This window comes from Leiobunum rupestre, chromosome 3, assembly GCF_980474605.1.
Source record: "Leiobunum rupestre chromosome 3, qqLeiRupe1.1.hap1, whole genome shotgun sequence".
NCBI classification, from domain to species: Eukaryota; Metazoa; Arthropoda; class Arachnida; order Opiliones; family Sclerosomatidae; genus Leiobunum; species Leiobunum rupestre.
Window position 1 is genome coordinate 38,760,189 of NC_143386.1, and position 278,095 is coordinate 39,038,283.

Sequence of the window (278,095 nt, forward strand, 5' to 3'; positions counted from 1 at the left end):
TTGATGACGCGTTTTTCTTGAGGAGTTCGAAGTGACGTAATTTATGTCATATTCCGCGAACAACGTTCATTAAAGGAAATACCTTTAGAGCTTAATTATGAGTAATTATGTTACGTATGATCCTCCATTTATTAAAATTTACTCTCGAGCATTTTGAGATCACTGAAACAGATCTGCCGATTTCGACAGATCAATGAACTGAGAGCAAACTTTTTGCGTGTTCCAACGGGTTCGGTTCGTTAGCAGCAATTATTTTTGAGTATTCCTATTTTAGCTCGAGAATAAGATCGGTCGAATCTAAAAAAAATGCACAATTTCTTTCACAATAGGAGTAAGATCAATTCGCGACCGAAACGAGTCTAGGTGGCGTAACGGCGCTAGCTTCTCCAAGGTTGCGCCTATATGATCTAGCGTCTCCTACAGACCAATTAAAAAGTCATAGGAAGGTTTTTTCTTAAATGAACTTATCAAAATATAATCAAACGATGCGAAAATTATATTAAAATGCAATAATTATTATTTTTAAAGTCTAATTTTCGAATAAAGATGAGGAAAAACTAATAGCGTCTGCTTTAGACGCTACCTATCTAGGTTTCAATGCTGAACCAAAGGTCAGGCATTACGTTAGCGAATTTCTAGTAGTCAAATGGAAAACACTATTAGTTTTTAAGGTTTTTTGGTGTCTCCCAGCGGATGTAAGCTAAGCCTTTGTCCATGACAGCGCTAGTGGTCCTTTAATCAGACGACGAATTAATTCAGAATAGAAGCTTAGAAGCTAGCTCAGTCAAATACCCGCGGGACCAGTCTTAGGATAATATTATTAAAGGTACATTTGGGGCAGGATTAATACTTTGTGCATCTGATATTCTGATCTGACGGATTAACTATAGTCCGGGCCCACGAGGCTAGAACTCCATTAGAGCATATTTACAATATTTACTGTTCATGATTTAAGTAGTGTGTCACCTTTTAGCAAGTTCGGGGGCCCCTAGGCCTATTTCCTTACACATTTATGGGGTATAATCATTGAGTTGGGAATATTCACGACCGAAAACTATCGCTACGCACCCTTTGAAACCTAGATAGGTAGCGTCTGAAGCAGACGCTATTAGATTTTCCTCATTGTTATTCGTAAATTGAACTTTATAAATAATGATACGGATTCGCGCTTTGGCTGTCTTCTAGCCGTTTTCCATTTGATTGCTCGAGATTCGCTTCGAATCTGTCTCGGACGTCAAAGATCTTACAAACGACTAGAGTAAAACCGCAAATGGAACATTCCATTATACAAAATTCAAGCTCTTTGTTGTTTTTCGTCTGCTAGTAATTTGAATTTTCGCGTCTTGGTCTGCCATTTTGCCCAAAAATCTTAAAGGAACACGCGAAAATTTGCTCCGATCTCGATCTCGATCCGTTGATCTGTTGAAATCGGCAGATCGGTTTTGGGCGATCTCGGAGCACCCGAGAACGCGAAATGGAACACGCGAAACTTGATCGGGGCAGATCCGAGCACACAAATGAGACATAACCTGTTGATCAGAGCGATCTAGAGCGCTTCAGAGCAATCAAATTGAAAACGCTATTCGTGTTCAGTTCGTTGCGTGTTTTATTTTGGCTTAGGCCAACCTTTATCTCTGGACCTTTGCACCGATTTTAAATAACTAGTGTTCAAAAACAGCGTGAGAAATCACTTCGTGTTGGTTCGGGCAGCAATTAGTTCAAGTTGGTTCGCTTAGAATCGCTTTCGAAACGACCAGTCGGGGAAGTAAAATTGCTCATATTTTCCAAAATAATGGTAAGAAAATTCTAAATGTCAAATAATATTACTGTGTTGTAAGGTGGAATTCTGGACTTTCCTAAACCCAATTATTTCCTTGCAGAATTGGTGCTTGTCTGGCCAGGAGGTGGCGATTCACGAATTCCATTTTATCTCCCTTCAGCCCACCTTCGTAATTTAATTTGACTGTAAATAAAAGTTTGCCAATGTTTTCAGTTTTATTGGTATTTTATCTGTTGTTCGATCGTTTTGCAATGTTAAAGCTTTCTTTTCCTTAGCAACAAAATTGTTAGTAATATAAAGAAGATGTTCGAGGATTTTCACAGACTCGCGCAGAGATTTGAAGTTTCTCGATCGAGGCACGCGATTTTTAAAAATGCTGCTCGTGTTTTAAAGAAAGAATTAGGCCAGGGGGCGCGTCAAAATTCTAAGAAGGAATTCTTCTCTTGAGAAGTTTAGAGTTCTTCTTGAGAATTTTTATCCCCGTGAGAACTTGCTAAAAAGCGTCAAAAGTTAATAGATTCTTCTAAAGATGGCGGCTTACGAGAATGCCATGAACGTTGTAATCTAATAGCGTTTTCCATTTGATTGCTCGAGATTCGCTCCGAATCTGTCTCTGATGTCATAGATCTCGCCCCAATCGACTAGAGTAAAACCGCAAATGGAACATCCCATTAGCATATTCCCGCACTTTGTTGTTTTTCGTCCGCTAGTAATTTGAATTTTCACGTCTTGGTCTGCCATTTGGCCCAAAAATCTAAAAGGAACACGCAAAAATGTGCTCCGATCTCGATCCGTTGATCTGTCGAAATCGGTAGATCGGTTTTGGGCGATCTCGGAGCACCCGAGAGCGGGAAATGGAACTCGCGAAACTTGATCGGGGCAGATCCGAGCACACAAATAGAACATAAAATGTTGATCAGAGCGATCTAGAGCGCTCGAGAGCAGTCAAATGGAAAACGCTATAATATCATAATGTTTATTTTCTTCACCATCAAGTAAACTGATTAGAATATTAGCTGCCATTTTTATTTTTAAAATCCCTCCTTTTTGACCGAGTGAGAATGCTCGGAGGCATTCTCACTCTTTTTTTTTTATTCGATTGTAACGTGTGGGACAATTCAGTCCTCTCGTCCATCTGATTAATCAGGGCGAGATATGTGTAACGGCCACGCCAACGGGGGGATACGTGGGGACAGGGGTGGGGACACCCGTGGCGGAAGTATTCTAACCACCCGTTGGGGGATTGGTGGTCGTCCTCACACGGCCATCCACAAACTCTGCCTCCCGGACGCCTGGGATTACAGGAGTGAGCCAACAGTTGGCTCGCGTGGCATGAAGGGCTTGCCACCAAGGATCATCCTTGTTGCCACCACCCTCCTACGCATTGTAACCAATGAGGTAGAATAAATAGAGATCCACATCTGCGTTCCAGTATTTGTTGAGTTGGAGAGTTAGGCCTAGGAAATGAACTTAATCAAATCGTGTTGGCGCCATCTATCGTGTTATTGGAAAACTAAACCTTAATATACTTTGCAAAGTGTCTGTTTATAGAAACAGATGGCACCAACACGATTGGGTAAAGTAGAAACATAAGCCTAATTCTCCTACTTAAATAAAACTTGTCCCGCGAATCCCAGATTTGTTTGGATCTCTATCTATTCTACCTCATTGATTGTAACACGGCCAAAAAGTCGCATAATGGCTAAGGCGGTGCCTTATGTATTAGCCTAGCTAATAATAATAATAATTATTATTTTTTTTATAAACGTTACCCGCTACAATATGTATAGTAAACATGATTAACTAATTGTTTTACGATACATTTCAGTATTTTCAAAATTCTGGTCATAATTTGAAATGATTTTAAGCCTTGGCCCTGGCCTTGGCTATAAGCGAACCGGGTTGAAGCGATTTCGCGCGTGTGAACCAAGAATTATCATCATAATAATAATCATAATCAGCTAGGCTAATACCCAAGGCACCACCTTAGGCCTAAGTCATCATGCGACTTTTGAAGCCCTTAATTCAGGTGGCTTGCAAACCGACCTAAACTAGGTTTTAGGCTTTAGTGTTCCTGTTTACTTTTATTTTTGTTCTTTTTTCTTCCGCTTGGTGGATTATCGCGCCGTGGAGAAGAATAAACTGCGCCGATGAATAAATCCGCATTATTCCCGACGTTTTTCGCCTTTGGATTCTGCGTTTACATCTGACCTTGGATTAATTATTTCTTACTGGATATAGCACTACCGCCTTCAACAATGGAAAAAAGTTGTCTGCCATTGCGCGGGTGGGATGACATTTGTGCGGGGAATTGCTGAGAAAACTCTTAGGCGCTAGGAATTTGCAAAATATCAAGGCTGAAAGTTTGAATTTTTTTGTACGTGTTCCAAAAACCCATACGTTAAATAAGAGAGAAATAACATTGAAATTAATGTAACAAACTTAGTGTTGTTAATTTTCCGGAAAAATAAAATGCGGAAAATTTTCCAAATCGGAAAAATAAAAAATTGAAACATAAACTACTTTTTAAGGGTTTTTAATGTTTTTAACTTTTATCGATATAAAATGTCTAATATCAGTAAACATACTACAAAACATTAATAGTGTTACATTGTTAATCAGGTTGCACTACCCATTCAGTTGCCACGGCAAATCGAATGGGTAGTGCAACATTTCCTTTTGCGAAATTTGATATCTCATGTAGGTGTACATTACGCCCGATGTTGATCAAAATCGGCAATAAACACTTCGGGTACTCTCCTTGTTAGTAGCGCCAAAATATCTAAACCCATACGAGGAAGCAGGCAATGTTGGAAATGTTGGTGTTCCTCACCAAATATCTGAGGTTCTATTCCCTTTAAAGCGATCAATTATACATATCATGTGATTTACGACTCACAATGTTCAGGTAACACGGCAAATTCAGCTCTGCATTAAACATAATTAAGCCCTTTATTATTTCCATCGATTCAATTAAACTTCTCTTGATCGTCGTATTTTTATGGTTTTGTTAACTACCGGTGCCCGGGTATCCAATTAGGACAGGGCCTAGGCAGTGGGGTAGCGACGGTATAGCAGACCCTTGAAGTTAGGGGGCCCTTATCATTTCAGGTGTATTAAGGGTGAGGAGAGAATGCTTAGCACCCGACTTCCGAGAATAATATCATCTTTGATCTAGTGACAATATAGAAAATTAACCTAGAACCTTCACCCCATTCATAACTAAATCTGTGAAATTCAATTTCTACGCAAGACCACGAATTTCCCCTTCCGACGGCAGCAGCCGCTAAAGCGTCTAACCAATGAAAACTGTACACATGAAAATGCACGACTTTTGACGGGTTGCGTTCTCTTTGTGTGGGGTGCTGTGTTTGTTGCTCCTAGGTGAAATCCGACGTCTTGGCACTACTAATAAGCTTGTCCTTTTGGGTTTTTCATTGGAATCGGACATTCAGTCCGCGCTTTGTGGTTCTTCCCTTTGAAGAACGACCTCTGCAATGCCACCAGTGTCTCCGCTATGGTCCTTACCGTTGTGGAGGCTCTCATGATTTTTCCGGATAGACGGCTACATCGCATTGTGTCCATTGTGTCCATTGTGATGGTACTCATTCCGGTACATCCCGTTCCTGTTCAGTTTTCCGGAAGGAAATGGACATTAAACGTATACAGTCGGAACGGTGGGTTTCGTTTCCTAAGACCAGGGTTATTGCGTCTTAGGCCTCGGTGGTTTCGTCCCGGCCACGGGTGATTTCGGCGACCAATTATCCTGCTCTTCCGTCTGTCTCTGGAACTCCTGTGCCTTCTTCTGTCTCTTCCATATCTCCACAGGTTCTCCCAGATGTTCCGTCTGTAGCTGCCTCTATTCTTCAGGCTTTTATGTCGGCTCTTTTCTCCTTTTTAGGCACTGTTTTCGCTGAGCACACGTCCTCGGGTGACCCCTCACAACGATCCTCGCACATTTGGCGCCCCTCTCCGTGTGGTCAGCTTCTAATGACAGAGCTCAATGCTGTACTGTTTCCGATCACCTCTACCTCGGGTGGGCCGACTGACGGCCTTTATTCTTAATCATCACTTTCAATGTGTAGTGGAATGTGTCTGGCGTTGGTACGCACTTCGGTGCTCTGGCTAACCTCGTTTTGAATGAATCGCCGGTTGTAGTAAGGCAGGGTTCGTACGAAAATTTCTGATCTAAAATCCCTGACTTTTCCAGGTAATCCATGACCAATTTTGGCCAATATTCCTGACCCTTTTGGTTATATTTTTGGCCTTTTTTTATTATTTTAGGTCAAAAATTCTTTGTTAATGTGTGGTTTGGTTGACTAACTAAAATAGCTGACTTATCCCTGACTTCCAACGAAATTATTTAAATCCCTGACATTTTTTCCTCCATTTTACAGATCCCTGACTTATCCAGGTTTTCCAGGATATCCAGGTTCTGTACGAACCCTGTAAGGTTACAAGAAACATCTTCACAGAGCGTGCCGGTCGAATTTGAGTTTTGGCCAGTTTCAAGTTTATCGGCAGGAGCAGTGCACCCGTGTCGTAGTCACGGAGGTGTGGCGCTTCTTCCGGTTTTGGAGGTGATTGCGGTTTGGGTCCATGTGTCTTTGGCTGCTGAATATGCAGCCTTGACTCCATCTTGAATGGCACTTATTGCGTTTTTGGTGATTTCAACGCGCATAACTCCTTCTGGGGCGATTCGCAGGACGGTAGTATTCTTACTGATTGGTATTAGACCCCGACTCCGCGAAAATTTGTGGCGCGATCGGCGTACCCCGACTTTTTAGCGGCAACGGCATGGCGCGGCGCTTATATGACATTTGGTTTTCATTGTAAGACGTTATAGCAATGCCATTTCTAGGAGTTTAAGAAGTTCGCGTAAACACCTAGAAAACAAACTGTATTTTATATGCTATAGCAAAGTAATAATTGAAATGGGATAAAGAAAGAACTACATTTTTGACTGTTGTCAACGGAAAATCTGGTAGCCCTGTTAAAAAATATTATAAACCGTCGGCGGCGGCGCAAAAAAAAACGATCGGCGTCGGCGATTAGTTGGTATATGGCTTAGGATACTATGGTGCTCCTTAACCCGTCTCGGTCAACACGGTCAGAGGAACTCTGCTATAAATTTAACGTTTTTCAGTAGCGATCTTGCTCCACCCGCTTCTTGGCAGCTTTTACCTGCCTCAGGCGTGATCATCTTCCAATCTCTGTTATTTTGGGTGTGGTCTCTATTCCCTGTTATCCACGCCTTTGCGCTGGGATTTTTCTTTAGGAGACTAGTCCCTGTATCGGTCGCTGCTACAGAGAGTTGATTGGTCTCCACTGTTGGCTTTGGAGCCTGATCAGGCGGTTCATTGGTTTACTTGTACATTGATCGGGGCGGCAGAGCAAGCTGTCCCTCGCTTCGTGGATGCGTTATCTTCGAATGGCTTCTCGTTCTCATCGGGATGATGACCTCTTTTTAGCCCACCGAACGATGGCCCGTGCTAAATGTCTTGTTAGTGATGGTCGGTACTTCTCCTCTTCCAGTTCTAGGGCGTCGGGTTCGTTGGCTTAAGCGCGCTTCTGTTCCTCAGTCTCCGATCCCGCCGTTGGTCCAGGGGGGCGATTCTGTAAAAAATCGAATGGGAATTCGATCTCGATACAATATACCATGTCGAGATCGACTTCGACAATTTGCATTGATTTATGCTTATTCGAAATCTTTATCGAATACCATTCGTCGAGATCTCGAAGTTCGAAATCTAGTTTTCGATCGAAAATTGGATTTCGAATATTTACAGAATAGGCCCCCAGGATAGCATTCGTGTGGTTTCTGCGGGGTCTGCTGCTTCGTCAATCCTCGCCCGCCTGCTGTGGCTTCGGTTGCCCTTGGGCGGTTGAAGAATACTGCCCCGGGTGCGGATATGGTTATGGCGCTGTTGCTCCGTTATCTCCGTTCGCAGGCGCAGAATGCCTTGCTCTCTCTTTGTAAATTATGTTGGCGTGCCATCTCGCTGGAAATCTAGTGTGGTGCTGGCGTTTCATAAACCCGGGAAGGATCATGGTTTGGTGTCATCTTATCGCCCGATAACTTTGCTTTCCGTTCTTGGAGAACTCTTTGAACATCTGATTAAGGCTCGTCTGGATTGGTGGTTGGAGGCTAATAAGCGTACGCCGATTCAGTCTGGCTTCCGCCACGGTCGTCTGGGGGTTGATAATCTAATGCAAGGTTCGTAAAAATGCTTGCTTGAATCTAATGTATCTTTTTCACACCGCTCGTCACGCAGTTTCCCTTAAGGATGCTTGTCTCGCAGTTTTTTTTACATTAAAGACATTTTTGGTAGTGTCCGGCATTACCATCTCCTCAAGCTTTCGATGTTGGGACTCTCCGGGCACTACCTTCGTTTCTTCGTTTCCTATTTGACTCAAGTTAGGGTGGCGGGTATTTGTCTTCCAGGGGGCGGTTCTTAGTTCTCTTTTCTTTGGTTTGCTCCTCGATGACCTTCCAGCGGCTCTCCCTGATGGTGTACTTATTGCAATCTATGCGGATGATATTGTTTTGTTTCTCTGTCACTGTTGCGTTGCCACATGCAGGAGGCTCTGACCAGTGCTGCCTCGTTCTTTCACGCTTTTGGGATTTTTCTGTCACCTGTTTTTCTCGAAGAAACGCGATATCTCCGTGGCGGGCCCGTAGAGAGTTTTGGATGCTGTTCTCCCTTTTCGACCTCAGTGTCGTTACTTGGGATCAATTTTTGAAAGTCGTTTTACCTGACGTCCCTATATTGATGACTCGTGGGCTCGTTGCCTTCGGCGTTTGTCGCAACTTAGTGCCGTTGTGGGTGCTCATTGGGGGCCTAATCAGGTCACCATGCGTTTTTCTTATTCCTCGTTGATTCGCAGCTTACTTGATTTTGCTGCTGTTACGTTTTGTTCTCCGGGGTCTGGACGTAATACCAAATGCAGCGCTGCGTTTGATCTTAGGAGTCCCCCGATCGATGGCAGTGGAAGTCGAAGGGATTCTCAGTGTTTGCAATTGTATTCGTGCCCCACCTTCTCATTTGGCTCAGGATTGGTTCCGTGAACTTGCGCTGCCTTATATCTCTCTTCGCGGTACTGTTACTCAACTGGCCGAGCGGTGGGATTTGGAGGATCCGTTCCATAGCGTTGTTCCCCAGGCTCTTTGTCCTTCTTGGCCCCCGGACATACCGTCTCTTTTGTTTAGGATGTTCGGTGGTTGCCTGGGTCAAAATCCAACTATTCAGCCCATTCTTTGGCTTCGGCATTTTACTGTCATCTTTTTTATATTCCTTTGGAAAGGTGCCATGTGTATAAAGATGGCTTCCTCGCCCCGTTTTCTACTTTGGTTATTCCGAGTTTGGGTGTTAGTCACCGTTATCGGTGCACCTCCCATCTCTCGCGCCGAGCTGTGTGCTTTGAACATATAGGTGTCTTGGCTTGTTTACCATGCCATTTTCTCGGTGATTCTTTGCTCCGACTCTCTCTGCGCTTTGTCTACTTTGGAGGACGGCTCATCTGCGGATCTGTTGGTTCAGAATTTGTTGGGCTGTCGGATAAATGAGCAGTCGGTCAAATGAGTAATCGGCCAAACGAGCAGTCGCTCAAATGAGCAGTCGGTCAAATGGGCTGCTCATTTGGCCGACCAGAATTTCGGCTAAAAGAGTAGTCGACCATATGGTCGGCTCATTTGGCCGACCGAAAAGTCGACCAAATGAGCTGTCGGTCAAATGGGAATTCGGACATATGAGCAGTCGGTCAAATGAGGAGTCGGCCAAATGCACCCCACCCCGTTACGCCACCTATACACGTTTCTGTCGCGAATTGTACTGCTAGAGCCAAAATCGGTATTTGATGGCCGGGAGCATTTTCTTGAAATCAAGTACGAAGCAAAACAATTATCATTAGTCGGTGGCGTCATCTACTGCAAGTTAGCGGTAATAATAATTTAAGCCAGTGGCGCTATCTACCACTAGCGTGAAACGAATATAAGCAGACGATATTTAAAAAATATATATTTTCTTTGAAAGATAGGTGACGCCACCGACGAAAGATAACTTTTTCGGTTCGTACATGATTTTAAGAAAGTGTTGTTCAAGACCGCAGCCACAGGTTTGTATGTTATTTGTAACCCCCTGCTCCACGAGCAAGTAAATAGCTCATACTACAGAGGCACAAGTGACTGGATGGAATGGAGTCCTTATCTATTATTGTAGTGTAAAATGTTGGCGTAGTTCAGTATAAATCGGAACGGGGAAAATTGAGGTGCGAGAAAGCACACGGGGCGAAGATGTACCATAATAGGAGGAAGTGGTGAGCAAGAAATGGGTGAGACCTCGTCAGACAGAGCTACTCAGCAGTGTCGCTAGCACCGGAGTTAGAAGAGTCCGAGGAGACATCAATCGCAGCAGCATGGGTAGAGATGATATCCTCAAAGTTGCAAATTACTCGTCTCATCAGAGAACGAAAATGCTTAAAATTTGTGGTTGTTAGCACCACAGCCCCTTGGGGGCTCAGGATGTGAGTACGGTAGCTCTCAGTGAGAGGGCAAACCTTAAGATAGTGATCCGCGTCAGCAAACTCCGTACCGCAGTAGCAGGAGGGCTCGACACAATGCGAAAGGTTGTAGAGATAGGCCGGAAATTTGTCGTGCCCGCTTAGAATTTGAGTCGTGTAATGGTCGACATTATTGGCAAGAGAGTCAATTCTGGGTAATAGGGCGTGAGTATACCGACCCTTTCCAGAATGGTCCCATTGCAGTTACCATTGGTGCTTAGAAAGGTCTTTAAAGACCGGGCGATAATAGTTTCTGGTCAATTGGAGGGAGACAACAGTCCCGTCGCCCAAGGCCGCAGCTTTGGCCAGAGCGTCAGTGCGCTCATTTCCGCGGAAACCCACGTGGGCCTTTATCCAAGAGAGCTTGACAATGTCAGTGCCAATAACATTGATGAGATGCTTAATTTCGTGACCCAAAGTAACGTCAGAGATTGGTTTACGGAAAGACTGAATCGAAGATAGTGAGTCAGTGAAGATTACGACAGGGGCGACGATCATCTCGTCCTTGATCCAAGTCAGTGCCCGAAAAAGAGCAAACAATTCGGCCTGAAAGACATCAGTTTCCTTGTTGAGGTGGAACTGGAACGAGGTCTGTTCAAGACCGTTCCAATAAACTACAAACGCACACCCGACGTGAGAATCAGTCTTTGATCCGTTGGTGAAGAGTTCGTTGTGGGTCTCAGTTGGGTCGATTGTAGTGCACGGATGGCCGAACCGGCTAGCCGGATGGTCAGCCCAAATGTCATAGGGATGGAGTAGGTTGTTAGGAACAACTGTGGTATCGCAGTGAGTCACCGGTGTGTTGATGTGGAAGAGGCGAAAAAGGCAGGCCTCCCTACTGGCAACCAAGTCAACTGGTTCCAAACGGGCAAGCACTAGGAGAGCGTCAGTGGAGATGGTGCGATAAGCCTTGGTTATGCGCAAAGCGAAAATACGCTGAATGGTCCTTAGTTTCTGGATTAGTTTAACATTGCCTGTCTCCTTCCACCAGGCACCGGCTGCGTACACAATTATCCTTTCAATGCCACGCTTGTAAATTTGCCTTAAGGCGGCCCCAGTAATCCCCCAGGTTTCGTGGGCATACTGGGCTATACTTTGGGTAAGGGCCGCCACTTTAGTATGGACTGCCTTGAGGTGAGGCAACCAGCTGAGGTGATTGTCTATAATCACCCCAAGAAGTTTAAGTTAACTCACATGGAGAATATGGGTACCGTCTAAACGAAAGATCGGTAAGCGGTCAGGTGCACCCAGACCATGGGGAAAAGGTTAGCTTGTAGCGTGTGCTCCAATTATTGACAAGTGCCAGAGCTTCATTACCTCTGGACTCTAGATCTCGTCTGGACTTGGCACGAATCAACAGAGACGTATCGTCCGCGAAAGCCTGCGAGTCGCAGGCGATCGGCAATTGCAGACGGAGTAGGGAATCAATGACTATGTTCCAAAGCACAGGGCCCGCACAGGAACCCTGGGGAACGCCCCTCGAGACAGGACGCAATAGAATAGTAGTAGCTGTCGGAACAGCAATGCGACGATCAGTGAGGAAGCTTGCTTAAGGTGGTGCAAAATGCCTGGGATCCACACTCTGTCGAATGCGCCTTTGATATCAAGAGATATAAGGGAGATGTACTCCCCCGACTTGGAACTTTCCCTAATGGAGGTAATAATAGCGTTAAGCGCGTGAACAGTCGATTTTCCGTGGCAAAAACCATATTGTGCCTCGTGAATGAGGTTGTTCTTAGACAAGTGAAAGTATAAACGTTGAGTAAGGAACTTGTCAAGGAGTTTACCCAACACACTCAAAAGACTTATCGGTCGATAGGACGACGGGTTCGAGGGATCGCGACCTGGTTTAAGTAGCAAAATTACGTGAGCAATCTTCCATTCGTAAGGGAAGTGCTGGAGCAATAGACAAGCATTGAACAGGTTCAGCAAGAGTAGTGGCATAGCTCGAAAGAGCACCAGTATAATCTCTATGGAAAGCCCGTCGAGGCCAGGAGCTTTATGAGGTGGCATGGAGTAAATAATATTTTCAAGTTCGGGGAGAGTCATGGGAACGTCGTTGAGCGTGGTAGGAGCCGAAGCAGAGTCGTCTCGAATAAAAGTCTGATCATCAGTTTCATTGCTCAAATCATCATTAATAAACAGGGCATCGAGAATCTCAGCACAAGTTTCATCAGCAGTCTCAGTAAGAGTACCGTCGCTTCGTTTCACAGCTTGTAAGGCTTGCTTGCAACGTAATTTGTGTGAAGCCATTTTATAAGGCAATGTTCGAAGCATTAACATTAGTACAAAAGGCGCACCAAGACGCCTGTTTAGAAGTGTTCATTAACTTTTTGTACACAGCTGTTTCTTTGTTATAAAGAAGTTTGTTCTGAGCGCGGAGGAGAGGATCATTGATCCGTTGAGCTCTCCGCCGAAGGGCTCGAACCTTGTTTCGTTGAGCAGTTAGTTGAGGGGTCCACCATGGGACAGAGTTGAACCGGCGACCAGTTTTGGGACGCATGTGCGTATCACAAACCTGACGCGCGGTGGCTGTATAGGTAGCTACGAATGAGTCCAGTTCCACCGTAGTGGAAAGAGGCAGGAGATCAAGTGGAAGGAGAGCCTCCATGGCCGAAGCCTCAAAGGCAATCCAATCCACCCCCTTAAGGATATATTGATGGTTGCGATATTCAGTAGCGGACGGAACCGTGGAAGCTCCGATTGACCAGGTGATGTAGCGGTGGTCACTGAGGGAGGGCTCATCCAAGACCCCCCAATTGAAAATAAGAGGGGCTAGGTCATTGGACACCATGGTGAGGTCGATCCAACTGGAGCGACCACTGTGGAAAAACGTAGAGATAGAGTTGCGGTCATTGCATATATAGAAGTCCGTCTAATTGATGAACTCTATGACAGAGTCCCCACGATTATCAGTCGTCGGGGAACCCCAAAGAGAATGTTTAGTGTTAAAATCTCCACAAATGCATTGCCTAGAAGTTGCATAAGACTTGGTAAGTTCAGTCAGTTTGTCCAAGATCGGACCAATGTCCTCAGACGGCGGACAGTAAACACTATATACAATGAGAGTGGTAGTACCGGTTGCGATGTGAGCAACAGAAATATGTTCATCAGTGTAGAGGACCACTACATCAAAAGCAGGGTTAAAGACTGCTATTCCACATTTAGTAACTGGTGCATGACAGAGGCGACAGGCCAGGGGGAAGCCCAAGACCTTCGAGTCTCTGACCATTGGTTCCTGGAAAACCAGGATATCAATTTTCTTATTGAGTACGAACTCCCGAGCTGCGGCTGTTGCAGCTCAACAGTGCGCCAAGTTGAGCTGGGCGCAAGAAATCATTGGGAGTGCGGAAGAAAAGACTAATGGAGCCACCTATACGGGGGTTTGTCCATAGTCAGTGTGCAATTTACGGAGTTCTACCTCACGTTTAAACAGTGGGCAGTTAGAATCGATGGACTGATGAGCGGTGCGGAATTTCGTACCATTCTTGGCGTTGTGGTCCGTGCAAGCACGGCAACACTTTGTCTTGGACTTACAGTCCTTGTAGGAGTATTCCTCCCCACAGTTAGTGCAAAATTGGGTTACAGAACCCTTCAGGGGACAGTCTTTTTGCTGATGACCGACCAAGCAGCATTTAAAACATTTAATACGTAAATGTACTCTTTAATTGGACAGTTGGTCCAACCGATGAAGAGTTTACCCTTTTCTAAGAGGGCCTTGTAGACTGCAGGAGTGGCTTCCAGTACCCAATTGTTAGAACGTTTACCCTTTCCGTAGAGAGGGTATTTAGCCGTCAGATCCTGGGGATCAATGTTGAGTTCTGGGTTTTGTTCGATCAGAGAAGGAACAATCTCCGGAAGTGGTATGCTGCTTTCCACTCCGAGGAGCAGAAGTTTAGGTTTAGCCAAACTAGGTTTACGTAGTTTGACTACATGCTTGAGTGCGTCGGATCTCTCCACGGAGTCCTTAAACTTAGTGGCGTCTTCTGCTGTGGAGCATTGGACGACTAATCCATTGCGGCCCTTGCGGACCGACTTAATGCCAATATGAGCTTTGCGTGGATCAAGATCTTTACGAATTGTGGTCTCAAGGCTGTCCACAGAGACAGCGGCATCCGTATGAGAGACAAGAATGACATGGTCATTCTGGGCTGTGCGTGGTATGGGCTTCGGCCATAGAAATCTCATAGGTAACTAGAATGCTGCCGTGTAACTGGCAAATGGCCCAAACGCCGTAGCAGACGAAGCCAGATCTCAGCCAATCAGAGCTCAAAGAGCGGTTCTGCCAAGAATTTAATGTCACCGGAGAGAATGACGTCACCCATCTCCCGCTATAGTAGCGGAAACCAAGGAGGATTATTATCCTCCTTGGCGGAACCACTCTATGGCCTCTCATTGGCTGAAGGTTCAAAACGAACTGGCGACAAGCTCAGCCGTAGGCGGCAGCATTCTAGTTACCTATGAGATTTCTATGGCTTCGGCAGGCGGGGAACACTGCCGGAAGCAAGTTGCTTAGGAGTGGTGTGTAAAGTAGGTACCGCGCCGCGTTGGGCGACAGAAACAAAGTTGGTTTTGGTTGCTAAGAGTTGGGAGACGAAGTCAGACTTCTCTTCAACTCGGGCTTTAAGTTCAGAAATTTGGCACTGTTGGTTGCCGATGATCTCCCGAAGGACGTTGAACTGACCGCGCAATTCTTTTTGCGCATCCTTGGTAACGCGGCTGTTTGCGTTGGCAAACACCGCCTCAATGGTGTCCGAAACACCACTGACAGCTGCTAAGACATTCGGGTTGAGTGGGAACTCTTCCGCGGCTGGGTTGCCCGAAGGCTGGTTTTGAGGAGTTGATTCATGCATGGTGAAAGTGTAAATTTTCGTCCGCCTCGTCCCTCACCCACCATGGAGCCCAACAAGAGGACCTCAAGTTTGAGGCCAAGGGTACTCGACGAATATACCCGGACCCGACCAACACGAGGCAGCCGGAGCACAGTTGACCTGACCTAAGAAGGCGAGCCGATTGATTACTACCGGTCAGTAGAAACCACCTGACTACCTCAGACGCAGGGGTCAAAGCGACGTATTGTATTAGAAAAGTTGGGCCTAGAGCGACCCGTGTCAAAATCCGCAACTCAGCCACCAGAACACCCTTTGCCCGAGTTACAGGACGCCACCTACGGCAAAGAGGTGGGTTGCAAAAGCAACTGGCCGCAGCACGCAGCCCGACCCCAACGATGACATGGGTCGACACCGCAAGACTAAAGGAATCCAACTACCATATAGAGTGTTCGGAGAAGCGGGAGAAGTGACGAGTGCAATAGCGGAAATTCAGGCGAACCCCATCCCGAACGGCGTTGGCGGGGCGCCGGGACATCGAATGATGAAATTGAAGAGACTAGTAGACTCGAAAGTGTTCCGTGCGGAATTTTTTTTTGTCGCCAGGTGGTAATTTATATTTTTCCAAAAAAGCAATAAAAATTTTATTGGAAAAATTTTCTTCGGGAACCTATCCATCACAATTCCGGGGTAAGGTTAAGGTGATGTGCGTTGTCGAAAATCGAAAAATTTTCAATGTTGAAAAATCGTCCCGAACACTCATACGGCAGTTCTCAACCGGTAGTCAAAACGGCGGATACGGTTGAATTTAGTCTGACGCCCATAGTGGCCTGTCTGCCTTGGGTGGCCCTACCAAAAGACGAGCTCCGGACAGCGTACCCCACTATATACGGGCGCACGCAAGCCCCCTCACCACGACAAGGTATCAACCGTGAGGGGGTGACCGCAGCCACAGCAGACAGTGCCGTAACTAGCCTTTCATAGGCGCTGTGCACAGGGCCGTAGCAAGAGCTGGGCGGCCAGGGTATAGGGGTGCCAAAATTGGTCCATATTATTATATTAGGGGGCGCCAAAATTGCAGCTCGCCCCTGGCGCCATTTTCTCTAGCTACGGCCCTGCCTGTGCAAGGACTTTATTTTGGGCCCCCATTATATAGAAATCACAGGAAGTCAATTTATGAGCCCCAATATGGGTCGTGGGCCCTGTGCGGCCGCACCTGTCGCACCTGCCTTGTTACGGCACTGACAGCAGATGAAAATGGTGGCTCTAGAAGTACTATTTTTTTACATTAAATATTTCTTTAAAGTTTTTCCCACTTCGTTGACCACGGAATAAATAACACGCCTTTAGATTTCATACTTTTTCTTTGTAATTCCATGATTGTGTTGACTGGCCATGAAAACCAAAATAAATTAAATTATAAGAGTGGAGAGAATCCTGGTATTAATTTTTACATGGTCTCATAATTAACAATGTTAAAAGATTTTCAATTTCTACTTAATAAATTAAAATTAAATTACAATCATATTAGGGCAGTTCGAAAACTGAAGCAGACGACCAAAAATCTTAGCAATGGCAAAGCCAATAATTGATTTTAAAAAATGTCTTTACGCTTGCCCAATTGTTGAAATGTTGCCCTGGACATGGCCAACTTCGCGCGCTAACTACGCTCGTGCGAGCGTAGTGAGCGCGCGAAGTTGGCCATGCCCTGGAATAGTTCAGCCAAAGCCTAAGAATGAGTTCATAAACTCTTTAGTGGGAGAGAACACAGATCCACAGCTGAAGCGGGGAGGCAACATTTCAACAAGATAGCCAAGGTTATTTTATAAAAAGAACTATTAGCCAACCAATAGAAAAAGCAGATCGCGGCACCTTCCATCAGAAATTCAAAAAAATAACAAAGAAATTCTTGTTTATAAACAATATGTTATTATTCTGTAATTCTGTACAAGAAAATTTATACATCATAAAATTTTCAAAATTTCTTTAAAAATGTTATCTTTCACACACCCCAATAATCAAATATTAATGTTAAATGGGAATCACTAAATTGGTCAACAAATCTCTGATTGCGGGAAAAATACTACATTCACTGGGCTGTGGATTATACTCAGCAAATCTCCGCAACATTGATCCAATAATCGCAATAGGGGCTGTGGGAGGCATAGTCACGTGTTCCCTTTTCTCCGCTAATTGCGTTACATTTGTGTTCATATCATAGACTATGGACACGGCAACTGTTTGTGGTTCAGCACCAGATGGAAGCGAAAGGCCCAAACGAGTTAATTGCAACTATTTTACGAAAATATATGAGGAAAATATTAATATACCGCACAAATTAGTAAATATTTCAGTAAACATACAAAAAATAGCATTTTCTGATTGGCTGTGACAACTGCGGACATGCCAGCTGGTGCTATAGGTGGCGCAGCTGGTGGAATTGTCAAACACCACTGAACAGCCCATTTTAAGTTTCTATCTGGTATCTACGAAGGAAACAAGGAATTTGAACAGATTGGCCTGTTTTTTTCCACGAAATTTGTCCCTACCAATTCCAATTTCATGATGTGTATGCAATCTTTCAAAATCTTTACTGGTGCATTAAGAAGACGACCAAATGCCAAAAAGGCATTAGGCTTGTAAGGCGCGCTCACAACCTGGTTTAACACTTTGAATTAGTTCTAAACTCTTGAGTTATTCCATGCAAATTTACTCGAAAAGGCTTACTTTTGTATCAAAAAATCTCTCCAGAACTTGAAGTTCCTCCAAAGCCCATTGATCTTTGAAATCGGGCAATGGCGTCAGTTTCAAATGCAGGGATTGCAGAGTGTTAGGATTAACATTAATCTTGTACTGTAGCATCTCCACTTTGAACTGTATCACTAAAGGTTCGTTCGATGGTAGCAATGTTAACTAAAATGGGCAACAATATTAAGTTTTCCATGGTCATATATGGTAATATATAAAATTGATGTGACTTGTAATTACAGTATCATCAGACTGAATAGTTCGAAGCAATGATCGTCTTATAAAGACGCAACCTAAGAAACGTTCCAATGGAGAATAATGAAGTGGAATGATCCCTCCCGGTGCCATTCCAACTGCTGGACCAGGACTGCATAAAACATCAAACGCTTTGTCAGAAAGTACAGTTGGTGTAGCAGCTGCCCAAGTTCGTTGAGGTAACACCCTCGATGGAGGCACCATACTCATCATTCCTTTACAATAATAATTAAAATTATAAATATAAAAAATACTTAAAAAGTTAATTAGAATTTTGGTTACCAGGGCCCCCTGCTTGAGGACTGTGCATAATGGCGTGACTTCCAGGACTTTGAACTGTTCCTATGGGCCTTGGAGATGGTCGTGGCATGGAGGGACTACCGGGCCAGTTAACGGGAGCGGGAGAAGACATCGAAAGGTTTGCTGTTGATCCTCCTGAAGGGGTTGCAAATGGAGAACCAGCTTCAGTGTGAGGTTGAGAACCCATAAAAGTTGATGCGGCTGGAGATTGAATCGCAACTTGGGACGTTGTGGAAGATGATGGTGACGGAGTTGGTAAAAATGAAGGTGAAGGTACATGTAAAGGATTAACTGGAGAACTAGCAGCGAAGAGATTGCCAGGAGAATGAACTTGCATATGTAACATTGAAGGAGAAGGGCTGACATGAGACTGAGGACCCAATGGAGGTGGAGATGCAAGTGAAAATGATGGATTGGGTGAAGCGCCGTAACCAGTTTGCTAATTTGATTAGAAATTGGTTATTTAAATATGGGAAACTTTACAGAAACTAAAAATAAGTTACCTGAGGTAGCATTGAAGGATGGGGTGAAGCTGGTGTATGAGGATTTGAGCTGGAAGGAGGCGTCATTGGATGGTGACCAAATCTCAAACCACCAGCTGATCCAGCAGAACCCGGTCCACTGGGGCCCATTCCCATACTTTCTTGGGCAGCTACAGCTGCTCTTTGAGCTGGAGATCCGGGTTTAACGGATCCAGATGCATTTAAAAATGGATCTAGACCATCCAAGGTAGGGACTGGAGATGGAGGGTTATCATCTTCAGATTGTGATCTTCTTCGAAACTGACTAGCCGTTTCATCAACATATTTGCTTAAGAAGGCTTTCAAGCCTTGCACCGGAATCAGTTCCTCCACAGCCTTGCCTTTGTCAAAGACACTGTAAGCTCCATCCCTAACTGTAACCAAACCCTCGGGACGACAGTATATATCGATACAATAAGTTGTTCTGTAGACTACCCTTATGTGAGTTGATGCTTGAGGTATTATGACAAAGGGTTGAATAGCTACTTGCGGTCTCTAATAGTAAAAAGAATATGAAAAATAATTACAGAACCACTTTTATATTTTGTATGTCTCAATGAAGTTACTAACACTGCTAATCATTCCAAGTTGTGGAGCTGACGGTAACTTGCTGAGAGACAAGAGTGGTTTGTAAGTATAATGCAAAACTTGAAGTAAAGCGAGAACTGAATGATGTTGATTGAACTCGTGCTGTAACTGAGCTGACACCAGCGTGTGAGGGTTACTAGCTGAGGCTGTTAAGCCAACCACACCAAATGCCAAATGAAACCGTTTCTCAGATGGCCTCCAATAAATAGTCACTGTATTAGCTTTATTGGGGCCATAACCCAAGACTAACTTTTTGTACGTGTAAGATTTAATGTCTAAAATAGCTTGAATCATGTTGTGTTGATCTGAAATAAGTTTGATTTAGGATGTAATATTAAAATATACCAACTGAAAACAACTTCAAACACTACCGTTTTTTAAGGCAGCAGAGAAATCAAGAACAACGCTATATAAGTGTCCCATTGTCGACCAATCCTGGAGTGCTTCTTCCACCATCTGAGCAACATGGGCACTCGTACCAGACGCAAAGTCATACATGAAGTAAACTGGCCGTCTCGGTCCTTGTTCCTTCGCAAGTTGACTGATCAGGGGGCAGTTGCAGTATACAAACTGTTAATTTGAAAATGCATTTCAAACAATGTCAAAGGAAAACAGTGGCGTAGGAACATTTGAGAAGTTGGGAGGGGCGAAGCAGCTCAAACCCGGTGGTCTGGGCAGTCCCCTGGTAATCAGTAATTCATTTCCAAAAAGCAAATAACAGAAAAGATTTAGTGCCATCTGTATTTTGAAATTTAATAGATGGATATAAGTTGATCTTTAATAGGAATTATTTCAGTAAGTTTTAAGAATATTATGATATAAAACCAATGCTTCTTAAAAAATTAAGGATTATCTCTACTTAGCCCTAATATTTTAAATTAGTCCACTTGTAGTTTTAAACTGACCAATCTAATGTAATTGCCCCCACCAGCAAAATATTTGAATATTTGGGAGGGGTATTGCCACGCTGCCTACTCCGGTTCCTACGCCCCTGATGGGAAATCTTCATCAAAAATGCAAAATTACTTCAAGAAGCCAAAATCTGGTGCCTTTCCCTTGCAATCTAATAGTGCAACTCAAAAGAGCGCTTCTTAAAGCTGTCATTGTCTCAAGAGAAACACCATCGCAGGAAGGTAACCTTTACAAGGCCATTGATTAAAATAACATCTATATTCTTTGCATTCCAGTTTTACTTACTGCACAATCTTTACGACATAATTAGCTCCATCAGCCTCTATTTGAACACCTTGATGGCAAACACCGTGTCTGTTCAACTTAACAAAAATATAATAATTTAACTATTGCTAGACGTAAATTTATTCTAGTAAAATATATTACTTCAACAGTTAAGGTTGAAAATGGAATTCTTTCATCACACATTGCAACAATGTGGGCCAAGTTGGCGAGAAAATAACCAGTATGTTTAGGTCTCTTTGCCAGAGGATCATTTAACAATTTGGTTGAAGCTTTACGTTTATTACCCAATGCTGTTGAATCTTGAACTGAAGATATGCAAAAGGTCTATCGTAAGTACTTTAAAATGTTAAAAAAAAAAGCCAAAGCGGAAAATACCATCAACTTTGGTGCATGGCCCATGTGTTATAGCAAAGGTATCCAAGTTGAGGCAATTTACAACTTTGAGATAGGCCTTGGGAGGGTCTGTTTCAATTGTAGTTTCTTCCTTAACTTCAGGTACTTCATCCTCTAACGCTTGTGGTTGAAGTGTTACCAAATAGTAGGTCTGATCAATCTCAAAGTTATTATGCGGTGACAATGTCAACTGGACGACGATAAAGTAATTCTGATGTTTGCAAAGCTTGATGAACAGTTTGTGTTTTCCGAGTTTTGCTAAGGCATGGTCGGGTGGAATTGCCAATGGAAGTTGCTCGCTAGCCATAGCTGGTAAATGTTGAATGGTTTTTTCGCAGCGTCTCAGCGTGATCCAAAAACGAAGTTGCGTTAAAAGGTTATCTATCTTAGAGAGATCTTTGTTGAGTGTATCTTGAACGTCATCCATAATTGGAACATTTTCTGTATTACAAAATAATTTTAGAACCATTCCATAATATTTTTCCTCAAATTATGAACGCACCAAACTGAGGAATGTGAGTGAGAAAGAAACCAGTGTGGGTATCAACAGCTACCAACAACTGTTCAGACTGCATACAAGGTTGAAGTAGAGGAATGTAAAGTACCGCTGGAGAGCCTGATATCATACCTAAAATCCGCAAAATATAAGTAACGAGAACTATAAGATTCAAAATAAAAGCCATACATTCAACGTTTCCAACTTTAGGCATTAGTTCATCTCGTAATTCAGCTAATTTATGCTTGGTTCGAATGTGAATACAATGTATCAATAACTTCTCCACAGATAAATGATCAGACTGGAAACATAAATTTTAAGGTTTAGGTGGCTAATTCAGCAAATAAACTCTTTAAAAACAAACTTTAATTGCTTGATCAGCTAACGTAGCATCTTTGGTATTCAGTGACGGAGAATGTGAAACATTTAAAGGCTTGCTTGGATCCGTTGGATGAATTTGTACTGTAATTTTGAATCCCAACTCATCCTTAGTAACTTGTTCTCTGTAAACCAACCAATTTAATATTATGACAATAAAAAAATAATTACAGAAAAATATTACCTCCAATACAGTACCACCAGTCGACTACCGGGTTGATACTCTTCAACCTTGATTAAATCTCCCAATCGTTCGTTACGTAACCTCAAAACCTACAATCAGAACTAGTTAACAAACTGAGATCTTCCAATGCTTAGCGTAGGTACTAATTACTTGGGAATGAAGTACTTCTAATTGCAAACTAAGAGAAAATGAATCTATGAAATGGTAATGAAGGTTAAACAAGAATCATTCTGTATTCTTTGTAACTAGTTGAAAAGGATACGAAGGCAGTTGTAAAGATCATGAAGTGGGCGTGGATTATCGATCAATCTCGACTGGCATAGTTGATAAATGTACTGGACTTGTAGGGAATGCACTAATGGTTTGCCATCTTAATAAATAAAAAACACATATTTAAATATTAAACCGATTGAAATAGGGCCAAAATATTGCACCTCCTGTTTCTTTATCTTCAACCAATACATCAATATCCAATAAACGCCATGGAATTTGAGGTCCGTCACCCATTAGAGTTAAAGAAACCTCAAACTCATGTTCGACGTGAAATATCACTCTTCCATTTTCTATGAATTAAAAGAGAAAACATTAAAGTCTTGTTCTTTTCGATAAATTAGAGACTACATCACCTATTCTTAAGCTCCTCATTTGCCATGGTAAATCGGTAGTTACAAGGCGATACTGGATAGTTTGATTAAGTCGAATCAATGTTGTGCGTTTTTCCATTACAGTTATTGGATCTGGTGGTACAATACGGTCCTAATACCAGATTTGATGATAAAATGGCATTTAATAAAAGCTTTCATTTTCATTTAAGAAGTATTATTACCCTTATATATGTTGGCAAACGAGAATATGTACCCAGGGTCAAAACTTCAACAGCACAAGGCAGATGAAAGCTTGGTAGCCTGGCCTGAATGAGGGTATCTCTTGCTGTTAAAGCTAACATATCAGCAGTATCCACGAACAATGATGACTGTTTATCCAAAAATGCCATTATAGCCTAAAGAAATAGTTTATGGAATTGTGTGACAAATAATTTCATTTTACTACACTAAGATTTAATATATACATTGCATTTTTCAACTTTGGATGCGCTAGCTGCCCATTTTACTAAAGCCAAAAGCCTGACAAATAATTGCCGAGTTCTGCTAGCAAACTGAACAATTTCAATCTTTCGTTCCATATCCATTTTTCTTGGCAACCTGTTTAGCAGATTTTATTGTTAGAAAAATCTTATGAATAAAATAAACGAATAAATTTAATTCAATTACAATTCTGCTAAAACGCTCAGCTCATGATACGTTCTTTGCAGTATGAAATCAATGAGCCTTCCGAGTGGTATTGTTGCCCCTCCAGGATTTGGGGCAAGTTGTGCCACTTGCATGGTGGAAACGGGAGTTTGACGGCCCTCCATTAGAGCTGGTACCATCATTTAATGGCGTAATATAGGCATTAGTTTGCCCATTTTCTAACTAACTAGGCTATCATGGTGAATGTTTCCTACGAACTTCTTCGAATTTAACTAATGCTAAAGGGAAAAAAATTTAAAAGTCAAACCAGAAAGTCTAGAAAGTAGAAACGCACATTAGCCAAGGGCCAAGGCTTATAAAACATAATTACATAACTATTTGAAATGATATAAATTTACCGGTATTTTTTACTCCAAGAATGAAAAAGAATGAAATCTTATTTCTCCATAAAATTAGTATAAAAAATCTTTTAAAATTTTAGCGAATTATCAGAAAAAAAGACGATAAATAAACACCAAGGCTAGATAGTCACCGTGCAGAGCGGTTTTCTTCACTGTCGCTAGATGGCTCTAGTATAGTTTAGCGCATGAAAGGATGAACTTAAGGAAGTGTCATTTCCCAATCCGACCACAAACTACAAAATGCCCTTAAATTCTATTAGATGCTGGAATATTTTTTTTATTCATACAACTTATATCTACCCGTGGTGTAATAATTAAGCAGACATGGCTTCGTCCGTGATTGGAATCTGCTTCATACCCCGTTGCTGAAATGATATGTTTTACATGAAAAGAAAGTTTAAAAAATTAGTTTTTCTTCTGTTGGTTGCAATTATATTCCTAACAATTTGGTTAACAACTAAAAATTTGGTAAAATCAATTGAAGTCAAAGAAAATGGATTTACAGAATTACATAAATGCCCAGCATGCTATGGAATTAATTTATGCTCCCATTATGAATCCAATCAGTTACAGCTACAGGGATGGAGAAGTTATTCGACTCTTCAATTTTTTAATGACAAAAATGTATATTTTGGTCAGTTTGGGCTTGAAAAAGTGGTGGTTAAGAAGCTAGCGCACGATGATGAACTAGCCCATATAGATCGTAAATTATGTGAGAAAACGGGAAATGAAGAAAATTGCAATTTAACATTCGCCATGAAAGCTCTCACAGAGCGTTTGGATTACGCCATGAAAGTATCTATGCCAAATGACACAATCGATATATTTGAAAGCGATCTTTTCAAATGCCCATCCAAAAGACTTTTAGACCTCATGAACCAAAGATGTATTTTAGAACCTGGATCAGAGACTACTGATTTGGGTATTACTAAACAGTACTTGATCTATTCTGGAATTGTTAATCCTGAGCCTCTAATTTTACAGGTGAGTTTTTTCAATTCAAATATCAATAACATTTTTTTTTGGTTATCTGTGTTATTTGGCTTCAAACCAAAGGATTGAAAAATGTATATAATAAAATAAAACTTACAGTCCACTATTCCCTTTTACAGATGTTTCCATTCAGCGAAGGCTGGCCTTTTCCACGTCTAATAGGCGCTTGTGGACGTACCATCGTTGTTGAATACGCTGGCAAAATGTTGTCACATTACGAAGATGCTCCCTGGCGTAAAAGAGTTGACATAGCTATTCAAATGCTCAAATTAGCTCAACAGTTAACGGAGAATTCACTGGATTTTGCCCTGTATATGACAGATGTTAATATGCACAATTTTGCCATCGATAGCGAGGGAATGTTAAGACTTATTGACGCGGAAAATATCATCGTAGTTGACAAACAGAAAGTTAGAAAAGGTACAAAATGTCACATTGAAAGTTGAGCCTTTGTTACTAACAAAACAACTTACTTTATAGAGAAGCTACCAGGTTGGGATGAACCTTACATAAACTACGGTCTTGGATGCCACGATTGTCTGAGCTTCTCTCCTCAGGATTTATGTGCCCATGAATATTCTGATCACAATTACTACGCTATATGCCGGGGAATTTTGGCTCCAAAAAGTTATTATTCCCATAGAGGTTTTTTACACGGTACACCTCAAATAAGACAGGGTTCTAAATTACACGAGCTAATACAAAAATGTGCTTTTCCTACCAGTGATATGGAACGATTAGAAGTCGTTCCTCAGTTAATTAACCTCCTTGAGGCATTATTGTATTGAAGGCAGTGGAATTAATCCTTTACAAACATTTCTTCCGGTAAAAATTAATATATTAACACCCCCCTTTTGAAATATCTAAATATTCTATTTTAATGAAGTTTTTTAGACTGATTTTACGAAACCAAGTTATTTAAATTTGTTTTAAAAATCTATCATACTTCCATAATTACCTCGTAATAAGAATTTAAAAAAAAAGTTCCCGATAATTAATGGGATTGTTAACGAGTACTCGAGCTAGAGTCGCATATCATTTTTTTACCCAATATTTAATAAAGCTATTTACATTAACCCTTTCCCAGATGTTTCTAATGACCAGTATTTACGTTAAGTCTTCCAATAGAACCCTATTTATTTTAACTTTTGTCACAAGTTATATTTACACAATATTGATCATGTAGGAATTCTAATAAGTGACTAAAAAAATATATTTTTTTCTTTACGAGAAAGTGCCTTATATTTCTTAGGTAGTAAAATAAGCTTATGTACCCTAAAGTGTGTCACCGGTAAAACTAGCAGATTGCAAACATCACTTCAACTCAGATCATTAAACTCGGTATCCCTATATTCAGATTCTTTCCTATTAAAATTACGAAATTATTAATTGTTAAGTTTATGATCGTACCAAAAATGGCATACCTCGATTGGTCACAATGACAACTGAAGATCTTTTGGTCTCTACCAAACATTTCACCCTCTTCCAGTGTGTGTGGTAGATGTTGATTTAAAGTTTCGGGCAAATAAAGCGTGATTACAGCTAGAATTAACGTCATAACACCACTGATCATCAATGGCATAGCGGGATTATCCAATGCCTAGAAAATAAATATTGTAGTCTTTAGCAATGATTGAGAAATGTGCTCAGCCTTTATTTTAAACAACAAAAACTGTTTAACTGCATGGTAGCTATTAGGGGCGTGCGAGTCCTATTTCTTATGGTTTCGAGTCCAATTCCCGAGTACTTGATAGAGTCCTTAAGAATTACTTCAATTCAGTAGCGAGTCTGAGTACTCCCCATTTTTTGAGAACTCGCACATGCCTACTAGCTTCATACTAAAATAAGTTTCAAAATTACCAAATACACCAGTGACGGGCTGATATAAAGACCTAGCGTCCCCATAAGACGCAAAAATGCAACACCTCTCCCTCTCAAAACAGTTGGGTAGATTTCTGCTGAGTATTGCATGATGATGTTGTAGTTTGTCGCTATACCAAGCCGTTGAATTAGACCAATTCCCAAGAAAATATTTGGCATATCTGAAAATAAAAGTCAAAATCAGTTAAAAATGCGTATCAAAAATTCTAAATTAATAAACAATCCACCTTCGGGCACAATTAAAATAAAAATCCCGGACACTCCAGCTGCAATTAGAGCGATAACCATAGGCCACCTTCGTCCAAAGCGATCGATGCCGCACAAAATGATTAGCATAACTGGCGCTTCGACCAAAGCCCCGTATGTATAAGAATCATAAACATTTGTGCCCAAATTAGAAGTATTGTGAATGTTTGTGTGATAACAGCAGTATGTAATGAACCTAATAAAAAAATAAAGCTTAATAAGTACAATTTAATTATATTAAACACGGAAAACAACAACATACCATGATACAGCCAAAAGCAAAGTATGTTTGCGAAGACGTGGCATTTTGAAAAGGTAAAACATGTTCAGATCTTTACTTTGAGTTCCTTCCTCATCTGGCTGTTGGTTTTTTAAGAATTATTTTAAAAAAATTGTATTTTACACAAGTACGAAAACATTATGCCAAAGTACTTCAATTTTGAAGACAAGTTCTTGGATAATTGGCTTTTTGTTAATTTTGGCGACTTTGTTCAGTTCTTGAAGTGTTTCGTTTTGTCGTCCATTCATAAGTAGCCAACTAGCCGATTCTGGGATGAACCTAAATACATATTAATAAATAAATAAAAATATTCAAATATATAATTGTGAATTTTCATGGAAAAAACTAACTTAGCTCCCAGAACCATGAGTATTAAAGGCGAATATGCAATTATGCTTAAAATTTGCCAATTTTGAACGCCGAACGATATCCATGGACATATTGCGGAGAATATAATATAGCCCAAAGACCAAAATACGATTGCTAGCGTTCTGTTTTTGACTCCGATATATTCCAAACCTAAAAGATAATGTTTTTATTATGAATTATCCTTAATTAATACACAAACTTACTAAGAATATAAGGATCTTCTGATAAAGGAATAATGCAGAAGCCAACAAAGAAACGTAAAGTGGCAAAAACTGTGAAGGACTTCGCAAATGAGGATGATATTCCAGCTGCAAAAGCTATTAGATAGCTTAAAATAATTGAGGGTTTACGTCCATATCTGTGAAAGCATATTTATATAGTTAAATAATCTTAACATAATAGGCAAAATTAGTCAGTTATCTACCTATCCGCTATGTGTCCAAAAAGTAACGTTCCAAAACTTGTACCAATGTAATAAATAGTTTGTGACCAATACGGTAATCTGTCATTTTCACAAACCCAATCTAGCTAAATATACACAAATAATGTGATAGAATTCTATAATAATGGAGGTAAAATTTCAAACCTCTGTTGCTATTGTTGGATGGTATGATGAAAAATCATACTCCCATCCGTTGGTGCAGCTTTGAACAGGCCACGCTTGATCAGGTCCTACGGTTCCATTTTCAACTAAGATCGTAAAGTTAACATCGTACATTTGGCAAGATGAAAAACCATTTTTGGTTTCCGGGATTGTCAAGCTTCTCCACTCTTCATTTGTGCCATTGAAAAGGTTATCCTTTTCAACTTTACACCAATGTGTTGGGACAAGAATAGTAAAAAACTGACACAAATAGACCAGGGTTGAAAGGCCAGCTGAAGGTATTACTAAAAGAGCGCACAGAAGTTTTTGATAGGTACCAAAACTACCAACACGCTCCAGGGATTCGTTGAAATCCATTATATCTAAAAAAAATACGTAAGCTATAAGCTCTAGATATATTATTAGATTTTAAATAACCTACCCAAGGATTAAAAATCGTTAAGTAATAACATTTTTTTATTTTATCAAGATATTATCATTTTGTTTATGTTGAAGATTTTTTCCCCCGCTTTCCGGGCTCCACTCAAACGCACATGGTTTAAGGTCGTGACCTCTACAGGTACCTGGGATAATGACCTTGACAAGGTTATGTAATTCACTCCTGATTGGAGCACGTGTTTCAGCGGGAAATTCTAAAATAAATACTTTCTTTTCACTTGTTGGGGTATTTAAAGCGTTTTCCATTGCGACCGGTCGAAGATTGAAATAAATTTGACGGTGACATCAAAGTTTTAGCTCCGAGGTTGCAGGGGTGCAAGATAGAGCCGCTCCCAATGAAATTCAAATTTTTAACAGAGCAGCGTATTCGCGACCGAAACGACAGGACGTTCACGCTGGCGAAATGGCGCTAGCTTCTCTGAAGTAGCGCCTACAGACAAATTAGAAAGTCGTGATAACGTTTTTATAAGCAAACGATGCCAAAATTATAATAAATGTATGTCAAATTTACGAATAACGATGAGGAAAAGCTAATAGCGTCTGATCATGGTAGTTTGCCCATGGTCTGCTTTAGCCGCTACCAATCTAGGGCTGCGTTCAGTAACCTGCAGAAAATGCAACATTTTAAAATCTATCAAGCGGTTTCTTACGGAACGATTTTCCCAATTTGCGGTATGACGTTGCGCTGCTGGATCGATTGAAAGCATTTCAAGCTGCTGGGGGAGCCGGTTCATTTGAAGCGTGACGTCACAGCGTTGGCGTCGAGCCATAGATTTATGAAATATTATAGATAAACAATTTTACGAGGGACTGATACGGAAGTGACAGCTAGCAGACAACACGTATTTTCTGGATGCGCTACGTAATAGCGCCATCTTTCTACTGAAAGCAAAATAAAAAAATTACACGTGACTTCAACTCCACGTTACGCTCATAGAAATCGGATAACAAACTAGAACGATTTTGGAAATTTTGTCGCGTGGTCCGATTAGGACTTTTAAAGAACCCTGCCTTCAGTCCATGCTTTTCATTTGGCTGGCAACTAACACTCTATTTCGCCTAAGATTAAATGTCCGACTTAAGTTTAATTAAAGTTGAAGAATGGCTCAAAATTGCGTAATTAAATCGTGTAAGAGTAAATACCTTTCACAGGTTAGTGTTAGAAATAATTTTCTTTTTACCAAAATTTCCAATCGCTAAGAACGCACTAGAAAACGCGTTTCTTTCAAATCATAGAAAGCTAGTTTTTTTTAAATAAAAAATGAAGAATGGTTCAAAATTGCGTTGTTAAATATTTTAGGAGTAATTACTCAAACAAAAATATAGCATTTCACAGGTTACTGTTAGAAATAGTTGTTTTTCGCGCAAAGGTTATGGGGGAAACCGGTGCACAGTAATAGTTTATCGCGAATATCTACGTTACTATTGTATGTACCATAGAAATCTCATAGGTAACTAGAATGCTGCCGCCTACGGCCGAGCTTGTCGCCAATTCATTTTGAACCTTCAGCCAATGAGAGGCCGTAGAGTGGTTCCGCCAAGGAGGATACTATCGCGGGCGATAGGTGACGTCATTCTCTCTGGTGACATTAAATTCTGGGCAGAACCACTCTTTGAGCTCTGATTGGCTGAGATCTGGCTATCGTCTGCCACGGCGTTTGGACCATTTGCCAGTTACACGGCAGCATTCTAGTTACCTATGAGATTTCTATGGTATGTACGGCTATAAACTCAAATAGGAACATTAGCGCCCGACTATTTCCTACAAAAAATGTTCTATAAACATTTTACATAAGAGCAATCGTTGTGTCGTATTCGCGGTTTTAATGTTGTACCCGAAACGCGTCTTACAATTTACCACCCAGCTAACTCTTGTTATTTCTGCAATAAATCGCTTGAAAATGAAGCTATTGTGAAGGCTGTGTGAGAGAAAATGATGGGAAAGTCGGAATAATGAGTCACTTCAATCAAAGATAATTTAAACTCGTACCCTAGATTCGAATACTGAGAGCTTTCCCATTGACGGTTTTGTTACGAAGCGTTTACCCTTTTCCGGCACGTGACCTCAGAAAAATCGGACTCCATCGGTTGCGGTAAGGCGCAAACCATGGAGCGATTTTTTTCTGAGTTCCGGCGGGAAGTGGGTAAACGCTATCGGCAACGCGCAAGAGAGTGATTTCGAATCTAGGGTACGAGTTTAAATTATCTTCGCTTCAATTTAAGTTCATATTGACTGCCGTAAGGATTAAATCCACAAGACCAGTATCAATGAGACTGTTCGACATGTAGAACGGGAGCGAATCAAAGGTATAATAAATTATATTTAATACTTTAAATTAGTATATACATTGTGTATTATTTCAACGCTAAATGTAGACCTCAGAGCCAGCAAGAATATACTTGGTTAAAACCTTATATAATCTTACAAGAGTGACAGAATCAGATAGCAAAGGCTAAGCCTAACTAGCCCTAAATACCGTAAACTATATTTTTAAATAATAAAGATAAGTTACAACAATTATTCAAAAGATAATCTATCATCTCGTAAAATAACCAAGAAATGCTGTATTTATCTTTCTAAAAATATGAACTCGAAAACCACATTCTGGATCAGTCTTGGAAATAAGGTTTTTTTTTAAACTGGTCCTTATGACCAGTGACCCCCTAGCATATGAATTATTAAACTGGTCCTTATGACCAGTGACCCCCTAGCTTATGAATTATTAAACTGGTCTTATATAAAATGTTCTAATGCCATTTATATGCCTAAAAAAACATATACTATATGTTTAGAAGTTAAAAGACACCAGGGATTAAAGCTCTGACCTTTTGAATTATATAAATCCCATTAACCCAACTAGCATTAAATTTACTATAGAGAGCGAAAATAATGGCTCTCTACCCTTCCTTGATGTTTTGCTTAGCCGAAACATTGGTTCCTCTGATATAAAATTTTCAATTTATCAAAAAACGATGCATTGGGGCAGATTTTTAAACTTTAATTCTGAACACAGTAAAAACGTAAAATTAGGGATTATAAAAGGTCTAAAATCCAGAATTGAAAGTATATCAGACAAACCAATTGTTGACAAAGATAAAATAAAATATCAGCTTTTAAAATCTGATTACCCAGGCAATGTTATAGATCGAATTTTTAACAACAACACAATAAAAAACAACTTAATTAATGCAGATTCTACTGAAGAAACCACTAAAAAAGTGTTGGTTTTACCTTACATTAAAAACAAATCTGAAATATTAAATAGATTGATAAAAAGTAAATTTAACATCAGATTAATCAGTAAGAAGAATAAAACCCTAAAAAATTAATTTAGCAAATTTAAACCAAAAATCCCATTGTAAGATAAAAAAGGTGTTGTCTATAAAATTAAGTGTAAAACGTGCAAAAACTGCTATATTGGGGAAACCCAAAGATCAGTTAAAATCAGGTTAAAAGAACATAAATATGCCTGTAATAAAAAAGACACCCTAAATGGCATTGCCAAACATCTAATAGAAAATGATTATAAGCATGAAATTGACTGGGATAACCCAGAAATAATGTATTCTGAGTCAGATTATTTAAAACGTAAGTTTATTGAAGGTGTTTTTATAGCAAAAAAAGGGGAGGGGGGTTAAAATTTAGAGGAGGGTTTTGGAGAGGCCAAATTTTGGGGCGTGATTACAAATAATATAAAAAATCTCAATGCACCTTTGTAAATAATAATACAAAATAAGCTATGATGTCGGTATGTTTTTCTGTAAACGTTTTTAATTTAGTATGCCTGATGAAGACTGCTTGGACAGTCGAAAGCTTGCTGTGGCTTTTTAGAAATAAAAAGTTTTATTAAATTCCATGAGTTCCTTCTTTTAAATATTTTATTATAAGTTAGATTATGTTGGTAACATTAACTTTACACGTATTCAAAATAGTTAACTTTATTTTACGAGTACCACCAGAATAGTACAATATAGTACTATCTCACCTAAGACTACTACCAGAGCCTAGAAGACCCTCGTAATTTACCGTATTACCTACCTCTCTTTCTCTAGGCCCCGTAACTCCAGAGTCCCCGGTCCGTTACCGCGTAGCCAGGACTGGTAGCCTACCGTACTTGGGGGAAAGCGAGACTAGAGGATTGAGGGTTTGAGGCCAGAGGGGGGTTAGACAGTTCGACCTTGGACCAATAATTATTGGTCCAATTCTTGGTCCAAGGTTCGACTCTTTCAAGGGATGCAAGCGAAGGGACTCTACATAAAACCTCGACGTGCGGCCCCGGCGGAAGTAAGAGGAGTCGCTATACATAGAAATCCAGTGAATAGGGAAATCCAAATTGATATAAACCTTTAATTAATAGGTCATCTCCTATTATTTGGAATTATTAAACTGGTCACCTTCTGTGTTTTTGTTATTATTTCGAATTAATAAACTGGACACGGTGACCAGTGACCCCCCCAAATTTTGAATAAATAAACTGGTCTGAACAATTAATTAACTGGTCTTTGACCACCTGACCACCGTTATTTCCAAGGCTGTTCTGGATAGTTGCAGCCTTCACTCCCTTTTTACTTACAGCTAAAACCGTTAAAGAAAGTGGAAAAGACCACTAATGAATCCACAACACCTGTAAATGGTTATTTGCATCAGTGCCTACGTTTTTCACAATTAGACCTGATCACTAGATAAAATAAGCTTCGTGCGCGCGGCGTAAATGGTGTTACTGTCCTTTTAGCCAAAAATCTAATAGGTGAGCTGCCAGCCATTCGATTAAGCGTTCTAGTTTGTTATCCGATTTCTATGGTTACGCTACATTATTTGGCCTAATCTACCCTTTTTCTTTTTCCAAATACTAATTTTGGTCACCAATAGATGGCACTTTTACGTAGCGAATCCAGAAAATATGGGTCTTCTGCTAGCAGTCTCTTCCGTGTTCTTCCCACGGACCCGTATTCAGCGTAAGGTATCTATGCTATTTCATATATCTATGCGTCAAACCGATTGCGTTAGTACAGATATGCAACGCTTTAGATACCGCTGCAGGTCCGGTCTGATTACTCTTACTGAACGCAGGTTTCAATGAAGAACAAAATGGGGCTATCTTCCGAAAGTCAAGCAAAAGTGTAGCCATGAAGTTCGTATTTCATTGACCCATTACTTCACATTTTTTTGGTTTATCCTTATTTTTAAAATATTTCAATTATTAGGTTATCGTTGCAATTATTCTAGATATAAAATAAAAACAAAGGATGTTTTTCTCAAAATATGGATTTTAGATTTGCTTGACTTTTCAACGGCATTATATAAGTTATTTAAACAACTATGAAAATCGTTACGTTCACAAGAATCTACATTACCGTAAAATACAGATACGACACTTTTATAAACGTTTTAAATTTACTGGCCTAGAATTGAAATAAGCTTAGAAAGCTTATGTCTAATTGCTTTCCCTTTCATTTCCAAGTTATTGTCTCTGGAATTTTGGTGCAGGCGAACTTTGGCCTATAACATAATTAGTTTTCTAATTAAACTGCTGGCCCATCCCCAACTCAAAGTCAAACATGGTCTTGAATTTCGCTCAAAATGAAAAACACTTATATTCTGAGATTAGTATGAAATAATTACTATAATATTACATACTTATGAAATGAGCATTTTATTTTTTTCCTAAATCGGTTTTTACAGTTTAAAAAAAAACGCAATTTTTTCCCATTTATAATTTTCCGCGGTTATGCTCATTGAATTGGGAATCATAGAAATCTTATAGGTAACTAGAATGCTGCCGTGTAACTGGCAAATGGCCCAAACGCCGTGGCAGACGAAGCCAGATCTCAGCCAATCAGAGCTCAAAGAGCGGTTCTGCCAAGAATTTAATGTCACCGGAGAGAATGACGTCACCTATCTCCCGCTATAGTAACGGAACCAAGGAGGATTATTATCCTCCTTGGCGGAACCACTTTACGGCCTCTCATTGGCTGAAGGTTCAAGGCGAACTGGCGTCAAGCTCGGCCGTAGGCGGCAGCATTCTAGTTACCTATGAGATTTATATGTTGGGAATAGTACCGTTAGAATGCCAATTTAAATCTGCCTTCCGCGAAACAATTTTTTCAAAATCGAGAACTCTATCATTTGTTGGTGGCGCCATCCGCTGTAAGCGGCGGGAATTATATCCCATACAATTGAATTAATAGTACTAGTGTACTTTGAATGTGATAGATGGCGCCACCCGTGAAATTTCAGAATTTGTTTTGTGATACCATGGCTCCCGAACGTGCCTTTGTCATTCTAGCGGTACTATTCCCAATTCAATGGTTATGCTTATAGACGCGAAAAACGCAAACACAAAAGTACCGTCACGGCGCACGATGCGATGCGCAGTGGCTCGATGCCTTCGAAATTTCCGCCGTAACCATAGCGACAATGTTTAATGCGCTTGTCAGATGGCGCGGATAACCCGATTCCACCATAATGGCAGCTTGCCCGTTTCCCTGGGGATTGGAGGAAAGTGCAGTGGTTCTAGTCTCATTTATATTTCTATGGTTTAGATCGTGCTTGTCGATCACGAGATTTTGTTTCCATGGTAACCTTTTCCACTAGCACAAGGATTATAAGAATTTTTAATTTTTGGGTCCCTGCACATATTGTATGTTTCATGTGAAACAAGGAGTCATTTAATTTTTGAACGCAAAAATTGTGCCAGATATGATAATACCTAGTACCATATGTAACACAATTACTCATAAGTATGCCACTAGCTCTATTTTTTTACTAACGGTTTGTTTCACAGATATTGCGTCCTTCTGTACCCTACGTAATATTTGACGTCATCGAATCCCAAATGCCAATTATGCCGTCGCACAATTAGCTCTACTTCTGTTAAACCGACGGCCACTATTTTAGTAAACAAACCGGTTTGGATAACCAAGGCTTAGGAGCTAAAATAAACTACAATATAGTGTCAAGTGCTGTTAATTCAATTAATTTGCAAACTAATTAAGTTCTCGGAGACTCACGTTCTAAAATAAATTTACATTGTCAAATAAAAGAAGCAGGTTTATTGGAAAAAATAGTTGAAATTCAGGTTGAGCTTTTCTGGGGCATCTACAAGTTGGAGCTTGGTTGGAGTTTTTGTAGATTCTTTAGAGCCTAGGCCTAACTTTTCTAGGCTTGGTATGGGTTTTAATAATGCTGGTGGAAAATCCCACTTCAACTTCTTGTTCCATTTTCGGAAAGCGATCACTTATTGGTAATTTTCCCAACCTTTTATTTTTCTAAACTATTCATTATTTAACTTCATCCGCACAAACCGAGTGAGTTTATAAATTTCAATAAAGCTACATTGGACTGACTAAAATTCCGACACAAACCGTTAGTGATGATTTTTGAATGGAGTAAAGGTACAGTGGCATACTTATGAGCAAAAGTGACATAATTACCAAAAGTGTGACAATCCCTGTACATTCGTATGCTAAAGGTTTAATGAATGCTCGACTCGAGATCGACCACATAAAAGACTATTTATTGTCGCCTTTCTGGATCTGTTTTTAGTCTATGGTATTATATCGTAGGTAGATGGCGATAGCATCTCCACAGAACGACGAAAAATCAAAAAATACACTGGCTATGTTCAGCGGGACTCAGCGGACTCAGCGCTGAGGTCAGCGCTGAGCGTTGAGCTTACTGTACGCTTTTTTGAACTTCCGGTTTCTACGTCATGTTGCTCAACGAAGTCAGCGGTCGGAGGAGCTGGTTTTTCCGTTGCTCATCGGTGTCGTGACGTCATTCGACAAAGTTAAAGGAGGGGTAGCAGACGATATTTTGTTCGTTAAGTCAGCGAACTATAAATCGTACAACAACTTTTAGATTTTTGTGACGTAACGTTGATTGAACTCAACGAAAACTCAGCGGTTTTTCTCCGTTGATAGTTGTTGAACGCAGAAACTAACTTTGACCAGTGCTACTTAGTTCCTCCGTTCCTCACTACGAGGCATTATTTGCTGGTTTTAACTTCCTTCCCTCCCCAAGGCATACTTTCCCTTCTCCCCTCCCAACTTGTATTTCGCATTCATTAGGAAATAGGACCGATTGACACACTTTTGGTAATCATGTCACTTTTGTTATGAGTAATTATGTTACTGGTCGAAACGGACATTTTAAAAGCACTTTTAAAAACATAATTAATGTAAAACTTAGGGAGTCTAAAAACGAAACGCAAAACGCAAAATTGACTCACTGTAACTCAGGAATCCATAACGCTACTTGGAATGAGTATCTCCCCATATCCCCTGTGGTATTTTGTGGCGGAACATTGTGGGAGGGGCTAGAACGCTTATACCGCCTTAAATGACGTCACATTCAGTGACAAACAAAGGCTTATAAGCTCCGCCTACTATGTTCCGCCACAACGGCGGGGAATCGAAGCCGTTATTCATTCCAAGTAGCGTTATGGATTCCTGGTAACTCCATAGTGCGAGCGGAATTTTTCGCGTCATTTCCTTTGACCACCGATTGGCTCGTTTAAATAGTCGTTGTGACATAAATCGGCAGAAAGTCCAGCCTTTTATTTTAATAATGATGGTACCAGGTATATAACCTACTGTTCTATATTCATGGTTGAATATAAATACATTCATGATATTTCTGATTGAACGAAAATAGGTAAGAATATTAATAATAAATTCCTTTATTTATGATTATCTTTTGGTTAGCATACAGGTATTTTTCTAAGAATCACGAGTCATTTTCTTCGCCGGTTAAATCGCGCAATCCCGGAAACGTTTTGTGGATCTAGTCAACGACGAATGCCTGTCTCCTGATTGGATCAAGTGATTACGTGAAACGCAGGTGGTAGAAAGGGTAATGATATAGATCGATATTCATGGTTGAAATGAATAAATTCATGTTGCTATTTTTTCTGATACACGAAGAAGAAATAAGGGCTGGTTTTCATAAGAGGAAAAACGCGAGCATCGACGCAAAAAAATGGTGTTAAGCCTAACGGAAATTTTTTGAGTCGCTGTTCGCCCTTTTTAAAAATGAATATCAGACATAAGGAAATATTGATTCTACGATGTGAATGTCGGGAATCTAGTTGACTTGATGGATTGTAGTTGGCATCTTTGCATAACCAGTCTAATTTGGTAACCGACCAAACGAAAATGTTTTGTCCGACTTGGCCACGGAAGGAGGGTTTTATTGAAAGGCTTATTAATGCTTGTCGAGCTAAAGACGCAAAGTTATTGATGACGGAGAGATCCCAACCTGCCACCCCTGGCTCTGCCCAACTTGTTAAAATGTTGCTCTTACGTCACAAGACACAGCTTTATTAGTATTCTTCACACGAGCGATTTGCACGCGCTCTAGAAAAAGCTTTATTCCTCTGCCGAATGTAGTCTGTAGCGCGCGCTCGTAGACTTGTAAAAGTAAGAGCAGAGATCCTATACACTCTTTTACCTAGGAGCAACAAACACAGCACCCGACACAAGGAGAACGCAACCCGTCAAAAGTCGTGGATTTTCTTGCGTACGTTTTTCATTGGCTAGACGCTTTAGCGCCTGCTGCCGTCGGAAGGGGGAAATTCGGAAATTGTCTTCCCTCCCGCCCGTAAAAAGTTCAGCGTAAAGGCTCGTGACGCTCGTCCAATGAAATTCGTATACAACCCTTCGTTAGCGTGTTTAAAGGCTAGCTGCGTTCTCCTTGTGTTTACTGCTCCTAGCTTTTACGAAGTCGGCCATTTCATTACAGGCCTAATTTAAAATAGTACAGGTAAGGGCGCCTGCACGTGCTCATCAGCTCGAGACGTCGCGTGCACTATGACCGCGTGAAGCGGCCTTACATGCCCTATTTGAAATCAGACCTGTAATAAAATGGCAGCTCTCACAAATAAGGATATAAAAGAGTGTATACGCTAAGGGATACATGCAAGTTTTTTGGGAGGCCGTACACCCGTATCGTGGCGCCATCTAGTGGAATGGAGTAAAACGAACCATAAACACGTGATAATTTTTGTTAAATTAACGTTTTTATTCCCTGCCACCTAGGAGCAACAAACACAAGGAGAACGCAGCTAGCCTTTAAACACGCATTCACAGTGTTGTGTACAAATTTCATTGAACGAACCTTTACGCGTCTAACCAGTGAAAAATGTACGCAAGAAAATGCACGACTTTTGACGGGTTGAGTCCATCCTGTGTGGGGTGCTTTGTTTGTTGCTCCTAGCTGCCACTGTGACGTAAGAGACTGTGACGTAAGAGACTGTGACGTAAGAGCCACATTAAAACAAGAAGGCCACGTTACTTTGGTAAAAGAACTATTTCTTTTATTTTGACCTAGTGTAATATTTCATTATTATACCTGTTACAGAAATATCATTATTTACTTTTTTTTATGTTGCCCGTGCACGCCTATGACCGCCCATATGTTAACCATCAACGGCCAACTTTGATCCCGCGCTACAGCGGCCAACCCAATCGCCTTATTTTCATGAACAAGGAGTTTCCCGCTAGGTTAATTTTGGCGCTTCAATCTCACAGACTTTTTATATCGGCTTCGATGCAAAACGGGTGTTATTAACGCGTCTTATACTCTTAATTTAAAATATCACATATATATCGTCAACATTTGCAGATAAATGGTAATAATACATGTTACTTTATTAATATTTACAAGTTTAGTTCAAGGTAATTGCGTAAAAATGACAATAATACAATTTTAATACGAATAAGTTTGAATCCCCCGCTTTTGGTATGTATAAAAAACTATTATAAACCAAATATTCCGCCAGGGGCGCTTAACTCATACAGATATCTTCGGCTCGTAGGTTAACATCGCCAAGAAGTAATATATCCGAGAGCCAGGACCAGCAAGTTACTGTTTTTTTGGTGCTTGTTGAAATAATGGAAACTTTTCACCTGCAAACAGAACGTCGTGTCTTTGCTCAGCGTTAATATGTAAAAAAACTGCGGTTAAAAGGAAACACTTGTTGAATACAGTAAAGTGAAAAGTTTCCACTATAAATAAATAAATCAGCTACGCTAATACCCAAGGCACCACCTTAGGTCTAAGTCATCAAGCGACTTTTAAAGCCCTTAATTTAGGTGGCCTGGTTACAATGCGTAGGAGGGTGGTGGCGAGCCCTTCATGCCACGAGAGCGTGCCAACAGCTCCCTACACTAACTATTACCATTAACCTCAACAAGTTTTTATTTCAACAAGCACTGTATAAAACGTAACTTTCAGATCCTGGATCTCGGAAATATTACTTCCTGTCGATTTCCTTGAAGATGTTTTATTGAAGGGCCTATAGGGATCAAAATATTTATCATCACTTCTACTCCCACAGAAGACTAAAATTCATACCTTCTAAACTCGAGGTTTATTTTAAAGGGTTCCATCAAGGAGCCTATATGTCTAACATATAGGATCCTTGGTTCCATCAGCCTCATAAGGGGATGACAGTGGGGGGTGAAATAGCACTATTTTTTTTTAACATGGAAGGAGAAAAAGTTTTGGTAATACGAAACTTTACAAAACACGTGGTCATTTCGCGGAAATTCGGATTTTGATATCGGTCGCAACGGACGGAGTTTTGGTCACCTTGGCCTAGTTTGCTTTTATTGGAATTTCATAAGAATTAATATGGAAAGTTGTTCTTGGTCAACGAATTGTCTTAGTGATTGAGTTTCTTTTCGTTTATCATGTATTTTATTATTACAGGGACTCTAGAGATCCTATAATTCCTATAAAATACTATATTTTTAAAACTTTCCTATAAAATCCTATAATTTTGATATTTTGCCCATTTCAAATCCAGCCACTCAGTTAAATTGCTAGATTTAGCTATAGGATAAATTCCTATACCAAGTCATTCTAGTCTATACTTTTGTTATTGTTAACACGGTTAGCTACTAGTATATTTTTGTGATAAAATGGTTAAATAGTTTATATGTTTTAAGATTTATTTGTCTAAATATAGATTTTGTTTTTAAATGCATAAAGTTAGTAAATTAAATAGCCTATAGAGTCCTATAAAATCCTATAATTTTGTAAAAATAATCCTATAAAATCCTATAATTTTGTAAAAATAGTCCTATAAAGTCCTATATTTTTAGAAATATAATCCTATTTTTAATATAAAAAAATTGAAGATTTGAGTGGGGGGCCCTGTTATTACCATTAATTGCATTGCTCGACATTCTTAAAACCAAAAATTTTAAAACCGACTGGCGAACTCGCGGAGCAATACTACGCGGTCATCGTGCATTCGTTTAGCGCCACGTGCGCCCTCTAGTGGCGGTAATCAAAATCAAAATCCGGACTAGCTAGGGAGGGGGGGGGGACAAGTTTCTCCCCTTACGAAGCTGATGGAACCCTTTAAAAAAGAAATGCATTTACTTTTAATAAAAGTTGAAAAAATAACATTTAAAAAAAGTCTAACCACTAAACACTCTCGTAACTCCCCCTTCCCTGACGTCAGAACTTTAGAATAATTAGACTTACTAACTAAGACCACTTTGTCCGATGCAAAAAGCCATATAAAAACTAGGGGCTAGTGAAAAAAGGGATTAAGATAAAAGTCTGCGCTATTATTCGGGGAGTGCAATAAGCCTCGGTATGATGGAGAGCAGCCCAGTCGCGCGGAGGTTTGACCTCATTTATTTTTTGTCATCCACGGACGATTAATCAGAGCGCTCACAAAACATTCTCTCTTCCTTCCGTTTTCTCGATCCAAGGCCTAGCCGAGCCTGCCACCCTTACCTATTCGTATTGAAAAAAAAAGCGCCATCTTTTGGGTAGAGCTGCAATTTTATTGAATATAATGGCGTTTTAAGAAGAATGGCCGATTCTCAGTTCTCCTCCTCCCGTATAATAGATGGAGGAAATAAACTTGTAAATAATGTCCGATAGATGGCGATACGTTACCAGTACGTGGGAGTCGTCTCGACTTAGCGAAGGGCGGTTGGCGAGTCCGGGATGCTTTATTGTAAAAGGGTTGTATTTATAGCTACGTACTGGTCCTTCTTCGCTTATTCCAACAAAGGACCTAAGCATAAATAATGCCCTCGCTTGATTTCGAAGAATTCTTGTATCGCTTCATATCTTGTACCTCAACAAAAAGCTAATAAAAAAGTTTTTCTTTTTGCTCTAAGTGTTCCTAAAAAGCCACCTTTTTGGAGAAAAGTTCAGGCCAGCGGTAAATAAGGAAAAATTGGCAAATAGTGGCTAATAAAGAAAAATTTCATTTCAAAGCTTAAAAAAGGAATTGGAATTAAATTTTTAAGAAGTTTATTGTAAATAATGTTTTAGTTTTCACTGAACTCACAATGTTCGAATTGCAAAAAGTGGCTAATAAAGAAAAATTGCATTTCAAAGCTTACAAAGTAATTAAAATTAAATTTTTAAGAAGTTTATTGTAAATAATGTTTTAGTTTTCACTGAACTCACAATGTTAAAATTGCAAAAAGTGGCAAATAGTGGCTAATAAAGAAAAATTGCATTTCAAAGCTTAAAAAAGTAATTAGAATTAAATTTTTAAGAAGTTTATTGTAAAAATGTTTTAGTTTACACTGAACTCACAATGTTAGAATTATTTATTCCAAAACAATTAACAGACTATCCTAATGTCAATCAGAATCTGACCATTCCTATGCCTTAAGTAGCCCAAATCTGAAATTTCAGTGTTATTATAATTTTATAATTTTCTGTGGTTAAAATATTTATTGGCCACTAAATTCACTGTCATCCAGGCTGAAAATTCCCACTATTTTCCACACTATTGTCCACCTGGTATTTTCCACATAAGAACTGCTCTTTTAGATAAAAATTGTTTTATTTTGATAAAGGATAGTCTATAAATAAATTAACAGGACTGCCATCTACGTTGTCCAATTATATCCAGGAAATATTAAAAAAATGAAACTCCCTTATAAATAATACCGTTTTAGCTACTCATTCATCCAACAGTTGATTTTATAAAATAAAAAGTGGTCTTGGCCCAAGGTTCGTAAAAAAGGGAACTATAAGGTTGCCTCGATCGCTTGGTTTTTTTTATCAAAATATTACGGCTTTTGCGTTGCTAGGTAAAATCGTGACCTCAGCCAGATGAGATTGTATTGAAAATCAACGGAGGCTCATCTGGGTGACGTCATCAATTTTAACTCGTACAGAAATTGTTTCAAACATCTTCTTGATCGAGACCCCTTGGTCTTGGCCAATTTTTTCAAATGTCGCTCTTACGCCACAAGACACAGCTTTATTAGTATATTCTTCGCACGAGCGATTTGCACGCGCGCTAGAAAATCCGAAATTCCTCTGGCGACTGTAGTGCGCGCTCGTAGACTTGTAAAACTAAAAGACTGTGACGTCAGAGCCCAATTTAAACAATAAGGCTACGTTACTTTATAAAATGAACTACTGCCGTCTGAACTTCTGAATTTAGAGTGTAAACGGTTTTTACCATTTACCAGGGTAACCGGGGAATACCGGTGGTATGGACGGGAATAAAAGCAATATTTTCCGTCTTGTCGCCATACTATGAATAGGGAATGGTCGGGAATGGAACATAAATCTGGTCACAGTAATTTGAATAGGGAATGGTCGGGAATGGAACATAAATCTGGTCACAGTAATTTGAATAGGGAATGGTCGGGAATGGAACATAAATCTGGTCACAGTAATTTGAATAGGGAATGGTCGGGAATGGAACATAAATCTGGTCACAGTAATTTGAATCGGGAATGGAACATAAATCTGGTCGCAGTAATTTGAATAGGGAATGGTCGGGAATGTAACATAAATCTAGTCGCAGTAATTTGAATAGGGAATGGTCGGGAATGGAACATAAATCTGGTCGCAGTAATTTGAATCGGGAATGGTCGGGAATGGAACAAAAATCTGGTCGCAGTAATTTGGATAGGGAATGGTCGGGAATGGAACATAAATCTGGTCACAGTAATTTGAATCGGGAATGGTCGGGAATGGAACATAAATCTGGTCGCAGTAATTTGAATAGGGAATGGTCGGGAATGGAACCTAAATCTGGTCGCAGTAATTTGAATCGGGAATGGTCGGGAATGGAACATAAATCTGGTCGCAGTAATTTGAATAGGGAATGGTCGGGAATGGAACATAAATCTGGTCGCAGTAATTTGAATCGGGAATGGTCGGGAATGGAACATAAATCTGGTCGCAGTAATTTAAATAGGGAATGGTCGGGAATGGAACATAAATCTGGTCGCAGTAATTTGAATAGGGAATGGTCGGGAATGGAACATAAATCTGGTCACAGTAATTTGAATAGGGAATGGTCGGGAATGGAACATAAATCTGGTCACAGTAATTTGAATCGGGAATGGAACATAAATCTGGTCGCAGTAATTTGAATCGGGAATGGTCGGGAATGGTCGGGAATGGAACATAAATCTGGTCGCAGTAATTTGAATCGGGAATGGAACATAAATCTGGTCGCAGTAATTTGAATCCGGAATGGTCGGGAATGGAACATAAATCTGGTCACAGTAATTTGAATCGGGATTGGTCGGGAATGGAACATAAATCTGGTCGCAGTAATCTGAATAGGGAATGGTCGGGAATGGAACATAAATCTGGTCGCAGTAATTTGAATAGGGAATGGTCGGGAATGGAACATAAATCTGGTCGCAGTAATTTGAATCGGGAATGGTCGGGAATGGAACATAAATCTGGTCGCAGTAATTTAAATAGGGAATGGTCGGGAATGGAACATAAATCTGGTCGCAGTAATTTGAATAGGGAATGGTCGGGAATGGAACATAAATCTGGTCACAGTAATTTGAATAGGGAATGGTCGGGAATGGAACATAAATCTGGTCACAGTAATTTGAATCGGGAATGGAACATAAATCTGGTCGCAGTAATTTGAATCGGGAATGGTCGGGAATGGTCGGGAATGGAACATAAATCTGGTCGCAGTAATTTGAATCGGGAATGGAACATAAATCTGGTCGCAGTAATTTGAATCCGGAATGGTCGGGAATGGAACATAAATCTGGTCACAGTAATTTGAATCGGGATTGGTCGGGAATGGAACATAAATCTGGTCGCAGTAATTTGAATAGGGAATGGTCGGGAATGGAACATAAATCTGGTCACAGTAATTTGAATAGGGAATGGTCGGGAATGGAACATAAATCTGGTCGCAGTAATTTGAATCGGGAATGGTCGGGAATGGAACATAAATCTGGTCGCAGTAATTTGAATCCGGAATGGTCGGGAATGGAACATAAATCTGGTCACAGTAATTTGAATAGGGAATGGTCGGGAATGGAACATAAATCTGGTCGCAGTAATTTGAATCGGGAATGGTCGGGAATGGAACATAAATCTGGTCGCAATAATTTGAATCGGGAATGGTCGGGAATGGAACATAAATCTGGTCGCAGTAATTTGAATAGGGAATGGTCGGGAATGGAACATAAATCTGGTCGCAGTAATTTGAATCGGGAATGGTCGGGAATGGAACATAAATCTGGTCGCAGTAATTTGAATCCGGAATGGTCGGGAATGGAACATAAATCTGGTCGCAGTAATTTGAATCCGGAATGGTCGGGAATGGAACATAAATCTGGTCGCAGTAATTTGAATCCGGAATGGTCGGGAATGGAACATAAATCTGGTCGCAGTAATTTGAATCCGGAATGGTCGGGAATGGAACATAAATCTGGTCGCAGTAATTTGAATCCGGAATGGTCGGGAATGGAACATAAATCTGGTCTCAGTAATTTGAATCGGGAATGGTCGGGAATGGAACATAAATCTGGTCGCAGTAATTTGAATCGGGAATGGTCGGGAATGGAACATAAATCTGGTCGCAATAATTTGAGTCGGGAATTTGAATTTCGGGAATGGTTGGGAATGTGCTGGGCTAAGATTGATATTTAGTTTTCGGTTAGGGAATGGATGGAAAAGGTAATTTTGAGTTCGGTAATGGATTTTATCTCTGGTTACAATACTTTGAAACTGAAATTTGAATATCGGGAATGTTCGGGAATGATAAACTTTATGTCAAATGAAATATGAATGGATGGAAGACAAATATTTAAATGGAAATGGGATGGGAATGAATATGGTTTCAACGGGATTGAGTGGAAATTCGGACCTTTTCAACAGACTGATCTGCCAAAATGTTACTAAACTAAACAGCCCATATTTTATATGACCATCAAAACGATTGGAATAAATAAACACTTTTCGAAAATTGAATACGTGAGCTTTTATAAATTTTCATGAGATGCTACAGCTATTTATTTATTTATATTTATAAACTTGAAAACTAATCGATAGCGTCAGCCTGGATGTCGGCTCCTTCCTGAACACGGAAGCTCGGCAGTACGTGATACTTTTACAGGCGCAGTATATCAAAAATAGACCTAAATTAATAGGACTTTATATCGATAAGTTGGCGCTCGATTTTTTCAATACTTCGCGAAAGAAGATTGAACCGTTTGATATATTTTTTTACAGACACAATAACGGTGTTACCAACTTCATTCGTGACCAACCGTAGCGGAGCAAAAAAGTCTATAGACAATCAAAGAAAAACACAGCAGGGTGGCCCCTTTACTGGAACAAATCGGGGGTATTTGGACATTTATATACACCACAAGCTTTATTTCTCCTTTCTCTGGCTACTGCCTCTCTTTGGACTCAATCGATTTAGAATAGATCTAGGAGCTTTCAGACATTCTTATCAATAAAAAAGGAGGTTGCTACCGGAACCTTTCTCTGGCTCCATCTTTATGACGAGCCTTAAGATGGATATTGGGACGATGTATCTCTAGCTAGTGCGAACGCGACCGCCCCAGAGAACATTTCTCTGTTCTTCTGGACGAAGTTTAAAAACTTTTTCTTTCATTATTAAAAGCGCCATGTTCGATATAAAAGCTCCACCAAAAAGCCCGATAAAAAGGTAAAAAAATTAGACCTTCAATACTGCAGTGCGGCCGCCAATGACTGCTGTGGGTTTTTTGGGGCAGTCAAGGTGTAAAGATTGGTACAGGGTTTTATAGCGTACTTAAAAAATTTACTTTTTGGATAGTAAGGGGAAAAGTTTTTAATATTATTTCGTAAATTACGTAATTAAGAGGGTAGCAGAAACCTTAAAAGAATTAAATTAAATTCAAAATTAAGCCCATTTATTTGTTTAACTAAGCATACTATTATTAATGAGAACAAAAACAGTATTACATTGTTAATTTAACGTACAAAATTAGGATATGTATGGTAAGCTTATACCAATCTTACTTACCCTAAAAGAATAGTGGAATTGAAGCTGTGACGTCATACTTACGTCATATTTGGTTACGCCTTTGTATCAAATTAACATCAATTTGATTATTGTAAATGTAGTTATTTTTAAATCCGATAGATGGCTATACGAATATACAAACACGTTTACGCCATAATATCAAAAACTTTTAATTTAATAATAATTAAAAGTTTTATAAAAGACTGATACTTCATGGAATTAAAAACATTTTATTTATATAAAATGTTTTTAATTCCATGAAGTATCAGTCTTTTATAAAACTTTTAATTATTGAAAAATAACCATGGAACATAATTTTAAAATTTATAACTTTTAATTTAATTTTTATTACTACCATGGATAGAGTTATTCTTCTCATAATACTATCAAAAATTATGTATTCCTACTTAGGGAGAATGACTATTAAAACATCATTTTGTCTATATTTTTGTTTTGTAATGAATTCGTCGCGAGTCCCGTTTCACACAGATTGTTAATATTTACTTGTGTATGTTACGTGACTTCAGATATACAGTAGGGTATACGACGTAGAATGAATGCCAAACTATACTAATGCCTTTTTCAACCTAAAAATGCCATCGTGTCAGTATAATCATTACCTCCTACTGTATATAAATATATTCTTGGTGTTGATACAAAATAGACATCAAGCAAGAAAGAAGCTTGGATTTACTAAACCATTCTAGGCTTTAATAAAATTAAAATAAATAACAAAGTTCTAGTTCATTTACAGAATTTTACAATCAAATTACAGAATAATACAAGTACGAAATATTTATTTTCAATGTTGGCTTTTTAACACCGTGGGTTTTATTAATCCTTTGTTATTGTTTAACTTTGCTACTATTAACTCTAAATTATTCCCAATTATTTGTACATTTTCTTTACGTGGCAGTCGGAAATTCGACTTGTGTATGATATGTTATATATGATATATAATTGTTATGTAATTTATATTATTATATTACATTATATTATATTATTATAATAATTATGTAATTTATATTATTATATTACATTATATTATATTATAATAATTATGTAATTTATATTATTATATTACATTACATTATATTATTATAATAATTATGTAATTTACATTATTATATTACATTACATTATATTATTATAATAATTATGTAATTTACATTATTATATTACATTACATTATATTATTATAATAATTATGTAATTTATATTATTATATTACATTATATTATATTATTATAATAATAATGTATAATTATAATAATAATTATAATAATTATAATTGCATTCTTGGTACAATCACAAACATAAATAATAAATTGAATATGTTTCGTATCAATAAATACATAAACAAATAAATATAAAATTAATAATGACACATTTGGACCTTAAATAAATACATAAATAAAATATGAATGTTTCCCAACAACCTCGTACGTATGTCGACAAATAAACCGAATACCTTGAATTTAGCTTGAATACGAACAGATCTTCTTCATCTAACGAGGGGGCTAAAAGGGAGACGGGCAATGCCCCCTTACTAGCAGCGTTCCGTACTGGGCTTGATGGATGAGATTTAGCGGCTACTTTGACCCCGAGATGGACCCCATCTCCCCCGCTCTATATAATACGGAGCCGCAAAAAACTTTCTTGGGCCAAAAAATTCTCCAAAATAAGAAAAGAAAAACCTTTCTACTAAACAATACCAGCTTTATCTGAGAATTTAGGCTGGATAGAAGCCAGAGTCTCTAGACAGGGAGGACCCACCGTACACCCTATTTTCCGCTAGTCAAGTTGCATCGATAAAAAAAATGCAATAAAAAAAATTGACCCCTTTCTATAAGGCTGGAATGGTACATTATTTAACATTGGTTCAACCCTAAAAGACCATCCAATACTGACGCCATTTTCAGCGCCTTCCGCCCCCGTCATTTAGCGTTTCCCCCTTTTTTAGTTCGTTCGGCGCGTCATAGATGGCGCCGGAATCATACTCTAATAATAGGGAAAAATTTCTTATCTTTCGTTTTGGGTGACATCATTGTTCAGAGGTAGGCCGGTCCTTGGATATCTGCTAATTGACTGTTAGGGAATAGGGAGAGAGTACATATAAGGCATTTCGCTTCGTCGTTGTTAGGAATATGGAGCCCTCTATCGAGTTGGACGGGAGGTTAAACTTTAAAGTGTAATTTTAAAATTAAATTCATATTAAGTTGGAATTAGGAACTAAATTAATATTAAGTTGGAATTAAGAACTAATTTATTATTAAGTTGGAATTAAGAACTAAATTAATAATAAGTTGGAATTAAGAAATAAATTAATATTAAATTGGAATTAGGAACTAAATTAATATTAAGTTGGAATAAAGAACTAAATTCATATTAAGTGGAATTAGGAACTAAATTAATATTAATTTGGAATTAAAAAATAATTTAATATTAAGTTGGAATTAAGAACGAAATTAATATTAAGACTATAAATTATAATTATATTAAAATTAAGACTATAAATTATAATTATATTAAAATTAAGACTATAAATTATAATTATATTAAAATTAAGACTATAAATTATAATTATATTAAAATTAAGACTATAAATTATAATTATATTAAAATTAAGACTATAAATTATAATTATATTAAAATTAAGACTATAAATTATAATTATATTAAAATTAAGACTATAAATTATAATTATATTAAAATTTAGACTATAAATTATAATTATATTAAAATTAAGACTATAAATTATAATTATATTAAAACTAAAAAGAAATAAACTAATATTAAATTGGAATTAACAGCTAAATTCGTATTAAATTGGAATTAACAGCTAAATTCATATTAAATTAAAAATAAGAATTAAATTGTTAAATTCCAAGAATGTACATTTCAATATAAGCGACGGACTATATTTGGCCTTTCGCCATCTTGTTTCGACCACATTAAGTGGATGCACTCGCGCAATTGCCGGGCGGTTGTATGTTCATTCTCGCGATTTAGACGTTTCTATTCTTGTTTTTATATATATATATATTTGTATCGGTTGGCGGAATGGCGTTAACAAAAGAATGCGTGACCTCAAACCTTCTCTGAATGGAGCATCCGCTGTCTCCTTAAATCGCGCTCTCTCCTGCTTAGATGCTTTCTAAGATCGCCGCCAGGGGGTTTCAACTCATCACAGCAACCCAAAAGAATTCGACCCTCTCTTGTGAAGTTGACATATAAATTCGTCAAGTTAAACGATCATGAATTTCGGACAGATTACTCTAAAGAGGAACGGTTAAGCTTTAACCAGTGAGATAGCCCTATAGCCCATTAAAAACTAAAATTTATGGCGAAAACCGCATCAAAAAATATTGAGTGGTTAATTTTTAATAAAATAAAGAAATTTCGGGAATTCGAAATACGCGCGTCCGCCGCGACACCTGGTGAGAAGTCGGTGCGACAGAAAAACAACGTAAAAGCGCGCGCTGCAGCTTAAGACGCAAAAAATTTGTTTGGCACGCGCGGCGCGTTCCAGTTATAAGACCTAAGCCTAAATTGCGCGATTTTAAAAGTTAGGATAGTTCGCAAATCGCTCATACGGGGTTAGGGGCGCTGGCGGCAGTCCCTAAGATGGCGACGAAAATTCCAACTCAAACACCTGGCGTTATTTTTCGTTTCAACGTTTTGGGCCAAAGCTATTTAAGAGAATTCGGCTTATGTCCTGTCTTTATAGGATCCTTGCTTTAGGAGTGGTAGGAGGGACACTAGGTGTTGAAGTATGTTTGGGGTTAAGAATATTTTCATGATCTAAGTTTCTTTTTAAACCCGTGGATTTGAGACTAGTATTTTGCTTATTTGCCTTCATATATTTATTACAAAAATCATTTAAAATAAGAAAAACGGCACGGAAAGCCGGAAATTAGTGAAGCCTAGGCTAGAAAATACGCTACTCCTAAAAATCGACTGCTCTCAATTTCTTACGGGTTCGCCAGATAAGTATTTTTCTCTCACACGAAAACCGGCCAAACCTTCACCTCCTTCGAACTCAAAAGGGGGAAAGCACACCACACCGATTTTATAGAACGCTCTATTGGCCAGAAATCTATCTTAAAATTAAAATTTCTTAATGCAACCGTAAACGTATATAATATTCAATCAAGTCGCTCTTAATTAAAAATAAATATGTAACTTTTAAGGCAAAAATCGCCAAAAACCAGTTAAATGGAAAAATGATTAACTTCTTGTTCTCCGATTCCAAAAATGTATAACGAGCTACCGAGTTCATGCCATATGCTTTCAATATTAGTTTTATTTCGCTAATCTAGCAAAGGATGGCGCTATGACACGCGTTATACGCGATACCTGGACATAAATACGCATTAAAACAACCGAAAATAAAATTACGTTAAGTCTCAAGCTCGTAAACGAATAAAATATTAGTTTTAGTTCGCCAATCTAGCAAATGATGGCGCTACAACACGTATTATACGAATGGCGCCATACATCGGCATAAATATGCATTAAAACAAGGAAACTTACATTACTTTCGTAATCTCATAAACGAACAAAATATAAATTTTAGTTCAACAATCTTCCAACCGATGGCGCTACAAAACGTATTACACGAGTAGCGCCATACCTTGACAGAAATATGCATTAAAACAACGGAAAATATTGTTACATTATGTCGTAGTCACATAAACGAACAAAATAATAGTTTTAGTTCATGAGTCTCGCAAGCGATGGCGCCACCATGTTTATTATACTCGTATAATCTGGACTGAAATTAGTATTAATACATCTGACATAATTTGTACTCCTGTAAATCGCGCTTCCATCTCAGACAGCAGTGAACCTATCAATTATCGTAAACGTTTCCATTTGTTACTGACACAAGAATGAAGAGGCATATGGTTATTTAAGGACGACCAGGAATTCAAACTCGAAACATCTGTTCTCTTCCAGAAAGAGAGAAGGGGAAGACGCACGTCATCTTTGCAACGATGTTATCAAAGGTTTATAAAACTCTTACGCGATAAGTATTTTTCTAGTTCATTAAAATTAAACATTAAATAATATCCAGAGTCTATACACGGTGTTTCAAAAGGTAATCGGAAAATTTGAAGGAGTTGTAGGGGGTGAGTTGAGAAGTATGCCTGTTTTTTTCCCATTTCCCTACGATGAGTTGAAATAGCGCCAGAGAGCTTCAAAGTGTGGCCTACTAGCCCCTGGAAGTAGGCTGCAAACTCAAGCAGCAGGGACTTAAAATACTGTTTAAGTTTCCTTTTTACGCTGGTAACTTCGATTTGTTTACAAAGTCCCTTTTCACCTATCACACGAACACAAACCTAGCTTAATGTTCGCGTTTCCCTTATTGTTGTAACTTCCGCCAGAGGCGCCAGTGTAGCGCCACGTTGAATTCCTTTAAGAGATTTTCCCTGACTATTTTAAGGTAAAAATTTTATTTTATATTTTACTTTTATAAGTTAATAAATTTAAATGGACTTATCATTCGGTAAAATAAAAAGTGACATAATTACCAAAAGTGTGACAATCCCTGTACTTTCGAATGCTAAAGGTTTAATGAATGCTCGACTCGAGATCGACCACATAAAAGACTACTTATTGTTGCCTTTCTAGATCTTTTTTAGTCTATGGTATTATATCGTAGGTAGATGGCGATAGCATCTCCACCGAACGACGAAAAATCAAAAAATACACTAACCAGTGCTACTTACAAGGAGACTACCCGAGGTGTTACACACCGATTTTGTTCAAACTCGGGGCATTGGTAGACCTTCATGTAACTTGAAAAATCCTAAAGGGATTTTATTCAATGGGCAACGGTTTTGCCATGGCAATGAAAAATGTTTTTGACAACTTAAAATGGAAATTTTCCGATTGAAAATAACATGGGATTTTGCCCGATTCCAAGGGTCCCTCCCCCCCTGTGAAACATTTTACAAAATTGAAAAAAAATTAAAATACCAAAATTATAAAAAAAAAATGGATAAAAATTGACGAAAAAAATCAAAATTGGTCACATTTTTATCGTTTTTTAATTTTTTTTCACAGGGAAATCGGTCAAAATCCCATGTTATTTTATGTTGTCAAAAACATTTTTCGTTGCCATGGCAAACCCGTTGCCCATTGAATAAAATCCCATTAGGATTTTTCAAGTTACATGAAGGCCTACCAATCCCCCGAGTTTGAACAATATCGGTGTGTTCCTCCGTTCCTCACAACGAGGCGTTATTTGTTGTTTTTAACTTCCTTCCCTCCCCAAGGCATACTTTCCCTTCTCCCCTCCCAACTTGTATTTCGCTCGTATCATTCATTAAGGAATAGGTCCGATTGACACACTTTTGGTAATTATGTCACTTTTGGTAAAATAGTTATTGCAATCTAGGAGCAACAAAAACAGCACCCGACACAAGGAGAACGCAACCCGTCAAAAGGCGTGGATTTTCTTGTGTACGTTTTTCATTGGCTAGACGCTTTAGCGCCTGCGCCTGTCGGAAGGGGAAAATTCGGAAATTGTCTCCCCCCCGCCCGTAAAACGTTCAGCGTAAAGGCTCGTCCAATGAAATTTGTACACAACCCTTCGTTAGCGTGTTTAAAGGCTAGCTGCGTTCTCCTTGTTTTTGTTGCTCCTAGTTGCCATGATGAAAATATTCGCAAAACTTTCAAGGAAATAAATGATAATCCTAGAATTTGTCATAGATCTAGAGTAAAATTACCTTCAAAAAGTGTCAAGAGAAAATCGACATTTCCCTGACCTTTTACCAATTCTTAAAATTCCCTCACCTTTCCCTGACTTTGTAGGCCCATTTTTAAATTACCTGACTTTTTCCTGACCCGCGGAAACCCTGCTAAATAAAAATAAATAAATCTAAGTAACAGTCATAATTTTATTTTTTACAAATTCTGAAAAATCAGCCGATGTAAATGTTCTAAATAAACAACATTAGCAGTCTTAGGAAACGAACACTTATCCCGTAAGAAAATATGATATACTTCTGCTATTATTTATCACCCAGGGTGGGAGGGGGGGGGGGTAATGGAAAACGGTGAAAAAGGGGAAAACTTACGGTGTTGGGGGCTCCTAATTAAGTTGCTGGAGTCACGAACTCGGTGGACGCCAAAAAAGGTAGGCATGCAGCCAACACGAAATCTTGCAATCTGGAAAAATGATTTTTAAAGGAACGCATCAAAAAAGGAGAGGAAAAAATTCCATTTTGAAAAGCGGGAGGGCTAATAAATATTTTTACGCCTACTAAATTTAATTAGGCTTATTATCAGGGTCTACGCTGCAGTAAAATAAAAAGGGAATGGCTCAAGGCGTTGCTCAACCCCTCAACCAACACACTCGCAACCCGGAAATTGTCAAGAAAAGGCGTGAGGCGAAAGCCTTTAGCAGAGCGGACACGAAAGGGCGGAAACCAGGTGGGTTCGAGTACAGGCTTGTACGAAAAGGTTGAGCCGCCGTTCTTCGGTTTGAAAATAGACCGGTTACGCCACCCCTAGGAAACGTTTAGGAATGTAGATTATACTCTATACCCAGGCTACCCGTTTTATTTGCAGGTTTTCGAGAGGTTTCTTTGGAATCACTGGGGGGCCCGACGAGAGAAAGGAGGAAGAAAGGAAGTAGAAATCACCGGAGGCCCGACGAGAAAAGGAAGTACAAATTTCCGGGGCCCAACGAGAGAAAGGGGAAGAAAGGAAAAAGAAATCATCGGGGGCCCGACGAGAGAAAGTGGGAAGAAAGTAAAAAGAAATCATCGGGGGCCCGACGAGAGAAAGTGGGAAGAAAGGAAATAGAAATCATCGGGGGCCCGACGAGAGAAAGTGGGAAGAAAGGAAATAGAAATCATCGGGGGCCCGACGAGCGAAAGGGGAAGAAAGGAAATAGAAATCACAGGGGGGCCGACGAGAGAAAGTGGGAAGAAAGGAAGAACAAATCATCGGAGGCCCGACGAAAGAAAGTGGGAAGAAAGGAAGTAGAAATCCCCGGGGGACCGACGAGAGAAAGTGGGAAGAAAGGAAATAGAAATCATCGGGGGCCCGACGAGCGAAAGGGGAAGAAAGGAAATAGAAATCACAGGGGGGCCGACGAGAGAAAGTGGGAAGAAAGGAAATAGAAATCATCGGGGGCCCGACGAGAGAAAGTGGGAAGAAAGGAAATAGAAATCATCGGGGGCCCGACGAGAGAAAGTGGGAAGAAAGGAAATAGAAATCATCGGGGGCCCGACGAGCGAAAGGGGAAGAAAGGAAATAGAAATCACAGGGGGGCCGACGAGAAAAAGTGGGAAGAAAGGAAATAGAAATCACCGGAGGCCCGACGAGAAAAGGAAGTACAAATTTCCGGGGCCCAACGAGAGAAAGGGGAAGAAAGGAAAAAAATCATCGGGGGGCAACGAGAGGAAGTGGGAAGAAAGGAAATAGAAATCATCGGGGGCCCGACGAGAGAAAGTGGGAAGAAAGGAAATAGAAATCATCGGGGGCCCGACAAGCGAAAGGGGAAGAAAGGAAATAGAAATCACAGGGGGGCCGACGAGAGAAAGTGGGAAGAAAGGAAATAGAAATCATCGGGGGCCCGACGAGCGAAAGGGGAAGAAAGGAAATAGAAATCACAGGGGGGCCGACGAGAAAAAGTGGGAAGAAAGGAAATAGAAATCACCGGAGGCCCGACGAGAAAAGGAAGTACAAATTTCCGGGGCCCAACGAGAGAAAGGGGAAGAAAGGAAAAAAAATCATCGGGGGGCAACGAGAGGAAGTGGGAAGAAAGGAAATAGAAATCATCGGGGGCCCGACGAGAGAAAGTGGGAAGAAAGGAAGAACAAATCATCGGAGGCCCGACGAAAGAAAGTGGGAAGAAAGGAAGTAGAAATCATCGGGGGCCCGACGAGAGAAAGTGGGAAGAAAGGAAGAACAAATCATCGGAGGCCCGACGAAAGAAAGTGGGAAGAAAGGAAGTAGAAATCCCCGGGGGACCGACGAGAGAAAGTGGGAAGAAAGGAAATAGAAATCATCGGGGGCCCGACGAGCGAAAGGGGAAGAAAGGAAATAGAAATCACCGGAGGCCCGACGAGAAAAGGAAGTACAAATTTCCGGGGCCCAACGAGAGAAAGGGGAAGAAAGGAAAAAAAATCATCGGGGGGCAACGAGAGGAAGTGGGAAGAAAGGAAATAGAAATCATCGGGGGCCCGACGAGAGAAAGTGGGAAGAAAGGAAATAGAAATCATCGGGGGCCCGACGAGCGAAAGGGGAAGAAAGGAAATAGAAATCACAGGGGGGCCGACGAGAGAAAGTGAGAAGAAAGGAAATAGAAATCACCGGAGGCCCGACGAGAAAAGGAAGTACAAATTTCCGGGGCCCAACGAGAGAAAGGGGAAGAAAGGAAAAAAAATCATCGGGGGGCAACGAGAGGAAGTGGGAAGAAAGGAAATAGAAATCATCGGGGGCCCGACGAGAGAAAGTGGGAAGAAAGGAAGAACAAATCATCGGAGGCCCGACGAAAGAAAGTGGGAAGAAAGGAAGTAGAAATCCCCGGGGGACCGACGAGAGAAAGTGGGAAGAAAGGAAATAGAAATCATCGGGGGCCCGACGAGCGAAAGGGGAAGAAAGGAAATAGAAATCACCGGAGGCCCGACGAGAAAAGGAAGTACAAATTTCCGGGGCCCAACGAGAGAAAGGGGAAGAAAGGAAAAAAAATCATCGGGGGGCAACGAGAGGAAGTGGGAAGAAAGGAAATAGAAATCATCGGGGGCCCGACGAGAGAAAGTGGGAAGAAAGGAAATAGAAATCATCGGGGGCCCGACGAGAGAAAGTGGGAAGAAAGGAAGAACAAATCATCGGAGGCCCGACGAAAGAAAGTGGGAAGAAAGGAAGTAGAAATCCCCGGGGGACCGACGAGAGAAAGTGGGAAGAAAGGAAATAGAAATCATCGGGGGCCCGACGAGCGAAAGGGGAAGAAAGGAAATAGAAATCACCGGAGGCCCGACGAGAAAAGGAAGTACAAATTTCCGGGGCCCAACGAGAGAAAGGGGAAGAAAGGAAAAAAAATCATCGGGGGGCAACGAGAGGAAGTGGGAAGAAAGGAAATAGAAATCATCGGGGGCCCGACGAGAGAAAGTGGGAAGAAAGGAAATAGAAATCATCGGGGGCCCGACGAGAGAAAGTGGGAAGAAAGGAAGAACAAATCATCGGAGGCCCGACGAAAGAAAGTGGGAAGAAAGGAAGTAGAAATCCCCGGGGGACCGTCGAGAGAAAGTGGGAAGAAAGGAAATAGAAATCATCGGGGGCCCGACGAGCGAAAGGGGAAGAAAGGAAATAGAAATCACCGGAGGCCCGACGAGAAAAGGAAGTACAAATTTCCGGGGCCCAACGAGAGAAAGGGGAAGAAAGGAAAAAAAATCATCGGGGGGCAACGAGAGGAAGTGGGAAGAAAGGAAATAGAAATCATCGGGGGCCCGACGAGAGAAAGTGGGAAGAAAGGAAATAGAAATCATCGGGGGCCCGACGAGCGAAAGGGGAAGAAAGGAAATAGAAATCACAGGGGGGCCGACGAGAGAAAGTGAGAAGAAAGGAAATAGAAATCACCGGAGGCCCGACGAGAAAAGGAAGTACAAATTTCCGGGGCCCAACGAGAGAAAGGGGAAGAAAGGAAAAAAAATCATCGGGGGGCAACGAGAGGAAGTGGGAAGAAAGGAAATAGAAATCATCGGGGGCCCGACGAGAGAAAGTGGGAAAAAAGGAAGAACAAATCATCGGAGGCCCGACGAAAGAAAGTGGGAAGAAAGGAAGTAGAAATCCCCGGGGGACCGACGAGAGAAAGTGGGAAGAAAGGAAATAGAAATCATCGGGGGCCCGACGAGCGAAAGGGGAAGAAAGGAAATAGAAATCACCGGAGGCCCGACGAGAAAAGGAAGTACAAATTTCCGGGGCCCAACGAGAGAAAGGGGAAGAAAGGAAAAAAAATCATCGGGGGGCAACGAGAGGAAGTGGGAAGAAAGGAAATAGAAATCATCGGGGGCCCGACGAGAGAAAGTGGGAAGAAAGGAAATAGAAATCATCGGGGGCCCGACGAGAGAAAGTGGGAAGAAAGGAAGAACAAATCATCGGAGGCCCGACGAAAGAAAGTGGGAAGAAAGGAAGTAGAAATCCCCGTGGGACCGACGAGAGAAAGTGGGAAGAAAGGAAATAGAAATCATCGGGGGCCCGACGAGCGAAAGGGGAAGAAAGGAAATAGAAATCACCGGAGGCCCGACGAGAAAAGGAAGTACAAATTTCCGGGGCCCAACGAGAGAAAGGGGAAGAAAGGAAAAAAAATCATCGGGGGGCAACGAGAGGAAGTGGGAAGAAAGGAAATAGAAATCATCGGGGGCCCGACGAGAGAAAGTGGGAAGAAAGGAAATAGAAATCATCGGGGGACCGACGAGAGAAAGTGGGAAGAAAGGAAATAGAAATCATCGGGGGCCCGACGAGAGAAAGTGGGAAGAAAGGAAGAACAAATCATCGGAGGCCCGACGAAAGAAAGTGGGAAGAAAGGAAGTAGAAATCATCGGGGGCCCGACGAGCGAAAGGGGAAGAAAGGAAATAGAAATCACAGGGGGGCCGACGAGAAAAAGTGGGAAGAAAGGAAATAGAAATCACCGGAGGCCCGACGAGAAAAGGAAGTACAAATTTCCGGGGCCCAACGAGAGAAAGGGGAAGAAAGGAAAAAAAATCATCGGGGGGCAACGAGAGGAAGTGGGAAGAAAGGAAATAGAAATCATCGGGGGCCCGACGAGAGAAAGTGGGAAGAAAGGAAGAACAAATCATCGGAGGCCCGACGAAAGAAAGTGGGAAGAAAGGAAGTAGAAATCCCCGGGGGACCGACGAGAGAAAGTGGGAAGAAAGGAAATAGAAATCATCGGGGGCCCGACGAGCGAAAGGGGAAGAAAGGAAATAGAAATCACCGGAGGCCCGACGAGAAAAGGAAGTACAAATTTCCGGGGCCCAACGAGAGAAAGGGGAAGAAAGGAAAAAAAATCATCGGGGGGCAACGAGAGGAAGTGGGAAGAAAGGAAATAGAAATCATCGGGGGCCCGACGAGAGAAAGTGGGAAGAAAGGAAATAGAAATCATCGGGGGCCCGACGAGCGAAAGGGGAAGAAAGGAAATAGAAATCACAGGGGGGCCGACGAGAGAAAGTGAGAAGAAAGGAAATAGAAATCACCGGAGGCCCGACGAGAAAAGGAAGTACAAATTTCCGGGGCCCAACGAGAGAAAGGGGAAGAAAGGAAAAAAAATCATCGGGGGGCAACGAGAGGAAGTGGGAAGAAAGGAAATAGAAATCATCGGGGGCCCGACGAGAGAAAGTGGGAAGAAAGGAAGAACAAATCATCGGAGGCCCGACGAAAGAAAGTGGGAAGAAAGGAAGTAGAAATCCCCGGGGGACCGACGAGAGAAAGTGGGAAGAAAGGAAATAGAAATCATCGGGGGCCCGACGAGCGAAAGGGGAAGAAAGGAAATAGAAATCACCGGAGGCCCGACGAGAAAAGGAAGTACAAATTTCCGGGGCCCAACGAGAGAAAGGGGAAGAAAGGAAAAAAAATCATCGGGGGGCAACGAGAGGAAGTGGGAAGAAAGGAAATAGAAATCATCGGGGGCCCGACGAGAGAAAGTGGGAAGAAAGGAAATAGAAATCATCGGGGGACCGACGAGAGAAAGTGGGAAGAAAGGAAATAGAAATCATCGGGGGCCCGACGAGAGAAAGTGGGAAGAAAGGAAGAACAAATCATCGGAGGCCCGACGAAAGAAAGTGGGAAGAAAGCTAGTAGAAATCCCCGGGGGACCGACGAGAGAAAGTGGGAAGAAAGGAAATAGAAATCATCGGGGGCCCGACGAGCGAAAGGGGAAGAAAGGAAATAGAAATCACAGGGGGGCCGACGAGAGAAAGTGGGAAGAAAGGAAATAGAAATCATCGGGGGCCCGACGAGAGAAAGTGGGAAGAAAGGAAATAGAAATCATCGGGGGCCCGACGAGAGAAAGTGGGAAGAAAGGAAATAGAAATCATCGGGGGCCCGACGAGCGAAAGGGGAAGAAAGGAAATAGAAATCACAGGGGGGCCGACGAGAAAAAGTGGGAAGAAAGGAAATAGAAATCATCGGGGGCCCGACGAGCGAAAGGGGAAGAAAGGAAATAGAAATCACAGGGGGGGCGACGAGAAAAAGTGGGAAGAAAGGAAATAGAAATCACCGGAGGCCCGACGAGAAAAGGAAGTACAAATTTCCGGGGCCCAACGAGAGAAAGGGGAAGAAAGGAAAAAGAAATCATCGGGGGCCCGACGAGAGAAAGTGGGAAGAAAGGAAGAACAAATCATCGGAGGCCCGACGAAAGAAAGTGGGAAGAAAGGAAGTAGAAATCCCCGGGGGACGGATGAGAGAAAGGGGGAAGAAAGGAAGAACAAATTATCGGGGGCCCACGAGAGAAAGGAAATAGAAATAACCGGGGCCCGACGATGGAATGGGGAAGAAAGGAAGTAGAAATCATCGGGGGCCCGCCGAGAGAAAGGGGGAGAAAGGAAATAGAAATCATGGGGGGGGGGGAGCAACGAGCGAAAGGGGAAGAAAGGAAATAGAAAACACCGGGGGCCCGACGAGGGAAAGTGGGAAGAAAGGAAATAGAAATCATCGGGGGCCTTACGAGAGAAAGGGGGAGAAAGGAGAAAGGATAAAGTTTTTGAAAAAACGTAACAGCAGCTTCGACTGTACTTAAATTCCACTCTTCATACTTACTCTGTTGCAGGCTGAGAAATAAGGATTTTTTAAACTAGACTTGTGGCCAGTAGAGCCTAGGTAGTTTAATTAAAACTTTGAATTAATTAAGTGGTCACTAGGTCCACTAACACCCCCAGCATTTATTTTTTAAACTGGTCAAGCTAATTTTTAAACTGGCGATTGGCCTGTGATAGTGCCTTATTTCTCACACTGCTCAGAGCGCACCAAAATTGGTATCTGACGTCATAGATCTGCCTTCGAATTTGTTAGAGCGCCACTAATTTATTTCCCAGTGGAACACGCGTGGAAATTTCAATCAACCTTCCAGTGAAGTTAAAATGGCGGTAGTACAAATACAACTTGACTCGTTATCATCATAATTCATAACCACATCATTTACATAATTAATAATTTTGGTCTAGTTATATTCGATGCATAATATTCTAATGCTGGAATCCATACCTATACTTGGAATGCTTATCGCGACAGATTTCCGTCTCGATGTGGCTGACGGTTTTTTTTGACGTCACAATGTTAACTCAACAAACAACAACGTGAGAGGGGAGCGCGCGCAGAGGGGATTTTTTCTCTCGTAGGCGGGGCCAAAGCCGTCAGAGTGATCTTACCATACGCGATACGCCAGTATAAGCATTCCAAGTAGAGGTATGGATTCCTGTCTAATGCTATAGCTTCCAATTCATCATAGATTACTCCAATAACATTGTAAGCTAGCCGAAATCGAGAATTTCTGTCTCTAGCAGTCGAAATTTTTCACACGAATCTCGATTTCCCAGTGGAACCTCAAATCAAAAAATCGAGCCATCGTCCCGAAACATTGGAACAGGACTGTATTCGAGCTGCTAAGCCTTGGCAGCTATCCCCACCCTCGTTTGTTTGTATAGTTTTGGGTGACGCCATTCTCATCGAGTTGGCGATACTAGGGTGGGGTTCCTGGCAGCCGATGATGTCGTGACAACGTTCGAATTCCCGCCAGAGCTACAGGGTGGAACCGCCAAGCATGCCCAAAAACCCGGGATGCCAAATTACCTCTGCCCGGCAACCTTAGCGGACGAAGGGGTGGCGGCTAAAAGGGAGGCGAGGCCCCTGACTAGTCGTTGCTCTTTTGTCTTTGCTGTTCTAATTATCAGTACTTCATTTAAATCCATTATTGGTAATGGAGAGGTACTTTGGACCGTTTTTCGCCGATCTCCGTACGAATATAGACTTACATTCGAAATGGACGTTATTTGCGCTTATATAATGACCATCAAGTCAACGCCTCGCCTATTTTATACTACGTTAATACGCGCGAATTTCGATTATAATGATGGCTTGGATAAAAATAGAACAAATTTAAGAGCCGACGTGAAATCCACACTTCGGTGTTTATTGTGGCGCCACCTGCGGCGGTTTTTCCTAATTTTGTAGAGATGGCTGGAAAGGTAATTAGTAATTACGTACCAGTGATGGGCATTTTTGATAAAGAACCGCTCAGCTCGCACTCGCTAAATTTTGAGCGGTTGTATTTTTCGCTAGTCTTTTTTCGCGATATTTTAAGAGGTAAAATTTCCCTCCTCTCTTTTAACTTTTTTTTGTGAGGCAAAAATTTCCCTCCTCTCTTTTCACTTTTTTAAGAGGCAAAAATTTCCCTCCTCTCTTTTCACTTTTTTTAAGAGGCAAAAATTTCCCTCCTCTCTATTCACTTTTTTGAGAGACAAAAATTTCCCTCCTCTTTCTTTTTTGGAGAGGCCAAAATTTCCCTCCTCTCTTTCTCTCTTTTATTGAGAGGCCAAAATTTCCCTCCTCTCTTTTCGCTTTTTTTTTGAGAGTCAACAATTTCTATCCTCTCTTTTCAGTCTTTCTTGAGAGATAAATATTTGACTACTCTCTGTTAATGAAAATGAGAAAAACCGCTCAAAATGAGAGGAGAACGCCCACCGCCGTTACGTACTAAGCATTTCTCTTTTCTGGTAGTAGATGGCGCTTGAGCAGACCATACAAATTCAAACATCAGACTAACAGGGCTCCAATCAGTCTTTCTGATTGAAATATGTTTAGTACATAATTGATGAATAAAACATTAAAATAGAAGTAGCTGCTTGTCTATTAAATATTTAAAAATTATTCGAACAGAAAGTCTCGCCTTTGGTTCATTATTTTCCTTCTGGTTTAACGGGGTGATTAAAACCCAATTAAAAAAAATAACATAAATTTGGTCTATTATTGATCTACTGCGCCTGTAAAGTATACCCCACTGTCGTGATTGAATGAATAAATATTTTTTAGTTCAATGTACTGTAAAAATCCCTTTTTAGGCATGGAGGAATCCATTTCTGGATCCGCAAGCAGCTTAAAACAAAACCAAAACGATATAAATTTTGAAATCGGAAAAAAGTTGCACTAACAATATTTACAAAAATTCCACATTTTATAATTACGATAAAATAAAAAAAAATGTTTAAAGGTTATCGCACGAGGACTGAATGAATGAATGAATATTTATTTTCCCTTTGAAATACAAATCCCTTTTATAACAGGGAGGAAATAATTTTCTGGGGACTTTGGCGGTGTTTTTGTAAGATTATATTACGTTTCAAGCACCTCGGAATTTAATTAATTGATTTAATTAACAATAAATCATGAAACTCTTCCCAAAAACATTTTGCTTCATCCGTCAAAATTGAGTTACATGTGATTTTGTTTAATAAAATGGGATTGATGAATGATGAATTTATGAAACGCCATATTCGCCATTATTTATGAATAGCGTTGAAAACTTTTCCGCGGAAAATGACAGGCCTTTTTTCCGGAAAACTTTCGTGATTAGTCTAATATTTTGTTTGAAAATTTATATTAAGCGGAATTTTCGTTTCATTTTTTCAAATCTAAAAGTAAAACTAAACCTCTAGATTAGCTTTAGACTGATTAACAATGTAACACTATTAATGTTTTGTAGTATGTTTACTGATATTAAACATTTTATATCGATAAATAGTTTAAAAAAATTAAAAAACCTTAAAAAGTAATTTATGTTTAAATTTTTTATTTTTCCGATTTGCGGAATATATTCCGGAAAATTTTCTGGAAATTTTACAGCATTTTATTTTTCTGGAAAATTAACAACACTATTTATGAATATTTAGGTTAATTTTTCACTAGTCAAATTGACTAGTGAGCCCCAGATTTCGATTAATTTTAGTAGTCAAATGCCGTGACCAGGGTTGGACACAAGGAACTAGTCACGGCATTTGACTACTTAAATAAATACTCTTGACTACTAAAATTCATCGAAATCGGGGGGCTCACTAGTCAATTTGACTAGTGAAAAATTAACCTAAATATTCATAAATAATGGTGAATATGGCGTATTATAAATTCATCATTCATCAATCCCATTTTATTTAAAAATATTGTGATCGGCCAAAGTCATATTACTCAAGTGATAATAAATTCCTATTTTAATTCTGACGGGTAAAGCAAAATGTTGGCTGTCCTTCTTGTTTTTATACCCCCCTTTTTACCCCCCACTAGTCAGTGAAAACTAAAATAAATTAAGATAGGAGGCTCACTAGTCACGCTGACTACTAAAAAAAAGGTCCAACCCTGGCCGTGACTAGTGCCTTATGTCCAACCCTGACCACGAAATTGGCTCAAAGCCTTTTCAATAAAAGATCCGCCAACACTGCTTATCAAGTTGCGATCTTTCGAAGTCGTCCGCGAAACAACGTCGATCCTGAAAAACGACACGGCGAACGGGAGACAAAAAGATAAAACGACGCGAAAACGAACCCAACGCGTCTCTGATAAACACAACAGATATTCGCCGCGTTTCGTCACCAGGGGCGCGACGCTCGGACGCGCGCCGAAGATAGAAAAGTGACGCGCCAGATCGAGGATGGAATTTTAGCGCGCGTTTTATTATGGAAGAGTCAAATCGATGACGGGGGAGGCAGCTCTTCTTCGTTTGAGCCTATTATCGATTTATAAGCGCGGGGGGGGGGGAGTAAGATGGAGGGGAGGGGGGGGAGTAAGATGGAGGGGAGGGGGGGGAGTAAGATGGAGGGGAGGGGGGGGGGGAATTCGCAGCCGACACAATTCAAATCGACTGGCTTAGAGAGATGCCGGAGCGCCACCTATAGAAAACGTGCAAGATCGGAGACGCACCGAAGAACCTCGGTGGAAAGGACACGAAAAGATTATAGCGTAGGCAATATACCAACGCTATCTAGTGGCGAGTGGCGAATAAAGAACGAAAATATATATACATATGAATATATAAACAAGATGTTCAAGACATTTGAGTACACACAATCCACTCCCACCCTATAGGCTCATATATCTTGAACATTAAATTAAAAATTAATCATATCTTGAACATTAAATTAAAAATTAATCATATCTTTGAACATTAAATTAAAAATTAATCATATCTTGAACCTTAAATTAAAAATTTATCATATCTTGAACATTAAATTAAAAATTAATCATATCTTGAACATTAAATTAAAAATTAATCATATCTTGACATTAAATTAAAAATTAATCATATCTTGACATAAATTAAAAATTAATCTAATACATCTTGAACATTAAATTAATCTAATACATCTTGAACATTAAATTAATCTAATACATCTTGAACATTAAATTTATCTAATACATCTTGAACATTAAATTTATCTAATACATCTTGAAAATTAAATTAATCTAATACATCTTGAAAATTAAATTAATCTAATACATCTTGAAAATTAAATTAATCTAATACATCTTGAAAATTAAATTAATCTAATACATCTTGAAAATTAAATTAATCTAATACATCCTGAAAATTAAATTTATCTAATATACCTTGAACATTAAATTAAAAAATAATCTAATACATCTTGAGCATTAAATTAAAAATTAATCTAATAAATCTTGAAAATTAAATTAGTCTAATACATCTTGAAAATTAAATTAATCTAATACATCTTGAAAATTAAATTAATTTAATACATCCTAAAAATTAAATTAATCTAATACATCTTGAAAATTAAATTAATCTAATACATCTTGACATTTAATTAAAAATTAATCTAATACATCTTGACATTTAATTAAAAATTAATCTAATACATCTTGAACATTAAATTAATCTAATACATCTTGAAAATTATATCAAAAATTAATCTAATATACCTTGAACATTAAATAAAAAATAATCTAATACATCTTGAGCATTAAATTAAAAATTAACCTAATACATCTTGAAAATTAAATTAATCTAATACATCTTGAAAATTAAATTAATCTAATATACCTTGAACATTAAATTAAAAAATAATCTAATATACCTTGAACATTAAATTAAAAAATAATCTAATACATCTTGAGCATTAAAATAAAAAATAATCTAATACATCTTGAGCATTAAATTAAAAAAAATAATCTAATACATCTTAAGCATTAAATTAAAAATTAATCTAATATACCTTGAACAGTAAATTGAAAATATAATGTATCCTGTATATGTAAACGTACGCTTTATCAATCACCGTGTCGATCTATAAACGCATCCTTTACATGGTTGCCACAGTTTTTCAGAATCAAATTCCCCGACTTTTCCAGGTTTTCACTGACCATCTCCGGAGACTTTCCCTGACTTATTTTACCATTTTTTCACTTTTTTACCTATAATTTAGTTAAGGTTTCCTAATTGCAACCAAAATTAAATTCCCTGACATTTCCCTGATTGTTAGACTATTTTTTTTAATTCCCTGACTTTTCCCTGACATTTACACCCATATTCAATATTAATAAGGGGTGTTATATATGTATGTAAACCTAGTAATAAGTTTGGTTGTCAAAAGGTGGCGCCATGTATCAAACATAAACGATGTGTAAAATTATACCAGGGAAACATCTGGAGGAAAACCGGCAGATGGGTAACAGGAGAAAATAGATATGTATTACAAATGTAGACTATAATAAACTATATTAAAAATAAAGAATAATTATTAGTTAACAAAACATAACAAGGGGGACAATTCTTGGACCAATAGGTCTTCGAGAATACAATTGGTGCGAGTATTGATAAGTTTTATCATTACAATAAATTTGTTAGTGTTTAACTTTTTTTGCCCCCTTTTTATTATGGACTTTTCTACCTTTTCGCGTAATTTAGCTGCATTATAGTCCATAGGTGGCTCTTATTAACTTTAAAGTACATTTCATTCTCCACCACTCTCCCCCTATTCGGCTTTCCATCGCTACGCAACGCGTTTTGAAATTGGTAATGTTTAGGGTTAGCTTCTCATTTTGGTTTAGCCGCAAGCCAGATTCCCCGCGCGCTACTGATGAGCTCCAACTAGGGCGAAAACGGTCTACTGCTGGAAATTCTGGCTATTTTATTTCCATTTCAATTTGTTTTTGACTTGAAGATCTATTTGGTCCGAGTTTCGCGTTTTCATTTTATTCTCGAAGACCTGTTGGTCGAGTATTTCGTAACTTTTTTTTTGTTAGTGTTTAGACTTTTTTGCCCCTTTTTATTATGGAAATTTCTGCCTTTTCGTGTAATTTAAAGAGTAGGTTGCATATTATTCGTTACCGCATTAATATTACTTTTAAACAAAGAAATTACGTTTAAAATACCCGAATATAAAGTTTCGTTGCTTTACGTTTCGTAGATAATTAGAAATATTTAAAAGAACGGGAAATGTGTGTTTTTTTAAAATTTTGCCGTGGTCATTGACGTCATTGACAACGAGTTATCTCATTGGTCGCTTTACCCAACATAGAGTTTAGGCTTGCATACAAATTCTTGGTGCCACTATGATGCTACTAATTCCGTGGACGAAAACCCAAAAACCCTCTAATGAACCATGGGATTCTACTAATAGAATTTTTATACGGTGCTCGTGCTTCGTGCGCATATTTTGGTTTTTGTTGGTCTCGCGCGAAAACGCACGAGACCCTCTACACGGAAATATTACAAACTTTTTATACATGTATGCGTATATATATTATATAAAAATAGCTATTGAAATAGGCCTGCACAAGGCTACGTAGTAGAAAAACGATATGGAACCGAAGGCCCTCGCGCCGCGCCGCGTGATTTGAAAAGATAATTTCTAGGCTAATTTCGATAATAAGCCTAGTATTGCGTTTAAAAGCTCTGGTTTGAAAACTTCTACAAGTAAACAGAATCGCTCCACTTCTGGTCCTTCTATTTTAGGAATAAAACTACAGCTTTGATTTGCCCCAAATTGCTCGTGCTACGTAGGAGAAAATTTCGCGGAAAATTTCAGGATTTTGGGGAGCGAAAAAGGTCAGTTTCAGACTCAAAATTAGTACACTTAGGCTTGGAAATTTGTTTCGACAATGACATTTTTGGAAAGAGGAAGTCCATGGCTTCAAAACAAGCCCGCATTCATTCGTTTTTATTGCTATCGATTTTTCATGCAACCAACACTTTAAGTAGAACTTTAAAAGCCTAATTAGAAACCTAATCGCGAAACTATTAATATTTTAAAATTTATATTTCGTAACTCTTTTAATTGGTTGGATATTTACATACAATAGGGACTTGGCAGTGCTACGTGGCGCACTGGGAGATGTTAGCTCCGTTCAAACGGTCCTATCTCCACCTCCGACTTCGGTCAGGTTTGGGCTGGATACTGAGCTTCGGCTCAGGCTAACGGAGAGGGACCGGGCAAACTGGCCGCCTCGGCGGATTGGGTAGCCTGCTGTGGGGCGGCGGGCCTCCGTATGAGGGCACGGTGGTCCTGTTTCCCGGCCTTTTGGAGTCACACCGGGATCTCCGGTGCCAGCTGTGCCGGGTTACTTGGGCTGCTGTGTACCCGTCGTTCCCCTTTAGGAGCTCTCTCCAAAGGGTTTGACTCTTTACCTACGTAGGTAGGGTGTCGGCTGGAGTCGCTACAGCATCCACTCTTACTCCCACTTCTGTGTGCGAAGTGGGGATTGGTCCAGCCGTTGCTGCACCTTCTGCTGGGTTTAGTGGCTTGCGTCAAAGGTGCGACCATCAGTAGTGGGGTACTACTACCCATGCTGGATTTGTCACCTGTCCGGGCTGTGGACGCTGGCGTAGGGCACTATGATGATAGGCCTCCGGTGGTATGGTCTCTGTTACTAGGTACACCGGGCTATAAATTCTGACACACTGACCATTTTAAGAGTTTTTCAGGCCAAAATTTTTATTTAATATTTTAATTTTATTAGAGGTTAATAAATTTAATATGTATTTACATTTCAGTAAAAAGGTTATTGCAACGTTGAAAAAGTTAGTCAACTTTCAAGGAAATAAATTATAATCATAGAATTTGTCATAGATCTAGAGTAAAATTACCTCCAAAAAGTGTCAAGATAAAATTGAATTCCCAGACTTTTCCCTGAATTTTTAGAAATTATTAAAATTTCCTAAACTTTCCCTGAATTTTTACAAATTCTTAAAATTTCCTAAACTTTCCCTGAATTTTTACAAATTCTTAAAATTCCCTAAACTTTCCCTGAATTTTTACAAATTCTTAAAATTCCCTAAACTTTCCCTGAATTTTTACAAATTCTTAAAATTCCCTGAATTTTTACAAATTCTTAAAATTCCCTAAACTTTCCCTGTTTTTAGGCCCATTTTTAAAATTCCCTGACTTTTTCCTGATATGTGGCAACCCTGTTGGGTACGAAGCCCATGTAATTTTATATCGATTGATACATTCATTTACCATATCAACCTTTAATAGCCGAAGTATTAAGCTGGCAAAAACTAAAAATTGTATTAGGCTTAGCACAAAGGTTCTTCAACGTTGACTATCGCCGTCACGGCGTTTAGTCTGTTTAGGCCATAATGAGAACTAGTACGGCTGTAGACTACGTTGTACGTGAATCGAATACACCCAAATCCTCCAGGGATTGTGTGCAAAAATATAAAAAAGATTGAATAAAAAAATTGTCAGGGAAAAGACGCGGAAAAAAAAAGGTGTTCGATACACATCCGGGAAAGGCTGAAAAAATATCGGAGTCGTGGAAAATGGATGACGTGTAACTAGAGAGATACGATCTAGTTTACCCCAGTTTCGAAATTTTCATCACGGGCCAAAATCTATCCCGATGATAGGAGCGTGGCGGGGGTTGAGCGGGAGAGACCTACCCGCTGCAGGAAGGAACGGGGAAGTTCACTTTAAAAATCGGACAACTTGATAGGTTCCGAATGGGAGGGGGAAATTGGAAATTATCTCCCCCGCCGTCAGCGTCCGCGCTCGCCAGATCATCGATTTAATTTTTTCTGCCGATCAGTTCGCATTTTTTCCCGTCCCTTTAAACGTTCGAAGCCAGCGGTTAACGACAGGGCGGAGTACAGAGGCCGCTGCGCAGTTAACTGACGACGATTTCAACTTAATAAAAAGTTTTTAAAGTACATTCTTTAAAAGGTATCGGTTAGGATAGGAACTGATGGCTCGCGGGGAGTTTTTCGGAAGGCAGACCCAGTCCGTGATCATCTTGGCGAGCCGTAATGTCCCGACCGTTCTAGTATCGCGCTGAAATACGTTTTTCTAGTTTGCCGGAATCTTTAGCCATTCCGAATCGTTATGGGCATTTTTTCAAATTGCTTCCCACTGGAATAATAATACGAGATACTACGGAGAAAAAGCCTTTTTTCCCTTAACGGCAAACCCGCGAAATGTCCAATCAGTGAGGGAAATATTAAAGAGGTTAAGCATCAATGATTTCGTCGAGCTAACTTGGCACTTAGGTCATGTTGGGGTTTTTTCGTTTCAGTTTTATTTCGGGGTACTTAGTAGGTAACGTGTACTTTTAATAATTAAATTATACTTAAAATAAGGTTAAAGCAACATTAAAAGGTAACTAATTAGTCAGACTAATGTAAAACGCTAAGGGATTCTAAGTTACAAATTTATTTCCTAAGTCAGGTATCTCGACTTGCTTAACTTTTGCTCTCGCCCATGCTCACCTAAAATATAAACAAGGTGTCCACTAAAAAAGAAAAATGATAAATAACTAAAAACATTTTCTTTTTATTTAAAATTTATCAGCTTCTGACTGATCAAATTTGGTCAAATCAAGGTTATTTGAACCAATAATATGGCGAGCAACATCATTCTAATTGGAACCAAATCCGTAAACTCGACGGTTATCGAGATAGTTTTTGAATGACCTTGAAGACATGGTTTAAGGTCATTCAATTTTACACTAGTCCCCCTGCACGAGGAATGTTCCATAGAAATTTGAAATTTAAAAAAAAAAACATTTTTCAGTTATTTATAATTTTTTGTTTTATAGTGGACACCCTGTATATATCCACGGGTATCATGCTCGAAAGGGGGAAGGCAAAACGTCACTAAGGCGCGCTTCAAGAGCGTCAGAAGACGTCAGTGGTAGGGAACCAATGAGATACCCTGCTGGTTTAATTGGTAGCAACGCTAAGAAGCGTCCCGCTAAGTAGAAAAAAGTACATCCTTGGATCAACATATTCTTATTTAAAATATTAAAATTAAAATTTAGCCCAGCTGATAGCACTTTTAAGATGGAAAAAGTCATTAGTACAGTTTGGCATTCATTCTACGTCGTAAACCCTACTGTACCTCTGAAGTAACGTAAATATTAAGAATCTGTATAAAACGGGACTCGCGACGAATTCATTACAGAACAAAAATATAGACAAAATAATGTTAACAGCAAAAACTTTATCCCGTTAAAACACGTATTTTTAAGTTTATTTATAAATTCATGGTACAACGTATATCTTGGGGTCTGTCCAAAATACCTCGGGCCAAATGTTCCCCGTGTTCATTTAATGTACGAATCGTAGGAGAGGGTTGCAATTACGAGCAGCAAGAGAGGAGCTCGGTTTGGTTGGGGCGGCGGCGAGGCAATCATTTATTTGGGGACGAAATTAATGGCAGCATTCGAAATTGGAAAAGAGCCGGGTCTCTTCCCAACTGCTCGATAAGGAGCCGAATTGGAGAAGAGAAGGTGACACTGAAGGGGCAAAGACATTCTTAATTTGAAAATGAGAGAAATCGACAGAATTGAAAGGGTTTTCGGATTTTCGTTTCGGTTTGTAGGCTAATGAATAAGGCTGTTAAGACGAATGCGAAGTTTGGATTTCGGGGCGTCCTTGAGGTCAGTAGGTCGGCTTTGTAGAGGACTCTGTTCATTCTGGTAAGGTCAAATGGTAATCACTGGAAATAGGAATAATCTATCATTTCAAGAAATCGATATAATTTTGGAGGGAAAATGGAAAAGGTCGTTTGAGGTCGGAAGTACATTGGCGTCGCATATTTTAAGAAATAATCGAATCACGTTATTATGAAACCAGAATCCAGAAGAATTACATTTTTTTGTGGTTTTTTTTTCATAGGCGTGGTCTAAATGGGAAGCGTTGCTGTTGTAGGTTAAAATCTAATGTTGGCGCTTTGAAGCCCTTTAAAGTGTTGGTTGCACGAAATTTTAGCTATGGCTAATTAATGGTTCATTAGAAAGAGCAAACATTTTATAGCAAGTACAGAAAATTTCATCAAAATCGGTTAAGTGGTCTTTGAATTATTATAAAAAGAAGTCGAAATGGTGGAAATCGAGTTTTTCGGCGAATTTCCAGACTTCTAAAATTCTTCTCGGCACCGATGACGTCAGAAAATGCGAAGCGTATCATTGGCTAATTGTCTGTAATACATTTCTTTACATCTGGGATTAAAAGCAGGTTGATTTAACACCCAGGAAAAAGTCCTACGCAGTAGTAATTGAAATAGGCATACACAAGCTTACGTAGTAGAAAAACGATATGAAACCGAAGGCTCCTCGTAAATTATTTGTTAAACGTCGGGTTAAAAAAATATTTTTTATTTCGATAATAAGCCTAATATTATGATTAAAAACCTCTGGTTTGAAAACTTCTACAAGTAAACAGAATCCCTCCACTTCAGTTCCTTCTATTTTAGGAATAAAACTACAGCTTTGATTTGCCCCAAATTGCTCGTGCTACGGAGGAGAGAAATTCGCCGAAAATTTCTGGATTTTGAGGAGCGAAAAAGGTCAGTTTCGGACTCAAAGTTAATACACTTAGGCTTGGAAATTTGTTTCGACAATGACATTTTTGGAAAGAAGACGTCCTGGGCTTCAAAACAAGCCCGCATTCATTCGTTTTTATTACTATCGATTTTTCGTGCAACCAACAATTTAAAGAATCCGTTGAATGATCCCAATACGACCTGGTTCGCAAATCAAGGAAAAGACACCACGTTTGTTTGAAATACCTTGTTTTCCTGATTTCCCTTCTTCTTCTTCTGTTATGATGTGACTTCCTTTCACAAAATTGAAAACAAAAAGATTCCACGTTGCTTATTAGGCACATCGAACATGACGCAGCGTCGTTTATAGGCCAAATCGTAACAGACGCTGCGTCAATTACAGCCAAAATTGAAATCGATGCTATGTCATTTAGAGGCCAAATCGTAGGAGACGCTGCGTTGATTATAGGCAAAATCGAAAGAGACGCTGCGTCGATTATAGGCAAAATCGAAATCGACGTTGCTTCATTTATAGGCAAAATCGTAGGAGACGCTGCGTCGATTATAGGCAAAATCGAAATCGACGTTGCTTCATTTATAGGCAAAATCGTAGGAGACGCTGCGTTGATTATAGGCAAAATCGAAAGAGACGCTGCGTTGATTATAGACAAAATCGAAAGAGACGCTGCGTCGATTATAGGAAAAATCGAAATCTACGTTGAGTCATTTATAGGCAAAATCGTAGGAGACGCTGCGTTGATTATAGGCAAAATAGAAAGAGACGCCGCATCGATAATAGGCAAAATCGAAAGAGACGTTGCGCCATTTAGATGAATAATCGAAATAAAAGATGCTGAATCATTTTATCAGGCCAATTGAAAGCGACGCTGCGTCGATTATAACGCAAATCGAAAGAGCCGTTTAGTTTTAAATCGGTAAAAAAAGACGCAGCGTTGCTAAGATACCAATTGGAAAGCGACGTCATGTAGTTTTATAAAGCAAGAAGAACCCAAATACTTGAAAAAATAAAATACATTTTGTTACAAAACTAGTAAAAATTTAAATTTAGGAACATAAAAAATTGATTCAAACTAAATATTTCGAAACGATAAATATTAAATTTGTGTTTGATATATTCTAGAGTTAGAAATAAGAGATATTTTTTAATATCAACGGCCTTCGTTTTTTATTTTCAATACAATATTTTCTTATAGAAAAGGTTATTATTTTTTTCCAACGAACAGAAGTACCAATCACAATTTAGAAATAGTTTCAAATATTACAATATAAAATAATTGCGATACACTTTTTTCAGTCAGTTCAATCTATACCTAATCAACTGTAGGCTATATTATATAATAATATTAATAAAAATTACGAATAAAGCTCTCTCTATTTAAAAGAAAAATGAATTATATTATGTTCATTATATTTATATATGGGATTAACGTTAATCTCTACCGACCAAAAGTATGAAACACGTTTGTTGTGCAATATATAAAAACAAACCTATTATTTATTTACGAACGATTCATTTAATACTACGCATCCTCCTGTATCAATTCAAAATTGTTAATAATTATCGAGGGTTTTGCGATAGATGGCGGTGATTTCGTTTATCTATTAGTTAAGTCTTTTTACTATTTGGATATTTTACTAGTGTGTGAATTTCGATCTGCTTTTTTTCTATTTATCCAAATCCAAGCAAAATTTATAAAACCGGATACGCGAAACTTATTTATTGATGGTTAAAATTGCGTGTATATTTAATGACGTAATAAACGCATATTTATTGTTAAGGGTTATTCACACAAGCGAATACATTTCCATATGACCAACAAAATTTCCATAGCACGTTGTGCATACAAACGATTTTGAAGGCCACGTTTTGAAGAACGGCAAATATTTATGACCGAGGCTTAGCTCCAATATTTTAATCTGATAATTTTCATACTCATCTTATTGATTGATTGAATTGAGAGTAGTTTTGTGAAAATTACGATAAATGTTTGTTCGCTGGCTAACGTGAGAAATCTCGCGACGATTTCGAAATTCGAACAACATGCGGTAAAAATGTTTGCTCGTGTGAATAGGACAATTTTGAGCAACTTCTCAAACAATGTTTTCCGACAATAAAAATGGTCTAAGACGTATTAGGCTGAAGAACAAATATTGTTAGACTAGTTGAAAAACTCACATAGTGTGAACTAAACATTATTTTTCTCGTCCAATAGCCTACTTTACCTTAAATTGGGAAAACCATCTCAAAACCCACACACTATTTGTTTGGCCGAAATGGTTGGAAAAAATAACTTGATTCTAGGGCTCAGCTTCATCCTCTCAGTGTCGCGATGAAAAAACCACCTCTAGGGATGAATTATGGAAACAATCTCACAAAGAAAAAAATTGGTTGCCACTGTAAGGGGATCGCAAAATGGCCATAAATTTGACGCGTGGAGGACTTATGGTCCGCCTAATAAATTTAACCCCTTTCCCCTGGTTTACTGGCCCCTTTGATTGGCCGTCTAAAGTTATTAAGTTGATCTTAACAGATTACATCTTCAACCAAAAAGAAAGCCTTTTGTTTATATTACAATTCCATAATGTTTCCTCTTTAATATTTGGCAGAAATTTTGTTGTTCATTCGTCGATTTAACTAAAGCAAATGTGTTGAAAAATAGATATCGCGGGACCCACGAAGAGTATAATTAAAATAGGTGGATTTTTAGATATCTTTTTTAAGAAGAAGAATATAATGCAGAGCAAATTGGTAATTTAGTGACTTCTAATACATCGGTTTATAAATAAATTCTGCAAGGTAGTTTTTCAAGCTAAGCTTCGTTATGGTAAAAGTACATGTTTCATTTTGATGGAAAAGTATTACCTCTATAACACGGTAAGTGATTTTTGCGTTCGGAATAAATCATAAATTAAACTTAAATTATAGTTATTTATTAATTAATTTATAGTTTAAAAATTATGGCAGCGTTATTCAACTTTAGCAGTTTAGACTATGACGCTATACCAGTAATATAATTATAAGGGAGTGTCCCACTTGGGTGAAAAAAATTTAATAAATATTTATATATTTAAAATTAAGGCTATTTTTACTCAATTTAAATAACTCAGATGGCACTTCGTGCTATAACGATAAAAGAGGAGGAATTTGGTAAAAGTATATCTGACTCAAGGAGCCTATCCGAATGCTTCCGTAATCTAACCTCCCAAAGTCGAATAGTCCTGATTATAGTGTAGGCGAACAATATATTTCCTATATTCTCGTGGGTCCCGTTTCACCAATTCTAATACTTTTTCGAAAACGTTGTGTACGTATGACACAGCAACGAATACACTTGAATTATTAATGGATAAATGTATTTTAATAAAACGGTGGATTGTAAAGGCTTTTGTTAGAATTGAAAATTGGAACTACTAAAATGTCGAGTTTTTGTTTACGGAAAGATTTTCACGTCATTAAAAATGAGTGCTAAATCCTACGGTTTTTTTCTGACGCAACTACATATTGTACGTTATTATTTTTCTTATTTTATGTAGCGTTTGGTTTTTTTTTGTATTACGATTTAGTTTTTTAAAAAATATTATTTATTGGATAATATTTGGTGCATTTTTTTGGTTTGTTAAGCTATGTGTATTTTTATTTTATTGATTTGTGTTTCAAATAAACTCACACATTGGCCATTATGGTTTGAATATTTCGCTATTTACTCTCAGATACAACGTTTTTGCCTTTAGCTTAAGTTATACGAACCAAATATTGACTATAAAGGCAAAACGTTTTGTTTTGAAATACAAAAAAGGGCAAAAAATAATTATGTGCGTTTTCATCTTTTTGTTCATTTTAAAATGTAATTAAAATTGATTGGTTTTCGGATTTACGAACTTTAGCGCGTAATTATTCAATAATCGCACAACCATAAGCTTATAATTATAATTTTAGCGCGTAGAATGATCACACATTTTTGGTGGAGGAAATCATACTAGGTCATTAGGTCGTGCAGAGGCGCTTATGACAAATATTAAGTCACTCCACACAGCGATCAGTATTTATTTAAACCAACTAACACACTAAGATTAAAAATAAAGATTTATGTTATTCCTAGATACTTATTTGATATATGTTTTTTAATTAAACTGGTTTTATTAAACTGACTAATAATGACCGAGTTGTTGATTTTATTTAAAAAGTCAAATTATTTTTATTGATTTTAATTATTTTCTAATTTTTTATGTTTAAACATTTTACGCCTTTTTTTCTTGAAAAATTAATAAATAATTTGCGAGCAGCTATAATTTAAAATAAAACTTAAATTAATCTTAATTAAATATAAATAATTAATTATTTTAGTTTGCTCTAAATTAGCATTGCTAGAGAACTGTACATTTTCATAAATACATTGAAATATAATAGGTGATTTAAATAACTGATTTAAATCAAATTGTTTGAAATCATACAACCCTGGATAATGATATAAATGACACCACCGAAAACATACAGAACATTTGTTATTCAAATAGCAGTTTTTATATACCAGGTATCTGATAAAATTATCGTACTCACCGAAAAAACCAAATAACGTGTAAAATGCGTATATCCAAATGTCACAGAAAAAAAAAACAAACTGTGATAACGCACGCCATCTTGCGGGAAAAACGAAATACCTTTAAGGAGACAAAAACAAAATGTCGCGGAATTAGGACACCGATTAATAGAGTTCTGGCGCTTCTCGTGCCAAAATATAGATGGCGCTTTTAAACAAAGTTGAAGAAGAGAAACGTATGGCAGGCAGGCGCGGATATTTTTGGTCGAATTCGGAGTTCGATTTGTTTGTTTGAAAAGTATCTGACCGTCGTCGTCTGCGATTTGTGTCGTGCGTTTTGTAATAGGTCGGATTGTTGTCGTTATTCGATGAGGGGTGCTTTGAGGCTATCGGCAATGTCGACGCAAGTAGCTTCGTAGACTGAATCGGCGTAGAATCGCCGCTCAGAAGCGTTGCCATGGAGGTTCAGAGCGTACTTGTCTGGGTCTTCGCTGGGACAAACAACAACCAAAGAGAAAAAGACACTCTGAGCAAAACTGAGTCGCTACAACTACTAATACTACTCGACAATTTTTGCGTTTCGAAATTGACCGTACATTATCAGGGTTCATACGACTGTTGGCAAATACCGATTTTCCTGTAATTTCCAGGATTTCACACTAGTATTTTCCGGATTTTTCCAAGTGCAAGATAACCTCAATTAAAAAAAGGGTTGGCACCTGATTTTTCCAGGTTTTCTAGGTTTGTATGAACCCTGATTACGCAAATATTAGTTACTTTTCCGTGTCGGTCTAAAAACCGCATTTTGATAAAAACGACCTTCTATAGATCTATAATAATTCTAATAATAATCTAATAGTTGAAATATACTAAAAGAAAGTTAAATCCACCCTAAGAATTAACTAAATAATCACTCATAAGTATGTCATAAAGGTATGACAGGGCCCCCACTCAAATCTTAATTTTTTATAGGAAAATAGGATTATATTTATAAAAATATAGGATTTTATAGAAGTATTTTTTTAAATTATAGCTTATATAGTCCTATAAAATCTTGTAATTTTAAAAATAGTTCTATAAAATCCTATATTTTCAAAAATGTCCTATAACATCCCATATTTTTTTCAAAATACCGAAAAAGTCCTATAATTTTGATATTTAGCCCATTTCAAATCCCGCCACTTACAAGGAGACCACCCGAGGTGTTACACACCGATTTTGTTCAAACTCGGGGGATTGGTAGACCTTCATGTAACTTGAAAAATCCTAAAGGGAATTTATTCAATGGACAACGGTTTTCCCATGGCAACGAAAAATGTTTTTGAAAACCAAAAATGGAAATTTTCCCATTGAAAATAACATGGGATTTGGACCGATTCCAAGGGTCCCCCATGTGAAAGAATTTAAAATATTGAAAAAAATTTAAAATACCAAAATTATAAAAAAAATAGTTAAAAATTGACGAAAAAATGAAAATTGATCACATTTTAATCAATTTGAACCAAATGGGAGAAAATGAACCGATATGGCTTAAATAGGAAAAATTTCCATTTTATGTTGTCAAAAACATTTTTCGTTGCCATGGCAAAACCGTTGCCCATTGAATAAATTCCCTTTAGGACTTTTCAAGTTACATGAAGGTCTACCAATCCTTCGAGTTTGAACGAAATCGGTGTGTAACACCTCGGGTCGTCTCCTTGTTAGTTAAATTGCTAGATTTAACTCTAGGATAAGTTCCTATAAAACGTCACTCTAGTCTCTACTTTGGTTATTGTTAACATGGTTAGCTACTAGTTTATTATTGTGATAAAATGGTTAGATAGTTTCTATTTTTAAGTGAAAATCAAAGATTTATTTAACTAAATATAGATTTTGTTAGTAATTGAAATAGCATATAAAGTCCTATAAAATCCTATTTCATTTACTAACTTAATGCATTAAAAACCAAATCTATATTTAGTTAAATAAATCTTTGATTTTCTGCGCTTAAAAATAGAAACCATTTAACCAATTTATCACAAAAATATACTAGTAGCTATGTTAACAATACCAAAAGTATGGACTAGAATGACTTTGTATGTTAATTTATCCTATAGCTAAATCTAGCAATTTAACTGAGTGGCGGTATTTGAAATGGGCTAAATATCAAAATTATAGGATTTTATAGGACCTTTTGGAGATTTTGTTAAAAAATATTAGATGTTATAGGACTTTTTTGAAAATATAGGATGTTATAGGAGTTATAGGACCTCTGGAGATCCTAGGCTTTGTAAACCATTCCAAATAATAAATAGACTAATTAATATTCCATCTTGAAACGCTGAATCAACCTTTTCACCCACATCGAACATCAAAAATATTAACAACAACACAATCATGGAACAATTCGCCAAAGTTCATGCGAACAAAACTATCTAAAATATGCGACTTGGAAAGAAAATTTGACAACGCCTAGTTGCATCATGCCAAACATAAACACTACCAAAATCATGCGATTATGTAAATTACACCATACAGACACAAATATAACGATTGATTCTTTATACGCGAGACGCGGCCCCCGGTAACACCATAATTGAGATAGTTATTTGATTACCCCGTTTTTCCACACCAGGACCACGCCCCGACAAAACTATAATTACCGGCCCTAAAAATCTTTTAAAGGGGAACGGCCAAGCTTTTCCAAATATCGCCTTATTTGCATACCAAAAGATCAACAAAACGTTCAATATACTTACACGTACCTTATTTTGTCTTGTAAAAATAGTTTTTGCCCCCAAAACTTGAAACGCAAAATAACGCCAAGTATTTTCGTTTATCGCCAGCGCCAGCAGCACCTTAGTGAGCGATTTGCGAACTAGCCTAACTTTTAAAATCACGCAATTTAGGCTTAGGTCTCGTATAACTGGAACGCGCCGCGCGTGCAAAACAAATCTTTCGCGTCTTCAGCAGCGCGCGCTTTTATGTTGTTTTTCTGTCTCACCGATTTCTCACCATGCGCGCTTTTCAATTTCCCGAAATTTCTTTATTAAAAATTAACCACTTAATATTTTTTTATGTGGTTTTCGCCATAAATTTTAGTTTTCAACGGGCTATAGGGCTATCTAACTGGTTAAAGCTTGACCGTTCCCCTTTAATACAAAATATAAATATATAAGAGACCGTGCAGATACCAGGCAGAAAGATACCATACTTTTCCATACCCGGGGCCCAGCAAAAAAATTAATTACGGGCTATAAAAATCTTTTTTACTTTGAAATAATTTCAAGATATCGTGAAGAAACCCAACAGAAGAATAACACACCAGGGCCACAAAGAACAGGGTCCGGGCCCCGGGAAAATAATAATTCCTAGCCCCTAAAAAGCGTTTAGCACTGGAGATAGCAGAAGCCCGGCAGAAACACACCTTGCTGGCACCTAGGAGCAACAAACACAAGGAGAACGCAGCTAGCCTTTAAACACGCTAACGCAGTGTTGTGTACAAATTTCATTGGACGAGCCTTTACGCTGAACGTTTTACGGGCGGGGGGGAAGACAATTTCCGAATTTTCCAATTCCGACGGCAGCAGGCGCTAAAGCGTCTAACCAATGAAAAATGTACGCAACAAAATGCACGACCTTTGACGGGTTGCGTCTCCTTGTGTTTGTTGCTCCTAGCTGGCACAAAACCCGGGGCCCCCAATTTCCACGGGCCCATGTAATTTACAACGGCTCCCCCTCTTGGCGTACTGCTCTGGCTCGAGTTATTAGTAAAGCGTGCAGGTGTCAGAAAATCCCTTAACCGGTATAAACGCAATATTTACTGCGTTTGGAATTCGTTATCAGCGTGGCCACTTAGCCTAAATGAGCTGGGGCGTTTGTGTTTGTGTGTAAAACGAGTTACCACGGCATTCGGATCGGGTCCAAAAGATGTAATGGGAAGGGATGTAATCGAGACGGGGGGTCTTGATAAGTTAATTTGCTCTTGAGTCGTCAATTTAGGGGGGAGGGCAATGAAATTACAGAACAGGAGGGGGCCTTGAAGACGGAACTATAATCTAGGACGTACGACAATTAAGAGTTTTCGTAATAATTTGAAAGTCTTAATGTACCATTTACGGCCGAGTTAAGCGGGTCCCGTTTTCGGCAATTAAAAGCGCGCGAACTGGGGGAAGAAATTTGGATGCCACAGCGAGCTTGGCCAAAATTTTCAATTATTCTTAATAATAGATTCCAACCAAATGAGTCGCCTTTCCATTTAGGCTGTACGCGTACTTGGCACCGTTAAGGGTTTCCGAAATGGGCCTAATTTAGGATCGCGTTCAGTGTCAGGTTATAACGGCGATTAATTGGAGGGACTTTTTTCATCTTACTTTTCGGTTGAAAAACCAACGTTGGAGAGAATGGAAACCCGGTTTTGATGCGGTCTATTCCGGATGGACGCTATTACGTTTTAAGCTTAGTTCCCACTTAGCGAAAACAAATTTCGCGCTGAAAATTGACGCTCGCGAATAAAATTTGCGATTTTTTTCAAATTCGCCGCTAAAGTCGCGTCTCCGCGGTATCTAGCGAATGTTCTATTTTTTGACGTCCACACCTTGGCGATAAAAAGCTTCAGCCAATCAGAAAACGCGTTCCCTCGATCTCTTCCGCTCCCGTCCGTCGCCTATTAAGCCTAGGTCTTTAGAAAATCAGCTCGGCCAACTTGACCAAGATACGGAAGTAAAGGTAATTATCTCACGAATAGAATCGTTTATTTATTGAAATTATCAACAGGAACATCCATTTGGTTCATTTTGAACTGATATTTTATGTTAGGCCTAAAACATTACTAAACACCCGCACGAGTTGTTTTCAGCGTTTTTAAATTTTCGGGCTAAAGTGAGAACCGCTTCCCCAGCGACCGAAAAAAATGCGTCTGTTTTCATTGCGCGAAAATTTTATTCGTCTCGAAAATTCGCCAAGTGGGAACTAGCCTTAAATGGATTCTTTTTATTCTTATCGGCGGCGTTTTGCGGCTTACTTATAATACCGTTTCGGAACGAAATAGTTTTCTTGGAGAGAGTATTCACGAGAGAAGACAGTGATTACGTTGTTGATGCTTTTAACAAAGGTTATTTACTGGGCCGGAAGTGGTATTAATTGAAAGAGCTCCGCCCGTTTTCGAGGGTTATTAGCTTCGAAGGAAATTGTAGAGAAATTAAAGTGGATGCACCCGAGTTAGAGGGTGATTGAGTTTAGCTTCTCTAACTAATGGACGACGTTATATAGAACCGGCTAATTGCAAATATGAATTCAAACCGACTTGAAACCCCCCGCAGCGCTCACTCTGTTCAAACTATAGTCGGGATTCCACAATGGTTTCATTTCCGTTCAGACTAATTGGGCTCCACTACGGTTTCATTAGTGTTCAAACAAGTAGAGATTGCATGATGGTTTTATTTCCGTTCAAACTAGTTGGGATTATACGGTTTCCAATTCGAATAAAACTAGACTAGATTCCACGCAGGCCTCACTTCCGTTCAAACTAGTTCCAATTCCACGCAGGCCTCACTTCCATTCGAACTAGTTAAAATTCCACGCAGGCCTCACTTCCGTTCGAACTAGTTAAAATTCCACGCAGGCCTCACTTCCGTTCAAACTAGTTCCAATTCCACGCAGGCCTCACTTCCGTTCAAACTAGTTCCAATTCCACGCAGGCCTCACTTCCGTTCAAACTAGTTCCAATTCCACGCAGGCCTCACTTCCGTTCAAACTAGTTCCAATTCCACGCAGGCCTCACTTCCGTTCAAACTAGTTCCAATTCCACGCAGGCCTCACTTCCGTTCAAACTAGTTCCAATTCCACGCAGGCCTCACTTCCATTCGAACTAGTTCCAATTCCACGCAGGCCTCACTTCCATTCGAACTAGTTCCAATTCCACGCAGGCCTCACTTCCGTTCAAACTAGTTCCAATTCCACGCAGGCCTCACTTCCGTTCAAACTAGTTCCAATTCCACGCAGGCCTCACTTCCATTCGAACTAGTTCCAATTCCACGCAGGCCTCACTTCCATTCGAACTAGTTAAAATTCCACGCAGGCCTCACTTCCGTTCGAACTAGTTAAAACTCCACGAAGGCCTCACTTCCGTTCAAACTAGTTAAAATTCAACGCAGGACTCACTTCCGTTCAAACTAGTTCCAATTCCACGCAGGCCTCACTTCCGTTCAAACTAGTTAAAATTACACGCAGGCCTCACTTCCGTTCAAACTAGTTCCAATTCCACGCAGGCCTCACTTCCGTTCAAACTAGTTCCAATTCCACGCAGGCCTCACTTCCATTCGAACTAGTTAAAATTCCACGAAGGCCTCACTTCCGTTCAAACTAGTTAAAATTCCACGCAGGCCTCACTTCCGTTCAAACTAGTTCAAATTCCACGCAGGCCTCACTTCCGTTCAAACTAGTTCCAATTCCACGCAGGCCTCACTTCCGTTCAAACTAGTTCCAATTCCACGCAGGCCTCACTTCCATTCGAATTAGTTAAAATTCCACGCAGGCCTCACTTCCGTTCAAACTAGTTCCAATTCCACTCAGGCCTCACTTCCATTCGAACTAGTTAGAATTCCACGAAGGCCTCACTTCCGTTCAAACTAGTTAAAATTCAACGCAGGCCTCACTTCCGTTCCGAGATTACACGAGGCCTTGACCTTCGTTTAAACTTGTTGGAATTACACGAGGGTTTAACTTCCATTCAAACTTGAAGGTATTCAATTAAATCGTAATTGTTTTATAACCCCAAATTTAAGATTTCGGAGTTAACTTTCCAGGATTTGCCCAGTTTAATACAATATTTTCTTAAGTCTATTTCCTGGGATGTGTATCGCGACATTAAGTCCCATTTCGTGTTCTCAGTCAGCCTAAATTAGTTCTAAGTTTTCGTAACTGCCATTAAGGGCTTAAGCAAAAATAGAAACTCGACCGGTCTTTTGGAATACAAACAACGAGCGAAACATCATTTCGTAAGATGATATTACACAACAGAGAATTCCATCGGGAGCAGTCCAGCTAGTGGCGACTACTTTTAATTCATCTAATAGAATCAGCAGACAGACGAATTTTTATTTCTTAATTTGGGCGATGGAGAAAAACCGAACGAACCATTAGTAACAACAGAGGCGTGAGTTTCGTACGAATCCCAATTGCTTCAACCGCGAACATTTGTCTCACGAATAACATTCCGCTCCAGAATATCATTACTTTTTTCATCGTTATTAAAAGACAAAGTACGACGCGATTCCATAACGCGTACTTTGAAGGCCAAGGCTTAAGCAGGGTTATTTAATTTATGGGAGGTTGGATTACGGAAGCTTTCGGATGACGCGTATAAGTCAGACTTGCTTTTCCCAAATTAGTCTTCTTTATTGTTATTGCTAAGAAGCTCCATCTAAATATCTTATTTCTTAACTTTATTTATTTACAATTAATTATTTAATTAATTAAATATTACAATATTCGTAATTTCAAATATTTACTGAAAATATATATTTTATAAATATAAAAGTTATCAAAGTAAATACATTTTTTTAAATATTTACATAATTAATCGACATGTAAATATATTTTATTAAATTATTTTCATCATTAATAAACCTTATCAGTTTTCTTATTTTTTCTGATTAATTATAGGGCGCTATTAATAAATCTCATCTAGGTATATTATTTCTTAACTTTATTAAAATATTTATTTTATAAATATAAAAGTTATAAAAGTACATATATTTTATTAAATTATTTTCATAATTAATCAACCTTATCAGTTTACTATTTTTTTTTGATTAATTATAGGGCATTATTAATCTAGGTACCTTATTTCTTAACTTTTTTAAAATATTTATTTTATAAATATAAAAGTTATAAAAGTAAATGTATTTTACTAAATTATTTTCATAATTAATCAACCTTATCAGTTTTATTTTTATTCCTGATTAATAAATCATGGTGGTTTAAAATCAGCTGAAATTTTCTTGCGCATATCTATAACTATAGGTCTTAAAGTTTGTCCTTTTATTTATTTATTTGTATGTCATGTTCCTAAAAACTCGAGAACGGTTAGCTCTAGAGCTTTGAATATTTAACTCAATGTTCAGGGCCTGATTTCCAACTAAACGCGCCTAATTCCAAATACCTGACATGGTTATTAATCTAATTCAATTTTAGTTTTATTTTACTCGACTTTGGACTTTCACGTCTTTGCTTCCCTTATCTCCTATGGGACTTCGTAGCTGGGGAGGTTTAGTTGGGATTTTTAAGTAGTTCAGGACTTTTTGCTACGCGTTACGTTTTTGCTACAGCGTTTACCTTTCTTACGTACAAATCAGATCTAATTAATTAAAACTAAGACCCCGGGCGAAGCCGGGTATTAAAGCTAGTAATATAATAAAAATTAAAGATCGTCTTGCGCACAAGCGTTTTTTAAATTTTAAATAATAAAAAACTTGACCCATGTAGAGTGATAATGGTACCATAAAGGTTGCCAAAACCTGGGTCGAGTTTTTTATTATTAAAAATTTCCAAAATGCTTGTGCACAAGACTAATTCGTTGTACTTAATTTTTATTATAATAAATCAACGTAAAATACTCCAACTTCATCCAGATGGATGGGGGAAGTAAGCAGCGCTGTAATGCAACCTCTAATTTAAATAACCCTGGTTTGGGTATAACCCAAATACACGAGCGAGGAGATCCCAACGGTATTCGCTATAGGCTACCCGTTTCACGATTACATTTAAACTTAGGCGTCGCGAGTTCAGCTACACTTGACGTTGGTGGAATGCACGCTTTATGGAATGATGAAGGGAGGGATTCCCCACTTTCTTAATTAGTTCTCTTTTCGGTGGATTGGTGGCGCTCTTTAGCGAACCTCACTTCCGGATGACAAAAGGAACGGAAATGAATGTCAAATCCAGACCCTCTTTTCCACGCGTACATTTCGAACTCTTTTCACGCCCTTAATTCGCGCGGTTTCTCGAAAGCGCCGTTAGTTCGGTATACACCGGGGGCCGGATAAAGGCGCTGATATTTTGAGGAAATGTCAAAAGCTACAGGTTGAAATTGCGTCCGGGATTATTCTAGCGTTTATTTATACGCGTCGTTTGTCCATATGCAAATGGTGGTCGCCGATGGGGATTCCGTGTCATGTTGTATATCAAGACGGCCAAGCTCCGTTCTGGCAATATCTCCCGGTTACGCTTAATTGAACAAGTTCAATCGACGGATTTCGTGTCAAGCTCCAAGGCAATCGCGTACGCCTGTATTTGACAGTGTTTACCGGTGTGTGTATAATGTGTATAAATATATTCCACTGTAAGCTAAACAGTTAATACGACACCATTTTATAAACATTCGCGAGTGCGGTCGAACCGACAAACTTGGTTCAGAGAGCCGCGGAATCATTTGGATTTTAATAACACATAATCACGTGTTTTGGGAATCGAGTTATGCCACGGTGGGGTCAGTAGCGGCGCTAAGGGTGGGCTGAAGTGGGCTTTAGCCCCCCTGAATTTCTGAGAGGGGCCACATATTTATATTAAAAGGGCCACATATTCATAATTAAGAGGCCACATATTTTAATTTATGAATTTTCTTTATCTCTAGAAATTTGTTTTATTGCGAAGAAACGTTTTTCTGGAAAAAATCTTTCAAAATCAATTTGTTTACTCAAAAAGGTAGTAGACCATAAACATATAGATTGGGAAGGAAGGTAGCGGAAATTGAGATAAAGTTGAAAAGAAAGGGGCTTATGGGAATTTACGGAAATATCCAGGCATGCACGTGTCCTCTCATGCAAGTCAGATACAAGGTCAGTAGGGGGTCCAAAAACGCGACGAGAGCCGCAACAATAAAACGACCTTGCTCTTCTCGCTTCCTGGAAAATTTTGGGTTTTTTCGATTTCACCACTTTTGCGAAATATGGTCAATCCAAGGTTCCCGCTAAGGGCCACAAAATTCTTAGGGGCCACAAAATAATTAGCCCACCTGTGAAAAAACCTTAGCGCCGCTACTGGGTGGGGTGGCGGACTGGTTAGCACTTTCGCCTCGCAGTAAGAGGAGCCGGGTTCGATCCCAGCTTGTGGCACTGGATGAAAACTCTGAACAGCTCCTTCCGCGTTGAGTTCGCAAGTTGTTCGGTTTCCCCTTTCCATAAAAACTTGTCGAGGTTAACGGTAATAGTGAGTGTAAGGAGCTGTTGGCTCGCGTGGCATGAAGGGCTTGCCACCACCTACTCATTGTGACACGGCCACCTGAATTAATGGCTTTAAAAGTTGCTTGATGACTTAGGTCTAAGGTGGTGCCTTGAGTATTAGCTTAGCTGATTATCTTTAAATTAGGATTAGGGTATTTCTCTTATTATTAGAAAGGAAATTTTCACTTTCGTAATTTTTTACAAATATGGCCGCTTATTAGGATACCTTTGAACATTACGCCTATTTCCCCGATAGAAGTATGGATATAAGGAAATACCGATTTCTTAACGATATGGAAAATTGATTAGATTTTTCAATTGAAAACAAAACTCACCAAATTAAATCAGGTTTTTCTTCGTGTACTCTGCTTTACTAACAAATAACTAAATTTCGAATGTATTTGGAAAATTATAGACAGAAGTGTGATTTATGAAATTTTTGGAAAGCAAATTTTTGGTGGTACAAATATATACATCGTACCTTCGACGGAAATTTTGGGGGTACAATGAACCCCTGTGGACTTCACACGGGGAGCGATTCGATCTGAAGTATCTTAGATCCCTGTATCAAATTTAAAAAATCATTTGATCCGTTCTTGTTCTGATTAAAATAAAAATAATAATCAGCTAGGCCCAAGTCTTCTAGCGACTTATAATGCCTTTAAACAGGTGGCCGGCTTACAATGCGTAGGAGGGTGGTGGCAAGCCCTTCATGCCACGCGAGCCCTTCATGCCACGCGAGCCAACAGCTCCCTACACTAACTATTAAGGCGTTTAACAGGATTTCACTAGCAACAGAATAGTTAATTAACCACCCTTACGGATATAGTTAGTGCTCGGCATTCGATTAATTTTTATCCATGAATAAAATAAGCTCGGCGATATTTAAATAATGTTATAACCAATAGTTGAATAAAAATTGTAAAATGTTTAAATAATCGAAAGTAAATAAGCCTATTATTTAAATAAAACAAACAATTATTTAAATAAATACCACTTTTATTCAAATAAATGCTTGGTTGCGTAAAAACATAATTAAATAATAGTTAAAATGATATTCTTTTTACCAACGTTTTTTAAATAAATCGGAAAATTTTTGGATAATGAATAAACAATTCCGAGCACTAGATATAGTTTATGTATGGTTAATTGAGCCGAAACGACTGGTAATAACTGTTCAGCGACTGTTACAGGGTTGCCACAGTTTTTTTACAATCAAATTCCCTGACCTTTCCAGGTTTTCCCTGACCATCTCCGGAGATATTTTCGGACTTATTTTGTGCCAAGATTTTTTTTACCTATACTTTAGTAAATGTTTCCTATTTGAACCGAAATTAAATTCCCTGACATTTCCCTGATTTTTAAACCCATATTCAAATTCACTGACTTTTCCAGGAATTCCAGCTTTTCCAGGTACCGTGGCAACCCTGTGTTATTTCAAATATCTTAAATCTCAGAATCCAATAGACCTACATGCTGTGAACGTTGATTTCAGATATCTCAGATCACAATTTTAATTTCAAATTTATAATTTATTCTTGACATGTTTAAAATGTTATTAAAATTGGTTGATATATAACAGTGCGTAGCCAGGATTTTGTTTCGGGGGGGGGGGGGGGCACACCATTGAAAAAAAGTAAAAAAATAAAAATATTTGTACATACAACCATACGTTTCGGGGGGGGGCATGTGCTCCCTGTGCCCCCCCTGGCTACGCCACTAATATATAATAAAATATGTAATATAATATGCCACTGTACCTTTATTCCATTCAAAAATCTTCACTAACGGTTTGTTTCACCACGAACCAGTAAAAAGGTGGACTACGTTAGATTTTAACCTTTTTATTCATCCTAGTAATTTTGGGAGTCACACTATTGGCTACTAATATATGCCTTTAAGTCAATGGAAAACCTCTAAATTGATAAAGAATTTTTTGTGTTGGAATATTAGTCAGCTCAATGTAACTTTATTAAAATTTATAAACTCGCTCGGTTTGTGCGGATGAAGTTAAATTATGAGTAATTTAGAAAAATAAAAGGTTGGGGAAAATGGCCAATAAGTGATCGCTTTCCGAAAATGGAACAAGTCGGCGAAGTGGGATATTCCACCAGCGTTATTAAAACCCATATCAAGCCTAGAAGAGTTAGGCCTAGGCTCCAAAGAATCTGCAAAAACCCCAACGTTGTAGATGCTCCAGATTCCACTATTTTCTTCAACCTGCTTCATTTATTTGACAATGAAAATTTATTTCAGAACCTGAGTCTCCGAAAACTTCATTAATTTGCATATTAATTGAATTAACAGCACTTGATAGTATATTGTAGTTCAATATAGCTCCTAAACCTTGGTTGTTCAAACAGGTTTGTTTACTAAAATAATGGCCGTCGGTTTATCAGACGTAGAGCTAATTGTGCGATGGCATAATCGGCATTTGAGATTCGATAACATCAAATATGACGTCATATATTACGTAGGGTACGGATGACGTAATTACTGTGAAACAAACCGTTGGTGAAAAAATAGAGCTAATGGCATACTTATGAGTAATTATATTACATATGATGATAATAATAATAATAATAATTAACTAGGCTAATACCTAAGGCACCACCTTAGGCCTAAGTCATCAAGCGACTTTTAAATCCATTAATTCAGGTGGCCGGGTTACAAAGCGTTGGAGGGTGGTGGCAAGCTCTTCAAGCCACGCGAGGCAACGGCTCCCTACACTAACTATTACCGTTAACATCAACAAGTGTTTATGGAAGGGGAAACCGAAGAACTCGGGGGAAAACCCCTCTAACCAGTGAGGAGAGAACCTTAAAACTCAACGAGTTTTTCACCAGCTACTTTTGTTGCGATTCGAGAGTGCTAACCACTTCGAAACCCCAAAAGTACTTCGTTTCCATAAAACACATCGGGATGGTTATTGACAGCAAAGTTCCCATCAAATTGATCACATCCCGTTAGATTCCTTAAGGTTTATTTACATGGCTAACGTCACCAAAACCCTATACGCTAGGAGCGACAAACACAGCACCCGACACAAGGAGAACGCAACCCGTCAAAAGTCGTGCATTTTCTTTCGTACAGTTTTCATTGGTTAGACGCTTTAGCGCCTGCTGCCGCCAGAAGGGGAAAATTCGGAAATTGTCTCCCCCCCGCCCGTAAAACGCTCAGCGTAAAGGATCGTCCAATGAAATTTGTACACAACACCGCGTTAGCGTGTTTAAAGGCTAGCTGCGTTCTCCTTGTGTTTGTTGCTCCTAGCTATAAGCGTGCTTTTACTGGTCACTAAATAGTCCATGAGTCAGAGGAAATATTTAAGATTTCTAGTTAGGGTATCACGTAAAACGCGTTATGACAATCTCGATCGCCCAGATATACAAAATGGCGACCGATTCAAGATGGCGGACGTTGCCTTTTTGGTCTAGAGTAACTACCGATGAAACCAACTTTATTCAATAGATGAATAGAGAAATAATATCGTTAAACTAACGGTTCATCGTAAAAATTAACAACGCTACTTTACACTTTTAAATGATGGCTTTTAAAATTGATTTTGCGCGTGAAAATACATGTACATGTTATGGTCAAAAAAGCAAGAAAAAAGGCTGTTTGCCCAAGACATGTAGTGGCACGGTCGCGCGCAAAAACGTCATTTCAAATTCGGTCAATTGAATCCCAGCACGGTTGCCACACGTCAGGGAAATCAGGGAAAAATCAGGGAATTTAAAAATAGGCCTAAAAGGTCAGGGAATTTTAAGAATTGGAAAAAAATCAGGGCATTTAAAAATGGGCCTAAAAGGTCAGGGAATTTTAAGAATTGGAAAAAAATCAGGGAATTTAAAATTTAGGCCCAAGTCATCTAGCGACTCATAATGCCTTAAGCAGGTGGCTGGGTTACAATGCGTAGGAGGGTGGTGGAAAGCCCCTCATGCCACGCGAGCCAACCACTCCCTACACTCACTATTACCTTTAACCACTACAAGTTTTTATGAAAGGAGAAACCGAAGAACTCGGGGGAAAACCCCTTAAACCAGTGAGGAGAGAACTTTCAAACTCAACGCGGAAGGAGTTGTTCCGAGTTTCATCCAGTGTCACAATCTGGGATCGAACCCGGCTCCTCTTGCTGCGAGGCGAAAGTGCTCACCACTCCACCACCCCACAAGAGACCTAGTATTTCTAACAACGTCGTTAGAAAATGATTTATCGTTTTTGTATAGGTTTCCTTGAGTAAAATCGTATCTTACATTGTAAAGACCAACGTCAGTGGAAAAAAAATCAAATTAATTAAATCAGGTAAAATTAACAAGCGCAATATAAGTAAGGAATAATTGATTAAAAAGTCGTATCTCAGGGGGTGTTTTTTATGGCGGCAAATTTCTTAACTTGGCGTAACCCTTGGCCAAGCACTTCAAAGGCATTAAGGGGCTCGTGCAATTAAGCCTTGGCGGGGCATTGGAAACGAGGCGTACGGCTGTCATCGGTTCGCCATACCGTTCTCTCTCTCCGATGAAGTGGAGGTCGCCAAAGCAGAACGCGATTAGCTTCTAATTGCTTAATTAATAACTAGAAATCTAACGCGAATCCGCCCCCGATGCCCTTAGTCAATTAAGACCAGAGTTTTGCCGAATTAGAGCAGAATCCGGGGGATATTCTATCGACATTTGGGGCCGTTTTCGAGTCTCGCAGACGGATTGAAACTATCGAAATCTTTCGACGATTTTCCCAATCCGCTTTATTATAATAATAAGATTTACAACATAGGATAACTCATTTCAAATGGGATAATTTTGGACTTTGGTTGAAACGCAAATATTAGATCTTAGTGGTGGATACTTCCTGTCGTCAATGGACGATTTTCGTCTCGACCCGGAAGATGGTCATATCGACCCGGTAAATGGTCGTTTAGACTCGGAAAATGATCATATCGACCCGGAAGATGGTCATATCGACCCGGTAAATGGTCGTTTAGACTCGGAAAATGATCATATCGACCCGGAAGATGGTCATCTAGGCCTGGAGATGGTCATCCTGACCTGGAAAATGGTCATATCGACCCGGAAGTGGGTCATATCGACCTCGAAAATGGTCATATAGGCCTGGAAATCGTCATCTCGACCCGGAAAATGGTCATATAGGCCTGGAAATTGTCACATCGACCTCGAAAATGGTCATATAGGCCTGGAAATCGTCATCTCGACCCGGAAAATGGTCATATAGGCCTGGAAATTGTCACATCGACCTTGAAAATGGTCATTTCGACCCGAAATATGGTCATCTCGAAATATACTAAAATCTTATAATCAAAAATAACTGCTATAAAGAGGGCAATCTCGATTTTCAAAATGGCGATCTGTTAAATTGTACAATGATACTTTGGTCTATTTTTAAAACTATTTGTAAATCTTATGTTAACTGTGGTCTGTTAAAAGGTTCGGCTACATTGAGAAAGATGCCGGTGGTGGTGCCTTTGGTATTAACTTATCAATAACCAAGAAAGTATTTAGGGTCCTAAGAAGTGAAACGAAACATAAGTTCTTACTTTAATGATATCATACTCCATAGAATAGTGGGGTGGCACCTAGTAGCAACAAACACAGCACCCCACACAAGGAGAACGCAACCCGTCAAAAGTCGTGCATTTTCTTGTGTACAGTTTTCATTGGTTAGACGCGTTAGCGCCTGCTGCCGTCGGAAGGGGAAAATTCGGAAATTGTCTTCCCCCCGCCCGTAAAACGCTCAGAGTAAAGGCTCGTCCAATGAAATTTGTACACAACACTGCGTTAGCGTGTTTAAAGGCGAGCTGCGTTCTCCTTGTGTTTGTTGCTCCTAGGTGGCACTTTCACCTCGCAGCAAGACAAGAAGAACCAGGTTCGATCCCAGCTTGTGGCACTGGGTGAAAACTCGGAACAACTCCTTCCGCGTTGAGTTTGAAAGTTATCTTCCCATGGGTTAATGGGGTTTCCTCTTTCCGTAAAAACTTATTTAGGTGAACGGTAATAGTAAGCCTAGGGAGCTGTTTACTCTCGTGGCATGAAGGGCTTGCCACCACCCTCCTACGCATTGTAACCCGGCCACCCGAATGAATGGCCTAAGATGGTGCCAAGGATTATTATAGCTGATTATTATAATTATTATTCGAATGCACAAACATTAAAATCAGAATGTAACACCACCTAGATTTTTGATCTTCAGTATTTACGACAAAATAATGAAAATGTTTAACAATTAAAACTTATTTATAATTTATTATAATTGTTCTTATAACAAGAATTTACGCTTACACGATAAAAGAATCAATTGATAAATACGATATTGTAATATGTACAATTTACAAAAATATTGTTGAAAAAAGGGTTCATTCTATCACAAAAAGAAATAATTTTTGAAACCTTCAGAAGGCGCTGCACACTGATTGTTTTTCTGAAAGTATAAGAGCATTGTCTCTGTTCACCGTTCTTAGATACCTAAATACGTTCTTGACGCAATAAAAGGCCATTCCGACTCTAAACACGTCTTGGTACTGAATCTTCTCCTTGAGATACTCTCATGCCGCCTAACACACACGCACGCATTGCAAGGAAGTAAATTCGGGCTAGTATGTTTTTCTAGTCGATTAAATGGATAAATTGCCAAATTTCACGCGGATTAGGCAGACATTAGTAAAAACGCGTTAGGTAACTATTAGGAGCCTAGAGGCCTAATTTGTTAAATATACGTTACTTACAAGACTGGGATATTTGCACATACTATTAGCAGAACGAGTAATTAAATATTTTTACTTTCTTTCTAGTTGTCCCCCTCCGTAAAGAATTAGGGCTCGTTTTTATGAAACGCTAAGCCTCGGTGCGGTCGCCGCTGAGTGGTTTCGACTCTACACGACACCACAATCGTCTCGTTTTCGCTCACGTTCGTCATTAGCCTTAATTAGATCAGAGTCAATCCTACCTGACGTTTTTATCCCCCCCTTCCTCTGGCAGGCTTAAGGCGCCCTCTTAGAGTCATTTCGACAGCCCACTAATTACGTAGAGCTTCCACGCGCCCTCCTCCTATTAAGCCTGTAAACGACAGACCGGATGAAAAGCCCGCTCGAATTATTCGATTGGCTGCTCATGCAAAACGGTCTCAACCGTATTTTCTACCGGGAAAATAATTTTACGCGCCGTGGGTGTAGTAGGACTCGCGATGGAGATAATGAGTGCGGTTTAGACTTAACTAAATAATACGATTTTTGAATTATTTAGCATGAAATGTTTTTAATATACGGTAAAAATAAATATTATTTATTAACCGATTATTAAACATCTTAATTATTTTATTCAGTTAATTATTTTTCAGTTCAACTATAGGTGGTTTCTTTTCGCCTGTTATCAGACTAAAAGTGTACTCTTTTTGCCCTAAAACGTTTTATTCGCCTGTTCCGGGGATGTTAGTTACTATATGCTCCATAATATCTTCGCTTGTTCCGGAGTATTTGGGAAACTCTTTTACTCCTTCTGAAAGGAGGTGTAAAGAGAGTAAATCGTATTTTGTCGTCTGCTAGCCAGAATTTATCTGCTAAAAAGACCACAGGCAGCCATTTCGGAATAAATTTTCACTCCGACTTGAATTATTCGCCACCACAGAATCGGAGTAAAATGACGTCGTAGCGTTACTCTTCTTACCCTACTCTGAAATCCCAGAACAAGCGAAAAGAAACCACCCTATATAGCAACGGAGTATCCACACAAATGGTCTACCGAATGTGGTAGCAGGTTTGGAAAAATGGTTATAGTGGAAGTACCGATGCAAGTTTTAGACATAACTACATCAATATTAATTCCCACCCTCGCATAAATGACTATGATAAAATTGCTAGCGATTTTTAAACCAAAACGACATTGCAAATCACAAATTCAGGTTGAATGCAGTACCATCATCAGCCACTAAACTATGCACAAAATACGGAACAAGCTCAATGCAAAATGTATTGAAATATCGAACCACTAAAACGATAAAGAAAAGTATCGTAGACTCACAGCTTTTGTGGTTTGAGGTCGGAACAAGACTTGCTAAGAGAGCGGGTGAACTTCAAGTAGGTCTTGTGGACTCTGCAATGGCAAATGGCCACCACCAGGATGACGATGAAGCAAGCCCCGGCCAGGGTGGCCGCCGCGATGTAAATGTTGTGCAGGTGTTCCAAAGGTGCGCTGGCCGGACCCACCGTCACCCCTTCCGCCGAGTGCACCGCTGTGTCCTCTAACGTGTGGGCCAGCGGCTTTGGCTGGTACACCAATTCTGGTAAAAGAAACGATACAATTACAATTAAAGTGTCGGTTGCACGATATTTTTACTATGGATTAGTGTTGTTAATTTGTAGGAAAAATAAAACACGGTAAATTTTCCTCAAATCGGAAAAATAACAAATTGAAACATAAATTCCTTTTTAAAGGTTTTAAATGTTTTAAACGTTTTACCGATATAAAATGTCTAATATCAGTAAACATGCTACAAAACATTAATAGTGTTACATTGTTAATCAGTTTAAACTAGTCTAGAGGTTTAGTTTTAATTTGCTAAATCTCGATTTTAATCATGATTTTAATCAGTTGATTTAAATCTCGATTTTAATCAGTTGATTTAAATCTCGATTTTAATCATGGTTAAATAGTGATTTAAATCCGCCAACCCTGACACGCACAGACGATATTACTCCTTTTTCCGTATAGAGGGCCATTAACAAACGTTTTTATGCCAATCAATAAACTTCTACGCGACCGGAACATTCCTGTTCGTTAATTAATCCATGGTCTCAGCAAAAACATAAAGAATTGTCAAATTAAGTTTTCTAGTGTCTGATTTTCTAGACATAAATGTCTAATAGTAGTTGTCCATTTACATTATAATATGGGCTAATACCTTATTTGGTAGCGCAGGACTCACGACGACTATAATATACTTTAGAAGAAAGACGAATGTTAGATTTATGCTTACTATTTTGGTTTTGTAAATAATTATATCCCAACATCTATTTCCTCATCGTGTAGCTTGCTTTACAAGTAATATACTAAAATGCATACACTATTTTCTTTAGGCTTTAGCAACACAAAAATATATCAACGCTAAATTCACAGAACCTAGAGATCTAGTCGCTTAAAAATAAAAGAGCAATTTCGGTAAAAAGAGGGCACACGACGAGGAAATCAAAGTTTGGACAGCAGTACATTAGCCGTAGTGCGTCAGATCTGCTGAATAGCTTAAGTGTCATCCTTTTTCGTCGTCGTGTATTCTGCTTTACCAAAATGCGACTAAAATGAAGCCAACATTTTCTTTGATGTCCCAACAGCTATTTACTAAACGATTTTGAAGAGAAAACTTCTATAAACATCCAGACGTTCGCTTTTTTAAATTTCGGGAGTTGAAGACCATGGCAAAATGGAGCATCGACGTTAATGCATCGGAAATAAGGCGATTTCTCGTACCTGTAGGGATATATACAATCTATGCTAAAACTGTCTAAGGGGTCATCCATAAATTATGTATCGCAATAAGGGGTTTCCTACAAGCGTTATCACGAATTTATTCATTTAAATTATTATAATTTAAACAAAACGCGGCAAGAATATCTAATAACTCTTCTCTTAATGGTGTGAATATCTTAATGATATAAAAATGTTTCAGTCATATGGTAATTTTTTATTTTTATTTATTGAGACGAGCATTGATGCAATCCACAATGTGAATACTTTTTTTTCCGTACATGATGGAAGTTCTTGATAAAGTAGGACACGCGAAAACGTCATTTTTAAATCAGTGTCTCCCAAATATTTTTCTTCTAGGAACCCTTTTCTATACGAATCATAATCCGCTGAGCACCAACAGAGTAAGATCTACAGAGGCGTAGCTTCGATTTTCAATGGGGGGGGGGGGGGGCGTCTAATCTTGGATAAATAATAGTAGCCCTTATGAAAATGACTCGATCCAATCTCTAAATTTCGATCTACTGGAAACAGTTTGAATCCAATTCTGTTTAGATCAAATAATTTGGATCAAATTGGAATAAAATTGTTTCAAATACTAAACCTTTTGGATTCAAAATTTGATCACAGTTCAATTTGGATCTGCCCAATTTTTGATATAGTTTTGTAATCAAGTAAGTTCTACCATTTTCGTAAGGGAGTTCCTACTTGGATATATCACTCTAGCGTTCCGCGTGCATTTGCATTTCCTAAGTGTTTGTTACTGGTTCTGCCTTGTAGAAGGCTACGTGTTACGGGAGTTTCGGAAATTCTCCTTTAACTTCGCCGAAGCGGCGCTGCTGTCGCAAAAGCCATATGCTTGTCAGGTTTTTTCCTAGTGATATATCCAGGTAGGAACAACAATTATTAATCCAAGGTCTAATGTTGGAAATAAATTTCTTAAAGCTTAGAGGACTAAATGTTAACTTCCGCTAATAAACCATTTGACTTTGGATTTCTATTGCAATTTATCGTATCACAGTTTTAAATTATTCTTAGAAATACAGAAGTTACTACTAGTTACGATATTAATTTTTAAAGGGGGTGATCAGTTTATTATTTGAGACCTTCGGGGGGGGGGGGGGGGGATCGATCGACGCTACTGGAAAATTTGAAAACCAAAACCAACAAGGCCACAAATTTTACTATTTGTACTAATTTTTTTTCACAACACTAATTATTTATAACGCTTTTAACAGTTTAATTTATCTCAGTATTTATACTCAAGGGCTCGCCAAGAACGAAATAAAATTTTAGAATAATCTAAAAATGAGGAAGCTCCAATTAAAATATAAGAAAATGAATACACCCCTGGAATCACCTGAGAAGGTTAAAGGGTAGCAGAGTTTAGGAACCGCTGGTTTAGATAATGTCAGGGTTATTCGACTTTAGCAGGTTGGATTACCAGTAATAGAAATGCGTGTCCCATCAATAAATCAAACCTCCTCCACTTGGAGGGGGATTAAATGTTGCTAGAAGCTTGTGAAGAAAATAAGAATACAATGGTGGGGTCAATTAATTTTGAAAATAATTTAATAAAATTTATTTACTTTCACAACTTAGGAAATATATACATTATCCTTAAATATTTATTTAAAAGTTAGGTTTTCTTTACCCCATGTAAATAACCTAGATGGCGCTTCTTTGCAATTTCGATGAAATGTAGGTAATTAAGGGGAAGCAGGTCTGTTTTATGGACGCCATTCGAATGCTACGGTAATCGAATCTACTACAATTGAATAACCATGATATTATCATCATAGAAACTGAGGCAAAAACAGTATATTTTATATTGGTTACATTTTATTCATTTGTGGGTTAATAAAATGGCAAAGTACGGTTGCTCGCCAAAAACAGGCATACCAGTGGCTTTATGCTTGTCTGCGCAATTCAGGGGTCCATCTTTAGTCTTTACTTGTTTTATGTCAGACGATCTAGGTCTATATATTTTTTTAGTCCTTGTGCGTTTAAAATTAGATAAAGCTAAAACGAACCATCCAAGGAAGTTCAAACTTAAATACCACTGGGACTTTTATGGCGGTAAAAGCAGCAACGAAAATCAAAAATAACTATTCGTTTAAGCTAAAAACATATTATACCATTAAAATACTTTATCGTAAAGGGAATATAAAAAAATAAAGAAAGGTTATCAGGGAATTTATTGTAAATAGCCCAATAAGTGTATTTTCGGACGTTCTTTACTTCTGCCTCACGATATTATTGGGAGTAGTAGGTGACAAGACTTCGCAAATTTGGTCTGGACAATACTACATTGAAATGAAAGTATATATAGTAACTCTGAATGCAATTTAGAATGTTTGTTGGTAAATTTGTTCGTTCGTTATACCATTTGAGTAGGTATCATATCAATTTCCACCGTGATTAGTTGGGAGGCAGGGGTTACGGGGGCAGCAACCCATAGATAAGGAAAATACACTATTTTTTCAAAATCAGTGTAAAATTGGAATGTAGTATTGTCCAGATAAATATTTGTCATCGTGTATCCTACTACACACAAACATATTATGATAAAGAACTTTCGTATTTGCTATAGGATATTTTGAAATAATTAAACGTCGGCGTTTGTAAATTTTCACGACTATTTAAAACTATTAATTTAAGAAAATTTAACTTAAGCGAAAAATCTTAAATATCCATCTCCCTTTAAAAATCCCGGTAACGCTAACTCGCGACGGAATAAAAATGGCATAAAAGTCAGGAACGTCATTTCAGGATTTTACAGGAGGGGGCAGAACTATAGAGCTCCGGAAAACCAGTTTTTTAAAAGGACAAAAACCCATCAAATTTCATATTTTTGGGATTTTTAATCGAAATAGTTATTGCATATTTGCTATTGATTTTCAGGATAATAGCGAGAACCAAAAATTTCCCAAGATATGCATGAACATTTTAAGATCATAGAAATCCAGGGGGGGGGGGGCAATGCCCCCCTTGCCCTACCCAAATGACGTCCCTGATAAAAGTTCTCATTAACTATGTAAGTATTAAATAAATATAACGGGAAGACCTACTTCCAACATTTTACAGTAAAATAGCCAAATTCCCCTTTTCTGGTTGAAATATAATAAAGTATAACGCGTAAAGTTGAAAACAAGTGCGTATTTTCATTTCTGATTTGGGGACCATGATTCCTGATGATAAATTGCACGTGAACTTTTCAACTTTGGCACCGTTATTTTCCCCCTATTTATTCCCCGACAAACATTCTTATACTAATGGCACCTTCAACCTTTTCGATTCGAAAAAGAGGTGCAGTAGGGCGCGCGAAGAGCAACGAAAAGAATTTAGTCAGAAGGCGTTGGACCGACTGAAAAAGGGAAAATAAATTCGTATTTTTTTATCCCACTCGCCAGTCCAAGGTCTATTGGCAGTCTATGCTGTCTCTACCTCTTCTTCTAGAAGTGAACCAGACACCTCCTCACTTTATCCTCTAGCTGTCCGTTTTTATATAGAGATTTATTCAAAATGCTTTTAGAACAGAAAAAGAATAGGAAAAGTGGGACTCGCGAACAACAAAAGAAAAAGAAAACGGGATATAGACTAATGCGAATGAAAAGTTCGAATCGGTTCTTAATATAAACACGGAATTTCGTTTTTCGCCATAGTTGGCGTCAACTGTTTTTTTAGAATATCTCTTCAACTAGCGCCATCCCGCGGCGCTGTGGATAACTAATATTGTGAGTTTTCTCTCTTCGGGGCAAAAATGAATTGGAATGAAAAGTTCGAATCGTTTCTTAATATAAACACGGATTTTCGTTTTTCGCCATAGACGGCGTCAACTGGATTTTTATTTATAGAAGATATCTTCCAATAGCGCCATCTCGCGGCGCTATGGGTAACTAACATCGTTATTTTTCTATCAATGGAATAAAAAATCCGTATAAAGTTAAATAAAAAAATAAGTTGGCAAGTATAGTATAATTTGAAAGGCTAAAGCTTTTGTTTTTTTCATTTTATAATAGCAGAGCTAACTTAAATAATAATACACACTGATAAAAAAATCTATTTAAATTAATTGGCTTTTATATGCCCCAAAAGCAATTTTCGACAAATAAACTAATAGATCGAATCATAAGTAAAAAGCCCATTCATAAAATTGCATCGTTCACCAGCGCTCCTACCGAGAGAATGGGGAAATATTTCCAATCAAATAAAACGTTAGATGTCGAGCTAAATATGATAAGCCTAATGTCGTTCTCTTATTTGCCAAAGCATTTAATATTTGGGTGGAAATTTTTCGGATATCAGGCACCGTGGCGCTACAAGCAAGGCTGCTTTAAAACAACCAAGCGCGCAATCTAGATTCGGGTCCAGTAGTTTATTTGTGAAACGCTGCTATTTTGAGTTCTTGGAGTAAACACCTCGAAATAAATATTGCAAATGTTATAAATGCTGAACATACTCCAGCTCAAAATGAAAATTAATAGTTTTTGGGTTACGTGAACTTTTCCCCTACTTGTAGAATGAAATAAGCTACGAAGACGAAATTTTAAGATTTTACCTCTGAACCGAGATATTTGAGGTCGAAAATAATTAAGTTTACGCAAGAATGTATGTATTTATGAAGACGATTTATAACGCTGTTTCGAATCCCACTCACGCATTTCAAAGCTTATAGAAACTGATAGAAGATGTCGCATCACTCGACTCTTTCAAATATTATCAGGGTTTCTATATTTCAAAGTAACATTACGAATCCCGTTAGATATGAGTGGTTTGAGCTTGAAGGGAATATAACTTAACGTATTTGATGTGGAACACCAACGTTTGCAGCTCTGGCCTATCTTGCCTTTGGCTTTAAAAATGGTTGGCGCCACTATACAGGGAAATTTGAGAAATTGAAGGGGTCTTCCATAAAGATTGCTTTGCAGGTTATATTCGCTTTAAGGGGAGACGGCAGACGACGCTATGACGTAGAGGAAGTGAGTCTTCACAATGAGTACGTTCAGTTTCTTACTAAAGCTTTTTCGCGTTTCCGAATAGACGTCACGCTGCTCATCGAAGTCATCGGTGACGTACTATGATTTAATGTTATTTTCCAATAACGCACTAAATGCGATACCCTCAGTAACTTGTTTAATATAATTTGGATTGTTTTTTTTTCAAATTAATACCATCTAGGAGCAACAAACATAGCACCCGACACAAGGAGAACGCAACCCGTCAAAAGTCGTGCATTTTCTTGCGTACAATTTTCATTGGTTAGACGCTTTAGCGCCTGCTGCCGTCGGAAGGGGGAAATTCGGAAATTGTCTTCCCCCCTTTCCGTAAAACGTTCAGAGTAAAGGCTCGTCCAATGAAATGTGTACTTGCGTTTGTTGCTCCTAGATACCATTTAATTACGAAAAATCATGTTTGGCATTAATTCTTTAATTTTCTTTGTCCCAGAAAGTAAAACAGACGACACGCTTAAATTAAAGTGACGTAAATTTACAACTTTATACGTCACAGTGCTCTATCCAATGACTGTTACTGTTGTGGAAGGCCCTGATGAGAGGTAATAAACAATAAGAATTCTATGTAAATTCGTATGATCTGGTCCACCGCCTGAGTGCGCCACTGTACTGAACACGGCCAAGGTAAGATAAAGGGAAATTTAACCCCCTTGACATTGGGAATCGACCTATTGTCGTACTCTTGGAAATATTTTAATAAAAATAATAATCAGCTAGGCTAATACCCAAGGCACCAACTTAGGCCCAAGTCATCGAGCGACTTTTAATGCCTTTAAATAAGGTGGCCGGGATACAACGCGTAGGAGGGTGGTGGCAAGACCTTCACGTCAACAGCTCCCTACAAAGAAGTCCTTTCAGTAACCGCAAAGCGATAAACAGTTACTAATACCGGATTACTAAGAAAGCGTCGGCGCCTATCATAATCCTATTAGGGCCGTCCGCATTAATTTCTGACCAAATATACGAGCATCATCGGATACGAATTACAATCCCGAATCAAGTGTCACATCTTAGAAGGCCTCCCACCACCTCGTCTGGAATAAAATATTGACCATCCACCCATTTCTCACTACGCGGAGATTGCGGACCCTTGACCAAAAAGGAGAAAATTGGGGATCGGAACCCGCGGAAACCCAACACCTAGTTATAACCCTTTAAGCCTAAACAAACTTCACCCGTCCGTCGACCTACGACTATAGCCCGAGGTTAAGCTTCCCGGCAACTTCGGCGATAAGCACTTTTCGAGCAATAAAACGAGGTTGTCCTCCCGAAATGCTTTTAAGGCACCGAGAGGGGGAAACTTACGCTAAGCCTCGCTCCTCGCTTTGGCCACGACTCGAATCGAAGGGAAGAAATATCGCGGAGGGGTCAGTCCACTCACTGGCCACTGGCGGTAGCTACCCGAAGGCACTCACTTTCGCGGTGGAGCTTTTTCTGCCGAACTCTTCCCACTGGTCCGCTTCTCTCGAAACACAAACGCCAAAAAAAGAACCGTTTTTTCATCCTGTCTAGCGTGCTTTTTCTCCTTTTTTATTATTTAGAACTTACGGAAGACCACTTTTACCAGTATTGACCCAAAATACCCGCCTGAAATCCCACGTAATCTGGTTTCGAGATTTCAGTGACATTGTCAAAATATTGAGAATAACAACAGGGTTCGTACAAAATTTCCGGAATTAAATTCCCTGACATTTCCAGGTTTTCCCTGACTAAATTTCCAAATTTCCCTGACCATTTTTGTAGAATAAATTTATGTTTTGAGGTAAAATCTTGAAAAATGTTAATTATGTATTTTTAATACATTTTTCAAAAATTTATTTGCCGGATTTGTTTTTGGGGTCATTTTAAAATTCCCTTACTATTTCGGACCATTTTAAATTTCCCTGACTATTCCCTGACCATTGGGAATCATTTTCAAATTCCCTGACTTTTTCAGGTTTCCCAGGTATTCCAGGTCGTGTACGAACCCTGAACAAGATCGTATTTATTTATATCAAAAGTGGAGATGACTTCGTACAAAACGTCTCACTCTCGCTTGTCATCAGGCTGAGAAATAAGGAATATTTTAAACTGGACCTGTGGCCAGTAGAGCCTAGGTAGTTTAATTAAAAAACTGGACACTGGCCACTTACCATTTTTAACCTTCAAAATCAGGCTTTCATCATTTATTGTCCAATTATCTATTCTTGACAATATGTGCTATAGACCCGACTCTGAGAGAGAGACTGTTTATATTTCTTTTTGCTAAGTGCTAAATTATCTTTTTCTATACTGTGTGTAGAATGTAGAGTAGATAGACTCACGACACCCAGTCACCCACCCATACACACAATTGACACCAGGCCAAGCACGCTGCACACAGCATAGAAGCATAGACCAAACAATTTTAGGGATTACTATAGTATTTTTTTAATGAACTAAAATCTTGAATAGAAAAACTCTGAATTAATTAAGTGGTCACCAGGGCCACTAACACCCCAACTTACCCAAGCATTTAATTTTTAAACTAGCCCAGCTAATTTTTAAACTGGCGATTGGTCTGTGATAGTGCCTTATTTCTCACACTGCTTGTCATGATATTTTTTTAAGCATAAATAATAGCAGACAACGCGTAAATTTTATTATCCAATAAGAACTCTAATCGCGAAACCACGGAATTTTTAAAGAAAAGTAGTACAGTCAGAAGCAGCGTTGCCAGACGTACGATAATTATCGTACACCTCGATAATTTCGAGATAACTTTTGGGACATATGATACTTTCAATGGCGTTCTATATCAGGGGCGTAGGAACGTTCTAGAAGTTGGAGGGGGCAAAGAGAAACGAAAAAGGGTCTAAAGAATGGTTTTGAATTTTTAATGGTGTGTAGCTTCTCCGAGTGCATGTGTACTTTTTACTACTATGTGAATTGGTGGGAAAAGACTGAAAATTAAACACAGTTGTGGTTCTATAAGCTTTATACGCGTTTAAAATGAGCATTTGAGCCTTTTGAAGATCAAAACAGTCCAAAAAGTTGGAGGGGGCAATAACATTAGTTGCCCCTCCCAGCATAATTCTAGGGAGGGGCATTGCCCCCCCTGCCCCCCCCGGTTCCTACGCCCCTGTTCTATATAGTACGCAATTTTCAATAATTCAGTTCACGCGTACGATAATGTACGATAATTGTTTTTATTAGTTGAAAACCAGTTAAAATTGCGACTTTTAAACATATGTTTTCAATCGGTCGAACTTTCAGTGTTATTAAAAATTTTATTAAACAAATTGAATGTTAGTATCTCACACAAAATTGTAATTTATCACCAGTTTTCAGGAATACGATAATATTTTCTGAGATCGATAATTTTTTGGGTGTGGTACGATAATTTGAGTTTAAGGAACTGGAAGGTCAACCCGGTCCCGGTGTTATTCATTATTATAGCGAAAATTGTTAGGTTGTAACGTTTTGGCGTGACATTGCAAAAATATTGATAATAACAAGATCTTGTATTTATGAGAATGGCTGTGTTGAGAAGATTTTTAGCGTTGCTTCCAGTTCCCCATCAAAAATATCAAATCAGATGTTTTAAATAAAAACTCTTCTGCACTTTTTAAATTTCGTTGGTGTTGCTTTCTTAAAATAAGTATATTTGTGCTTAAATTCTTTATTATTATAAAGTTTTTAATTTGTTTTCTTTTTCTGACAAAATATATTGCTAATATAGGTAGAGCCTAGCGCCGCCGATATTTTATCTGGCGCCGAACCGCCGCCCCGATAAATTTTGATCCCATTGCCGATTTTTTTTTAGTTTTCTACATAACTTTATTTTTTTCCTTCAAAAAAATTTTGGATTTATTTTTAAAATTTTCAAAAGTGGGGAGAAACGTTTACCCCTTCGCGCCACCGCCGCCAACCTTAAAGGGAGTATAACCTTTTCAGTAATTTGGGGCAATACATAATTCCCTCCCCTCATTTTTCTAATCACTTGTTATACGTAGTGTGAAATACAGTGGTTTTTGAGTAATTATCCCACTAAAGTATCCTCGCTTTGGTAGTGCTTGAATTTCTCATATCTACTAGAACGCCTTTCGTGAATCTAAACCCACGTACCTCATTATTAAGAAATTATATTTGAATAAATATCCAAACTATAACGAAAATAGTTCATTTATAGTTCGGATATTGTTGTTTATATGTTAATTAAGGGTGCATTTAAAAAATAAACATTGAATATGAAACAATAAAGGTTTCAAGTGAGAAAACCTCTGCAGGGCGGGCACGCGCTTCCTATAATATAAGAATTGTGTGTTTCTACTATCGTTCTAGACTAGCGCCATGAGCGAGAAAAGAGAAAAGCTAAGGCGCGCCCTACCAAACAAGGAGGGTTCTACTCCCTTTAATCAAATCGGCGATAAATGCTCTAAATGTAGGTTTTGAATTAAAAATTGTGTCTCGGAGGCGGGAAGTGGTGTAGCGCTATCTTTCGACTGACGGGGTAAAGATTTTAATTTATCTGACAACTACAGCCCAAGCACAATAACCATTGCATCAAAAGTGACATAATTGATTGCCTAAAAATTAAAACCCTACACCCAAAAAAACAAAATAGAATCGCCAAACCCCAAAAAACACCAAAACAAACAGACTAGTATATTATTTTTTCCCTAAGATTGCCGACACTAGGGAGTCCAATTCGCGATATGGACAAGCCAGGGGCCGCGGCAAAAAACACACACACACACAGCGAAAGTGGGTAGATGATGTAATTGAGAATTCTAGCCGGGAAATTGGTCCGAGGTCTGGCCGGAAATTGCGTTATATAAAACAGCGGGAACCGGATGGAAAAAATATTTCAAAAACAACACGCAAAGCGTAAGCCTTGGTCTTCGTAGAGACGTGTCTATATTTTTCAAAAACGCGAGATGTACCGGAGGAAAACCTTGTCGCGCCCGCGGTGTTAATAACTCTCGGTCTAGGAAATAAAACGTTTTACGATCGCCCCGTAACGCGTGTAAACCAAGGCTTGTCGAAACTCCAGCCCGAGTCCAGCCAGCCTGCCTCCGGACTCGCGACGGGGACCCGATAAAGAGAGCGAGCGTCTGGACTGGTTTATTGCATTTTATACGGAACTTTTCTCGTCGATGGAAACTTGTTGGATATTTAATAACGTTGTTAAGGGGCCAGCCAATGTTTACATTGGTTGGTAGATTTTAAATCGAATTAAAAACTAACTGTGGCGTAAAAGTCAAAGCAACCGCTCGTAAAATATTAACTGCCGGTCGACGTCGCAAATTCGCACGCTCGTTTTCCGAAATTAGTCTTTTCGTTGGGGCGACTAAACGGCAGACTGAATTTCAATGTCGTGTTTATGGGGATGTTCAACCTAGCGAAAATGATTGGCATTTCCGAGACATTAGATTTGAGAGCGTTAATATTAACTGGAATTAACGTTACGCGATTTTCAAAGCCAAGATGACGTACCCTTTTACTTTGACGTTTTCAATCTGGTTTTCACTATTCTAAAAACGCCGTGACGGAGAGCGTCAACGTAAACATATTGACGTTAGGCCTAATACAAGTTTTTTGTGTCGACGCTCCGAGACGGCGTTTTGATGCTAATAAAAACCAGCTTAGTGTAATGAGAAAAATGGACTACGCATTGTAACCCGGCCACCTGTTTAAGGCATTAAAAGTCGCTAGATGACTTGGGCCTAAGGTGGTGCCTTGGGTATTAGCCTAGCTGGGTATTATTATCATTACACAACGCTAGGTGTATTTTGTACTTCTACTTAATAGAGCGCGTGACGCATGGTCGGTGCCACGTTCCAAATAACACGTGACAACGAGTGTGCGTTTATTAAACAGAAGCGGGAAAGCCCCCTGGTGTTGCGTACCGAAATCTTAGAGTATAGTAAAAATCATCCTCGTCATACAGTGACAGTTGGCAACCACGATTTAAAAATTAGTTTATTTCACTAAAGCCGTTTTAAAATTCCTCTGTTGTATCTAGGACCAACAAACACAAGGAAATCGCAGCTAGCCTTTAAACACGCTAACGCTGTGTTGTGTACAAACTTCATTGGATGAGCCTTAACGCTGAACGTTTTACGGAAAGGGGGAAGACAATTTCCGCATTTTCCCCTTCCGATGGCAGCACGCGCTAAAGCGTAAAACAATGATAACGGTATGCAACAAAATGCACGACTTTTGATGGGTTGCGTTCTCCTTGTATGGGGTGCAGTGTTTGTTGCTACTAGGTTATATCGTCTGCACAGGGTATTGGCTCAACCGAGACATAACCTCAATTACCCTCCAAACAAACCAAAAACTTTCAAATTTGTTATGTTTACAACTTTACACCATTTTACCAAATATTGAAATTTTTAGTGTAGTCTACATTTTAATGCTATTTTATACATTCGTAAGACCAGTGTTATACAAAATCTTTCAACATTAAGAAATACGAAAAAATTAGCTTTTCTACACTTTCCGAGTTGCATAGCTGCATTTCAATCCATTGAAAACAAATTAAATTAAAAAACTAATTTAATTTAATTTAAAGTAGTGCAGATGAGCCTCATAAAACGACTAGTATTCTCCAAGATGGAATTTTAGAATTGTAGTAAATCAGAGTACACGATGACGAAATAATAAACAAAAATATCACACTCCTATAGGCATTTTCCCTTGTTTGTAGTATCGTCCAATAATGCTTTTATTCGTCGTGTACCCTGGTTTATCAAACATATCACACTACTATAGGCATTTTGCCTTGTTTGTAGTATCTGCCAATAACGCTTTCATTCGTCGTGTACCCTGGTTTATCAAAAATATCACACTACTAAAGGGATTTTCCCTTCTTTGTAGTATCGTCCATTAACGCTTTTATTTGTCGTGTTCCCTGGTTTATCAACAATATCACACTACTATAGGCATTTTTCCTTTTTTGTAGTATCGTCCAATAACGCTTTTATTCGTCGTGTACCCTGGTTAATCAAAGATCTAAACTGAAAGAGCTTTATCCATCATAACTACCCGCCGTAGATACGTGTATACCATAACACATTCAAAGGGATCAGGTATAGCCAAAATAGCTATTTATTTACAATGTAAATAAGAAAGAAGAGCTTACCTTCGCACATATCTCCCGTGTATCCCGGTTTGCACGAACAAAAGAACGAGTCGAGGCTGGGCCAGCAACTACCCCCGTTTTGACATGGATTTGGGTAGCAGGGGTCGTAATGCTGCGTACATCCCGGGGCTGACAAAGAATTTCCACATTAACATTCAATATGCATTTTAACAGGGTTCATACAGCTATGGGCAACCTGATTTTTTCAGTTTTTCCCACGAATGTTTCCCTGATAAATCCAGGTTTTCCCACAAATATTTCCCTGATTTTTCCAGGTTTTCCCACAAATATTTCCCTGATTTTCCAGGTTTTCCCACAAATATTTCCCTGATTTTTCCAGGTTTTCCCACGAATACTTCCTAGATTTTTCCAGGTTTCCCCACGAATATTTCCCTGATAAATCCAGGTTTTCCCACGAATATTTCCCTGATACATCCAGGCTTTCCCACGAATATTTCCCTGATAAATCCAGGTTTTCCCACGAATATTTCCCTGATTTTTCCAGGTGCATGATAAAATAAAACTAAAAATTTACAGAGTAACTCATTTCATGATTGTCATTTAAGTTAAATTTGTTCAATATTATCATACAAAAGAAGAAATTAAGTCAGATCTTTAATAAGAAAAACGTATTGATGGAAATTGGTATTCATTAGGGTAAAATTTCTGAACCCTCATAACTTCCCTGATTTCCCTAATTGTTTCTAAAAAATTGGAATTCCCCAGATATTTCCCTGACGACTCTTTCAACAATTGAATTCCACTTATATTTCTCTGACTTTTCTGTCAACAATTGAATTCCCCTGATATTTCCCTGACTTTTCTGTCAACAATTGAATTCCCCTGATATTTCCCTGACTTTTCTGTCAACAATTGAATTCCCTGAAATTTCCAGGTTCTCAAGGTTTTCCAGGTCTGTACGAACCCTGTTTGACATTTTTGCAAACATTGTTGGTCGAACTGAGGTGCTCCAAATGCAATGGGAAAACATTTTCGACAGCGTGTTGGTCCCCCACTTCGTTTGACCCAAGGGTCACGCGTCATTGACGGCTCCTAAGTCATTTACATAGCTACGAATAAGAATCTGCATTATGTATTACAGAGCAGACGGGAAGAAATTAGGATTCCACTAGAACAAGGGTGTTCAAATTTCCAATTTAAAAGGTCGACATTCTCAAGGTTAAAATCGCCCTGTTTTTAGCAGATATTTTTATTATAAGGCTTAAATATATTTTTAAGAACGATAAGTTTATAAGACCGCCACAGATGTCCCGTCAAATGAATATGACAACACATGTGGTACACTTACCATTGTATCCCGGATGGCAGATGCAGCTGTAATTATTGCCTCTGTCCACGCACTGCGCCGGCAAAGGACACGGATTAGGTAGACACAGATCCACTTTGATCTGGCACCTCCAGCCACGGTATCCCGGTCCGCAGTGACACTTGTAACCAGCCACTAGGTCTTCGCAGTTGCCTCCGTTGATGCAAGGACTCGAATCGCACTCGTCGTACTCGAATTCGCAATGATCGCCACCGTACCCTGTACCAGAAACATTTTAGAATGGTTGTACTTCCTCGAGTACAATCGGAGGTAAAGAATCTCTAATAACCGGGCAGACAGTAGCATTTGTATTTTCCAATGCCATCCTCGCAGACGCCGTGGACGCAAGGGTTAGGTTGACACTCGTTAATGTTGACCTCGCAGTCGTGTCCCGAGAATCCGGGTGGACAGTCGCAAGTGTACTCGGTGTCGTTGCCAGCGCAAGTGCCGTTATTCTGGCAGGGTTTCTTGTCGCACAGATTGACTCTCTCCTCGCAAGTCTGACCCCTGTAGCCTGAATCTCGTCGGTTGGAAACAAGAATTGCAGTGTTAAACTAAATAGCCAATCATCTCGCTTGTTAAGATTCCCGGACTACAATTATATTCTTTCGCCCACCGCGTTAGTTCTAAAGGTTTTCCTCGGAGATATACAACAAATTCCCTCATTACTCGCTGTTTGGATGCACTCCGGAGATGGCTGAGGCCGGAGAAAGGACACGCGGGTGGCCATCAATCCGGGAAACCTCCTTCGCCAAGACGTCCAAAAGTGACAACTTATGGGTCAGGCGGAGAACAAATTAGCCTGTCCTACAAATTATGGCCTACGAGACATATATACAGCCCAGCAAAACGCAACGAGACCATTCCTCCTTCATCCTCCTAATTACTAGCCACTATCTCACTGGCCCGTCCCATCCTAATCCCTATAAGAGCGACATCTAGCGAGTAGCGATAAAACAAAATAGGTCCTGTAGGGCGCAGAGAGGAAAAAAACCCTAAAGGGTGAGGATGTGTCTCTAGGCCGCCTCCGGATTAGACAGATGACTTACTTCCGACCCATTCTCTATCGCGATTATTGATTGGCTGTTAATTTCGGTACACCGGCGTCGGCCATTAGATGGCGTTGGTCGAGAGGGCGAGGCGAAAGAAAGGGGAGGCTGGATTTGGGAGTTGACTAACCGTGAGGACAAAGGCACTGATAGGTGTTTCCGAAAAGGCCTTCGGCGATGTCAACGCAGAAACCTCCATTCTGACAGGGCTTATGCTGGCAACCGTCTTTTTCTTCGCAGTAGCGGCCGATGTATCCGGGGCAGCAGTGACAGCCGAATTCCTCCTAATATTTGCAACGATGGTACGGACAGATCGAGAGAGCGGACAGCCCACAAAAAACACACAGAAAATAAACAAGATGAGAAATACCAATATCGCTCTACCAAAGAGGATCTCTCAGTGGTACCCCATCCATTATACGAGCAAAACACACGTGGAAAAGCCAGAACTAATTTACGCGAGGCAGAACCTGGGACTGCGGCTTACGGCTTCGGTGTTATGTTCAGTGGCGTAAATAGCGCCCCCGCAGACCCCGCAGCGCGAGGGGGGGCGAGAACTAAGGGGCCCCCAAACGTTTATGATTAAAATCGGTGCTATTTAAAAGGGCCCCGAGTCGTTTTTCGCGGGGGGGGGGGGGGCGGAGTTCCTAGTTACGCCACTGGTTATGTTGTTATACCGACGCCACACCAAAATTTCAAGCTCCATCTTTATTTTAAGTCTAGAGTGACATTTCTTGAAAGGAATACGAAACCTCTTTCAATGGGAAACATAAAACAATTAGTATTATTTTAACTAGTTGCAATTATTGTTGTTAATTTTCCGGAAAAAAAAAGCGGACACATTTACAGAAAATTTTCCGAAAAATAAAAAATTGAAACGTAAATAGGTGATTATGAAAAATATCGGTGGTCACGTGATTTGGTTAAGTACTACCAAGTTGAAAGTATCAAAATTGGCCCTTTTTGTAAATTCGTCTGGCTAGTTGGGCAAGGGTTAGCGAGATTTCTATTATTTCATTGTTCAATCGAAAGGATTTTTCGTTTTTCGTTTTGAGAGAAGTTTGCAAAGTCGTTAAATTAAGGTAATTGATTTATTAAATGAAATATTTTTAAATTCTATCCAAATTGATTTTAATTCATTTTCAGGAATAATGGAAACATGTATGTAAATATAACCTTGTGTCTTCTATTAAAATTGGGCTTGTTTCTTTATCAATACTTGGTCTAGAACTATAAGAAATAAAAAAATATATAATAAATTTGTTGACTTTATGTATTTTAAATAATTTAAAAAAATACTAACTTTTCAAACAATCAATCCATGGTTGGTGCTTTTTACTAAACGCGGACGACCGCGGGCCTCGGTAGGTGCAGACGAATTTAAGCAGCCGACGCTTTCATAATCACCTACTTGAATTTTAAAGTTTCGTTCCATGGTTCTATTTTAAAATGGTTAAAAATTCAATGAAGTAGCAGTTCTTTTTATCATAAATCTTTTTAACCATTATAAATTACTTTTTAAAGGTATTTAATGTTTTTAACTTTTTATCGATATAAAATGTCTAATAACAGTAAACATTAATAGTGTTACATTGTTAATCAGTTTAAACTAGTCTAGAGGTTTCGTTGTACTTTTTTAGATTCGAAAAAATGAGGCGAAAATGCTGATTTATTTAAATTTGCAAACAATATATTAGACTAATAATGGAATGAAAACTTTTTTATTTTTTCGGTAAAATACGGAAAATTTTCTGGCTTACAACACTAGTTGTAACTATTGTTTGAAATAACTACGACTGGAATTTTTCCCACGGACTATATTCGCTAGGATTTATCAACTGACACCAACGAAAACCCTGTGCTCCTTCATGGAAAGTAACTTCACCGCTAGGGGTCGCAGCTAAACACTTTTTGTGCTGCGTCACACTCCATTATTTCCTTATTACAAAAATGTAAATATTATTTGTAACGGACCATTTTTTAATTTTGTCAAAAATTTGGGCTCTTTAAAATACTGTGAGACGGTTCCAAGTTCTTCCTTACGGAAATCAGTTCTTGGAAATACCCGAACGGTCGACAACGTTTTGGTCTAGAGTAAATACAGACTGAGTAGCGATACAATTCAATAATTGAGGTTATATGACTAAATTTTAAAGAAAAACGCCAGATTAAAAAAACTACAGGTTACGAGATCCTCTCGATTGAACTAGAGTAAATGTCATTTAGTGAGGTGCATCACTGCACATTTTAAATTCACTCTGCTCGAATATTTCCAATGCACGTAGTTTCAAATTTCCCTGATATTTAAAAAAATTAAAATCCAAGAATGATAAAACTACAGGTTACGAGATCCTCTCGATTGAACTAGAGTAAATGTAATTTAATGAGGTGCATCACTACACATTTTATATGCACTCTGCACGGAGATTTCCAATACACAGTTTCTAATTTCCTTGACATTTAAAAAACAAAAACTCAAGAATGATAAAGCTACACTAGGTTACGAGTTCCTCTCGATTGAACAAATTAAGAGAAAATGTCATTGAGTAAGGTGCATCGCTACACATTTTATATACACTCTGCTCGGAGATTTACATTACATATCGACTTAGCAGCATGACGTTGTTAATACGTCAGAATTTTTTTCAATTGAAAAAAAAAGCATACCAGAATGGCGGCCATAGCCAAAGGCGTGACGTCATGCAACCAAGTCCCTACAGTTTATAAACTCCACAACAAAATGTTAAAAGCGAGGGGCAGATCATTTAGTTACAGGGTGTCCTAATAATCACGTAGGCCGCTGTAGTGCTTAGGGCGGAACGGCGGGGTACAAATACATAGTTCTATGTCCTAATAATCATGATTTCAAGGCTAAAAATTTAATAATGAGTTAAACATTGTACAGCCAAAGCTATAGATTTAATTTTAATCTAATCTAATCATACGAGGGTCTACTAATAATCATTGGAGTGAGCTGCCCCTCGGTAATCATAAGACTCCAAACATCGAGTAAACGGACACACAGAAATCAACTTCAATATTCGCCAAAAGATGGAGCCAAAACGCTTCGTCAACCCTTTTACGGGCGAGCTGACTGTCTAGTTCTCGGGGCCGCTTTGTTCAACGATAGCGGCGACTGGCGGAAAATAATAGACTTTTTATCGGTGAATAGAAGGCAATGGTTCGCGTCGAGGCCGCCGCTCGCTTTGTACGCCGTATATCGAAGTGTCACGGCCCTGGATATGTCAGCTAAGGGACCAACAGGGGACGACTAATACTTATTTTATTATTAAAGGCAATGGTCCCCTTTTATAGGGGCACGCTCGTACTCCACGAGGAAGGTTAATGTCCTAATCTTCTAATGGTCCGTGGACTCACCTTCTCTACTATCTATCGTCAATCATCGAAAGAAGCGAGTGACTATCATGGCCTACGACATCATAAACGACGGCCTCAGCACCTACCTTCTCTCAGAGGAATTTAGCTTCGCGCGCTACAGTGGCGCCATCTAGAGCTAATGAATAGACGCTTCCCAATCTAACCTACAACCGCTACTAATAGCCTCGGAAAATTACCCGACATCTACGTCTTTGGTTCGAGGTGAGGTGAACTTTGCAAAAATACCTATATATTTTTGCCAAAGTTATAATATCTTCGAAACGACTAATTAACGTCGCCTTTAAAAGCTAATGAAAAGTGAAACGCTTTCGAAGCTACCTCGTTCGCAGGTAACCCATTCAACCGTAAACTAAAACCGCTACCGAATGCCGCAAATTCCTACTTATTTTAGAGTGTTCGGTCACGGTTACGATGTTTCGCAAATATTTTAAGTATTTTTGACTCTTTCTAAGTTTCTAACATAATGTCTTCGAAAAGACTTACAGGGTTGCCATAATATTTTCAGATTCAAATTTCCTGACAATTTCCTGGCCATTTTAAGATATTTTCCCTGACTTTAAAGCAAGTGGCGGCTCTATCATTGCCACCTGTATTATGAAAAGGCCCCTGTTGTAAGAGATGGCCATGACTCAATCCGAATCATCGAAAATCGCGACTTTGCTGGAGAGTGTGGTGCCATCTATTTATGGCAAAGGAAGCTAAAATTAAAAACAGCCAAATGATAACGCCATCAGAGAGCCATTGTAGAGTATTATAGCTAGACAACTTATACTCTATATAGTGGGTTTTAACCTAAATTATACATCCCGTGTAAAAATATTGTTTATAATTGCTGTAATTTGTGTTATTGGCCAATTTACAAACGATCCAATCAACGCGAGGGGTACCTATAAGTACCGCCTTTTTTATTTCGATGCTAGCGACATCTATTGAAAAAAGAGCTATTACACGTCTAGCCGCCACTTGCTTTAAAAGGCCAAAATTAAACAGTTTCTAACTTTATATTCTACTTTTTTCAGACGTTAATAAATTTAAAGACTGGGCGCCATCTGGTAAGACTTTGGGTATTTAAAAACATACCTCAAATGGCGTTACCTCCTGTAAAAGCATCTCATCCCTGGTCAAATTCGTATTGCAGGGTAACCACAAAAAAGTTTAAAATATTTATAGAAAAAAATAATAAATTTGTAGCCGCTGGGTTGACACAATATTTTCAGATTCAAATTCCCTGTTTTCCCTGAAAATTTTAAGAAATTTTCCTTGACATTTAAGACCAAAATTAGACAATTCATAGCTTTTACATTTATCAGAAGTTAATAAATCAATTATATTTCCGTACAAAAGTTCTTTCAACGTTAAAAAACCTTTCAAGGAACTTAATAATAATAACACAATTTGCCATAGATCTTAAGTAAAATTATCTTAAAAAATGTCAAGATAAAACTAAATTCCCTGACTTTTTACAAATTCTTAAAATTCCCTGACCTTTACCTGACTTTTTAGGCCAATTTTTAAATTCCCTGTATTTCCCCGATTTCCCTGACGTGTGGCAGCCCTGACTTTTATGTTTTTGACACAATAAAGTATTTTTGGATTCTTAAAAATAATAATAATAATTAACCTAAGAAACATAGCTTTACCTGCAAATGGAAAATATCCTTTCACAGGTTCTAACGCCATTAGAGGTAAGTTTGTAAACACACAAAGTCTTACCAGATGGCGGCAGCAGTATGAATTGCCGAATTATAAATTTTGTGTTCATTTTTCTGTTTAAATTTTTCCTATGTTGAACCTTTGCTTATGGTTTTCACATAAAATGGCTTAAAACAATTTAAATTTCTATTCACACTAGCCAAACTTTTAGCAAAACATTGTTGGTGAACACCAGTCACTCCGTATGAATGCAGAAAATATTCCCACAACGTGTTGGTCACACTAACGTTTTGTGGGTCAAGTTTTAAAGCAAGTGGCGGCTGAAAACATGTAGTAGCTCTTATTTGCAATAGATGTCGCTAGCGTCGAAATAAAAAAGGCGGTACTTGTAGGTACCCCTCGCGTTGATTGGATCGTTTGTAAATTGGCCAGTAACATAAATTATAGCAATTAAAAACAATATTTTTACACGGGATATATAATTTAGGTTCAAGCCCACTACATAGAGTATAAGTTGTCTAGCTATAATACTCAACCACGGTTTATATATTTACACAGGTTAGACTACTTGTACCTTCATACGTAATAGCGTTTTGAGCTTCTTAAGTTCTTCTGACAGGCAACCCTGTTTTCTACTATGCTACTGGTACGCCCTCTAATGTATATAAACAGTACTAATTAATTTATTATAAATTAAATTTTTATAAATTTTAATTATAAATACACTAATGAGCTACCGTATTTATAATTTGATAATATGTATTTTAAAATTTATTAATTATCTACGATGCATTTAAATTTAAAATATAGGTGGCGCTCCATTTTTAAATATAAATATTATTTTAACAATAGTTGATTATAGTTCAGAAACTTTACACAAGCCGGCGCTGTAGGCGCGAAGTAGAATTTTTGAAATTCTCTAAACGCGGAAGTAGCTCATAAGCGTCCATCTCTGAGCCGAAGTAGTCTAACTTGTGTAAATATTTAAACCGTGACTCTGCAATGGCTCTCTGACGGCGTTATAATTTGGCTATTTTTAATTTTAGCTTCCTTTGCCATAAATAGATGGCACCACGCTCTCCAGGAAAGTCGCGTTTTTCGATTATAGTCATGGCCATCTCTTCTAACAGGGGCCTTTCCATAATACAGGTGGCAATGATAGTGCCGCCACTTGCTTTAAATAACGGTCATTTTTCACTACCGAGGCTACGATTAAAATATTTAAAGTTCATAATTTTCGTATACATCTTTTTGATCACACAAAACCAAATATTAATGTTAAACACCATTATTAATATAAATTGCATACTTTGTAGTAAAATAGGCATTTTTTAAAGAATTATCTTCGCCGTTTAATGAGTTTATTCTTGACCACATTTCGTGTAACTTGGAATGAAAATGCTACGTCGTTTTTACGAACCACAATCTAAAATTATGTTCCCCAACAAAGTTGGCCAAAAATATTAGCTCGTGTAAATTAGCCTTTGTTATTTAACCGAAAAGTTAAAATTTTCTCCAAATAGTACAAACCCTAGCATTAAAATCCAATCACTAAGGACTTAGCTCTAAAGGTTGTTTCTCTGTAAACCATTTGCGAATTGCCCGTTTTCTAAAGAGGGTTAAATGACCCAGGGCTGAAAACAAATTTAATTAGGTCCGCCAGCAACGGCGGTAAAATTAAATGAAATTGGCCAAAGGGCTAAAAACAGAATTACTACTATCTTCGCAATTAATCTCGAAACTTAAATAATCTGGAAACTTTTAAGGAAAGAGTAATTTTCGAAGTCTTTTAAAGAGTGGACGTTACCTTGGATGGTCCCAGGAGGCAGTAGCCGTGGTCCGAGCAAGTTTCGAAGCCGTCGGACTGTCCGCACTCTTGACGCCTGACCGTCACTTTAACGGCCCACAAGATGCTGCAGAGAGGTTCAGATAGCAAGACTGCAAAATAACATTTCCAACGAGGAAGTTTACGATGAGAAACACGAAATTTAAACGTCTATCTCATCTAAACGCGTTTCAAGAACTAACCACTTTGAGTTCAGGAAGTGGGGTGGCGGAGTGGTTAGCACTTTCGCCTCGCAGCAAGAGGAGCCGGGTTCGATCCCAGCTTGTGGCACTGGGTGAAAACTCGGAACAGCTCCTTCTGCGTTGAGTTTGCAAGTTATCTCCCCACTGGTTTAAGGGGTTTTCCCCCGAGTTCTTCGGTTTCCCCTTCCATAAAAACTTGTAGAGGTTAACGGTAATAGTTAGTGTAGGGAGCTGTTGGCTCGATCTCGTGGAATGCAGGGCTTGCCACCACCCTCCTACGCATTGTAACCCGGCCACCTGAATTGATGGCTTCAAAAGTCGCTTGAAGACTTAGGCCTAAGGTGGTGCCTTGGGTATTAGCCTAGCTGATTATTATTATTATTATTATTATTATTAAGTAACAGTTTTATGGTTAAATATGATCGTTGAGACCATTGAACATCATGTTTTTTTTGTATGTTGCCAATTTTAAGATTATCACGTATGCAAATAATTTAGATAAATATTGCAAATTTTCTTATTAATTTTTTTTTCGTAATTACTTGGAAATTTTGTAGACACAAAAATAGAACTATCAATTAGATCATTTAGATTAAAAACTTAAATTAATGTTCCCGCCATACTTTGTTCTTGGTGACCTTACTACAGGCGCTACCATAAATTAAATATGTCTTGTTCAACTTGTTAAAAAGTTCCACGCGCTCTTTGATATTTTAGCGTGAAAGGCTCGCGAAAATTTTTATTATTTTAGGGAGCTAAAAATATCAAGACGCGCGTGGAACTTTTTAACAAGTTGAATAAGACATTAATAGAGTTTATGCCACCTAGGAGCAACAAACGCAAGGAGAACGCAGCTGCTAGCCTTTAAACACGCTAACGCAGTGTTGTGTTCAAATTCCATTGGACGAACCTTCACGCTGAACGTTTTACGGAAAGGGGGAAGACAATTTCCGAATTTCCCCCTTCCGACGGCAGCAGGCGCTAAAGGCGTCTAGACAATGAAACTGTACACAAGAAAATGCACGACGTTTGACGAATTGCGTTCTCCTTGTGTCGGGTGCTGTGTTTGTTGCTCCTAGTGATTATTAACATGATTATTTTGCATAATGCTTTTTGAGATAAAATAAAATGTGGGGATTAACTATTACAGAGAGTATATTATTTAATAATTAGTACGTATTCCTACTCAGTGTCATTTTAACATTTTACACGGTTAGAAAAAGTAGTAGGCGTGGTTAATATTGAACCGTGGTCCAATGGAATGCACTTCGAGCCAACGAAGGTGCATATTTCATATATATGGCCTAAGTGGATACTTATCATTTAATATATATCTTATGTCTTTCTGGTATTACGGACGCAGATAAATTGAAACGTAAGGTTTAAACTGATAAAACAGATTCTAAATCGGTTGAAGAAAGCGGATTAATTTCTGTTTTTGAATTTTTATCTGATGGTTAAAAAAAGCATAATCTGACAAGGGCGTATCCAGGATTTTATTTCAGAGGCGGTCAGCATTTCGGGGGGGTTTGAACACCCTTTGCCTTTAAAAATGTTTGGCGCCACTGTACGGGAAATTTGAAAAATTGAAGGGGTCTTCCGTAAAGATTGCTTTGCAGGCTATATTCCCTTTAAGGACGTTTATCAAATAACTCCACGCTATAGGCGCGTCTTTAACAAAAGCCGACATTAAAGGGGAATAATTTAGTATATAACAATAATCAGCTAAGCCCAAGGAAACACATAAGCCTAAGTCAACTGGGGCCGGGTTAAATTACGTAAGAGGGTGGTGGCAAAGGGTTGCTCAGCGATAATCATGAATGGTGATGAATGTGTGACACATTTTTACAGCTAGCCTTAATTTTGAACCCAAGACAAAAAACAGTTTTAAAAAATGTGGCTTCCTGGAGGACTAAATTAAATTTATACATTTCATTAGTTTAGCTAAGGCTGGACTGGTTACGTAAAGGTGCGGTGTAAAGTTGCCTTAGTCGGACGTAGGGTTCCTATTTCTGAACTAGTTCGGCAAACTGTTTCTTGAGAAAAGGCGCGAGGAGCCATCGCCCTCTTGCCCTAAACGTCAGTCTGGCCCTGAGTTAAGCGGCCTTATTTGCCGAATCTGAAGAGAATAAAGAACTCCAACCACCTTTTATCCTAAATCGATTTAAATAGCAATTCTTGGTTGCCTGAAGCTTGTTAAAATATTTTAAAATATTATTAAAATGTTCTTATTGAACTAGTTTCGATTTTGAACCAAAAAAAAACACTAGTTCATTGTAAAAATTATATTTAGGCATCGACAATTCTTCCTGATTTTACTTTAAAAATGGCAACTTAATGTCTAACTTCTTTCTATTTTTAATTTTCGGTGTATTTTTACCTTGCCTTATTTCATTTAACTGTCTTTTTACTCGGACTGCATTTGCACTGATTTGAGGTTCAAAATAATAGTACTTTATTCGTAAGTAACTACATGCTGAAATAGCGTAAGCGCTTTAATCAGGGCCATCAGCATTCTGAAACATTCGGTTGGCTCTGATAAACAGCGCGAACAAGAAAAACCACGCAATAACCGAAGACACAACTACGTTAGGTAATAATACGCGGTGTACCGGTCGATAGGACTTCAAGGTCACGAGATTGCCGATACATATATATCAAACTTTTAGTTTTCCCCCAGTTAGTGACTCTCTTTTTTACTTATTCGCGTTTTTATAAACGAAGAGCCAGTAACGTCTCACTACTCTGTACTCAGTTTTATTTTAAAGTATTTTTGAATTCGGCTGACAAAAATTAGCAGTATATTAATTAGTTTACCTTACATTTAGGTGTTTAAGTGTTTATTTATTTTCACGAACTCGCTCGGTTCAATGAGCGATGCCCGAATCGAACCGAGCAATTTTACTCGGAAACCGTTTCGAGCGAGTTATGTTTTGAGCGAGCCTTAGACGAGACGAGTCCTAAACGAATTAAGCTATACATGAGTCGAGCGCAACTCAAATAAGGCTCGGAGAGCTAAAACGTCACCCGAGCCGAACTCGAGCCGAGTCAGTTTTAATCGAGCCTATGTCGAAGCGAGCCATAAATGAGCTGAGCGCGTATCAGGTTGGGACATAAGCGAGCCGAGCCATTTTCGAGCCAAGCTAGAAAACTCGACTCAGCTCGCTCATTGACACCTCTACTTCAAGCCACGCGAGCCAACAGCTCCTTATACCAGGGTTCGTACAAAATTTACAGAATTAAATTCCCTGACATTTCCAGGTTTTCCCTGACTAAATTGCCAAATTTCCCTGGCCATTTTTGTAGAATAAATTTACGTTTTGAGGTAAAATCTTGAAAAATTTCAATTGTGTATTTTTAATACATTTTTCAAAAATTTATTTGCCGGGTTTGTTTTGGTGGTCATTTTAAAAATCAATGACTATTTTGGACCATTTTAAATTTCCCTGACTATTCCCTGAAAATTGGGAATCATTTTCAAATTCCGTGACTTTTCCCTGACCTTTTGGAAACATTTTCAAATTCCCTGACTTTTCCAGGTTTTCCAGGTATTCCAGGTCGTGTACGAACCCTGCTTATACTTACTATTACCGTTAACCTCAACAAGTTTTTATGAAAAGGGAAAACCGAAGAAATCGGGAAAAACCCCTATAGCCAGTGGAGAGAAAACTTACAAACTCAACGCGGAAGGAGTGGTTCCGAGTTTTCACCTAGTGCCACAAGTTGAGATCGAACTTGATTCCTTTTGCTGCGAGGTGAAATGGCTAACCACTCCGCCACCCCACTAATAAATGTTCCTTGGCCGAATAATCGTACGTTACAACAGAAAAATTCCCCCAAGCTGGTGTAAATTAGTTCTAAACATTCGCGACAGATGTCGCTGTAAACATTTATAGTTTGGAGTTCGGATTACAGATGGCGTTTCTTAAAAAAAAAACACCTTCTTTGCCTCGGTGGCAATGGCGGGAACGCTTAAGCAAACGATGTCTACGAATTATTTGTCGGTTTTGAAAACAACGCCGCCAGATGACGCTATTCTTTACGGAGCATTTAGAGCCTCGCCATAAATATAAAACAGACTCGGTAAACACGGCGAAAAGAGAAAAATCAAGTGATCTCCAATCAGTTCCGGAAGGCGCGAAAGGGCCGTTTTTACGAGCGCCCCCTTTTGGGTATTTAATAAAGCAAAGGCCATAAAATAAAACGAGAACCAGAGTCAAAGTCCACTTCGCCCGGACCGACCTGCCCCGGGAAATTGTCCGACTTACTGAAAGCGAAAAAGAACCAGAGCTCGCGATGTCGATTGCGGAGATCGAGAGGGAGTAGACACTTACTGAGGAAATGGTTGACCCCAGATGGCAGAAGACCCGATTGAACCTTGACGCTCTGGTTGTCCGTGTAATCCCCGATGGACTCCTCCAAGAGAATGTCGTTGGGTTGCATGTAAAACCCCGGACAGCTGACCGAGTTGAAGTCCACCGCGTTGACCACGGCGATCCGCAGAACCGAGACGTTGCTCAAGGCAGATGAATCATTCCCCGCAAAAGAAAGTCTGATTCTGAAAACAAAAAATTTCATATATTATTGTTACGACACTCCGATTTTTTATAGGAAAAATTGGAAATTTATAGTCATTTTATGGTAGTAATTTTTAGGTTAATATAGGAAATTATGGGAGTAATTTTTAGATTAATACTTAAAATTAAAGGAGTAATTTTTAGGTTAATATATAGTTAATTATAGGAGCAACTTTTAGATTAATATAGGAAATTGAAGGAATAATTTTTAAGTTAATATATAGGAAATTATAGGAGTAATTTTTAGGTTAATATAGGAAATTAGAAGAGTAATTTTTAGGTAAATATAGGAAATTATAAGAGCAATTTTAGGTAACTATAGGAAATTATAGGAGTAATTTTTAGGTTAATATAGGAAATTAGAAGAGTAATTTTTAGGTAAATATAGGAAATTATAAGAGCAATTTTAGGTAACTATAGGAAATTATAGGAGTAATTTTTAGGTTAATATAGGAAATTAGAAGAGTAATTTTTAGGTAAATATAGGAAATTATAAGAGCAATTTTAGGTAACTATAGGAAATTATAGGAGTAATTTTTAGGTTAATAAAGGAAATTATAGGAGCCATTTTTAGGTTAATATAGGAAATTATTGGAATAATTTAATGAAGTTTTTAAAAGAATTTTGGTTGAATAGTAATATTACATTTAACATGAAAACATGACAGACTTTGTGACTAGATAAATGTATTAAAGTAATATTACGATTTAATTTTAAAACACGTAAAGGCCAATGAAATTAGTGCTTTAGTAAAAGGCTGGCTATTTTTGAGCGCCTTCTATCGGACTTTAAAACTGCAATGAAATCAAAACGCGAAGTACGAAAAATATATCGAAAAATAGGAAAATTTATGAAAATTGTCAAATTATAGGAAGTTATAGGCAGGCAGTCGAAATATAGGAAAAATTATAAAATATAGGAAGTGTGGTCACCCTGAGTAAATTCCTTGCCCCTAAACCAAATCAAATCAGTCATCTCATTGGTTCCCTACAACTGACGTATTGAAGTACAGGCCAGTGACTTATTTCCTCCCCCCTCCCCTCGGATCGTCTTAACATAGTAGAAATAAAACAATCTTGGTATGTTTCGTTACATTCTTTTCAAAGACTATACCAGAAGTATATAAAATTTTATTAGAGAGAAGTATCCCTCTTGCAATACTGCGTGGTTTACGACGAAAACGAATACATTTATAATTTTAGTTAATATTTTATCGCCAAATCACAGAAAAATATATAAATTTAACACTTGAAACAATACCATTTATACCCGTCTGATGCGTTGCCCCTTTGGAGCAGTCAATGCTTTCCCGCAGCACGCCCTTGTATTGTAAGTACATTCTTTTACGAATACGAGCCTTGGCTTAGTATTAAGTACCTCACTCTACGCGTCGAATATTCATTCCCCCCCGACTTGTTTGTCCTCTTCATTTGAAGGGGCGTTGTGTATTCCTCAAAACGTGCAATACACGGACGTGTTACGGGAAAGCGCCTGCTAGTTCAAAGGGGTAAATGGCTCGTCCTATTATAGTAAGTTATAGTTTCCATAAATCTCGCAAAAGTAAACGAAACTGCACTTGAATTGCACTCGAACTGCACTCGAATTTCTAAGCCGATAAGACGCTCGTAATGAATTTTTAAAGAGCAGGGAATTATTGGTTTCTCAGAATTATTCAGTATGGGTCATTGTGTACACGCACGTCTTGATTTTTGGGGGGTTTAAAATTGGCTTAAGATAATATTCAAATTAATTTATTTTCGAGCGTCTCATTTATTAAGACCGTCATTAAAGGTGAAGCCGACATTGCGAATCTAGTAATATCTTTTCAGATTACGATATTTTGGTAAAAATCATCATTACTACGCTACAAAATCAGGGTGGCCACAATATTCAGATTCAATGTCCCTCACTTTTCAACTAATAATAATCATATCGAAAGTATCAATCGCTCTAAATATTTGTCACCCTTAAGTTTACTTCCCGCCAAACAAATACCCTGGTGGTAGGCTACCCACGGAACACGTTGGCCTACCACCAGGGTATTTGTTTGGAAGGAAAGTAAATTAAACGGGTGACCGGCAGAATAAACCCTAGGACTTTAAACGTTTCTAAAGAATATGAATAAAACCAAAAAGTTCTAACAACAGTAAAACGAGTCCAAATATAACAGAACTGGTTTTATTTACTAGGAGATACCTTAAAAATGTCTAAATACATTATCGACAATTGTTTCATTGTTATTTATAAATAATTTTATCTCTTGGGACAATTTTGAGACCCTTTGTAGATCAATTTGGGGCACCTTAATATTAATATCTTCGTCCATAATCGTTTCGAAATGGTGTATCCCTCTAAAGCTTTCCTTGTCCATAGTGGTATCGAAAAGGTTAATCCCTCTAATGTTTTGTTTGTTCATAGTCCAATCGAAAATGTGAATCCATCTTAAGATTTGTTTGTCTATAGTCGTATCGAAAAGGTGAATCCATCTAAAGATTTGTTTGTCCATAGTGGTATCGAAAGGATCAATCTCTCTAAAGATTTGTTTGTCCGTAATAGTATCACTATGATGAATCCCTCGAAAGATTTGTTTGTCCGTAATAGTATCGCTATGATGAATCCCTCGAAAGATTTGTTTGTCCACAATCGTATGGAAGTACGTTTAGTGACGGGCTTCTGATAAAACGAAAGGTCAAAATATTTGTGGAAAGGATGTGGCGAACATTTTAAAAACGAAAGCCCGGTTGCAAATCGAAATGCCGGGGTTGCATCTTGATTTACAACTGCACCGGATAAAAAGCGCGAAATTCCCAAAGATAAATGGCGCTGAATACCAAACCCACGCGCAGACGCGCCCAGTTTTACTTCTTGGGGAGACATTAAATATAAAATCGGACGGGACGAAAAACCCGATAAAAACGGAAACCCTCGAAACAATAAAAATATTCGCTTTCCGTAATTGTGTTGGATAACGCTACGACATAAAACAGCAGAATGTTTAGAGCGCATTCGTAGGGAGCTCGGGGAAACCGAAATCGGGGCCCCGGGCCCCTGTAACGCCGTAACTTCCGTGCCTCAATTAGAGCCGTTATTACTAGAGGTGACTATAGAATTTTTTGGAGAATGTCGACAGAGGGGTATCCTATTGTGGACAAATCTAGGCGCTCATGTCTACATGGGCCCCGGGAAAGCAGTGTGTCAGAATTTATGGCCCGGTGTACCTAGTAACAGAGACCATACCACCGGAGGTTTATCATCATAGTGCCCTACGCCAGCGTCCACCTAGTCCGGACAGGTGACAATCCAGTATGGGTAGTAGTACCCTACTACTGATGGTCGCACCTTAGACGCAAGCCACTCAACCCAGCAGAAGGTGCAGCAACGGGTGGACCATTTCCCACTTCGCACACAGCAGTGGTAGTAAGAGTGGATACTGTAGCAACTCCAGCCAACACCTTACCTACGTAGGTAAAGAGTCAAACCATTTGGAGAGAGCTCCTAAAGGGGAACGACGAGCACACAGCAGTCCAAGTAACCCGGCACAGCTGGCACCGGAGATCCCGGTGGGCCCCAAAAGGCCGGGAAACAGGACCGCCGTGCCCTCATACGGAGGCCCGCCGCCCCACAGCAGGCTACCCAAACCGCCGAGGCGTCCAGTTTGCCTGGACCCTCTCCGTTAGGCTGAGCCGAAGCTCAGTATCCAGCCCACACCTGACCGAAGTCGGAAGTGGAGATAGGACCATTTGACCAGAGCTAACATCTCCCAGTGCGCCACCGCCCTTATGGGTTACAAGAGCCGGACCAAAACTCCCCGGTAAAGCCACCAGTTATTGCACACTCTGACCCGTTAAGGGCCGCCCCGGGGAAAGCAATAATTTCGGGCCCAATTGGAGTCGTAACTAAGGCGATAGCATTACAATTCCGAGGATAAACCCGTGAAAGGGATACCTCGTGTGGTCAAACTCGGGCCCCATGCCTACACTGGCCCGGGTAGATCAATAATTTCGAGTCACATGAGAGCCGTTGTTATTGGAGATAGCTATATTATCTCAGGGATAAAGCCTAAAGATGGTTACCAAGTGTGGACCAACCTGGGCCCTCACGTCTATATGGGCCCTGGGAAATAATTTCTGGCCCAATCAGAGTCGCTATTACAGAAGATAGTTATACGCTTTCGGGGAAAACCCCAACTGAAGGGTTCCTAGTGTAGACCAACTCGGGCCCCTAGCCGACACGGGCCCCTAGCCGACACGGGCCCCTAGCCGACACGGGCCCCTAGCCGACACGGGCCCCTAGCCGACACGGGCCCCTAGCCGACACGGGCCCCTAGCCGACACGGGCCCCTAGCCGACACGGGCCCCTAGCCTACACGGGCTTCGAGAAAGAATTTCGCTCCCCATGAGAGCTGTTATTAAGGAGTTAACGATTTGATTTCGTGAAGAAACCCTGGCCCCCCCAAAGGTTACATGGGCCCATGTTTAGAAATAACTTCAGGCCACAGGAGACCCGGTATTAAAAAAATATCTATACGATTTCGTTTGTACCAACCAGGGCCCTCCCAGTCTACGCGGGTCATGGTTATTTGAAGAGTTGAGTTGGTCAATTCGATGACCAGTTGTGGCATCAATGGCAATTTATCAAAGAGAACACATTTATCAAGAATCTAGGCCACAATGGAGTCAAGAACAAGATGTCACGTACATTTAAGTACACACCCCCCCCCCCGATGTTATAACTATATTATATTATAAACCCAAGAGGAATTTTATCAAAATATAATTTTTCGAGTTACCTGGTTTTTGAAATAAGGTAGCGAAACACGAAAACGTTCATTTAATTTAATTTTTAGACAAACCGAATTTTTCCAGTTACCTGGTTTTGGAAATAAGATAGAAATACGAAAACGTTCATTTAAGTTAATATTTAGATAAATCGAATTTTTCTAGTTACCTGGTTTTGGAAATAACGTAGCGAAACGCGAACTAGTTAGATGGCGCTAGTATCAATTGGCACGAAATTCAAATATGGCAATAGTGCGTACGCCGGTTAAGGGGTCCCGCGAATTTGACAGAAACCTCACTTAAAATTAAAATTTCAACAGCAGAACACGTTGGCCTACCACCAGGGTATTTGTTTGGAAGGAAAGTAAATTTAAAGCGAGGGGCAGGTTACTTTTATTTTGGGTGCGTCTTAATCATAGTAAAATGATTAAATCAGGGTAATCAAGATTAAAAAATCTAATCAAGATTAGAAAATCTAATCAAGATTAGAAAATCTAATCACGATTTAAACGAGATTTAATCATTCTTATCATGATCTAATCTTTTTAATTAGATTTAATCATTTTAATCACGATTTAATCAATATAATCGGTTGAATAGAGAATTTATCATTACAATCAAAACTAAAGTACAATTTAATCATACTAATCACGATATAATTTTTTAATCAGGATTTAATCATTTTAAACAGATTTAATCATTTTAATCAGATTTAATCATTTAATCATGATTCTACTCATGATTAAAAGTGATTTAATCAAGATAATCGTGATTAAATTGAATTTAATCAAAATAATCACGATTAAATCGGATTTAATCTTTTGAGGGGTGCGTCGTTAATCAAGGAAGTGACCTGCCCCTCAATTTAAAGGGTGACTGGCAGTAGAAAACCTCGGCCTTTAATTTAAAAAAATTTGGGAACATGATTAACGGGCTACCGAGGGCATAATATTTGCTTTCGATTAACAAATCACCGACCCTTCTAGACATAATTGTTGGAGAGTTACGTGGGATACACTGTACATGGGCTTAGTACACACAAATCCCTTAGGACTACATGTGTAAATACGAGGCGTCCGAAATTTGTCCTTTATATGAGTATAATTGAAGCGCCATACTCCAGATAAAAAATAGTCGAAAAACTTTTAAAAACGAACCATACCGATAAAGGCTATCTAAAAATATTATCCTTAAGACGGCGTATCAGAAATCCATACCGGAGAGTTTCGGAAGATAAAAGTTTCGCGAGAAAATGGCTAAAAGTGTCTAGCTATTCAAAATTTCTTTTTTCTCGGTGTCTCACTCTGTGCTAAAACGAAAACATAAGCGAGAGGAAATTCGAGCGAATCTTAATAAGGGTGGACTTAGAAGCCCCTCTTCTTCCGTTTCCCTGCAAAGAACATTAAGGTCGATTACCTTTAGCCCTAACTTCCGAGGAACCGTGAAGACCCCAAGTGGGCGAGAGCAGATGGGAGGCTCCCTTTATTTCGCCGCCCCCTCAATCATCCGAGCTTCTCATCTCATCTGCATTCCGGCTCAGCGAGTAGAAAGATTTGAGAAAATCGAGTGAGATTGTATATACACGTATTGGGCATCTGTTTCGATATATCGGTTATTCCATCTTAAGGATTAAGTATAGGGTGTTTCAAAAGGTTATGCAAAAATTTTAAGGAGTTGTAAGGGGTGAGTTGAGAAGTATGCCTGTTTTTTCCCCATTTTCCTACGATGAGTTTAAAGAGCGCCAAAGAGCTTCAAAGTGTGGCGTACTAGCCCCTGGAAGTAGGCTGCAACAAGCGCCAAACCAAGCAGCAGTGACTTTAAATACTGTTGAAGTTTACTTTTTTACGCTGGTTACCTTGATTTGTTTACAAAGTCCTCTTTTACCTACCACACGAACCCCAACCTTAATGTTCGCGTTTCCCTGCTGCTTGGTTTTGCGCTTGTTGCAGCCTACTTCCAGGGGCTAGAAGGCCACACTTTGAAGCTCTCTGGCGCTCTTTTAACTCATCGTAAGAAAATGAAAAAAATAACAGGCATACTTATCAACTCACCGCCTATAACTCCTTCAAAATTTTGCATCACCTTTTGAAACACCCTGTATATTTGTATATTTTGCTTGCTGGCGCGAACTAAAAACGTAAACTATTTTTTTTTCTTTTTGAAAATCTAAATTTACGGGACAGTTTAGCTTTCTGCTATAGAAAACAATTTTTTTCAGTGTCATAGTTGCCACAATATTATCGGATTCAAATTCCCTGACTATTCCCTGTTTTCCCTGACAATGTTAAGTTATTTTCCCTGACTTTTTAAGGCGAAAATTAGGCAGTTTTTAACTTTTACAATGATCAGAAGTTAATATATTTAATCAACTTTTATTTCAGTACAAAAGTTAAAAAACCTTCCAAGGATCTAAATAATAATAACAGAATTTGCCATAGATCTAGAGTAAAATTACCTTAAAAAGTGTCAAGATTAATCTGAATTCCCTTACTTTTTACAAATTATTAAAATTCCCGGACTTTTCCCTGACTCTTTAGGCCCATTTAAAAAATTCCCTGACCTTTCCCTGTCTTTTTAGGCCCATTTTTAAAATTGCCTTACGTTTCCCTCACTTTTTAGGCCCATTTTTAAAATTGCCTAACCTATCCCTGACTTTTTAGGTCCATTTTTAAAATTCCCTGACCTTTCCCTGACTTTTTAGGCCAATTTTTAAAATTGCCTGACGTTTCCCTGACTTTTTAGGCCCATTTTTAAAATTGCCTGACCTTTCCCTGACTTTTTAGGTCATTTTAAAAATTCCTTGACCTTTCCCTGTCTTTTTAGGCCCATTTTTAAAATTGCCTGACCTTTCCCTGACTTTTTAGGTCCATTTTTAAAATTCCTTGACCTTTCCCTGTCTTTTTAGGCCCATTTTTAAAATTGCCTTACGTTTCCCTGACTTTTTAGGCCCATTTTTAAAATTGCCTAACCTTTCCCTGACTTTTTAGGTCCATTTTTAAAATTCCCGGACCTTTCCCTGACTTTTTAGGTCATTTTAAAAATTGCCTGACCTTTCCCTGACTTTTTAGGTCCATTTTTAAATTCCCTGACCTTTCCCTGACTTTTTAGGTCATTTAAAAAATTCCCTGACCTTTCCCTGTCTTTTTAGGCCCATTTTTAAAATTGCCTTACGTTTCCCTCACTTTTTAGGCCCATTTTTAAAATTGCCTAACCTATCCCTGACTTTTTAGGTCCATTTTTAAAATTCCCTGACCTTTCCCTGACTTTTTAGGCCAATTTTTAAAATTGCCTGACGTTTCCCTGACTTTTTAGGCCCATTTTTAAATTCCCTGACCTTTCCCTGACGTACGCCACTGCCCTGAGTGTGACGGAAACTTGTCCCTTGATAATCCCAACAACTGCCAGAGATAATTACAAGCGTTCACACACAGAAGTAACTTCTCCAAAAGCTACGTTTGAAACTACTCGAATTGGCCCATCCAAATTCAATTTCACGGTTCATCACGGCCTGATAGGGAAATACGGATGTAAACAATAACAAAGCAATGGCCAACAGGGGCCATCGGCCACTCCACCGACACGTCCAACGACACGCTCCCATCTAGCCAGCAAACCCCCAAAGTACATATTCGCCTCAATTTCTCAGTACGCTTGTCGAATGTAATCCAAAAGCTTATAAATGATTTATAAACCATTTCGATAAACTCCCTAACTGTCCCAAAAGGGGGAGCTGGCATCGCCCTTAAACAAACGTACACGTTGAATATTAATTACAATGTTTGACGTTACATTGTTCTAAAGGAACCGGTAAAAAGAGAGGTTTTCGGATAACGTCGTCGTATCCGTGGCCCGAGGCTATAACCGGTCCTTTCCCCACAGTAGGTCCCCCCTACTTCGAGCGGCGACCGCCATCTTACGGCGAATCTATCTCGAAACCTTCTCGAGAGAATATCATTTTACATGAATTATACATTAGGCATCTCTGTTGGAGCTTGGTCGGCGTTGCTATTGGAGACGAGCTCTCGATCCTCTCGGAGACGCTCGGAGAATGCGTCGGAGACCCGGCTACCGTGTTTAGAAAGCCGTTAAGCGCTAAGCCTAGGCCTTCGGATAATGCGATAGCCTAAACAGCGCTTTAATGCTGAAAACGTCGAGTGGCCGTGTTAGCGGAAAGACCATCTCTGTATTCGAGAAACAGCGTAATTAGGCTGAGTACAAAGCGAGAATTAAATTTAAGTCTCTAATTTAAATAGTGGAGGCTTCGATTTCAATGTTGCGTCTTAATTAAGACTCTTAATTCGAAATGTACTCCTGGAAGCTTATTCGTTACGAAAGGTGTTAATTTTGAATTCATGAAAAATTTAACTTCGTATTAGAGTTTTCGTGTAATCAGGGTTCATATACCGCTATTGGCAACCCGATTTCCCAGGTTTTCCCCTCGGATATTTCCCTTATTTTTCTAGGTGCAAGATAAAATAAAACTAAGATTTACAGAATAACTCATTTCATCATGGTCATTTAAGTTAAATTTTTCAATATTATCATAGTCAAATATTTCAGAAGAATTGATGTAAATTTCTATTCATTATGGCAAACTTTCTAAGCCCTCATAAATTTCCCTGATTTAACTGGTTTTTTTTTATAAAAAAATTGGAATTTCCCTGACTCTTCTGTCGATAATCTAAATCCCCGTTATTTCCAGGTTTTTAAGGTTTTCCAGGTCTGTATGAATTAAACTAGTCCCAAAAGGTTTTTTCGAAAAAAATCCGAAATGCATGCCCATTTTATAGCCAATTTTTCACAAAATAGAGTGTAAAGTTTTATAGAAGCAAGTATTTTCGGTCAAATAATTACTATACATAAATAATACCCAACCCAATACAAGTGCAATATTTGTTTTTAGCAGAATACAGGGTTGCTACAATATTCTCAAATTCAAATTCCCTGTTTTCCTTGACCATTTTAAGTTATTTTCCCTGACTTTAAGGCCAAAATTAGACAGTTTTTTTGGGTACTCGGTAATCGAGGAGTATTCTCCAATTACTTAATTATTCGAGGCCGAGTACAGCCCTAGTTTTTTCTTGACATGTTCAAAATTTCATTATAATAACAATAATCAGCTAGGCTAATACCAAAGGAACCACACAGGTTTAAGTCATCAAGCGACTTTTAAAGACATTAATTCAGGTGGCCAGGTTACAACGCGTAGGAGGGTGGTGGAAAGCCCTGCATGCCACGCGAGCCAACAGCTCCCTACACTAACTATTACCGTTAACCTCGACAAGTTTTTATGGAAAGTGGGAGAGAGCTTTCTAACTCAACGCGGTAGAAGTAGTTCCAAGTTTTTACCCAGTGCCACAAGCTGGGATCGAACCCGGCTCCTTTACCTATGGAAGTATTACTTTAGTTTTGACATTTTCCGCCCATTTTCGGACCAACAGAGGTACTATTTTCGAGGCAAAACTACCTTAAGGGGGAATAATGCAGTAAAAGCCTCTTTTTCATTCAAGCTGAACGTTTCTGTTTTAACAACTACATAATTGAATTATATTTTTCTTATTAACTGACCTTCCTCTAGTGCTTAAAATAATTTTGATAATTCTAATATTAATAGTTAACGAGATATAAGGTCCTAACTAAAGGGTAGTTTGGGCGCTTGCCCAACTTGTTTAGCTCCGGGGGTCCGAATTAAATCGTAATAACTTAATAACTTTTAAATTTAAAATTGTCAAAATTATTTTAATCACTAAACAAGCGACTGTTCTACACATAAATATTAATTTTATAAGTTAATATACAAAATTAAAAGAGCTCAGCTTGAAATAGCGTGAAATTAGACAATGGCCACTTGTAGTCTTCCCCCTTAAAACAAGAAAACGAACAAGCACTAACCAAATTATAGCCATTCCCAAGAATCCCTGAAGAACTTCCGGTTAAGTTAATCGAATCTTTACTTCTATCTAATTAAAAACGTCGCAAATTGCAGTCAGAATTCACCGCTTTAAAATTCGTGCGAAATTCCCAAGCGTTAAGTGGAGTAGAATTAAGGAAATGAAGCCATCTCATTTTAAAATTTGCTCCGAAGGCGGTAAGCTGGTTTGAAACAACCAAATTCCTAATTTCCCTAAAATCCACGGTTCTGTTTTCTCCAAAATCCAGAGCTATTGGCTTTTCACTTCCGGTGTGGGTCCGCGGAAGGGAATGTACTTGGAAATCAGCTAGCGACGGCCTTCTGGGAATCGCGGGTCTATCTGGGGCTGCGATCTGTCGCTAGATGGCGGAAGTGAGGCGGCGGTTTCGGCGTACGGAAATGCGGAGACTCTAGTCTTCTTCGAAATGAGGGTACAACTGGAAACGAAACGCGCGGAAAAGGATACCGGTAGAAATGGATCAAATCCCAACTCGCCCAAAGACTTTTTTCAGCCCGGGAGAAAAATTACTTTTTCAGGAGGAACATTTTATTTCGAATTATTTTGAAAATTAATTCAAAATTATAATAAAACTTGTAGAAGTGAAATATTCACAAAAAAGTATTTAGAAAATTGTGATTATGTTGAAATTTTTTTAAATTTTTAAATGGCTCGAAGTGATGAAAAACGTATTACAGAGCTCCCAGTGATTTTTTTTAAATATTATAGGAATTATAGGAAATTTCCTAGAAAATATAGGAATTTATAGGAACATTTTTAGCCAAAAAATAGGAATTTATACGAACCATTTTGAATAAATAAGAAATTATAGGAGTATATTGAAATTATAGGAATTTATAGGAACTCTGGGAACCCAACCGTTGATGTTTTCGGAAACACCGGACCGAAGCCAGGGGCCCAGAGCTAAGCTCTATTTAGAAGGCAAATTTTTCCCAAACGTTAAGGCTGTTTTTTAATACATTATTTTTAAAATTATAGGAATTTCTGGATATAACTATAGAAAAACTTTGATGAGGTTAACAGTAATAGTTAGTTGGCTCAAGTGGCATGAAGGTCTTACTACCACCTTCCTACGCATTGTAAACCGGCCACCTAAATTAATGGCTTTAAAAGTCGCTTGATGACTTAGGCCTAAGGTGGTGCCTTGGGTAATTTGCCTAGCTGATTAAATTATTATTTATTTATATTTTTTGGAAAATTACATTTTGAGCGTTTATGTTTTGGGGAAAACAAATTTTAATTTACATTATTTTAAAATCTAACGAATCAGTAAATTATTTATTATTAATAAAATTGTAGAAGAATAATTTTTACAAGTATGTTGGATTTTAATTTTCAAAGATTTTAAAAATTGTGATTTTGTAATTTTGGAAAATTTGTGATACACCTCGAAGTATTAAAAAAATTATATTTATTTTGAACGTAAATGTTTTTGGGGAACTCAAATTCGAACTTTTTTAATTCTGACATTTGTAGATAAATAATTTAAAGGGGAACGGTCAAGCTTTATCCAGTTAGATAGCCCTATAGCCCATTAAAAACTAAAATTTATGGCGAAAACCGCATCAAAAAATATTGAGTGGTTAATTTAAAAAAAAAGAAATTTCGGGAAATCGAAAAGCGCGCGTCCGCAGCGACACCTGGTGAGAAATCGGTGAGACAGAAAAACAACGTAAAAGCACGCGCTGCTGAAGACGCAAGAAATTTGTTTTGAACGCGCGGCGCGTTCCAGTTATAAGAGACCTAAGCCTAAATTGCGCGATTTCAAAAGTTAGGATAGTTCGCAAATCGCTCATACGGGGTTAGGGGCGCTGGCGGCAGCCCCTAAGATGGCGGCGAAAATTCAAACCCAAACACCTGGCGTTATTTTTCGTTTCAACTTTTTGGGCCAAAAGCTATTTTTCCAAGACAAAAATAGGTTCGTGTTATTATATTGAACGTCTTGTTAATCTTTTGATACGGAAATAAGGCCATATTTGGAAAAGCTCAGCCGTTCCCCTTTAACACTTGTAAGAAGAATGACTGGAATTTAATTTAATATTGAAAGATTTCCAAAACTAATTATTTTGATTTTTTTTTAAATTTGTGATATTACCTGAAGTGATGAAAAATAGTTTTTCAAAATATAGAAATTTACATTTTAAGGAACTCAAATTTTGTTGGCTCATTAAAAAAAATGAAGAACAAAAAGTTAATTTACTACTAACGAAATTATTATTGAAAAATTTTGATATACTTTGTAGCTACGAAAAAATAATTTTAGATTCGTCGTAAAAAAACTAATTTTCTTCGTAATGAGTTTTTTAGAAAATATGATGATATAGCCCGTAGCCAGGACTTTTCAGTTGAGGGGGCATATTTCTAAGGAGGCACCCTTAAAATCAATTTCTTTCGTAAGACCTATGAGGCTATGACTACTTTCAAATGAGCTTAAAGGTTCACATGGGTCACACTGGGGTTTGAAATTGGAACACGTGGTTTAAATAGATATAAATTAAATTTATATAAAACGTAAATCGAAGTTGAATTTTCAATCACCTTAGTTTGGTCTTAATTTCTTTACGACAAATTTATCCATACTTGGACTTACAATGACTTGATTAATCTGACGCGACTCGATAGCGAAACTAAAATGGTGTAAGCTGAGAACAAATTGAGAACCTTCTATGATTCTGAACCAGTACAATAGCATATAGACTACAGTACTACGGGAAATTAACCTGAGTTAGTATAGTCCAATCAATATTTGTGCTCGGTTACGTGCCATATTATTGTTTCTGCTATAGCTAACTTCAAATGGCGGAAGTGATAATAATATAATAAAGCCAGGTACACGAATGTAAATAATATTGTTTCGACAGTTGGACTTAACTAAATATAAAATATGGATAGGATATTTTGTATTGATTTGGTTTACTTACTTTCATATTTTTCTCGGGGCACAATGATATTTTTAAGGGGTCAAATAGACTTTTTGAGCTGGCACGATGGGGCACTCTCAGATAGACACCCCCCCATGAAACATAATAACGTCCACCCACGCGGGAAATCTGAACGCGTAGGGCAAGTATTAAATTTCCCAGCTGATTCTAATTCTTAAGAAGAGAATGGTCGATTGCGAACCATATATTTCCTTTTCCTGGGCTAATGGTTCTATTGACAAAGAACAAGATGATGGTTTAAGATTAGCTCACGTTTTCTTGCGCAAATAATATACAGGGTGTTTCAAAAGACTATGTAAAAAATTTAAGGAGTTGTAGAGGGTGAGTTGAGAAGTATGCCGGGTTTTTCCCCATTTTCCTACGATGAGTTAAAAGAGCGCCAGAGAGCTTCAGAGTGTGGCCTACTAGCCCCTGGAAGTAGGCTGCAACAAGCGCAAACCCAAGCAGCAGGGACTTAAAATATTGTTTAAGTTCACTTTTTTACGCTGGTTACCTCGATTGGTTTACCAAGTCCTTTTTTACCTATCACACGAACCGAAACCTTAATGTTCGCGTTTCCCCGCTGCTTGGTTTTGCGCTCGTTGCAGCCTACTTCCAGGGGCTAGTAGGCCCCACTTTGAAGCTTTCTGGCGCTCTTTTAACTCATCGTAGGAAAATGGGAAACCAACAGGCATACTTCTCAACTCACCCCCTAAAACTCCTTAAAATGTTTGCATAACCTTTTGAAACACTCTGTATTTAAAAATAAGGCCAGTTCGTTGTCTTTATTTTGAAATATATAAAGCACAAGATTTTGGGCTTCGGAGAAGATTACGTCCATTAGAAATCTCCCTTTTTACATACAATCCCTAATAGATTTGATCGTACTATTTTCACCTGGTACGTAGCCGCCGCCGCGGGGGAAATTAATTTTTCATTGGATGCATGACAAGGTGATTAGGGTCGTTATTAATGTACTATGCTGTTGAGATAGTGCTGCTTTTGGTAAAAATTCCTTTTATTTTGTTATAGTGTGCTTATCAAGTGCAGGGTGATTGAAATATTGTTCCTAATGAACAGGGTGATTGATCAAACGTTATAACGATTTTTTGTGGTATGGTTACCCTCCAGAGTTTGATACAGAACCGGTTGATTGAGTCGATATTTTGGTGAATTTTAAACTTAGGTTGTTATACGGCGCTTAATAATTTAATGCACACGGTGATTGTTCACAATTAATAGACAGGATGATTAATAAAATGTGGTCATGGGTTTTATTGGAAATAAAATTACTCGTTGGATGTTAATGCTTAGAGGGTTAAACGACAGGGTGATTGAGATAATATTTTAATGCAAATAGTGTTTATTATAATACGTTTATTATGTTAATGTATAAGATGATTTCCAAAAAAATAATTTAAATTTAATATTAAAAATATATTTAATACATAGGGGGTATTGTGTGTACTTAAATGTCCGTGACATCTTGTTTTGGTAACATTCCAATAAACAATTCTCGAGAATTTTACATCTACGTTCCCATCCCCGGTAGATGCCACCACCCTCCTACGCATTGTAGCCCAGCCACCTTCTTCAAAGGCATTGACAATCCCTAGATGATTTGGACCAAGAAACTAAGAGGACTCACTGTTACAGATATTCTGACACGGTAGGCGTAACCTATATCGGAAGGCTTACTGAGGTACATCAGCCGCTTCGAAGCGCCTAAAGAATTCTGTTCAACTATGACTACTAGAGGCTTAGTCGGGGCTTAGGCGACAGTACGCGCGATAAAGTTAGGTTGGGTTTAGTTCATTAAATGGATTCTAGGGAATTTTATTAAAAAGCCTAAACCCTATGCGGCTTACTGGTTAATTTTACTTAACACAATGATTAATTACAATTACCTAAACCTTTATAGAACCAATTTCAAAAATAAAAGGTCTAAAACTTACTAAGCCTAATCATTTAACCGACAACAACGGCGCCATTTTGTCAAAATTGAACGTGAACGCTCCAACTTCTCTACGAAACTACGTTCGAAATCGACTTCAGCGACATCCAGATTGTCCACATTGAGCTAAAATTACCCGTGATTTTCCTGTTCCCTGAATTAATTAATGCGTGCTTTTTAAAGCCTGAACATTGAGTGCCCTTAGATTCTTGGTCCACGCATGGGCCAAATAATGATAAATCCAGGACATGACTCTATGCGAAAAACCCGTCCAACAGCGCTAACACCCGACCACTATTGCCCCCTATTGGAAAAATGCGCGATCGCGGACCTACGTCATTTTGGGGGCAAATTTTTTAGGGGCAGTTTTCAAAAATAATACACGTGGTCGTCGTAGTAAATATCCTGGAATATTTATTCACGGTTATCATATCTAGGTGTGGTTATTAATGTAAGTACTTTTTTTACGTACTAGGTTCATAATTAGTATAATACGTATAATTATATAATTTCCTAGAATCGTTAACAATAATCTAAAAATTAGGGGCCAATATGGCAGGATTTTCGAATTACAACCGCCACTTTTTTCCGAATTTCGACTTAGTCAACACAAGATGGCGTTCGGGAAACCGGAAATTTCTGCTTGATTTTGCTCCCAATTTTTTTTATTTGCACCGTTTCCCAGCCTACTAAAATGGCCGCCCGTTACTTTTGGTGGACGACCGATTTAGTACGTATGAAGGTACCAAAGTCATGTCCTGGATTTATCATTATTTGGCCCATGGTCCACGCTTGGGCCTAAGGTGGTGCCTTGGGTATTAGCCTAGCTGATTTTTTTATTAATATTGTTATTATTGTTTTTAAAGAGTTGGAGTTAATACTAATATATGATATGAAATATATAAATATAAAAATACATATTTCGTATTTTCTTTTGGAAATCGTGTTTTCCTTAAGGCAGAACAAGAATGCATTTATACTTGGAGAGAATGACTATCATACTATATTGAGATAATCCGAAATATTTTTGAGTTTTCTTCATAACTATTTTTTTTCAAAAATATTTATTTATTTATTTATTTTTAATTTCCATAAGAAAGGGGGAGACTTTTTCCCCCCTGAACATCGCCGCCGCCGAAATAAATCAACGCCGCCGAGGATTTTGGAAAAATCGGCGGATGTTTTTCGCCAAACGCCGCTGCTAAGTTAGTTATTCTCCCAAAAGGATAAATATATACTTGGCAGAAAAAGATGGATATGATATGAATTTATTTAATCTTCTTTCCTCTCTGCGCGTGGGAAGGGATTCAGAAAAAACCCAAGGTTTTCCTCGGTTAGAGGAGCTAAGGTAAAAGCTTTCGCACCGGTGTACCGAGAGGGCGAATGACAGGTGTCAAATAATGTGGTAAATACCGACATGACCAATAATACCCTTACTTGTCAATAGTGGTAAATATTTGTTTTTAAATCCCAAAACTTCGTCATTAAAACAATTTAAGATTTGGGCTATTTTAATCAAATATATTGCCCGAGTTGCCAGATTTTGGGCTATTTTAATCAAAAGTATTGCCCGAGTTGCCAGACTTTGGGCTATATTAATCAAATATATTGCCCGAGTTGCCAGATTTTGGGCTAGAATCGAATGTAGGTATTTATTTATGGCTACTTTCTTAAAGACTTTTCCGAAACCGTCTATGTCATCTGCTAGATAGTCTCGATAATTCTTTCACTTTCTGCCCTCGCCTTTTTTGACAAATGATCTCAAATCTTCCAATTGGACATAATTTTAATGTGGTAATTTATTATTAGTCACTTTTTGACACTATTTGCCGTATTCGCCACTGGTTTGCACAATAAGCTAATTCACAAAGTCTTTACAGGGAAACCAACATTTAATAGTAAATTTTAATGTTTTTAATTATACGATATAATTTAAACCTTTTGGTAAGAATAAATGCAACGTCTAACGTCTAATTCGAAATAAAAAACTAGAAAAAATTAATATTATTCCGTGGATTTTGGATGATTTTAAATTTATAAGTTTCAGACTGCTGCCGCCATCTAGACAGACTTCGGGTTTTTGAAATCGCCCTCTAATGGCGTTATCGATCTTTGGTTGTTTAACATCGCCTTAAGCGGAAGATGTCTCAATTGGTATCGGATAATATTAGATAAATTTAATGACTAAGCCTTTTGAATTTGAATAGTATTTGCAGCTTAAAAGATACAGAACTTGGTAATATTTGCACATATTTAAAATTTAATTAAAGGCTAAGTAAGCAGACCACTAGCCGAGAGTGCCAATGTATTGTAATATTTTATTTTTAATGTATTTTAAGCTTTTTAAGTGTATTTGTACAGAATGTAAATTAGGAATTAGTTCAATCTACGATTTATCTATCGTATATATCGACGCGATTTAAATGCTGGTCGTAGAACTTATCCCGAAAATTTAAATAAAATTAATTTAAAATAAAACAATAATAAAGTCTATTATAAAATTAAAAAAAAATCGAAATAAAATATTTTAGAGGTTGGACATTCAGCCAAAATGTGTACGGGATTTTGAAATTAGGATTTCTTAACTTTTGTTCCGGATTTCGCGATTTATCGTTGGATTTCAGGATTTCGGGATTTCTTGTCAGATTTCAGGATTTCAAGGAACGGGCAAAAAGTTCGCACCGAGCAGATCCCGGTCAGCAAATTTCAACACTAAATGCTAATCGGGGTAAACTCAAAGCGCTCTGGAGCAGCAAAATGAAAAACGCTGTTAATTTTCAGCGTACGCTTAATGAAATTCGCATGAAAATTTCTAAATTCCACCTAAAACTTGCTAAAATTTAACGAGGCATTCCTGAGTTAAGCGCGCTAAGTTTGAGACGCACATCTAATTAATTTTCGACTCAGACGGCGGATTGTATCTCGTGGAATCTGGGAAGCCGCTTCGTTGCGTTTGAATAAATTAAAATATTAGTACAATTTGTTTCAGTCGCGCTTTGCATAGCGTTATTTCTACGCTAAAGAGAGATTGCGTTGTATACGCATCCATCGTAGTTTCGCGCGTATTGAAAAGCGCGATTGAACCAAGCTTTTCGCTCAAAGCTTTCCCGAATACGAAACAAAAGAGCCATTGTTAATGGCTCAGTGAAGAATCCACGCTGTTTATTAATTATGGCTGGAAAGGTGAGCGCGCTGTCTTTTATTGCAATTGTTGTTATCATAATTCAGGTTGACCTGAGATTGAAGTTGTTATTCACCCACGTTAACATTAGATATTCGTCATTTTTGCGTCAATAAATTATAGGTTGTATATACGTTCAAAAATGTATTTATTTATATTTAGAGATAATAAAATTTTGAAACGATTTTACGATCTTTGTCCTATACTTTTAAGATCTTTGTCCTATAATTTTAAGATATCTGTCCTATTATTTTAAGATCTTTGGCCTATAATTTTAAGTTCTTTATCCTATTATTTGAAGATCTTTGTCCTATAAATTTAAGATCTTTGTCCTTTAATTTTAAGATCATTGTCCTAAAATTTTAAGAACTTTGTCCTATAATTTTAAGATTAGTGTCCTATAATATTAAACCTATAATTTTAAGATTTTGGTCCTTTAATTTTAAGATCTTTGTCCTATAATTTTAAGAACTTTGTCCTATAATTTGAAGATTAGTGTCCTATAATATTAATATTTTTGTCCTATAATTTGAAGATTAGTGTCCTATAATATTAATATTTTTGTCCTATAATTTGAAGATTAGTGTCCTATAATATTAATATTTTTGTCCTATAATATTAATATTTTTGTCCTATAATATTAATATTTTTGTCTCATAATTTGAAGATCTCTGTAATATAATTACTATATATTTTGAGGGCTATTCGCCGATAGCCCTGCTGTTGGTTCCTTAGGTATTTTAGAATTAATTAAATCCGGCGTTCTGTCTAGATATTTTAGATATAAGCCCATTTGGCAAGATCGAATTAGCATTTGAAATCTATTGATATTATAGCGTAATCGTGATTTAATCATCTTAATAATGATTTAATCATCTTAATAATGATTTAATCATCTTAATAATGATTTAATCATCTTAATAATGATTTAATCATCTTAATAATGATTTAATCATCTTAATAATGATTTAATCCATTTAATCATCTTAATCATGGTTTAATCCATTTAATCATCTTAATCATGATTTAATCCATTTAATCATCTTAATCATGATTTAATCCATTTAATCATTTTAATCATGATTTAATCCATTTAATCATTTTAATCATGATTTAATCCATTTAATCATTTTAATCATGGTTTAATCCATTTAATCATTTTAATCATGATTTAATCCATTTAATCATCTTAATCATGATTTAATCCATTATATTAAATGGATTAAATCGATCAAGGGTGCAAACTTAATCATCGGTTATTTCCCCTAAAAAAAATCCAATCAGCTCAGAATCTCAAAATTCCCCTTATTTTGTCTTTATTACAGAGAAGCGTTATCTAGGTTAATTATATTAAGGAATAGTACAAAAGCCGGGGAATGGTCAGAAATTTCCAATTCCCCGGCTTTTGTACAATTACTTTCAATCCCTGGATTTTGTACTATTAGTACATTATCCAGGGATTTGTCACAATTTCTTTAAATCCCTATATATTGAACTATTTCATTCAATCCCTGGATTTTTTACCATTTCTGAAAGGTTCCTGGATTTTGTACCATTTCTTTCAATCGCTGGATTTTGTAATATTTCTTTCAATCCCTGGATTTTGTACCATTTCTTTCAATAACTAGATTTTGTTATATTTCTTTCAATCCCTGGATTTTGTAATATTTCTTTCAATCCCTGGATTTTGTAATATTTCTTTCAATCCCTGGATTTTGTAATATTTCTTTCAATCCCTGGATTTTGTAATATTTCTTTCAATCCCTAGATTTTGTACCATTTCTTTCAATCCCTAGATTTTGTAATATTTCTTTCAATCCCTGGATTTTGTACCATTACTTTCAATCCCTGGATTTTGTAATATTTCTTTCAATCCCTAGATTTTGTAATATTTCATTCAATCCCTAGATTTTGTAATATTTCTTTCAATCCCTGGATTTTGTAATATTTCTTTCAATCCCTGGATTTTGTACCATTTCTTTCAATCCCTGGATTTTGTACCATTACTTTCAATCCCTGGATTTTGTACCATTACTTTCAATCCCTGGATTTTGTAATATTTCTTTCAATCCCTGGATTTTGTAATATTTCTTTCAATCCCTGAATTTTATACTATTTGTGACAATTCCCTGGATATTGTACTATTTGTGACAATTCCCTGGATATTGTACTATTTGTGACAATTCCCTGGATATTGTACTATTTGTGACAATTCCCTGGATATTGTACTATTTGTGACAATTCCCTGGATATTGTACTATTTGTGACAATTCCCTGGATATTGTACTATTTGTGACAATTCCCTGGATATTGTACTATTTGTGACAATTCCCTGGATATTGTACTATTTGTGACAATTCCCTGGCTTTTGTACTATTTCTTAAAATTCCCTGACTTGACCAGGTTTCGTATGATGTATTTTGAACCGCACAATATTTTCTTACGAACGTATACTCGAAATCTGAGTTACCTGATACCACCTAGTTTGTAATCTCAATAAAATCATTCGAGTATTGAAATTGACACGTTCAAAGACACGCGTTTCAAAAGTACGTAGCTTAATCTCTTTTAAATCAACACAGCAACAAAAATATATATACCTGCCATCAAAGCAAACCACAGGAAAAGACAACCTCTTATGGGAAAACCCGGAAATTAAATTCTGAGCAAAACACTCGAGCGCAGCTTCCGGGTGTCTGAGATACTTAAAAGAGGGACGTTTGATGTCGAATCAACGAGATTCTAGATTGTGCCACTAGGGGCGCGGTTGACTCACATTCAGAGCCTCTTTAGGTCGATTCCAAAAGTGAGTAGGCGAAACTTTTCCACCTTAGAAATAGGGCTTGAAACATGCCAGATTATGATTAGTACTACCATAAGTCTATAATATTGCTCTATAAGTTTGTCACTTTGGGGAATATTTTACTGAGAGCTAGTAACGGAGTGACGTCATCACAAGAAGAAATAATAAATAATAATAATAATCAGCTAGGCTGAAACCCAAGGCACAACCTTAGGCCCAAGTCATCTAGCGACTTTTAATGCCTTAAACAGGTGGCCGGGTTACAATGCGTAGGAGGGTGGTGGCAAGCCCTTCATGCCACGCGAGCCAACAACTCCCTACACTAACTACTACCGTTAACCTCTACAAGTTTTTGTGGAAAGGGGAAACCGACGAACTCGGGGGAAAACCCTTAAACCAGTGGGGAGTGAACTTGCAAATTCTACGCAGAAGGAGTGGTTCCGAGCTGTCACCCAGTAAAATCTCCCCCTAGCGTTAGCAAGCGACGAAGCCCGTAATGCAGTTTGTCTTGAGAATAACTCTCAGTAAAATTTTAGCATGTGAAGAATAGGAAGTGTCACACTTATTTAACAATATAATGCACTTATGGTACTACGAGGTACGAAAGGGGAGGAGTAATCAAAAATTCAGGGTGAATTTTACAAATGATTTTGTGGCCCTTTAAGGGAAGACGACGTAACAGACGACATTATGACGGATTTTAATTGATTTTTATTTTATGTTCAAAGTTTTAGGCTTATTTGTCTTCACAAATTGATTAAAAATTTGAGTGCAGCGGTAACGTAAACTACATTTGAAATTATTTTAAATAAATTTAATTTCTAATTACGACTAAATTTAATTTTTTGCTCTGAATTTCCATTGCTAAAGAGCCAACTTTTGTAATATACATTGAAGTATTAGAAGTGATTTAAAGCAATTATTTAAAAAAAATCACTTGATTTAAGGTCTGAGAGAAGATTATATTCCGATTTAGTTTCTACACGCTGTAAGGGCGGTTTTCAATGGGGGAAAAACTCAAAAATTTCGCATTAGGCCTAATAGAATATTTTTGCATCGATACAAAAATTCTTCGTTAGGCCTAATAAAATATTTTTGCATTGAAGCAAAAATTCTTCGATATGCGTAATAAAATATTTTTGCGTTGAAGCAAAAATTCTTCGATATGCGTAATAAAATATTTTTGCGTGGATGCCCAAAATCTTCGTTAGGCCTAATAAAATATTTTGGCGTCGATGCAAAAAATCTCCGTTAGGCCTAATAAAATATTTTGGCGTCGATGAAAAATCTTAGTTAGGCCTAATAAAATATTTTCGCTTCGATGCAAAAAATCTTCGTTCGGCCTAATGAAACATTTTGGCGTCGATGCAAAAAACCTCCGTTAAGCCTAATAAAATATTTTAGCGACGATGGAAAAAATCTTAGTTAGGCCTTTTTGCGTCGATGCAAAAATTCTTCGTTAGCCCTAATATAATATTTTTGCGTCGATGCAAAAAATCTTCGTTAGGCCTAATACAATATTTTTGCGTCGATTAAAAAAATCTTCGTTAGGCTTAAGCATACAATCTTTTTGCGTGGACGAACACCATCGTGTCGTTTTAACCCTAGTGAAAACCACCCTCAAAGACGACTTGAGCTTTTGCCAAAACCGAGCAAATCAACCAAAGATCCGAATGAAACTGCAGCTCAAAATCTCCAGAAGAAAGAATAGAATGTTAGCGAGTCAAAGAGTGTCCGAAAGAAATTTTTTTTCGCGTCCATATCTCAAATAAGTGTGGCCGAGCAAAAAGCGGAAGGCGAAATAAGAAATGGAAGGACTCGCGCGCGTATAATTATACGAGAAAGCGAGTAGTGGCTTACCCGAGCGAATCTCCAGCTTGAATATTGTAGAGCAAGGCCTGCGGTTTGGAGGCGCTCTTGGTGGGATTAGAGTCGCCGCTGTCATTGGATCGCTCGACTCCGTCGCACAAACTTCCGGATCGACAGAGAGCCTGCAAACAAACATTAGAGTTGAATAAGTCGTTGTGAAAAATGCTCAAATACAGCCTCTTTTTTTAACGTCATACTTTTATAGTTTAAACCCAGAAAGAAATTGTAAGTACTTCTCTTTTTCCGAGGTGTATTTTTTTTCTCAAGAAGAGTCTAAAAAAGTGCACGTTATTTATCTTCTATATTGTCCAGTGTGGACGGAGAGATGAGTAATGGGACTCGCTGCGCGATTTTGAGACCTGGGTTAAACACGGGGTTTTACAGTACAGGATGACCACAGAATATTTTAAATTCATTTAAAGGAATTATAGGAAATTTATCAGTGAAATATAGGAAATTTATCAGTGAAATATAAGAAATTTATCAGTTAAATATAGGAAATTTATCAGTTAAATATAGGAAATTTATCAGTTAAATATAGGAAATTTATCAGTTAAATATAGGAAATTTATCAGTTAAATATAGGAAATTTATCAGTTAAATATAGGAAATTTATCAGTTAAATATAGGAAATTTATCAGTTAAATATAGGAAATTTATCAGTTAAATACAGGAAATTTATCAGTTAAATACAGGAAATTTATCAGTTAAATATAGGAAATTTATCAGTTAAATATAGGAAATTACAGGAAGAAAATTGTCATGTTTTAGAAATCCGAAAGTAAAACGAAACCTCTAGACTACTTTAGAATAGTGTTGTAAATTTTCCGGAAAATTACCGAGGCCTTTTTTCCGGAAAATTTTCCGTATTTTTCCGAAAAATATTAAAAACGTTTTCATTCCATGATTTGTCTAATATATTGTTTGCAAATTTAAATAAAGCGGCATTTTCACCTCATTTTTTCGAATCTAAAAGTAAAACTAAACCTATAGACTAGTTTAAACTGGTTGAAATGTAACACTATTAATGTTTTGTAGTGTTTTTACTGATATTAGTCATTTTAAATCGATAAAAAGTTTAAAACATTAAAAACCCTTGAAAAGTAATTTATGTTTAAATTTTTTATTTTTCCGATTTGCGGAAAATTTTCCGCAATTCGGAAAATTTTCTGGAAATTTTTCCGCATTTTATTTTTCCGGAAAATTAACAACCCTACTTTAGAATAAAAACCCTTAAAAATAATATGTTTCAATTTTTTATTTTCCAGATTTGCGGAAAATTTTCCTCCTTCAATTTTTCCGGAAACTTAACAACTCTAATTCAAAGTAGTTCAAATGAATGTGAAACGTACGTAAAAATATGAAGCTCTTTAAAAACCAAAATAAATCGCAATAAAGTTCTCTCCTCGTTTAAGCCGTAACGAAGCTCGGCCTAAAGCTTTAATGAAAACTCTCAGTTGATTTCTTTTAGGCACTTTCTAATTCTCTCACCACAGACTATTTTCAAATCCTTTAAAGGAATTACAGGAAATTTATCAGTGAAATATAGGAGAAAATTGGGAGTAAAAAAAAGGAAAAAATAGGAGAAATTAATTATACGATAAGAAAAAACGGTTCTCAAAATGATTTAAAGGGCGTATAACATTCAAAATAAAGTTGGTAACCGATAGAAATAGTCGAAAACTATCGGCGAACAGTGTTGGAAATAACCACCTTTAAAAACTAAGGGTAAAATATCAACTATTTTAATTTCTTCAGACTTTTGAGTTAAAATATAGGGTATTATATTAAATTTAATGAAATTATTATTATACGTTAAATAGTAAGAAAAATTGGAAATATAGGAACTGTGGTTACCCTGTCAGTATTACAAAAATGTATTTTTATCGTAAATGTTTAGGCCAGCGGCAAAAAGTGGAAAAAAGTGAAAAATATGGTCAAACAATATTTAAAAAAAATTTAAGAATATTGCAAAAACCTAAAATTAACTTGTTTGATTGAAATTTTCCAATTATTGATGTTGGAGCAGTAACATTATAGTTTAATTTGAGTTAATAACACGAATATTGTAAAAAAAACTACAAATTGAAATACAAGTTGGAATCAGGCACCTGGATTAATAATAATAAAACTACTAGGGGGATGAAAAGTAGTGGTTTTCAGCCCACTTTTTGTTTGATACCACGTGCTTTTGGAAACAATATTAGATTTTTTAAATCTGAAATTTTAAATTTCAATATGGATTTTGAGATTTTTGAGTATGATTTTGCCGTTTTCTTTTTGATTTTAAAATATGTTTTGAGGATTTTTATAAATCGCTTCTAGGTTATTTTTAGGCCAGATATCTGTACTCAATTTCTTACACAAACTGTTTTTGGTAAATTAAATTGAGATTTTAAAATGGATTTCAAGGTTTACTTTCGATTTAAAAACATAATTTTTTACGATTGATTTTCTGATATTGAGAGTTAATTTACGATTTTCAGATTTAGGGACTGAACTTTTTTTAAGACTTAAAGGCCTAGGTTTGCTTCTGCATGTCCCCCTTTAAAATAACTTGCCTGAAAAGCAAATACCCTGGTGGTGGGCCAACATGTTCAGCGGTTGGCCTACCACCAGGGTATTTGCTTTTCAGGCAATCCAACTTAAGGGGGACCGGCAGAAGCAAACCTAGGCCTTTAAAAAATTATGAATGTTCGACCTCTTCGATTAGCTGATATAAAAGCGCGTTTTTCTAGACTAGGGAGTCCCACTACGGACGTCTTCGTCCACGAGTTGCCCTTTTTGACGGCCCATTTTTATTTGCTTTCTTTTATTTTTGTTTGGGTTTCGTCATTCCGTCTTTAAGTATCGAAGTGGAAAACTTGGCGGAAAGATTTCGGATATAGGTGGCGCAGTTTTAGGAGATTTCATCTATTCGAATTGTTATAAATCGTATCATTGCCTTCATATTCTAGTCGCCCGATAGCGTCGCTGAATTTTACAGTCATAAATATTAGACGTCGGGTAGCACTGACATATCTAGAAATCAGGCCTTTCAAAGCTTTCACTTGCGAATCGGATATTGTTGTTCAATATCGACATAGGTCAGGTCGAATCTAGGCAAAAACGATTGAAATATTTCCAGCTCAAGAAAGGTTACAACGATGATTATAGACATTTTATTATGGTAGGTTTTTTAAGTAAGCAGTATATTTAATTTAATCATAATAAATTGTAATTTTTATTTAATTTTAATTATTGTGGCAATTGCTTTTAAATAAAGTATAACAATTACATATCGAAATTATTATTATTATTATTATTATTATTAAAACGACGCCGGCGTGCACTTCATTCGCGTTGGGAGACGTCTGTTGTAGAGAACCAAAAGAATACTGAGCTGATATGATTTTAGGGGGAAAGAGCCGAGGGGAAGTTCACTTCGAGGATTACGTTTGCACCCTTGATCTATTTAATCCGATTAAATCATGATTAAATGGATTAAATCATCGTTAAATCACAATTAAATCGAGTTAGTGATTAAGCCGATTAAATAACGATTAAACTGATTAAATAGCGACTAAGCCGATTAAATAACTATAAAGCCGATTAAATAACGATAAAGCTGATTAAATAACGAATTAGCTAATTAAATCACGATTAAGATGATTTGATCACGATTAAGATGATTTGATCACGATTAAGATGATTTGATCACGATTAAGTCGATTTAATCACGATTAAGTCGATTTAATCACGATTAAGTCGATTTAATCACGATTAAGTCGATTTAATCACGATTAAAGAGTTTAGATCAAGATTAAAAAATTAAATCGTGATTAAATCGGATTAAAAATAATCGTGATTAAATCGTATTAAAAATAATCGCGGTTAACACGATTTAATACATTTAATCGGGTTTAACCAGGAGTGATCTGCCCCTGGGAAAGAGCTTACTGTTTGAGCGTGAGAGGAATTGAAAGCACTTAAAAATCATCTCAAAATTCTAAAATATTTTGTTTGGTTCAAAGTTCTGATCACATCCAGTACAAGCTTGTTGCTTAGACTGTACGAAATAATGATTTCATATATAGACTAAACAAAGGCTGTACTGAGTTTCATGTGAACAGATTGCTAACCCTAATATTTCTGTAATAATAAGTTTCCTCGTCATTTGGCTAGGATCAAAGTGTAGTATCGTTTTGCAGAAGCTGTCAAACATTTCTCGTCATGTGGCCGTCATTAAGCGATACGCACTCGCTCGGCTAGATTCAACTAAATCCTAGTATCAACAGATTTGGGATGATAATTCGATCTTGCCTAATGGGCTTATATCTAAAATATCTAGACAGAACGCCGGATTTAATTAATTCTAAAATACCTAAGGAACCAACAGCAGCGCTCACGGCGAATAGCCCTCAAAATATATAGTAATTATAATACAGATATCTTAAAATTATAGGACAAAAATATTAATATTATAGGACACTAATCTTCAAAGTATAGGACAAAGTTCTTAAAATTATAGGACAAAGATCTTAAAATTAAAAGACCAAAATCTTAAAATTATAGGACAAAAATATTAATATTATAGGACACTAATCTTAAAATTATAGGGCAAAGTTCTTAAAATTATAGGACAAAGATCTTCAAATAATAGGATAAAGAACTTAAAATTATAGGACAAAGATTTTAAAATTATAGGACAAAGATCTTCAAATAATAGGATAAATAACTTAAAATTATAGGACAAAGATTTTAAAATTATAGGACAAAGATCTTCAAATAATAGGATAAATAACTTAAAATTATAGGACAAAGATCTTCAAATAATAGGATAAAGAACTTAAAATTATAGGTCAAAGATTTTAAAATTATAGGACAAAGATTTTAAAATTATAGGACAAAAATCTCAAAACTATAAAATAAAAATCTTAAAATAATAGGACAATTTAAAGTCTAAAATTACTTATTTTCTTAGAATTAAAGTATACGAGTTTTCCGGGAGAAATTTAGAAAAAGCGGTAATATTCCCAAGACAGAAACTGGAAAGCATTAGCGACCGCCCAAGTATTTGGTAGCGCGGTGGTGTTAGAAGGCGAATTGCATGTTCGCACAGGGTTCAGCTAGAATGCTTTCTCCCTCGTGAGTCTGAAGGTTACGTTCATAATCTATAATATTACTTTATTTTTTGAAAAACATTCGGTTCACGTAGGTCACTTTCACTTTATCTATAGCACCATCTCGGAATTATAGGAATTGTAGGACCATTTTAGAATTACAGGAAAACGTAGTAATTGTAAGGCCATCTCGGAATTACAGGAAAATTAGGATAAAAATTGGAATGAGAGGATTTTATAGGACCATTTCAGAATTACAGGAAAACAGGAATTATAGAGCCATCTCAGAATTACAGTAAATACAGGATAAAAATTGGAATTATAGGATTTTCTAGGACCATCTCAGAATTATAGGAAATACAGGATAAAAATTGGAATTATATGATTTTCTAGGACCATCTCAGAATTACAGGAAATACAGGATAAAAATTGGAAGTGTAGGATTTACTAGGACCATCTCAGAATTACAGTAAATACAGGATACAAATTGGAATTATATGATTTTCTAGGACCATCTCAGAATTATAGGAAATACAGGATAAAAATTGGAATTATATGATTTTCTAGGACCATCTCAGAATTACAGGAAATACAGGATAAAAATTGGAAGTGTAGGATTTACTAGGACCATCTCAGAATTACAGTAAATACAGGATACAAATTGGAATTATATGATTTTCTAGGACCATCTCAGAATTATAGGAAATACAGGATAAAAATTGGAATTATATGATTTTCTAGGACCATCTCAGAATTACAGGAAATACAGGATAAAAATTGGAAGTGTAGGATTTACTAGGACCATCTCAGAATTACAGTAAATACAGGATACAAATTGGAATTATATGATTTTCTAGGACCATCTCAGAATTACAGTAAATACAGGATACAAATTGGAATTATATGATTTTCTAGGACCATCTCAGAATTACAGTAAATACAGGATACAAATTGGAATTATATGATTTTCTAGGACCATCTCAGAATTACAGTAAATACAGGATAAAAATTGGAATTATAGGATTTTCTAGGACCATCTCAGAATTACAGTAAATACAGGATAAAAATTGGAATTGTAGGATTTACTAGGACCATCTCAGAATTACAGGAAATACAGGATACAAATTGGAATTGTAGGATTTTCTAGGACCATCTCAGAATTACAGGAAATACAGGATAAAAATTGGAATTGTAGGAGTTTCTAGGACCATCTCAGAATTTCAGGAAATACAGGATAAAAATTGGAATTATAGGATTTTCTAGGACCATCTCAGAATTTCAGGAAATACAGGATAAAAATTGGAATTATAGGATTTTCTAGGACCATCTCAGAATTACAGGAAATATAGGATAAAAATTGGAATTACAGGATTTTCTAGGACCATCTCAGAATTACTGCAAATTATAGGAATAATAGGATTCCCTAAGAATTACTGTAAAAAAGCTGGAAAAACAGGATAAAAATTGCAGTTATGCAGTTATAGGATTTCTTAGGACCTGTTCAGAATAACAGAAAAATAGGAATTACATAAGTATATGTATTTGTACCCCGCTGCTCCGCCTTAAGCACTACAGCGGCCACCTTAAACAACCAGCCCTGGACAAAAGTGCGCTTTGCGAAACAACGTTCGGCCAGTGAGACAGCCATTTTGACCGCCTCACATATAGCAAACAAACGCCCTCATCACGGCCCAACAAAAGGCGACACCATGGGCTGCCCGAGACCCACCCTCGCACAGCTGAGGACTAGAGTGGCTTCCTCTTCCACTGCAAACTACCCTCCTTAGTAGGTCACAGAATGACGAGTGTGGAACACCCATGAGGTTCCAGTGACCCAGCGCCCCGATCACATGACCTTGAGAGCCGGGTATGGAGCCCCCCACAGGCTCCAGTGACCCCATCACACCACTAGATAGGGACAGTGGGAATTACATAAGGTTATGTATTTGTACCCCGCCGTTCCGCTGGGCACTACGGCGGCACACAAGACAAAGAGTCATGCCGGACAAAAATGCACTTTGCGAAACAAACGTTCGGCCAGTGAGACAGCCATAAAGACAGGCTCACATATGGCAAACAAACGCCCTCATCATGGCCCAACAAAAGGCGACACCATGGGCTGCCCTAATTCCCACCCTCGCACAGCTGAGGACTAGAGTGACTTCCTCTTCCACCACACAAATCCTCCCCAGTAGGATATTGAATGCCAAGTATGGAACACCCCCGAGGTTCCAGTGACCCAGCGCCCCGATCACGAGACACCTCCTCGAGGACTCCAGTGACCCAGCAAACCGGGTGTGGACCGCCCCCAAGAGCCCCGCGACACCGAACGCCGGGTGTGGAGCCCCTCAAGAGCTCCAGTGACCCCATCAAACCACTAGATAGGGACAGTGGGAATTACATAAGTATATGTATTTGTACCCCGCTGCTCCGCCTTAAGCACTACAGCGGCCACCTTAAACAACCAGCCCTGGACAAAAGTGCGCTTTGCGAAACAACGTTCGGCCAGTGAGACAGCCATTTTGACCGCCTCACATATAGCAAACAAACGCCCTCATCACGGCCCAACAAAAGGCGACACCATGGGCTGCCCGAGACCCACCCTCGCACAGCTGAGGACTAGAGTGGCTTCCTCTTCCACTGCAAACTACCCTCCTTAGTAGGTCACAGAATGACGAGTGTGGAACACCCATGAGGTTCCAGTGACCCAGCGCCCCGATCACATGACCTTGAGAGCCGGGTATGGAGCACCCCACAGGCTCCAGTGACCCCATCACACCACTAGATAGGGACAGTGGGAAACTAGATAGGGACAGTGGGAATTACAGTCAACTTGGGCTTAAACCTAGTACTACCATTGCACAAAACATTTATCTCCATGGGGAAACCTTCCACCATAAAGGCAACCATGGCCAAGACAACCGAATGGAAGAATAAAAAAAATAAAAAAAGCAATTTCTATAAACATAACCCAGGGAGTACCACTTCATATCCAAAGTCCACAAAATAGTCCAAACAAACGTAGCAATTGAAAAACCGCGTTAAATAAATAGCAGCTATTTAACTTCCCGAAATGGTCCTCAGAATTTGGCGGCTCAAAGACACTTCCCATTTTTCTATCACGAAAAAAAGATGGCTGACGTAGAAGCCAAAAAAAGCACCGAATCTTCTTACTCTATATGAATTACTTTTTCTTTGGCCCCGCGGGGGGGGGATGACAAAAGGGGGGATTCTTTAGCAAGGAGGGGGTGAAAACTTAATAAAGGGGGCGATTAAATGCATTGCACCCAGGACGGGGGGGGGGGCGGTTACGAAAGCGTTGAGGCAAAGAGGAATTTAAAGCTGAAATATACCTTTTCAAAACGTTGAAGTTTCCCCAAACTGATATTTTCGAAGTAAGTTTTAAAGATATAATCGCCCCTTTGTCCAAACCACCAGGTCACTTTCAGCCTGAGCTATAATACTAGCCTTTTTTACTTTTCGCTATTTCATTCAAATGCAAAAAAAAACGAAATAGTAGGAAAAAAATACGGCAAAACCTATGAATTTCAATTTTAAGTTTTCCTTTAAATTGAAAAATATGTTTCAGTCGCTTTTCGAAGAAACCTTTTCCATATTTTTTTCTCTCGCAAGGCCCCCCCCCGGGCAGTGTTTGTATTTGGGAGAAGCCAGGGGGCGCTGATTTCCTACAATGTGACCGAGGCCGGCGCGGATGTTATAAAATCTAGCCCGGTCGTTAGATGGCGCCAATCGCATCCGTTTCATTATGCAAAACGCCGCGTGCTCGAAGGAAATTTATTTTTTATACATATTCCTACGAAACGCCCCGTTCGCATCAACGTTTTCGGGTTTATTATTTACTTTTTCTCAGTTCTCCGTCGGGTACTGTCAAAAGGCAAAGTGGCAAATGAGAACCAGACCGAAGAAGCGTCTATTCCCTCGCGTTTGAAAGTTGTCATTTAGTTAATGGTTAAATTTAGTGTTTCTTTGTAGACTGTTCAAAGAAGTGCCAGTTAAGGGTAATGAATATTTATTTAGTCTTTGTACACACAATTCTCATTTATAACAGAGGGACCCCATTATTGGATCCGCGAGAGCGTTAAATCAATATTAAAACAATAGAAACACTTCTGCAATGCATCGGTTCATTGATTTGGGTACATTTGTTTGAATTTCATTCGTACGAACGGTGAAATGTCCGAATGATCATTTGTCCGAATGCCGGAAAACAGGATCGTATGTTCTAAAACGTATTTCATTTTCACGAAAAATTTATCACAACTTTTGTTGGTGATTTAGTCGTTCAATTTATGTTAACTTTACTGGCGAATTTCATTTGTTCGTTTTTTCGAACATTAGGAATTGGTTGTTTTTTTAAATATTGTTAATATAAGAAAATAGTAACATTAACGTTAACCTAACCTAACCTAACCACAACATTCAACGCAATTCCCACAAAAACCAGCAATAAAAAATACTAATTTAGCGACTGAATTCGGACAAGTGATGCTACCGATTCGGACGAATGAAACAAACAAGTTGTCCAATTCGAACAATTGAAACATTTGTTATTTCGGCGGCTCGGACGAATGAAATTTGAACATTTTTTCCACCGTTCGGACGATTGAAATTCGAACAAATGTACCTACCCCGGTTCATTTCCAGAAAGAAAAATAATTAAAAACATAAATATTTACAAAAAACCGTATATGGTTTTCAATTATTTCCGCTAATTTTTTGAACCTTTGAATTCGAGAATATTGCGGTAACCCTTACCACAAAATTCTCAGATTCAAATTCTGACTTTTTCGGGGAAAATTTTAACTTTTCAATATATTTAATCAACTTATATTTCAGTACAAATGTTATTTCAATGTTAAAAAATCTTTCAATTATCTAAATAATAATAACACCCGGCCACCTGAATTAATGGCTTCAAAAGTCGCTTGATGACTTAGGCCTAAGGTGTGCCTTGGGTATTAGCCTAGCTGATTATTATTTATTTTTTATTATAATTTGCCGTGGATCTATAGTAAAATTAACTTAAAAAGTGTCCAGATAAAACTAAATTCCCCGACTTTTTACAAATTATTAAAATTCCCTGACTTTTCCCGGACTTTTTAGGCACTTTTTAAATTCCCTGACTTTTCCCTGATTTCCCTGACGTGTGGCAACCGTGTTAAAGCACCCAAAAAAAAAACCTTTTTGAGATGCACTGTTAGAAAAATGGGTTTTTTTAGTCCTCCAAAATGGTTAACACTTTTTCCAATATTTTAGACAATTCAGGGTGTAACCACAAAATATATTTAAACCTTCTGTTCTCCAAATTTAGATCTGTTGTGGAGTGTTTAAGTACTTATTTTACACTTTTTTATCCATTTTACTTCATAAACTCTATTTTCAGTCCTTTAAAGGCATTTATTTATTCACAATTTTATTTCATTATTCAATACGACTCAATATTTCAACCATAAACCTGGACAGATTTAGCTGGTTTTCGCCCCGGGGCAATAGACCAATGAACGTCTTTAAATCCGACGAACTAAGGATAGTTGCAAAACGTAAAATATCATTTATGTATTACTATACGTAATACGATACTATACGTAATACGATACTATACGTAATACGATACTATACGTTATACGATACTATACGTTATACGATACTATAGGTAATACGATACTATAGGTAATACGATACTATACGTAATACGATACTATACGTAATACGATACTATACGTAATACGATACTATACGTAATACGATACTATACGTAATACGATACTATACGTAATACGATACTATACGTAATACGATACTATACGTAATACGATACTATACTTTATACGATACTATACTTTATACGATACTATACTTTATACGATACTTTACGTAATTAATACGATACTTTACGTAATTAATACGATACTTTACGTAATTAATACGATACTTTACGTAATTAATAGGATACTTTACGTTATTAACACGATACTTTACGTAATTAACACGATACTTTACGTAATTAATACGATACTTTACGAAATTAATACGATACTTTACGTAATTAATACGATACTTTACGTAATTAATACGATACTTTACGTAATTAATACGATACTTTACGAAATTAATACGATACTTTCCAAAATAATACGATACTTTACGTAATTAATACGATACTTTACGTAATTAATACGATACTTTACGTAATTAATACGATACTTTACGTAATTAATACGATACTTTACGTAATTAATACGATACTTTACGTAATTAATACGATACTTTACGTAATTAATACGATACTTTACGTAATTAATACGATACTTTACGAAATTAATACGATACTTTCCAAAATAATACGATACTTTACGTAATTAATACGATACTTTACGTAATTAATACGATACTTTACGTAATTAATACGATACTTTACGTAATTAATACGATACTTTACGTAATTAATACGATACTTTACGTAATTAATACGATACTTTACGAAATTAATACGATACTTTACGAAATTAATACGATACTTTACGTAATTAATACGATACTTTACGTAATTAATACGATACTTTACGTAATTAATACGATACTTTACGAAATTAATACGATACTTTACGAAATTAATACGATACTTTACGTAATTAATACGATACTTTACGAAATTAATACGATACTTTACGTAATTAATACGATACTTTACGTAATTAATACGATACTTTACGTAATTAATACGATACTTTACGAAATTAATACGATACTTTACGTAATTAATACGATACTTTACGTAATTAATACGATACTTTACGTAATTAATACGATACTTTACGAAATTAATACGATACTTTCCAAAATAATACGATACTTTCCAAAATAATACGATACTTTCCAAAATAATACGATACTTTACGTAATTAATACGATACTTTACGTAATTAATACGATACTTTACGTAATTAATACGATACTTTACGTAATTAATACGATACTTTACGTAATTAATACGATACTTTACGTAATTAATACGATACTTTACGTAATTAATACGATACTTTACGTAATTAATACGATACTTTACGAAATTAATACGATACTTTACGAAATTAATACGATACTTTACGTAATTAATACGATACTTTACGAAATTAATACGATACTTTACGTAATTAATACGATACTTCACGTAATTAATACGATACTTTTCGTAATTAATACGATACTTTACGTAATTAATACGATACTTTACGTAATTAATACGATACTTTACGTAATTAATACGATACTTTACGAAATTAATACGATACTTTACGTAATTAATACGATACTTTACGTAATTAATACGATTCTTTACGTAATTAATACGATACTTTACGTAATTAATACGATACTTTACGTAATTAATACGATACTTTACGTAATTAATACGATACTTTACGTAATTAATACGATACTTTACGTAATTAATACGATACTTTACGTAATTAATACGATACTTTACGAAATTAATACGATACTTTCCAAAATAATACGATACTTTACGTAATTAATACGATACTTTACGTAATTAATACGATACTTTACGTAATTAATACGATACTTTACGTAATTAATACGATACTTTACGTAATTAATACGATACTTTACGTAATTAATACGATACTTTACGTAATTAATACGATACTTTACGTAATTAATACGATACTTTACGTAATTAATACGATACTTTACGTAATTAATACGATACTTTACGAAATTAATACGATACTTTACGAAATTAATACGATACTTTACGTAATTAATACGATACTTTACGAAATTAATACGATACTTTACGTAATTAATACGATACTTCACGTAATTAATACGATACTTTTCATAATTAATACGATACTTTACGTAATTAATACGATACTTTACGTAATTAATACGATACTTTACGTAATTAATACGATACTTTACGTAATTAATACGATACTTTACGTAATTAATACGATACTTTACGTAATTAATACGATACTTTACGTAATTAATACGATACTTTACGAAATTAATACGATACTTTACGTAATTAATACGATACTTTCCAAAATAATACGATACTTTACGTAATTAATACGATACTTTACGTAATTAATACGATACTTTACGTAATTAATACGATACTTTACGAAATTAATACGATACTTTACGAAATTAATACGATACTTTACGTAATTAATACGATACTTTACGAAATTAATACGATACTTTACGTAATTAATACGATACTTTCCAAAATAATACGATACTTTACGTAATTAATACGATACTTTACGTAATTAATACGATACTTTACGTAATTAATACGATACTTTACGTAATTAATACGATACTTTACGTAATTAATACGATACTTTACGTAATTAATACGATACTTTACGTAATTAATACGATACTTTACGTAATTAATACGATACTTTACGAAATTAATACGATACTTTACGAAATTAATACGATACTTTACGTAATTAATACGATACTTTACGAAATTAATACGATACTTTACGTAATTAATACGATACTTTACGTAATTATTACGATACTTTACGTAATTAATACGATACTTTACGTAATTAATACGATACTTTACGTAATTAATACGATACTTTACGTAATTAATACGATACTTTACGTAATTAATACGATACTTTACGTAATTAATACGATACTTTACGTAATTAATACGATACTTTACGTAATTAATACGATACTTTACGAAATTAATACGATACTTTACGTAATTAATACGATACTTTCCAAAATAATACGATACTTTACGTAATTAATACGATACTTTACGTAATTAATACGATACTTTACGTAATTAATACGATACTTTACGAAATTAATACGATACTTTACGAAATTAATACGATACTTTACGTAATTAATACGATACTTTACGAAATTAATACGATACTTTACGAAATTAATACGATACTTTACGAAATTAATACGATACTTTCCAAAATAATACGATACTTTACGTAATTAATACGATACTTTACGTAATTAATACGATACTTTACGAAATTAATACGATACTTTACGTAATTAATACGATTCTTTACGTAATTAATACGATACTTTCCAAAATAATACGATACTTTACGTAATTAATACGATACTTTACGTAATTAATACGATACTTTACGTAATTAATACGATACTTTACGTAATTAATACGATACTTTACGTAATTAATACGATACTTTACGTAATTAATACGATACTTTACGTAATTAATACGATACTTTACGTAATTAATACGATACTTTACGTAATTAATACGATACTTTACGAAATTAATACGATACTTTACGAAATTAATACGATACTTTACGAAATTAATACGATACTTTACGAAATTAATACGATACTTTACGAAATTAATACGATACTTTACGTAATTAATACGATACTTTACGTAATTAATACGATACTTTACGAAATTAATACGATACTTTACGTAATTAATACGATACTTTACGTAATTAATACGATACTTTACGTAATTAATACGATACTTTACGAAATTAATACGATACTTTACGTAATTAATACGATACTTTACGTAATTAATACGATACTTTACGTAATTAATACGATACTTTACGAAATTAATACGATACTTTACGTAATTAATACGATACTTTACGTAATTAATACGATACTTTACGAAATTAATACGATACTTTACGAAATTAATACGATACTTTACGAAATTAATACGATACTTTCCAAAATAATACGATACTTTACGTAATTAATACGATACTTTACGTAATTAATACGATACTTTACGAAATTAATACGATACTTTACGTAATTAATACGATTCTTTACGTAATTAATACGATACTTTACGTAATTAATACGATACTTTACGTAATTAATACGATACTTTACGTAATTAATACGATACTTTACGTAATTAATACGATACTTTACGTAATTAATACGATACTTTACGAAATTAATACGATACTTTCCAAAATAATACGATACTTTACGTAATTAATACGATACTTTACGTAATTAATACGATACTTTACGTAATTAATACGATACTTTACGTAATTAATACGATACTTTACGTAATTAATACGATACTTTACGTAATTAATACGATACTTTACGTAATTAATACGATACTTTACGTAATTAATACGATACTTTACGTAATTAATACGATACTTTACGTAATTAATACGATACTTTACGAAATTAATACGATACTTTACGAAATTAATACGATACTTTACGTAATTAATACGATACTTTACGAAATTAATACGATACTTTACGTAATTAATACGATACTTTACGTAATTAATACGATACTTTACGTAATTAATACGATACTTTACGTAATTAATACGATACTTTACGTAATTAATACGATACTTTCCAAAATAATACGATACTTTACGTAATTAATACGATACTTTACGTAATTAATACGATACTTTACGAAATTAATACGATACTTTACGTAATTAATACGATTCTTTACGTAATTAATACGATACTTTACGTAATTAATACGATACTTTACGTAATTAATACGATACTTTACGTAATTAATACGATACTTTACGTAATTAATACGATACTTTACGTAATTAATACGATACTTTACGAAATTAATACGATACTTTCCAAAATAATACGATACTTTACGTAATTAATACGATACTTTACGTAATTAATACGATACTTTACGTAATTAATACGATACTTTACGTAATTAATACGATACTTTACGTAATTAATACGATACTTTACGTAATTAATACGATACTTTACGTAATTAATACGATACTTTACGTAATTAATACGATACTTTACGTAATTAATACGATACTTTACGTAATTAATACGATACTTTACGTAATTAATACGATACTTTACGAAATTAATACGATACTTTACGAAATTAATACGATACTTTACGTAATTAATACGATACTTTACGAAATTAATACGATACTTTACGTAATTAATACGATACTTCACGTAATTAATACGATACTTTTCATAATTAATACGATACTTTACGTAATTAATACGATACTTTACGTAATTAATACGATACTTTACGTAATTAATACGATACTTTACGTAATTAATACGATACTTTACGTAATTAATACGATACTTTACGTAATTAATACGATACTTTACGTAATTAATACGATACTTTACGAAATTAATACGATACTTTACGTAATTAATACGATACTTTCCAAAATAATACGATACTTTACGTAATTAATACGATACTTTACGTAATTAATACGATACTTTACGAAATTAATACGATACTTTACGAAATTAATACGATACTTTACGTAATTAATACGATACTTTACGAAATTAATACGATACTTTACGTAATTAATACGATACTTTCCAAAATAATACGATACTTTACGTAATTAATACGATACTTTACGTAATTAATACGATACTTTACGTAATTAATACGATACTTTACGTAATTAATACGATACTTTACGTAATTAATACGATACTTTACGTAATTAATACGATACTTTACGTAATTAATACGATACTTTACGTAATTAATACGATACTTTACGAAATTAATACGATACTTTACGAAATTAATACGATACTTTACGTAATTAATACGATACTTTACGAAATTAATACGATACTTTACGTAATTAATACGATACTTTACGTAATTAATACGATACTTTACGTAATTAATACGATACTTTACGTAATTAATACGATACTTTACGTAATTAATACGATACTTTACGTAATTAATACGATACTTTACGTAATTAATACGATACTTTACGAAATTAATACGATACTTTACGAAATTAATACGATACTTTACGTAATTAATACGATACTTTCCAAAATAATACGATACTTTACGTAATTAATACGATACTTTACGTAATTAATACGATACTTTACGTAATTAATACGATACTTTACGAAATTAATACGATACTTTACGAAATTAATACGATACTTTACGTAATTAATACGATACTTTACGAAATTAATACGATACTTTACGAAATTAATACGATACTTTACGAAATTAATACGATACTTTCCAAAATAATACGATACTTTACGTAATTAATACGATACTTTACGTAATTAATACGATACTTTACGAAATTAATACGATACTTTACGTAATTAATACGATTCTTTACGTAATTAATACGATACTTTCCAAAATAATACGATACTTTACGTAATTAATACGATACTTTACGTAATTAATACGATACTTTACGTAATTAATACGATACTTTACGTAATTAATACGATACTTTACGTAATTAATACGATACTTTACGTAATTAATACGATACTTTACGTAATTAATACGATACTTTACGTAATTAATACGATACTTTACGTAATTAATACGATACTTTACGAAATTAATACGATACTTTACGAAATTAATACGATACTTTACGAAATTAATACGATACTTTACGAAATTAATACGATACTTTACGAAATTAATACGATACTTTACGAAATTAATACGATACTTTACGTAATTAATACGATACTTTACGTAATTAATACGATACTTTACGAAATTAATACGATACTTTACGTAATTAATACGATACTTTACGTAATTAATACGATACTTTACGTAATTAATACGATACTTTACGTAATTAATACGATACTTTACGTAATTAATACGATACTTTACGTAATTAATACGATACTTTACGAAATTAATACGATACTTTACGAAATTAATACGATACTTTACGTAATTAATACGATACTTTCCAAAATAATACGATACTTTCCAAAATAATACGATACTTTCCAAAATAATACGATACTTTACGTAATTAATACGATACTTTACGTAATTAATAGGATAGTTTACGTAATTAATAGGATAGTTTACGTAATTAATAGGATAGTTTACGTAATTAATAGGATAGTTTACGTAATTAATAGGATAGTTTACGTAATTAATACGAGATTTAACCTAATTAATACGAGATTTAACCTAATTAATACGAGATTTAACCTAATTAATACGAGATTTTACCTAATTAATACGATATTTTACGTAATTTATACGATATTTAACCTAATTAATACGAGATTTTACTTAATTAATACGAGATTACACGAATAAATGGGTGCCTCTATTGGTGTAGGTATAGTTTGACGTTTTTGTAAATACCCCCTATATTTAAAATCTGTAATCAAACTTTTAAAGACTTAGTTGTTGTTAAATGTTCCAGGTGATTGTAATTTCGTAGTATTCAATTACTAGTCTCGGAATTGGTCCATATATTTTTTCTTCGTTTAAGGGAATTAAAATTATTAAAAAATTACCTTTGCCACAAGGACTGAAAAAGGTTTTGTATTCAACATGAAGGAGTAAAATGGGTTTAAAATAAATGAATAGGTTTTAAATAAATTAAAAGTAGAATTTAGTCGTTTTATTAACCTGTATTTTAAACAATGTAAGTAAATCCTAAGACCAGCAAAAAAGCTAGGCAAGAACCGATGAATGATTGAATTAATTTTTATTAACTCTTACGATAATTCCTTTTAAATCAGGGAGGAACCGTTCAATTTTTGAAAAATCGCGAGTTACAAATTTCATTTACAATAGTTGATTTTATAAAATAAAAAGTTGTCTTGCCCAACTTGTTAAAATTTTGCTCTTACGTCACGAGACCCAGGCTTTCTTAGTGTATTCTTCACACGAGTGATTTGCACGCGCGCTAGAAAAAGCTATATTCTCCTTGCGCGATTGTAGCGCGCGCTCGTAGACTTGTAAAAGTAAGAAACTGTAGCATTTAAACAAGAAGGCCACGTTACTTTACAAAAAGAAAGTTCTATTAACTACATATTCACATAAATATGAAACAAAAAATAAACAAATTTACTAAAATATTCATATTGTAATTTGTTTTGAAAAAAATCCAAAAAATTCTGGATTTTTTCAAGTGGCTATAACCGGATTTATCCAGGTGGCTATAACTGGTATGGCTGGTTCCATGCCGACCCTGTGAATAGGAGAGCATTACAATTTGATAAATGCTAAGGCTTCGTTGTTTATTCAAATCTCTGGGCCATCTTTCTTGAGATTTTGTCGCAACGGACTGGTACTCGAGCCTCTTGACCCACTTGATATTGTAACTCATAGCTCGAATGTAACTATCACTTTTTTCGGCAGCCTATCCTCGACCAGCTTACATGTAGCTTCCCGCTATACAAAACTGGACCAAGCCATTTCGCGTTTTATCACGGCGTTAACAGTCATCAAGTTTCCACCGAAGGCAGTCTTACCGGCCGCATTTTGTAGCTGTTCTAGGCGACCAACCGTAGTTTATCGATAGCGCAGTACCGCGGTACCAGCCGATTTTCATTGATAGTGAAAATACATTTGTCAAGGGATAAGATCTTTTCATAGGGGTAAGGACCTTAGCTGTTGATTTTTAATACCAGATGGCGCCAACCGTTTGAAAAATTTAAAATCCCATAAAAACCGCAAAATATATATATTTTGTTTTCGTTTCTTTTTATACCGAAATTTGCCTGGGTTGAACTTATGATGGCAATTTTTACATAACGAAACGTTAAAATAGTGTTAGAAGCAGGGCTTTTCTTTGGGGGAAGGGGGAATAAAAATATGACGTAATACTGAACTACCAAAAGTGTGACAATCCCAGTACTTTCGTATGCTAAAGGTTTAATGAATGCTCGACTCGAGATCGACCACATAAAAGACTATTTATTGTCGCCTTTCTGGATCTTTTTTTATGGTATTATATCGTAGGTAGATGGCGATAGCATCTCCACAGAACGACGAAAAGTCAAAAAATACACTAACCAGTGCTACTTAGTTCATCCGTTCCTCACTACGAGGCGTTATTTGTTGTTTTTAACTTCCATCCCTCCCCAAGGCATACTTTCCCTTCTCCCCTCCCAACTTGTATTTCGCTCGTAACATTCATTAAGAAATAGGCCCGATTGACACACTTTTGGTAATTATGTTACTTTTGGAAGCAGCTATAAATTTATAAAATTTTGTATTTGTTAAAGTTGCCATTATTAATACTTTCGATTCCGCTCACTAGATGGCGCCATTTTACTCGTACACAAGCAAATGAAAAAATTGGTAGAACTCCATTGAACTGTTCCAGTCCCAAGTTCTTCTTGAACAAGACAAATCCGATACGTAGTACTTCATCCAAAAATATATGAACCTAATTTTCCATAAATTCAGAGCCCCCACTTAAATCTTAATTTTATTATAAGAAAAATAGGATTATATTTCTAAATATATAGGACCTCTAAGGGCCCTGTAAAATCCATCAATTTTCCAATTAACAAAATGCAAATAATCTGCTACTAAACTATTAAATTGACAATTATTATTTTTAATAAAATAATACATCGGGAAATCGAAAAGCGCGCGTCCGCCGCGACACCTGGTGAGAAGTCGGCGAGACAGAAAAACAACGTAAAAGCGCGCGCTGCTGAAGACGCAAAAAAATTGTTTTGAACGCGCGGCGCGTTCCAGTTATAAGAGACCTAAGCCTATGCGCGATTTCAAAAGTTAGGATAGTTCGCAAATCGCTCATACGGGGTAAGGGGCGCTGGCGGCAGCCCCTAAGATGGCGGCGAAAATTCAAACCCAAACACCTGGCGTTATTTTTCGTTTCAACTTTTTGGGCCAAAAGCTATTTTTTCAAGACAAAAAAAGGTACGTGTTAGTTTATTGAACGTCTTGTTAATCTTTTGATACGGAAATAAGGCCATATTTGGAAAAGCTTGGCCGTTCCCCTTTAATAGTGTTACATTGTTAATCAGTTTAAAGCTAGTCTAGAGGTTTAGTTTTACTTTTAGATTCGAAAAAATGCCGCTTTAGTTAAATTTTCAAACAATATTAGACTCATCATGGAATGAAAACTATTTTTTCGGAAAAATACGTAAAATTTTCCGGAAAAAAGGCCTCGGTCATTTTCCGGAAAAAAGGCCTCGGTCATTTTCCGGAAAAATTTCCAACTTACAACACTGTAAAACTCTAACACGATTATTCGAAGTGGAATAGCGTAATTTTAACGAAAATTTAAGTCCAGTCACATTGATTTAAGGCTGCAACTTTGCAAATATTCAAATAATACTTCGCTGAAGGATTGTAACCGCTAAAGGATTCATTCCGCATTTCACAGGCGCAAGGAAACCAAATCCAGGCAAAGTCCCCACGACACCAGCGAGACAAAGCCTACTTGGTGTGGACACGGGCGCTACAGAATTATAATTTCAAATCCGGAAGCGAGAAGAATACCAAACAGCTCCACACACCCACCATCGAGCAAACCCAAATCCCCACGAAAAACCGAAAGTCAAGCATCATAAAAACCGTTAAAAAAAAACGGTCTTTGAAAATATTTCGAAGTCATTTGGGAAAGGCATCTGGGTCGCAGCTTGCAAGAAATATATATATATTCAATAAACAAAAGTAAAGAGGCAAAGAAATCAAATGGCTTTGCGCGAGGGGTGGGTCTTGGTCGGGGAAATTTCGAGTTCGTAACCGAGTTTCGAAAGCTGCTATTCATTGTCAGGTAAACCAAGGCTTACATATTTATGCCAAGGCTTAAACTGAAGAAAGAAAAATTATCATTGAAGAAGTTTAATAAAGCACTCTTATATAAGAAATGGAATAAATGATGATTAATTGGCTACTATTTATTTTAAATGGACTTTTCTCGCAATTTATTTCCGTTTGAAAAAGTATAAACATTTTTCTATTTATTTTTAGAGCTTAAGCCTCTTTACCAAGGCTTAGAAACCCTACGAAAAGTGTTCGTAAAAATAGCAAATATTTTTATTTTGTGTAGAAAATATAAAAATGAAGGATAATCAACACTTATTTTCACTAAAATATGATATTGTTTTAGATATAATCGACTTTCGAGTCGCCAATAGTTCTGCATATAGGTGGCGCAGAAAAATTGAATGGCAATAAGGGGATAGACTTGTGTTGTTTCTGTTTTGACAGTCTTAAGTAAAATATTTAGAATTCAATTTGAAAAAAGTATCATACCATAATTTATTTTGAGAGGCAAGGGTAGTAATAATTTATTTAATAGGCCTTTAAATAAAAGATCATTCAAAGCCGATTATAGACTTTGTGCCAGGGCTGGTAAGAACCAGCCAGACTTGTTTAAACCGGTTTTACCATTAATTGGAAAAGTATATACGACGACGGATACTTCATGGCGTGTTTAAAATAAATTAAGAATAATTGTTTTATAAAAACATATTTTCTTTTATTTACATTGCGAGCTTTCGGGTACGAGACCCCTTGTCAAGCGTCATCACTCAGACGATTATACGGCTAGAGTGGTTATATTTTTAACATATCAAATTATGATTCTCTAACTTGTTTATCTTTATTATTTTTTATATTTGTTATTTTTTATATAATTATTGTTTATCTTTAAATTCCCCCAGTTTTGTATACATATTTTTCCTTTATCTAAGTTAAGTTTACCTACATTTTTTATGGCTACCACCTCTTTAAAATCTCTTTTAAAATAATGTTTTTCATGTGTGGAACACTAAGGGACATACAATAGACTTTGACAACGGGGAAATAATCACACATGAAGAACATTATTTTAAAAGAGATTTTAAAGAGGCGGTAGCCATAAAAAATGTAGGTAAACTTAACTTAGATAAAGGAAAAATATGTATAGAAAACTGGGGGAATTTAAAGATAAACAATAATTATATAAAAAATAACAAATATAAAAAATAATAAAGATAAACAAGTTAGAGAATCATAATTTGATATGTTAAAAATATAACCACTCTAGCCGTATAATCGTCTGAGTGATGACGCTTGACAAGGGGTCTCGTACCCGAAAGCTCGCAATGTAAATAAAAGAAAATATGTTTTTATAAAACAATTATTCTTAATTTATTTTAAACACGCCATGAAGTATCCGTCGTCGTATATACTTTTCCAATTAATCAGTATTCTAACCATGGCCAAATTAAACATCTACGGTTTTACCATGGTTTAATTTTTTAAAAAGCCGGTTTTTTCCAACCCTGGTTTGTGCTGCTGCGACTGGACATATAACTGGTTCATCTATGGTTTCTCTTTATACTGTCAAAGCTGAGAATTTTCTATGCATATATCTGGCAACCTTTTTCAACAGGGGGGCAAGACAGTCAGAGATGGGGTTTATTTAAGCGCCAATTCTACTTAAGAACGAATAACTGTTGAAACAATTTTTAACTTTTTTTGATAACTATCTCTCAATTACCGAGGCTTATTTTCGTATTTTCCGAAAAAAAGGTTTTTACTCCATGATTAGCCTACTATTGTTCACAAATTTAAATTTCACGGCATTTTCGCCTCATGTTTTCGAATCCGAAAGTAAATCTTAACCTCTAGACTACTCTTGAATAAAAACCCTTAAAAAGCAATATACGTTTCAATTTTTTATTTTCCAGATTTGCAAAAATTTTCTCATTTAATTTTTTCAGAAAATTAACAACTCTAATTCAAAGTAGTTCAAATGAATGTGAAAATATGAAGCTCTTTATCAACTAAAAAAAATCGCAATAAAGTTCTCTCGTAGTTTAAGCCGTAACGCAACTCCGACTAAAGCTTTAATGAAAACTCTCAGTAGATTTCTTTCAGGCACTTTTCTAATTCTCTCACCCACAGACTATTTTCAAATCCTTTAAAGGAATTACAGGAAATTTATAGGAAAATAAAGGAAGAAAATTGGGAGAAAAAGTTGAAGAAAATTAATTATACAATAAGAAAAAACAGTTGTCAAAATTGTTTAAGGGCGTATAACGGATAGAAATAGTCGAAAACTATCGGCAAACGGTGTTGGAAATAAGCATCTTTATAAACTAGGATGTTTTGAACAGTTCTAAGGGTAAAATATCAACTATTTTAATTTGTTCAGAATTTTGAGTTAAAATATAGGGTATTATAAGAAATTTAAGGAAATTATAGGACAAAAGAGGAAAGACGTTAAATTATAGGAAACAAGTCGGCCAAGGCCGTAATATTAGTTCCACATGGATGAATTAATTAATTATTCTCTAAGCCTTGGCGCGTGTCAAAAGGTTAAGCATTACGTCAGACGTAAGCTTCTTTATCTGTATTTGTAAGTTTGAGCTCCGTATCTCAAATCCACTAGGAACTACGAAGAATATTCGCATACGCTCACTAACCCTTGGCGCGCGTTAAAAGAGTTAAACATAGGGTCAGACTTCAGCTTCTTAAATGTATAAAAAGTTTGAGCCCCGTATCTCAAATCCAGTCAAGACTGCGTAAAAATGCTAAGCCTTCGTTAATTTAAAATTAAGTCTGGTAAAATATCCGCAATACCTATCCTAATACCTACATCAAGTTTCAAATCGCACGCGAATAGCGTTAAAATTAGGCCAAAACAAGCTAAGCCTTGGTTAAATTACAATTAAGTCTGGTAAAATATCAGCAATGACCACCCTAATAACTACATCCAGTTTCAAAGTGATATCTCAAATCGCACTCGAATAGCGTTAAAATTAGGCCAAAACAAGCTAAGCCTTGGTTAAATTAAAATTAAGTCTATTAAAATATCCGCAATGACCATCCTAATAACTACATCCAGTTTCAAAGTTATATCTCGAATCGCACCCGAATAGCGTTAAAATTAGGCCAAAACAAGCTAAGCCTTGGTTAAATTAAAATTAAGTCTAGTAAAATATCCGCAATGACCATCCTAATAACTACATCCAGTTTCAAAGTGATATCTCAAATCGCACTCGAATAGCGTTAAAATTAGGCCAAAACAAGCTAAGCCTTGGTTAAATTAAAATTAAGTCTATTAAAATATCCGCAATGACCATCCTAATAACTACATCCAGTTTCAAAGTTATATCTCAAATCGCACCCGAATAGCGTTAAAATTAGGCCAAAACAAGCTAAGCCTTGGTTAAATTAAAATTAAGTCTATTAAAATATCCGCAATGACCATTCTAATAACTACATCCAGTTTCAAAGTTATATCTCAAATCGCACCCGAATAGCGTTAAAATTAGGCCAAAATAAGCTAAGCCTTGGTTAAATTAAAATTAAGTCTATTAAAATTTCCGCAATACCCATCCTAATAACTACATCCAGTTACAAAGTGATATCTCAAATCGCACTCGAATAGCGTTAAAATTAGGCCAAAACAAGCTAAGCCTTGGTTAAATTAAAATTAAGTCTATTAAAATATCCGCAATGACCATCCTAATAACTACATCCAGTTTCAAAGTTATACCTCAAATCGCACCCGAATAGCGTTAAAATTAGGCCAAAACAAGCTAAGCCTTGGTTAAATTAAAATTAAGTCTAGTAAAATATCCGCAATGACCATCCTAATAACTACATCCAGTTTCAAAGTTATATCTCAAATCGCACTCGAATAGCGTTAAAATTAGGCCAAAACAAGCTAAGCCTTGGTTAAATTAAAATTAAGTCTATTAAAATATCCGCAATGACCATCCTAATAACTACATCCAGTTTCAAAGTTATATCTCAAATCGCACCCGAATAGCGTTAAAATTAGTCCAAAACAAGCTAAGCCTTGGTTAAATTAAAATTAAGTCTATTAAAATATCCGCAATGACCATCCTAATAACTACATCCAGTTTCAAAGTTATATCTCAAATCGCACTCGAATAGCGTTAAAATTAGGCCAAAACAAGCTAAGCCTTGGTTAAATTAAAATTAAGTCTATTAAAATATCCGCAATGACCATCCTAATAACTACATCCAGTTTCAAAGTTATACCTCAAATCGCACCCGAATAGCGTTAAAATTAGGCCAAAACAAGCTAAGCCTTGGTTAAATTAAAATTAAGTCTAGTAAAATATCCGCAATGACCATCCTAATAACTACATCCAGTTTCAAAGTTATATCTCAAATCGCACTCGAATAGCGTTAAAATTAGGCCAAAACAAGCTAAGCCTTGGTTAAATTACAATTAAGTCTGGTAAAATATCAGCAATGACCACCCTAATAACTACATCCAGTTTCAAAGTGATATCTCAAATCGCACTCGAATAGCGTTAAAATTAGGCCAAAACAAGCTAAGCCTTGGTTAAATTAAAATTAAGTCTATTAAAATATCCGCAATGACCATCCTAATAACTACATCCAGTTTCAAAGTTATATCTCAAATCGCACCCGAATAGCGTTAAAATTAGGCCAAAACAAGCTAAGCCTTGGTTAAATTAAAATTAAGTCTTAAAATATCCGCAATGACCATTCTAATAACTACATCCAGTTTCAAAGTTATATCTCAAATCGCACCCGAATAGCGTTAAAATTAGGCCAAAATAAGCTAAGCCTTGGTTAAATTAAAATTAAGTCTATTAAAATTTCCGCAATACCCATCCTAATAACTACATCCAGTTACAAAGTGATATCTCAAATCGCACTCGAATAGCGTTAAAATTAGGCCAAAACAAGCTAAGCCTTGGTTAAATTAAAATTAAGTCTATTAAAATATCCGCAATGACCATCCTAATAACTACATCCAGTTTCAAAGTTATACCTCAAATCGCACCCGAATAGCGTTAAAATTAGGCCAAAACAAGCTAAGCCTTGGTTAAATTAAAATTAAGTCTAGTAAAATATCCGCAATGACCATCCTAATAACTACATCCAGTTTCAAAGTTATATCTCAAATCGCACTCGAATAGCGTTAAAATTAGGCCAAAACAAGCTAAGCCTTGGTTAAATTAAAATTAAGTCTATTAAAATATCCGCAATGACCATCCTAATAACTACATCCAGTTTCAAAGTTATATCTCAAATCGCACCCGAATAGCGTTAAAATTAGTCCAAAACAAGCTAAGCCTTGGTTAAATTAAAATTAAGTCTATTAAAATATCCGCAATGACCATCCTAATAACTACATCCAGTTTCAAAGTTATATCTCAAATCGCACTCGAATAGCGTTAAAATTAGGCCAAAACAAGCTAAGCCTTGGTTAAATTAAAATTAAGTCTATTAAAATATCCGCAATGACCATCCTAATAACTACATCCAGTTTCAAAGTTATACCTCAAATCGCACCCGAATAGCGTTAAAATTAGGCCAAAACAAGCTAAGCCTTGGTTAAATTAAAATTAAGTCTAGTAAAATATCCGCAATGACCATCCTAATAACTACATCCAGTTTCAAAGTTATATCTCAAATCGCACTCGAATAGCGTTAAAATTAGGCCAAAACAAGCTAAGCCTTGGTTAAATTACAATTAAGTCTGGTAAAATATCAGCAATGACCACCCTAATAACTACATCCAGTTTCAAAGTGATATCTCAAATCGCACTCGAATAGCGTTAAAATTAGGCCAAAACAAGCTAAGCCTTGGTTAAATTAAAATTAAGTCTATTAAAATATCCGCAATGACCATCCTAATAACTACATCCAGTTTCAAAGTTATATCTCGAATCGCACCCGAATAGCGTTAAAATTAGGCCAAAACAAGCTAAGCCTTGGTTAAATTAAAATTAAGTCTAGTAAAATATCCGCAATGACCATCCTAATAACTACATCCAGTTTCAAAGTGATATCTCAAATCGCACTCGAATAGCGTTAAAATTAGGCCAAAACAAGCTAAGCCTTGGTTAAATTAAAATTAAGTCTATTAAAATATCCGCAATGACCATCCTAATAACTACATCCAGTTTCAAAGTTATATCTCAAATCGCACCCGAATAGCGTTAAAATTAGGCCAAAACAAGCTAAGCCTTGGTTAAATTAAAATTAAGTCTATTAAAATATCCGCAATGACCATTCTAATAACTACATCCAGTTTCAAAGTTATATCTCAAATCGCACCCGAATAGCGTTAAAATTAGGCCAAAATAAGCTAAGCCTTGATTAAATTAAAATTAAGTCTATTAAAATTTCCGCAATACCCATCCTAATAACTACATCCAGTTTCAAAGTGATATCTCAAATCGCACTCGAATAGCGTTAAAATTAGGCCAAAACAAGCTAAGCCTTGGTTAAATTAAAATTAAGTCTATTAAAATATCCGCAATGACCATCCTAATAACTACATCCAGTTTCAAAGTTATACCTCAAATCGCACCCGAATAGCGTTAAAATTAGGCCAAAACAAGCTAAGCCTTGGTTAAATTAAAATTAAGTCTAGTAAAATATCCGCAATGACCATCCTAATAACTACATCCAGTTTCAAAGTTATATCTCAAATCGCACTCGAATAGCGTTAAAATTAGGCCAAAACAAGCTAAGCCTTGGTTAAATTAAAATTAAGTCTATTAAAATATCCGCAATGACCATCCTAATAACTACATCCAGTTTCAAAGTTATATCTCGAATCGCACCCGAATAGCGTTAAAATTAGGCCAAAACAAGCTAAGCCTTGGTTAAATTAAAATTAAGTCTAGTAAAATATCCGCAATGACCATCCTAATAACTACATCCAGTTTCAAAGTGATATCTCAAATCGCACTCGAATAGCGTTAAAATTAGGCCAAAACAAGCTAAGCCTTGGTTAAATTAAAATTAAGTCTATTAAAATATCCGCAATGACCATCCTAATAACTACATCCAGTTTCAAAGTTATATCTCAAATCGCACCCGAATAGCGTTAAAATTAGGCCAAAACAAGCTAAGCCTTGGTTAAATTAAAATTAAGTCTATTAAAATATCCGCAATGACCATTCTAATAACTACATCCAGTTTCAAAGTTATATCTCAAATCGCACCCGAATAGCGTTAAAATTAGGCCAAAATAAGCTAAGCCTTGATTAAATTAAAATTAAGTCTATTAAAATTTCCGCAATACCCATCCTAATAACTACATCCAGTTTCAAAGTGATATCTCAAATCGCACTCGAATAGCGTTAAAATTAGGCCAAAACAAGCTAAGCCTTGGTTAAATTAAAATTAAGTCTATTAAAATATCCGCAATGACCATCCTAATAACTACATCCAGTTTCAAAGTTATACCTCAAATCGCACCCGAATAGCGTTAAAATTAGGCCAAAACAAGCTAAGCCTTGGTTAAATTAAAATTAAGTCTAGTAAAATATCCGCAATGACCATCCTAATAACTACATCCAGTTTCAAAGTTATATCTCAAATCGCACTCGAATAGCGTTAAAATTAGGCCAAAACAAGCTAAGCCTTGGTTAAATTAAAATTAAGTCTATTAAAATATCCGCAATGACCATCCTAATAACTACATCCAGTTTCAAAGTTATATCTCGAATCGCACCCGAATAGCGTTAAAATTAGGCCAAAACAAGCTAAGCCTTGGTTAAATTAAAATTAAGTCTAGTAAAATATCCGCAATGACCATCCTAATAACTACATCCAGTTTCAAAGTGATATCTCAAATCGCACTCGAATAGCGTTAAAATTAGGCCAAAACAAGCTAAGCCTTGGTTAAATTAAAATTAAGTCTATTAAAATATCCGCAATGACCATCCTAATAACTACATCCAGTTTCAAAGTTATATCTCAAATCGCACCCGAATAGCGTTAAAATTAGGCCAAAACAAGCTAAGCCTTGGTTAAATTAAAATTAAGTCTATTAAAATATCCGCAATGACCATTCTAATAACTACATCCAGTTTCAAAGTTATATCTCAAATCGCACCCGAATAGCGTTAAAATTAGGCCAAAATAAGCTAAGCCTTGGTTAAATTAAAATTAAGTCTATTAAAATTTCCGCAATACCCATCCTAATAACTACATCCAGTTACAAAGTGATATCTCAAATCGCACTCGAATAGCGTTAAAATTAGGCCAAAACAAGCTAAGCCTTGGTTAAATTAAAATTAAGTCTATTAAAATATCCGCAATGACCATCCTAATAACTACATCCAGTTTCAAAGTTATACCTCAAATCGCACCCGAATAGCGTTAAAATTAGGCCAAAACAAGCTAAGCCTTGGTTAAATTAAAATTAAGTCTAGTAAAATATCCGCAATGACCATCCTAATAACTACATCCAGTTTCAAAGTTATATCTCAAATCGCACTCGAATAGCGTTAAAATTAGGCCAAAACAAGCTAAGCCTTGGTTAAATTAAAATTAAGTCTATTAAAATATCCGCAATGACCATCCTAATAACTACATCCAGTTTCAAAGTTATATCTCAAATCGCACCCGAATAGCGTTAAAATTAGTCCAAAACAAGCTAAGCCTTGGTTAAATTAAAATTAAGTCTATTAAAATATCCGCAATGACCATCCTAATAACTACATCCAGTTTCAAAGTTATATCTCAAATCGCACTCGAATAGCGTTAAAATTAGGCCAAAACAAGCTAAGCCTTGGTTAAATTAAAATTAAGTCTATTAAAATATCCGCAATGACCATCCTAATAACTACATCCAGTTTCAAAGTTATACCTCAAATCGCACCCGAATAGCGTTAAAATTAGGCCAAAACAAGCTAAGCCTTGGTTAAATTAAAATTAAGTCTAGTAAAATATCCGCAATGACCATCCTAATAACTACATCCAGTTTCAAAGTTATATCTCAAATCGCACTCGAATAGCGTTAAAATTAGGCCAAAACAAGCTAAGCCTTGGTTAAATTACAATTAAGTCTGGTAAAATATCAGCAATGACCACCCTAATAACTACATCCAGTTTCAAAGTGATATCTCAAATCGCACTCGAATAGCGTTAAAATTAGGCCAAAACAAGCTAAGCCTTGGTTAAATTAAAATTAAGTCTATTAAAATATCCGCAATGACCATCCTAATAACTACATCCAGTTTCAAAGTTATATCTCGAATCGCACCCGAATAGCGTTAAAATTAGGCCAAAACAAGCTAAGCCTTGGTTAAATTAAAATTAAGTCTAGTAAAATATCCGCAATGACCATCCTAATAACTACATCCAGTTTCAAAGTGATATCTCAAATCGCACTCGAATAGCGTTAAAATTAGGCCAAAACAAGCTAAGCCTTGGTTAAATTAAAATTAAGTCTATTAAAATATCCGCAATGACCATCCTAATAACTACATCCAGTTTCAAAGTTATATCTCAAATCGCACCCGAATAGCGTTAAAATTAGGCCAAAACAAGCTAAGCCTTGGTTAAATTAAAATTAAGTCTATTAAAATATCCGCAATGACCATTCTAATAACTACATCCAGTTTCAAAGTTATATCTCAAATCGCACCCGAATAGCGTTAAAATTAGGCCAAAATAAGCTAAGCCTTGGTTAAATTAAAATTAAGTCTATTAAAATTTCCGCAATACCCATCCTAATAACTACATCCAGTTTCAAAGTGATATCTCAAATCGCACTCGAATAGCGTTAAAATTAGGCCAAAACAAGCTAAGCCTTGGTTAAATTAAAATTAAGTCTATTAAAATATCCGCAATGACCATCCTAATAACTACATCCAGTTTCAAAGTTATACCTCAAATCGCACCCGAATAGCGTTAAAATTAGGCCAAAACAAGCTAAGCCTTGGTTAAATTAAAATTAAGTCTAGTAAAATATCCGCAATGACCATCCTAATAACTACATCCAGTTTCAAAGTTATATCTCAAATCGCACCCGAATAGCGTTAAAATTAGTCCAAAACAAGCTAAGCCTTGGTTAAATTAAAATTAAGTCTATTAAAATATCCGCAATGACCATCCTAATAACTACATCCAGTTTCAAAGTTATATCTCAAATCGCACCCGAATAGCGTTAAAATTAGGCCAAAACAAGCTAAGCCTTGGTTAAATTAAAATTAAGTCTATTAAAATATCCGCAATGACCATCCTAATAACTACATCCAGTTTCAAAGTGATATCTCAAATCGCACCCGAATAGCTTTGGCCATACACGGCTCCGTTAAGTAAGTGCCAAACTTATTTGTTATTTGAGGCCATACGCGGCTTCGATAAGTAAGTGTCACACTTATTTGTTACTTGAGGCCATACGCGGCTTCGATAAGTAAGTGTCACACTTATTTGTTACTTCTGCCCATACGCGGCTTCGATAAGCAAGTGTCACACTTATTTGTTACTTCTGCCCATACGCGGCCTCGATAAGCAAGTGTCACACTTATTTGTTACTTCTGCCCATACGCGGCTTCGATAAGCAAGTGTCACACTTATTTGTTCATTCTGGCCATACGCGGCTTCGATACGTAAATCACGCACTCTAAGTGTCACACTTATTTGTTTCTTCTGGCCATACGCGGCTTCGATACGTAAATCACGCACTCTGCGTAAGGCAAATACGAACGTCAGCGGGAATGTGGTTTATGCGGCGCCCAAGGGCCCCTAATTTTTCTAGGGCACCGAAACCTGGCAAACCATTAGAGCTAAAGTAAATACGTAATTTAAAAAAGAAATTAAATTTTTAAGTCACTCAGTTGGGTAATAATCAGCGTGCGTAAATCAACGGCCACAATCGGAAAAGTGGGGCTTTTGCGCCCCCTATTTCCACGACAGAGCTGAAACATGCGCACATTGTAGAGGTATAGCGGTTATATAGATTAAAACTTAAACGGAATTTAAAAGTCAATCGTATCCAAAATTACAAGACTGCGTATTTTTAAAATAAGACTGCGTTTTTTTTTTAAAATTGCCTAAGGGGGGTCGGATAGAAGGGGCTGGCAAAGCGCCGCTAACTAAATTTAACCCGTGAAACTTGGTTGTGCAGATAGTGGCAACCATATTAAGCATTCTTAGAAAAAACGGTGGGGTTATGTCACCCCGTTCAAAAGATATGGAAGATGTTGCAAATGTGGACGACGACGACGACGACGACGACGACGACGACGACGACACTTCACAACATTCTAACGAAAACAATAGTCCCACTCTATATATACATATAGATGTGGAACTAAAAATAGGAACTGTGGTCACCGAAATGGCTGCTCCGTACAGGCGTAAAAACAATTCACTTCTTTCTTAAGCTGAAATTAGAAACCACGAAATATTGTTCTCTCTCAGCTAGCCAGCAATTTTAATTAATAGCAATGTTAACTACGTTCTCATATGCCTCACTCCCTTCAATTTTTCAAGGGCGTTTCTATATTATTCTCTCGTTGATTCTCAACGGGGAGCCCAATTTTGGTTATTTTTAGTTGATTAGATAATGAGATATTATGTCATCGTGAGCTCAAGGATAGTTTCGCGAAAATACAGCTTCGTTAGCAAAGGGGGAAGTTCGTTTAAAAACGTCCAAACTAATTAACTACATAATTTAAAATTGACAAGACCATACTTCGTACGTGAAAAGCAGTTTTACTTTTACTAGGGTTGCGTCAAGTAATTAAGAACGTTTACTTACTTTAAGAACAAGGTTTGGTACGAAAAATCTTAAAGCGAGAACACTTCAAAATCATGACAATTTGACGCAGTCAAACGTACCCGTTTATAATCTGAAAAGCTAAGTCTTGGATATTTTTAAACAACAAATTAACATGGGTTAATTTTAAAACAAAATAAGCACATACCAGCGTTGGGAAAAAAAGGTTTAAAAAAAATAAAAAATCCCCGTTCTTTTTGGTTTAAATCAGGTTTTATTAAACACTGCTTTATTTTACTTTTAATCTATTTTTCACTTTTGTTTAATCGTTCATACATATTACCAAACAAATTAAAATTATATTATTACAAATCTCACGTGACCAGAACGAAGTTTTAGTTTTGGTTTCGTTTTGGATTTTGTATACAGGGTCTTTTTTTTTGCTCGGAAAAGTGTTTTTTTTCAAAAACTATTTATAGTACCGATTTCAAATTTGGAAGGTCAATTCTCTATACCGGGGGACATCAGTTTGAGAAATTTGAGCGTTTTCGGTAATGTTTTTCACCAATTTTGAAAAATTATTTTTCGACCACTAGGTGCGAGATAAAAAATTTCTATTATAAAGTTGTAGGCCGTCATCGAAAACCCTTAAAAATTGTTCACTCGACGAAAAACAATTTATTTATCAGTGAAAATTCGAGCTTGAAAAATTTACAAGTTGGTGAAGCCAAATTACGATTGTTTGAAACGATAATTGAAACCGAATTACCTAATCCAGTTGAAACTTTGGTTAAAAAAACGACCGGATTTAAAAAACACGAGGCTATAGGTCAATCCTAAACATGCATTGGGTATTTAAAGGAAAACTTTGGGAGATTATTATCAGTGTTTGATAATATTTCGAACAATGCCTCGTTATTCAATAGCTGAGCGTACCGAGATAGTTGCCATTTACTATGGAGAAGCAGCGCAAAACCTTAGAAGAGTGACTGAAATCTTCGCAGAAAGACATCCAAATGGAGCACCATCTGTAAATACAGTAAGACGAGCAATTCACGATTTCAATCAATTTGGTAACTTGCAACCTAGGTTTCGCGGATTGGGTCAACCGGATTTAGACTTCGAGAACAATGTACTCGCGTACTTTGTGGCATATCCTCGTCACAGTTGCGCTAACGCCGCTGCTGATTTGGGTTGTTCTGCAAATCGTGTGTGGAAAATTCTTCGTAAGAATCGCTATCACCCATACAGAGCTACGCTCCACCAAGGACTAATTGACGGAGACCATCAAAGACGTTATGAATTTAGCAACTGGTTACTAAATGCTGTCCAAGAAGATAGACAATTTTTGCGCCATGTTTTGTTCTCCGACGAAGCGTCATTTTCTAGAGATGGACCCTTTAATCATCAAAACAGCCATCTTTGGTCTGACATCAACCCACATTGGGGTTTTGAATATCATCACCAGGTTCAATTTGAACGGGTCAATGTTTGGGTTGGACTTGTTGGAAACCGTTTGATTGGTCCCTTTTTCCTGCCGACGAACCTCAACGGCCAAAGGTATTTACATTTTCTACAGAACGAACTGAGTGACGCAATCGACGACCTTCCATTGGCTGAAAGACGTCAGTTGTGGTTTCAGCAAGATGGCGCCCCTCCGCATTTTTCCCGGCAAGTAACTGAGCACCTCAACAACGAGTTTCCTGAAAGGTGGATAGGGAGAAATGGTCCAGTGCATTGGCCAGCAAGGTCACCTGACCTAACACCGCTGGATTATTTTCTCTGGGGATTCGTTAAAGCAAAGGTATACGCCACGCCCATTGAAACTAGGGAGGAACTCATTAGACGAATAATCAGTGCTTGCCGAGACGTCACACCAGAAATGGTAGAGAAAGCGTTTGAGAACTGAATTGTCCGCGCACAAACCTGTGTTGCAGCCAATGGTGATATTATTGAAAATGTTTTGTAAAAATTTATGTGAATAAAATATCTGCATTTAAAAACCAAACGTGTACATTTTTTCAAGTGTGAAAACTCTACTACGTTTGTATTAGACTTGTTCCCTTTTCAATTATCGTTTCAAACAATCGTAATTTGGCTTCACCAACTTGTAAATTTTTCAAGCTCGAATTTTCACTGATAAATAAGTTGTTTTTCGTCGAGTGAACAATTTTTAAGGGTTTTCGATGACGGCCTACAACTTTATAATAGAATTTTTTTATCTCGCACCTAGTGGTCGAAAAATAATTTTTCAAAATTGGTGAAAAACATTACCGAAAACGCTCAAATTTCTCAAACTGATGTCCCCCGGTATAGACAATTGACCTTCCAAATTGGAAATCGGTACTATAAATAGTTTTTGAAAAAAAACACTTTTCCGAGCAAAAAAAAGACCCTGTATAGGAAAAGGATTTTTATCGAAAAACAGTAGATAAAATAAAGTAAATTTCGGATGAAGAAGGGTACACGACGACGGAATGTTTTCGGGTTATACTACATGAGAAAACCTAAGGAATTTATATGAAGGTATTGAAAATTTAGGAAATGTAGTCACCTTGTAAATGTTTTAGAAATGAAATCATTTCGGTAAGAAAATGTACACACATTTTGGAATAATTTTTAATTAATTAAAAAAAACAAATTATATGGGGCTCATAAACGTTTATCGGTTAATTTAAAACAGTTTATATTAAAAAGATTATGTTTTACCAAGAGTGTATATACTTATTCTTAGAGATAGTGATTTTTCTAAAATTAGTCACCATTGATCACTTTTTTAGGATTTTTGCGCTTTTAATATTATTTAGAAAATGTCAAGGTTTAAAAGTTCAAAAATTCAGATATTTATTCTTATCACATTTGGACTAGTTTTATTGAATGCCACTTAAAAATAGATACTTGGAGTTACTATTTTAGAGTTTCATGGGTTATGAAATGACCTGTAATAAGAATAAAACACTGAATTTAGGTTACCCTGGGAAAACTAAAGCCCATTGCAACTTTTCCCTTTGGCAATTTTCATACTACCATAAGGTCTACCTAACCCCCGAGTTTCAACCAAATCGGTGATAACCACCTCGGGTAGTCTCCTTGTTAGAAATTTTTGGCGAATTGGAAACTTCAAAGCATTACTTTAGTCGGAAAGAAAAACCTAGGCTAGTACCAATTCCGCGGCACATTGAGTTTTTAGTATAAATACTTAACAAAACCGTTAAAGTTAACGTAAGGGGTAAAGGCTACGACCCTCAATTCCGTAGACACCCGTCAAGTTAATGCGTCGATCGCAGCGGGAAACTTAACGTAGCAGAACGACCCGAAAGCAAAAAAAGAATTTGAGCGGAATGCAATGAGACTTTACAATGAATTGTCGCGCTGGAGCATTGCTCAATTTTAGACCTTTTTCCGCAGGAAAGTGCCACAAACAGGGGACGGGATCCGGGAGTGAGAGAAAGTATAAAGAAACGGCTGGGGTGGTTTTATTCTTTATTTCGGGCTAAGAAGGGCTTTAGCGCCGTGATAATGGCCGTGGAAGGTTTGGAAAAGAGGGAGAGCATTTCGAATGGCTTGAGTAACGAAAAAAGACCCCCTATTTCTATAAAAAAGGCGGCCACTATTTTACAATGGGTGGAGGGGCTTTTAAAGAATAATACACGTAACTTTTCCAAAAGGGTCACCCTCTTTACTAACGTTTATTCTTACACTGATTTCTAAGACACCGGTAAAAACAAGACTGTACAAGGACTAATGCACGTTTCACCTTTAGTCGGAGAGGGATCATCAGCTACACGGCAGTTCTTGTCGGATTGTAGCTGTTTTTACCTAATTTCTATTATTATTTTAAGTTATTGAGTTATTACCTGAGTTATCGCGGGATTGTAGGTGTTGTTACCTGAGTTCTAGTGTTATGAAGGTGTTATTACCTGAATTATCGTGTTATTTTAGGTTCTATTACCTGAGTTATCGTGTTATTGTAGGTGTCATTACCTGAATTATCGTGTTATGAAGGTGTTATTACCTGAATTATCGTGTTATTTTAGGTGCTATTACCTGAGTTATCGTGTTATTGTAGGTGTCATTACCTGAACAATCGTGTTATTGAGGTGTTATTACCTGAATTATCGTGTTATTTTAGGTGCTATTACCTGAGTTATCGTGTTATTTTAGGTGTTATTACTTGAGTTATCGTGTTATTGTAGGTGTCATTACCTGAGTTATCGTGTTATTGAGGTGTTATTACCTGAATTATCGTGTTATTGAGGTGTTATTACCTGAATTATCGTGTTATTGAGGTGTTATTACCTGAATTATCGTGTTATTGTAGTTGTCATTAGCTGAGTTATCGTGTTATTGAGGTGTTATTACCTGAATTATCGTGTTATTTTAGGTGCTATTACCTGAGTTATCGTGTTATTGTAGTTGTCATTAGCTGAGTTATCGTGTTATTGAGGTGTTATTACCTGAATTATCGTGTTATTTTAGGTGCTATTACCTGAGTTATCGTGTTATTGTAGGTGTCATTACCTGAGCTATCGTGTTATGAAGGTGTTATTACCTGAATTATCGTGTTATTTTAGGTTCTATTACCTGAGTTATCGTGTTATTGTAGGTGTCATTACCTGAACAATCGTGTTATTGAGGTGTTATTACCTGAATTATCGTGTTATTTTAGGTGCTATTACTTGAGTTATCGTGTTATTGTAGGTGTCATTACCTGAGTTATCGTGTTATGGAGGTGTTATTACCTGAGTTATCAAGTTATGAAGGTGTTATTACCTGAGTTATAGTGTTATTGTAGGTGTTATTACCTGAATTATCGTGTTATGAAGGTGCTATTACCTGAATTATCGTGTTATGAAGGTGCTATTACCTGAATTATCGTGTTATTTTAGGTGCTATTACCTGAGTTATCGTGTTATTAAGGTGTTATTACCTGAATTATCGTGTTATTTTAGGTGCTATTACCTGAGTTATCGTGTTATTTTAGGTGTTATTACTTGAGTTATCGTGTTATTGTAGGTGTCATTACCTGAGTTATCGTGTTATTGAGGTGTTATTACCTGAATTATCGTGTTATTTTAGGTGCTATTACCTGAGTTATCGTGTTATTGTAGGTGTCATTACCTGAGTTATCGTGTTATTGTAGGTGTTATTACCTGAATTATCGTGTTATTGAGGTCTTATTACCTGAATTATCGTGTTATTTTAGGTGCTATTACCTGAGTTATCGTGTTATTTAAGGTGCTATTACCTGAGTTATCGTGTTATTGTAGGTGTCATTACCTGAGTTAGCGTGTTATTGTAGGTGTCACTACCTGAGTTATCGTGTTATTGAGGTCTTATTACCTGAATTATCGTGTTATTTTAGGTGCTATTACCTGAGTTATCGTGTTATTTTAGGTGTTATTACTTGAGTTATCGTGTTATTGTAGGTGCTATTACCTGAGTTATCGTGTTATTGTAGGTGTCACTACCTGAGTTATCGTGTTATTGAGGTCTTATTACCTGAATTATCGTGTTATTTTAGGTGCTATTACCTGAGTTATCGTGTTATTTTAGGTGTTATTACTTGAGTTATCGTGTTATGAAGGTGTTATTACCTGAGTTCTAGTGTTATTGTAGGTGTCATTACCTGAGTTATCGTGTTATTATAGGTGTCATTACCTGAGTTATCATGTTATTGTACACTCTTAAAAAAAGGGTGTTTTAATGGTATATTAAGGGTGTAATATCTGTAAAAAACACTCTTTAATGTTCATTTAAACGCCCTAAAGGGATTTTTATTGTCCCAAATTAAATACTTGAAAAGGTGTATAAAGGGTGTCATATTACCCCGTAAATAAGGTGAATTAACACCTCGTAAGGGTGTAGCTCCCTTAAGGCCGTAGTTTATAGAACCTTAAAGGGAGTAGTTAAAAATTTAAAGGGAGTATTATCGAACCCTTAAGGGAGTATTGTAGAGCCCTGAAGGGGCTAGTGTAACACCCTGAAGGGAGTCGTTTGGTACCCTAAAAGGAGAGGTCTTGTACCCTAGAGGGAGTAGATAATAACCCTGAAGGGAATAGTTTTATACCACAAACTGTTAACAAAGGAACCAAAACGGAGGACATAAGCACCCCAAAGAGTGTAAATAAACACCCTAGCAGGAAAACTGCTTTTAAAGGTGTAGAATAACATCCTTTATAAACCTGTTAAGGTGTTAAATATGGGACAAGAAAAAACCCTTAAAGGTTTGAAAATACACCCTTTTTTAAGAGTGTAGGTGTTATTACCTGAAGTATCGTGTTATTAAGGTGTTATTACCTGAAGTATCGTGTTATTGTAGGTGTCATTACCTGAGTTATCGTGTTATGAAGGTGTTATTACCTGAGTTATCGTGATATTAAGGTGTTATTACCTGAATTATTATGTTATTTTAGGTGCTATTACCTGAGTTCTAGTGTTAATACTTGAGTTATCGTGTTATTGTAGGTGTCATTACCTGAGTTATCGTGTTATTTTAGGTGTTATTACCTGAGTTATCGTGATATTAAGGTGTTATTACCTGAATTATTATGTTATTTTAGGTGCTATTACCTGATTTCTAGTGTTATTGTAGGTGTCATTACCTGAGTTATCGTGTTATTACTTGAGTTATCGTGTTATTGTAGGTGTCATTACCTGAGTTATCGTGTTATGAAGGTGTTATTACCTGAGTTATCGTGATATTAAGGTGTTATTACCTGAATTATTATGTTATTTTAGGTGCTATTACCTGAGTTCTAGTGTTAATACTTGAGTTATCGTGTTATTGTAGGTGTCATTACCTGAGTTATCGTGTTATTTTAGGTGTTATTACCTGAGTTATCGTGATATTAAGGTGTTATTACCTGAATTATTATGTTATTTTAGGTGCTATTACCTGATTTCTAGTGTTATTGTAGGTGTCATTACCTGAGTTATCGTGTTATTACTTGAGTTATCGTGTTATTGTAGGTGTCATTACCTGAGTTATCGTGTTATTTTAGGTGTTATTACCTGAGTTATCGTGATATTAAGGTGTTATTACCTGAATTATTATGTTATTTTAGGTGCTATTACCTGATTTCTAGTGTTATTGTAGGTGTCATTACCTGAGTTATCGTGTTATTACTTGAGTTATCGTGTTATTGTAGGTGTCATTACCTGAGTTATCGTGTTATTGTAGGTGTCATTACCTGAGTTATCGTGTTATGAAGGTGTTATTACCTGAGTTATCGTGTTATTGTAGGTGTCATTACCTGAGTTATCGTGTTATTATAGGTGTAATTACCTGAGTTATCATGTTATTGTACACTCTTAAAAAAAGGGTGTTTTAATGGTATATTAAGGGTGTAATATCTGTAAAAAACACTCTTTAATGTTCATTTAAACGCCCTAAAGGGATTTTTATTGTCCCAAATTAAATACTTGAAAAGGTGTATAAAGGGTGTCATATTACCCCGTAAATAAGGTGAATTAACACCTCGTAAGGGTGTAGCTCCCTTAAGGCCGTAGTTTATAGAACCTTAAAGGGAGTAGTTAAAAATTTAAAGGGAGTATTATCGAACCCTTAAGGGAGTATTATCGAACCCTTAAGGGAGTATTATCGAACCCTTAAGGGAGTATTATCGAACCCTTTAGGGAGTATTGTAGAGCCCTGAAGGGGCTAGTGTAACACCCTGAAGGGAGTCGTTTGGTACCCTAAAAGGAGAGGTCTTGTACCCTAGAGGGAGTAGATAATAACCCTGAAGGGAATAGTTTTATACCACAAACTGTTAACAAAGGAACCAAAACGGAGGACATAAGCACCCCAAAGAGTGTAAATAAACACCCTAGCAGGAAAACTGCTTTTAAAGGTGTAGAATAACATCCTTTATAAACCTGATAAGGTGTTAAATATGGGACAAGAAAAAACCCTTAAAGGTTTGAAAATACACCCTTTTTTAAGAGTGTAGGTGTTATTACCTGAAGTATCGTGTTATTAAGGTGTTATTACCTGAAGTATCGTGTTATTAAGGTGTTATTACCTGAAGTATCGTGTTATTGTAGGTGTCATTACCTGAGTTATCGTGTTATTACTTGAGTTATCGTGTTATTGTAGGTGTCATTACCTGAGTTATCGTGTTATGAAGGTGTTATTACCTGAGTTATCGTGATATTAAGGTGTTATTACCTGAATTATTATGTTATTTTAGGTGCTATTACCTGAGTTCTAGTGTTAATACTTGAGTTATCGTGTTATTGTAGGTGTCATTACCTGAGTTATCGTGTTATTTTAGGTGTTATTACCTGAGTTATCGTGATATTAAGGTGTTATTACCTGAATTATTATGTTATTTTAGGTGCTATTACCTGATTTCTAGTGTTATTGTAGGTGTCATTACCTGAGTTATCGTGTTATTACTTGAGTTATCGTGTTATTGTAGGTGTCATTACCTGAGTTATCGTGTTATGAAGGTGTTACTACCTGAGTTATCGTGATATTAAGGTGTTATTACCTGAATTATCGTGTTATTTTAGGTGTCATTACCTGAATTATCGTGTTATTTTAGGTGTCATTACCTGAGTTATCGTGTTATTAAGGTGTTACTACCTGAATTATCATGTTATTAAGGTGCTATTACCTGAGTTATCGTGTTATTTTAGGTGCTATTACCTGAGTTATCGTGTTATTGTAGGTGTCATTACCTGAGTTATCGTGTTATGAAGGTGTTATTACCTGAATTATCGTGTTATTTTAGGTGCTATTACCTGAGTTATCGTGTTATTGTAGGGGTCATAACCTGAGTTATCGTGTTATGAAGGTGTTATTACCTGAATTATCGTGTTATTTTAGGTGCTATTACCTGAGTTATCGTGTTATTGTAGGTGTCATTACCTGAGTGATCGTGTTATTAAGGTGTTATTACCTGAGTTCTCGCGGGATTGTACAAGTGATTACCTAAGTTATTGTGTTATTGTTGGTGTTATTTCGACGTTATAGGTTTGAAAAAGTATTATTTAATAACACCAACAACGTTGAAAGGAAAACAGCCCGAAAACAATCTTTGGCGGGTGTTAATTGTACCGCTGGCACAATTTCAACTGAACGATAACCTTAATTCAGTTGATCGGCATTACAATGCGTAGCAGGGGCATAGGAACGTTTTTGAAATGGGGGGTACCTTGTGAGCGAAATATTGTGGACAAAATTTGTAAATTTTACTTCAATTTGACCAAAAATCGAAAGTTGCATTTGAATTCGCTCTTACTTTGTTGTGAAATGTTTTAAACAACAAATTTATCTTTATCATAATGGTTGTAAAAATAAATTCCCAATATTTCAGGTAGGTACAAACACAGGCGTTGTCCCCTGGTAGAACATTTAGCAGGCCGGGGACATTGCCCCCTTGTCCCCCTGGTTACTAGAGTGTGGTGGTAAGCCCTTCATGCCACGCGAGCCACCAACTAACTACACTAACTATTACCGTTAACCTCAACAAGTTTATTATCCCATCATACTCTCTTGGGGCCCACGTGAACAATGTTACCTAAATGTCACTTTTTTAGAATAAAGTGGCATATATGGCAAAAAGTGGACAATATAAGTGACAAATAATCAGTAAATGTATCTAAATGATGTAAATATTATCATTCAGATATGTAGCATGACTTACATGTAAGATAATGATTAAGATTTTCACAAAATAACCATTAAAAACACCTAAAAGATATATAGCAGACGAATTCAAACTCAGAAAAAATCGTTGCAAAATAGGCAGAAGAAATAACTAGATTGGGCTATAATTGAGTTTCTAGGCCAAAACCTGGCAACTAATCCACAGTATGTCTAAAATAGCACAAATATATTTTTTCTTTGGTATGTTTTTTATTTTTATTAAAATTTATTATTTGCCACTAATATTAATCGGTTAGGCTAATACCCAAGGCATTACCTAATTCAGGTGGCCGGGTTACAACGCGAAGGAGGGTGGTGGAAAGCCCTGCAAACCACGCGAGCCAATGGCTCCCTACACTCACTATTACCGTTATTCTCTACAAGTTTTTATAGCAGGTGAAACTGAAGAGCTCGGGGGAAATCCCCTTAAACCAGTGGGGAGAGAACTTGCAAACTCAACGCGGAAGGAGTTGTCCCAAGTTTTGATCCAGGGCCACAAGCTAAGATCAAACGCGGCTCCTCTTGCTGCGAGGTGAAAGTGCTAACCACTCCGCCACCACACACACTGTAACTCAGGTAATAACACCTACAATCCCGCGATAACTCAATAACCTACAATTAGGTATTATTCGCCATGTCGGTACTTACCACTTTTTGCCACATTATTTGAATATACGGCGAGATACACAAACAACCCAATTCCATACGTTATCCGCCTATCTAGAGCAAGGCTCTCGGGTGGTACCTAAAATGGAAGTTCCTCCTCGTACCGGCGGCTACGTAAAAAGTATCAAGTTACGTTTTGAGGACGTTAAAGACAGTTGTGAAGACGGAGGGGTAGGAAAAAAAGGAGGGGTTCTTCTTTGACTTCAAATCCTTCTGTTCTTACGTCCTACTTTGCCTGATTTTTCTTTTCATTTCAACGTCGCAAAAAAGGGCCAAAAGCCTGGTCTGTTCATCTACATTTTTCAGGACGGTTTTAGGAATATATAAAAAAAAATAAAAAAAGCCGCTCATAAATTTCGCGAACAATAACTCTGGGGGTTGAAATATAATGAATTTTATATCAATGACCCATAAAGAAAACGCGCGGCGTTGACGATGATTAGGGCCTTTTCTCTAGATTTTTACGACGGCGCGCCTGTAAAAGTGTTCGTCACCGGCTACTTCGGTGTACAGGGAGAAGTTCATTTTACGGGGTTGGCACTATTAGCGCCATCTACATGTACAATATACGGATACACTGAAAAACAAAGGCGTTGCTAATGTGGTATAGATTTATATAGAGTTGTAAGTCGGAAAGTTACCAGCGGTATGGTTTTATATGGAGTTGTGAGTTGGAAAATTACCAGCCGTATGGTTTTCTATAGAGTTGTAAGTCGGAAAGTTACCAGCGGTATGGTTTTATATAGAGTTGTAAGTAGGAAAATTACCAGCGGCATGTTTTTATAAAGAGTTGTAAGTCGGAAAATTACCGAAGCCTTTTTTTCCGGAACCTTTTCCGAAAAAAAAAGGTTTTAATTCCATGATTAGCCTAATATTGTTCGCAAATTTAATTTGCGCGGCATTTTCGCCTCATTTTTTCGAATCCAAAAGTAAAAATAAAACTCTAAACTAGTCTAAAATAAAAACCCTTAAAAAGCAACAACTTTAGTTTTATACATTTTTATCTCCAAGAATGTACTTATTTCTACTTATGGATAATGACTATGGTAGAATTATCCTCCCTGCGCGAGAGGGGGGAAGGAAATCCGTCAACGGCGTGTACTTCAATCGCGTTGGAAGACGTCAATCTTAGGTAACCAATGAAATACCAAGCTGATTTCATTTTACTTACACGGACGGAGTTTACCCTCTGATCCAGGGCCGCCGAGAGCAGGCCCGGGCCCCGGTAAAATATGAATTCCGGGCCCGAAGTCAGTCGTTACTACTGGAAATAGCTATACTTTTTCGTATAGTGAAAATCGTTAGAAGTACACCTCGTCCGTTCAAACCCGGGGCTCCTAGCCCTGCATGGGCCCCGGTAATTCGTACCAGCTTCCTCCCCCTCTTGTCACGAAGAGGATTGGCTGAAACCCTAAAAATAGTCCTTATCCTTAAGTATAAATCTATAAATTCTTGAAGAAATATATTACACAGTCGCCATACTTATCTAACATTATGTTACTTATGTTAGCACCCATAGAAGTACCTTATTACGGGAACGATTCATCAGATGCTAGGCCGTGTGGACAACGTCAGGACACGAGAGATAAATAAAGTGTCGCGTTATTTTAAAAAATGTGTTCGATGGACTATATCAATTTTAAAGTTTTGGAAAATAACAAAAAACGCTTAAAAATAACAGTGGCCACGGACAGAGGGGACATTTTTCAGAGGAAGGCTTATCTTCATCAGCGCCGCTGGTTTGGACAGTCTACGAACCTGTCGTTGACAAGTATACGGAAGGTGAGCATTTTTTAACGCCACCGACAAAGAGTCTTTCGTTCTTTGACGTCTCTTCGGATGAAAACGCCAGCATAAAGTGGCAGATTTCAAAACAATATGAGAACATTCGACGTATTTGCCTTCCCCCTTTCGCCCCCACCCCAGGGCGCATTTATTTTCATTATGGAAACAACTTGGATCAGGATGCTACTTGGTTTTTGGACCAGGGTGCTATTTGGTTTTGAACTAGGATGCTACTTGGTTTTGAACTAGGATGCTACTTGGTTTTGAACCAGGATGCTACTTGGTTTTGAACTAGGATGCTACTTGGTTTTGGACCAGGTTGCTACTTGGTTTTGAACTAGGGTGCTACTTGGTTTTGAACTAGGGTGCTACTTGGTTTTGAACTAGGGTGCTACTTGGTTTTGAACTAGGGTGCTACTTGGTTTTGGATCAGGATGTAACCTGGTTTTTGAATCATGATGCTACCTGGTTTTTTAATCATGATGCTACTTGGTTTTGGATCATGATTCTACTTGGTTTTGGATCACGATGCTATTTGGTTTTGAACCAGAATGTTAGTTACTTGGTTTTGGATCAGGATGTTACTTGGTTTTGGAAACAAATATTGATAGGCTAATATACCGATTCTCATTTAATAAGGTAAAATATCCTTATACGGGAGTAACGCCATTAGAGGATGATTTTTAAAAAACCGATGTCGTACCAGATGGATCCACCAATCTACAGTAAGGCGTAGGAATTTTAAGTTATATAAAAAACCAACATAAAATTATTTATTTTTTCGTCTCTTTTTATGGATAGTAATTCTTAGTTCAAATTTTGTTTACGATTTTTACTTAAAATATCATTTAAAATACTGTATTTTTTTACTTAAAATATCATTTAAAATATCGTTTTTTACTTAAAATATCATTTAAAATACCGTTTTCTACTTAAAATATCATTTAAAATACTATTTTTTTTACTTAAATATCATTTAAAATATTGTATTATTTTACTTAAATATAATTTAAAATACTGTATTTTTTACTTAAATATAATTTAAAATACTGTATTTTTTTACTTAAAATATCTTTTAAAATACTGTATTTTTTACTTAAAATATCTTTTAAAATACTGTATTTATTTAGTTAAATTATCATTTAAAATACTGTATTTATTTACTTAAATTATCATTTAAAATACTGTATTTTTTACTTAAATTATCATTTAAAATACTGTATTTTTGTAATAAATCAGTGAGAACTTGTTCCTTTCCGCCAAAAAGTTTAAATTGTCGCCATCTAGTAGGAAAAAAAAACATTGCAATCTAACCTCTAATGACTACTCTTTAAACGTTTTTCTCTAACTAATTTGTGAAAGAAATTTAGCCTTGAAAACTCAACATCCAAAATTTAGGCATCATTTGCACGTTCTCCCTTTACGGTTCATAATAACGTGCTTAATTTCCCTAATAATTATTCTTCGATTAATTTACATCTGACATTACACAATTTAAGGTAAAGGGGGAACGTTTGGATATACACACTGTGCGTAAATAAGCGGCGTCTACACGCCTACGCGTTTCCAAGCGTGGGCTTAACCCCTCTAATATCAGATCTAAATGAATCGAAGGATATTCATTAGAGAAATTAAGCGCGTGATTATGAACCGTGAAGGGAGAACGTCTTGTTCAGATACTATGTTGAAAATTTCAAATCCTTTGGATTAAAACTACGACAGTTATTGGAATAATAACCAAATTCTAATTCTACGACAGTTATCATTGTACTCAGGTTTGAGGTCAAAATGTTTTCGACCCTTATAGCCTGCAGGGTTGTTCAAAATGCATTTTGAAAATGCAACATGCAAAATACCATTTTGCATTTTGAGTTAGAAAAAGTATTTTGCATTTTACATTTTGAGATTTTAGGAAACTATTTGGCATTTGGAATTTTGTGGGTTTGATATGTGGAAAAACATTTTCAAAATGCTACTTTTTTTTTACTCTGGTACCATCATCGCTACTCTTGTAGAGAAAGTTCGTCTGCTATTTACTCCCAAATAATTATAGATGGCGATACTCACATCAGTTTATCACTAACTCAGAAGCAGACACACATTCGTACAGTGCCACCGCTCTATTTCCTAAACTGGCTGCGAGGTTGCTTTTCAAATCTCTTCGTAATTATTATTAATTACTAATTAATAATTAAAATGAACTAGTTATTAATTAATAATAATTGAGTACAAACTAACTGTGCATTTTGTAAAAACATTTTGTATTTGGCATTTCATTTTGAGTTATCGAGAAAGTATTTTGAATTTTACATTTTGCATTTCTAGCTAGGGAGAAAGTATTTTGAATTTTACATTTTGCATTTTGAGCTATGGAGAGGGTATTTAGAATTTTACATTTTGCATTTTGAGTTATGGAGGGAGTATTTTGAATTTTACATTTTGCATTTGAGTTATGGAGAAGGTATTTTGAATTTTACATTTTGCATTTTGAGTTATGGAGAAAGTATTTTACATTTTGAGTTATGGAGAAAGTATTTGGCATTTTGAGTTATGGAGGGAGTATTTTGAATTTTACATTTTGCATTTCGAGTTATGGAGAAAGTATTTTGAATTTTACATTTTGCATTTCGAGTTAGGGAGAAAGTATTTTGAATTTTACATTTTGCATTTTGAGTTATGGAGAAAGTATTTTGAATTTTACATTTTGCATTTCGAGCTATGGAGAAAGTATTTTGAATTTTACATTTTGCATTTTGAGTTATGGAGGGAGTATTTTGAATTTTGCATTTAGAGTTATGGAGGGAGTATTTTGAATTTTACATTTTGCATTTGAGTTATGGAGAAAGTATTTTACATTTTGAGTTATGGAGAAAGTATTTTACATTTTGAGTTATGGAGAAAGTATTTTACATTTTGAGTTATGGAGAAAGTATTTTGAATTTTACATTTTGCATTTCGAGCTAGGGAGAAAGTATTTTGAATTTTACATTTTGCATTTTGAGTTATGGAGAAAGTATTTTGAATTTTACATTTTGCATTTTGAGTTATGAGAAAGTATTTTGAATTTTACATTTTGCATTTCGAGTTAGGGAGAAAGTATTTTGAATTTTACATATTGCATTTCGAGTTAGGGAGAAAGTATTTTGAATTTTACATTTTGCATTTTGAGTTATGGAGAAAGTATTTTGAATTTTACATTTTGCATTTTGAGTTATGGAGAAAGTATTTTGAATTTTACATTTTGCATTTCGAGTTAGGGAGAAAGTATTTTGAATTTTACATATTGCATTTCGAGTTAGGGAGAAAGTATTTTGAATTTTACATTTTGCATTTTGAGTTATGGAGAAAGTATTTTGAATTTTACATTTTGCATTTTGAGTTATGGAGAAAGTATTTTGAATTTTACATTTTGCATTTCGAGTTAGGGAGAAAGTATTTTGAATTTTACATATTGCATTTCGAGTTAGGGAGAAAGTATTTTGAATTTTACATTTTGCATTTTGAGTTATGGAGAAAGTATTTTGAATTTTACATTTTGCATTTTGAGTTATGGAGAAAGTATTTTGAATTTTACATTTTGCATTTCGAGTTAGGGAGAAAGTATTTTGAATTTTACATATTGCATTTCGAGTTAGGGAGAAAGTATTTTGAATTTTACATTTTGCATTTTGAGTTATGGAGAAAGTATTTTGAATTTTACATTTTGCATTTTGAGTTATGGAGAAAGTATTTTGAATTTTACATTTTGCATTTCGAGTTAGGGAGAAAGTATTTTGAATTTTACATATTGCATTTCGAGTTAGGGAGAAAGTATTTTGAATTTTACATTTTGCATTTTGAGTTATGGAGAAAGTATTTTGAATTTTACATTTTGCATTTTGAGTTATGGAGAAAGTATTTTGAATTTTACATTTTGCATTTCGAGTTAGGGAGAAAGTATTTTGAATTTTACATATTGCATTTCGAGTTAGGGAGAAAGTATTTTGAATTTTACATTTTGCATTTTGAGTTATGGAGAAAGTATTTTGAATTTTACATTTTGCATTTTGAGTTATGGAGAAAGTATTTTGAATTTTACATTTTGCATTTCGAGTTAGGGAGAAAGTATTTTGAATTTTACATATTGCATTTCGAGTTAGGGAGAAAGTATTTTGAATTTTACATTTTGCATTTTGAGTTATGGAGAAAGTATTTTGCATTTTGCATTTTGAGTTATGGAGAAAGTATTTTACATTTTGCATTTCGAGTTAGGGAGAAAGTATTTTGAATTTTACATATTGCATTTCGAGTTAGGGAGAAAGTATTTTGAATTTTACATTTTGCATTTTGAGTTATGGAGAAAGTATTTTGAATTTTACATTTTGCATTTTGAGTTATGGAGAAAGTATTTTGAATTTTACATTTTGCATTTCGAGTTAGGGAGAAAGTATTTTGAATTTTACATATTGCATTTCGAGTTAGGGAGAAAGTATTTTGAATTTTACATTTTGCATTTTGAGTTATGGAGAAAGTATTTTGCATTTTGCATTTTGAGTTATGGAGAAAGTATTTTACATTTTGCATTTCGAGTTAGGGAGAAAGTATTTTGAATTTTACATATTGCATTTCGAGTTAGGGAGAAAGTATTTTGAATTTTACATTTTGCATTTTGAGTTATGGAGAAAGTATTTTGAATTTTACATTTTGCATTTTGAGTTATGGAGAAAGTATTTTGAATTTTACATTTTGCATTTCGAGTTAGGGAGAAAGTATTTTGAATTTTACATATTGCATTTCGAGTTAGGGAGAAAGTATTTTGAATTTTACATTTTGCATTTTGAGTTATGGAGAAAGTATTTTGAATTTTACATTTTGCATTTTGAGTTATGGAGAAAGTACTTTGAATTTTGAAATAAAAAAAAGCATTTTGAACAACCCTGATAGCCTGTATAATAGGTATAGGAAGATAAGTAAAATCCACAGCTTCAGAATAAATAAAATGACCTAAAAAGTGAATCTTCTAATTTCTAATTAAAATAAAAGTATTTTGCTATCCCAATTTTGCCATAGAAAGAAGAGTATATATATGGATATATATATATATAATTATGTCTCTCATAGAAGAGAAACAAAGAAGTATAATTCCCCCAGGGGGGGGGGGGTGTAAGAACAAGCTCTCAGATTTGACCAAAATTGGTTTCCTCCCTTCCCTCACTTGGGAACATGGCCAGAATATGGAGAAAGAAAGGATTTCTGGACATTTTCCCAAATCGAATCAAGACAAAACGAGATCCTCTGCTTTCGGGAGGGGGGCTTCCCTCCCCTGCTCCCCTTTCCCCCGGGGGCCAACATAGGCCCCGTTTTGACCCACTTGGACGTACTTCTCCCTTATGTATCCGTTTTTCCTTCTCTAGGAAAATGTTGAAGTTAAGTTAAACAGCCACTTAGAATTGCTTCCTAAAATTGAGAGGACGTCCAATTCGCCGAGGTTTGGGTTAGGTTCAAAATTAGCAGCGTAGAGTCTTAGGAGTTCGTGAAGGTTTTTTTTCTGAGGATTATTTACGACTGTATGGCGACATCTGTTGACACAGGGAACGATCAAATAATAAAATCTAATTTAAGCACTTCAAAAGGGCAAGTTAATTAGTAAACCACTGTTAAATCGTAATTTTTTTATATTTTTCGGATATCGGTAAATTTATTATGTATCGGTTCAAATATCAATTAAATTAGATTATCAGTAATATATAACAGTATCAGTTTAGTATCTGTACAATCATGACGTTACTTAGGCTCAAAGATTGGCAGAAATCACGATATCGGTTTACATATCGATAAAATTAGGAAATAGTTTAAAATATCGGAAATATCACGATATCGTTATCGGTAAATATCGGTAAAATAGTTATATCATTGTTTTACTGATATTTGAATGGATATAACTATTTTACCGATATTTGCCGATAAAGATATTTGAACATATATCATTGTTTTACTAATATTTGAATAGATATATGTTCAAATATCTTTATCGGCAAATATCGGTAAAATAGTTATATCCATTCAAATATCAGTAAAACAAAGATATTTTTTCAAATATCTTTATCGGTAAAATAGTTATATCCATTCAAATATCAGTAAAACAAAGATATATGTTCAAATATCTTTATCGGTAAATATCGGTAAAATAGTTATATCCATTCAAATATCAGTAAAACAAAGATATCTGTCCAAATATCTGTATCGGTAAATATCGGTAAAATAGTTATATCCATTCAAATATTAGTAAATCAAAGATATCTGTTCAAATATCTTTATCGGTAAATATCGGTAAAATAGTTATATCTATTCAAATATCAGTAAAACAAAGATATCTGTTCAAATATCTTTATCGGTAAATATCGGTAAAATAGTTATATTCATTCAATTATCAGTAAAACAAAGATATCTGTTCAAATATCAGTATCGGTGAATATCAGTGAAATAGTTATATTCATTGAAATATTAATATAACAAATATATCCATTCAAATATCAGTAAAATAGTTATATCCATTGAAATATCAGTAGAATCTGGAAATCGGTGCAAATATCGGTATCGATTAATATCAATAAGACCGTGATATCCGTTCAAATATCGGTAAATTCAGGAAATCGGTTAAAATATCTGTCAAATTAGAAAATCTGTCTAAATATCAATATCGGCGAATTACAGTAAAATATCGACATCCGTTCAAATATCGGTAAAATCAGGAAATCGGTTAAAATATCTGTCAAATTAGAAAATCTGTCTAAATATCAATATCGGCGAATTACAGTAAAATATCGACATCCGTTCAAATATCGGTAAAATCAGAAAATCGGTTCAAATACCGGTAAAATCAGGAAATCGGTTCAAATATCTATAAAATCAGGAAATCGGTTCAAATATCAGTAAAATCAGAAAATCGGTTCAAATATCGGTAAAATTAGAAAATCTGTCTAAATATCAATATCGGCAAATAACAGTAAAATAGCGACATCCGTTCAAATATCGGTCACATCAGGAAATCGGTTGAAATAAAGGACATTTTCAACCTTCAGCACGTCGAAATGAGGCGGGGAATGGCTGGGTACACTTGCCATTGTTTATGTAAATAGAGTTATTTTTTAAAAAAATGAAAAAAGAATTTTGAAATATTGGCAGCTTCTTTCGAGAAATATTTCTTCTTTACGATACGATTCCATTCTCTATTTTTACGATCATCCGGCATCAAAGAATAAAATGTGCCATGTCTGGAACCATTTTCGTTCCGACGCGGCCAAAAGGGCCGACTCCACGTATCTTCAAATAGACGTTGTTTTTCTTAAGACATACACTCGTATATATTTATATATAGCCGTCAAGAAATCTTTGGAAATTTGAAATTTCGGCGAGAGATGACGCTCGAGTATATCTTAATGTTCGCGTTTCGAGCGCTAGGGACGTTTCGATATCGTTTACGGTATGCATTATTTATTTGCTGATAGTCTCGGGTTCAACTAGCACGTTTTCAAAGTTTGATATCAGAAGAAAGTAAACGATAAGGCTGAAATGAAACCAATACAATTCCAAATCGAAATAGGATAAATATACGATAATTATAAATTCGTTCGTTCATTGTTTTATTTGAATGGTATATATTTTTCTTTTTATTTCAAAGGTTAGTCTTTTTTGAAATATTAATTTTAGCCGGGAGTAGTGGCTCACTCCTGTAATCCCAGGCGTCCGGGAGGCAGAGTTTGTGGAAGGCCGTGTGAGGACGACCACTAATCGCCCAACGGGTGGTTGTCATACTTCCGCCACGGGTGTCCCAACCCTATCCCCAATTATCCCCCCGTTGGCGTGGCCGTAACACATATCTCGCACCTGATTAATCAAGAGGACGAGCGGACTGTATTGTCCCACCCGTCACAATGGCTCATAACGAGCAAAAAAAAAAAAAAGATTAATTTTCGTTAGAAATTTTATTTTTATTTCAAAGGTTATTTTGGTTTTTAAAGATTAATTTTTATTTCAAAGATTAATTTTTATTTCAAAGGTTAATTTTTATTTCAAAGATTAATTTTTATTTCAAAGGTTAATTTTTATTTCAAAGGTTAATTTTTATTTCAAAGGTTAATTTTTATTTCAAAGATTAATTTTTATTTCAAAGGTTAATTTTTATTTCAAAGGTTAATTTTTATTTCAAAGATTAATTTTTATTTCAAAGATTAATTTTTATTTCAAAGGTTAATTTTTATTTCAAAGATTAATTTTTATTTCAAAGGTTAATTTTTATTTCAAAGATTAATTTTTATTTCAAAGGTTAATTTTTATTTCAAAGGTTAATTTTTATTTCAAAGGTTAATTTTTATTTCAAAGATTAATTTTTATTTCAAAGGTTAATTTTTATTTCAAAGGTTAATTTTTATTTCAAAGATTAATTTTTATTTCAAAGGTTAATTTTTATTTCAAAGGTTAATTTTTATTTCAAAGGTTAATTTTTATTCAAAAGATTTTGATTTTAAATTTTGATTTTTAATTTGAACAATCGAAATTGCTTTGAAAATTAGATTTCAATTCCAAATTTCGAATTCAAATTGCGATATCGTTTAGAAAATTGAATATTGATTTAAAATGTACATTTAAAAATGTAGACATAAAATTTAGGTTTCTTGAAAACCTACCGAAGAGTACATTTAAGTTAGCCGATATCGCATTTCAGATTTTGCCCGATTTGAAAGCTATTATTTGTCGGTTATTTGAATAAAACATTTGTCAAAGCGGTAGACCATACTGCCAACGTGAAATACGTCAAAATTCAAGGTAATTAACTAACACAAAAGCGCCATCTGTTCGTAGTCGTCGCGAAAGTTCCCTTTTAAATAATCAGAAAATCGGTAATTTATACGCGAACCGATTAATCAGCAAAACTCGAGATATCGGTAACCGATACTGATTTCATATCGGATAATGTCCATCAATAATGTATGTTTGTTTCTGTATTCTCTGGTCAGAGCGTGGACCAAGAATCTATGGGGACTCACTGCTGCACGGCAGGCGTGGCCTAAATCTGAAGGCTTACTGAGGTACACCAGCCGCTTTGAAGCGCCACAAGAATTCTGTTCAACCATCACTGCGAGAGGCTTAGTTGGGGCTTAGGCGAGAAAGTTAGGTTAGGCTTAGCTTATTAAATTTTTTAAGTTTAGAAATGAAATGGATTCCAGTGAATTTGATAAAAAAAAACCCTCAGATATATCCGGCTTACTGGTGGTTTTTACTTAACACAATTGTTAATTACCATTACTAAAACTTTTAAAGAACCAATTTCAAAAATAAAAGGTGTAAAACTTACTAAGCCTAATCATTTAACCGACAACAACGGCGCCATTTGGTCAAAATTGAACGTGAACGCTCCAGCTTCTCTACGAAACTACGCCGGAAATCGACTACAGCGACGCCAAGTTTGTCCACATTGAACTAAAATTAACCGTGATTTTCCTATTCCCAGGATTAACGCGATATTTTCAAAACCTGACAGTGAGTGCCCTTAGATTATTGGTCCATGGTCAGAGATTGATTTAAGGTCTATTCAGACGACCCAACATTTTTGCTTAAATTCGTTGGTGAACATGGTTTCCAGCTTTTGGTCCGCACAAGACGCTTGACCACGAAAATATTGAGAATGTGATGTGAGCCCACTAAGAAAATTACTAGCTGGGCTCCAGCCAATATTTCTCAAAATTCATACGAATTATAGGATAAACATTTCCAAATTGTAGGATAATTATACGATAACAATTTCCAAATTGTAGGATAATTATACGATAACAATTTCCAAATTGTAGGATAATTATACGATAAAAATTTCCAAATTGTAGGATAATTATACTATAAAAATTAAAAAATTATAGGATAATAGAAGTTAAAAATTTCCAAATTGTAGGATAATTATACGATAAGAATTTCCAAATTGTAGGATAATTATACGATAAGAATTTCCAAATTGTAGGATAATTATACGATAACAATTTCCAAATTGTAGGATAATTATACGATAACAATTTCCAAATTGTAGGATAATTATACGATAACAATTTCCAAATTGTAGGATAATTATACGATAACAATTTCCAAATTGTAGGATAATTATACGATAACAATTTCCAAATTGTAGGATAATTATACGATAACAATTTCCAAATTGTAGGATAAATATAAGATAAATATTTCAAAATTATAGGATAAAAATGTCAATATTTCAAAATTATAGGATAAAAATATCAATATTGTAGGATAATTATACTATAAAAATTAAAAAATTATAGGATAATTATAAGAAAAAATAGCCAATTTTTAAGAGTTCTGTAGGGTTAAAATATTGAAATACGTAAGGAATCGCTGGGATACCGGTAGTAGTAATTCTCAAAAAATTAATTCTACTTGACTTTTCCCTGACTTTTTGGAACCATTTTTAAATTCCTTGACTTTTCCCTGACCTTTTGGAAACATTTTCAAATTCCTTGACTTTTCCCTGACATTTTGGAATCATTTTTAAAGTCCTTGACGTTTCCCTGACATTTTGGAATCATTTTCAAATTCCTTGACTTTTCCCTGACCTTTTGGAAACATTTTCAAATTCCCTGACTTTTCCATGTTTTGACCAACAAAGTGTGTCAAAAATATCGCCATACTGTTTTAAACAATCTCTCATCCCTCTACAAACTTGACAAATCTAAAATAGGATTTATAAACTTAAACAAAAACCCGACATTATCTTGGTTGTAGCTATTCGCAATTCTAAATAGACCCTTCAGAAAAAACTAGCAACTCAATCAGCCCATTAAAAAGAAAAAAAAGTCCTAAAAATCGTTCAACCTCGATAACAATACGGGAAAAAAATCAAAATAAAATCCTGTAAAAACCAAAAGTAGAATTCCAAACAAATATCAGAATGGAACAAACACCTGAATAAAAAATCAAAAATGAAACTGCCTTTCTAGAGGCTGAAGGGGAGGACCTCTGGTATCTCTATATCTCAATCAAGCAATTTCCGGAAAACGTGGATTTTCAAGTGCGTTTCCTTCGAGTTCTCAAGTACGAAAGCGGAACGAACGTGGCGCCCTCCGGTGGCGGGGCCCAGAACGAACAAAATGCGCGAGACGGAGGAACGGAAAAAGATCTTCGCGGCGACCTTTGGTAATCCTTTTAGAGCCGCTACTGAAACAGTCGCGCAAAGAGGACGCCGAGAGATGTCGCTAATTGAGTCAAGAGGGCGCTCGCCACCACCCCTATCTCGGCGACTGGCTCGACAACCCTTCTAAATATTAACCGCCATTAAGGAAATTATAGTCTACGTCCACTGCCCGAAGAACCCGAGAAATCTACTTTTTATATATCTCTATATATTTGGAAAGAGCGGCTAAAAAGAAGTCCTTAGGACGGCAAGGCTGAAAACAAAGTGTCGACATCTATGGGTGACAAAAAAAACCTCTTATTTAAGAGCTCTTTCTGGCGAGGCCCGCTCACTAACAACTTTGCGTCTTTTTTCTAACCCTCTTTTTACGATTTTTATAAAGTATCGTAATGGGTTAGGGTTAGCCAAGGCCTAGAAGTGTCGGACGAGTCACGAAAGAGAAATATCACGGCCAAGGCTTAAGATGTTTTTCGTTTCGGTGTTTCTTTAACGGTCGTTATAAAAGCAGACGACGCATTAACGCGTCACCCGCGGTTATCGCCTCCTAACTAATATTAATAGAAATGGGGTTAATTAGAGACAACTACTAAATAGGGCCAAGGCTTAAGTTCGTAAACGGCTGTCGTATTGGGACCTACAAGGCCAACCTTTTTCAAATCAACCCATCCTTCAAAATTTGCATTGACTGTATCTCGCCGCTGTAATGGACGTAGCGGGGACTAAAAAGATATTGAAGGGATTCGTCGCTTCTTATTCGCGGGATTTCAAGCGCTATTTTTACGAGGAAAGCGAAGATAACGACGACGTCAAATTCATTTGCAGAATATTTTCCCAACTTTTTACAACCAAAATGTACTGAAAATTCTTTCAACTTCATACTTTAGGTATTAATAATAAATATAATTAACCTTAAAAAAATCCGCTAAACTAAAATAACTTTACTATTCCCCGACCTTTTAGTTAAATCTGAACATTTTAAACCTTAAGCCTGTTAATCCTGACCCATTACAACCCTTCCACATTCATCAAGCAAATAGAGTGTTTTCGTCTAATACGATTTTGAAAACTTGTAACGTCCCCGCTGTAGTGTTAATAGTGGCCGCCATGACAGTTTCCGTGTTTTATCCATTGAATTGGGAATAATACTGCTAGAATTACAATTACGATTTCGGTTGCCATGGTTACGCGGGACCTGTTCTGATAAGACTGTACGAAATTCATCTTTATAATTAGGCGGTAGCGCCATCTATATTTTGTAAATTTACATGGCTAAAAGTAAATAATTATTAGGTAACTCGCCGTAACTTGAGTTAAAAAGGATCGTGTTGACAGAACCAAATTATTTTTAAACAACTTCAAAGGTTTGTTTGTTACGAGAAATCATACATTTCAATTTCGCATCAAATTCGCGAAAAAAATTCAATTGCAATATAGTTGCCGCCATGGTAGAACGATAAAGTTGATATAGTCTCCTTATTGCACGAAATTGGTCCCGCGCCAGCCAGATTTAGTTGTACCTCTATTTATTCCCAACTCAATGGTTTTATCAATAGGAAAATTACATTTTTGACGTCGTGAGTTTCAAATTGAAAGCACTCTATAGGGCCACAACGACAACCGTGTCAAAAAAGGTTAAGAGTTTCTAAAAATAATATTTGATCCATTACGAAATTAAGTTCGTAAACATAAAAAAAGTATGTAGAAAAATGTTTAAAATATCAGCTTTAATCAGTACTTTTCTTAAGCCTAATATAGGAAAAACGGGAGAATATTTTTATTTGGCTTAAGAAAAGAACTGATTGAACGTAAAATTTTAGACGTTTTCCCGTCATGACGGACCTCATGAGCATGCAGATAAAACGATAAACATTTTAAAACGTTTCCCTGTTAATCTTGACCTATGACAACCCATCCACCTTGGAGCAACAAACACAAGGAGAACGCAGCTAGCCTTAAGACACGCTAACGAAGGGTTGTATACAAATTTCATTGGTCTAGCCTTTACGCTGAGCAGTTTACGGAAAGGGGGAAGACAATTACCGAATTTTCCCCTTCCGAAGGCAGCAAGGCCTAAAGCACCTAACCAATGAAAACTGTACGCAAGAAAATGCACGACTTTTGACGGGTTGCGATCTTCTTGTGTGGAGTGCTATGTTTGTTGCTCCTAGATGCAGTAGCGGCGCTAAGGGTGGGCTGAAGTGGGCTTTAGCCCCCTTGAATTTGTGAGAGGGGCCACATATTTATAATTAAGATTCCACATATTTGAATTTATGAGTCATTTTTAAGGCTTGAGTGTAGGCCAACTGGTATACATTTTTCGAAGAAATAACGTAATTATTATAAATGTTAGTCCCTAAAAATTATTATAACCCTTATTTAACTGTAAATTACTTAAATTCCCCCCATAAATCTATCTTTTAAATACACTAAAAACAAAAAATTCAGATGGCTCTTAATCACAATTATTAAATATATATATTATAAAAAAAAATTTACCCCCGAGATCTCAAAGCAATAAAGGTCAACTGTAAAAAACGTTTCTAGTGCCATGTCGGGCTATATATATAGGTTGTAATTAAATTGGAAACCGGTCAGACGGTATTTAATTGTTTTTATTATTAAATAAAAAAGTTTTATATATGCAAATATAACGACGTTCTTTTATTCTTCACTTAAAAGAATCATTTTTAAGAGCCAATATGTCTGAAAATCGATTAACAAATTTGTTTATATTTAGAGATTTATCTAATAGGTTGAGAACTTGAGAGACAATCCTTTGTTGGTTCTTGACGAGTTTAGTAAAAAAAAGAGTACAATTTATACTTTTGAGTAAGATTTTGAAATATGTATATGTTATAAGAGAGACATTTGGGAGAGCAAGCCACAGCTGTCACAAAATTATGAGGGGTCAGTAAAGTTGCGAGGGCCACAAAAGTCTTGGGGGCCACAAAATAATTAGCCCACCTGTGAAAAAACCATAGCGCCGCTGCTGCCTAGATGCCACATTCATCTCGCAAATAAGGCCACCACGACAACCATGTCAAAAAGTTCTAAGTCCCTAAAAAGAATATTTGGTCCATTACGAAAATAACTTTAAACTTCTTTCGTAAAGATAAAAAACGTATGTAGAAATTTTTTTTAAATATCAACTTTAATCAGTACTTTTCTTAAGCCTAATATAGGAAAAACGGGAGATACTTTATAATAGGCTTAAGAAAAGAACTGATTGAAGGTATAAATTCGGACGTTTCCCCGTCACGACGGACCTCATGAGCGTGCAGATAAAACGATGAGCTCGCCAAGTCTCGCGCGGCTTCAATAATAGAGAAGACTTCATTATTAAAGGCAAAACGCGCGGGGGGAATAAAACGAGGAGATAGCGATATTGGAAAAATTCTTTACAAAGCAAAACGCCAACACAGCAGATATGTATTGGCTCGTAACACTGATAATGTATACTCCGCGGCGCCACACGCGTAGGGGGGAAGCGGGCGAGTAGGGGGAAACAGGCGGTAGAATTTATGAAGTTACAACCTCCCGAAACCCACGCTTTTAACCCTTCAATGTTAGATAAACAGGGACTTGTGAATAAATCAATAAAGGTTTATAAAATATCCTCATTAGTCGCAAATCCGTTCGGACATGTTATTAGCGCGTCACGTGAACAGTTCACTAGCGACTTACATTGTCTGAGATTAGAAACTTAATAAGCCGGTTTTAACGTAAAATGAGGTGATTTTCGGAATAATCTTCAATATTGAAGATTATTAATTGAATCAGTTGAAGATTATTAATTGAATCAGTTGAAGATTATTAATTGAATCAGTTGAAGATTATTAATTGAATCAGTTGAAGATTATTAATTGAATCAGTTGAAGATTATTAATTGAATCAGTTGAAGATTATTAATTGAATCAGTTGAAGATTATTAATTGAATCAGTTGAAGATTATTAATTGAATCAGTTGAAGATTATGAATTGAATCAGTTGAAGATTATTAATTGAATCAGTTGAAGATTATTAATTGAATCAGTTGAAGATTATTAATTGAATCAGTTGAAGATTATTAATTGAATCAGTTGAAGATTATTAATTTAATTAATTGAAGATTATTAATGGAACAGTTGAAGATTATTAATGGAACAGTTGAAGATTATTAATTTAATCAATTGAAGATTATTAATTAAATCAGTTGAAGATTATTAATTAAATCAATTGAAGATTATTAATTTAATCACTTGTAGATTATTAATTTAATTAATTTTTATTAATTTAATCAGTTGAAGATTATTAATTATATTAATTTTTATTAATTTAATCAGTTGAAGATTATTAATTTAATTAATTGAAGATTATTAATTTAATCAATTGAAGATTATTAATTGAATAAATTGAAGATTATTAATTGAATAAATTGAAGATTATTAATTGAATCAATTGAAGATTATTAATTGAATCAATTGAAGATTATTAATTGAATCAATTGAAGATTATTAAATTAATCAATTGAAGATTATTAATTGAATCAATTGAAGATTATTAATTGAATCAATTGAAGATTATTAATTGAATCAATTGAAGATTATTAAATTAATCAATTGAAGATTATTCAATTAATCAATTGAAGATTATTCGAGGTCTCAAATATTTGATATTTGATAAAATCCCCAAATTTTTATTTTTTCACTAATGGCAATTATTAGCTGAAAATAAAATAAGTTATCTATTTTTAACTATTCTATTTTGATCATTACATCTTTTAAACCATATAAACGTCAATATTATGTATTGGCTGGGTAGTTTCAACGCACTTTTTAAAGTTAAGATATTTTTACAAAAATACACTTTTTAAAGTTAAGATATTTTTACACTTAAATAAACCGCCAAACAAACGAAGTAATGTTTACTTTACATTTTTTTCGTTAGGCTTAAGAAAAGTACGGATTAAAGGTAAAAGTTTACGCATTTTAATCGACGCTTTAAATCTCAATTCTTCTTGGTGCACCAGCGATAATTTAAAAAAATAAAGTTTGCTGACAAAGAAGTTCGCTTTTATACCGAATGTTTATACAGTGGATTTGCAAATTTATGGGGTATTTGCATTGAAATGGAAACTTAACAAAGCGGTACGGGAAATATTATAATTATTTTAAAAGTAAAATATTTTTATTTCTACTTGGGGGAGAATGATTACCATGCAAGGTCGAATTCCCCCTGAGGGTCAATAACCAGGGTTGGCAAAAACCGGCTTTTTTCAATTTATAAATTCAGTATGGTTAAAACCGGTTGTAACTGGTGGTTTAAATCGGTTCAAATCATCAAAAAAATGCCCAAATTGCTTATTTCTAGCCCTCATTACTTCGAAAATGCTCAAATTGCCCAATATCAAAATTGCGTTTTTGCGTGTGACAGTACCTTTACATTGTGAGGTATAGCAGACTTATTTATCCGCTTTTATACCATAACATGGCGGAGTATTTTCACGCGCAAAAAAGTGAAGGTTAAGTTTTAGTTTTTAAAATATTTCTAATTCATTTCTCAATTTTTTTAATTAAAAAAAGTGGTTTTAACAATGGATTTTATTCGGTGGTTAAAACTGGTTTAAAACAGTCTGACTGGTTCTTGGCAACCCTGTCAATAACCCAAAATGTGTTTTAGCTAGGAATGGGAAATTTTCAGGACAGATAACGTGCAGGGGGTAACTTGACAACGGAAATTTCCATGACCTTGAACCTTGTCATCAAGGTCATTCAAAATTTATCTCGGGAACCATTAGAGATACAAAGTTGGTTTCAACTAGAAACGTGTTCCCCGTCACATTTTAGGACTAAATAGCTTCGGGCCCACCTCATTTGACCAATAACAAGTCAAGGGATTTTAGACAAAACAATAAGGTTGTGATGAAAACTATGTACCAGAGGCCACTAGGTTGAAGGGCTAATAACTCGAAAAGTACTCGTGCTAGCGTATCAAAATTTGCTAGAATACTCATCTGGTAAACCATTTCTCTAAATCCATTTGTTTTGAAGATAATCTTTGAATGACCTTGAACCATGAGATAAAGGTCATCTGAGTTTAAAAATTCTAAAGACCCCCTACCAAGAAATTATAGAAACATCCAATTGAATTTATAGGAAATTATAGGAATATTTTAATAAAGATAAAACAAATGATTTTAAAGGAATTTTGGTGGAATAGTAATATTATATTTGAAGCCATTAATTCAGGTGGCCGGGTTACAATGCGTAGGAGGGTGGTGGCAAGCCTTCATACCACGCGAGCCAACTATTACCGTTAACCTCTACAAGTTTTTATCGAAGGGGAATCCGAAGAGCTCGGGGGAAAACCCCTTTAACCAGTGGTGTTGCAAACTCAACGCAGAAGGAGTTGTTTCGAGTTTTCACAAGCTGCGATCGAACGCGGCTCCTCATGCTGCGAGGTGAAAGTGCTAAGCCACCCCACTATGTGACTAGATAAATGTATTAAAGCAGAAAACTATTGAGGTATACACTTGGAATGTCTAAGGTTCCATTGGGACGGTGATACGAAAGCGCGTCGAGAAAAAGGCGGGGCTTAACTACGTCAAGTGTAAGACGTAACGCGACATTTCAAATTCATTGGCTCGAGGTTTGACGCGAAAAGAATGCGTCGTCATGGTAACAAATAGGCGATCTTCCCGCGCAAAAAAAGCTTATAAAACAATGGATTTAAAAACCTCAATTTGTTATCGTACTTAATATTTTGAAGTAATTATAATGTTCTTCGCGAAAGAAGTGTAGTGATACCTAATTTCAGGTATTTTTATGGTTATAAAAGAGATGAGATAATCGGGTAAGCTAATAATATAATAACCATGACTAGACTTAATGACGAGTTTTCGTCGAATGAGGATAGCGAGGCGCGAGAGGTTTTCTCGTGAGTTTTCCCGCTTTAAGACACGCCCGTTTCTACGAGCTTCATCACGGCCGCAAAAATCTTCCTTAGACATTTCCAAGTGTATACCTATATAGTTTCCTGATTAAAGTAATATTACATTTTAATTTTAAAACACGTAAAGGTCAATAGCTCTTTCTATACACTCTTTTATATCCTTATTTGTGAGAGCCGCCATTTTATAACAGGTCTGATTTCAAATAGTGCATGCAAGGCCGCTTCACGCGGTCAAGTGCGCGCGACGTCTCGAGCTGATGATCACGTGCAGGCGCCCTTGCCTGTACTATTTTAAATTAGGCCTGTAATGAAATGGCCGACTTCGTAAAAGAGTGTATAGCTCTTTCTATAAAATAATATATACGCATACATGTAAAAAAAGTGTTATTTTTTGGAGCGAGCGCTTCCGAATATTTCCGTATAGAGGGTCTCGTGCGTTTTCGCCCGAGCTCAACAAAAACAAAAATATGCGCGCGCTCTCTAACTTTAACTGCACGATGAATCTAACGTAATCACGTGACCTCTCGTATTTTATGTAAAGAGCTATTAAATTAGTGCTTTAGTAAAAGGCTGGTTGTTTTTGAGCTCCTTCTATCGAATTTAAAAAAAATTATATCGAAAAATGGGAAAATACAGAAAAATTGACACCCTGGTTATGTAATGTAATGTAATAAATATTAGAATATGTACTTACATTGTCAAAACGCAGCAATATTTCCTCCAAGTCCGGGTCCTCCCGCCATCGTGTTTGTCCTTGTATTTGCGTCGGCTCTTTGAGGGGACATTCGGCCGAGTCATCAGGATCCGCGGTTTGCGGCACGTGGGCAGCGGCGGGATCGGTGCTGAAGGCGGCGGATGAGACCGTGGCCGCGTCGGGGTCGTTGGTCGGCGCCGTCGAGACCGACGCCAAGGTGGCCAACGCCAAGAGGACCACCACCATCGGGTCGCCGGAAGTCGCCGCGAAGGAAAGCCGATCTCTTACCATCTTCGAACACACCGACGGTTTATACTCCACAAATATTTTTCTTTCTAACCACCTCCAGGTAATGTTTTTCAATCTGTAACGAAACACTTCTTCGTTATAATTTATACATTAAAAATATGACAGAAAATCAATTCAGTTTTCATATGATATGACCATTGGCAAACCGATTTCCCTGATATTACCAGTCCATACCTCTACTTGGAATGCTTATCCTAGCGTATCGCGTATGGGAAGATCACTCTGACGGCTTTGGCCCCGCCTACGAGAGATAAAATCCCCTCTGCGCGCGCTCCCCTCTCACGTTGTTGTTTGTTAAGTTAACAGTGACGTCAAAAAAACGTCAGCCACATCGAGAGGAAAATCTGCCGTGATAAGCATTCCAAGCAGAGGTATGGATTCCTGTACCAGGTTTTTCAACTGACATTTCCGGCATTTTCAACTGACATTTCCCCGATTTTCAACTGACATTTCTCCGATTTTCAACTGACATTTCCCCGATTTTCAACTGACATTTCCCCGATTTTCAACTGACATTTCCCCGATTTTCAACTGACATTTCCTCGATTTTCAACTGACATTTCCTCGATTTTCAACTGACATTTCCGGTATTTTCAACTGACATTTCCCCGATTTTCAACTGACATTTCCCCGATTTTCAACTAACATTTCCCGTATTAAAAAAAAAACGATTTTAATCTTATGATGTAAAAAAAATGGAAATTTCCCGATATTTCCCTGACTTTTCGGTCGACAATCTAATTCTTTGATATTTACAGGTTTCCCAGGTCTGTATGAACCGTGTAAATGATTAGTTCGTAAAATAAATTAAACTGGTTTAAAAAAATATCAAGATTGAACTGTTTACTGAAAGTAGTTTCCTCAGAAACAACATACTGGCTAAGCAATATAGGCTTAGGGCCCGCACTTTCGAAGAGCCCGAATTTTAAAAGTAGTTTTCTTTAGAGTTAATTTAGGAGGAAAAATTAAATGCCGCATTGGACCGGTTAGAAGACTTGGCCCGGGTCGCGGAAAACAGCTAACGCGGCCCTGGAACCAAATGATTGGGGTGGAGTCCCAATTATTATCAGAATATGAGGCGAAATTCCAAACACAACTAGATAGATAAACACGAATCAAAATTTTCATAAAATCCTATAGCAATAGAAAAAAACCAGGATTTTGCCAACCCTGAGCATAATACCAAAAATACGCTATAATGCAGCTTGAAAATAATAATATACATTAAACATTTAATATACTTTAAATATATATTGATCACTTTGAAATTTACGCAATAGAAATTTCTAAAATGGATTAATATAACCCGTGTAGGAACCTTTAGGAATTCAACGGAAAGTAGGCGAAATTTTAAATTCCCGCCGCCGAATTCCCCGAAATTCGTGCAAGTATCTTTACGCCAAATATACTAGATATTTTGCCTTTCTTAACCTGCAACTGAGTATGGTGAATCTCAAAGCTTAACAAACTCAAAGTTTATTTTTTTTATCGACAGTTTTTAAAAGAGCCTTCTATTCTATAGTTAGAAAAAAGGAAACTTTATTTAATTTTTTACTCCTTCATTCTACAATAAGAGTAAATTAAAGCACTGATTTGATTGTATAAAAAACTCTAATTACCTCCAATAAATGAAATTTACAGATTTTTTTATTTAAATAAACTAGGTTTTCTCTAGCAACCACATACTGAAGTTATATGGGCTGTTTCAATCAACGTTTTCTTTGAATAATATAAATTATTTTATTCAAAGACATGTAAACAGTGGAAATACAGAAAAATAGACTAGAAATTTCATCTCCGGACATATTAGAGAAACTCACTTCCAATGATGTTATGACATATACTAAAATATTATCCACACCAGAGCAATAGCTTTCAAATGTCAACTTTAAAAACCTCTCGGAAGCTACAGTTTCAATTAATCTTGCATATTTTCTCTGGTAAAGCCAGACGTTTACTATAAATCTCTATAATACCAAGAACGTATAGTAGTAACTATGAACTATATACGTTTGTGCCCGGCGGCCATGATCTTAAAATATGCTTAAAGCACCCTCTAGAAAGTACGATAATTTTACTCCAGGTACTCTGATTGAAGATTCAAAAATTATAAGATAATTTTCTTTAATTTGCATTGGTTGACTGAAATATTATAATATCAAATTCTGAAAATAAAAAAATAACCAATTGATAATAATAATTATAACAAATTATCTATTTATTTTTTAAAAATTTGTTTTTTTTAATTAACTAAAAATTATTCTAAAATGTTTGTACATTTTCTTACCGAAATGATGACATTTCTAAAAATATTTTCAAGGTCACCACATTTCCTATATTTTCAATACTTTCCTTAGGTTTTCTCATGTAGTATAACCCGAAATCATACCCTTCTTCATCCTATATTTCACTTTATTTTATCTCTACTGTTTTTCGAAAAGAATCCTTATTTTTGCTTATGGTTTTTCCTATATTTTCATTTAATTCGCTTGAAAATTGCCTATTTTTTCTATAACATTTCGAGGCATTTTCATGGTCACCCTACCTTTATACAAAATAAGAAATGAAACTAAAACTAAAACTTTGTTCTAGTGAGACTGGCCACGTGAGACTTGTAATAATATAATTTTTAGTTGATTGATAATATGTATGCACGGTTAAACAAAAGCGAGAAATAGATTAAAAGTAAAATAAAGCTGCGTTTAAAAAAACCTGATTTAAACAAAAAAAAACGTTTTTTTTGTTTTTATTAAAAAAACCGGGATTTTTTCCAACCCTGTTTTCCAAGACTATATGAAAACATAGGCACTAGAGGGCACCAGTATATTCTCTAATTTTAAAAAGTATAACTTAATTCACGGTGCCAGCATTTCATATTTTCATAGTTCTTAGTTACTTATACGCGTTCTTGATAATACTTAAGGTATTCGCTTGAAACAAATCCCAAAAAACGGAAGACAAATTACTATACTGTGGGGTTCAATACACCATAGAACTAGTAAATTGTTAAACTATTACTTCAAGAAATTAACATTTCCATTTACTTATGTTACTTCGTAAAACAGCTAAACGATAATTAGCCAAAGGACGTTTTAGCGAGTTGTTTAAAACGTACCTGCCACCACTATTAAAGGAAAGAAGGCCCTCGTAATTCATTGCTCTTATGTGTCAAGTAACATTTATTTTTAATAGCTGTAGTCAGTGTAACCTGTCACCACAAATATCCCTGGTTACTGGTGGAATTTTAAAATTAGGGCTTTGTCTTGGCATAATACCCGGATAGTTCTGGTTATGTTCGAAATTTAATGGAAACATAAGCTAATATAGGATTAAAATTTCGGAAACATAAGCTAATATAGGAATAAAATTTCGGAAACATAAGCTAATATAGGATTAAAATTTCGGAAACATAAGCTAATATAGGACTAAAATTTCGGAAACATAAGCTAATATGGGATTAAAATTTCGGAAACAAAGGCTAATATAGGATTAAAATTTCGGAAATAGGATTATATTTCTGAAAATATAGAACTTTATAGGACTATTTTTCAAAAGTATAGGATTTTATAGGACTATATATTTTCATTTACTAGCTTTATGCATTTAAAAACAAAATCTATATTTCGTGAAATAAATCTTTGATTTTCAATTTAAAAATAAAACTAATTTAACCATTTTATAACAAAAATGTATTAGTAGCTAACCATGTTAACAATAACAATTAGAGAATAGACTAGAATGACTTTGTATAGGAATTTATCCTTTGTCTAAATCTAGCAATTTAACTGACAATTGTGAGTGGCGGGATTTGAAATGGGTAATATATCAAAACTTTAGGATATTATAAGGCTTTTTGGGGATTTTGCTAAAACTCTAGGATGTTATAGGACATTTTTGAAAATATAGGATTTTATAGGAATTATAGGACCTCTGGGGGCCCTGTAATATAAGACTAAATTTAGAATAATATACGCAATTTTCAGGTTAAGAAAGGTAATAATGCTTTTAAAAAATTACGAAATGAAAATTTTATACAAAATACAAAAAAAGTTGTCTCCGAAACCATCATAGATGGCGCTGAGGTGCCAGCTTTCGGCAATTCAAAAAGGGCAGAGATGGGCAAACACCATATTTCAGAGCTCGCGCTCTTCTCATTTGCAATGTAATCCAATACTACAGGAGCTCTTTGAAGAGCTGAGGAAAAGAGTTTAGCGATAGCTTTCAGGGTTGGAAAAAAGCCGGCTTTTTTGAAAAAATCCAGACCAGTGGTTTTAATTGGCTATAACTGTTTTTTTTTCTGTTATAACCGGCTAAAAAATAAACAGTACCTTTTACTTATGTAAGTAGAAATTGTCTGCAGTTATTTTCGTAAATAAGAAACTAAACAAATAAAGCGAAATAACTATATAAAATAACTGAATTCTTTTGATTTCCTCGGGAAATTCCCCCTAGTTTTTGTGTATGACAGAAGCGAGGCAGCGAACTTTGGAACTTTAAACCTACCGAAAAACTGGTAAAAGTAAACCGGTTTCTAAATATGAAACAAAAATAAACTCAATTTCTATAAATAAAAACTTTTAATTTTTTTTAAAAAAGCCACAAAAATCTGTATTTTTTCAAATGGCTATAACCGGATTTAACCAGGTGGTTTTATCCGGTATGGCTGGTTCTATGCTAACCCTGATAGCTTTCCAAAACGAATTATAAATATAAATAAATAAATCAAAAACATATATTAAGTGGTTTCTTCTCGCTTGTTCCGGGATTTCGGAGAAGGGTAAGAAGAGTAAGGCTATGGCGCCATTTCACTCCGATTCCGTGATGGAGAATATTTAGAGTCGGAGAAAAAAGTTTTTCCAAAATGGCTGCCTGTGAACTTTTCAGCAGATAAATTCTGGCTAGCAGGTGACCAAATCAGATTTACTCCTTTACACCTCCTTTTCAGAAGGAGTAAAAATAGTAGCCCCAATATTCCGCAACAAGCGAATAGTTTATGGGCCGGAGTAATTATCATCGCCGGATCAGGCGAATAAAACGTTTTAGGGTAAAAAGAGAACACTTTTAGTCCGAGAACAATCGAACTCAAACTTATAGGCCTTACAGGAGACGACCCGACGTGAAACGCACCGATTTTGTTTAAACTCGGGGGTTTGGTAGACCTTCATGTTACTTGAAAAACCCTAAAGGGAAATGTCTCCATAGACAACCGTTTTGCCATGGCAACCAAAAAGGTTTTTGACAACATAAAATGGAAATTTTCCCATTGAATATAACATGGTAATCTGACCAATTTTAAGGGTACCCCCTGTAAAAAAATTAGTCAATTTCGAACTTAATTATAATTTTTTATTTATATTTTCTATTTTTTGCATTTTCAAAAATTTAAATTTAAATTTTAAAATTGGTAGGGTGCTGTGTTTGTTGCTCCTAGATGGCAGCAATGAGCTACCAGTAATATACTGATTCCAGAAATTAAATTTATAATACATCTGGTAGGCTTTCATGAAATCTCTCCACATCCGGAAAATATCTACTCTAGCAAGACGCGAGTGACGGGCGGAGATCGAAAGCGAACGCCTCCTGGATGTCGGCTCGTCCCTGAACACCGGAGCGCGCAGGAAAGCTATTATTCCAATGATCCAGAGAAACCGCGCCTACTGTTTCTAGCGCGATCACTAGCGCGATCTAGATCTCTATCAACAGAATGGAGGTTGTTCCAAACTAAGCTCAAACTACAGAACACATTTTTAGTCTTTACGATTTGAGTCCTAAGAATCAGAACCACTCGAATAGATTCGGTCACAGACCACACAGATCAGACCCAAAACATACTAAAAATGGTGGTGGAATCGCTAATAAAATAGCCTTTTCAGCATAAATATAGCCACCTAGTGGTCAACGCGAGAAGCTTGTAAACTGCGTGATTTCCGTCTGCTAAGCAGAGGCTTTGAGATTTATCGGACGAAAAATGGAGCAGTTTATGAACTTCTCACGTTGGCCAATAGGTGGCTCTATCGGTACTGAAAAGGCTAATTGAGTAGCATAAGGTAGAATGTTTTTTTTTAAATAAAGTTAAGTAAATTTTACATTTGGTAAATTTATAAATACGTAATTATTTAGCTGATTTACAATATTTTAATATTTTATTCCTCGTCATTTCATCCATTGATTGTTAAAGTATTTGCATAATTATGCAGCTTTGCCCCTACCCGTTTTGAAGCGACCCCAATCTCAGAAAGTAACAAGCAAATCAGTGTTCCTAAAAAGCCACCTTTTTGGACAAAAGTCCGGGCCAGTGGCTGATAGTGGAAAATAAAGAAAAATAACATTTCAAAGCTAAAAAAGTAATTGTAATTAAATTTTTAAGACGTTTATTTTAAAAATGACTTACACTGAAATTAAATACTTTTCTAATGTTAATTAGAATCTGACCATTCATACGCGTATATATTTGCCTTAAGTAGCGCAAATCTGAAATTTCTTGTTAAATTTTTTTTATTATTGGTCAGATTGCCCACTAAATTCACTTTTATCCAGGACGAAATTTTCCACTATTTTCCACACAATTGTCCACCTGGAATTTTCCACCTCAGAACACTTACTGTAATAGTTTTAGAAACTCGGTATATCATGAATTTCGACAAAAAGCATTTTGAAAAATCAGATACAATTTGAGATCAGTACAATACCGGGTTTCTAGGTGATGGGGATATAAAGGTAAAACTGATCTGACTAACTTATTCTCTTGAGATAATCTTGAATATATATTAAGCACTATAATACCTTAGTGTATCAAAATTTCCGAGGCAATTTTAATCCGTTAAAATTATTCATTGGTAGTTGCACCATTTTCTCCTAGTGAATCTTAAAAGATAACCAACTCAAATTTTATTGTTTAAACAATCAACAAATAGTTTTTTTTAATACGGCTATCCAATCGTTAGAAAAGAGGAAACTTTATTTAAATTTTTACTCTTTCAATCTATAATAAAAGTAAATTAAAAAAACACACATGTTTCAAGCGAATAACATTCCAGTATAGGGAGATGAATACTCACGAAAGATATATATTATTCACTTCTGGTAATAATAATAAAAGCGCAGTAGGCCAAAAATAGACCTTGCTAACGGCAAACGATGAATGGATTGATATCGCGAGTAGAAATCGAGTTGTAATTAATAATTCGAAGGTTGAAACGTCGATGAAACATTACGGTAAAAGATGGATTAATAGCTTACAAAAGCGCGAACTAGAGGTTTACACTCCATTGATTTCGCTAACAATTTTTTAATTCTCCAGAACATCCAAGGTCGTAAATTAATCCCCTTGTAACACGATGCTAATGGTTTTGAAATTTCAATTACCCTCATTACGATTTCATTGGTAACAAACTGAAAAATTGTTACATATGATTAGAAGTATCTCAATATTGCTTATAGAGACGAAATTATTAAATATTAATTTAATGTTATTCGCTTGAAATTTGTACCTAGATCTCGGGGATGGTTAACTTTTATTCAATAGATAAAGCTCTCAAAATTATTCGTAAAACGTTTTGATCAAGTAATTTATATTTCTGTATTATCCGATTAATGTTTTGATAAATTTGTCAAATTAATCGAAAAAACGACGTTTTTTTTTCGATAAAAAGCTTAAATTTGACGAATACTACATATTTTTTAATCATTTTCCGAAATATTAACCGCTAAATTTAAACATGGATAATGATTAACCGTCCCCGACCTCTATTTGTACTAGTGCTCGGAATTGTTTATTCATTATCCACAAATTTTTCGATTTATTTAAAAAACGTTGGTAAAAAGAATATCATTTTAACTTATTTAATTATGTTTTTACGCAACCAAGCATTTATTTGAATAAAAGTGGTATTTATTTAAATAATTGTTTGTTTTATTTAAATAATAGGCTTATTAACTTTCGATTATTTAAACATTTTACAATTTTTATTCAACTATTGGTTATTTAAATAAACATTATTTAAATATCGCCGAGCTTATTTTATTCATGGATAAAAATTAATCGAAATCCGAGCACTAATTTGTACATTCGTAGGTTCCCACTGATTTTTCGCGTAAAACACATAATTCAAATAAGAGACAATTTGTGAGAATTATCCACCACAATATTAAAATAAGTCTTATAATTTTTTAAAAGTTATAGACTGGAAATAATGTTTTATAACTATAAACATTTATAACTCGCGTTCATTGGAACCTGCCTGGAACTGCTGTAAATACTGCAACTCACTGCGGTATTTACGCAAAACAATTCCAAAACTGACAATAGAATCTATAATTTTGACCTGTACCACGACAATTTTTGAAATAATCTGGTTAGTTAGAAGTTTAATTTAAATCAAGGAATTCCTGCGTAATAATAAAAATAAAATTCTCAATAATCTGGTTAGGACGGATTGCCTCATTTTGTGTAAATTTTGGTTTAATTTTAGCAGCGACTTCATTAAAATTTAAATTATGTAAAATCTGTACAATCATTCAAAAAGTACCGAATCTCCGAAGGAAAGTCATTAAGAAATCAAGCGTCAAAAATAAAGCGAATTGAAGTGGGGTGAGGAGGTTGAAATTCTCGTTAAGAAAACCATATTAATAGCGGAACATCCATCATTAAAATAGGTCAAACCCGTCATCCATTTAACCACCCTCCCGTCATGGATCGTAAAAAAAAACACATAAAAATAATCAAATAGTCGCAATTTTAAAAAGAGGGCGAATAAAACTCACATTGTGGTGCTATAGAATCCAAGAACTGTCAAAAAATCAGAACGGCGATAGAAAACGCATTAGCGTCGCGCACACACAAAAAATAAACCAAAGAAAATCAAACGAACGCGGTGATTTTTTTAAAAAAAACTAGCCAAAAACGTTTTTAACCCCCTCTATCCGTCAACGCCGTATTAAAAGTAAATATCGCGTTTTTAAAAAAAACCGTTACAATCGCGTTGCCAGCAAAAAAACCACGAGTTTAATATTGACTAAATAAACGTACTTATCACTTCCAGCTTGTTTATATTAGTCACCTCGCGTCATGCTTAGTGTTAAATTAAGTTTACAATCAACGTTTCACTATAATCGTGGCAGAAACGACGACTACCGCGAGCCGAGACGCGAAAATTTCGAACCGAAAACAGACGTCTTTCCCACTCCGAGAGAACGGGAGAGATGAGAACGACGCGAAGTTGGGGATGCTACGTAGGAAAGTCCGCCGTAAAGGCGAGTACCCTCCCCCCCTAATTTTATCTTCCCTCCCCGCGAGCGCGCGCTAATACCGCAAACCTAACTCCCTCACGCGGCGATGGATAGTACTAACCCAACACTCGACCGAAAGGAAACTATCGGGGTAAAGTTTGCGTTATTTCCTCACGCCACCGTGAGCCCGAGATAAGCCTCGGCTGATGGCGCTAGTATCCAGTCCCCCGTTTTTGGCGCGCGCTTCCCTCCCCCCCTCCGTTTTCGCGTTTCAAAGTCAGGGTTCGCGTTATTTTAACGAAATGTGACATGAAGCTCGTCTCCCAATATGCTTCGTAGCTCTTTGGTTGCAGGCTCATGTAGAGCGTAAATGTTTTATACAGAGAAGGAACATAATTCAATAGAATCTTTCGCCCCCTTTTGATTTAACAGGACCTGTAGATTTATTAAAAATCGGACGCGTTCTTTTCTTAAGCTTTCGCCGGATCGAGCCAGCCTCGGATATATCGTATAAAGATGTAGGGACGCTTTTTGGTGAGACTTTAGGTAAATATTGGGTTAAGACGATAGATTATATGGTACGTTGTTGACACAGGGTGCGCTTTAAAAACTAGGCGTGGAAATAAGTAGTTTTTTCCCCCTCAGGAATTTTCTCGGTGATTTCCCTGTTTTTGAATAATGTTAGCGGTGTTATTTAGTACTTAATTCTCCAGTTTCCGAAATGTATACCATACCTGTACTTGGAATGCTTATCGCGGCAGATTTTCGTCTCGAAGTGGCTGACGGTTTTTGTGACGTCACTATGTTAACTTAACAAACAACAACGTGAGAGGGGAGCGCGCGCAGAGGGGATTTTTTATCTCGCTGGCGGGGCCAAAGCCGTCAGAGTGATCTTACCATACGCGATACGCCAGGATAAGCATTCCAAGAAGAGCTATGGATTCCTGTGCATACGTATTTTCAAATACCACAAATACAACCAACTTCAATTGTTTTGACACGCGCTTTTATTCTATCGCAATTGGCCAAGATGGTATTTTTTTTAAGAACGCGCTACCTTATTTAGTCGCTAGATGGCGGTAATGTTATTGAAACTAACAAATTGATATAGTACTTTAAAAAATCTGGTGTCTTGTATTCTGGCATTTAGAGTTTATAAGTTTTGTAATATAGTTCTGTAGATTGTAGTGATGTACTTCTGATATTGTTTGATAAGGAAATTTTTGATGTATCTATAATTGGTTAAGTTATATTTCATTTTGATTTTAATACATTTAAAAAAGGATTAAAACCAATTTGGTAATTTTAAATGGAGTTGTTTATAAAATATAATCGCGGGCTTATAATGATGTTTCACAAAAGTTTGTCACTGTGAGCGTCGGATAATTGGTTTTTAAGTTTTTCTCTCTAGACTAGAGGCGCTTAAGTTGTTGAGTATGACATCAATTCTACACCACTCTACACATAGCTACCCGTAATTAATCCGACTAATTGACGCATTTACAGAACGAAATTAAAGACATGATATTGTATCTTAAATAAGGCTAGCTTAAAATTTAAAAACCAGGAAAAAATTCGGCACGGATTTCGTAATTTCTAAAATTTTGGATTTTTTACGTTTCTACAATTTCACATAATTCTCGAAACAACTCCACCCAAAATACAAATCTGTGAATTGATAGAAAAATTTACTGGATTTTTTTATAATAATCCAAGAGAAAAATCCAGAAATAAAAGAAACAAATCCACAAATACAAGAGAAAAATCCACAAATCCAGTGATACATCCCCAAATCCAAGGGAAAAGGCCACAAATCCAAGAGAAAAATCCACAAATCCAAGAAACAAATCCACAAATCCAAGAGAAAAATCCACAAATCCAAGAAACAAATCCACAAATCCAAGAGAAAAATCCACAAATCCAAGAAACAAATCCACAAATCCAAGAGAAAAATCCACAAATCCAAGAAACAAATCCACAAATCCAGTGATACATCCCCAAATACATGGGAAAAATCCACAAATCCAAAAGAAAAATCCACAAATCCAGATGAAAAATCCACAAATCCAAGAGAAAAATCCACAAACCCAGTTATACATCCACAAATCCTAAGAAACAATCTAAAAATTCAAGAGGAAAATCCACAAATGCAGTAAAAAACCCACAAATCCAAATGAAAAATCCACAAACCCACCAAAAATTACAAATCCCTGGATTTAATTTTTTTTTTGCAAATCCTGTACATTTGTTTCTGAATGTCCGACCCCTCAACCTTAACTCTGGGCTTTCACTTTAATATTTTAGATCCAATTAACTATAGAATTTAAAATTACCAAGAAGTACAGATCTCATTTTTAAAGAGTGTATAGTAAAAAATAAAATAATTAAATAAACCAAAAAAGGTGTCACTGCAACCCAAAAAAGACAAAGAACACGGAAACTTCCCCCTTTATAATCACGCTTGATTTCACCCGTACCAAAGACAAAACTAGCTAGCATCCCATCACAGGAGGAAACGGTAAGAAAACTACTAAACTAAGCAAATAAAAAAACTTCTAAATTCCAAAGCTCACCTAAAAACAAAAAAAAAAGATTTAAAAAGAGGATGAAAAAACATTGCGGTAGCTATTTTACATAAAACCAATTGGAAAAATAGCGCGCCACGAAAACCCGGAATCAAAATTATTCATTGGCTATACGTTTGTTGGAGGTATCTACAAGGGTTCCCAAATAATATCTATAGGATATAAAGACAACGGAGCGAGGAAGGAAAAAAAATTAACAGGGTACGGCGACCGAAATACATTACGATTTCAGTGCGAGGCATCATCCGAGAGATATCCAAGGCCTAGCGGAGAACAACGGGAAAAGGGGGATGCAAAAATGTGATGCGCAGGGGGGAAAGACAAATTTAGTCGGGATCGATTCTTGCCCCTCCCCCCGTCCCCCCGTCAGCACGCGGATTCGAGGCAAAGCCCCCTCTCTTTGTAGAAGGCCCCAACCGAGGTGGGGGGGTAGACGCGATATCCTCCAGTTTTCAAAAGGAAAAAGACTTTACGGCTAAGGCCTAACAACCACCTTATTTACCCAACCGACGTCGTCTGCTACGGTTCTATCGGCAAACGTTACTACGTAACGCCTACGAATGCTATAATACGGTAAAGTTTGCGAGTATTTATGGATAAGGGAAAGAGGTAGGTTATTCGTGTTAACGTTAACGTAGCCGCTCGATGACTAAGGCGCCATCTGGAGGCTTCTTTTTAAATTACACGTTACAAGAGCGGAGGGGGAGGAGGGGGTAAAGAGTGCTTTTCTCTTATATTCGTCTCGTGATAGCTTGTACGTAATCACAAAAACGAGTGGGTGTAGCGGGGGGGGGGTACGCTGCGGAGGGGGTTAGGATATATGATGTCAATTTTTAGCTATCTATAGTCTCATTTTTTTATAAAAGGGATGAATTTTTTGACAGCTGTGGTACGCTTGATTTCGCACGTTATGTTACTATCTCTCGCAAACTTTGCTTTAAAGAGAAATGTAGGCGTAATTGTAATAAAAAAAATGGAAATGGTCATGTTAAAGAGAACGTTGAAGGATCTTTTATCTGAAAAATAGACTTTTGGCCTACTGGCGCCTGTAGAAGTGTTCATCTTGCAGTGCACCAATGTTCAGGGAGAAGATATCTTTTTCTAGTTTGCCCCACGTTTTACACATTAAATGTCGAGGTTATTTCTAACCAATGTTTTGACATAAGTTCTTGATAAAAAGGTAGGTATACAACGTTATTTCAAGTGCACAAAAATATTTTATTTAAAAACATTTAATATTTACAACACGACTAGTTTCGGACGCACTGTCAAAAAATTAATTTAATTATCGTAAATATAATAAATGAAAATATATAAACAAGTTGTTGATTTTTTGCTTTTTTTCCTAGGATATTTCTTGAACAGTTTTTTTCAATTTCCCTATTGAGGACTTTGAGGAATGTTTCAAGAATGTTGTGAATTTTAATTTTATAAATGGCATTTTCCAAGAGGATTTCAGCATTTTTAATGAATTTTTTTGGGTGCGTCAATTTTAATTAAATGAAGAATAACTCCTTGTAAGAAAAATCATAAAGCACGAACACTTCAAAATCATGTCAATCCCCTTGAAACGCTAAGCCTTTGACATTGTTAAACGACTTCATTTGATAAAAAATATTAGCTAATATTAATAAAACAATTAAGTAAACAGATAAAACACATTATTAATTATCAATTAAATTATTATTGTTAAGGTGTTAATTTTGCGATGAATAGGGTCCAAAAAATTATAATAAAAATTAGATTTTGGTTTTGTTGATTTATAGAATTTATACATGGATTTTATTTTGGGAAATAAGAGAAACTTTTTATTGAAATTATAGCTGTAAATTAAATATGAATTGAAAACAAATGGTTTTAAAGGGAATTATGGGACTAGATATAGATATTTTAATACGGTCGAAAAAACTTTGGTTTGAATTTCTGTGACGCGATAACTGACCTAATTGTAGTCAGAATAGAACTCCCGAGAAATACCAAAAAAAAAAATGGAAAATTATCAAGTTACATACGAACATTGAGTTGGGAATATTAATCTAGAGGTCCAATCAAAACGTCGGATTTCAGTATTTCGCGAAACCAGTTTTTAAAAAATAAGAATACTGCCGTCTGCTCCCAAATGACGATAAAACTTTATCATTCTACCCGTGGCGCCGTCTATCTCTCAATGGTTCGTTCAAATAAGACACGTTTTCCGGCAAAATGTTTTTTTTTTCAAAAATAATGGATGGCGCCACGGGTCATATGATAACGTTTTCTCGTCATTTTAGAAGAGACGGCACATTCGTAATTTTCAAAAACTTGTTTCTCTTGGAGCAGATTTGATTGGATCTCTAGATTAATATTCCCAACTCAGTGCATACGAACATCGGAAATAAAGGATAAATTATACAGGGTTGCCACAGTTTATTCCGATACAAATTCTTTGATTTTTCCAGATTTTCTCTAGCCTTTTCCGTTGATTTTCCATGACTTATTTCATACCAAATTTGGAAATTTCCTATTTGCAACCATTTTCCAGGTTTTCCCTGTCTTATGTTATGGCAAAATTTGGCAATTTTTAGGAACTATTTCTAATTAAAATATTCCCCCATTATTTCCATGGATTTTCCCGGTCTTATTTTATGCCAAAATTTCGTGTTTTTTAGGAACTATTTGTAATTAAAATTTAGTTCCCGGACATTTCAATGACGTTTATAATAGTTTTTAAAATTCCCTGATTTTTATATAAATTTTAAAAATTCCCTGATTTTTATATAAATTTTAAAAATTCCCTGATTTTTATATAAATTTTAAAAATTCCCTGACTTTTCCCTGCTTTTTAAACCCATTCTCCAATTCCCTGTATTTTCCAGATAATCTAGGTTATCCAGGTACTGAGGCAACCTTGCTGAAAAACAGAGCAGATGAGGTCACCTTACAAGAAAGGTTTAAAGCAGCAATGTTTCGATTACTTTTAAATCCGAATTTTTAAAGTGTATGTTTTAAGTGATCCACCACTTGGAATCCTTATTATAAACTTGAAAGTACAAATCTCACGAGAACATTAAAATTCAGTCTTTAATAATTCATATTTTTAAAATCGTTAAGATCTCGACATTGTGAAGCCTCGTAATGGAAAGACTAAAATTATTGTTTCTAACAGCAATTTTTCTAATTTAGGCTTAAGAAAAGTACCGTTTGAAGGCGCAACGTCGAGCGTTCTCCTCTTACGCGTTTGTGGGCGCTGAAACTTTCTTATTAAATTATTCTCGATAATTCAAAACGCGCAAATACAAAGAAAAGTAGCCTCATTGAAATTCAAATTCCCCATTTCTTCGCGAAATTCTCAAAAACGCGAAGAAGAAAAGAATTAGAAATTAACGTGACAAGTTAGTTCGACTCTTTTGTGTTCCACTTTCGTACTCAACAAATATCCTTTCATTTCATTCTTTTTTTCCCAAAAAAATGAGGGAAACTTAACGTGCTCGGAAGGGAACCGAAATTAATAATAAAAAAGACGAAACGAAAGGAAGACGTGTTCAAATTAAAGGAAAACTTTGGCCCTGTTCTTTCTGCCTGTGTCGAAGAGTGGAGTTAATTAAAGTCAGCAGCGTGGCACTCTGTCGCTATACTGTCCGCCCTTCTTACAAAGACAGCAAAGACCGAAAGCTCTCCTTTATTGCCGCCGATAACTGTCCAGTCACGTGTTTGCGGCTTTTCAATGGAGACCGACACGCTCGAGCTGGGCTGCCGGACCACTATTAAAAACTATACCGAGCGTTTTTCGAAGAAAAACCGCCCAAATTATAATTTTACCCGCGCAATTTCTTTCGAAGCTTTTATTTTAAGAATTTATTTATGGAAATGAACGTGGGAAAATCTTCCATTGAAGATTGAATATTTTTCCAAGATTATTAAGTTTTATTAATTAAAAAAAAATCAGAATGGGATCATGGACATCGTATTACTTCTTTAGGAAAGGGTTTGTACGGATCTATTTCAAATTTGAATTTCTACTGCCAAATTTCCCTACGTTCTATAGTTTGTCCAGTATCAGTGGTCAAAGTTGGACTAAAAGTTTTTTTCCAAAGCCATGAAGAAGCAGATTTTTTAAAAAAAAATTAATTTAAACTCATTATTCGATGAATTTTCGTACATGGAATGATCAGGATTTTTTCGCGGGTAGGCCCTGTGCGAGGGGCAGGTCACTTCCTTGATTATTGACGCACCCCTCGAAAGATTAAATTTTTCGATGAAATTTAACTAGTCGAAATATTTTTTAATTTAATAAATTTAATTGCTATTAAATTATTTTTTAATTTAATAAATTTAGTTGCTATTAAATTATTTTTTAATTTAATAAATTTAGTTGCTATTAAATTATTTAATAAATTTAATTGCTATTAAATTATTTAATAAATTTAATTGCTATTAAATTATTTAATAAATTTAATTGCTATTAAATTATTTAATAAATTTAATTGCTATTAAATTATTTAATAAATTTAATTGCTATTAAATTATTTAATAAATTTAATTGCCATTAAATTATTTAATAAATTTAATTGCTATTAAATTATTTAAGTAATTGATATTTATTCAGGGTTCATACCGACCCGGAAAACCTTGAAAATCTGGAAATATTAGGGAATTCAATTGTCGACAGATAATTCAGGGAAATTCTCATTTTTTTAAAAAAATCATGGAAGTCGGGGAAATTTATGAGGCTTCCGAAAGTTTGCGCATACGAATACAAATTGACATTAAGAAGTTTGGACTTTGTTTCTTCTTTTCTATGATAATATTGAACCAATTTAACTTAAATGACATTCATGAAATGAGTTACTCTGTATATCGTAGTTTTATTTTATTAGTACGGGTAAAAAGAGGCTCAAAAAGAGCTCTCCAGCGGCCAAGTTCGTCCCAACTTGCAACGTGGCCTAAAAATTTGATTCGGCACAAAATAATTCGTAAGATACGATAGTATGGTTGGTCCTGGCCAAATGGTTGATATACCTTTTCAACATTTAGTGAAATTTCGAAAAAAAAACCTTTTTATAGTGAACCTTGGTCATAACTCCGAAACTATTAGTCCCAGCGATCCGCGGTGGGTCGCATTCGACTCAGCGTCTAAACGCACTACAGAAACGATACCCAACTTGACCGGATTGCTAAATTTAACATTTGGGGATTTTTGTTTCATATTAGAGAAAAAAAACCACGTGATTCAGTACAATGTCGGCCATAACTCGGATACGGTTCATCCTACGGGCATGTGGTTGGTGGCATTCGACTCAGGGTGACAAATACCATCGGGACGAACACCAAACACGGCTAAAAGCAAATTTCAGCCCCTCCAAAAACAGTGTTGTCCACCCCGCATCGCTGCGGACTCATGGGATCCTCAAAGTAGACACCAAAATAGAATTTTTAGGCCACATTGCAAGTTCGGACGAATTTTGCCGGTGAGCTACCCTCTTTTACCCGTACTATATCTCGCACCTGGGAAAATCAGGGAAATCGGGTTGCCAATAGCTGTATGAAGCATGTTTATTAAATATTTCCGACTTTTTTTTGAATCGAAGAATGCCACCCTTGAATTTTCTCTTTCCCCAAATTCGTCAATTACTAATTGAGGATTGTATCTTAGGCAGTTTGTTAGATCACGATTAATTGAAAGTTTTGCTATTCTAGATAGCCTTTCCTCTCCCATTGTTGTCCGTAGACTTGTTTCAATTCTGTTGAGAGATCTGAACCTCCTTTCGGCTATAGTATTTGGAATGCATAGAACAATTTTGTAAGATTTGACAAGATCCGGAAAACCATCTTCCATTGTGATTAAATAATTGAAGCAGTCAGGGACGTTACTCAAGTGTATCGATTTTGTTACATTTTTGGCTATGCTTATCTGTCTCTTTAACTTAGGAGCAACAAACACAGCACCCAGACAAGTAGAAAGCAACCCGTCTAAAGTCTTATGTACATTTTTCATTGGTTAGACGGTTTAGCGCCTGCTGCCGTCGGAAGGGGAAAATTCCGAAATTGTCTTCCCCATTTAAATCGTTCAGTATAAAGGCTCGTCCAATGAAATTTGTACACAACACAGCGTTAGCGTGTTTAAAGGGTAGCTGCGTTCTCCTTGTGTTTGTTGTTCCTAGCTTTAACGAATCGATATCGAAATGGAACCAGTTGTAAGATAGACAATGAGCTAGGACATCGTCTTCGTTAAGAACATTTTCCGAGTGTTGGCCGGATGCCGTTACTGCTTTGACAAGGTCAGTGTTTTCTTATAGTCTAATTGTCATTTCTGATATAAATTTATCCCTTATTTCGAAGTTAGGGGTTTTAATTTGCTCAATTACAGTATTTGCTGCTTTTGCTCTGCTTCCAGTCGTAGAAGTAATGACGCTGTGTTTTAGTCTTCTGTTAGGTATTATCTTCCGTTTGCGCGAACTTAAAGGTTAGTTGTTACGAGCCGGTAACGGAATGTGAGACGATTCTGCCAACTTTTCATCTTCATTCCAAATTAAGTCAATCCATTCAGAACTGCCTATGCCTTCTAAGCTAGCTACTGTATCTTCGAAAATAGCAACTGCTTATGTTAAAACGACTTTAGAAAGTATTCCGATAGATAATTTGTGAGATCTATAGCACTTCATCTAAGCCACAATTGACTAGATGACTTGGGCCTAAGGTGGTGCCTAGCTGATTATTATTATTATTAAATCCAGTTGTTGAAATTATTTAATTGGGAAACATAACCGCGACACTCAACGGCTTCATCGGGTTTTCCGTTTTCAAGCATATTCTGCAATGGTAAAACTATGGAATCGAACCTTTTTCTATAAAAATGAAGCCCTTTTTTCTCGCTCCACCATCTAGTGTTGCAACTTTGTGACATTATAAGAATGATATCATAACCCAGATCTTTCTGGGACTCTTCAAAACATTCACTTCTAATAACTGAGTTGCTTCGAAAGTTGTAGATGGCTTGAATCAATCCAAGAAGTTCCCGAACTGGCAATATGTTAGAACAACAGTCAACCAAAACTAAATGAAATCAGTAAGCTTAACAATGTACATTTGGACGATTTACACCTACCACCGCTTATAATTTCACCCTAAATCCCCTCACGCAATTTAGTGGCCAAGTAAATACTTCGAGAATCAAACGCGTGTAAAACGTAGTATCCAAGAAACCTCTCTACAACTCCAATTTCTTTTTTAATATACCGAATACTAACACCCAACTGATCTACTCCGCCATTGTCTCGAGTTTCATCGGCTATAGCAGAATAAAACCCTCCAGAGTCTTTAACTTCTTGCAGAATCATCCCCGTGACTAATTTCCACTGATATTAATTAGTTCGTTTTGGAATTATTGGGCATACTCGAAAATATGGGTCTAAAATTTCAGCGAAGTTTCGTCTATTCCTTGAAGAGCAGAGCATTATGGCTTACACGTATGCAGCTAATACATCTCTATTTCTAATATCATCTAGTTTGTGGACCACAAACTTATTGATACAGGCGCCACTTAGCTCCAAAAAACATGGCTACCTTATTTTGAAAAAAGGGGCCCCTGAGATTTCGACTGTTCAACGTCCCCCTCCGAATTACACGAAATTGGGTGAACCATGCCCAGGTAGCACGTGCACGTGTATATTAGGTTGATATTTAGTATTCATTGTTTATATTCCGTGTTGAGTAAAATATATACGTCGTTTCAACGTGATAAGTTAGTATATAAGATACTTATTCAGTCATGTGTTACGCTACACGTGTTTCCTACGTATAGATTTGGTTAATATATCACTAGATTGGCAGACAGGTAGTTTTTTCGTATATAAATAGTAGATAAATAACTAGGTTGGAAAAGTGTTAAGCTTTACGTTGTGCTTACGTAGATATATGCCTGATTTACATGTGCTCATGCTATACCGGATATAATTGCAAAATATATCAGTAGATTGGTAATTGAGGTGAATGGTTCCTTTTAAAAACCCTCAATTGGGCGCGTTTGACTACTCAAAATTTTTATCACCTTCCTTACCCCCTCTTTGTGCACAATGGACCTAGGGTCGAAGTGCATGGGTGGGCATTTATGCCTCCCCGCCCCTCTCAATAATAATACCCCCTCTTTAATTTCACCAGGTATTTTTAAGTGTTAAATTTTGCGTACTTACCGATTATACAATGCGCTTATTAATTTTAAATTACATTAAATCATACGGTATTAAGCTGGTATTTGGCGTGTAGTAAGGAGTTATTTTTCGTGTATTTACCGGTTAAATTTCATGCATTAAGATATTATTTCGAGTACATTTTTTGATATTTTTCGCGTGTAAAACGCTTCTTTTTCGTGCACTAATTGGATATTTTGCGTGCATTAATTGGTTATTTTTCACGTAGTTAGGGATATTTGCCGTGCATTAATTCGTTATTTTGCGTGAACTATTTCGTTATTTTGCGTGAACTATTTCGTTATTTTGCGTTAACTTATTTTTTATTTTCCTTGTATTAAGCGATATTTTCTGTGTATTTATAGGTTATTTGGCGTAAATTATGTTGTTAGTTTTCGTGTATTAAGCGGATATTTGGCATACAATAAGAGGTTATTTTTCGAGTAATAAGCACTTATTTTGCGTGCACGAATATATTATTTCGAATCTATTATTTTGCATGTATTAAGCTTTTTTTCGTATATAAAGCGGTTTTTTACTTATGGCGTACTGTTCCGAAGGATGGTTTGACTTTCAAACGCTGAAAAGGTCTCCATTTCAAGATTTCAAAAGCGATTTATAAATATATTTTTGAAAGATTCTTTTCTGAGGTCTATTCATTAATTTAATGAAATTAACTATAAGTATATCTTAAATTGTAATATACAATTTCGTGGCGTATGTCCTTCACATACATTTTGTAAGATAATTGGGCAGAACTATAGAGAATGGAGATCTATTGAAGAAATACTGCATTGAAGAGGTGGAAATTATTTCTTAGTCATATGTTTTTGATATTCAATAAACTATCTTTTACCGTCTTATGCATTCTAGTCCTAGAGGGAATGAAAGTTAAGATAGGAACTATTGAAAAATTTATTTATCAATATAACACAAAATCAATAAGTGTATTATATCCCAAAAACTTTAATCTATCTTGTATTAAACGAAAACTCATCGTGTAATGTGTAACATTTCATCACATTATTAAAAAATAAACAATAAATACACACAAAATAATCAATAAGTGCACCCAAAATAGAAAATTAATGCACCCAAAATAGCCAATTAATGTACCCAAATCAAACCATTAATATAATAATAATAAAATAATAATAATATACACAAAATAACCAATTAATGCAACCAAAAGAGGCAACTAATGCACGGAAACTAACTTATTAATACACATAAAATAACCAATGAATGCAAACAAAATAACCAATTAATGTTCATAAAATAAACAATTAATGCATGCAAAATAACCGATTGACCAACGAAAAATAACCGATTGACACACACAAAAAAATAAATTAATGTAGGCGAAATAATTCCTGAATTCACGGAAACTAACTGCTAAATACACACAAAAAAATAACTAACAGTAGCTAACTCCTTAATGCGCCCCTCATACTGAGAATTTCAGCAATAAATGATTCTGAGATATCTTTAGGATACGCGTTAGCAAGTTTTCTGTAGTCAGTTGCAGGCTAAGAAAGACAAAATATATAGTACAGTCGGCGCAAGGATACCTCAGACCATTTCCGGCCAGTCGACCGCGCGAAATTTGAATTTGACCACTAACGGTCAATTTCAAATTTCGTGATTTTCGTCGTATTTTCGCGCCATCTAGGAACCGAAATTGGAATCTATTTTTTAATTTCATGTTGTCATGAGTTTAATTACTGAATACAGCCGAATTATATTTGCTAAAGAAGGTTCGATAATGGAAGCTCCAAATATTTTAAATAGCCCAAGAGGTTACTATAAAAAGCATGATAAAGGTTAACAAGTAAAGAGAAAAACATAATTTTAAACGTTTATAGCCATAGAGATAGAAAATAAGTAGAGGCCCAGACATGAGGAAAAAAGAGGTGCTTTTTGTTATGTAAATTTCATCCCCCCCGTGGCATGCGTTATAGGGAAGAAGCACGTAGTGCCACCACACCGTTCTGGAGGAACTAGAAATAATCGCCTGAAAGCAAAATCCACGTAACTATATACACAAGTCTTAAGAAGTTACGTGGATTCTGCTTTCAGGCAACGAAATAGGCGTGAGAAACTAAAGCCAAACTTTTTAGGCTCTAAGGAAGTTTCTGTAACTTGTAATAGGCTTTATTATCGTAAATAAAGTAATTTTTTTTGAAGTTTGAAATATTAAATGTTTTACATACAATTTTGAATGAATTATAATAATTTAATTAGAGTACTTATATAAATTTAAATAAATCTGAAAATAGTTGAAGCTTGTGAAGTTCTAAATTGTATTTTCCCTTGAGATTCAACAAAACTGGGAGAAAAGTATACAATTTTAAGGGTTTAATAATATTAGTGATATCGCCCAGCTGGTTGCCACAAAGGGCGTTTAGTTTCTTAGATGGCCGTTTGTGGCGCCACGTATTTCTTCCCTATAACGCCAAGCTCGTGAAGGGGGATAGCAGCGCGGAACAAACCCTCAGATTTCATTGGGCCTCTACTTGTTTTCTATCTCTATGTTTATAGCTTATAGAGACAACGTTACCCCCCAGAAAGCGTGGCAACTACTTTAAAAGAAACTGCCGATTTAACTGGTAAGACGTAGAAATAAATTTACAAAATTAAATAATTATACATACTATTTTAAATTTAAGAATGATAGGAATGCCATGTCTATAATGTCTTTTAAATTTGCTCGCCACCACAATTATGAAATTAAAAAATAAAGATTACAATTAATAAAATCCCAACTAACAACGGTAGAGAGCCAAAAATAGTATAAAATAGCATATAAAGACCAGCACCGACCTTTTCAGGTTGTACACTATACCCAACAACAATAACTAAAAGAGGGACCAAAGACACTTCAAAAAAAATATAAAAGAGCATTAAATTATTCACACTAAATCTTAAAAATAAGAAATTTATAAGAACAAAACTTAGAGAAAGAAACACACCACTTCCACCCCTCAACAATAAAGAATAGGAGCTCAATAAACTTACTACTATAACCGAAACCGTTAAAAACAAAAGAGCATACCCTAAACTATCTAAACCAAAAAATCTTCTAAAAGACCCTCATTCCCCCGAAGGATACACAGAAACTATACATACCATTAAAAATAAAAGATAAGCTACAATGAGATGAAACTCTAACAAACCCAAGAAGAAGGTCAAAAACAGGCTACATAAAAAAATCCTTAACACTGTAACAAATTCATTATACTAAATATCTCACCCCCAAACCCTTTTACAAGGCTAATCAAAATACCCAAACCCAAACAGCCTTCACAAACAACAACAAAAAGATATAAAAAAAGGACTAAACTATCTAACAGTATGTAACCAACTCTATTAACAACTAAAAGATAACCACTTAATATTAGAAACTCTAATCTTAAAATTATGGATAACAGGTGGGAGCGGCTTAAAACTAAACTTATAAAACCCCCCAAAAAAACTAAGTAAACAAAAAAATTGAGATTTTCCATAATTCTGCTTTAGTAGTTTATTAAAAACACTGGTATTGTAAACCAAAATAGGAAATTGACCCTTTAGCTAAACTCAGAAAAATCTAAAATTACTTCAATCCCCAAAACTGATATTATAAATTAACTATTTTCTGGTTTTAATTACCCTCCTTATCACCTTTACCCTACTATTAATTACGTTTTCAAACCACCCTATTACACTAATTGTGGCATTAATTCTTATTACCGTAAGTTTAGCAATTAAGGCATTTTTTTTAACTAAAATAAGTCTTATCAGTTACATTATTATCTTAGTACTATTGGGGGGCTTAATTATTTTATTTTTATACATAGCTTCTCTTTCACCAAACGAACCTATCTCAACCACTCAAAATAAAAATCTATTGGTAGGAACACTTCTACTAACCCCCTCTATTTCACTATTCTATAATTCTCTCCCTTTAAATACAATCACAATTATTAAAATCAACTCCCTAATATTACAGCTTGCATGAATAACAATTATTATAACATATCTTCTTATCACTCTAATTACAATCGTAAAAATCACAACACAAACAAGTGGCCCACTTCGCTCAATTTTCTAGAGAATCATTATCCATAAACAGGATATTAAAGAGAAGTACCTTAAACTTAAAGGGCTGCTTTGATAAAGCAGACATAATCTAGATTCTTCACTAATTTGAAAGACAGCACCTATACGAAAGACACATCCCATTCTAAAAATTTTAAATTCAGCATTAATCGATTTACCAGCCCCTTCTAATATTTCTTATTGATGAAATTTTGGATCACTCCTTATCCTTTGTTTAACTATTCAAGTAATCACAGGTATTTTCCTTGCCATACACTACACCCCTGATACTAATATAGCTTTCAACTCCATCTCCCATATCATACGAGATGTTAACTATGGCTGACTTTTCCGTTTTTCTCACGCCAACGGCGCGAGAATATTTTTTGTATGTATTTATATCCATATTGCACGAGGGATTTACTATGCATCTTACAAAAACTTAACTACATGACTAACAGGAGTTATAATTCTTCTTCTACTAATAGCAACAGCATTTCTTGGTTATGTCCTACCATGAGGACAAATATCTTTTTGAGGAGCAACAGTTATCACAAACCTATTCTCAGCAATTCCTTATATTGGGCCCAATCTAGTAATCTGAATTTGGGGAGGATTTTCAATTGATAACGCCACACTAACACGATTTTTCACCTTACATTTTTTACTACCTTTTATCCTAACCGCACTAATTTTTATCCATATTGTTTTTCTCCACCAAAAAGGCTCCAATAACCCATTAGGGTTAAATAGAAATTTAGATAAAATCCCTTTCCACCCTTATTTTTCAATTAAGGATATTTTGGGCTATACAATCACACTTTCAATTTTTATTATAATTGTTCTTATTGACCCAAATTTCTTCAATGACCCTGAGAACTTTAACCAAGCTAATCCTCTTGTAACACCACCTCATATCCAACCTGAATGATATTTCTTATTTGCATATGCTATTTTACGTTCAATCCCAAATAAGTTAGGAGGTGTCCTTGCTTTAATCTCTTCAATCTTAATTTTATTAACGCTACCCCTAAGCAAAAGAAACTTTCAGGGGCTCCAATTCTACCCATTTAATCAATTTATATTCTGAAGCTTTATTACCTTAATTATGCTATTAACATGAATTGGTGCCTCCCCTATCGAGGAACCTTACCTCAATTTAGGACAAGTTTTTACAATTAGATACTTCACCTACTTCTTATTAAGACCACTAGCTATAATGATTCAAGATAATGGACTAAACTAGTCATTTAGCTAAATAAAGCAATTTGCTTTGAAAGCAAAATATAGGTAACCTAATGATTTATTTAATTCAAAACTAGATTTTAGGGCACCTATAAGCAAAAGAGATAAAGGGAGAATTAACATTCTTATTAATACTATTACCTGACCTAAGCCCTATTTAAATTCTAAATTTAACTGAATCTATCTGACAAAGTAATTAAAAACTTATACTAAGACTCCGTATAAAAACCCAAAATATCCCAAAACCAAAGGCAAAATACCCCTTCAAGCTAATATTATTAACTTGTCATAACGGTAACGAGGGAAAGAACCCCGCACTCACAAAAAGAAAAATATAACCACAAACAAGACTAAAAAAAAGTCTATATTAAAAAACAAGTAACAACTTAACAAACTTATGAAAATAATATTTCCATATTCTGCAATAAAAATTAAAGCAAAACCCCCAGAGCCATACTCCACATTAAACCCTGAAACTAGTTCAGACTCACCCTCAGCAAAATCAAAGGGACTACGGTTAGTCTCAGCAAGACAAGATAAAAACCATACCCCTAATAAAACTAATAAAAGACCCAACTTTACTAAAGAAAAGCTCCAACTCTCCCCCAAATTAAAACTTCCCACCAACTGGACAATACTCAATAAAATTAGAGCCAAACTTACCTCATAAGAAATAGTTTGAGCCACAGCCCGATAGCACCCCAACATTCTATAAATAGAATTGGAACTCCAACCAGCCCCCAAAAGGGAATAAACCCCTAAACTCGATAAAACTAAAAAATAAATTAAACCATACTGATAAAAAAAACAGTACCCCCTAAATTACATAAAGCTCAATAAGCTAAGGCTAAAAATAAACCTAGCACCGGTCTTAAGTAAAAAATCATTTTATTACTATATAAGGGCCAAATCTGCTCTTTAGTCATTAACTTTAGACCATCCGAAAAAGGTTGTAAAAGACCCATATAACCCACCTTATTAGGCCCCTTACGAATCTGAATATACCCTAATACCTTACGCTCCAATAAAGTAAAAAAAGCAACACTTACGAGAAGACACACTAATATCAAAGTATAGCTTAAAATTAACAAAATTGTTAAAAAAGACACTGTCTTATAAATGAAGCTTAAATTCAACGCACTAATCTGCCATATTAACCAAATAAATTTTCACTAATTAACATTATATAAATAATTCATAGATTCTGGTCCTTTCGTACTAAGAAACTTTTTAAAAACTATAGATAGAAACCAACCTGGCTTAAACCGGTTTGAACTCAAATCATGTAATTTTTTAATAGTCGAACAGACTAACTAGTAAAGCTTCTTCACCTTACAGTTTAATTAATTCAACATCGAGGTAACAAACATACTCTTCGATTAGAACTCCAAAAGTATATTATCCTGTTATCCCTAAAGTAACTTAGTCTTATTTCACCAAAAATGGATCTTCATTAATTTTAACTAAACTAAGTTTATTAGCTACCGCCCCAGTATAATTAACTTAGCTGTAAAACTAGAAAAAAAATTTTAAACTAAAAAAATTAAGCTTTATAGGGTCTTATCGTCCCATAGAATAATTCTAGCATTTTTACTAAAAATTTAAATTCAAAATATTTAAAAAAGGTAGACATACCCTATTTATCCCTTCATACCAGATCTCAATTAAAAACCAAATGATTATGCTACCTTAGCACAGTCAGGCTACTGCGGCCCTTTAGTACAACCAGGGGGCAGAATTTACTTTAAATAACCATTCTTAAAGAAATGTTTTTGATAAACAGTTAAGGTAAATGATTGCCGAGTTCCTCTATTAAACTTAAATCCAAACTAATTCAACTAAAACTTAACCAAAAAATAACCAGCTCTTATCTCTACTAATTAAATCATTATGAACAATTTTTTAAAGCTACAATCTTCTCTTTATAACCCTTCAATTCTTTTCAAAAAAAATGTTATTAAACAACAAGCCACTATTAAACCTTACTAACTACCCCTAACAAAAAATATAAAAATCATATGCTAAGCTTAACCCTAACAAACTTTTTGCTATTCTTTGTAGCTGAATAACACCTACCTTTTTAATTTCTAAAGAAACCAGATAACCTAAAATTCGTATAGCATCTCACTACTAAATACTTATTCTATTAATTTTGTCACAATTAACACTTAAGTACCTAACTCATTCTAATTCGGGAAACTAAAATATATCTAAAATTTTAACCTACCCTGAGACAAAAGGTACAAAAAATTTTACTTTTAACTAAATCTTTCAACACCTTCACAGTTCACACTTATCTAACTTTTTCAAAAAAATTTAATAAAGCAAAAAAAAAATAATTAGCTTATTCAACCAAATTCCCTCTAATATCCAGACTAAAAAATATTCATAAGAGCACTCCGTTATACAAAGAACTATTTAATGTAAATAAATCGCTTTAAAGCTCTACTCTAACCTCTAGATACAAGTTCCCTTACATCTACTTTGTTACGACTTATCTAATATTAAAATTAGAGTGACGGGCGATATGTGCATGTTCTAGAGCCTGATTCAACTCATCTTATTAATAAAAATTTACTAATAAATCCTTTTTCACATAAAAATTCAATTCACGATCCAAACCTTAAATAAAGTAACACATCTCTACCCTAGCATAAACTACACCTTGATTTGAAGTAACAAAACCAAACTATCTATAACGAAAACTAAAAATTCAATCCAAGAGCTATAAACAACCACCCAATCCAACAGAACAAAAACTTAAACTGACAGTGATAACTAATTTATTCTCCACTTTTGATCCATCTACTTCACAAAATTTCTCAATAAACTGAATTAGAGCCTTTAGCCCTATTTTCATTATACCCTTCTGATTTTGGCTACTACCAACGCGGGGTAATATTTTAATAAGTAAGGCTATAAGCTCCTTAACTAAGGAGCTTACAGCCCTACTAGAGAGAACTGCAACACAAGGGATACCCCTAATTATTATCGCACTAATATGGATAATTCTAATTAATAATTTAATAGGGCTATTTCCATTTATTTTCACCGCCACTAGTCACATAGTAATTACACTAAGCTTAGCCCTCCCAATCTGAGTCACATTTATACTATTCGGATGACTAAATAACACAAATAGGATATTTGCACATTTACTCCCCAACAACACCCCAATTGCTTTAATAACTTTCATAATTCTAATTGAAACAATTAGAAATACAATTCGACCTATTACTCTTGCTATCCGACTATCTGCTAATATAATTGCAGGGCACCTCCTTCTAACACTCCTTGGTAACCAGGGAGCAATTAGTTCTTTAACTAAAAGAAGACTTATTATTTCGACACAATTCTTACTCTTAACCCTAGAATGGGCAGTGGCTATATCCCAAAGAATTCAACCTTTTAACCCACTCCAAATCCCACTACTTAACACAACAATCTTACTATCTTCGGGCATCTCAATTACATGAGCGCACCATAGACTCCTACATAATAATTTTTCACAAGCTAAATCAGCCTTAGCAATTACTCTAGCCTTAGGAGTGTACTTCACACTTTTACAAGCGTGAGAGTACCTCGAAGCCCCTTTTACCATCGCAGATTCAATTTATGGCACCACATTTTTTGTCTCAACAGGATTTCATGGCTTACATGTAATTGTAGGATCCACCCTTTTAATAGTCTCCTTTCTACGCCATAACAACTTTCATTTTTCAAGTCTTCATCATTTTGGGTTTGAAGCCTCAGCTTGATATTGACATTTCGTAGACGTGGTCTGGTTGCTTCTATACTCAATAATCTACTAATGAGGTAGCTATCTACTTAGTATAATCAAAGTACAATTAGCTTCCAACTAAAAAGTTTAAATAAATAAGATAATCATTATTGCACTAGTTTTAATCACCCTAATAATTAGAATCTCATTTATATTACTCACCTCTAATTTAGCTTTTACCCCCCACACCGTCTTAGAGAAAATCTCTCCATTTGAGTGTGGATTCAACCCCTTATATAAAAACCGAATCCCGTTTTCCCTCCAATTCTTTTTGATTGCACTAATTTTCATCGTATTCGACATTGAAATTGTAATTATAATCCCCATCCCTATTAGAGACTTTATGTCAATAACAATAGTAACATCCGTTATTATTCTAATACTTATTTTGATACTAGGGCTATTACACGAATGGCACCAAGGAGCACTTAATTGAGCTTAAGGTTAGTATTTAAAAAAAGACGACGAAAAGAGCAAATTTCGCGCGGTGGAATGACCGGAAACGATCTGAGGCATCCTTGCGACGATTGTACTATATATTTTGTCTTTCTTAGCCTGCATCTGACTATAGCTTCATCCGAAAGTTCGTTGTCAGTTAGAGTTTATAAACTGGTCGGGATTAGTACATGAAATTTTTGTGCAATAATGTTTAAACCGGTAAACCTACGCTCGAGCTGTTTGATGATAATATCTAGAGTACGATAGAATAAGTGAACTCTCGTTAAACGCTGATCTTCGCATAATTCATCGAAATGCTTTTTAACTTTCCTTTTCCGAATGTACCAACTGTTTGCAACAGTCTTCGACACAGTTAGTATGTCATCAAAATAATCCCTTACACTGGTGAGTTCATCCATACACACCGCTTTTAAAAGATCCATGTCTGAAGATTGCAATGTTTTCGATGCTACGTTCGATGTTTGTAAGATTTGTCACTGGAAGACCAACTGACAAACACAGTTGAAAGTGTTCATAGTTTTTTCGATTCCAATAGCGCGTAATTTCTTTCATCCGCTTTCTTGCTAGTCAGAATTCTTTTTCTCTAAAATTGAAGTAGATCTTGCACGACTATATTCATCGAACGCGGTTATCGGAAGTAAAACGGAAATCTAAGTCAACGGCACGAGTGGCTAATTCTAGAGTAAATGCGTCAAGGTTCCCAGCATTGTCCATGGTCACGGCTAAGACTTATATGGGGATAATGAAACAATTATCTACTTAAAGCGATTAGCTATTTTTATACATTTTTAAGTCGATGTTTGCGCTTGGAGGAGGGAAGTATTCTGGAGTGGAAAATCCCATAGCAGTAATAAGAACGTCCTTTCCCGCCTATTGCTGTTAGAATTACCCAGACTACCCCGGTTTTCGGTCGGACGTCAGCTTTATCTGCCATCATTCTGGCTTGATGACGTCCGACCAAAAAGAGCATGATGGGAATTTTACAAAGCCGCAGGTGGCGCCCGACTTTTCCACTCCAGAATACTTCTCCACTCCAGAATACTTCTCCACTCCAGAATACTTCTCCACTCCAGAATACTTCTCCACTCCAGAATACTTCTCCACTCCAGAATACTTCTCCACTCCAGAATACTTCTCCACTCCAGAATACTTCTCCACTCCAGAATACTTCTCCACTCCAGAATACTTCTCCACTCCAGAATACTTCTCCACTCCAGAATACTTCTCCACTCCAGAATACTTCTCCACTCCAGAATACTTCTCCACTCCAGAATACTTCTCCACTCCAGAATACTTCTCCACTCCAGAATACTTCTCCACTCCAGAATACTTCTCCACTCCAGAATACTTCTCCACTCCAGAATACTTCTCCACTCCAGAATACTTCTCCACTCCAGAATACTTCTCCACTCCAGAATACTTCTCCACTCCAGAATACTTCTCCACTCCAGAATACTTCTCCACTCCAGAATACTTCTCGACTCCAGAATACTTCTCCACTCCAGAATACTTCTCCACTCCAGAATACTTCTCCACTCCAGAATACTTCTCCACTCCAGTATACTCCTCCACTCCAGTATACTCCTCCACTCCAGTATACTCCTCCACTCCAGTATACTTCTCCACTCCAGAATACTTCTCCACTCCAGAATACTTCTCCACTCCAGAATACTTCTCCACTCCAGAATACTTCTCCACTCCAGAATACTTCTCCACTCCAGAATACTTCTCCACTCCAGAATACTTCTCCACTCCAGAATACTTCTCGACTCCAGAATACTTCTCGACTCCAGAATACTTCTCCACTCCAGAATACTTCTCCACTCCAGAATACTTCTCCACTCCAGTATACTCCTCCACTCCAGAATACTTCTCCACTCCAGAATACTTCTCCACTCCAGAATACTTCTCCACTCCAGAATACTTCTCCACTCCAGAATACTTCTCCACTCCAGAATACTTCTCCACTCCAGAATACTTCTCCACTCCAGAATACTTCTCCACTCCAGTATACTTCTCCACTCCAGTATACTTCTCCACTCCTGAATACTTCTCCACTCCTGAATACTTCTCCACTCCAGAATACTTCTCCACTCCAGTATACTTCTCCACTCCAGTATACTTCTCCACTCCAGAATACTTCTCCACTCCAGAATACTTCTCCACTCCAGAATACTTCTCCACTCCAGAATACTTCTCCGCTCCAGAATACTTCTCCACTCCAGAATACTTCTCCACTCCAGAATACTTCTCCACTCCAGAATACTTCTCCACTCCAGTATACTTCTCCACTCCAGAATACTTCTCCACTCCAGAATACTTCTCCACTCCAGAATACTTCTCCACTCCAGAATACTTCTCCACTCCAGAATACTTCTCCACTCCAGAATACTTCTCCACTCCAGAATACTTCTCCACTCCAGAATACTTCTCCACTCCAGAATACTTCTCCACTCCAGAATACTTCTCCACTCCAGAATACTTCTCCACTCCAGAATACTTCTCCACTCCAGAATACTTCTCCACTCCAGAATACTTCTCCACTCCAGAATACTTCTCGACTCCAGAATACTTCTCCACTCCAGAATACTTCTCCACTCCAGAATACTTCTCCACTCCAGTATACTCCTCCACTCCAGTATACTCCTCCACTCCAGTATACTCCTCCACTCCAGTATACTTCTCCACTCCAGAATACTTCTCCACTCCAGTATACTTCTCCACTCCAGAATACTTCTCCACTCCAGAATACTTCTCCACTCCAGAATACTTCTCCACTCCAGAATACTTCTCCACTCCAGAATACTTATCCACTCCAGAATACTTATCCACTCCAGAATACTTCTCCACTCCAGAATACTTCTCCACTCCAGTATACTTCTCCACTCCAGAATACTTCTCCACTCCAGTATACTTCTCCACTCCAGTATACTTCTCCACTCCAGAATACTTCTCCACTCCAGAATACTTCTCCACTCCAGAATACTTCTCCACTCCAGAATACTTCTCCACTCCAGAATACTTCTCGACTCCAGAATACTTCTCGACTCCAGAATACTTCTCCACTCCAGAATACTTCTCCACTCCAGTATACTCCTCCACTCCAGTATACTCCTCCACTCCAGTATACTCCTCCACTCCAGTATACTCCTCCACTCCAGAATACTTCTCCACTCCAGTATACTTCTCCACTCCAGAATACTTCTCCACTCCAGAATACTTCTCCACTCCAGAATACTTCTCCACTCCAGAATACTTCTCCACTCCAGAATACTTCTCCACTCCAGAATACTTCTCCACTCCAGAATACTTCTCCACTCCAGAATACTTCTCCACTCCAGATTACTTCTCCACTCCAGAATACTTCTCCACTCCAGAATACTTCTCCACTCCAGTATACTTCTCCACTCCAGAATACTTCTCCACTCAAGAATACTTCTCCACTCCAGAATACTTCTCCACTCCAGAATACTTCTCCACTCCAGAATACTTCTCCACTCCAGAATACTTCTCCACTCCAGAATACTTCTCCACTCCAGAATACTTCTCCACTCCAGAATACTTCTCCACTCCAGTATACTTCTCCACTCCAGAATACTTCTCCACTCCAGTATACTTCTCCACTCCAGAATACTTCTCCACTCCAGTATACTTCTCCACTCCAGAATACTTCTCCACTCCAGAATACTTCTCCACTCCAGAATACTTCTCCACTCCAGAATACTTCTCCACTCCAGAATACTTCTCCACTCCAGAATACTTCTCCACTCCAGAATACTTCTCCACTCCAGAATACTTCTCCACTCCAGAATACTTCTCCACTCCAGTATACTTCTCCACTCCAGAATACTTCTCCACTCCAGTATACTTCTCCACTCCAGAATACTTCTCCACTCCAGTATACTTCTCCACTCCAGAATACTTCTCCACTCCAGAATACTTCTCCACTCCAGAATACTTCTCCACTCCAGAATACTTCTCGACTCCAGAATACTTCTCGACTCCAGAATACTTCTCCACTCCAGAATACTTCTCCACTCCAGAATACTTCTCCACTCCAGAATACTTCTCCACTCCAGAATACTTCTCCACTCCAGTATACTCCTCCACTCCAGTATACTCCTCCACTCCAGTATACTCCTCCACTCCAGAATACTTCTCCACTCCAGTATACTTCTCCACTCCAGAATACTTCTCCACTCCAGAATACTTCTCCACTCCAGAATACTTCTCCACTCCAGAATACTTCTCCACTCCAGAATACTTCTCCACTCCAGAATACTTCTCCACTCCAGAATACTTCTCCACTCCAGAATACTTCTCCACTCCAGATTACTTCTCCACTCCAGAATACTTCTCCACTCCAGAATACTTCTCCACTCCAGTATACTTCTCCACTCCAGAATACTTCTCCACTCAAGAATACTTCTCCACTCCAGAATACTTCTCCACTCCAGAATACTTCTCCACTCCAGAATACTTCTCCACTCCAGAATACTTCTCCACTCCAGAATACTTCTCCACTCCAGAATACTTCTCCACTCCAGAATACTTCTCCACTCCAGTATACTTCTCCACTCCAGAATACTTCTCCACTCCAGTATACTTCTCCACTCCAGAATACTTCTCCACTCCAGTATACTTCTCCACTCCAGAATACTTCTCCACTCCAGAATACTTCTCCACTCCAGAATACTTCTCCACTCCAGAATACTTCTCCACTCCAGAATACTTCTCCACTCCAGAATACTTCTCCACTCCAGAATACTTCTCCACTCCAGAATACTTCTCCACTCCAGAATACTTCTCCACTCCAGAATACTTCTCCACTCCAGAATACTTCTCCACTCCAGAATACTTCTCCACTCCAGAATACTTCTCCACTCCAGTATACTTCTCCACTCCAGAATACTTCTCCACTCCAGTATACTTCTCCACTCCAGTATACTTCTCCACTCCAGTATACTTCTCCACTCCAGTATACTTCTCCACTCCAGTATACTTCTCCACTCCAGTATACTTCTCCACTCCAGAATACTTATCCACTCCAGTATACTTCTCCACTCCAGTATACTTCTCCACTCCAGAATACTTCTCCACTCCAGAATACTTCTCCACTCCAGAATACTTCTCCACTCCAGAATACTTCTCCACTCCAGAATACTTCTCCACTCCAGAATACTTCTCCACTCCAGAATACTTCTCCACTCCAGAATACTTCTCCACTCCAGAATACTTCTCCACTCCAGAATACTTCTCCACTCCAGAATACTTCTCCACTCCAGAATACTTCTCCACTCCAGAATACTTCTCCACTCCAGAATACTTCTCCACTCCAGAATACTTCTCCACTCCAGAATACTTCTCCACTCCAGAATACTTCTCCACTCCAGAATACTTCTCCACTCCAGAATACTTCTCCACTCCAGAATACTTCTCCACTCCAGAATACTTCTCCACTCCAGAATACTTCTCCACTCCAGAATACTTCTCCACTCCAGTATACTTCTCCACTCCAGTATACTTCTCCACTCCTGAATACTTCTCCACTCCTGAATACTTCTCCACACCAGAATACTTCTCCACTCCAGAATACTTCTCCACTCCAGAATACTTCTCCACTCCAGAATACTTCTCCACTCCAGTATACTTCTCCACTCCCGTATACTTCTCCACTCCAGAATACTTCTCCACTCCAGAATACTTCTCCACTCCAGAATACTTCTCCACTCCAGAATACTTCTCCGCTCCAGAATACTTCTCCACTCCAGAATACTTCTCCACTCCAGAATACTTCTCCACTCCAGAATACTTCTCCACTCCAGTATACTTCTCCACTCCAGAATACTTCTCCACTCCAGTATACTTCTCCACTCCAGAATACTTCTCCACTCCAGTATACAGGGTCTTTTTTTTTGCTCGGAAAAGTGTTTTTTTTCAAAAACTATTTATAGTACCGATTTCAAATTTGGAAGGTCAATTCTCTATACCGGGGGACATCAGTTTGAGAAATTTGACCGTTTTCGGTAATGTTTTTCACCAATTTTGAAAAATTATTTTTCGACCACTAGGTGCGAGATAAAAAATTTCTATTATAAAGTTGTAGGCCGTCATCGAAAACCCTTAAAAATTGTTCACTCGACGAAAAACAATTTATTTATCAGTGAAAATTCGAGCTTGAAAAATTTACAAGTTGGTGAAGCCAAATTACGATTGTTTGAAACGATAATTGAAACCGAATTACCTAATCCAGTTGAAACTTTGGTTAAAAAAACGACCGGATTTAAAAAACACGAGGCTATAGGTCAATCCTAAACATGCATTGGGTATTTAAAGGAAAACTTTGGGAGATTATTATCAGTGTTTGATAATATTTCGAACAATGCCTCGTTATTCAGTAGCTGAGCGTACCAAGATAGTTGCCATTTACTATGGAGAAGCAGCGCAAAACCTTAGAAGAGTGACTGAAATCTTCGCAGAAAGACATCCAAATGCAGCACCATCTGTAAATACAGTAAGACGAGCAATTCACGATTTCAATCAATTTGGTAAATTGCAACCTAGGTTTCGCGGATTGGGTCAACCGGATTTAGACTTCGAGAACAATGTACTCGCGTACTTTGTGGCATATCCTCGTCACAGTTGCGCTAACGCCGCTGCTGATTTGGGTTGTTCTGCAAATCATGTGTGGAAAATTCTTCGTAAGAATCGCTATCACCCATACTGAGCTACGCTCCACCAAGGACTAATTGACGGAGACCATCAAAGACGTTATGAATTTAGCAACTGGTTACTAAATGCTGTCCAAGAAGATAGACAATTTTTGCGCCATGTTTTGTTCTCCGACGAAGCGTCATTTTCTAGAGATGGGCCCTTTAATCATCAAAACAGCCATCTTTGGTCTGACATCAACCCACATTGGGGTTTTGAATATCATCACCAGGTTCAATTTGAACGGGTCAATGTTTGGTTTGGACTTGTTGGAAACCGTTTGATTGGTCCCTTTTTCCTGCCGACGAACCTCAACGGCCAAAGGTATTTACATTTTCTACAGAACGAACTGAGTGACGCAATCGACGACCTTCCATTGGCTGAAAGATGTCAGTTGTGGTTTCAGCAAGATGGCGCCCCTCCGCATTTTTCCCGGCAAGTAACTGAGCACCTCAACAACGAGTTTCCTGAAAGGTGGATAGGGAGAAATGGTCCAGTGCATTGGCCAGCAAGGTCACCTGACCTAACACCGCTGGATTATTTTCTCTGGGGATTCGTTAAAGCAAAGGTATACGCCACGCCCATTGAAACTAGGGAGGAACTCATTAGACGAATAATCAGTGCTTGCCGAGACGTCACACCAGAAATGGTAGAGAAAGCGTTTGAGAACTTAATTGTCCGCGCACAAACCTGTGTTGCAGCCAATGGTGATATTATTGAAAATGTTTTGTAAAAATTTATGTGAATAAAATATCTGCATTTAAAAACCAAACGTGTACATTTTTTCAAGTGTGAAAACTCTACTACGTTTGTATTAGACTTGTTCCCTTTTCAATTATCGTTTCAAACAATCGTAATTTGGCTTCACCAACTTGTAAATTTTTCAAGCTCGAATTTTCACTGATAAATAAGTTGTTTTTCGTCGAGTGAACAATTTTTAAGGGTTTTCGATGACGCCCTACAACTTTATAATAGAAATTTTTTTATCTCGCACCTAGTGGTCGAAAAATAATTTTTCAAAATTGGTGAAAAACATTACCGAAAACGCTCAAATTTCTCAAACTGATGTCCCCCGGTATAGATAATTGACCTTCCAAATTTGAAATCGGTACTATAAATAGTTTTTGAAAAAAAACACTTTTCCGAGCAAAAAAAAAGACCCTGTACTTCTCCACTCCAGAATACTTCTCCACTCCAGAATACTTCTCACCTCCAAGGTTTGCGGTGTCAGCATAAAGTTCGCCAACTTCCGCTTTCGCGGCGTGGTCGCGGGGGGCTTTTCAGTGACAGATTTCGTCTGTTCCTTCGTCACACGTCGCAATTGAACCAAGCAATACCTACTTCCCGTTGAAGAGACAAATTGACGTGGTTGCGTTTGGCGCGCGGGTTCTTGGGGGTGACGGTTCGAAGCAATTTGGTTTCCAGGTGAACCATGAATTCTAAGGTGATCTTGCAGACTTTTATTGGTATCGAAGTTCCGGTCACAACTGGGGCATTTGTGGGCCTAATCCCCTTCAGAGTGACGTGCTCTTTGGTAGCGAAGTACACTTTTCTTATGTTTGGCCCGATATCGGTACTTTGTACAAATAAAAGGCTTCTCGTCCGAGTGTCTTCTTTTGTTGCGAATCAAAGTATCCTTCGTTGCAGACGCGTAGCTACACTGGTCGCACTGAAATGGTTTTTCACCCGAGTGAGTTAGTTTGTGGCGAAACATAGTACTCTTGCGGCTCGTTGCGTAAGCGCACTCTTTATTTATTTTCTATTCGACCACCCATTTGGCCAAAATCACGTTTTAAAAGTTTTGATCGAAGTTTCTTTCGGAATTATGAATTTAATTCGCAAATAAGATCAGAATGTCTTATACTACTTGTTATCGATAAAACCGCTTCTAGAAATGCCTAAAATACAGATACATTTAAATAAAATATTTTGTTAAAAACCGATTTCAATGAAAACATTATGTTCAACTCACGCGAGCCAACATTTTTAAAAATCAATGTTGACTAACACGAGTCAGAAACCATCATTTTCGCCTCATTTTGTAGAATCCAAAAGTAAAACTATACCTACAGACTAGTTAAGAATAAAAACCCTTAATTAGAAATAAACTTTACCATTTTTTATTTTTCCGATCCCAACTGTGGCAAGCGGAATTATATTTAAAGGCCGAGGGCTGCTTCTGCCTGTCCCCCTTTAAAATAACCTGCCTGAAAAGCAAATACCCTGGTGGTGGGCTAACATGTTCAGCGGTTGGCCTACCACCAGGGTATTTGCTTTTCGGCAAGTTAACTTAAGGGGGACAGGCAGAAGCAAACCTAGGCCTTTAACCCAGCAGATACCTCTTCTATCTCTTCCCTCTAAAAATGACAACACAGTATTCCTACGGCATCTTTAGAATAAAAACATTATTCGTGACCAAGGGTTGGTTACAAATTAATTAAATTATTGGTAATTTCCATACAAATCTTTTTAATTGATCCCAACCAATTATAAATATTAATCTTGCTTACCTTTATTAAAGAAATTGATCATACTTTGTTTTAGTAGATGAATTGTTTTTAGAATTAGGAGAAATTAATTATTTTTGAAAGTTAATGCGATAATCACCGGTATCAACATTGAATTGGGAATAATACTGCTAGAATTACAATTACGATTTAGGTTGCCATGGTTACTCGAGACCTGTTCTGAGAAGACTGTACGAAATTCATCTTTATAATTAGGCGGTAGCGCCATCTATATTTTGTAAAGTTATATGATTCGCGCAAAAATTCAATTGCAATATAGTTGCCACCACTAGAGACAGATGCCGCCACGGTTGAAAGATATAGTTGAAAAAGTCTCCATATTGAACGAAATTGGTCCCGCGCCAGCCAGATTTAGTTGTACCTCTATTTATTCCCAACACAATGGGGATCAATCTGCTTAATTCCAAAAGTTGAAAAGAAATATTGTAGGGTACAGTAGGCTACGCGAAAAACAAAACTTTATATATGGACGTATCTAAGCCACCAAACATTGAAATTGGTGTTTGACAAAAATAAAATAACGGAAATATTTTTATAATTGACTACATATTATTCTAACTATTGATTATAACAATATAAAAATCACACTAATAGTTAAATATATTATTTTTGAAAACTAAAACAGATGGCGCCATAGTTATCTTATGAAATAGGGTTCCAAAAGCGTAAATTTTGAATTTTCCTCACGAAATTAAAAAAAAGGATCACAATCCAAACTTTATTTTAAATTTAATCAAGTTTAAAAGATACGTGTGACCGCATTAGAAGAAACAAATATAAATGATTAAATCTTACCCCTACATGAATAGGTTTTTTTTTCGCTTGTCCGGGGACAAAAAGTGTATACTTTTTACCTTAAAACGTTTTATTCGCCTGTTCTCGGGGTAAGATTAACCCTGTCCCGAATTTTGTTCGGTTGTTCCAGAGCTCAAACGTTACACTTTTTACTCCTCCTCGAAAGGAGGTGTAGAGGGAGTAATCTAGCTTTGTCGTCTGCTTAAATTTCGTTTCACGAAAACATGACGGGCAAGCTTTTTATAAATAACCTTTAACCTTTAACTACTCCCTTCTTACTCCAAATAATTGTTTTCGTCAAGACAGAATTGAAGTAAAATGACGTCATATGGCTACACCTTTTAACCTGCTCAAAAAACCCAGAATAGGCGAAAAAAACCACCTTATATCGACGTAATAGTGCTATAATTAAGCTACACTACCCCTAATGTTTAGCTTTCCCTGTGGGTTCAGTTGTCGCAATTTGTTTAAATAATGAAATTCATGACAGTATGAGGATTAAAAAAATTTGGTATACATTAGTAAATTTAAAGTTCAGTAAGATACGCGAAGTGTAAAATTTGGTTGATAGATATGTGCGCATAAGAACAACGAATCCAATTTGGGGAATATAGCCGACTGATAAATTCGGTTAATTTACGTCTGATAAATTAAATACGTGTTAGTATCCATAAATGGGTAAAATTAAAACATATTTGTATGAGAAAATTTCAAAATGAGAGTATAATTTGATAGCATTTATAATAATTCTTGGTATTTCGCCTCCTTATTTGGCGACATTTTCTCTAAAACATTCTAAATTTGCCTCGTCCAAAGTGTTAGTTGACATTGAATAACTTATATTTAACAGTACCTGAGCAATTACAGTTTTACTAAGTTGCAGGCGGGGAAAACAATTATTTTTAAGGTTATTTTAGCAAAAAGGATAATTTTTTAAGCCGTGTGATCCGGTGTGATCTTCTCCAGTTTCATTGTTTTGTTTTAGGATAATTTACCTGTCAAAATTTTTAACAAAAAACCTACAATCAAAATTACTAAAAAAGCTATATTTGTTTAAGAATTATATTTCAAATTAATTTAAAAATTATTTATAAAATAATTTAAATTTATATTATCTCATAGTAGCAGATCCGGCCAAATAAATTCTAGGATTTTTCATCCTATTTTTGGAGCTCACACGGGAAAATACAAAAATTCAAATACGAATTGACAACTCTAATATAAAGATGTTTAGTCCAATGTTATTATAAACGAAATAGAAAAACTGCCAAGCTTTTTAATCATACTTTAGTTTATTTTGAAATTAAAAAATATTACAAGTTAGTTAATATAGAAACTATAATGGTGTCAGATTTGATCTCGCCTTTTAACATAGTTAAATCCATTTTCTTATTTTGGTAATTAAAAAACAATCTAACACTTTGACACTATCGAAAGTCGTGATAACACCAATAGTTTGATTTTAAACAACATTAGAACACCATGAAAAATAATAAAAAAAATTAAGTGCATTTTGTATAAACATTTAATTTTTAACTTAAAGGAATACTTTTACATAAGACTCTTAACACAGAACTTATAATTTTTCTTATATTTAACTAAAAACATCAATTAAGAATTTATTTAAAAGTTGTTTGTAAAATTGTTCATTTAACGATATCAATTTTGGTCTGATCGCACCGCTGCCACCCTAATGACATCATATGGGTAAAACCGCCTTTGGCTGTTGGAAAATTTTGTTTATTTTGTTTACATCCTCACATAGCCTCATGTACATGCTGCTACCACAGTGAGATATCCAATAGACTTCGTTTTCATTATTTACTATTGCAATTATTGTTTTCAATTAACAATTTTTTTTAATAAAAGTTCTGTAATTACAAGTTTACTTGTCCTGGAACTAAAAGTGTAAACTTTTTGCAATTAATCAAACTATTCGCTTTACCTGGAACTAAAAGTGTACACTTTTTATCCTAATTCAAACTATTCACTAGTCCTGGAGCTAAAAGTGTACACTTTTACCCTCAATCAAACTATTCGCTTGTCCTGGAACTAAAAGTGTACACTTTTTATCCTAAATCAAACTTATCCCTTGTCTTAGAACTAAAAATGTATACTTTTTACCCGAAATCAAACTATTCGCTTGTTCAAACTATTCCAAGGGTGGGAAATACTCTACACTATTAGATATTAAAGAGAAGAAATATAATTTGTGCATATGCTTGAAAGTCCAGTTTACAGCGGCGCTATTGGTTTTGCATTTAGACCCAGAACCGTCGAAGGTATTTAGTATTAACTTTCTCTTTGGATATTTTTTAACCCCGGCTTTGCCACACAAACCCGAATTTTTCCGAAGGACAGAATTGCAGTAAAATGACGCCAAAAGGCTCTACTAATTATCCTACCTCCTAATCCCCAGAAAATTTCGCTTCGCAGTTCTTGTTGAATAAATAAATAAATAAATATTACATATACGTAATATGAAAATAAGTTGATCCAAGGTCCAAATTTGGATCCAACCGGAGTCGAGACATTCCCAGTTTGAATTCAGTTCTGTTTGGATCAAATCATTTCAGACAAATCGGAATGAAGTTGAATTTGATATATTTAATTGGATGAAGTATAACTCATTTTCGATAACCCATTTCGATTAGTTAAAACTGGTAAATATAGTTACTTTATTTATTGGCTTACTATCAAAATTGCGGTATAAAGAGAAACATGGTTTTAATTGTTTTTCAAAGAGAATTGTTTTGGTGACGAATAAAGGATCTAGATGAAGAAACAGTTTAAAGTTACTCGAACCCACCACTCGACATTAACTGGATCCCCATCCGAAATTTCGAGGTAGTTTTATGCACCGGCCGCAAGTGACTCCGCGAAATTGGCCTGAATAGCGGATAATTTGATTTCAATACTTTATTAACATGGTTTCGGGTCCAACTAGGTCCTCTATAGGTATTTAGCTCAAAACAGTGCCGTTGTCGTATTTAATGGGACTGTTTTAATCTTCAAAGGTAAGTCTCTGTTTCACATTCCAACTTCGTTGGTATCGTCAAGTGCTGGTTGTAGGCTGTCTATCTACTTTGCCTCGGACGGGTCTGCGTACCTAATGCCTCCGTGATATTGCTTTAAATAGAGGTGCATTAAATTTCATTATTTTGGGACATTCGGACAAAGTCTTTGGTCCGTATATACTAATTTAATTTTGTTGATCTTTTCTACCACAAGTAAATGAAATTTTACTGAAAGTGAATTAACTTTTTTTACCGAAAGTAAATGAACATCTTTTACCGGCTTTGATTCTTATGGCTTGCCAAATAATCAGATTCCAATTCGACTGCTACATAGCATGTAGTGCTACAAAGGCTTAGCGCATTTTGAGCGGTATTTCGTAGCTTGATCGTCTGATTTCTGCAGAAGTTATGGGGTGAATCCCTCAAAGGTGTTTGATATAACTTAAAATATGCTGTCGTTTGATTGATAACGCTAGTGCAGTCCCTATGTTAGTATATCCACAAATGATTATGGTACATCGATCGATTAGTTAAATATATATTTTTGCACTCACAAAATTGGGTAATTCTAAATCTTTACTTTCTGCGCGCATTAGGTGCATTTTTAATAAACTTTGCAAAGCGTTAGAAAATTGGACAAAAAAAGGTAAAACCTAACAAATATAAAGCAATGAAAAAACAATCGAAATACTAGGACCAATAGGTCAGCTAGGCTGGTACCCAAGGCACCACCCTAGGCCCAAGTCATCCAGCGACTTATAATGCCTTTAAAATTAAAACGCGAAACTCGAGTCCAAAACAAATTAAAATAGAATTAAAATAGCCAGAATTTCCAGCGGTAGACCAGTTTTGCCCTAGTTGGAGCTCATTAGCACCGCGCGGGGAATCTGGCTCGCGACGAACTAAACCGAAAAGAGAAGCTGACCCTAAAAATTTCCTATTGGTGGAGAATGAAATGAACTACCAAAGTGGGAGTGCATGTTGATAAATTGTTCGGAATTGTCATACAGCTCTGGAAACTGATACACACTTACCCGGAACTATTCTATATAATAGTTAAGAATATTTTAGGAAAATTCTTATTGGTTTGGTTTTTATAATCAATTTAACCAATTGGTACCGAGATCGTGTTAGTATGAGATTAACTGGCGATTTCATATAAACGCTACAAGATAAAAGTGCTGATGCCACTCCAATTCATAAGAAAGGGAAGGGTACAAATAAGGTCAACTATCGTCCAATAAACCTAACTAGCCAAGTTTGTTCGAAAGAGGACAAGTGCATTCACCCGGCCCAGCACGGGCTTCTGCGTGCGAGGTCTTGTACTGACTGGTTTTGTTTCAGGATTTGGCAAAGGCCTTTGATACCATACCCGGCACTGGTCTTGAGGAGGCTTTTCGCCGTTCTGGTATTTGTGGTCAAGCTGCGGACTGGCTTGTAAGTGTGTTCACCGATCGAAGCCAACGAGTTGTGTATTTAAAAACCGAATGCAATTTTGTTTGTTTTGATGACGACTCAAAACTGTACGTGGCTATTTCAAATGAAAGGGATAATCAGCTAGGCTAATACCCAAGGCTCCACCTTAGGCCTAAGTCATCGAGCGACCTTTAAAGCCATTTAAACGTCTCCTGGCTGATTTGGAGGCGGTATTCAAACGGATAAAAGAGCATGGTATGCATTCCAACGTTTGTAAATGGGAAGTACATCACCTTGACTCTAAAAATCCCAATTATAAATACCAAATTGATCGCCTATAAATCTCATACTGACACGTTCTCGGCACAATTGTTTAAATTGCTCATAAAAAGACAACCAACATGATATTTTTCTCTAGGGTACCTGTGTATCAAATTTCCGAGCTGTATGACAATTCCGAACAATTTTTAACTATAAGGTTAAGTTGATAAAAATCACTTATGGACTAATAAGCTGTTAAATTACGCAAAAAAGTGGAAAAGCCCAATTTAAAAGGTGGCAATAAAGCTAAACCCTAACAAATATAAACTAATTATATATATACATTTAGATGATAAGTAATTAATCTTGAGATGGCGGTTCAGAAACTACAGATCTCCTCCTTTGAAAGTTAAGCTTTATTGAGTTTAGTTTAAACTTAATCTGAACATAAAAAAACCAAAGAATCTCAATCAATTTAAGAACTATAAATCGAAAGAGTTTACAAATGCAAAATTCGTCTATGAATGCGTCCATCAAATGAGTGGTTTTGAAGACAGTTTATGAAATATACTTTGAAAAGTAAATAAATCGGAAAGAAATAAAAACACATAATTAAAATGTACATTGGCTTTCGTTGGTTTCTTCATGAGGGAACTCGATCTTGATGGGAGGGGCAGGGTTCCTGGGGACACCCTCGTTATTATCCCCAACAGGGCGACATTTCAACTCTTCTTTTTTAAAACTGACGGAACCGGAAATTGTTCGATGAAGTCAAAAAAAGGCTCGAGTTTGACGCTGCTGACATCGATGTTGAGACATTCAGAGTCGGAAACCCTTTCCCTGTCGATGGTTGCAGTGTCAGCATCAGGTTCGCCAACTTCCACTTTCCACGGCGTGGACGCGGCGGGTCTTTTCAGACAGAGATTCAATCTGCTCCTTCGACACACGTCGCAGTAGCATCAAGCAATACCTACCTCCGTTATGACGACCATAGGAGTCAAATTGACGTGGTTGTGATTGGAATTCTGGTTCTGGCTGGTGACAGTTCGATGCGCAAATTTGGTTTCCAGATGGACCATGAACTTGAAGGTGACCTTGGAAGGTTTTATTGGTAGCGCAGTTCCGGTCGCCACAGGGGCATTTGTGAGCCTTTCCCCCTTCAGAATGGCGTGCTCTTTTGTGGCGAGTTAAATAACGCTTTGTTGCAGACACGTAACTACACTGGTCACACTGAAATGGTTTATCACCCGAATGAGTTCTTTTGTGGGCAATCAAATGACTCTTCTGTGCAGACGCGTACCTACACTGGTCACACTGAAATGGTTTATCACCCGAATGAGTTCTTTTGTGGGCAATCAAATGACTCTTCTGTGCAGACGCGTACCTACATTGGTCACACTGAAATGGTTTATCACCCGAATGAGTTCTTTTGTGGGCAATCAAAGCACCCTTCTGTGTAGACGCGTACCCACAGTGGTCGCATTGAAATCGTTTTTCGCCGGAGTGGGTTCTTTTGTGGACAATCAAAGCACCCTTATTTGCAGACGCGTACCCACACTTGTCGCATTGAAATGGTTTCTCGCCGGAGTGAGTTCTTTTGTGGTGAATAAAATGACTCTTGTGGCTCGTTGCGTAAACGCACTCTGTGCACTGGAACTTCTTGTCTTCTCGGCCACTCATTTTGCCACAATCACGCTTTACAAGTTTGGTTCAAATTTTCTTTTGGAATTTTGAATTTGTCTCGCAAATACAACCAGAAAGTCTTGTATTGCTCGTTATCGATAAAACCACTTCTAGAAATCCCTAAAATAAAGTAAAATTTAAATAAAAAGGAATTTTAAAATATTTCGTTAAAAACCGATTTGGCGGCCAGCCCTCCTAATAGTAAGATTTCAATGAAAACATTTATGTTCAACTCAGGCGAGCCAACATTTTTAACAATCGATGTTGGCTAACACTGTAGCCAACTTAGTCAGTGGCAGCCATATTTGTTAGTAGGCCAAATGGCCAAAACCCCTTATCTTATCAGGCCTAACTCCCAAGGGCACCGGTGGTGGCGCCAGTGTGGGAGTTAGTATAAAAGGAGGTAGGAGAGAGGCATTAAGGGCATTCAAGCAGAACTGTAGAGTCAGTGGTTAGATTCGAAGCAGTCAGGAAATAGTATGGGAGTGGTTAACTCCCAGCTAGCCCACTAGTCAGTTGTAGTTGGTCCCCCAGTGGCTGCCTGGTTGCATTCTCTTCCCTTGGTGGGAATATCTAAGAAATACTAGTATCTCATTATAATAGGATAATTATTGTATAGTTCGCTCTAAGGCCTCCGAAGGCACGTTACCCAACCTTCAAGAGTAAGAGTGGCTATAACACGAGTCAGAAACCGCATAGATACGTTTCTGTTCCACAAGGTAAATTCCCAAAAATTTCCATTTTTTACATCCATTTACAGGATAACTAATTTGGTACGTTTCATCATCTTATTGGAATATTTCTGTATTTTACCGAAAACCAGAAAAAAGGTTTTCATTTCATGATTAGCCTATTGTTCGCAAATTTAAATTTCGCGACATTTTCGCCTCATTTTTTCGAATCCAAAAGTAAATCTAAACCTCTAGACTAGTCTAGAATAAAAACCCTTAATTAGAAATAAACTTCACAATTTTTGAATTTTCCAATTCCAATTTTAATTTTTTCGGAAAATTAACAATTGTAGGACTAACTGTGGGAAACGAAAATATTTTTAACCCAGCAGATAATTCGCCTATCTTTTCCCACTAAAAATGACAACACAGTATTCCTACGGTATCTTTAGAATAAAAACGATATTCGTGACCAAGGGTTAGCTACAAGTTTTTTTAAATATTGGTAATTTCCATACATGAATTGATCCATAAAACTTTATATAATAATCTTGCTTACCTTAATTGAATTAAGTTGATAATACTTTGTATTAGAAGAGGAATTATTTGTAGAATTAGGAGTAATTATCTTTAAAAGCTAAGAAGCGACAACATGGTCAATATGCCAAAATTACCAAAGTTGTAAAGATAACATCATAGAGATAGAAAAGAAATAGAGGCACTATTGTATCTAGCGAAGTTGACCGCGAGTGCCGACCCCTTTTCGCCAATGTAGGAAGCCATGAGTGGGGCAGATTACGTGGCGCCATCGACGCGCGGTGAAATGAAACACATTATGCCTGTTGGAAAATCAACTGTCATTTGATGTAAACCAAGGAAGGATAGATGGCGTTGCAAATTCTGCCCATCTCCGCTCTCATACATTCGTGGGGGGGGGATGAATTTTTCCCGGTCCAAAACAGGGGTGCCTTAACGGCTTAACGCGGTAATCTTCCCTCTATTTCTTTTCTATCTCTATGGATAACATTGTAGGCAGTGTTTTTGAAGCGGATAAATTAATTTTTCCCGTTTTCGAAAACCGTTTTCCCCGCTCAATTCTAACCGACGGCACTTTTGTTAAAATCGCGTGCACCGCGGAAATTATTATTTTATTCCCAAATGAGGATTAAATGATGACAAAATCAAATAAAATTACTGCGTTTATGGCAAAACCAACAAAACATATGGTGATTTTTCAAATATAACTTATTGTTGTCAGTATTTTAACAACAATATTGTTAGCAACTTACTAGGAACTTTAAAATATATCAGAAATAAACCTTAAAAATTTTCACTAACAACTTTAGGAAACAGCATTAGTTTGTACTTTTTTAACCACTTAACTATGTTTTCGTTTAGTTCAAAGCTTTCTGCTTTGGTTCCTGATATTTTCATTCCATATTTAAATTTAAGGAGGCCACAAATGGTATAATTCCCTAATCGGTTCCTTTTATCAGTTTTAATAGATTTTAAACTACTAAACAGCCGCTCTGTTACTGCATTAGAATTAAGCCTGGTTTTCACTTGACGGTTTTTGGGCGAAAAAGCCCGGCGTCGACGGAAAATGGGCGAAAATTTCCGTCGACGCCGGGCGGAAATTCCGTCGGTTTTCGGTTTTGTGTGGCGATTTTCATTTCTATTTTTTTCGCTCAGTTGAGCGATTTCGCTCTTTTTCAACCAATCAAAAGCCATTATCGAAAGGGGACTGTGACGTCAGGGGGGATTGTTAATTTGCTGCTTCTTGAATCCGGAACTCGGCCACGTGCTTTACTGTGAATTTTGGAACGTGTTTTTTTTCTTGATACCCTTGTTGCATTCTTTTCCAGTATGTTTCTTTCACACAAACCGATCTTTCATAACTCATATCTCTTTGAACACGATAGATCATGTAAAATAACATTAAATTTAAAATGCTTACATGAGCTTTAATCAATAATTCACTAATATGATCAGATAAATCATCCATTTTTAGGCCTAGGCTTAAACCTCCACTATCAGACGAAAACCGACGAACTCGCTGCCAGAAATAAAATCGCTTTATTTCCGCCTTAGAAAAACGCCAAGTGAAAATGCTAAAACGCCGACAGTGAGCGAAACGTCGAAAACCATATCGTCGACGTGAAACTTTCTGTCGGTGATTTTCCGCCTAGTGAAAACCAGGCTTAAGGCAAGCACAAAAAAAAAAATCTCACTAGTTTTGACTGAACATTGGTTCATTGTATTTTTTCGAAAGTAGCCAAATTGGGCTGGAAAACTGCCCAACTGGCAGATCTGCTTCGAAATGAATAAATGATATGGCCCGTAAGTTCGTAACGGCAAGGATACGGGTAACCAGGATAGGATCCTTGGGGTACCGAAATTTGAAGCGCAAATTAACTGAGTGACTTCCCCCCCGGTTGCTACAACTTCCTTTACTGCTTTCGACCGTCATTATATCTCTAGGTTACGTAGTTTTTATACTCTTTGCTCACCTCATATCCTTCTAACATATAGGATCCTTGAATCTAGCGAGTTCAGAAAAGGTCTAGAAATAAGCATGCACTATACACTCTTTTACACGCGTTTTCCCCCATCAAGGATCCCTCCCATGATTTCCTCCACAAGCAACCGCCATAGACGTACTTCACGTTGCTCTACTGTAGATATGTCTTTCCCCCAAAACCCGTTCTCTGGCTGGCAGTACGTTAATGGCGACTCACGTGAAATACGCGCATAAAAGAATCTATAGTTTTCTCTATCGTTAACTTTTCCCGCGAAATTCCCCGTTCTGAGTGATTTTTCAATTTTCCCTCTTTTTTCCCCTTTTCCCGCTTTCGAATATTTTGCAGCGCCTTAGTCAGTTTTCCCCGAAACACTGATTGTAGGATACAGTAGGCTACGTGAAAAAACAATTGTTATAAAGGGTGTTTTTTTTTGCTCGAAAAAGTGATTTTTTTCAAAAATTATGTTTTCTAGAAAGTGGCAATTTGTACTGTGTGACGGGGGACACTTTCTACCAAAATTGCATCTAAATCGAAAAATATTTTCACGTTTTTTGAAAACTTAAATTTTAACCGCTAGGTGTTATAAGAAAATTGTCAATGAGAAAATTGTAGAGCGTCACCGAAAACGTACAAATAACGTTGGCGCGAAAAAAATAGACGTCTTATTCACTGAAAAAATACGACTTGAAAATGTGACAAGTTGGGCAAGCTAAAATAACATATTTTGAATTCCATTGCGAGAGTAGTGTAACTTTATGAAAGTCAGAAATTTGTAAATCTGGTGTTTAATGCAATGGCGAATAAATTAAATTAATTAATTAAATTATTAATGGGGATTTAAATTACGTAAGATCTGGCAACCTTGCTTGCCAATGTGCCGAACCGTTTCACCCTATTCATCGTTTTGAAATACAGTATTCCACATTTCGGGGGTCATTAGGCGTGGCACTCTTTTTACCTCTCCGAGGGGACAAAGTCCCCCAGGAGGGGTTATACAACCAGCGTGTCCGTCTGTCTGTCTGTGGGTGTGTGTGTGTGTGTGTGTGTGTATGTATGTGTGTGTGGCCTGCGAACGCGTTCGCATTTTCGGGGCAAAGGGTAAACACTGCATACGCAGTTTCTCGAAGGGTTGGCAAAACCACCGTGTGACGGTGAGCGTTAACGGATTGATTTCCGGATGGGTTTGGTTGGTCTTTTTTCGTCGTGAATGTTGAGTTCGTGTTGTGACTGTTGTGGGTGTTGAGTTTGTGTTATGATTGTTGTGGATGTTTTGTTCGTGTTATGACGGTTGTGGATGTTGAGTCTGTTGTGTTTGTATGGGCGTTTTCTCTCCAACTTCTTCTTAATGACTTTGGGACGGACCGAGTGCTGAGTGTAATGCTACCTCTCAACGTTCAATGGCAGGGTTTCCACCAGTTGTACACGGTATTCGTCTTAGTATCAATTTGCGATTCTTTTGCGCCGGCCGGGAATCGAATCCGGGTCTGCCTCGTGCAAGAGATGTACTCTAACCACTCAGCCACCAACGCTTGTTAATTTACGGTGTTTTTCTAAAAAACAGCTTTGGCGAATGTCCTTTACAAAGTGATAACGTTAGGTACTATAATTTATTCTACATCATTTTAAATATTTATAAATTAAATTAATCTTATATTTAATTAAATATTTATAAATTATATTAATCTTAAATTTAATTAAATATTTATAAATTATATTAATCTTATATTTAATTAAATATTTATAGATTATATTAATCTTATATTTAATTAAATATTTATAGATTATATTAATCTTATATTTAATTAAATATTTATAGATTATATTAATCTTATATTTAATTAAATATTTATAGATTATATTAATCTTATATTTAATTAAATATTTATAGATTATATTAATCTTATATTTAATTAAATATTTTAGTATTTTAATGTAAAATTTGATCGCGATCAGGAATTGAACTCGGGTCGCATTGTTATAATGCGGATAGTTCACCGCCGAGCCATTGACTTCCTTAGGAAAAATTTTCAAGTAAAGGAACAATTATGATTATGAACTAAACGGATTAATACAATATCTGTATATATTGTTTATTGAATGATAATTATTCAAAACTCCCGTGGAAACTATATCAAAGTAATAATATAGCGCCACCGTGTGGAGAACTATCAATCAAACCGGGTAAAAAATATAATCTCTTCAATTTTTCGAACTTTAGTCAAATCTTGACGGGTCTAAAAAACGCCAAATAAACGTATATAAAGCCGTTGCCGTAATTAAAAAAGATTTAGTCTTTCTTAGTTCTTGGCTGTCAGACGAACTACTACAGGACGGGGTCCTGGTGTCGGTCAAAAGTTATGAGGTAACTTTGCGGTTTTAATTAGTATGTTCGGTCTTCGGTCATGAAAAGAGTTAAATTGTGTTTCGCGTTTGGAACGTGAGTGAATGGACTTAAGTGTATGAACCGTGCGTGTTTAAGACTGAAAGTGTTAAAGTAATTGTGAACTAACTCAAGTCAGCTGTAAGATAAAATTGATTGTTTTTATGTTTTGAATTGGAATAACCTAATTATACCCTTGAAATTATCAACTCAACCTGTGAGGCTAATTAAGTAGATTGGAAGTAATTAGTAGCTGTTAATTAAGGCAAGAGTTTATAGTAAGGTAGTTTGAATTTAGTTAAAATTACTCAGTATAATTTATGATATTTACTTAAGTGTAAGTATGTTTTGGTTTATTTTTCAATCACGATGAACTAAGACCAATCTAGTCTTAGACACTTGAGTACCAGTTCTGTACAATTACGTAGGAGGGATATATATTGTTGGGTTATTGATGAAAGTTAAAATCTAGAACGTTCCATAGACTGTTCTGAATAAAAATAAACATTTATAATTTTGCATAATTCTGGTTGCCATTTTATTTTCTAATCACTCGCCCACAACATTACAGTTCTGGCAATCCCGAATCAAATAAATTTTCGATATAACGGCGACGGGAAATTATTCTCGTAAATTTATCGCGCAGCCTTAGGGAATATTCTTTTAACAAAATTTCGATACACTATCGTTTAATTAAATCGGCCCGATTCCGTTAAAATTATAAACCAAAAAGCGAACGGTCGTTATAATACCCTCTGTAGATATTTATTTCCTTAAAATTCGCTTTGTATTATATTTAACTGACAAACTTGTACTGTAAAAAGGGTTTAATTCAATTGTGCATTGTTATAGTACGTTTAACTCACTGTTGTAACTACTTAACTTATGAAGATATATGAAGATATATCTTTAAGGGTTATCTCGAGAAATTAATACCACTAGGGACAATTCTTCCGAGGAGAGGTATATTTTGGCTTGCCAACTTGTTGAAACCACAATCTGGCTCATTTAGCTATTGTCTTTTCCTATTAGTTTTTTAATCTAATAGGCCTGTGTTTGCATCTAGTCGTATTCGAAACCTATTATAACCCTGATAGGCGAGAAGATAAATAGACCACAGGTTTAAAGGTCAGTATAAACCTTATATTTATTTAGTATTTAAATAACTGTAATACATACTGTGTAACATTATTGTCGTAATCAATCATACCTCAATATTCCAGAGCTGATCGTACGGAACTAGTGGCCATTTACTACGCGAAAAGTGGAAAAAATCTACGACGAGTGAGTGAGATCTTTGAGCAACGACATCCATATAGAAGACCATCCATAAAAACTGTAAGGCGAGCTGTAAATGACTTTTACCAGTATGGTAATGTACAACCTCGATTTCGTGGGCCTGGTCAGAGGGATTTGGACTTTGAAAACACTGTTTTAGCCTATTTTGCCGCATACCAACGTAGTAGTTGTGCCGCGGCGAGTAAGGATTTGACTTGCAGTAAAACTCGCATGAGGGAAATTTTACATAAGCATAAGTACCATCCTTACAGAGAAACGCTTCACCACGGTTCACGAGATGGAGAAGCTCAACAACGGCTGGGTTTTTGCAAATGGCTGCAAAATTCCGTGCATGACGACCCACAATTCCTCCGCAACATATGCTATTCTCGGACGAATCCTCGTTGAAAGAGACCGCCCTTACAATCACCAAAATAATCATGTTTGGGAAGACACAAATCCACACTGGGGATATGAACACCGTCACCAATTTTAATTTGGGCGCTTGAATGTTTGGATAGGTCTTGTTGGAAATTAGAATTAGCCAACAAGTAACAAATTAATCCAAAACATTTCAAAAATCAAAATCAATCCATATACCTACAGTATTAAAATATCGAATTAGCAAAAATAAGAAATTGAAATTTCAAAAAACCGGTAAATATTTGTCTTTTATCTCTTAAAAGCACCTTTCTTTTTAATTTAACTTTCGCCCTTGGCTGAATATTGAGGACCTAAAATATACTGTACCCCAATCAATAAGGTTTCAAAACCAAAATGACCAATAGAAAAATTTTGTGACAACCTAATCGGTCAGGCTTCAGAGCCAAAATAACCAATTGGGAAAATATAATAACGCAATCAAACAACCAATAATTTCAGATTCAAATACTTGGAAATCAAGCACTTTGAAGTTAAAAAAAAAACAACTTACGACTTATAACACAAGGCTTACAAAGCCACATGAAAACAATTGTGAAACAAATTTAATTTAACTAACTGACACATCAAACCACCATCCTTACACTTATAACACTATATCACAAAATGAATTAGAAAACCAGTGCCATGAAGACGTACACAAATAGACTGGTCCTCAAAAAGAACTATTTCCCGGAAGAAATATATACGTTAAAAAATTAATAGATAAAACTATAAGGCTGAAAAAAACCCAATAATATCAATGAATAAAAATTTAAATCGTTATCTCGATCATTTAACAATGGTCAACAAAAGTAAAATAATCATTTCCTTAAACCCAACGACCGAAAACGAGGCTATTTTGATAAAAACCCTTCCCAGGCCTAAAATAAACGTAACACAAAAATAATTCAAATATCGATGATTAAACAGTTAAATATTTGAGGTTTTTTATACAGCGTAACAGGAATCAATGCCTTGGTGGCAGAATATCAAAGTCCCAAAACCGGAGTCCCGATTTATTTCCCGACAGATAAGACAAAAGATAATTAAAGTAAAACAAGAAATAGGTTCTCCTCTGACGCTATCGCGCGATTCTTACAGAATTAGAGAAAAAAAAATGGTTGTCCGGTAAAACTGCCAATTTGCCTTTAAAACGAACGTAAAAATAGTTCTCTCGGAACCCCGGCGTTATCGAGAAACCCGTATGACGTCATCCTCTTCGCTTTTGCCGCTCGCCGTTCGCCGTTCGGATTCGCAACTTCGAAACGCGTCTGAGAATGGAGAATACATGGAATTTCGAAAGTTGCGTGTGACGTAATGTCTACGTCCTGCCTTCCACAGGCCCTATCTCCTTACGTAGACTCGTGTATTTACCTCGCCTGATATTGAAAAAACCCAAAAATTATTAAAAAAAACCCGCGTGCACCGGCCTCTATTAACAACCTACGGGGCAATCAATGGCTCAACGGTAAGATGTCCGTTAACTAACTGTATGACCCGGGTTCGATTCCCGGGCACGGCAGAATATAACTTTAATACTTAAATAAAATAAATAATTTTACGTTTAACACGAAATCTAATTCTAATTAAATATAAATCAATATTTATTACTCTATTAATTAGTAATATACGCTTCCGATAAAGCTGAAGGTCTCATTTTCGATGAAGCGTAGTAAGTCTCGGTGGTTCCGTGGTAGAACATTCGCCTGTCATTCAGGAGGATTTGGGTTCTAATCCCGCGCGATTCTATCGTAAATTGAAACTATGACGATTACCGTAAACAATTGGTGGAAACCCTGCCATTGGAAGTTGAGAGGTTGCATAACTCTCCGCACTCGGTTTGTCCCAAAAGTCAATTAGAAGAAGTAGGAGCTAAGACATACATATAAAACGCACACACACTAAACACCCATAACCGCAAAAGAACAAACTCAACATTCCCACACTACACATAAACCTTACAATCAGGGTTTAAAATCGTAGTCATAGCAATGCTAGTTTTGACTTCATAGCATATCAAAGCATAGTAAACACTATTTTGAAATTAAGTTTGCTATACTTTGCTATAGCAAGTTCAGTTCTTAAATGGTATTCGCTATGCTTTGCTATAGCGTTTTTCGCCAGCGGTTTTTCGTTTGAAAACTGAGCCAACTATACTATGCTATAGCAAATGACGATAAACATATCTGTTGGCAATAGCATTTGGTTTTCAAAAATTAGTTCACTATGGTATGCAGTAGCATTATACGTATAAAACTTCGTTTGCTATGCTATGCTATAGCATTTTGTATTCAAAAACTACGTTTGCTATAGCATTTTGGGTTCAAAAACCCAGTTTGCTATACTGTGCTTTAGCATTTCACGCACGAAAATCCGTTTTCTATGCTTTGCTATAACATTTTACGTCGATATAACTGATTTTATGCATACCTTGTTTTCTAAAATACAATGTACATTTTTAGATGACATTCCTATATTTATATACCATTATCATACTACTCTAGATAAATGACCTGTAAACGCAATGAAGCCAGTCTAGGGGTCTCTTCTATATAAAATTGTCCGTGGTGGATTAAGTACTACCTGGGCACATAAGCTTAGGCTTTATTTCGAGTTCAGATTCGTCTTTGGTTCACCTTTTTTTTAAGATTCGGGTCCCAAAGTCTATTCAGCCTATTGGTTATTCTGCCACTGAAATCTGATATTTAATGTGATTCAATTTTGAAAAACAAAACTTTTATATTATATATAAAACAAATGATATAAAAATGTATCTCATTGGCAGAGATGGGCAAAAAATCATTTGGCGAATAACGAATAAATTTTTTCTTGTCAGTTGTTATTTATAAATAACGTTACAATTAATTTATTTAGAGAAAAATATTTTAAATAAATGTAGGAAAATATTTTTTAATAAAATAGTTTATAAATAAAAAGGTCAAAATATCTGTTTTATTAAATCATTTGAAATAAATGTATTTTGCAAATAAAGAAGACTGAAATATTTTGTCATCAGATATTTCGGGTTGGCGTAGTTTACAAATAGATCGTCAAAAATAGCTTCCGTTTATTTTTTATTTTGTAGATAACGAATTATTTTTATTTGACAGGGCTAGACTCAAGGAAAATAACTGAATATATGGCCAATTTGTAAGAAAATGCAATACAAATTCCAAAGACTTAAAGTTAATTCTGGTGTCAGAGACGAAATAAAATTGTCGACACCATTTTTATTTTAACAAAGAGTATCAATATTACCCAGCAATGGTGGTCACTATTTAATGGCACAGCGAAGGTACAGCAGACCGGTCGGAGGGGAGGCAGCGACATGTGAGCGAGGCCCCTTCTCACAACACACATGTTTTGCGAAGGAATAAATGAGAGGCCCGAATAAGTGCCGCAAAGTACGGGAACCCCAAAAAGTGCCGGACCTCAATAAGTGCCGCTAAGTAAGGGGACCCCTAAAAGTTCCCTTAGGTGTGGGGACCACAAAACGTGTCGCTAAGTGCGAGGCCCTAGACGCTCGCCTCGCTCGCCTGTTCTAGCGCCGGCCCTATAGCTACGCCACTGTAGCTATTAATTAATTATTTAATTAATGCTACTAATTTTTACTTGAAAGCATCATTTGCCTTTACTATATACACAAACCTTACGAAGATACGTGAATTTGGTTTTCACGCGATAATATGACATTCCAAGATTGAAATTCTTAGATCACGAGAAAAGGATTGTAGCAGTGGCGGAATAAGGGGGAGGACTGACCGCCCCGTTTGCCAGGGTAGCTAGGGGTATCATTTACCCAAGGCAAAAAGTACGGAAGGGCAGTAAATTAATAAAAACATTAATCTAATACCACCGACCCCATAATTTCCGTAGCATCGTTAAAACAGTGGCGTAACTAAGGACCTGCAGACCCCGCGAACGCGGGGGGGGGGGCGGGTTTCATTTTCACAAACTAGGGGGCCCTTTCGTTTTAAGTATTTTTACAAGAAAAACTTGTAAAAATGGAGAAAAATGGGTTACGGGACGAACAAAAGACAGGCTTTAACTAATACTGAAATTCAATCTCACTCAATATCCTACGGTAGAAATCGTAAAAAAATATCTAAAGGTAGCTTTTGAATATATTATTTTAATTTTCAAATTTTAATAAATGAAATTCGCGGTTTTTAATTTAAATAGATATATTATATATTGCATTCCATTTACTACGACACTACTAATACTTTATAACAAATACATTTTTTTTATAAAGGGGCCTTTTGATATCCTGCGGGGGGCTCGAAATTTTTCATTACGCCACTGCCTCCAAAGCTTCTAACTGGAGGTGCTTTGTCGGTGGCATTAGCGTTAAAAGTTGCCATTATCAGGAAGTCAAATATCCCGCAACAGTTTACTCCTTATAGTGCGATAAGCATTTTTTTAACCTTGCGTTTACTCGATTAACTAAAATCCTTATTCGTTATTTAAATTAAAGAAAATATTTCCATTTTTTATTTCGCGAAATAAATGACTGAAAATATTTTGTAAAAAAACAATTTAACAAATGAATGTTCATGAAATATTCGTAAAATATTATTTTCCAGATAATAATCGAAAATATTATGTTTTAAATTATTTATCAAATAAGACCACGGCAAAATATTTGTTTAATTGCCAAATAACTATACCTAAAATATTCAGCCCTGTCAATCGACGAATAAATATGATCAGATATTTTGTTATTTAGTAATTTATTCGTTATTCGCCAAATGATTTTTTGCCCATCTCTGCTCATTGGTAATACCGCTGAACCGATAAAGTCATTAAACACTCTGGTTGGTGATACGCTGTCCTTGATTTCATATAGCAACTGCTGATGCGAGAAATATACACGTCAATAATTAGGATATTTAAATGTTACTGGGTCGCGATACCCGCTCGGTACACTTTTCTTGTCATTTGGAACTTTGGCTATTTCCCCATGGGCCGATTTATCATTATTTGGCCCATGATTTCTCTAAGCTTTTACAACACAGAAATGTTTGAGTTGCGCAACCGATACAAAAATATAATAATTTTTGTTAGTTTCGACTATGATTGAGGGGGTGTAATTTGTAATATCGATATTTAGTACAATATTATACACATATAATACAATAATATTATTTCAAGATTAAACGCAACGAGAAAGTCCTAGAATATTTCCACTTCGTTAATACGAACGCTGTCCACAACCACGTTTGGAATTTAGTTTCCCGCGTTTAGCTGCGGAAATTGGGCTAGAAAAATATGCTCAGCAACGAAGTTAGCAAAATAGCTTCTCGCCTTTAAATTTCACTATCAATTTGAAATAAAACTGAAGTATTATAGGGGGCGAATCCAGTAATGTTTCGCGTTACGTTTCTAAAACTTTACCTAACAGGTGAACGTATATTTAAATTTCACGTTCCCTGAAAGTAGGCCAATTTGAAAAACAAGGAGAAAAGATGAGGGTATTGACATCAAGACAGGCATCACCTCAATGTAGTAGACGAACAGTAGCTATAATCTCTACTCGAAATAAATGTAACCTGAACCAAGAAAAGGGGTCGCCATTTAACATTCATATGCGTCCGGGAATTTTTTTCACTTATCAATAGATGGAGGTAGTGTTCTGTCGTTACTTTAACGTCGATATTTCTAAATGGTAATACCTTGGGGGGGGGGGGGGGGCGCATGGAAGCTGCGTAAAAACGGAGTTACACCGTGGAACTAAATACCTGTGGCGGACGAGTACAGTTTTTTTACGCATTGTAGCCTTGCGTGCGACGCTCTAGTCGTTGCGTACGTTTCTGTACATAAAGTAACCTACTCACACAGAGTGGAAGGCTATCAGCGAAACTTGTGAACACTTTTTGCAAGCAACGTCTTGTTTTCGAGGCGTGAAATTAACAAGTTGGCCTAAAGTTAATCTGGATAGAAAGTACGTTTATACTCTAAAAAATGTAAAAACAACACCATCGCTCTTCGAACTATATTCACGCCTCGAAAACAAGCTGGCCTGTTAGTATTAATGTTTCGTGCGCTTCCATAGGGACTTTCATTCTAAGTGAGTGTGTTACTCTATGTTTCTGTCGATCAAAAGATCGCGGGTTTAATTTTTTCAAAGTGTATTTTTGTGATAAAAACATGATCATGATTATAATTTTATATTTTTTATTATGTTTAAAAGTTTTATTTTTCCAGAATTACACATATTCTTTTTTTTTTCAAAAATAAGAAAGACTTTATTGGTGTATATGGCAGCTGAGGCCTTCACACCATGTACATCATACAGAATTAGACAACAAATTTTAAGTAAATACAAACAGCGATAAGAAAAGAAATAAACAAACAAAAAAAAACTATTGGACCCGGTAAAGTTAACGAATGCCAAAGGCGCGAAGCAGAGTACACACGTCCGAAATAATCGGTAATACACCTCGAGAAAAGGCCATCCGGAGACCCGACACAGAGTGGAGAAAGTCACCTGCAGTAAGCGACGCCAAAGACGAATGGCAGCCCGACATTCAAAAAGAATGTGGTGAAGCGTCTCTATCGCCGCGCACTGACCGGAGCGACACACCCAAGACGTTCTTAAGCGAAAACGGAAAAGCACCGCGGCAGTTAAAGCCGTTCACAGTTAACGCGTGCTACTAACGAGTCTTGCCAACGTGGCAACCGAACACCCGCAATACAGTCCCGTGACGGATCAGTCTTGTACCACCCGACGCCCCGAGCCGAAACAACGTGGTTCCATGAAACCTGCCAAGATTCCGTAACCAGAACCGAAACCCGTGCTTTAAGGTAGCTTTTGGTGCGAGGCAAAAGAACCATAGGCCGCGCTGGATGGTCGATAGCCGCTACTGTGGCACATTTGTCCGCCATCTCGTTCCCCGGGATACCGGCATGAGCCGGACACCACAATAGTTTAACACGCCCGGGGTAACCGTGACAGAGGCTTCGGAAACGTAGCACTGGAGGGTCAGGGCCGTCCCCCAAAATCATAGCCAAGGCCGATTGTGAGTCGGAGCATACGACAATGTTCCCGAGACCTTCACTGCGAGCGAAAGCCACCGCTTGATTAATGGCAAAGAGCTCCACCGTGTTAATCGGGTGGCCCGGATCCACAACGAACGGACGAGTGACATCGCGATCAGGAATGCAGAAGCTGGCGCCGGCACAGCTGGAGATATCCTGGAGGGAGCCGTCGGTATATATGACCACGGAATCACCGGCCATTGCATGGAGTTCGAAAAAGAAGAGTTGGCGCAACTCGACATCCGAGAACTCGGACTTTGAAGAGCGCAGCCAGCGACAGTTGACGTCCGCCTGGACAGGGGTCCAAGAAGGAGGGGAAATCAGGCTGGGAGAAGGAACCAGTTCATGAAGCCAGTCAAGATTAAGAGTGACAAGTTGACGCCAGTATTTGAGTATCGTTGGAGTATTATGGATCGTCCAGATGTGTTCAAAGTGACTGAGAGTGGCCACCGAGCCAGTTATGTAGCGCCTGTAGTAGTCGGGAGCATCGGCGGCGGCGGTCAGGTTGACAAACTGCATACCCAGCAGATCTCTACGGTGGGAAAGCGGCATGATCTACGAGCCAAACATTTAAAAAAAATTAAATTCTTATAACTTGATTGTGCCGCGAATAATATTTTGCTGTCCCCTTTATGAAATTTTAACGTAGGCTGTAGCCTACTTAGCCTGAGTGTAGCGCCGCCACTGTCTTACGGTGTTCGGTGTAAATAACGGTGTCGTGAGCGGTGAGCTAGCTCCGAAAGGTCTTACGTCCAGAGATGGGCAAAAAATCATTTGGCGAATAACGAATAAATTACTAAATAACAAAATATCTGATCATATTTATTCGTCGATTGACAGGGCTAAATATTTTAGGTATAGTTATTTGGCAATTAAACAAATATTTTGCCGTGGTCTTATTTGATAAATAATTTAAAACATAATATTTTCGATTATTATCTGGAAAATAATATTTTACGAATATTTCATGAACATTCATTTGTTAAATTGTTTTTTTACAAAATATTTTCAGTCATTTATTTCGCGAAATAAAAAATGGAAATATTTTCTTTAATTTAAATAACGAGTAAGGATTTTAGTTAATCGAGTAAACGCAAGGTTAAAAAAAATGCTTATCGCACTATAAGGAGTAAACTGTTGCGGGATATTTGACTTCCTGATAATGGCAACTTTTAACGCTAATGCCACCGACAAAGCACCTCCAGTTAGAAGCTTTGGAGGCAGTGGCGTAATGAAAAATTTCGAGCCCCCCGCAGGATATCAAAAGGCCCCTTTATAAAAAAAATGTATTTGTTATAAAGTATTAGTAGTGTCGTAGTATATGGAATGCAATATATAATATATCTATTTAAATTAAAAACCGCGAATTTCATTTATTAAAATTTGAAAATTAAAATATTATATTCAAAAGCTACCTTTAGATATTTTTTTACGATTTCTACCGTAGGATATTGAGTGAAATTGAATTTCAGTATTAGTTAAAGCCTGTCTTTTGTTCGTCCCGTAACCCATTTTTCTCCATTTTTACAAATTTTTCTTGTAAAAATACTTAAAACGAAAGGGCCCCCTAGTTTGTGAAAATGAAACCCGCCCCCCACCCCGCGTTCGCGGGGTCTGCAGGTCCTTAGTTACGCCACTGTTTTAACGATGCTACGGAAATTATGGGGTCGGTGGTATTAGATTAATGTTTTTATTAATTTACTGCCCTTCCGTACTTTTTGCCTTGGGTAAATGATACCCCTAGCTACCCTGGCAAACGGGGCGGTCAGTCCTCCCCCTTATTCCGCCACTGCTACAATCCTTTTCTCGTGATCTAAGAATTTCAATCTTGGAATGTCATATTATCGCGTGAAAACCAAATTCACGTATCTTCGTAAGGTTTGTGTATATAGTAAAGGCAAATGATGCTTTCAAGTAAAAATTAGTAGCATTAATTAAATAATTAATTAATAGCTACAGTGGCGTAGCTATAGGGCCGGCGCTAGAACAGGCGAGCAAGGCGAGCGTCTAGGGCCTCGCACTTAGCGACACGTTTTGTGGTCCCCACACCTAAGGGAACTTTTAGGGGTCCCCTTACTTAGCGGCACTTATTGAGGTCCGGCACTTTTTGGGGTTCCCGTACTTTGCGGCACTTATTCGGGCCTCTCATTTATTCCTTCGCAAAACATGTGTGTTGTGAGAAGGGGCCTCGCTCACATGTCGCTGCCTCCCCTCCGACCGGTCTGCTGTACCTTCGCTGTGCCATTAAATAGTGACCACCATTGCTGGGTAATATTGATACTCTTTGTTAAAATAAAAATGGTGTCGACAATTTTATTTCGTCTCTGACACCAGAATTAACTTTAAGTCTTTGGAATTTGTATTGCATTTTCTTACAAATTGGCCATATATTCAGTTATTTTCCTTGAGTCTAGCCCTGTCAAATAACAATAATTCGTTATCTACAAAATAAAAAATAAACGGAAGCTATTTTTGACGATCTATTTGTAAACTACGCCAACCCGAAATATCTGATGACAAAATATTTCAGTCTTCTTTATTTGCAAAATACATTTATTTCAAATGATTTAATAAAACAGATATTTTGACCTTTTTATTTATAAACTATTTTATTAAAAAATATTTTCCTACATTTATTTAAAATATTTTTCTCTAAATAAATTAATTGTAACGTTATTTATAAATAACAACTGACAAGAAAAAATTTATTCGTTATTCGCCAAATGATTTTTTGCCCATCTCTGCTTACGTCGTTAGTGAAAAGTCGATTGCTCCTCAACGGCACTCAATAAGAAATTTATTGAAACGTCGTTTCCTACAAAGATTACACGAATATTCACGAAGATCACGCGTGGTTACGCAATTAGTGAATCTCGTGAATGTATTATATTTGGGCTGTGATTATAAACTCTGTTTCGGACTCTTTGATATGTAATTTTATACCGGGTGAATGTTTAATGTCGGACTGTATTCTATGATGAGTACTTCCAACCGCAAATTTTGGGACAGGGTTAATTTTTTATATCGGGCTGTGATTATTAACAATGTTTGAGACTTTTTAATGTGAATTTATATACAGGGTGAATGGTTTGTGTTGAACTGTATTGCAATTGAGTAGTCTCATTTGATACGATTTTTTTTAACTGAGTGAATGTTCTATATTCGGCTGTGATTATTTATTATGTTTGGTATTTTTTGGTGTGACTTTTTGTACAGGGTAAATGTATTATGTAAGTCTGTTTTCTTAATAAACCAGCGGGATTGTGTGTATGGAAATGTCCGTGATATCTTGTTCATGTACTCCATAAGTTATATTTCGAGACATCGGCTCTCGGACTAACTCTCAACTATTAAAGTTCTTTTCCCTCTCTTTCTCACGGGATGCCGAAAAATATTGATAGGAAAATTTTAAATATTTCTAGACTTTTTATTTAGATTTTGTTTCGGTATAACGCCTTATATGTATTTAATAAATAACAAGACCGAGCGCGATTTGAAAAAACAATAAAAACCTCACTCCCGGCGATAGTTCGGCCGTTCGGGTTTCGCGCTAAAACGTATAGGAAATAATTAGTTTTGAGGTGGTTTTTTTTAATTAATAGGAAGCTAGCTCGTGGTTTTGGCGTGTTTTGGATGGCATGGTACAACTATGAACCACTAAGCGAATTATACAGTGGTAGTAGAAATGATTTACCTGGACAACCGTGCGGGAGATATTCGGCCATGACCGACTACCATCTCGCGCATGGTTAACACCGTGGCTACGGTGAATCATTTCTTCTGTTGTTTCAAAAGGGGCTTTTGGTTCATGGTAGTATCATCTAAGCTAAAATACACCAAACTAACGAGCGAGTTTCCTATTTATTATAGAAAACAACTTCAAAGTAACTATGCCCTGTAATTTTCTGCGCGAAACTCGAACAGCATAATTCTGATGGTACTTCTACCGTTGATGAAAGTCCAGGAACCATCATCGACGGTCTTAGTACCATCATCGACGGTCCAATTACCATCATCGACGGTCCAAGTACCATCATCGACGGTCCAAGTACCATCATCGACGGTCCAAGTACCATCATCGACGGTCCATTAAGTACCATCATCGACGGTCCAAGTACCATCATCGACGGTCCATTAAGTACCATCATCGACGGTCCAAGTACCATCATCGACGGTCCATTAAGTACCATCATCGACGGTCCAAGTACCATCATCGACGGTCCATTAAGTACCATCATCGACGGTCCAAGTACCATCATCGACGGTCCAAGTACCATCATCGACGGTCCAAGTACCATCATCGACGGTCCATTAAGTACCATCATCGACGGTCCAAGTACCATCATCGACGGTCCAAGTACCATCATCGACGGTCCAAGTACCATCATCGACGGTCCAAGTACCATCATCGACGGTCCAAGTACCATCATCGACGGTCCAAGTACCATCATCGACGGTCCAAGTACCATCATCGACGGTCCAAGTACCATCATCGACGGTCCAAGTACCATCATCGACGGTCCAAGTACCATCATCGACGGTCCAAGTACCATCATCGACGGTCCAAGTACCATCATCGACGGTCCAAGAACCATCATCGACGGTCCATTAAGTACCATCATCGACGGTCCAAGTACAAGTTTTTTCGGTTTTAAGCCCCTGCAAGACATAATTTTGAAATTTCAAGAAGAACAGTTAAATTATGGAGACTTCTACGCTGCGTAGTTAAAATGCAAGGTGCTAGTGAAAAGAATTGTGGATGATCGACTACAATGTACCAGTGTTAATCAAGATTTTGACTGGGTGTTTCTGATCGGTTCGTCCCTCCTCGATTCGTTTGATAAACGTGAACCAACTCTCTTGAGCAACGATGGTTTTTACGCGTGCCTATTTTTGGATCCCAGATTTCAGTCTTCTCTAAAGCCTACTCAAGGACAAATCGCGAAGGAATACTTAAAACAGTTATGGAAACAAATTCGGAAAATGAACCCAGACGAAATCGAACCGCATTCAACAACACCTAGTATTTCAGATCCAAGAAACAATGAAACTATATGGACGACGACATTTTAGACATTTACTTGTCTAAATTTCGATCAACGAACAAAAGGAGAAAATTAGATGTTATGTTTCAAATCGATAACTTAAAACTAGAAAGTGTAAGTAGTAAAAGCGATGTTATCAAATACTGGCTAGATCGTAAAGAAAGTCGCCCGGAAATATTGACACTATTTGAAATTGTTTTTGCAATACCCACTACGCGAGTCATTGTAGAAAGGGCTATTTCCGCTCTCAAGCTAGTGTTGTCAGACTTAAGAGGACGACTTAAAGCGTATTTACTAGAAGACACACTTATCGCAAAATTAAACAGCGGTTGTATAGACGAAGCTATTGCAGTACTATTTCAAGAGAGGTCTGAAGATTCAGATGAAACATAAACAAATTAAGTGTTTAAAAGATATCATTTTATTAAAAAAAAATGTTTTTGATTTTGGCGAAGAAAATAAATTTCCAAATGTGATATATAACATTGTTTTTGTTATTTCTGTTATTCAGCTTTGAAATAACTAGCTCATAAGACTAACCAGTAGCCATAGGAGCGTGCCGACCTTTGGTCAGGTTAGGTCAACTTATTTGTTTTACACCCTAAATCATCACACCCACCTATAATAACAATATTCAAACCTGATAACAAGGGCTCGTTAGTTACATTTTCAATGTGCTAGTATAATTTTAAATATTTTCACCTATTTTCCTATAATATCATAGTTTTCCATTCTTATTATGATTTTCTATTTCTACTTTATTTACCGCCGAAAAGTGAAAAAATATATATTATTATTTCAAGGAAAAGTCACAGATGGAACCACCGACAATAAAATGGTTTATGAGGGTATATTAGGTCCGAGTAACAACGCGAGTGAACTTAAAGTTTTGCTGGCCTGTTGACGTCCCATTCCATTGTACTCTTAATAGACGCTAAAAGAAATTATTCACTCCAAAATAAAAACCGTCAAAAGGAAGGGTTTTTAAATTAAAAACGCGTGAATCTCGATGATATCGCCCATTTTTTCGTCGCACGTGTAATTATTTATTCTGATAATAAAATAGAATCACGTGGGCTTAGCAATATTTATCCGCATTTGTCTTAGCCAATAAGATTATCCCTTCCGAGCAAGCACGTGCCAATTTACACAATATAACCGTTGAATTTTTTCAAATCAATTTCTTTTAAGATCTATTAATAACATAAAACCAAAAATGCTTAAAGGTTCGAAGAATGTGGGGTAAAAGCGTTAACCTATGGTGGTGGTATCGCACTTGCATACATGTACTTCGTATCGACCGTTTATCTGCTATAAAAGTACACCACGTAATTATAGATGGCGCTTCGCTACAGAGAATGAGTTGCGTTGAAATATCTGTCACCCCATATAAGTCAATTCCGAAAGTCAGTGGGGGGGAATTTGTATACTGCTATGAAATGAAGATAGTTACCTCTCTTACGTCATGAAGACGTTTGTTCCGTCGTTTCCCTCTAAGCTAAGGAGAATGGTGATAAAACTACG

General features: G+C 36.7%; 6 protein-coding genes across 14 annotated transcripts in view; 1 reads left to right on the top strand and 5 right to left on the bottom strand.

Annotated features, from left to right (window-relative positions):
- Positions 1-10,132: 10,132 nt before the first annotated feature.
- LOC149951723 (uncharacterized) lies at positions 10,133-12,592 on the bottom strand. The gene is made up of 4 exons (XM_090169649.1): positions 11,908-12,592; positions 11,657-11,848; positions 10,548-11,499; positions 10,133-10,439 (listed from the first exon to the last, which is right to left on the bottom strand). Exons 1-4 carry the CDS (start codon positions 12,590-12,592, stop codon positions 10,133-10,135), a joined length of 2,136 nt encoding a protein of 711 aa, XP_090025775.1.
- A 4,482-nt stretch (positions 12,593-17,074) lies between these two features.
- Positions 17,075-24,000, bottom strand: MED14 (mediator complex subunit 14). 2 transcript variants are annotated; one of them, XM_090168161.1, is made up of 25 exons: positions 23,877-24,000; positions 23,500-23,750; positions 23,298-23,430; positions 23,055-23,228; positions 22,855-22,984; positions 22,663-22,791; positions 22,491-22,598; positions 22,379-22,422; positions 22,229-22,317; positions 22,031-22,169; positions 21,856-21,967; positions 21,673-21,798; positions 21,153-21,611; positions 20,919-21,082; positions 20,778-20,854; positions 20,607-20,718; positions 19,952-20,150; positions 19,563-19,885; positions 18,975-19,487; positions 18,454-18,910; positions 18,157-18,386; positions 17,896-18,081; positions 17,718-17,825; positions 17,532-17,654; positions 17,075-17,460 (listed from the first exon to the last, which is right to left on the bottom strand). In XM_090168161.1, exons 2-25 carry the CDS (start codon positions 23,658-23,660, stop codon positions 17,200-17,202), a joined length of 4,557 nt encoding a protein of 1,518 aa, XP_090024287.1. In that variant the 5' UTR covers positions 23,661-23,750; positions 23,877-24,000; the 3' UTR covers positions 17,075-17,199. The 2 variants fall into 2 exon arrangements, with proteins under 2 accessions (XP_090024287.1, XP_090024288.1); XM_090168162.1 differs by having other exon boundaries at positions 23,500-23,756.
- Positions 24,001-24,111: 111 nt separating this feature from the next.
- LOC149951725 (divergent protein kinase domain 2A) lies at positions 24,112-26,098 on the top strand. Its single transcript, XM_090168167.1, has 3 exons — positions 24,112-24,863; positions 24,992-25,292; positions 25,353-26,098. Exons 1-3 carry the CDS (start codon positions 24,255-24,257, stop codon positions 25,658-25,660), a joined length of 1,218 nt encoding a protein of 405 aa, XP_090024293.1. The 5' UTR covers positions 24,112-24,254; the 3' UTR covers positions 25,661-26,098.
- Positions 26,008-29,440, bottom strand: LOC149951726 (carcinine transporter-like). 4 transcript variants are annotated; one of them, XM_090168163.1, is made up of 12 exons: positions 29,202-29,440; positions 28,674-29,120; positions 28,235-28,614; positions 28,073-28,176; positions 27,852-28,006; positions 27,630-27,798; positions 27,432-27,558; positions 27,262-27,359; positions 26,981-27,195; positions 26,733-26,914; positions 26,297-26,472; positions 26,008-26,237 (listed from the first exon to the last, which is right to left on the bottom strand). In XM_090168163.1, the coding sequence occupies exons 3-12, from the start codon at positions 28,607-28,609 to the stop codon at positions 26,192-26,194; spliced, it is 1,647 nt and encodes a 548-aa protein (XP_090024289.1). In that variant the 5' UTR covers positions 28,610-28,614; positions 28,674-29,120; positions 29,202-29,440; the 3' UTR covers positions 26,008-26,191. The 4 variants fall into 4 exon arrangements, with proteins under 4 accessions (XP_090024289.1, XP_090024292.1, XP_090024290.1 ...); XM_090168166.1 differs by having other exon boundaries at positions 28,674-28,828; positions 28,909-29,440; XM_090168164.1 differs by having other exon boundaries at positions 28,674-28,853; positions 28,909-29,440.
- A 47,796-nt stretch (positions 29,441-77,236) lies between these two features.
- Positions 77,237-220,453, bottom strand: LOC149951727 (uncharacterized). Of its 4 annotated transcripts, none has more exons than XM_090168169.1 (11): positions 220,286-220,453; positions 210,949-211,312; positions 146,562-146,692; positions 122,892-123,115; positions 118,337-118,467; positions 111,608-111,761; positions 110,718-110,948; positions 110,411-110,647; positions 109,102-109,230; positions 95,539-95,797; positions 77,237-77,803 (listed from the first exon to the last, which is right to left on the bottom strand). In XM_090168169.1, exons 2-11 carry the CDS (start codon positions 211,237-211,239, stop codon positions 77,674-77,676), a joined length of 1,917 nt encoding a protein of 638 aa, XP_090024295.1. In that variant the 5' UTR covers positions 211,240-211,312; positions 220,286-220,453; the 3' UTR covers positions 77,237-77,673. The 4 variants fall into 4 exon arrangements, with proteins under 4 accessions (XP_090024295.1, XP_090024296.1, XP_090024297.1 ...); XM_090168170.1 differs by having other exon boundaries at positions 110,718-110,942; positions 220,021-220,453; XM_090168171.1 differs by having other exon boundaries at positions 77,237-77,798; positions 220,021-220,453.
- A 35,891-nt stretch (positions 220,454-256,344) lies between these two features.
- Positions 256,345-278,095, bottom strand: part of LOC149951728 (uncharacterized) — a 111,627-nt gene continuing 89,876 nt past the window's right edge. For both annotated transcript variants that reach the window (XM_090168190.1, XM_090168189.1), the window contains exon 2: positions 256,345-257,331. In XM_090168190.1, coding sequence (XP_090024316.1) covers positions 256,393-257,208 — 816 coding nt within the window. In that variant the 5' untranslated portion in view covers positions 257,209-257,331 and the 3' untranslated portion in view covers positions 256,345-256,392. The remainder of the gene's footprint in view (positions 257,332-278,095) is intronic.

Bases quoted from the DNA above. Each gene is read 5' to 3' on its own strand.
- LOC149951725 (XM_090168167.1), top strand. From the start codon at position 24,255: ATGTTTTACATGAAAAGAAAGTTTAAAAAATTAGTTTTTCTTCTGTTG. The intron at 24,864-24,991 runs GTGAGTTTTTTC...TCCCTTTTACAG, and splicing joins CTGAGCCTCTAATTTTACAG to ATGTTTCCATTCAGCGAAGG. The intron at 25,293-25,352 runs GTACAAAATGTC...CTTACTTTATAG, and splicing joins CAAACAGAAAGTTAGAAAAG to AGAAGCTACCAGGTTGGGAT.
- LOC149951723 (XM_090169649.1), bottom strand. From the start codon at position 12,592: ATGGCTTCACACAAATTACGTTGCAAGCAAGCCTTACAAGCTGTGAAA. The intron at 11,500-11,656 runs GTAATGAAGCTC...GGGTGATTATAG, and splicing joins ACGAGATCTAGAGTCCAGAG to ACAATCACCTCAGCTGGTTG. The intron at 10,440-10,547 runs GTAACTGCAATG...TCAAATTCTAAG, and splicing joins GACCTTTCTAAGCACCAATG to CGGGCACGACAAATTTCCGG.
- LOC149951726 (XM_090168163.1), bottom strand. From the start codon at position 28,609: ATGGATTTCAACGAATCCCTGGAGCGTGTTGGTAGTTTTGGTACCTAT. The intron at 27,799-27,851 runs GTAAGTTTGTGT...ATTATCTTTTAG, and splicing joins AGAAGATCCTTATATTCTTA to GTTTGGAATATATCGGAGTC. The intron at 27,196-27,261 runs GTATGTTGTTGT...TTTTTTTATTAG, and splicing joins TTGCTTTTGGCTGTATCATG to GTTCATTACATACTGCTGTT.
- MED14 (XM_090168161.1), bottom strand. From the start codon at position 23,660: ATGATGGTACCAGCTCTAATGGAGGGCCGTCAAACTCCCGTTTCCACC. The intron at 22,792-22,854 runs GTGATGTAGTCT...TTTAATTCATAG, and splicing joins AATGAGGAGCTTAAGAATAG to AAAATGGAAGAGTGATATTT. The intron at 20,855-20,918 runs GTAATATATTTT...ATTTTTGTTAAG, and splicing joins TTTCAACCTTAACTGTTGAA to TTGAACAGACACGGTGTTTG.
- LOC149951727 (XM_090168169.1), bottom strand. From the start codon at position 211,239: ATGGTAAGAGATCGGCTTTCCTTCGCGGCGACTTCCGGCGACCCGATG. The intron at 118,468-122,891 runs GTAAGTGTCTAC...GTTATTTTGCAG, and splicing joins TGGGGTCAACCATTTCCTCA to TCTTGCTATCTGAACCTCTC. The intron at 77,804-95,538 runs GTGAGTCTACGA...TGTTTGTCCCAG, and splicing joins GACCTCAAACCACAAAAGCT to CGAAGACCCAGACAAGTACG.